At 41.2% G+C, this 288358-nt stretch overlaps 12 protein-coding genes and 1 long non-coding RNA gene across 19 annotated transcripts in view; 6 read left to right on the top strand and 7 right to left on the bottom strand.

The window, feature by feature from the left end:
- apcdd1l (adenomatosis polyposis coli down-regulated 1-like) overlaps positions 1 to 6364 on the top strand; it is an 11539-nt gene extending 5175 nt beyond the window's left edge. Inside the window, exons 2-4 of the mRNA XM_068712469.1 lie at positions 2732 to 2912; positions 3707 to 4226; positions 4813 to 6364. Of these exons, the coding sequence (XP_068568570.1) occupies positions 2732 to 2912; positions 3707 to 4226; positions 4813 to 5577 (1466 nt within the window). The 3' untranslated portion in view covers positions 5578 to 6364. The remainder of the gene's footprint in view (positions 1 to 2731; positions 2913 to 3706; positions 4227 to 4812) is intronic.
- Positions 6365 to 15886: 9522 nt separating this feature from the next.
- Positions 15887 to 35450, bottom strand: vapb (VAMP (vesicle-associated membrane protein)-associated protein B and C). The gene is made up of 6 exons (XM_068712468.1): positions 35202 to 35450; positions 26952 to 27104; positions 22243 to 22346; positions 20941 to 21021; positions 19875 to 20054; positions 15887 to 18469 (listed from the first exon to the last, which is right to left on the bottom strand). The coding sequence occupies exons 1-6, from the start codon at positions 35257 to 35259 to the stop codon at positions 18314 to 18316; spliced, it is 732 nt and encodes a 243-aa protein (XP_068568569.1). The 5' UTR covers positions 35260 to 35450; the 3' UTR covers positions 15887 to 18313.
- Positions 35451 to 37848: 2398 nt separating this feature from the next.
- rab22a (RAB22A, member RAS oncogene family) lies at positions 37849 to 50066 on the bottom strand. The gene is made up of 7 exons (XM_068712467.1): positions 49614 to 50066; positions 48265 to 48344; positions 47111 to 47192; positions 43531 to 43602; positions 42725 to 42831; positions 42125 to 42234; positions 37849 to 41216 (listed from the first exon to the last, which is right to left on the bottom strand). The coding sequence occupies exons 1-7, from the start codon at positions 49647 to 49649 to the stop codon at positions 41119 to 41121; spliced, it is 585 nt and encodes a 194-aa protein (XP_068568568.1). The 5' UTR covers positions 49650 to 50066; the 3' UTR covers positions 37849 to 41118.
- Positions 50067 to 50095: 29 nt separating this feature from the next.
- On the top strand, positions 50096 to 67755 carry ppp4r1l (protein phosphatase 4, regulatory subunit 1-like). 3 transcript variants are annotated; one of them, XM_068712465.1, is made up of 20 exons: positions 50096 to 50194; positions 52059 to 52103; positions 52634 to 52763; positions 54237 to 54343; positions 54535 to 54677; positions 54863 to 55009; positions 55630 to 55737; positions 56690 to 56755; positions 56919 to 57077; positions 57785 to 57909; positions 58431 to 58939; positions 59034 to 59497; positions 59931 to 60029; positions 60155 to 60367; positions 62826 to 62987; positions 63254 to 63354; positions 63748 to 63868; positions 64444 to 64578; positions 65016 to 65157; positions 65629 to 67755. In XM_068712465.1, exons 1-20 carry the CDS (start codon positions 50188 to 50190, stop codon positions 65772 to 65774), a joined length of 3129 nt encoding a protein of 1042 aa, XP_068568566.1. In that variant the 5' UTR covers positions 50096 to 50187; the 3' UTR covers positions 65775 to 67755. The 3 variants fall into 3 exon arrangements, with proteins under 3 accessions (XP_068568566.1, XP_068568565.1, XP_068568564.1); XM_068712464.1 differs by lacking the exon at positions 50096 to 50194 and having other exon boundaries at positions 52013 to 52103; positions 60182 to 60367; XM_068712463.1 differs by lacking the exon at positions 50096 to 50194 and having other exon boundaries at positions 52013 to 52103.
- Positions 67756 to 67993: 238 nt separating this feature from the next.
- bcdin3d (BCDIN3 domain containing) lies at positions 67994 to 70182 on the bottom strand. Its single transcript, XM_068712466.1, has 2 exons — positions 69972 to 70182; positions 67994 to 69190 (listed from the first exon to the last, which is right to left on the bottom strand). Exons 1-2 carry the CDS (start codon positions 70173 to 70175, stop codon positions 68639 to 68641), a joined length of 756 nt encoding a protein of 251 aa, XP_068568567.1. The 5' UTR covers positions 70176 to 70182; the 3' UTR covers positions 67994 to 68638.
- Positions 70183 to 72585: 2403 nt separating this feature from the next.
- cox14 (cytochrome c oxidase assembly factor COX14) lies at positions 72586 to 73661 on the top strand. The gene is made up of 2 exons (XM_068712462.1): positions 72586 to 72707; positions 73180 to 73661. The coding sequence occupies exon 2, from the start codon at positions 73190 to 73192 to the stop codon at positions 73364 to 73366; it is 177 nt and encodes a 58-aa protein (XP_068568563.1). The 5' UTR covers positions 72586 to 72707; positions 73180 to 73189; the 3' UTR covers positions 73367 to 73661.
- A 40-nt stretch (positions 73662 to 73701) lies between these two features.
- cers5 (ceramide synthase 5) lies at positions 73702 to 93539 on the bottom strand. 2 transcript variants are annotated; one of them, XM_068712461.1, is made up of 11 exons: positions 93248 to 93539; positions 84223 to 84328; positions 82580 to 82710; positions 82171 to 82228; positions 81951 to 82001; positions 80812 to 80904; positions 78870 to 78998; positions 78201 to 78307; positions 76703 to 76859; positions 75802 to 75931; positions 74612 to 74715 (listed from the first exon to the last, which is right to left on the bottom strand). In XM_068712461.1, the coding sequence occupies exons 1-11, from the start codon at positions 93418 to 93420 to the stop codon at positions 74693 to 74695; spliced, it is 1158 nt and encodes a 385-aa protein (XP_068568562.1). In that variant the 5' UTR covers positions 93421 to 93539; the 3' UTR covers positions 74612 to 74692. The 2 variants fall into 2 exon arrangements, with proteins under 2 accessions (XP_068568561.1, XP_068568562.1); XM_068712460.1 differs by lacking the exon at positions 75802 to 75931 and having other exon boundaries at positions 73702 to 74715.
- Positions 93540 to 95382: 1843 nt separating this feature from the next.
- LOC137873941 (glycerol-3-phosphate dehydrogenase [NAD(+)], cytoplasmic-like) lies at positions 95383 to 100239 on the bottom strand. The gene is made up of 8 exons (XM_068712459.1): positions 100132 to 100239; positions 98479 to 98656; positions 98246 to 98386; positions 97985 to 98123; positions 97484 to 97596; positions 96369 to 96605; positions 96148 to 96254; positions 95383 to 95931 (listed from the first exon to the last, which is right to left on the bottom strand). Exons 1-8 carry the CDS (start codon positions 100173 to 100175, stop codon positions 95835 to 95837), a joined length of 1056 nt encoding a protein of 351 aa, XP_068568560.1. The 5' UTR covers positions 100176 to 100239; the 3' UTR covers positions 95383 to 95834.
- Positions 100240 to 101695: 1456 nt separating this feature from the next.
- Positions 101696 to 115303, bottom strand: smarcd1 (SWI/SNF related, matrix associated, actin dependent regulator of chromatin, subfamily d, member 1). Its single transcript, XM_068712457.1, has 13 exons — positions 115106 to 115303; positions 111772 to 111947; positions 110532 to 110574; positions 110135 to 110257; positions 109482 to 109604; positions 109169 to 109285; positions 108675 to 108776; positions 108390 to 108551; positions 106946 to 107043; positions 106685 to 106820; positions 105711 to 105833; positions 104299 to 104400; positions 101696 to 103157 (listed from the first exon to the last, which is right to left on the bottom strand). Exons 1-13 carry the CDS (start codon positions 115289 to 115291, stop codon positions 103104 to 103106), a joined length of 1545 nt encoding a protein of 514 aa, XP_068568558.1. The 5' UTR covers positions 115292 to 115303; the 3' UTR covers positions 101696 to 103103.
- Positions 115304 to 119952: 4649 nt separating this feature from the next.
- asic1b (acid-sensing (proton-gated) ion channel 1b) lies at positions 119953 to 264631 on the bottom strand. Of its 3 annotated transcripts, XM_068712456.1 has the most exons (11): positions 263138 to 264631; positions 255422 to 255617; positions 142745 to 142895; positions 135842 to 135969; positions 130043 to 130193; positions 129061 to 129117; positions 128373 to 128526; positions 122681 to 122772; positions 122255 to 122334; positions 121592 to 121693; positions 119953 to 120826 (listed from the first exon to the last, which is right to left on the bottom strand). In XM_068712456.1, exons 1-11 carry the CDS (start codon positions 263497 to 263499, stop codon positions 120731 to 120733), a joined length of 1569 nt encoding a protein of 522 aa, XP_068568557.1. In that variant the 5' UTR covers positions 263500 to 264631; the 3' UTR covers positions 119953 to 120730. The 3 variants fall into 3 exon arrangements, with proteins under 3 accessions (XP_068568557.1, XP_068568555.1, XP_068568556.1); XM_068712454.1 differs by lacking the exons at positions 255422 to 255617; positions 263138 to 264631 and adding an exon at positions 167070 to 167735; XM_068712455.1 differs by lacking the exons at positions 255422 to 255617; positions 263138 to 264631 and adding an exon at positions 149212 to 149981.
- Positions 263999 to 271747, top strand: LOC137873939 (uncharacterized). The gene is made up of 3 exons (XR_011103260.1): positions 263999 to 264086; positions 268628 to 268761; positions 270943 to 271747. It is a non-coding gene; the product is annotated as an uncharacterized lncRNA (long non-coding RNA).
- Positions 271748 to 274701: 2954 nt separating this feature from the next.
- Positions 274702 to 277831, top strand: LOC137873936 (elastase-1-like). The gene is made up of 8 exons (XM_068712453.1): positions 274702 to 274809; positions 275112 to 275209; positions 275367 to 275467; positions 275906 to 276031; positions 276776 to 276912; positions 277007 to 277149; positions 277400 to 277549; positions 277688 to 277831. Exons 1-8 carry the CDS (start codon positions 274770 to 274772, stop codon positions 277697 to 277699), a joined length of 807 nt encoding a protein of 268 aa, XP_068568554.1. The 5' UTR covers positions 274702 to 274769; the 3' UTR covers positions 277700 to 277831.
- A 4096-nt stretch (positions 277832 to 281927) lies between these two features.
- On the top strand, positions 281928 to 286271 carry LOC137873935 (elastase-1-like). 2 transcript variants are annotated; one of them, XM_068712452.1, is made up of 8 exons: positions 281928 to 282036; positions 282121 to 282224; positions 282797 to 282897; positions 283090 to 283215; positions 284019 to 284155; positions 284300 to 284442; positions 285754 to 285903; positions 286166 to 286271. In XM_068712452.1, exons 1-8 carry the CDS (start codon positions 281997 to 281999, stop codon positions 286175 to 286177), a joined length of 813 nt encoding a protein of 270 aa, XP_068568553.1. In that variant the 5' UTR covers positions 281928 to 281996; the 3' UTR covers positions 286178 to 286271. The 2 variants fall into 2 exon arrangements, with proteins under 2 accessions (XP_068568553.1, XP_068568552.1); XM_068712451.1 differs by lacking the exon at positions 286166 to 286271 and having other exon boundaries at positions 285754 to 285936.
- Positions 286272 to 288358: the final 2087 nt, after the last annotated feature.

The raw sequence follows: 288358 nt of genomic DNA, 5'->3' as shown, positions 1-288358 counted from the left end.
GTCTCTGAAAGATGCACTATATTGTGACAGGGTGGTGCAGACTGCATCAATAGGAAGGTTTTTGGGCCCTTGTGAACAATAAATCAGTGGGAGCCATTCACAGGAAAAACTAACAATATCCGACTGCCCATGTAGGAAGTGAATCAACTAAAACAGTCCCCCATCTCCTCCAAAATGAGTTGGGGGTTGGATATTATCATATGTATTACAACATCGCCTCACTTGTGGTTGGAATAGGCTCTTTTGTAGAGGAATACTTAAAAACCCACGATGAGCAATTTTGTTTTATTAAGCTCTGCTTTTATGAGTCCTCTTTTAGTAAATGCAACCATATGTACAACTGGAATAAGATCCAAGAGAGGGAAAGGGGCTGAATGACAAGTGACCTCAAGAAACACTATAGAAATGTTTTGGCCAAAATCACATACTGCTCTTGCCTCTCTGTCCATTCATTGCCCTGTATGTGAGCAACCACTTTGGCGACATGTTGCATGCAGCTACAAAGAGTGGATAACACGAAACAGACCGATTGGATGACTTGCAAGGAGCAGTGGAAATTAATTAATCCTGATGAGTATTTCTGCTCCGAGCTCTCCCGTGGGAGCGCAGCTGGGTCTGACTGACCGGGTTTCCTCGCCAGCTGCAGTGACATGGAGCATAAACAAACACATCAGTGCATGGGGAAAATTGCAAACATGTTTCAGTGCCTGTGACAGGAATAAGAAGTATTAATCATATCAGCAAATTTGACAGGCAGCATGAAGGAGGAGAAATGTGCCTTGAGCTTAAATCTGGTTTTGTGGTCTGTGACTTTATAGTTCTATCCAAATTCTACATATGAGTGTGTGTCGGTGTCCATGTGTGTGTGTCCGTGTGTGTGTTTGTGTGTGTGTGTCAGGTGGAAGGCAAGGAAATGGCTGTGCTGCACACATGTCTGTGGTTGTGGTCAGCATATGGGAAGCATTCCAGGAGTGAGGGGAACAAAAAAATATCCTCCCTCTGACACTAACAAGGTTTATAGACGCTGATCAGTCCGTCACCATCTTGGAGCCTTTTACAGAAACAAAAATATAAAAACGTCTGACACTTTCCATTCAAATTCCCCATTTTCCTTCATCCGCTCAGTTATAAAAGAACAAACTGATCCGTGGCTCAAAATCTAACTCCCAGCTCAACTGGAGGCTCGACAGGTGATGTTCTCCCCAAGTGCATCTAAAGTCAAACGCGAGAGAAGTAGAGTGAGATTACACCCATAAAGCTGTCTGCCACAGATGATCTTGAGGAAAGTTGAGAAAGTGAGAGTAAGAATGCCAGAGCTATGAGGATAATGGGGAGCAAGAGTGAACAAGAGAGAAGAAAAATGGGAAATAGAGGAAAAAGCAAGCTGGATATGCTGACTTTCACAAATACTCTTATGGCAAAGAGTTAGATGAGAAGATTGATACCACTCTCATATTTGTCTGTTAAATATAAGGCTGTAGTCAGCAGCTTGTTAGCTTATCTAAGCATAAAGAATGGAAACAGAGGGAGAAAGTTTGCCTGGGTCTGTCCAAAGGTAACAAATCCGCCTAGCAGCACCTCTAAAGCTCACTATTTAACTGTTATACGTACTTTGTTTAAACTGTACAAAAAGTGCACATGTAAAATCAAGAAATCACCCTTAACAATAAGAGTGGAGGAGTGTGAGGAAAAAACAAGAGGTCAGACAGAAAACAGGAGATGGCAGCGTCTGCGAGAACTCATCCCCCTTTGCTTTTTGACATTTGTTTTGGGAGGATGAAACCGAAGCCATAATTTCACACACATTGCACAGACCAACCCCAGTGGGTTTCCTCGTGTTGCAGCCATGAGGGTGCAATCAGAAAATACTCTTTGTCTCAACTGAAACCAGATCGCAGCCTTGCTGCGTCGACATCACACACATCTCTGTGCAACAACAAAAGCCGAGAGTGCAGTTATGATGACCAACGACAGGCAGACTGAATGCAGATGTGCTCGTGTCAGATCAATAAATGTTATAGAGTGAATAATGCTTTCATTTGGATTAACTTAACTGTCAGTGTATGGGAATACTAAAGCAAGGACATTCATCATAATAAGTGTTTTTTTATTCATATTATCAACAGATGTGTTTGGCTCAGCCGGCCTGCTGCTGTCAGAGACCCACCGTTTGGTTTATCTCGATGATAGAAATGCACAAATACAAAGAGCATACACTCCTGCACACTCACACACACACACACACACACACACACACACACACACACACACACACACACACACACACACCTTCTGCCTCCAAGCAAACCCCCAAAAACAAGGCCTGTGTGTTGCAGCTGCAGGCTGATTGGAGTGACAAGCCTAAACTGTCTGCACCGTGGCCAACGTCCAGATTCACAACTATGTATGGTTTCTATAGCACCCCCTCACCCCTCATTACATGGAAAATTTACCAAAATTACAGCCCTGGAACAGCTTGCAGTCAACCAGAAGTGTGTTTAGATGTAACAGGGAGAAGATGTGGATATTCCCTCATGGCTATTATCTGTTTCCTTCATTTTCTGATTAAGGTGGCTGTTAATAATCTTTGAACTGATTCATTCTGGTGTTCCCATTTCCTACATCCACCCTAAATCAGCCTGGAAATCTAAATGAAGTGTAATGGCGCCTCTGTGTTTATCTGATGGGATACTGTTTACTCACTGTTTTCTGACTTCCCTGTCCTCTGTAGCTGTGTTTGTGGCTGGGACAGGGAGTAAACTATGGGAGGTGCCCACAGCCTCCTTCACTTCCTCCTCCAACCTCAGTGACAGCCTGTGGGAGCAGGACTGTCAGTACCACCACCTACAGGACCGAGTGAGAATCACAGCAGACATCCCCCCAAGACTGGACGGCACATGGGTGTCAACAAGGTGAGTTGTTGTAGCCATGAAGCAAGGGTTAACAGAGATTTGTAAATTAATGGTATCTGAATTTAAAAAAACAAGTCGTTGTCTTCCAGAATTTGATTTGAAACAGATATCACCAGATTTGTAGACCTGAGATGTGGCCTTCAGTCAGATTTGAATCACAGAATTGCAGACGTGAGACTGGTTTTCAGTACCTGGTTAAATGCCGGAAGCACAATTAAAAGAAACATACACATTGTGAATATTTAAAACAGCTATAATAACAAACTTCTATCAATAGCGGATCACATGCCTGCTTGTGTCTGAAAAGAGTCACTCGTAGTGACAAACCCAGAATCACCTCTGTGAAGCTGAGCTATGAGTTTTACTGGTCCACAACTTTACTTTTTTGGTTCACTCTCACAGCTTTTTTCAGCGTTCTTTCCCATCAGCAGGGAACAGTTTTAGGCTCTAAAAACCTGCTGTACACCATCAGCTCAGCTGATTAGATTAACAGCTCTAAAAGTAAAATGTAAATCTGTGTATGTGCTCACGCCCGCCTTCACCCAATGTTCACTGGGATCAGCTCCAGCTCCCCCGCGATACTGAATAGGATAAGCGGTTATGGATAATGTATGGACGGATGGATGGATTTCTGCTTACAAAGACTTGTAACTTGACTTGAGACTCTACTGATCTGTTCCCAAAAGACTTAAAGAAAGCTCTGGATCATGTGGTAGGAAACTAATCTCTGCTCACTTTTGTCTGAAATCTATTCATGACAAAAAACCTTTTTTTCATTCATTTATTGTGTTCAGGTGTGAAGTTCGACCCGGCCCAGAGTTCCTCACCCGCTCCTACACCTTCCACCCCAGCCGTCACTTTCAGGCCCTGCAGCACTACTACAGAGACAGTGGCTGCGAGGACCCGGCCTACTCTCTGATGATCAGGGGCAAGCTTCGTCTGCGCCAGGCCTCTTGGATCACCCGCGGGGCCATCGAAGCTGAACACCACCTCAGCAAGGTGGCCATCGTGGTCCACAGCCTGGCAGCCAAGCAAAGACTGGCCTCCATGCTTCCTCCGACCTGCGTGGGTCTGACCCTGGGGCGAGTGTTGCAGGGGAAGCCATATGAGCTGTACAACACCCGGGCAGGGAGGGGATGTCTGGAAGCGCTGGGCTTCTCCATGATGGAGATGGGACTGATACGGGTGGAGACGCAGCACCACAGCCATGGGGGGAAGGTCCAGGAGCTGCTCTTGGGGGACATTCACACTGACTGGACACAGAGGAGTCAGTACAGACCTACAGGGTACCAACAGCCACTACAGAACGCCATGGTGAGACATGACTGTGTAAATAAATAGTTACTGGTTCCAGCACCTAAAACGTGAAGATTAGCTGCGTTTTCTGTCTTTGTTTATTATTTAGGTCAGCAACTAACACTTAATTCTTTTTATAATTAATGTCACAATTCTTCTCTTGTTTAATTGGTTAGTCTTTATTTATAAGAATGTGAGAACAAAGTGAAAAATGTCTCAGAGCCCAAGGTGATATTTTGTTTTGACTGCCAAACAGTTCAAATTCCAAAAACATTCAGTTTATTGAATCATGAAGGCAAATAAAAGCAGCAACCCCTCATATAGAAAAGCTGGTGATTTTGCTCAAAACTAACATTACAATGAATTGATTATCAAAATTGTTGCTGACACATTTTCTACAGGTTAATTGATTTATTGACCAATTGTATCTGCTTCAAATAAAAACATTTTGGGGTTTTAGACTTTTTCCTGAGCAAACAAACATTTTCTTGTCTTTTACATTTCAGATTTATTTTGATCACAATTTTCTGTCATTTTAAAAGTGACTGATTGACTAGAAGCAGCTCTAAATAAATTGGTCTCGCCTCTGCTTGTCTCTCTGCAGCATCACATACACCCTTGCCCTGTGTGCGCCCTGGTGTACCGCTCCTCAGAGCAGCGCCCCCCGGTGTTGCCCCGCAGCCTGGCAGCTCCTTTGTCTCTGACCAGCCGCTGGGTCAGCCACCGTTGCGAAACCCGTCCCAACATCCTCTTCCTCACCCGAGACTTCACCTTCGATCATGACCAACACGCATGGCAAGGTGTCTACCGGCACTACTCGGACTCTGCCTGCTCTCAGCCCACCTTCACCCTGAGAGCCTCGGGCCACTACGCTCAGGGAAACCCCTCCGCCAAGGTCTCAGGAGCCACTGAGTTCGTCTTCAAGATCACCCAGGTGAGAGTCACAGCTCTAGAGGAGCCCACAGCAAAGTTACTGAATGGTACGAGGCCCGGAAAGTGTGGTCGGGCAGGAGGTTGGGAGGTCGGTGTGGAGCAAGACTTGACCCCCACAGATGGGTGCACCCTGCTGGGCATCAAGCTGCCACATAAGGAGTACGAGCTCTTCAAGATGGAGCTGGATCACAGAAAACACCCGCTGCTGTTCATCGGAGAGAGGCCGACTGACGGGTCCAGTCCAGACCGACCTCAGAGGAGGCCCACTTCCTTTCAGGCTCCCATGGGGCTTTGCAGTGGAGGGGACACACAGCCTTCACATCGCTATTTTAACAGCAAGCAAGTGCAGTTAGCAGCGAGTGGGACAGAGAGACTGGCACAGCTGGTGTTACTGGTGCTGGGATCTGTGCTGTGCAGCTGGATCTGTGTTTATTAGGGACACTGTTCACGAATCAAGTTTGTTTCACAGCTGAAGTCACTGATGGACAATGTTTTCTGGCAGATTTTTTTCACTCTTGCTCCATATGATGATGACCAACATGTGTGATGGTCAAAAAAGATCATGAGACACTCAGGAGAGCTGAATAATTTTTGATGTCTGGCTTTCAGATGCTAAAATGCTGCCTGTAGGTTCACTTTAATGACTCTAAACTACAGCTGCATTTCTACCTAAAACTAATCTGTATATAAACCACCAATATATACAAATGTCATAATGTCAGTATGTAAAGATATATTCTTTTACACATCTTCTTTTTGTATGATGAACAGATTCATTTCTTGTCACACGATTACTTCAAAACAAGATCACAGTGTTGAAATGTTGATCGGTTATTTCCACACCAAACTGAAAGCCATAAACTTTCCAGCAGACTTCACACCAGAGCTCATTTTCATCCCAGATGCAGTATAACTAATGCACTTTGTACAGAACATTGTTTTCTCAACATGCTGGAGAGAAAAGCTGGGAAGTGGAAACTGTGTAATCAGCACTCTAATAGCTGCCATCCTCATTGGTCCAATGCCTGTGTGAATTGTTGCTTTATCTCTATCCTCTGTAACAGCTTGTGTATTTGTCTGCTTTTCTATCAGCAGTTGATCTAAACAGTCAAATTTATATTTATTTTAACCATTTATACTGTACTTTTTTTGATAAGAGAAAGATTTTGGTCCAATATTTTAGTTAGTTTTGCCATTTAAGAAGTGATTATTTTCTATGTGTATTAAAATGGCTTTTCATAATGTCTTGTGTTCAATTAGTCTTAAAAACAAGAGTCCACAGTCATGCTAACGGTTATCTAAGGATGTCGCTAACATCAGCATGCTAACATGCTCATAATGACAATGTTAACAAGCTGACGGTCAGCAAGTGTAATACTTAGCATGCTCATCCATTTAGTTTTGAGTGTCAGCATGCTAACATTTGCTAATGAGCAAACACAAAGCATGGTTAAACTGACTTTTGCAGATATTTAGTCAGAAACCAAAGATGTAAAAAAATTACGATGGGCCTGGATGAAATGTTAAGGAATGACCAAAGTTGTTATAATTCATCCTGAGAGGGATATGAAAGTCTGAACCAAATTTTATGGAAATCCATTAAATAGCACTTGAGATATGTCAGTCAAAACCACAAACAGTCAACTTCATCGTGGTGGTAATGAAAGTCAGGGGATCACCAGTAGAATTCATCCTCTGGGAACCATGAATATCTGCACAAAATTTCATGGATTTTCATGGATCCATCCAATAGCTGCTGAGATATTTCAGCCTGGACCAAAGTGCTGAACCGACCAACCTGCACAAGTAAAAGTGAAAGTTCCATGTGTCACAAAGCTGCTGTTTTATTTCAGCAACTAAACAGAACATTGGGACTGTAGCACTAGCTGTGGTCTGATTCAAAGCCCAGATAGTGTGTGTGTGTGTGTGTGTGTGTGTGTGTGTGTGTGTGTGTGTGTGTGTGTGTGTGTGTGTGTGTGTGTGTGTGTGTACTGCCATTTGATAAATAACTCATATGGTTCACACATTACACAAGGCATTCCAGTGCAGGTCCAACTGTTGAAAACACACAGACGGATATCAGATTGGATACTCTGTGTTTCACGAGAATGAACAGCCCTCAGCCAACAAAATAAAATTCGAGAAAACAGGAATATAGTTCCAGATTTCCAGTGTTATGACTGAAGCAAGTGAAGCGACGTGCTCCGCGGAGAGAGATATCCTCCATTTGTAAAATATGGTGGACAACGGCTTTTTTTTGTATTATTACTGCAGTCAGTTCAACTCAATTTAGACAAAATCAGCTGGGTATATTCAAATATTTTGAATTTGCATGCAAATAATCTGTAGATTTGAACCAGTAAGAAATATAAACGAATCCTCACAGTGTTTCTCCTATTTTTCCATACAAAAGATATTGGAACAAAATGTTTTAAAGGCCCTGAAGAATCTCAATCAGTTTCTTCCAGTGATCATAAGGATCATACATGAAAACGCAATTATCTATCAAAGAGTTTAGGTTATTGGCATGATTGATTTCTGTATTACATTTTTTCTCCTCTGATTTGATGTCGGTGTGAAGACAGCTCAAAATCTGATGGGTTATTTGGTAACTTTCAATTCAATCTTATCCAACCGCACTCTCACAGTACTGATTATTAGCAAACAGCTGCTTATTAACACATCCAGCAGACACAGATAAATATTATTATTCTTTTGGAGTTGTGTTTCTAGCTCAAGTCCAATAGTCATTTAACTTTTAGCTCAGTTTTTGGTCTCCACCTACTCCTGTGGGAAATATTTGGCTCTTTAGCTGCTAAATGCTCCACAGTGTTCATAAGCTAGTTGCTAACTTTGATAATATGCACAGACTATATTTAAGAAGACGTATTCATCATGACATCACCATTGGTTTGTGGACTGCGGTTTTGAAGCCTTGAGTTCCTCAATTTGGCCATCGCCATCTTGGATTTTGGCTTTCGCAATCTTGATTTTATGCAACCAGGGAAAGGAAGTGATCACATTTAGACTATGGAGGAGCAACGCCATAGTAGAGATGTCATATACTGTTCTGGTAGCAACCCAAGGTAGCCATGCTACCTGATGAATGCAAGGCACTTCCGCATTGCCATCACTTTTCAGAACCCGAGGTTGCCGCCTGTCTATATGCCATTTGGTGCTGGGCAAGCATCGTACAGTCGTTTTTTTATAGCTTTTGTGCTAAAAACAGCGCTATGAGAGCTGTGAGACTGAAAGAAAACTAATAATTCTCCGTGTGTTATACATATATAAATATTGATCATAGTTGATGAAAGATTTTAAACCATCTTTTCAGGGCCTGCAAGTAAAATTGCAGAATTGAGCAGTGAAGGCATGTGCTATAGCTTTAAAATGAGTAAATAACTAAAATACACAAAGGAATAATGAAGGCTAAATTATGATAGTTGGTTCTCTAACATTCAAATAGTGAGGACAGAAAGAGAAAGAAAGGGGGGGGGGGAAGTAGTCCTTTCCAGAGGCTACATACTGTTCCTATTAACTCCTGTGAGAATGGTGATAGCAGCTGGCAGCCCCATGAGGTCATTCTTCAGGCTTGGATGGAGAATATAGATCTGTAACCTCCTCAAGCCAACACAAAATGAACACAGGCTGAGACAAAGAATAACTGAGTGTGGAAGAGTGGCATTTATCTGTACAATGTTGTGCAGAATCTGACATTAAATGGAGAACCAGTGAATCCAGCAGCAACCGCACGGATCCACCGAGGTTGTTGTGTGCTGGGTGGCGATGAGGACTAAAGAGGAGGGCCACGGACTGCACAGTTTTTCAGAGTCTGTTTGTGGTTTCTGTAGCGCGCCAGAAGTAGAGAGACTGTCAAGGCAGAGAGAAGTGCAGGGCCAACCTGTTAGCAATCAGGCCTGGTGGCTTGTAGAATGCATCCATTGAACAAAAAATAGACATATGTTGAAAACTACATTTTGCTCATTTATAAAAATTGTAAAGTAAAAAGTAAGCATGCTTGACTTCTGGATGGGTTTGTTTGTGTTTACATCAGGTTAACAGTCACTACCTAAAATATAGATCTCTGAACAAGCTACAGTGAAATAGTAGAATAGCAACAAAATAGTGAAATTTTGGGAATACGCTCATACTAAACAAAGCTAAGCATCTCCTAGCTGTTGCTACGTATTTAATACCATATTAAAAGTCCAGCTTGAATTAGCTTCAAACTTTAGCTGGTCTTTACCAGGTGGGCCAGCTCGGTTGCGATGGTTTCATCAGTTATTTGCATGGTTTCTGATGTGTCATGCCAATAAAGATAAATTGAATTTGTATTAGTATTAGCCAATCGCAGCACAGCAGGGTGAGACTGGGAGGAACACTCATGGAAAAAATGAAGAACTGGTTTTGCTCAAATGCTTAGCAATGGGAAAACAGTTGATTTAAGACGTGGCAGAGAATTAATATGTCCATGATTTTGTTTAACAAGCACAAAGACCACCTGGTTGAGGACTTAATGTAAACTGCAGAAGGTAAATAGGTTTGTGTTTATTATTAATAAATAAATAAAGTAACCATTCAATGTAGTTTGTATAGTTGTGATGCTAGGGATATTAGCATAGCACTCAGTGTGGTAGCAGTCCATATTACTATGTATTGGTAAGTTAGTGTGTTTGGTTTAATTAGCTAAAACCTAAAGCTAAAACTACATTTATCAGACATGTGAACTGTTGTTTGATTAAAGGGACTTAGACATTTGTACTCATTAGACAGAGAGGACCATGAAACTACTTGGACCCTGAGAGGAGGAGATGTCGCCTTCTACAAATTCGTTCTGAACTGTTGCCACCAGCCAGACCACCTGTTGGTAAAGTGGAGCCTCCAGCCTAAAATCTACTTGCATTTCTTGCATAAAATCGACTCTGATACTGAAACTTGAGCAATATCTGGTCTAGAAATAATGCCCAAAGTTATGTTGGTCGAATTTAATGAGGAAACTATTTTATGTAGCCTTCTCTTAACTAGGACCATAAAAGACTCAACTCTTCATATGACTCTAGGAAGAATGTTCCTATACAGTAAAAAAAAAAAAAAAGGAAAACAAAACAAGCCCTAAGGAGTTTCCTTTCAGCTAAACCAAGTTTCCAAACCACAAACAATTTGGTGGTTTAGTCTGACAAATGTTCTGGTAAAAGAAAGACACAGTGCTGCGTTTGGTTAGAAAATACAGCAGAGGTCCCATCTCCTGCCTTCCCATAAACATCTTGCATACGTAGTTAATGCACACACACACATCATTGAGATGACTTCACTGCAGTAGTACGGGGTGACTTCCAACCTCTCTCACTCATTCAAATTTCAGGCTCTGTTAAGAAAATCCCATTATTATGAGCTGCAGCTGCCTCATAAAAGATAACATCAGACTTAAGTTGCTCAGTTGAAACAAATGAGTTTCTATTGAAAACTGTGTCCTCTTGGCTCTGAGACAAATGAACGAAGCGCTGTTCTTTGCCCACAGAACGACTGCACTTTCCTGCTTGATCTCACGCCAAACAAAAAATGGGCTCCTTTCTGTCATGACCTCATGCTCATATACTTATACACCAACTACTGAACAGATTCCGCCCGTCCAATAGCCCGTAATTTTTAAAAAGTAATTGTTTTGTAGAAAAATGGCCCGTAACTGATATATTATGATTTTTATAAGGATGATGATGATGATTATTATTATAACAGCCAATGACATCATTTCCACTGTTATCCTCCACTTCTTAAAACCCTTTATTGAATGAATAACGTTTTAACCTTTAATTAATTTAACCTTATTTAGCTGATAGGCCATGATTGGTGACAGTTTCCTCGCTCAGTCCTGCTTATAAAGGAGCTAACAGCTAACGTTAACAGAGGCCTTCAAACACTATTCAGTGAAAATGACTTTTGGGAGAAGATGCATTATAGCGCTACAAAACATGTGTTCAAATGTAATCTTGTTTTCACAGCAATGTAAAATAGATATTAGAGGGAATTATGACCTGTTTAACTTCCAAACACTTTTAACAGCTTATAATACGGCATTAAATGCCAAGATTTATTTTCAAACAAAGCAAGTAATTAAAAAAAAATACAATAATTTATTTCCTAATCATTTAAATTGTGTGAATTATCTGAATTGTTCACTAAATGTCCTCTCTTTCACATTTGGGCTGCTGATAAACAGTTTTGAATTTGATCTCACCCCAATGATAAACAAATTAATTTTACAAATACAGCAATCTTCTCAATATTGACCGACCTCGTAGGTTAGTTCTGTTTTGTTTTTTTAACTTTCTTTTTTAAATTTCTTCTACTCTTAAAACAACGGTACAAAGTATGTTGTCATGGCAACACCTCACCTGTCGACTTTAAATAATGTGATATTCAGGCGTTTTTAGTGATTGGTTAATAAAAAATAGTGGAAAATATATATATGTACTGCATATATACTGTATTTATATATATACAGTATATATATATATATATTATTTTTACTCAAGTTAAGTACAAGTACCTCACATTTGTTTTATTTATTTATAGTTATTTATTGCTCGATAGTTGAATACAGTGGTTGCCAACCTAGGGGTCGGGCCTCTTCTGAATAGGGCGAGGAGATAATTCAATATGTTAATTTCAATGAAATTGTATCATGATGACATCATGTATTGAAATAAGTTGATAATAAAAAGTGCATGCTTACTCAAATTAACAGAAAATCTGATCAAACTCAATTAAATCAAACTATTGACTTAATCTCATTTCTCTGTATTTGTGTGCATGCATGTAAACATAGTCAGTGACTAGTTAGAAATATATTTTCTTTTTTCTCTTCAATTTCACTAGAAACTGTTGTGTTCATTTTGCACTAAAGTTCTTAATTAAATTAGGAAGTATATAGTATTTAATTCACACAGGAGTTAAGAAAATAAGCTTGATCATGTGGTTAATTCATATATACTATATTGTGATATATATACTGTATATATATATCATTATTGATAATGATTGATGATGAGTATTGATTGACATTACCTTTATAAAATATCAAATAATCGTTCATTTTGGCCATATTACCCAGCACTACTTTTAAAGAGTCAAAAGATAAATCTGAGAAGTCATGAGATGATTATTGAGAGAGGGAAATGAAACAAAATGTGTATTCATTCTTTTGACTTTTCTCTAATATTTGTTTTTTGTTGTTGTTGCAAAATATTGGATAATTTGCCTATTTGGGCCTCAAACATTAATTTGTGGACCTGTTAATAACCCATAAACAAAAGGGCCCCAAATTGTAATTTTTTAACAATATGCATCTTGTCCTGTGCTTTTTTTCTTTTCTTATTAACGTAAACTCTTATTCTGAAAAGTAACTTGTTATTATAGCTGTCAAAATAAATGTAGTGGAGTAAAAAGTACAATATTTAAAAAGTATGAAGTTCCATATAAACAAATACATAAGTAAAAATACTTGTGTAATATACTTAGTTTTCCACAGTTGTAGCCGGACACAACAGAACCCAGAAGAAATGTCTTTTGCCACACATAAAAACATAACAGATGAACAGGAGCTTCCATCATCCAATATGAGACAACCTCTTTAACATATTTGTTGCCTTTTGGACTAATTTGGATAGAAGCATTCCCCTAAGAGCTATCTGTCAGATCTGGTGGCTAGTAAAACCAGGTCATGTTTCTGTTTTAAGGTTACGATCACACAAATGATTGAAAAGTTTTTTACAGGAGAGATCTACCACAGGCCTGAGTCTTCCAGACTGCACCCCTCGGCTGCCAGTTGTCCAACCTCCAACCTTTCTGGCAAGCTGCAAGTCCTTTTCAAACAGTTATGGCCCAAAAACCCGTACAGGGACCTCTTGTATGTAGAAAATTTGCATGAAATTTGACTTATTGGTGTGCCAAACAGCTATGCCAGAGTGCAGAGTATTTTATTTCATTGGAAAATAAATTAGGGGTATATATAAACGTGCCAAATATTTAAAGCCTGTTGATGAAGCAGGAGATGGATTCGTTTCTCAGTGTACTTTAACTACAGTGTAAAACAATACTCATCGAGTTGCCAAAAGTAATCATTGCACACAGTAAACACCAAGAAAAAGGAGAGTGTCAAGTTGATGCATAATTAAATCTTTTATATGTTTTCCAGCGTTGAAGCGCAGCCAGACATCAGGTTTATTGTACGACCTCATTGAAGACCAGATTCACTGAAACAGGGCGGGAGTGAAGCCGAGTGGTTAAAGATCAGTCAAAGTATCTGGATAGAAACAATCTGTGGCCTATAAAAGACATCCAGCACAAGGGTCAGGGATCAATGACTGATGTGGTTTCCTTGTGCTAGATATGAATAAGAACCACCTGTTCAGTTTAAAGTCAAGAAAAGGTCAATTAGGACATCAATACCTTGTATCGCTGGGATTATGAACTTGTCGGGTCTCGTCTAAACAGCTTTAGCTTTGATCGTTGCATTGTCTTTGCTATGGATTGATAAGATGTAAAATGTGCATGTTTTGATGTGGGACTACACCTAAAAACTTTTCTTTTTTTACAGCCCATTAGATTAGCTAAAAAAATACATTAAAACATTTTCTTTTGAAAATTGCTAAAAACCTTGGATTTGAACTGATGAAAGTTTTTGAAGTCTGTTACAAAGAATGAAAAGAATTTCCGTTTAGAGTCTCAGTTGTAAAGCATGGCTAAAAACTATATATTTGTATCTATATTATTATTATTATTATGAGTATTATCTAATTTTGTATTCAGTTTAGTGTTGTAGTAGTTGGGAGATCTAAAAGCGAGGTAGACCCCTTTTGAGGTCTAATTTACCCCAAATGTTTCTTATTCGTGAACACTTTTTTGTCAAAATGTGTTCATGCATCTCTGACATTTCAAACCTATACATTTTTGATGTAATAATAACGCTTTATGGTCATTTGAGTGTCAGTTCACTTTCATTAATTGTGACAAAGGCAGAGGTAATCACTTCATTACTTTTCTACATGAGTTTTAATAAGGTCAGAAGAAAAGCAAAATTATACTACATTATCAAATGTAACAAAATCTGTCAACCAGAATCTCTTAAACTCATTAATAAACACGTTATATTTTTGATTGTTTAAGGTGTACAAAAAGAGAAATGTTAAAACAAGTTGTGGTTTTATGGGGAAGATTTGTGCCGGACTATTTCTTGGCCAGGAGCAGTGACCTCCTGCTGGTTGCCCGGCAAAAGACAAAGAAACGTAGTGTCCGCCTGGCTGACCTGTTCTTCAGGTGAACAGCAAACCTCAGGACCTCTTCTAATTTTCATCTTTACAGTATTTTGAAACATTCCTCCATGATTTAACTTGGACATGGATTATTTCCCAACAGATTGTAGAAAAGTAAATTAATATTGGTTAGTTTCCACCATTAAGTTCGCAGCTGTGTTTTGCGTCGGCCAAGCCAAACAGCTGAGGAGCTACCGGGCCCAGGTGCACACCGGGGGGTTTCCTGACACAAACTCCACTCTGCTCCATCCAGCCACGAGGTGCAGACAGAAACACTGTCTGGTTGTTACCGATACAATAACACCCGATGAATCACCAGGACCTTATTTTACTTGTTGACATTACAGGCTGCAGCAGTAGAAAGCCAAAGGGTAATGAATTTCCTTGCAGCTATACATTTGAACATACTATTGCCAAATCAAGCAAGGTGGTAACAACTAACAAGCCAGATGGTTGGAAGAATCTTTGATGATTCTGGAAATAAGTGTTGTTAGAAGACCTTATTGATTTTTCGGACATTGCGTCATATTCTGTTAAAGAAACGGATGCTTACCTCTGTGACTTGAATGTAACACTAATACATGTGAGGCACAAGTGTGGCTTAGTTGGATAGGGCTATAACAGGTTGTTTAACACGCGTTTGTATGCTTGGGTGGCTCAGATCCTGACAGCTCCCACTGCCAAGATGTGATCCAGCCTTTAGCTGCACGCACCAAAACCTCACTCAATAAATCACTTTTTCATCTCACTGACGAGTGCTAAAGTGTCAAAAGGTTGCTTAAGTTTATATAACCTTTTTCGCTGAGTACTACTTCATATGTGATGGAGTTCTAAATCCAGAGCGAGCTGCGTGAAGTCTGGGTTAAGTAATGTCATTCGAGGCAGTGTCAGTTGGGACTGTAGACGTTGAAGTTTGAAAATGAAGAATAATTGATTGTGCGCAGTTGGAAAGAAGTGAGCTAATCAAACCTCTGTAACGTCTGCTTGAGGTTAGCGGCTCCAGGCTGTTCGTACTGGGAAGTTAATAATAAATAATGTACAAGTTACAGACTTTCCCAATATAAGTTCATGGGGAAAAGATATTTTTGGTCCTCATGGCATCCTGTGACAGACCTGGAAATTGTAATTCCATAATTTGGCCACTATGGTTACTATAAAATTAGTAACACACCTCCAGATCACACAGTCATAGACCTAACTACACATTCACCACACATTTAAGTGCATAAATCAACCTGAACTATAACCAGGGCAGCACAATTATTATCAATATGAGGGTTTCTTTTTTTTTTTCACTCAGAATTGAGATCTTGTTTTTCTCCCACAATTCTTAGGGTCACCTCTTTTTTTGTCAAATAAAAACATTTTGTGATGTATACAGTGTATATTTGTAAATGTGCCTGTGTAAAATGACTTCACACGGTTTGGTAGGGGCTTTATTCATTTAATTTATTAAGATGCTACATAGTCCAACCAGGTTGGGTTGTTTTTATACACCAGAGAGACTACTTGAACTAGGAATATTAATCTTCTTCTCAGATAGACGTATTTATTTATTTATATACATACAAAACAGTTTGCTGACTGCTTACATCGATCACGGTGATAGTCAGTGTAGTGTGTTTTACAACCGGGCCTGGATCAATTAGTATTCCAATGTAATTGTTATTGTTCGTTTAATCCTGGTTGGAGTACCACATTAGGACTGTGGTAAAATTAATGATCAGTATATTCTGATACTTTGGAATATTTTTTCAGGTAAAAATGCTCTGATACTCCAACCAGGATTCATTGAACAAGAACAATTTTCTGCAAGCACTAAATGGCCCAGGTCTGATAACCCAAGATGGGACTGTAGCTCAGGTCTGCTCTGCCCTCCCTCTAAGCAGCAAGTCATCCTCAACCCAACAACTTTACAGAGATACAGTAGAAACACAAGCTCATGTATATTTTAAGCTCTCACCCGCCAGTCATATCCATCATCCTCCCCTCCACTGAACATGAAATAATGGTGGAATTTAACTTTTCTTTCAGTTTAACAATGGATAACGCACTCCTGCATCCTATGTGGATATAGTGGGATAAAAACATGAACTACTCTCTTTTTTTTTTACCTTAAAATATGGCAAAGCAGAATGATGCTCTCCACTGCTATTTTACCCCTCATGCAAATTTGGAGATGAAACAATTTGAGATTATGTTTTTGTTTATTTTCGACCAAAAAAAAATAACCATTGGCTCTGGAACAGTACAATGTCATCATGTGGTCCCCTCAAGGATATAAACTAGTCTGTATGCTTCCCCCCCTCCCCCTCTTGCTTGAGAAAAAAAAAAAGTATGCTGCAGAAAGATCAAAGGAGTGACACGCTTAATCTTGGTGCATTAAAAATGAACACGACTTCAAATGCAGTGAGGATGTAACATTAATAAGCAACAGATAAATGCTGAACAAACACCAAAAACTGAACACGGGCCTGCAGTAGAGTGAACAAAAACCAAGCATGAGCAGTCAGCTTGAAACACTCAGTTGATCTCAGACATACATTTGCCTCAAACAAAACAGAACGTCAACAAATGTATGGCTCAGTAGGAAAATAAGAGAAAACAAAAAGAGCTGGAAAAGACCAAGGTCCCTTTGTGAGGACACTGTAACAGGACTTTAGTGTTGCTGTTAATGTTGTGAGGGAAACATAACAGATCGCCTCTACATTTAATTTTCTCAATACATGTATGCATGCATGCTTGTGTGTGTGTGTGTGTGTGTGTGTGTGTGTGTGTGTGTACGTTCATTTATTTTTATATTTATATATATATATATATATATATATATATATATATACACACACACACATCTCCATCTTGGCCTGAGAATAACTTGCCCAAATAGTTCACAAGGCAAGCCTTTCATCTGGATAACATTTACAGAAATGAGCTAATCCTACAAATCTGGAGCTCATTTCTTGTATTCTTAAATGCTTCAACCCTAGCACAGAAAAAAATTACTTAAAAATCATAAAAATTTAACAAAAGAGAAAGAAAACTGAAAATGTAGTTGTGCAAACCTACAGCCAAATGACATTATTACCATTTATAAAAGCAATTAAATTAGATTCAAACAATCTGTGTGTGAACGCATGCAATCAAACATTCCCCTCTGACAAGAGGGGATGCGGTGAGCACTGAGTGACAGGTGACGGGAATAAGGTAGAGTGAAAATAAAAACGAAAGGAAAATAGCTATGGTGTAGTGTTTCATACACTGATCAAGGTTGTTCTACAATCAAAGACAATCCGGATTTACAAAGCCTCTGATTGCAGGAGTCAGTTTGGTAGCCCTGTGTGTGTGTAACCCCGACTGTGTGGATCATCACTCTGGTAAATTCCTTCCTTAAAGGGGGTTTAGCTGGAAGGAACACCTGATTATACTGTACAGTGGGGGAGGTGGAAGAAACAACAATACACTAAAATTACATTCACACAACTGCAAACTGACTCAGTCGCACCAACACTACCTCGCCGGTGTTACAAAATAGGTCTGGATCACTAGTTTTAAATTGTGTTTTCGTTACCACCACCCATCCCCCCAAACCAGTAATTTGTGTACATGAAACTTTGGGAAAGAGGGCCAGAATGATTATGTGATGATTACATAGAGGCAAGACCTGTAATGATGAATCGGTTTTTCTTCTGTATTTTCTCAAACATTACCTTTGAAATATTTTACATAAATGAGACTGAATCAAAACTAGTACCACCCCCCCCCACCCAGCGGATATGGCATTTCCGATCCAAAATCCCAGATCCCGCACTTGTTTTCCTCCCCCTGAAAGCATGCTGCGGCTCCACCGAACTGCGCTGCCATCTACAAGACCAACTTGCCCACGATGACGCCCACCACAAAGAAGAGCACGATGAGGGCCATCGTGCGGACGCTCAACCCCTCTTCTTTCTTCATGCCAATTGAGGTGTGTTGAGATGACATCACGTTACTCTTCCTCATCCGCAGACCATCGTCCTCCTGAAATGGGGGAGAAAGAAGAAAGAGGTGTTAGAAAAGTGGGGTAAAAGAAATAATTGACAAATGATGAATGAAAGAAAGCGTTTGGGAAGAAAAAGAAGGGCGGTAGGTGAGTGAAATAAAGAAAGGGAATGAAGAAGAGAAAAAGAAGACATGAAGAAGAGACGATCAGCTTGTCAATCAGTCAATGAGATGAGACTATTTATTTACAAGCTCAAAGAAATAGGATCTGCTTAAATCTTCATCTGACCCAATCCTCAGAGGAGCACAGAAGGCGCCAGGCTTTTAACACACTTCATTTCCCAGCAGCGGGTGGGGGGGGGGCTCTCTGTTAGTTTAATCTCAGCCGCAGGAGCAGCCAACAGTCGTTCTGCCTCTGGCAAGAACCTAAAGTGGAGGAGGTGGTGTTTGACTTTCTCCAAGCAGTTTGTGGTGTGTGTGCCTGGGACTCCTTTCCAACCTAACCTTAACAAAATCCAATTTAACCTCACTTCACTGATCGTTGTGATTGATGGCGAACTCATTGATTTGCTAAATTGCATTACGAGCAATGAACGCTGAGGTCTGCCACTGATTATAGATCCGAGCACTTGCACTTAATGCAAACCTCAATCTTGGATTGCTGTCTCTGTTCAGAAGAATACAGCAAAGCGTGGAGGGACACCGCAATGTCATTTGGAACCAGCACTTTGTGTGAATCAAATTTCCACTTAATTGTCTTATCTTGATTGTGAACATCAATCAGTACAGAAAAAATAACCAAATGTGACTCTGCATGTTCAGTGATGTATGCTGCTAATTTTGGGTGATTGCTCATTCAGCTCTCTGCATTTAACTTAAGCCTGAAGATAGATTGGTTGAAAGAATTACTCCTTGTGTAACAAGACTGAACGTACAGATTCATTCGAGGTGAAACGACTAGTCAATTGATTAGTTTAGACAGGAAATTAATCAGCTACAATCTTGATAATTAACTAAAAATTAACTGGTTTTAACCTCTGAAGTGTGAATATTTTGAGGTTGTCTTGGATTAAATATCTTCGGTTTTTGGACATTTGGTCAAACAAAACAACATTTAAATGTCAACTTCTTTGCAACAAGCAGTAAGTCATTTTGACGGAATGATAATGAAGATAATTGTTAGTAGCAGTTCTTGTACATACTGAGTGGCTCACAGTTTGATATGTTGATTCACTACCTTAAAGTAAATGTATACAGAAACATCTGAAGGCACACCCAGGGCTAAAAATAAAGAGATGATGATTTTGTGAAGTATAATATTACGCTTATTACACTTTAGGGAAACAAGCAGTGTTTTACTACCTGTAACCATGTAGCCGTGAGGATGAGACTACAGTGATAGCTGTGTCTTCACTGCCATTGGTCCTCACGTCATCTCACTCACCCGGATCTGTTTGTTTTCTTCCCGTAGCCTCTGAGCCTCCATCTGCAGCCTCTTACACTCCTCCATGATCTTCTTCACCTCTCCGTCATCCAGGGTGGAGCTCATTGACTTCAGAGGCAGCGAGGAGGAGTCTGACTTCAGCAAGCTGGACGACATCATCTTGTTGGACTCCATGTCATGCTGTAAGTAGGTTAACAGGGCGACAAGTTATTACACAATAAGATGTGTGTTTGCTGCTACAGTGTTTCCATGGAGATTGTGACCGATGACTTGGCTGACACACGGCACACGCAGCAATGCGTACGTTTATAACTTCTAGACTTCATATATATGAACAAAGCCTCCTCTCAAGCTGCCTATCTCCATGTTTGTGGGAGAGTTCACCCAGGGGTGCCTTTCATAAGTGGATCAAGCTGGTTCCTATCAGCATTATCTCCGTCTAACGGACTCTGTGGTGCTGACTGGGAGCCATGACTATCTATCGCACAGCTGAAAATTAAGTGTGTGTGTGTGTGTGTGTGTGTGTGTGTGTGTGTGTGTGTGTGTGTGTGTGTGGGGGGGGGGGGGGTATGATGCTGGTATGATGCTGGGGTATGATGCTGGTATGATGTCAATATACTGTCAAAAGACAATAAAGTCTATTTTTGCTGTGAACCGCACACAACACAAGGAAAGAAATAGGCCCACAGTCTGTGTGGCTGCTCAAACATGGGTGCCAAAATAAAAAGCAACTGTTTACGCAACGCACACACTCTGCTCGCAGAGTCAGTGTGTGGCCTGGTAAGAGTAAAAACAAATGAGGAGAGATGAAGACTGAGATAGGATAGTGATAGAGAAGGGCAATACAGCAGAGAAGTCGGGAGCTGGAAAATGACGATGAACATCATCACTACATAAATAATGCAGACCTTCTTTGGGACAAAAATTACAGCATGATACATTATTACTGATTATTACCAATAATCAAAAATACCATGTGAAACCATGTGACGCATAATTTCACGTAGTGTCTTTGATATCCGATCTGCAGTAACGAGGAGAAAGTGTAGTAACCGCATGTGCTTACCGTTTTCTCGTTCTCCACTGGCATGTCAAAAACACACCTTAGCTTGGAGTCCATCAGCTCGTCTGGCTTAGCCTCCTTCCACTGGAATAGTGGACCAAAAATAAAGAACAAAAACATCAACAAATGATTTCTTTATTATTTATCATGGCAAAATGGAACATTTGCAACATGCTGCTGATAATGACTCTTCACAGGAGGACAGAAAGCTCAGACAGCCCTTCAGCTGTCTGCTTTATTCAGTTTTGGCGTGTAAAGGCCGACATAGTAAACATATTCCAACATAATGTCTGGACTTAGGAATCAGCATTGAGTTAGGAATTTATGTAACATGTTTCTTTGAAGTCTGGCTCCAGTAAATACAATAAAATAACATGCCTTTTTCTCTCTATGAGATGAATTCATTCCTAACTGACCTCCTCATGTCCACCATTTCTTTTCATAATTTCAGAACATTCATTTATATTCTGGACTCAAGAGTATTGTAAATTGAGTTTGACAAACACTTTTCAAATGTGATGTTTAGAAAGTCAATAGACTGAACTAGAATCATCGCTTCATCTCTCCATCTCTGTATAGTTTAGTTTATTTACTTTTGCACAATTCAAACAATAAAATTAAAATAAACAAACATAACAGAGATAAATTATATCACAGTAAAGGAAGAGGCAAAAAGCCAACTGGGCTTATTTGAAGCCTCCACCTATATAATATAACATGTTTACAATATTACAGAGAACATAAAATGAATATGCATAAGATATGACTACGCAAAATATTATATGTTTAATTATACTTGTTATCAATATATCATCAAAAGTGGGTGAAGCATTTACAGTACATGGTTTGACTCTTTCAGAATATGTTGAATGGCGCTGATATAAGATGGTTCATTAGGTGTCAGCAGACCTTATGAGGTTTACAGTGCCAAGGGTTGGCATCCACGAAAAAATACAGTTTTGTCAGGTATTCTTAAAACACTTACTGGCATATAAATATTTACTGTACTTGTTGGCCAGTGTTCGCTGAGATGACTTTGAGACTACACACACACAGAGACAGTTACGATTAAACGGTGTTCATAGTGTTTCCTATCGCTGTGTGTCAGCACTGAGCCACAACCTCTCATCCAGGCTGGGATGTGCACATCGAATGCCTCTTTTTTCTTTCGATCAGTGTTTGCTGTATGAGTGACCATGTTACATCTGTGTGTAAAGCATGTTTGTTTTAAAGCACTGGCAAACACTGCTGCGGCTAAAACATATTGATGGAGAAAACAGATTTTTAGGAAGATGAGACACTCACCACTCCCTCCATGTCGGTCATGTCAGGAGGTGCTAGCACAGACTGGACCATGAACTTGTGTTTGCTCTTCTCATTGGGGTCGTAGTCAAAAGGCTGCAACATAACTGAAATACAAAATGACGATCGAGGTCACGTGTGGTACTGCTATTATAGAGTCACGACTGATTTCAACAAACTTTACAGAGCAACATGTTTTCAGATTATTTCTTTCCCTTCAGCTAACAAATGATAATTAAGATAAACAGGAAACAGAGAGAACTGGGGCTGATAAGTAGCAGCAGTTGCAGTGTGACAGTGTGTACAGGAAGTCCCCACATGATCATTACAGTCCCCCAGTTTTACTTCTGATTCCTCACTTCCCATCCTCAGGAGAACGTGTCAAACAAAGTGTCTTGTTAGTATTATTCAAACTGTGGCAGACAGGCAGGAAAATAATATGATTTGTGGGTAAAATCTGCTGCCCTAAAAACAGACACACTCCAGCAATTAAGCTGTTCCATCTCTCTCCCTTCCTCAACTCTGTGTCCACTCCTCGGATTAAAGAGGAATTAGGAGTGAGTATCACAAACCATGTGTTTGTCAAATAGTAAACTAGATCTTCACAGCTCTGGGCTTTGTTGGAGATTATTTATTTCTAAGTTTGTGTTACCATGACGGCAAAACACTGACAGATCTACAAATGCCCCATGGGGGTAATTTTTCTAACAGCTTCCAACCCTGTCTTTTTCTTTCTTAACATTACATATCGCTCTAACACAAAGCAGGTGTTGGAGTACGACTTTAACCCGTCACCACATCAGTCCTCCCAGTCAGTGCTGTACTATTTGATGTCATTCCAATGACTGAGAAGGTATTTTAAAGCTGTAATGGTGATTTACAATGATCACTTTCTTATGTCCGTATTCAAGTTAAGGGTGGAAGTGCAGAGGGGGAAAAAAGGGCTATTGATGGGATTTACTCCTTTCACCTTTTAAATGAGGGTGTAATTGAAAGACATATTTTGACATCAGTACCAACTGTGTCTACAATGCCTGCGTGATTCTTCGGCTCGCACTGGCCAAATGACCTCCTAATTTCAAAGCGGGTGTAGCTATCAGGATGGTTTTCATATATGGCACATGCCAATTCTCCCAAGAGTGGGAGACCTCAGAGATGCAGTGCACCATTACAGCAATCAGGGCAGTTCAATATCGCAAACCAGAAACAGACGGCATGAACAGATTGAGAACGTCCTGTTTTAGTCAGACCCAATTTGCAGGCCCATCTACCTCGAGTCCAAGGGGACAATACTAGAGAATGGAGGCAGGAAGGCATGTAAGTTCTTTGAGCAACAGCGAAAAACATGAAAAGGGTCCCGAGCCAAAAAGCCTGAGATGGAAAAAGCACAGCCACAGGAAAGGAGAAAGTTATTTAAATCATCTTTGATCGACAGACTGTGAACACACCTTTACAAAATGCTACTTCTGCTAATGGCATGATTTATATAAAACATTTCATACAATCTTACAAAACGAAAAATTAAACTCCCCAGCTGTCTGCTTGCTTAGTAGTAAGTAATAATTAATACAAAAGATAAAAGTGTAAGTTTAATGACCAAAACAATGAACTCATCAAAACTAGATACAAGCTCACGTTACGACACAGTGTGACTCAAAACGAGATACGACATCTATAACAGGAACCTTTCCACACCTTCTCAGACAAGCCTTACCGGTAAAAAAAGAAAGAAAAGGGAGCTCCCTTCGATATTACTCAACACCAAAAACCTGGTCAAAGATCAGCAAACCCACCAAGACAACATAGCGTGGGAATGAGGAAGAGAGAGAAGTCAACTGTTCCCTGGGTGGGAAATAACTCAGGAGTCAATAGCATTCCATCCACGGCTCTTCTGCAGAAATTGGCGACCACTTTGAGGTTAAGTTATAGAAATCAAGTTGCGGGTTAAAATAGAAAATAGCCAATAACAAATATTGGAACAGACCTTGTCTGTAGCGTATTAGCAGAAATGCTTTATGAATATGGATGTCAATGAAAAGAGGAGAATGGTTTTTTTTGCCCTGTCATAACAAAAAAGACACTAGAAAAGAGCGCAAGGGCATTCAAAAGAAGCTAATTCAGACAACTGGAAAAAAATGAATTATTTTTTATTGCGGTGTGTTATTTTTTTTCTACCTCACTTGAAATGATAATAAGTTTGAGCATGTCAGACAAACTTCTGACATATTCCCAGAAGAAGCTTAATATTTGTGGACACAAGGATTTTTGAAACATTCACGCCACATATTTTTCCACTGGATGCTGCTACATAACACCGATCAACCTCAGCAACATTCCTGTGGTCATGGCTACGTTGAACATATACAGTTACAGCTGGGTTGAGCTTCAAAAGCCCTGTGTGTATCCTCAGCTGAGCCAGCGAATGACACATCTCAGGGTTTGTAGGTATCCTGTGGCAGACTGTTCCCTTTCGCCTCGATGCAAGTCAACTGGAATGTAGCTTTAATTAAATATTATAGGCCAGAAAGTTACACATCCAAAACAATCTTCTTAGATGTAAAAAAAAATTAAATATGACAATATTTGAATGCATTTCCTTCTGCATAACACAGTTGCATAGTCAAATAGGACTGCACTCCATTTAAATAGAATATTGGCACCACACAAGGTGGCAGGTATGACATCAAATCTCTAAATCTTGATTTGCATCTTTTGGCCGCTTTTAAGTGCTTTTAGACAGAATAGTATCTTTACTTAGGCTGGACCCAATGCCTTTTTTTTTTTTTTTACATTCAAAGCTTCTATTGAGGTTTTCTAATAAAGCTTTGAATGGCTGTCGTCATATTTTATGACGTCATCACCCTACAAATGGAAAAACTTGATTGTTTTGTTACAAAATCTTTTGACTTTTGGACTACACAACACTCTAGAGTTATCAAATATGTTTGGATCACATGAGTCGGAAATAATCCTATGCAGACACCACTGGTATCTAATGCTACAAATAGTATAATATTAATACATTTAATGTAGCCTAATCTGTATCTACTACTGTGTAGAAATACTGGGTTTAAACAAAATAAACAGAAATGCAAAAAAAATAGCTGCGCAGCATTCAAATATTTATTTAGAATTAGAATGTTATGAATGAAGCTTTGAACCCTTCTGTGTAGCCCGATCTTTACTATTTTGATTCTGCCACAAAAGGCTTTATGTAATATGTGTTTCTGGTTAACATTTTTTAAGATGATGTTGGTACACGTGGTATTTTATTTACAGAGCTCTCCATTCTAGATGGCATAAGCAGCCTGTGCCGTTTTGCATGTTGAATTGAAATGTAATGGAAACCGTTTTGTTTTCATCTTCTTTCACCCTTATAAGGTGCAACAAAGCTTACAGCAGAGAAAGGGTTGCAGGGTTTTTTAATAAACCTGGGTTTTACATCACAGTAACTTAATGTGTGTTCAATGTAAAAGCAAACACTATGTCTGCAACTCTCGTTATCTTGTTAAGTACGCCACCTTTTGAGTTTCCCCTGAAGACAGACTGAACAGAAAGAGGGTACAGACTGAGCGTTTAGTGACTACATTCTCAGAAAAGCAATCTCCTTTTGGGACTCAAACCTCTGACCTTTTTCAACCTAAAATGGGTGAAAAATGAAGACAACTAACGGAGAGGCTTGTGCTGATTTGTCGCCGGCTTCTGACTGTAGGCCCCGGTAACATAGTTTGCAGTTGTTGACACCAGATAGGGCAAGTTGTAAAATGAGTCGGTGGCTGTAAATGGCAGAGATGGCAGTGTGGAAACACAAGCCTGTACCTGTCTCCCTCAGAGTGCACGACAAGGAATGAGGCCTACCAGGCGGGGCTTGGGCAAGAGGACGGGGGAATACTGAGTAACAAGAGAGGAGTGGTGTTATGTAAAAAGAGCAAAGCCAATCAGGATACGAGAGAGTTAATAGATTAGCTTACTTCTCGCAGATGCCTGGTTTTTAAGTCACGATACAAATAGAAACATAGTTTGTGATATTTAGATGGTCTTACATATGATGGCTGTAGCAACTACTTACTTTGGAGCTCGCCTAATCCTGCATGGACTATGTCGCACTTATACATGGACTCATATATTCATTCATTCATATTCGGATATGTACATTTATATCTATTCGTAGACAGAGATTGATAGAATGCACATATTTTTTATTTATTAACAGACTGTACATATGTTAAGAATCAAGGGACAGCTGCTCAGTGTTTTACTTTATCTTTATTTGAATTTATATTTTCATTCTTATTATCTTGGTTTGTTTCCGAACTCTTACTCTTACCTCTACTGGGGTTGATTCTCATTGATGTTGCTGCAATGACACCTGAAGTTCCCTCCGGGATAAATAAAGGTTTATTTATTTTATCTATAAAATCTCAACACATTCCTTACCAGAAACACTACATTCAAGTTGTTTACTTTAACTAACCAAGAGACAAAAATACAATGTCTATACAGAAAAAACAGCACAATCCTCATATTTGAGAAGGTGAAACCAGCAAATGTTTAGTATTCAACTTGACAAGACTTTAAAGATTAAGGATCAAAACTATTAAATAATTTTTCTTGTGATTAACTAATCGTTTCAGCCACAGTAGCAGCTACATGTTAAAGTAGCCTGTAAGTTAATAATAATAACTTTAATGGCTCACTGTCTCAATCAATACCTGAGACGTTGATCGAGGTTCCTGCATCGATGATTCCACTGTTGGGCCGCACGCAGTACCGGCGCGGCGCCGTCGTCTTCACCTTGAAACACACATTCCTGTCTGTTGGGTTGGAGAGCTTGAGATTTGTGGTGATCACGTCTGAGAATGGACCTGTGAAGAGGGAAGATATGGTAAACACTAAAAAAAAACTCTGTTTTTGGGTTGTTCAGGAAAACATCTTTGAGTTCTCTTAGTTAAAATTATACAATCTCCTCCAGAGACTGAAATCTTAAATTATCTAAATTTTAACTTTAAAAAGAATCATCAAAGGCTGTTGACTTGACGTCACTTAAATTGTTTGAATACCAAATGGTTGGAGAAAATGACGAATGCAAAGAATAAAACTGCCACTGACATACAAACTCAAACAAGCAAATGTGTGTAAGCTGTCTCGTAGTCAACTGACCAAAATACATGAAAATACAAATCTATAATCCATTGCTGCAGGAAAAGCACCAGTTTGAATAAAAAAAAAAAAAATGTAAAAACGGACAAATAAACAACCAAGCGTGGGCAGACAGACAGATACAGTTGTGGTCAAAAGTTTACATACACTTGTAAAGAACATAATGTCATGGCTCTCTTGAGTTTCCCCGTTATTTCTACAACTCTGATTTTTCTCTGATAGAGTGATTGGAACAGATACTTCTTTGTCACAAAAAACATTCATGAAGTTTGGTTCTTTCATGACTTTATTATGGGTTAACAGAAAAAGTGATCAAATCTGCTGGGTCAAAAATATACATACAGCAGTGCTAATATTTGGTTACATGTCCCTTGGCCATTTTCACTTCAATTAGGCGCTTTTGGTAGCCATCCACAAGCTTCTGGCAAGCTTCTCGTTGAATCTTTGACCACTCCTCTTGACAGAATTGGTGCAGTTCAGTTAAATTTGATGGCTTTCTGACATGGACTTGTTTCTTCAGCATTGTCCACATGTTCTCAATGGGATTTAAGTCAGGACTTTGGGAAGGCCATTCTAAAACCCTAATTCTAGCCTGATTTAGCCATTCCATTACCACTTTTGATGTGTGTTTGGGGTCATTGTCCTGTTGGAACACCCAACTGCGCCCAAGACCCAACCTTCGGGCTGATGATTTTAGGTTATCCTGAAGAATTTGAAGGTAATCCTCCTTCTTCATTATCCCATTTACTCTCTGTAAAGCACCAGTTCCATTGGCAGCAAAACAGCCCCACAGCATAATACTACCACCACCGTGCTTGACGGTAGGCATGGTGTTCTTGGGGTTAAAGGCCTCACCTTTTCTCCTCCAAACATATTGCTGGGCATTGTGGCCAAACAGCTCGATTTTTGTTTCGTCTGACCACAGAACTTTCCTCCAGAAGGTCTTATCTTTGTCCATGTGATCAGCAGCAAACTTCAGTCGAGCCTTAAGGTGCCGCTTTTGGAGCAAGGGCTTCCTTCTTGCACGGCAGCCTCTCAGTCCATGGAGATGCAAAACACGCTTGACTGTGGACACTGACACCTGTGTTCCAGCAGCTTCTAATTCTTGGCAGATCTGCTTTTTGGTGGTTCTCGGTTGACTCTTCACCCTCCTGACCAATTTTCTCTCAGCAGCAGGTGATAGCGTGCGTTTTCTTCCTGATCGTGGCAGTGACAAAACAGTACCATGCACTTTATACTTACAAACAATTGTTTGCACTGTTGCTCTTGGGACCTGCAGCTGCTTTGAAATGGCTCCAAGTGACTTTCCTGACTTGTTCAAGTCAATGATTCGCTTTTTCAGATCCATGCTGAGCTCCTTTGACTTTCCCATTGTAGCGTTTGTATCCAATGAGCCCTATTTAAATGGCCTCAGAGAAGTCACCAGTTGTAGTCACTCATAATCACTCACAAGAAGTTAAGAGGCCATGCTATGAAGCTCATTTCTTTGACACAACTTTCTAAGTCACCAAAATTGCTAATTCATGTTGCTGTATGTATATTTTTGACCCAGCAGATTTTGTCACTTTTTCTGTTAACCCATAATAAAGTCATGAAAGAACCAAACTTCATGAATGTTTTTTGTGACAAAGAAGTATCTGTTCCAATCACTCTATCAGAGAAAAATCAGAGTTGTAGAAATAACTGGAAACTCAAGAGAGCCATGAGATTATGTTCTTTACAAGTGTATGTAAACTTTTGACCACAACTGTATATATAAAAAGATATATATAAATATCTATATATAGCAATATATATATATTATATATACACACACATTTATTTATATATAAAAACATTTTACATATTATTTCTTTACGCCGCTGACAATTCAAAGAAGAAAGTAGAGTTGATTCAGAAAAGGTGTGGAAATTGTTATTATTATGTTGTAATATATTATGTTGTACAATTACTATTGAAGACCCTTGTCACAACAGAGAACCAAATTTCAGAAAAGTCTGCCAAATATTAACCACAAACTTTATTAAAAGAGCACTTCTACACAGCAGAAACAGACTGATCTAAGCTTCATCAAAATAAAATAGTCCTTAAGATAAATTATTCCAGTCTGTTTCTCACATTAAAACCCAAAACATTGCATCTCAGTAACACAACCTGGTGTGAACTGGATCATTGTAAATATGTCAAGCCATCTGCTTTTTCTTTTTCGTTTCACATTGCACTGTAGACTGATGTTGACTACATGTCTACTCTGTCCTGATTAGCAAAAAACAGTCCTAGTATCAATTTACCAAAATCTTTAAAGAGTAAAGTGTGCATACAAATCTATAAATCACAGGCCTCTGCCCCTGCACTAGCACTACCATGATCAGAATAGCTGATGCAGTTTGGCTTCAACTAATTACAGCTATCATTGTCGATGCAGGCCACATATCTCCGAGGCTCTCACAAGGCCGGATGCATTAAGCTGCACAGATTTGTCAATAATGCAGAAAACCCTCACAACAAAAGACACAGCAAAATGCAAATGTGCGCCAAATCTAAAAGGTGAGCGAAGGTTAAGTGAGTTTACCTCCAGACTGCAGCACTACAATGTCAGTGTTTTTTGGATGGGGCACTAATCGTTTTATATTCATTCCAAAAAGATCATTACAATACATTGTTTCTGTTCTTCCTTTGACATTTTTCCAACTACTTTTATCTGAACTATTAAGTAAATTAGATAATTTCATTTTGTTAAAATCTTTCCCAAACATGGTATTGTCTATGTTTGACACATTTTCCTGTGGTCTTAACCTCTTTAAAACCCCTCAGTGAAGGCAGCCATGTCCAGTTAGTGTCTAATAATTTCAATGGGTTATGAAATGATATGGTGGTCAAGGTGGAAAGGGGTGAATGCTAAACCTTGAGTTATGTCTGAGGTTGAAGGAATGGAAATAAATTAGGACATGAAGGAGAGGAAAGGTAGAGGAGGCATGGGAATAACCAGCAGGTTCACAAAACTCTGTGAAAAACCCCTATTTAGCCCTGATGTTCATAACTATAATACATATAAACATGTAAACTAGGACAACGTATGACGAGGACAATTAGGAACCACATACTTGTTTTCTGAGTTACTGTCAGTTCCATAATGTTTGTAATTGGTGCTAATTTTCAAAACAGGTGGATTCAAATTAAACTAATAATCATTCAGTCTGGAATTGTGTTAATGTGCCTTTTTCATGTTTGGGAGTAATTGTTATTTTGCTCAAAATAATCAGCAGTTTTGGGGCATTTTTTTTCCTTTCTCTGTTGTTGGCACAGAAAGATAGTGTCCCCATTCTTAATTAAAGACCTGATTGGTTCAGCTGTTTAAACAGATATAAATGAGCACAACACCAGATCTATTTGAACTGTTGTATACAATGAATATAGATGTATAAAATGAGGGCAGAGGTTCAGAGGTATAGTTATTGCACTCACTCAATACCCGCCACAAGAGCAAGCGATCTCCACTGTGGTGTGAGGTTTTCTTTTCACTTTAGTGGCAACGACATTAACAGAAAAGTCAAATCTGTTGGATATCATTTTTACAACGTTAAAAAAAGAAGAAGTACTAAAACCTAATCTGGCTAACCCTGGAGAAAGCCAAGAAACTAACGAGTCTTCTTTGATATTATCAGCACATATTGGAGGGCGTGTAGATTCCAAAAAAACTCATTCTATGTATTACCCAAGTGCTCCCTCACAAAACCACAGTGTTACATGTCCTTAATTTATTTCTGTTATTTCTGGCAAAAGTTTCATTATTGACAGGTCACTCCAGAAACTGCACAGTGAAACGTATCCAGATAGCTAACCGGCAGCCGTTAGTCACTCCTGTGTTTTTCCAGTATACCTCTAGTGAGAGCAAAGCTAATTCATAGTCAAGTGAAGGGCCATGACAAATAAATGTACGACTTCCCAAACTTAGCGGATACAGAGCCAAATACCACACAGGTTACATCAGACGGACTTACGGAAACTAAGTTTTCATTTTGGAACTCAACAGTATCTTGAAAAAGCATATAAAACAAATATTTTTCATGAATTATTTTATGTCTATGAAAGAGGACCATTTTTTCTGTGGCCAATGTTTTTTGTCACTTTGCTTCTGCATATATAAAAAATCTGTTCATATAGTACATATAATGAGTTAGTGAGGCTATATGGGCTATGAGTACATCAGTAGAAATCTACCATGTTGGTTGATTTGGGTTTTGAGACATTGCTGGTGATTTGTTTGTGAAAACAACTCATGACTTCTTATTAGTGTTGATAGAGAATTTATTTGTTTACCAACTTCCGGTTATCCAAAGAACATTTGGATCTCTAGTCCTTTTATGCTGCTATTCCTATCAACTCCAAAACTCAACCAGGTCCGGTTTTCTCATCAAGTATAGTTTTCTAACATAATAAGAAATCAGGCCACTACAGTAGCTATTATTGTGAGCAAAACCTTTTGCGGTTGAGAGAGGCACACTAACTGTGCCTGAAAACATGGAGCTATTACAGAATTAGCACATACACCAGATTCAAGATAAAGTTTCAGCTCAGCAAACATCCAGAGCAACCGACACTTCCCTTCCCCTTTGAGTCAAGACAGAGAGGAAACTCAGACCCTCACAAGCTTGGCTTGACTTCTAAAGGCTTTTAATGAAAGGGACTCACGCCACTGACTACTGTACACCTGATATACTACTTCCTGAAAGTTTCTCAGGATAGCGTCCAACTGACAAAAAAACCACAAACGGCAGTTAAAAACTACTATGAAGAGCTAATATGTGAAGCCATCGTCTTTCAAGGTTAGATTTTATGAACAGCAGATAAAAAATGAGGAGCAGGGAGTTTTTTTGTTGAGATTTGTTAATAGTACCCCTGACAAAAATAAAATTTAATAGAAATGAAAAAGTCCAGTCCCAAGTAACACTTAAGTAGTATTTGGCCCACAAATGGTCTGAGCCTAAGCCTAAGAAACTGCTACCAACAGACCTCTCTTTTTCACAATGCCTCCCTACTTATAACTTGGGGTCTAAGTATTGACATGTGATTTGTGCTATTGTCTATTATACTGAGAAGGCACATAGTTCCTTCTGTCTGGTTAACACTAGTGCATCAACAAGTTTGAATGGACACTTGATATATATTTGTGTGTGTGTGTGTGTGTGTGTGTGTGTGTGTGTGTGTGTGTGTGTGTGTGTGTGTGTGTGTGTGTGTGTGTGTGTGTGTGTGTGTGTTGCTCATTTCTGATTGGCTGGTATGTCTCCACTTAAATCATATGATGGAAAACCTCAAACATACTTACAATCAATCGTTTCACCATAGTTATAAATCAGTGTGTAAAGTATATTACATTAAACTATAGAAACAGTGTTTCTGCTTCATGTTAAGTTACCAGTTAAAAGGATAAAAGCGTTGATATTCTGTTTTTTCTTCAACAAATCCAATGAAAAGACTAAAACCAAAAACAAATTGATCCTATCAACAAGTATTGCCTGTGCCTAATATAGCCTAATCCCCCCAAAACTATTTAAAATATATAAATTAGTCTTACAGTACTTGGCATGTTCCTTTATTACAATGAATTTGAGTATTTTGAGGCAATCCCATATTGTCCTGGTGCTGTAAATATACTCACAAGCACACCGAATGCATGTTAATCTGCAGTTGAAAATGTAATCCGTATTTTTTTTAAAGATTCACGTCTTCATTGTGATATAATGTATTTGGGGCGGTGAGCCACAGACAGGGCAGGGAGGTTGAAAAAGTATTGAGAGACGGATTAACACGTTCCTTTTGGGTCCTTTCATGGCATTTGTAGACAATAACAAAAATGTAGAATAACAGTGTTTGTTATTCCTAAATTCTCACTAATTAAACAGATTTATTTAAATTATTTGTTTTACTACAAACAAGCTTTAAGATGTATAACTATTTGAACACAGCTTTTCTTATTATTGCCTTTCGTACATTAGACTTTGAGGTGTCTTACAGTGGTTGAAGAGAAGAGAAAATAACAAACTTGGTGGAGGAAACTATATACTGGCATTACTCGCCTCTGTTTTGTCCATTATTTCATGTATCAGGGCACCTCGTTGTATATTATTGCTAATGCAATTTACAGGCTCGCTGTGAGCCTAATACAACTCAGACACTTCATTACTGTATATAGTATAAGGTGTTAAATACATCTATAATGTGCCATTACGCTGTAATCAAAGTAAAAAACACAAGTTAGTTCCACCTTAGCTGCACATTTGGACATCAGCATTATGCTACAGTTCACATTAAAAACACAGTAAAACCAACTAGTCATCTTTGCCATAGTATGATCGACCAAATTAGTTTTGATGTGAGTTACTGAAGTTCATCACTACACACTTGAACTCAGTAGATTTTGGGGCAAACAGTATATTCTTTTTGGTGCTGCTGGTTCTTTTAAGTGTAATCTTCGGGGTGCTTATAACAAACACCACTGGCCACATTGTATTTGGGAGACCAACAGCTGATATCTTCGAACATCACTATACTAATAATAACAGAATAAACTTTATTTATAAAGCACTTATCAAAAAAATAAGAAGTCCTTTACGGAGAGCACAATTAAATAAAATACCAAAATGAATGATACAATACAGCAATTTAAAAATAATTAACAAGAAATTAAAAAACAATAATATAAACATGGAGCTCAGATACAATTCTGATATGTTTTACAATAAAATGTTTTTAGAAGATGCACAAAACAGAGCACTGAGCACTTAAACCACGTAAAGGTTCATAAGAGATTAAAAGGTCAAAATATAATCTGGAGCCAAGTCATGAAGAGCCTTAAGGGTAATCAGTAAGATGCTAAAATCAACCCTAAAATAAACAGAGAGCCAATGTTAAGAGGCTAAAACAGGTGCGATGTGATTGTATCTCTTGGATCTGGTTAAAATCCTAGCAGCTTACTTCTGTACGATTTGTACTCGTTTTAAAGTTGTTTTGATTAAGACAACACTATAATAATAGAGGAAAAGTTTGACAGTGCTAACTGTCATTTGAACTATAAAAACGGTACAGTATGTAATATTTAAAACTGACATAATATATGTTGTTGCAAAACAGATACAGTAGTACAAAGTATGTGTTTATGTAACATTATTTGGGCCTAAAGCAACGTGACATATTGCAGCCAAATGCCGAGCTTCACTTAAATGTCTATTAGCGACTGTAAAGCCCAAACGATGAGAATGGTGGGCATGTTGATGACCCGTAGTTAACACGTATCAAGTAGCAAAGGTTGTCCTGTGAGCTGTCAGGTTATTAAATGACAGCTGGCTGGCCAACAGAGCGAGACAGCCAATCAGAGAGCGAGCGAACCTTAGCTAGCTACACCTGCTAAGGATGTTGTAGCTTGTGGGCAATGAAAGGTTATACATTTAGCAGGCAAATTATGTTGTCACATATTTGTTATGATTGTTACGTCTCAGTGGACATATGGTTTGTGTGTTGCACTTGTAAACCGCGTTAATGGCAGTTGCTGCAGCAGAAATGTGTGACAGGGCCTGGCTAGCCTGGTTAGCCGTCGGAAGCTAATCCAGCTAGCTAACAAGCTAACTAGCTGTCAGTTGACCTGCCGTCCTTTCATTCTTACTCCTTTCATATGAGGGTAATATTATCAAAATGTGACGGATAGATTCCCCCGGGTTTGTCACCGTAACACTGCCCCCCCTCCATAGCCCCCAGCCCCAGAGGCAGCTCCCCCCTCCCGTCCCAGCCGGGCCCTCCCCTCTTACCTCTGAATTTCAGTTCGTGCTGAGGCTCCAAGAGCAGAACCTGTTCCGGCCTGGCCATGTCCCAACAGCTGGAGCGGGGTTATCGCACTGCAACCAGTTCCTGTCCGTTACCCCCGTGTTAGGATGTTGTTGAGTGCTGCAACGTCAACAGGGTGGTTTTATCAATGAATTGGCTGTGGATATCCTGCCCCCCAGTCACCAGTACTACTCGAGCTACTAACGGCTGTTGTGATGCAGCAGGAAGGGAGCGCGAGACAGCCCGGTGACGTCACTGCCTCTGCATAGCCACCCAGCGGGGAGGGTGACAGGAGGGTGATGATGGGTGATGCCAGGGTGCACCCGGGGATGGTGGGGCCACCACTTCAACCAGTGTGCAAGGAGTCTAAGGACATGGATAAACATTTATTTTTTTATTTCAGCCCACAAAATCCAGCATCTAAATTTAGGTTAAAGAGAGTGAATTATAATTCCAATTCACATCAGACAACAACACTTTGATCGTTCAGTAACCAATTAAAACAATGGATGATTGATACATACATATGTCAGCTCTAAATTATTATTTTGTTGCTGCTAGCTATATGTCCTGTGTGTGTGTGTGTGTGTGTGTGTGTGTGTGTGTGTGTGTGTGTGTGTGTGTGTATATATGTATATATATATATATATATATATATATATATATATATATATATATATATATATATATATATTAGTCACAACTGCTAACAACTGTGTCATGTTAAACTGCAGGGACTATACTACAGATGAAAAATAGCCTTTTGCCTTATTGTGTCATTTTTGTAACTTTTTGTAACATTTTTGCAGATGTGTTTTCATTGATTTGCCCTGTCCCTTCTCTCAATCAAACTAAACTTAACTAATTACCACCCTCTGCCTGATTATGAAATAACCAGGAAGGGTGTAAACTGGCACACTTTTGACTCTCCAAAGTAATATCTTTCTGGTGGATCACTTGTTTAAGAAGGATTGCACTTTACAGTGGTGAGCAGGGATACCACAGTGTCAACCTATTATATATTACAAGTAAAAGTCCTACATTAAGAATCTTGATTAAGTAAAAGTACAAACATTTTGGCATCCCAATAAAGTTAAAGGTGGGGATAATGTCATACTACGGCTAGCTTAATCCATAATATCACATAGTAAACTAATTTATTAGTTGATATATATATATATATATATATATATATATATATATATATATATATATATAACGTACAATATTGGCTCCTAAAATGTAGAAGTATAAAGTAGCAGAAATACTGAAATAAAATGCAAGTACCTAAAAATTGTAAGTAAATACAGTACTTGAGTAAATGTACTTAATTACACTCCATCATTGGCACTACTACTTAAAATATAACATCCCCGTAACACCTGGGGATTATGCAGAAGCTTTTGGTGCAATCCCTTCCGCTATTTAGGCAGAACATCTTGAGCTAACTCACTAGTTGTTCCCTCTCTGCACACTTTAGTCTTCATCTTTCCATTGTAACAATAAACCCATAACAAGTCTTTTTAAACTAGATGTTATGACAATACCGCATGTAATCTCATAATTGAATCACTTCTATAACTTGGCATGGAGAAAGACTTGGCTTTTAGCTAATCGTTATTTGATGACTAACATAATTAAGTTTCTATTAAACTTATTATATTTAACCAGCTTGAAATATAAAAAAAAGTAGATGCCATATTGATTCATATTTTAGATTAATTTGGAGAAAAAAAAATAATTTTGGCACCCACAAAGCCAAAATAAATTTAAACATATTCTAAATATTTTAATGTTATTCAATTTAAATTCACATTCACAATAAAAAGCATAGCTTCTTGGTTTATAAATCCTCTCACTATGAAGATTTTTGGAAATCTTGCAGCAGAAATAAAATATAGGTGTAAGTAATAACATTAATGATAGCTCCATTCCAATTAAGTGGATCAATGAACCAGTATGCACAATGCAAGGGCCTTTGCAGACCTGAGCATCGAACTGCTTATGCAGCCATTATTAATGTTATTATTAATGTTAATATTGTTACACCTGTGTATTAAAGCAGCATAAAGTTAGACCTTGTGAAACACTCATTTTCCCTGATGAAAAGCAGCTTGATGGCAAAATCATGTTATTGGAACTATACCAGTGTGTACCTTTAATTCATTTCATACATCAATTTGTTTTTCACCTGTCAAGCTATCATAGTTTCTTTAGCTCTCATGTTATTCTCACACTGCCATGTAATAATTAATTATAATATTTACACCTGATGAGCCCTTTATTATTACAGGTTTAATCATTTACAGCCATGTTTTTAAACATGCTTTATAAAGAAAGTGGGGTCTAGTGGGGGATTAGGAGGTTGTCAAATGAGCGTTCTGCCCTCGCAGCACTATTCAAAGTGCAGTGAAAAGCCCCCTGCCAGTCAAACGTGCATCTCAAGTGTCATATTTATATATATATAGCCAGGCGGCTGTCTGCCAACTGAAAAACATAACCAATCACTAACAACATTGTCACTGTATCCCCAAGGAACAAGTTTATCGCTGACATCTCTCTTGGGCTTAACATAAGGAAGCAAGACACTTGTAGGACCGACTTTCTCACACAAAACAGGAGGGGAAAAAATATTTTTGTCAATCTTTTATTAGTAAACAAATTGACAGTTCCCTTTTTACACATTTGTGAATACACGGCGAACAAGTTTTTTCAGGCATTTTGTTACAATCAATATGAAACATAGTAAAAAGCTATATATGGTAACTACAATGCTGATGGAATTACTTCAAACTGTGCAAGTCTATTGTGGTCACATAACTGGCTAAGAGTAGAATATAGTCATTGATTTATGTGCAATTCGATGGTATATATCTACACTGAAAAATATACATAATATAGATTAATCACATTCCCAGGGCCAGCCCAAGACTATTGATATTTTTCAATGCAAAACTGGCACACAATTTCTATCCATGCCTCCTGTTTCATAATAAGGGGAAAACATTAGTCATTATCAAACTTCAAATCACTTTAAGCATTATTCTGTTAAGCACTTTAAATCATTATATTACATTGACAAATAAAGGAAAAAAAGGTTAATTATGTGTGGTGTAGTAAAATGGCATTGACAATATTTGGCACCATTTCTTTGTAGCAATAAGAACTGAGCAAACAGTCAAAACCCCCAAAAACATCGAGGAGCGTTAAGAAGTCGGCCATCGTTACAAGAATCTTTCATCAAGTGATTTCACGCAGATAATACGAGAAAACCAATTACAAACAGTAAGTCAAAGTGCAGTTTTCAAAGTACCAGAGTGATTCCCTTTTAGTTTCAGTTTTGACCTAGAATGCCACTCTGGTTTCTCAGGGATTTGGTCGGCCCCATCACACTGCTCATTTGATCAACTATGTCTGAGCAAAACTGTCATCAAATCAGCATGAAATGAGGTAAATATAGTTATTATTATTATTATCTGTTTGAGACTGCTGGAATGAGATCACATTTTTGCACGAGTGTGTGCTCTCCTGTGTGAACATTATCCCGCTGTAACTGTTTTCTTGGTTTAGGTCACATTTCTACCTTTGTCATAATAACAACTATTGCACTCCATAAGAAAATCCTGAAGATATAGGCAGCACTGCTTCACACACAATTCATCAATAACAGCTACGTTTAAGATGCTTAAAGGCAAATTAAGTGTCTTTCGCTGACAGAAGAGCACACAATCCAAATTTATAAACCTGGAAATGCAGTCTAATTAAGCCCACATCTCTATTTTTGGCAACTGAAAAGAGCTTTTGGGGTTAAAAGGGCTCAAGAAAAACAGACAAGCATGGAATTACACAGAATTAATAAGTCTGAGGCTCATGAGTCAACTGAAGCTCAATTAGGACAATATGGGAGGTAAATTAAACTAGTGTAACATAGCACTAAGGATCACAGAGTAGTAATGAATGAAAGAGAGGATGACAGAGCTATGGGAAAGCAGTTGTATAGTGACCCACATTTGTTTGAAACAATATGAAGGCTGGATCCACAGTAAGTGCCTGTAATTTAGAGGAATGAGGCAAAAGAAGTTGGGAGAAAGGAAAATCAGAAGGCAGACCTTGGAACAAAGCACATACAGTAATTCAGAGCAGAGTGGAGACTACGGTTCATTAAGGGGTCAGCATGTCGACACAGAGCCACATCTGATTCTGCACCTATAACCTCCAAGTTTCCTCTGAACGAGGTCTAGTTTCCAGATCTCACTGTTTTCATCTCTGGCCAGGTAGTAAAACAACATTGCATGCGCAAGTCGCTGCTGATTATGTGCAAAAAAAAGGAAAGATGAAAAATGTTTATGGGACAATTACAGAAATTGGCAAGAGCTCACAAAAATCTGTAAAACTGTGAAGGAACAACGAGGATTGAGGACAGCAGGCTCGCCGGTGAAAGTAAGATTAGAGAAAAACAGAGCTAAAGTGATATTGTGAAAGAACTACACTGTGTGTAGTACAGTAAAATGTCTTAGGCTTCAGTTAATACCTTTTCAGTAATTACAAGTGGGAGTGTGGAGCACAGGTGGGCAGAACTGTTATTTTATAAGAATACATTTATGGTGCTTTAATCTCTCTTAATTAAAGAGATTAAAGCACCATCATTGGGAGTTGTGGAATGCAGAATTGTTCCCATCACAAAGATGAGATTTTACAACAATCTGTTCAAATTCTCAATGGCGTGATTCACAATTAAAGGAATAATTTGTTTTAGGGAATACACCAATTAGAGTCAGAAGATACCAATCTCATATCTGTCTATTAAATATATATGGCAACAGCTAGCAGCTGGTTAGCTTAGCATACATTCTGGAAACAGGGGATATAATATGTTAATTAGTGAGCTTTAGGCAGATTTTGTTACCTTTGCCAGAGCCCTGTGTTTTCAGTCTTTATGCTAAGCTAAGCTAACTGGCTGCTGGCTACAGCTTCATATTTACCGTACAGACACGAGATTAGTGTTGATATTCTCATCTCAACCCAGGCAAACTATTCCTTTAATGTAAAGGAAGTAGACTCCCACACACCTTTCATTTCTGCATTTTTTTTAAAGCGGGATTGCAATTTACTTCAAAGCACCTACTTGGCATTTTGCCTTGAAATGCATCGTGATGAAAACATCAATCACACAATAAAACTGATATATAGCATGCATGATTCCTCTTCCTTGACTGAATCACAAACATCTCTCCAAATATTGTTCCAAAAAGCCAAAATTGAGATTTGTGATTGGTACAAACACTGATGAATAACATAACCTTTTTCATCAATGATAAATTAGTGATGACACACGTTAACTGTATAGATAGATCCTTCACAAAATTGTTTGGGGAGAGATCTCCCATGAAGCAAAAGATGATAACTTCAGTGCTATCAAAATAATTTGGTGAAATGTAACCGTTTTCAGCTCATGTCTTGGTTGAAAGATCGTAGATTTTTACAAATGTACAAGTACAAATGATTTCTGAATTCATAAATCTGTAGCTGTTAAGTTCCTCTCATAAACCTGGAGCTAGAATACACCAAACAGAGGTTGAAGTCCATAATAGAAGCCAGTAGAATTATAGATATGTGGGTATCTTCACTTACACGTCATCAATGTTTAAATGCAGGCAATGCTAAGAAAACGTGAAGTTTTTCTCCAGCCAGCAATTTGCCAACGACATAGGACGATTTTTTTGTTGTTGACTGCCGCTAAAATGCATTTGCTCTTGTCATCAGAGTCTCACTTCTGAATCCCAGGATCAGTGTCGGCAGGGTATTGAGGACGTGTGGTGGCTGAAAGCTGAAGCAGGCTGGGAACATAGAGGGTAAGCAAAGGCCAGGTCACAGGTCATGTGGAGGCAGTCGCTGGGATCATCAGCAGCACGTTCTGCGAGACTCTGAGGCCTGACGTCCCAGTTTGAAAGCTTTTCCTGAAGTTCCTCCTGCTGCATCGACAATAGGGATGCGCTTACCTTTGAGGACACACACACACACACACACACACACACACACACACACACACACACACACACACACACACACACTTGTGTAAAACTGATTTTTCATATATATTTCAAATATACGCCGTTTTCCTATTACATGTCAATTAACGGAAAGCAATACTGTAGCTGTGCTTCAGTTTCCTACAGCTCCCTGATTCTGAGCAAATTTTCAGTTATGCCGTCTTCGAACTAAACCCTCATTTTAATCTAAACTACACACCTGTAAAGTTTTGTGACTGCATCTTGCACGGTTGCGACGCTATCACTGTGACAAAATCTGTCCACAGACAGAAACATAAACACTTAGCAAACTACTCAAAACCGCTTCTGTGACAGTTCCCGATACAGTCGGTGTCTCCAGGATCACATCTGACTCATATATGTGAAAACTATACATCATGAATTTCTCTACTTTTCCTGCATTACACTGCACTACATTCTCAAAACCAACCTAGAATTAATATGTTGTATGGAATCCGGGCACAACTAGTGAGTAAGTCTCTTTTGTGATTATCAGTTGCTTCTCAGAACTGAATCAACTGCTCCCACAAACCCTCGTCTCTGCAAACGTGTGTTTCAAAGTTAAATGTCAAGATGTCGACATGATTAAGTGGATTGGCTTTCTGCTTTGGCATTATCTGTGGCTTATTCCAAACTAGCTTATCGCTGTCAGAAGTCACAGAAAAGAATGATTACACTTGAAATATTTTGAAACTAAACCTCTAATTGGTAATTCTGTTTCAAATATAGTCTACCTGCTTTGAAACACAAAGGGAGACAAGATAATAATCTTAATGCTGTACAATGCTTAATTTGTCACAGCTCAATAATAACCAGGGGGTGTACAATGGCACCAGGTGCTCAAAAAACACACTCACTTATCTCTATAAACACCTCGTTGATGTTAATGGCATTCTTGGCACTGGTTTCTACAAAGATGGCATGGATGGAGTCAGCGTAGTCCTTGGCATCCTTCTCTGGCACTTCCCTGTAAATACAAGAGGCATTTACAAAATTATTATGTTGCAATACGCAAACAGATTCTCCAATTTCATGCATTACTTGATAACCATCAAAATGTAAGTCCACAGCTATTATGTGGAAGATTTCCCAATTTCATGGATGACATTATCAAAAGCATATGTGTCCGAGTCAGGGAGATTTTGTAGAAGACACAGAAGAACAACAATAATATCTTCAAATACTTCAGTACGAGAGCCGATATTCCCCCTTGCAGAGCAGAATCCACTTCAGCTCCAGACACGGTGAATTCCAACGATATTTCAAAGCCAAACATCAGATGTTATTCCGACACTAAAACACGTCATAACATTTCCTTACAAGAATTTTTTCCTTCTGCGCCAGTAACCTGAAATCCCATCATCACTCTCAAGCTGTAAATGAGGAGGCATCGTCATACTGCACACTAGCATTAACAGTTCATGACACATACAGTATTATCTCTAATTCAGCTTCACCTGGCGTCTGACAGGTCACATTTGTTGCCAGCGATGGCGACCACTATATTAGGAGGGCCGTGCTGACGCAGCTCCTTCACCCAGTTCTTTAGTGTTTGGAAGGATTCCTGATGATAAAAAAAAAAAAACCATGTTAAACTGAACAGATCAAGACAAGCACATAGTGCCTCCCAGGAAGGTTTAAAGTATTAGTTTGACATTTTGGTGAATATGATTATTTGCTTTTGTTAGATTAAATGACAGATAGCACTCTTGTCTTCATGCCAAGCTGGAGCCAGCGGCCGGTTAGCTTTGTTTAGCATAAAGACTGGAAGCTCTGACCAAAGGTAACACAATCCTTTACACGTCGAAAGCTCACAAATTAATATAACTTTGTTGTTTAAAAATGTAAATTTTCCATTTCACAGGGGTCTTCAGAGACTTCCTGTAGTCTCTGCTGGTTCCCTGCCAGCTGCTCCCAACATATTTGGGTGAATTGTTGTTTTTACAAGTGTTTTTTTTATACAGATCAAACAAACAAGATATAAGGTGTTAATAAGTGAGCTTTACAGTTGCAGTTAAGCAAATTTCATTACTTTTAGACAGAGCCAGGCTAGCTGTTTCCCCCTGTTTCAAGTCATTATGCTAAGCTAAGCTAAGGGCAAGCTGTGGCTTCATATTAACTGAACAGAAATGAGAGTGGTATCAATGTTGTCAACTAACACTTGGCAAGACACAAATAAGTATATATGACATGGAACAAAACAATGACACTCTACAGTACCTACTCTGTGAATAAGTGGTTGAGGAGGAAATGTAAATAATACCTCTTTGGTGATGTCATAAACAATGATGGCTGCCGCTGACCCTCTGTAGTACATTGGTGCAAGAGCCCGAAACTATGAGAAGACAGAGAAAGCAAGCAATGATGAGTGTTGTTGGACAGGGAGGAAGCTGGTGTGTCTAAAGCCTCTAAATTACCTTCATCTCTGCCAAAACTACATCGTATAATACTCATATAGCTTTGAAACCATGTGAAACGGAACATGATGATCAGAGTACAGACCAAGAATAAAAAAGGCTAATCTTTGAAGACTGTTTACCTTGATTTTCTTCCATTTTCATTATCGTATATGAAAAGGGCAATAAAATTATCATTGCAGTATAACACAATTATATATTTTTACACCACGTAGATCAAGGAACAGCGCCTTGGCTTTTTATAGACTATGGATAATCCGTTACATAGGCACTGACTGTGACAAACTCAAAACAGAGTATACAAATACACACAAAAAAGACTCCAGAGTACCATTTTACTAAACCAGAGGCCAAGTGTTCTGAGCCTATAAGCCAAGTGGCTTTACTTAAAATGGAAGTATGGCAAGTCTTTCCACCCAGACCTCACACATGTGGCAGCCATCAACAGAAAGATGGGCAGAATGTGTCAAGAGCTGTTAGCTGTTTGATATTTATGGAAAACTATACATTTGATCCTAATAAGTCACAAAGCCCTGCATAACCAAAACAACATGCGCATTTTTTTAATCCATAGCTGCCTGAGAGGCTGGGGGGTTCTTTTTTTTGCCAGATTTTGGTATTTTTCTGGTAAAATACTTTCCAATGCTTATTGAAACCTGGATTCAACAATTAGCCTGCTGTCATAAAACCCGTCATTTCTAACAGCATGTCAGTCTGTCAGTCGGCCCACCACTTGGGTCCAGACTGACATATCTCAACAACTACTGGATGGACGGCCAAGAAATGTGGGAGAAATATTCATTGTGCCTCCTGGTTTTGATGATCCCCCGACTTTCCGCTACCTTCACCATGAAGTCCAGATTTAGCTTTTGAGTGAAGTATCTCAAAAACTATCGGTGTCATATTGATTGTCATGAAACTTGTTTTAGACATTCATGTTCCCTTCATGTTGACCTTTCATCTAGCCATCAAGAAAATTTTAAATTGTTTTCAATACGTTGGCTTATGACCAAATATCTGCAAAGGATTCCCGTCAGCCTTAGCTGTACATTTTGTTGAGTGCTAATTTGCTAATGTTATCATTAGTACAGCCTCACAAAGCCACTGGCATGGCCATCTTTTTTTGGGGTCCATTTTTCAATTCAGGCAGTGGTCTTTTCCGCCTTTTTCCAAAAACTACCAATAATCAGATAACCATCAACTTTATAAAAATCATAGAAGCAAGTAGAAAACAGCAGCTGTGTTGCGCACTGTAGCTGCTCATGTCTGAAGGCATTGTAACACAAAAGTGGAGTATGAATCCATTCATTCACTGTTTAAATGATTCTGATGTAACCTATTAGCGCTTTCTCTCAATTATGTTCATTGCCTCTACATGATTTTGAAGTTGTAACAGTTTCAAAAGCTTTTGTTAGCAAAGCAAACTTACAGTATATTCCAACAGATGAACGTTTAAAAAAACCTCACCAACTCTTAACTTTTTTTTTTTATGCCTTCTTGCAATATACTCTGCTGGACTGGGGGCTTTCAACAGACTAATAAAACCATGTGTCATGTATTAACTAAGGATATTTATTTTCAAAGACCAACCCATGTCTGAAAGCGACCTTCACTTGGAATGACCCTGCCTTCCCGCCAATTTCATTTTCCTTTACAATACGATGGAATAAACTATCCATCTTAGAGTGACACTGTTACCTCAGGAAAGCACACATTCCACATAATTATAGTTGTTACTGGCCCCAAGTCCACCAACGGGAATCCAACTTGGGATATTTGGCAGAGGCACTGAAAAGAGTGCTGTCTGTTTCATCGGCTAGTGTTGGGCTGCACCACCACCACCAGTTCTGTGTGGTCTAGCTCAGCCTAAACCCAAAAAGCAATCACAGCGAGGCCAAACGTCTGGCCACACAGCAGCCCAGTAAACAGCCCCAGTGATGCCTTGCGAGTGCTGATTAATTTCTAGAACCACGAGTTTGATAAATAATGAAAGAAACCTTCCTATACTAGTAGGATGCAAGATTCCTTTCATCAGAGGGGGAGGACTTGATGAGCTGTTGACAGCTGGGCTCATCTGGTCTTGAGATATGGATTGTTGGATGGATTGGAAATCACAGAGCTTTCTTTTTTGCTTTGGTCTCTCCTTCCATGTGCATTGGCTGGCGTTGTGTTCCCCTCCTCAAATCAACAGCTTTTGATAGGCCAAAGCTCCACAAAAGTTAGAAAACAAGCCACGAAAGGCTTCAAAATGCCACAGCAGCTTTGTATGAAAACACACACACACACACACACACACAAAACCTACTAAAGGAATGTTGCTACTCTTTCACACACGGATGTGAACCAGTTGGGAAGCCGAGAGGCCACATGGGAGTGAAAAAGCAGATTTGTTGGAATGAAAAAAGTGGAGAAAATGGAAGAGAACACAAAAGAATCACAGAAATAAATAGATTGTTGCCAAGAAAAGAAATGAAAAGAAACATTTCATAAGAGACAACACAAAGGGGGAAAAGGAGGACCCTCGGATGTAGAGTTGGAGTGACTCTCAGATAAGACACGGTGGCAGCACAAGGCAGTGGGCTCATAGAGCTTGGGTTTCATCCACCCATCTTATCTTAAATGAGGCTGCATTGATGTCCCCTCAAGGCCACAAAGAAGCTGAGGCCCCCAGGGGAAAAGGAGGATAAAAGACAAACGGCATCTTATCTCACTTCTCTGGAGAGGACAGCAGCAGGGATAAGACATTACAACAACAGAGGATTGCGCATGAGGAAAAAGAGAAGGGCATGTACAAAAAAAGGGGAAGTGATGAGGAGAGCTAAAGCAGAGAAATGTGGGATGCAGGGTGCGAGTCAGAAGAGAAAGTAGTTCCTCACGCTATAACTGTCTGGGGCTTGGTGATGTTTAGACATGCTTGAATGCTAAAATTGTACTCAAACCCCAAGATAGATGAGAGGCAGGATTAAAAGGTGACAGAAATGACAAATCATGTTCCTAATAATCCAAACATATGCCACTCACTGATCTAAACAATACTAATGCAATACATCGCGAGTGTCATTTAAAAGAGTGGTCATAAACCAAGAGCAGTAAAAGAAGTAGGTTTTTGGTTAGCAAGCAGGACTCTACCTATAGGAAGGTAAATGTTGCCCCCTATCTGAAGTAATGAAGAACTGCACTTTCTCCCAGTTAAGGGAGTGGTACATTCACACATGTAGGTAGCTTTCTCACTTCCTTTAAACACCACGAGGGAGCAATAAGTAGATTTTTGAATACGCCAAGACAAACTGATCGATTACAAAATCAAATCTGTTGTGGTTTGGCTGTGCAAAGCTTCAACACATGTGAATCTTGCTCTTGGTTTACTCTCCACTACTCCTTTTTTAAAAGAATGTTGAGGCCAAAACCGCAGTAGATATTACTGACCCGCTCCTGTCCTGCCGTGTCCCAGATCAGGAACTTGTGCAGCTCGTTTTGGTATTGCACTGTCTTGGTCATGAAGGACGCCCTGGTGAAAAGAAATTGCTTCATGATTGATGTGCTATGTCACATTACAAAAACACTAATTCAATTTCACGATCATAAAAATTATAGACAAATAATAGAACTGCAACTAAAGCATTTTCAAGAGTCTGAGATAATGAAAAAAACACATCTTCATTTAGATCATCAGTTGGTTTAAATTATCTTAAATTATCTGCAGGCTTTAGTGAACGATAACATTGAATAGGACTTACATTATTTCAATTAGAGTCCGACTGATACTGTAATTTTGAGGCCAATAACAATATCAGCATTTGGTATTGATTGTTTGTAATCTGCGTCAAACATATCTGGCTGCAATTTCTGGTGATTTATCGGCTGACAAATGCTGGCACAAGTATATCTGGGACAAGCTAAAAATGTTTAATTATATTGGCAATGACTATATGTATTGGTCGGGCTCTGGTACTGACTGATCATATTGTCTACAAAATGTTTAAAGAGTGTCACAAAGCAATGTCTAAAAATGTGTCACTTGACTTGACCCACAGCAAAACAAACAAACAAAGTATTTCATTTATAGAGAAAAAGCTAAAAACTTTTTACATTTGTGAAATTGAAACCAGCAAATGTTGTGTATATTTTTTTGCTAAACAAATAAAATGGATAATTATTGGATTTGGAATCAGGGCTGCAACAAACTATTGGGTTTTTTTTGCAGAGTAATCTGCCAATTATTTTCCTAATTAATCAATTCATTGTTTGATTCATAGACTTTGAGAAAATAGTAAATAAATACATGAATAAATATGTGCCCACCACAGTTCCCCAAAGCCCAACATGGCATGGCGTACATTCAAATTACTTGTTACCCAAAAACTCCCCACGTGTAAAAACCTTTGGCATTTTGCAAGTGATTTAAAATATCACTTTGTTGTTGCTGATTCATTTTCCATTCCTTTTAGCTCTTATTGGAATTGCTTAATCCATGAATAGACAGAAATGAACTGATTACATGATTATGTTCTGCAACAACCCGACACACAAACCAATGAAACACAGAATAACTTCTTATGTGGGAGACAGCAGGAACTTACCCAATCGTTGGGTTGATGTTTGGGTCAAAGCTGTCCTCCACAAATCTCCAAACAATACTCGACTTTCCAACGCCAGTGTCCTGCAGAGACAAAATAAAGACGATGCTTACTAAACATGGTCGGAAACAATTACTAGAAGTATAATCACAACTACAAAAACACATTCTCTGGCAACATGCCCAGACATTATTGCTCTTTCGTGGCATCTTCTTCCTTCCTGTTCCCCTCGTAGGCCTGAACTTTGTGATTAAACAGGACAGACGTAGTTAAGCTTATGTTGTTGTTTTTTAATCTTATTTGTTGAGGAAACAGAGGAGATGTGAAAATGTTACTTATACTGTTGTTATATGCAGTATAGACATGGATGAATGTTGTTCCTGTGAATGATTTGTAATTATTTTATGCAGCAAAAAACAGTAATGTAATTTAGAAAATTATGTCCTAATGATTATTTCGATCACCCATTACTCTCATTATCATTCTTAGGAAAAACAAGGAATAATTTAGTCAAAAAGAAATAAAATAATTGTGATAAAATAGCCAGCAAAAGACAAAGAGTCTAAAGCCAAAAATAAACTTAATTTACAGGGATGTAAAAACACAGAAAAGAAGCATATCAAATCATTACATTGGAAAAGGTGGAACCACAGAAACATTTGACTTTTTTACTAAACAATAAATGGACTAATTGTTTCAGCTTTATTTAAATCTTATGAGCAGGTGATGGAGAGATGTGAGGACAGATGTGACTTCAGTATCGTATCAATGGTATAATGGTAAAGTAAATGAGGCCTGCTGTTGTCTGTACTTCCATAAATATTGTTCCCGTGACTTATTTTGAAATAGCAGAAACCAGTAATGATAATTAAGGAAGCTATGTAAGGATGAGGTCTGAAACCTAAGGTTATAAAATGTCAATAATAGTGGCCACTGGTGACACCTTCAAATGACTTGTTTTGTCTGACAAACAGTGCAAATTATATATATCAACAAGTGCTTGAACTATTGTTGCTGATTAATATCCTACTGATCGACTAAACAACTGTATTAACTATATTTTAAGCTTATTAGTAGATCGTGAGGGGGAGATGTGATGTCATTTCAGGGAAGGTTTGATGGGATGCTGGTAGCAAAACATATGGGTCCATGCTGTTTTATACAGTTCAGACATGCATACATGTTGTTCGAGAGACTGATTAAACACATTTAACTCTTTTAAACACACCTGTCTATTGGTATGTAGAGCCTGGGGGATGAACAGTGTGGGTCATTTGATGCCACAGGTACAGTTAGATGTACAGTCACGGCTACAGACATACGTGTTCAGATATAAATCGCTGCTGACTTACCCCCAGGAGACAAACTTTTAACTCTCTCAGCGCCATATCGATCTCCTCTCTCACTCAAAATGAGTTGGTGATGATGACCATTGGCGGTTTTCTGCTCTGGTTACCTTTAAATCTTAAATATTCCTCTCGTGTTGTATGTTTACAAACAACTTCACTTCATCTCGAAAAAATGCGCATCTCAGGTTAAGTTTTACCTCTCGCTATTCGCGTTAAAACGTCCAGTAGTCCGTCGTATTAGCCATATTGTGATAATTGTAAACTAGCTAACAGTGGAGCCACCAGATCGCTGTCTCCATCTTGAACTACGGACTGCGGTCACGTGACTGCATCGGCTCTTTTTTGTTTGGAGAAACACACAAAGCCCACAGGATTTTATTTCCGCTCAGTTATGTCGAGTTTGTGCCTGAGCTGAGAAACGGTTATACGTTTGGGTTGTTAAAAATATAATCTACCGGTGATTCCCAGCATCAGGAAGTGCCTTCAGGAAGTAGTTTCTACCGTGTTTGAGTGACAGCTGAGCGGCGGTGACAGCCCACACGGGACGGCAGCCCGCAGAGCCGAGCCGAGACTCAAGATGGCAGGTAAGGGCACTTTTCAAATAGTGTTTTCTCTAATACTTTGACGCTGTGTATGAAGTTATAAAGCTGCATTGTAGTCTTTATAGTATCGATATTTGAAACAACGGCTCCTATTTCACCGCATTCATGGTATTCCCCGGCAAAGTGCTAGCAAAGACGAGCCAAGTCAAGCGAAAGCGCTGGACAAGCCTTGTTAGCAAATTTAGCACTGCTAGCCAGCTAGCTAACGAAAGCTATTCATGGGTATCGAAATGTGTGACTTTGAGGCTTCACTTAAATATATAACTACTCAGTAGAGGCAGGTTATTTTGTAGTTGCCCCTCTCTTCTGTAGTTGGACAGCACCTCGTGCTTTAAACCGTGTTTTATTATCGAACTGTTGTCATAGCAAAGGCTAGCGAGCTGACCTAGCTTACGTTAGCTGAGTTGCTAAAGTCATTTTCAGCCATAAGCTGATCAAATCCTCCTTTATACCATAACAAAGGGGAGATGTAGCTCTTTGTCAAAATGTTTTGCGGGGTGTTGGTAAACCAGTCGTAACGTGATTTACTTCACACTTAACACAGCACGTTTAATGTGTCTTATCGAGATGGGAGTTGTTTTTATATTTGGAGCACATTCCCCTGCATGCCCAGCTGTAAACACTGGCATTAGCCGTCCCAGCACATGCTTCTCCTTCTGGGACTTCTCTCTGAGCTCTTCTTTTGACTTCACTACTCTGAGTTCTTGTGCCCTATATCAATGGATGGGTGGTGTTGAAAACAGACCAGGACAGAAAGTCTTCTTGTAGTAATCGGCCTGTTACGTTATCACACAAACATGTTAATACATTGAAAATAAGGTTTTTTCATGAGTAGTGGTCATCAATTTGGACTGCGTGTTAAAGGGAAGTACCTGCTTTGTAGTTTTGTGCAGTTTTTTCAAAGAATAAATAGATCACACCACAGGATACATGTAATTTGTCACTAATATAGGCAATGCAGTGTCCACGTGATCCATAGCTCAAGATCAACTTAATGGATCTTATACAGGGAAATTAAAATGTCACAGCAGCAGAAATGCAAGGACAGATGCATAGTATAGATGAGCAAATATACTATGAAAAACAAAACATGTACATTATGAACAACTGTTATACTAAAAATAAAGCATGATGGAATATAAAGGTACTCTACTATATACATCAAACATGTAAAGGGTATTGAAACAAGAAATGGGCGAGGAGACAAGAAAATTGGTATAAAAATGAAATTCATCAGTTGCACCTGAGGCAATGTATTCCTGTGGTGGGTTGAGTGTCTCGTGTTTGCAGAAAGAATAGAGACGATGCATAAAGATACAATAGAAAAGTACCTCTGAAATCATAGGTTCCTTAAGTTTCTATTGGCAACGTTTTGACCCAACATGTCTTCGTCAGGCGAATATCCACATGAAGGAAATGAAAGCTGTAAACACTGAAATGACCAGTGACACCATATTCATTTTGTGCACATGAAACGTTTAGATAATTTCTGATTTATTAATTAGAGGAACCACACGTGTTTAAAAGAAAATCAACTAAGACAATAGTTTGCGGCCCAGGAAAAACACAACGTTTACATTTACTGACTTGTTTTCTTCCTCTTCCACGTCACTACACCCACAATGTCACAGTTTCAGTTTTGCAAAGTGATTTATCAGCAAGACCACTTCAAGTTACTGTCAATCTTATTGAAGGAGACTTTGTCCTTTCTTCGTAAATGTCAGCCTGTAAACCTGCCGACCCAGAGCACCTTTCATTTTGTAGGAGGAGTGGTGTATAAAGTCATGGTATGTTGATGACATGTTTGCCATCGTGGACTCCCCCTCTAATTGCCTTATCCTTGCAGGTCTATCTTTATACTTTGAAGATGGCCATGATGATCTGGATGATTGTGAGTACTTTGGTTATTTTAATTTGTTAACACATTAAGTAGTACCTGGATTCATTTCTTGTATATGTGTGGAATTTTGTTTCCCCTCCTTCAGTAGGGAGGTATAGCAAGTGTCATCTTTCTGGGAAACCCCATTCACCCATGTGAAATATCAAGCTGTCAATAATATTTCAAGGTTTTACGCCTTGCTATTATTAGCCGTCATACAGGCCAACAGCCTCCGTTGTCTGCATTAGGGAGGGCGATAAAACAGTGTCTGGATCCAACTGCAAAGCCAGTGTGTATTTATGGTTGGACCATTAAATGGAATAATTATTAAGACCTCAGGCTTTCTACTTTAGTCACAGATTGAAGGATCTTCATTCCTGACATTTAGCCTGACTCAGTTTTTTTCTACATGGCACTGTGATTACTGTGGAGCATCTGTCAGCCCTCGTTTAAATGTTTGTCTCTTGTTGGCATCAGCTCTGTGCTTCAGAGACGGTTTCACTTTGTGTGACCATAAAATAATATTTATTTCTATTTCACAGTTGGATTTGATGACTATGGTTCAGAGTGCGACGGCATCCGCATCACAGCCTTCCTTGATGCAGGACAAGACAACTTAACTCCTCTTGGGAGGCTAGAAAAGTATGCCTTCAGTGAGAATGTCTTCAACAGGTAAGTGGAACCCTGTGGTCTGGCTGTTAACACAAAGAATGCTTAACATCAGACAGGCAATCGGATGTTCTGGTTTTGGGGTTATGAAGATGCATTGTTAACCCTTTATAGTACGATGTTAGCCCAGTTTAGACTAAATATTACACCAGTTCTTTCAGAGGTAACGCGATTAAAAAAAAAGTTACGGTTGCTGCAACTGAGGTTGAAAGTAAAAAAAAAAAATAATAATCTACAAAGCTTGTAGATTCCCTCATGTCCACACTCATATCAATACATTTTAAATGCATCCTTTTTGCTCACTTTATTTTGCAGTGATTGCTCATGTATATTTTTCTTTGAAGATAAAACATTTTTTGTGTGTTCATTTATAAATATATATATATATATATATATATATATATATATATATATATATATATAAACACACATGGAAAATTGACAAATCTGCAGTTGTGTAGACACGTTCTTATGTTTAGGATTTCTTTTGAGCATTACCCCCGGTGAGTCTTAGCAACACGGAAACATCTGCAACCTAGTGGGACTTGGTATCAAGGAAACATCTGGCCAATGTAATTTCTTGTAGAAAAAGTAATGAGAAGTTGTGGCCAGATATTCAAAAGAACTTTTTTATCAGATTTTCTAAACTCTTACCAGGAAACTGTTCAGCAATAACTTTTGCACCTATTTGTTGTGTCTGTTTTTATATTTTATGCATTGCATAAACAAGAAATTGGCTTATTTGCACTGTTAAAGTTTTTAAATCATTACTGAAAGGTTTTTTGGCTCAAATAAGTAATGGGATAATGTTGCACATGTTGTCATTTTCTTCATCTTTATTGTATGAATTGTACTGAATAATGGCTAAATTGTATCATAAACCTCACATCGGAAATTTTGAATATGAGATCAACACATCCGATCGCAAGTGATCTCCAGACATGTATTTTCATAGTCATCTGAACCACTGTGTGCATTCCTATGTATTTACTATTCACATACCTGCTTTAACTCTGCAGTGCAGGAATGTGAAAGACTCCAAGTTGATCTATGGTCGGATGGTGTCTCTGAAATCTGGCAATATGTTGACAATAGTAGCCGCAGTTTGTTGTAGGTCATTTGTAATTTGTAATGACAAATTTATATTTTATGTATATTTGTATATTTTGTAAATGTTTATTTTAATGTGGTACTTTCAGCACGGTAAAGACCTGCCAAGAGGCCTCAGTGTATTTACAATCGTCTGCAAACATTTAACAGTTCTCTTAACCCCACACAAACATGGTTAACTGTCTTCATGCTTTTCATGCTCGGCTTTGCAGGGTTCACGCCCTCCTGTCGATTCCAAATACGTGTGTGTGTTTGTGTGTAATGCACTTGACAGCTCTGTCAGAGCCGTGTGTCACGCTGTGTGCAGTCAGCACTTGTAGGTATTGGCAGGCAGTCTACTAACTTGACGCTCCTGTTGCTTTCTAGGCAGATCGTGGCTCGCGGCCTGCTTGATGTGCTTCGAGAGTTCAGTGACAATGAAAATGACTTTATCAGTGTCATGGAGACAGTTGCCAGAATGTCAGAAGATGGAGGTAGATGAGTTTTCCCTTTCATCAATTTAGTTGTCATGTCTCTGTATTAATCTACGTTTTTTGACCAGGATGTCGTCTTTTTTTTCTTTTTCTTTAATCTTCACATGGTTGCAAGCTTATAACACTTGTTGTACTTAATGCACACCTGTTCTGTTTGCACGTAAATCTCATATTTCAATGTGTGTACTCAGAGCCCACAGTGCGAGCCGAACTGATGGAGCAGGTCCCCAACATTGCCATGTTCTTGCACGAGAGTCGGCCCAACTTCCCAGCAGCTTTCTCAAGATACTTGGTCCCCATTGTAGTTCGATATCTCACTGATCCAAATAACCAGGTGGGTTTCAAATCTACCACTTTTCTAGCTCATTTCTTACAATTGAAACGGCAATCACTTCTCGTCTTTAAGATCTTTTTGTTCAGCTTTTAGGAAATACGAAACGTAGAAAGAAATATGTTCACTGGTCAAATTCATTCACATTAGGAGATTTATAGATTTTAACTTCGTGCCATCTTTTCCAGGTGCGGAAGACCAGCCAGGCAGCGCTGCTTGTTCTGTTGGAGCAGGGCCTGATCTCTAAAGCTGATATGGAGACCAAAGTTTGTCCAGTTCTACTGGACCTCACAGAACCCAGCAGTGATGATGACTACAAAATTGAGGCAGTCTCTGTAAGAAACCTCATATTTTTTACGCAAGAGACTAAAAAAGGTCTGATTTATCATTAGGGAAATGGACTTGAATGAACTTTAGCTGAAAACCACATGGCAGTAGACAAACTGCTGAGAGGCACAGCAGATTTATTTTAACGCCTGACTGTGATCGGTCAACGCCTTTATCTGATTACCAGTCTAAAAATAAAAAAAATACTTCTATTTTGATGGCACATGATGGATGCCAGCAGAGAGATGAGATTAACTGTAATGTGTTATTGAACTGTCAAAGTTTACAAAAGTTAAACATGTTGAATTAATTATTTGAAAAATGAAATTTACAGTGCCTGATTTTAAATTTATTGCAAAGGCTCAAAGTTGAATGTGACTTTTTATTTTCTATTGTATTTATATTCTACTTACAAATTAGTTTTTACCCAATTCAAACACACACAGCCTTTCCCTCTACTCTTAACACCCTGATTGTTTCCCTCAGTGGACTATTTCTTAGCTTTCTGAAAAGCTTTCAGTTAAAATCTGCAGCTTGTTTTTGTTCATCAGAGCAAAATAGTTCTGTAATTTAAGCACAATGAAGAGTGTGATGACACTAATTGCTCTCCATACGTCTCCTCTTATAGATGATGTGTAAAGTTGTCACCATGTTGAGCAAAGACACAGTGGAGCATCTACTGCTGCCACGCTTCTGTGACCTGTGCAGTGACGCCAGACTCTTTCAAGTCCGCAAGGTAACAACCTCTGAATCATTGTCATCACCTCCTCATAGGTCAACATACGTTTTAACAGTCTGTATTTGCTTAAAATGATTATGAACCAATAAGACACAACTAAGAAAACAGTTTTTTTTTTTTTTTTTAAATGAGTTTAATTGTGTCAGAATAAATCCGATAAAGCTGTGAATCAGCCTTAATTCTGTTTAGCGCATCACCGCCTACACTGCGCTGTTGTTTTCTGTGAGGAATGTTTTCTGGCATAACTGGTGCCAGTTGAATGCTTAAATTGAATGTTATGTTAGAATTTAAGTAAGTAATAATATATATGAGCTAAAGGAAATGTGACCTAGTAATGTTATCCCCAAAATTGCCATTTAAATTTCCATTTTATGTAAACCTTGAAAAACAAAGTTAATTGTTTAAAATCACGACAGTTTATTGTAGCTTTTTTTATTAAACTTAAGCTGCCAGGGTGTCAGGAACATATTTATGTGGAAATTAAACTCACTGAGTCATGTAAATACTGAATGGGGAAGAAAAAAATGCTGACTCTGAAGACATCTCACTAAAACATTGCACATGGCTCATGTTGCTAGGTGACCTTAGCATACGGCATTGAAGATAATGTAAAAATCCTACAGAAAATACTTAATGAAAGCGTTTACATTGACATGAGTATCCCAGTTAGGATGTTTATCCCGGTTATTGAGCATATGAGGACACTACGTACTGAGCTATTCCTGAAAGCAGAACAGTTACACCCCTTTTATAACAGTCCTCCACACCGGTGTCAGCTTGTCACTACCACTACGTAGGACAGGGGACAAGAAGTTCGACCGAGGGGATATTTGGTAACCTGAGCGGTCAATGTAATAATAATGTTATTAGAATTCTTACTATTCATAATAGTGTTCTTGGAATTGCCCTTCTTTTGAGTTCGTTTGAATGTTTGTATTGTGTTTTACAGGTCTGTGCTGCAAATTTCGGAGAGTTTTGTTCTATTGTTGGTCAGGAGGCCACAGAAAAACTACTGGTGAGAAGCACTGAGACTTTTCTTTTTTACTTGCTAGAAAACTCTGAAACCACAACTCTCATTTAAATCTTCATTATGTAACATGGAAGTTTAACATTGCTGTTTCTTTCAGAATATCAGTAGTTTCACTGTTTCAGGTTTAACTGACTTGTTTTGTTTTTAGATGCCCAAGTTCTTCGATCTGTGCTCAGACAGTCTGTGGGGCATCAGGAAAGCCTGTGCAGAGTGCTTCATGATGGTCTCCAATTCTACCTCTCCAGAGGTGCGACGTGCAAAATTGTCCCCCCTGTTCATCAGCCTCATCAGTGACCAGTCCCGCTGGGTAAGACACACACACACACACACACACGCACAGGAGAAATTCTATTGCATAAAATTACAAGCACATTTGTGTGCAACTTCCTCTGTAATATGATGAAAAGAGTCGTTTTCCTCACCACTGTGTGCATCTTCTTCCTGATTTTGTTCAGTAAAATAACAATCTGTCTTTCTGAAATCTAAAAAGGTCATACAGAGAGAAAACAAATCTTATATTGTGCGAAACAAGTGGTCTGCAATTGTTAAGAAATGGAGAAACAGAGCTACTTTTGCAATTTGGTGTACTTTAAAATTGGGTGCAAAAATGATAATCATGGGTCTTGAAGCCCTGCCATTGTTTTGGTCACAGACTTGAGCTCAGTCTGAACTTGTCTACATGACATTGAAAATGACACATGTACATTTTGGCATCTACGCATGTTTATGAGGGTCCACGTGGAGCCCATTTACGACCACACGGGTAGTTTGCACAGATGGACGTGTGTGATCTTGTCTGTGTATGCAGACGCTCGGTGTACTATAAACAGAACTGCATGCTGCTCCACTGTCCCTGTCTATTTAATATTCTGGACTATATCCAACCCCTAAAATGGTGCCCCACGCTAACAATCCTGTTCGTGAATGAGTTAAGATGGTAACTGATCGGCTTCTGAGTTATGTAAAATCTCTGTCATGCTGACACTGACAGATTCCCCTCTGCTCCATTTGTAGGTGCGACAGGCTGCTTTTCAGTCTCTGGGGCGTTTCATCTCCACCTTCGCCAATCCCTCCAGCACAGGCCTTCACTTCAGAGAGGATGGCGCCCTGCTAGAGCTCCCCAGGTGTACATTGGACAGGTAAGACCACCGGACTTCAGGCAGTACTAAAACAATATGCGTTGATGCAACATGAATCAGAGTTTGTTGTGCACAGACACAGTTAATGTGTTTCATCATTGGTCCTATGACTCATAGTTAACTGGGTGTGATCAGGTCAGACCAGTTTTTTATCTCTGAAAAGGTGTATTTGCAGAAACGGGAATAAAAGAAATTTAAGTTGACGCAGACAAATCTTTCTTTTATACCATTTGTACTTTTATAGAGTTTGAAATTTCCTCATAAATGCTTTCATTTACACTTTGAGTATGTTTGACCAACTTTAAACCAGAGTTTAAGGTTTCTTCCTGTTCAAAACTCAACAATGATGAGCTCAGATGCAGTTGGAAAAATTTAACTATAGGCTTTGGATTGTGAAGCTATTTCTTAACATTTACAGAGAGGCTAATGACAATATATAGGATATCCTCTTTCCTTTTATTCTGTTTTAGATATAAGGATTTACCTGATTATTCTTATACATTTTGTTCCACTAATTTCAGCGACTGCTCCCTAAACTCTCTGAACTGCTCCGCGATCAGCGTCTGCCACGCAGGAAGAACCATCGCTCACACCCCCCCCAACCAGGACGGCCGCGCTACACCGTCCCCAGAGCATGTGTCGACAGCTGACGGCGAGGAAATGCACAGCTTTGAAGACAACTACACTTCAGTTCCCAGAGAGATGCGCGGCGGCTTCACCCGCACGTTCTCCAACAGCAACGCCAGCCCTACGACTACAAACAATGCTAAGAACACAAAAGACACGGAGCAGGCGGACGAGAACTTTAATTCCTTCAACTATTGGAGATCTCCTTTACCAGACATAAGCGGGGAATTAGAGATGCTAAATAATGATAAATCAGAGGAGGAGATGGAGCAGGAGGAAAAGAAAGAGGAGGAGGAACCAGATTATCCTGATTCCAAGTCCAGCCCAGGCAAAGCTACCAGTGACCAGATCCAGAAGGTGTTGGACTGTTTGCAACCGCACATTGATGACCCTGATGTACAAGGTGGGTATACAGAGCCAGAATAAGTAAGATTAGCTGTAAAGTTTGTCAATAAATTGGCTTGTAGACTGAGTTGTGCATGTGAATTTATCTTCAGCCCAAGTCCAGGTGTTGTCAGCGGCTCTGAAGGCAGCCCAGCTCGACAGCCCAGGAGACGACGGCCCCATAGAAGACGACCCCACAGACGACGGCCTGACTGAACCCGAGCCAGAAGAGCAGCCCGAGGACGACATCGAGGGCCCGTCTGTGGAGAGCCCGTCTGGGGAGAGCCCGTCTGTGGAGCGCCCGTCTGTGGAGCGCCCGTCTGTGGAGCGCCCGTCTGTGGAGCGCCCGTCTGTGGAGCGCCCGTCTGTGGAGAGCCAGTCTGTGGAGAGCCAGTCTGTGGAGAGCCAGTCTGTGGAGGTTCAGGCTGAGAGTGAAGAGAGTCCCACAGAAGAGGAGCAAACAATGGAGTCTCCTCCAGCCTCAGAGTCCAGCCCTGTTCAGGAGCAAGGAGACGAGGAGACGCAGACAGAGCCCCTGGAGGACCAGGAGGAATCTCCTCCTGACTCGCCTATTCTAGTACGAGACTATACACATCTTTGCAGCATGTTAAGTTACCTGTTGTATGTTGTATACTGGACTTAAACTGTATTTACTTGATGCAAAGGGTTTACGAGATTTCTGCAAACCTGCATGTGTAGGTTTTGATTTATAGCTCTGCTTGAGACCACCTCAACACTACACAAATGTATTGTATGTGATCGGGCCCTGTGGGCCCTAAAACTTAGTTTAAAATCTTAATTATTTCTATATATTAATGACTCAATCAACAATGAAAGTTAAAGTTTGAAAAAGATGCATTGACAGAGATTATTTAATGTAAAAACTCAGCTTATCTGGTTTATCAGGACTGTGCGAGTGAGTTTTTTGGAAAGTAATGACAAAAATATAGCATCTTCAATGTGCGATGCGCTTACTTTTTCGCTAATGTATGTGTTTGTATTTGCCTCAGGAGTCTGAACTGATTGAGAGTGTGGAGGAGGAAGAGGAGGAGGAGGGAAAGGAAGACTCTGCTCACAGCCCTATGTATGAGGAGAAGCCCAAGATCCAGGTCAGTCAGCACTTCTGTCATACTGTACATCCTGTAAATATTAATCAGAACCTCGTAGTTGAGAGGGAACAGACTTTATTAAATAACTTCTCCCTGTGCATCCCATGTCCTCTTTGATCATCAAGCTCTTCAATCTCTCGCCCCGTCTTCAGAATGTCATCCCCCAGCAGCTCTTGGATCAGTACCTCTCTATGACGGACCCGGCCCGGGCTCAGACGGTGGATACAGAAATAGCCAAACACTGTGCCTTCAGCCTGCCGGGGGTAGCGCTCACTCTGGGCCGACAGAACTGGCACTGCCTCAAGGACACGTATGAAACCCTCGCTACTGATGTGCAGGTAGGCAGAGAAACAAGGAGATGGTGTGGGGTTCAATTTGCGGATTGATTCTAAAATGAGTGATTAACCACATTAGCACATATAAGCACTCTTAAAGAAAAGGAATTCGAATTTTTCGAAGTGGTGTTGTAGGAGGTATCATCCATAATTGGTGTATTATCTAGAAATCGGTCGGCACGCCCTTAATTTTGGGACGTGAAGTATTCAGTTTCTACTCAATACTAACAACTACTAATATTTTTAACATCTCAATTCATATTAATCTGGAAAACAAACCGTTTTTGTGGTACATATTTCAGTTTACAATGATTAAGACATGTCCTTTGAATGTAAATAATGTGCGAGAGTGCATTATAGAGCTTTAGAACTTGTTAATTGTGAATTTTTCCAAGCTTTGTGTGGGGGGAAATCTACTGAATTACTCTAAATTCAAATGAGCTTTATTGGCTTGAATGTTGTGGTTACATGGTTACCAAAGCTAAATGACATTTTATTGAATAATTACATTTTACACAAGAAAACAAAATGGATAATCACAAGATAACACTTTTTAAACAGTACAATGATTGTACTGTTAAATTGATACAGATGATTGGACAAAGTAGATTTAGTGATGGCTAAGTGAGCTATTTTGTACTCAATAACTTTTTCCTGATTGGTGTGTTTCTGGACGTATGATGCTGGCTTTGTGAAGAAATCAATCTCCTTTTTGGGAATACTGTGTACATATAGTGAGGAAGTGAAGCTCTGCCTCATCGGCTTGTACATCACAGTGAGAACGGCAAAGTTTCCTCTGCGTCTGCTTGTTTCGATATCCAGTCTGTGGTCACTGAGTCAATGCTTCGTTATATCAACTATAGTGCTGACATATACAGGGAGAGTGTATAGCTGCGTTTTAGGGATTTTTAAAGGTAATGAAGTGAGTGAGGGTCATTTGTTTTTAAAGTGCTTACTATAGACAACATTAAGTCATTCAAAGCCTTCATTTAGAGGCAACTAAAAAAAAATAGCTTACACTTGATTGTATCAGTTGGCTATTAGCCGAACTAGCACGCTGTGCTTGTTTACAACAGCAGCGGTTGATGAGAGACTGCATACAGAGCAAACTAAATATTGCTCTCGCTTTTCTACATTTTAACATCACGTTTAGGCCTAAGCCCCTGACCAAGAGGACATCCTAACCCCAACCGTCCAGACCATCCATCCATTATTAACCTTAAACATTTGTGTGAAATTCTCATAATTAGTATATGAATAACTTGAGTTATGGTCAAAAACACGGTATTGCGTCCAAGTAGATATTTGTGCCATAATTCCATCCAGGCGTTCCTGAGAATGGGACGTACGTGAGAATGGGACGTACGTGAGAATGGGACGTACGTGATATGACGGATGGACAACGCGAGACATAGCGCTTCCTGCCACTGCTTTCACCAGTGTGGAGGCATACAAACATGCATGTTTTTATGAATGGGTTTCTTACATGGCTGAGAGAAATTCTTGCAGCAGTGTTCAAGTGTATGTGTCTGGGGATTTTATTGGGAAGGGTGGAACGGAAACAGTGAAGCAGTGATGTGTTGTTGTTGACGACAAGGCTGGAGTCATAAAGTTGGTGCAGACTGCGGATCATCTGTTGATTTATTACCTTCATAAAGTATAGGAGCAAAGTAACCCCTCAGTTACACCAGCTAAAACAAAATCTGTCTGCATGTGGTCGTAACTGTTTGCCTGAAGCACGTCCTCCCTCTACCAGCAGCAGGAGGACAGAGGACAGGAGGAATGACTGATACTCAAACTGCATTCAGTAGTTTGATGTCAAGAAAATAATTTATTTTAATGACATTTTAGATTTGTTTCCAGTGAGATACCAATGAGCTTTTATTGTGTTCATCTCTATAAACAACATGTAGCCTAGTTATTTTTCAAATATTAAATTCTCATCCAGTTCTGAATTTAAAGACAACCAGGCTGACATAACGGATTACGCAGATCCCAGATTCTCCTCATGCCATGCAGGCCTAGTTCGGTGATGTGCTTAGCTTGACTTGAGGAACAAAGCACTTGTTGTATGAATGCACTGGTCGATGACGCATGAAAGAAAGTACGAGGGAAACCTTGCTTCACTTCACGGCAGCAGAGACGGCGAGACAGACACTCAGTCACACTGTTGCTCATTACTCCATCACAGCACTGAGGGTCACGGCTGGCATGACAGCATTGCACTGTACAATGGACTCAGACCAATCACAGGAGGAGTTCAGATAGTTCCTCAGTAACTTTTTTTTTTTTTGTTTAAAATGTTCCTGCATTATTAGTATATAAAAATAAACCCATAAGTGGTTGTTTTCCTTTTTAAAAAGCAACCTTCTTTTTTTTTCACCAAGACACTTGCTTGTTCATGGCTTGTGTTTTATAATCTTTGTGTGTTTTTCTTTTCCCTCTACTTCCTAATCCCCAGTGGAAGGTGCGGCGGACGCTAGCTTTCTCCATCCACGAGCTGGCGGTTATCCTGGGAGACCAGCTGACTGCAGCTGATCTGGTGCCCATCTTCAACGGCTTCCTCAAAGACCTGGACGAGGTCCGCATTGGCGTGCTCAAACACCTCTATGACTTCCTCAAGGTGAGATTATAGATTTTGATATAATGCTGATTATGCGATTAACATTACAGCCCAGGAGGCTTGTAAGTTTGAGTTTGGGACATTACATTTCAGCAAATATATTCATGTACGAGATGACAAAAAGGACTCTGAATTCACAGCACTGTTTAGATTTGAGTGTACTGTTTCTCCACAGTTTTGGTTTACAGTTGAAGAAGTAAACCACAGTTTGCTTTACGTTTAGTACCAGATAACTGAGCTGCTTCATGTGCGTCTTCTTGTTGCAGCTGCTGCACGCAGACAAGAGGAGAGAGTATCTCTACCAGCTGCAGGAGTTCATGGTGACGGACAACAGTCGCAACTGGAGATTCAGATATGAGCTGGCAGAGTACGTCTCCCTTTTCCTCTTCCAAGCGGGACATAATTACATTTAGATTTTAACGGACTGACTTCCAATCAGGGTCTTGCTCATAGACAGTATGACGAGGCCAAGGTCTGCTCTCATAACACTGTACACGGGTTAGATTTCATTCTACAGCAAATTTACTGTCAGTATCGCCCTACCAGTTAGTTTCCTCATTTTTATCTGTGACGTGATCTTCAAAATTGCAGTTAAATTAATTTTGGTCATTTATTATATTGCACTTCTATTTCCAGGAGAGTGTACATGTTCTCTGACTGAAGTGCTCTCTCTCTCTCTCTCTCTCTCTCTCTCTCTCTTTCTCTCTCTCTCTCTCTCTCTCTGTCTCTGTCTCTGTCTTCCCCCCCCCCCCCCATCCAGGCAGTTGATCTTGATCATAGAGTTGTACAGCCACTATGACGTGTATGACTACCTCAGACAGATAGCACTCACCCTCTGCTCTGACAAAGTCTCAGAGGTCAGGTGGATCTCATACAAACTGGTAAGTGGACAATGTTGATGTGTTTTTTGCTAATAGAAGGAATATCCAGTGAGAGGAAATATGTTAGAAACTTGAATGGGAAAAGGGGAAATGAGTCGCACTGATGCAGGATGTTCAGTAGGTGTTGTGGGTAAATGTGAGAAAGTAATGATGAGACTCAAGGACTCAAAAAACTTTAGAGTGGGATTTTGTTACCTTTTGGACGAAGTCAGGCTAGCTGTTTCCCGTTTCCAGACTTTTTGCTAAGCTAAGCTAACTGGCTTCATATTGAACGAAGCAGTATCGATCTTCTCATTTGACTCTGAGCAAAAAAGCAAATAAGTGTATTTCTCAAAATGTTATTAACTTTTCATTAATATGCAAATAGAAGTGTGATATTTTCAATCATTACAGCTACTGTAGACAGCATCACATCTTTTCATCTCATATTTTTTCTAATATTCTTTTATTGGTCCAATGTCTGCCTCTGAACTTTATTCTTAACCACCTTAAACACAATTTAGCATTTTGTTGCAGATTAACTGCAGTTTTAAATCCCTATTTTTAAGTGTGTCATCACCTCTTTGTGTTCTCAGGTTGTGGAGATCCTCCAGAAGCTGTATGCATGTGGAGCCGATGACCTGGGCCTGAACTTCATCAACGAGCTCACGGTCAGGTTCTGCCACTGTCCCAAGTGGGTGGGGCGGCAGGCCTTCGCCTTCATCTGTCAGGTCTGTAACGCTTGTCTCACGTTACGTAGCACAGATGATGGATCAGTGTCTCCCGCGTTGTCTCTATAGCTGTTTTTCAACTCCATAGACAGCTGTGTAGCTGTCTGATGGTTGTCTGAGCTACAGAAATTACATTTTAATCACATTTATTCTTCTTGTCACAAGTAAAGGGAAAAATATGTAGGTTTTTTTCATCACATTCTTATCTGTCATCAGGCTGTCAAACTCCAGCTATGTATAGAACTACAATAGAAAACTATGTGATCATGAGCCTGTCTGACAACGTCTCCCTCTGATTAGATTCTTCCGTCTGTCGGTTGTTGTGACAGAGGTTCATCCTCACAGAAGGCCTCAGGACTCTTTTTTTTCTGTGTTCGACCCTGTTTAACACCGGCCTATCTGAGTGACTTTGTGTTTATTCTTCGTGTTGTCTGTAGGCGATAGTAGAGGAGGACTGCATGCCCATGGAGCAGTTTGGCCAGCACCTTTTACCCAGCCTGCTCAGCCTCTCCTCAGACCCGGTGGCCAATGTCCGCGTACTGGTGGCCAAGGCTCTAAGACAGAGTGTCATGGAGAAAGGTAAAATGAATGGTTAATGTTGTCTTTTTAAGGATAAGGCTGATGGTGCTCTGTATTTTTGTTAGTATCAATAAATCTAAATGTGTTGGCATGTCTTAATACTTTTCCAACTTTGCCTCAATTATTAGTCATTGAAGACATAAAATACTTCACAAATATATAGTTTAATTTTTCCTCTTTTTTTTGCAAATGTTACTTAAACATGATGAAACTGCATTTGTTGGCTATTATCGAGTAAATTGCCCATGATCATGTAAAATGTAGGAAAATGTCCTCCAGTGTCTGATGAAGGGGAAGAACAGAGGACTACATTATATCAGGCTATATCTGCACAGTCTGCTGTGTTTTTTTGTCTTTTTATTTGATTTAAGATAGAGAATATTGCCTCGAACACATGCTCTGCCTCTGCACATCCCATAGCTCTCTGCTGGTGGGTCTTTCCCTGAACTAACTGTTGTGTTTTGTGTCCAGCTTACTTCAAGGAGCCCGGCTGTGCCTACTCTGACGAGCTGGAGGAGACGGTGATGGCCCTGCAGTCCGACAAGGACCGGGACGTCCGCTTCTTTGCCAGCCTGGACCCCAACAAAGGCCTGATGGACACGGCTCCCTTGATTTAGCCTCAGCTCCTGAGTCCCATTACGGCCCCACCTGCCTGTCTACCTACCTGTCTGTTTGACTGACGCACAGTCAGCGTAACATGCAACACCAGCACCTGACCAGATCCCCAACCACTCGCCTGCTGGGCAGACCTGCTCCAACTACCACTTGGGAATCATGTCAGATGATCAGATTACAATATGAAAGTATGAGCATGTTAAAAAACAAACAAAAAAAACACACACAACCCAGACTGTGGTTGGGCACTACATAGCGCACATCGCATTCACAACACAAGATGCATACTTCTCAGAGTTTTCAGAAAATGAGCAGGACTCAAGAGGTTTGCTGCACCACTTTGTGGGAGCCGCCGTATTCATGCCTGAACTTGCCCCTGCCCTCTTCCACACTAACATCGACTCAGTCCTTCCCCAATCACAGACTTGTAGAACTACGACGGGCTCTCCTTCTCCAAAGCTAATTGTAAGCTTGATATAAAATTGCTGAATTGATTTTTTTATTTTTTTTTCTTAATGCTTCTTTTTGTGGATTTCTTAACGAACAAGCGGGCGAGGCCTGCCTGAATGACGTGTGCACTAACTCAGGGGGACTCATCTGAACCTAAACAGCATTATTACCTTACACGATAAGCAGCAGCTCCTGGATTCCTGGTGGAAAAAAACAAACTCCAGCTGTCCGAGCAACAAAACCAGCCAAACCAAGTAGCTCTGCTGGTGTCTCTCGCCTCCTTTCCTCTAAAATGCCTCTGTTGTCTCAGACCTCCTTTGTCTTATGAGATGTCCTCTGGGTTATCGTCCGTTTCCCTTCTACCTTCTTCCCTCTCTCTGCATCTCTCCATCCGGTCTTCATGGGCCACTGAAACCACTACTACTGCACAGAAGGAATAGTGATTCTGACACTCAGCGTAACTCTTGATTAAAATCATATCTCAACGTTTTTGAAAAAACACCTTAATAAACTGTTGATTTCTCCCCTTCCCCTCCCCTTGTGTCTGTTTACCAAAAATGTGACACAACACGTCTCCCAAACGGCAGGAGACAAATGAAATACCTCTGTTTGGACACGACTGGCCAGTGTGGCGTTCTCGTAGAGGGACATCCGCGGTCCAAACAGGCTCTGAATGTCCTCGATGGTCGGCTAAAACATCTTAATAAGGGCTCGTGATGAAGCAACACAGGGCAGCATAAAAAGAAGAGGAAGAAAGCAAGCACACTGTTGGATTATGCATGTGTACCCCCCCCCCCCCCCCCCCCCCCCCCCCCCCTTGTGTATAGTCTGTTCCGATTCCTTAAGGTTGACCTCCTGATATTGAATTATGTGACCATGGTAGCTTTCAGTGGATCTGACTGACCAGTTGTACAGTAGGATATAGGAATGGCTGTGTGACGAGACTGAGAGACAGCTGATCATTACTTCCCTGTCTTGGTGGAATGAATTTAAGTGTGAGGTCTCTCTTTTGTACAGCTTAAACCTGTGGAAAACGGTTTGTGTGTTATGGAACCAAGGCCAGTTTTAGTCGGGTTTTTACCCATCGAGATGTGTGTGAATATTGGGAGCAGTCACCAAGTCACTTTTTGTAGTCTCTCGAGCTCGTTTGTTCTCTCCTGTTGTAAATGGTAACCCATTTTTTTTTTTTTTTTTTGAACATAGACATAACTTGAGAACTTAAGCTGATTGTGGTGTGTGCTGTGCATCTCAAGTCTTTCTTCCTTCGAAAGGAGAGCTCACTGCGGTAATGGCGGTGTCTACTCATCTCGTCTGTCTGCGATTTGTGTCCATCTCATTTTTTATGTAGTAGAACAGTTAATATATACATTTTATGAAAATTATTTTTCTTTTCAATTATGCACCACTGTTCAAAGATTTTATATCCTAACTTTACAAAATTTACAACCTTTGTAATATTCAATGGTTTCTTTTAAAAAGACATTTTATGTAATGTTATTTTTAGTATTCTGTAATTAAAATGATGAAAATTAATGAATTGTGCTTAAGTTTTGATTTTTAGTTCTGTGTTATTGAACACTGTGGTTGCTCTGATATAGAAGGAAGCAGCCGCTTGATAAAGAAAAACGCTGTTTTATCATTTGATCTGCACGTTTATGATTGTAAACAAAGTAAATGTTTGTATTGCTGGGTTGTGTTTTTAAACATTTGAATTACACACATCAGATTATTTAGAGAAATGATTGGCAAAAAACAACGATGTATTTCAAGGTTTAAGTCACATTTATGTTTAATGTTCAGTTGTCCTTTAGAACTGCAACAACTAGCGAAACTAGTAATACATTTTGATAATCAAGTACATGTGTGAGGGTTTGCTGCTTTTCTGTTTTGTATCATTTAGTTTAGAAATGATTTGTAAACTGAATATTTGGGGATTTTTTTTGTCTGTTGGTTTGACAGAACAAGATGTTTGAAAGCTCAAGCTCTGGAAACTGATAAACATTATTCACATAGGGAAAAAACTAATCTGCAGATTAATCAATAATGCAAATAATTGAAAATTGTTGCCCTAATTGTCGTCGTGGATTAATCTGTGTACAAAGTGTCAGGAAATATATAAAACATGTAGATCAGCAGGTGCCAGAGCTCAAAGTGACATCTGTAATTTGTTTGTTTTGTCCGACCAAGAAAACAAAACCCAGAGATCCATTTGTAAAAGTGGAACCAGCTCATGTTTGCCATTTTGCTTGAAACGTGACTTTTACAATACACTGTCATAATCATTGCAAATTAATGTCGATCATCTAAACAATTCAACTTTTCAAATGTTCTCCCCTTCCCCATGTTGCTTTCTTTGCTCTTCCTGGTCATGGTCCTGCAGCAGCAGATGGAAACTCTTGACGTCTCTCCCTCAGTCTCATCTCCTCTTGAAAAGAAGCAGTTTTCGGTCCCACGTAGTGCTGCCGAAGCTCCGGATGAGCTCCATGCCACAGTGTCCCTCCAGGTGCTCCCTGGCCTGCTCTGCTACGTCCCCCCGGATCTTCAGGGTCTTAAAGTGGTCAAAGTCTGAGCGGCCCAGCTTCCTCAGCCGCCGGGCTGCAGAGCGGTAGCACTTCCAGGGCTGAGCCTCCAGCAGGAGGTGCTGGCTGACGGAGGCCAGGCGAGAGAGCAGCTGCAGCAGGCCGGCGTCTCCGTGGTTCAGGTGGACCCACATGGTGACCGCGAGGCACAGACACAGGTGGAAGTGGGAGCAGCCGTGCTGGTCGAGGTAATGCTGTAGCTGGTTGGTGTCTTTAGTGACATCCAGGGGGATGAAGGAGATGTTGCCGGGCAGAGGGTTGTTCTGCTGAGCCCTCTGAATGAGGATCTCGTCCAGGTCAAAGCCCAGGAGATGAACCTTCCTCTTATCTGACTCCTCTTGGCACACGGGCTCCTGGACCAGATGCTTGTAAAAGGCTACACTCAGTTCCTGCCATTCACAGGGAGAAAGAAAAGCAAGGACAGCTTTCACAACAGAAATATATATATATATTTGTTATATTGACAGATTATTAACTTTAATTCAAATCTATTCAAAATTCTAAGACGTGTCTCGAAGATGTCATGTCACGCTTGACCACCATATGTATCACAGGCAAATGTGTACAGTACTCGAATCTTGCACTAAAAACTAGCACTTCCACAGTGTAAAAATACTGTTAAAGTACAAGTAAAAGCTCTGCATTCAAATTCTTACTTAAGTAAAAATACATGAGTTTTAGCATCAAAATATAAACAAAGTACCAAAAGTAAAATTATGCGGAATGGCCCATTTCAGAATAATATATCACTGGATTATAATTGGCGATGTGTAAAATGTGTCTAATGTTGCACACACTCTCAGGTATCTTAATCCATATTGATACATCCTCAGTTATTTGTTGATTATATTTTGCATTAATCTAAAGTAACGTTAACTAATGCTGTCAAACAAATGTAGTGGATTCAGGTACCTTTCCCTCTGAAATGTTACGTTAGTGGAGTAGAAGTACCTCAAAATTGGTACACTGCTTGAGTAAATGTAGTTATATTGTAGTTATATTTCGTTATTTAACCGCTGAATGTGTATGTAAGAGACATTCGAGTTTTAATAATGAAAACTGAGTTAATCACTATATGTAATATTGTTGAAACCTGAGTAATTCATATCGAGACTGCTCCAGACCAAACAGTTAAAAACGCATCTTTAGCAGTAGTTAGCAGTCACTTACCCCTGAATTACACCCAACGTCCAGGATCAGGGTGGCTTGGTGGCCGTCGCTGTGACCTAAATCCTGGAGTAATGTGGAGGGAATCAGGCTCAGACGGTTTTCCGGAGGATTGAAGGAGTAATAGTTTATAAAGTTGCCATAAGGAGCGGCTCCTGGGTCATTTATTTCATCATCGGCTACGCTACTTATCGAACATGTTGCCATTGTAACGTGTGCGCCACCAAAATACATCCGGGTGGAAAACATGGGCTGCAGTTGAAGAGGGACTATAGTGTTCCTGGTTAGTTTGTGGCGATCTCACCAAACTGCCTGTGTGGCTACATTTGAATAAAAGAGAGCGACAGTAGAGTGTTTGAATATCTCCATTAACTTGTGGCCGACGTCGAAAACCGTTAACCGATTTGTGCTTTTACATGTAGTAACCGCGAAATAACCGCCACATAATGTTGCTAAAGTTCAACGGTTAGTTAGAGGATTAGCCGTTAGTTTTTCCAGAGACAGTTCATATGTTTCAAATATTGTATAAGACTTATTTAGATTGGTTTCAGAAACGTACTTGTGTCTGACACATTGTCAATGTCAAATCAACTGTTATGTAAGTGTAAACAAATTAACAACTGTAGATTATTCTTGATACATTGATATGGAAGACGTGTTTTAACGTTATAGCTGGTGGCGAAGCTATACTATGACATCTTTATATAATGTTATGACACACTTTACTGTGACTGTTTTATTTTGATGACATATGACAACTATGACATCTTTATTAACAAATGTATGACAACGTATGACAAATGTATGACATTACTATTACTTTTATGACAATTTTACTATTTGACATTTTTAATACATTTTCCTGACATACTACAGATTACATTTTTATAGTCATAGAAAAGTGAAAGTATAGTATGTCATTAAAAGTATTAGACTATACCATACAAATGTCGTAAAACATGACAAAGTATGGTAGGTCATTAACAGATACACCCGAGGGTCCCCCATTTGGACGCAGAGTACATCAAAACTTAGAGAGTTTTGTGTTAAAAGTAACTGGCAGAGAACCCACGAAGAACGAATATAGTGATGTTATAGTTCTGCAGAAACCTCAGCGTCCTGGGAACAACATGAACTAGGTCACTTCTACATGAGACAAACACATCTCCCATCAGCCAAGCAAACAAATAACAAAATATCATAAATCATACTCGATATGACTGGGACAGACCGGAGAAAAAGGCTGCTACACTCCGTTAGCAACGTGCTACCTACGAACATGCAGCATGAAAAAGCACGAGCGCCTGACGGAGATTACGGACATAGTTTCCATTTCTCTCCCCGGTAAACCATCGCAGAGATATTCAGCTTCGAACACAAAAAGTCACACAGCTTTCATCGAATATTGTACTTACTTTTGGTCGAATCTCAGCGAAAAAATGGAATATCTCCGTACTTCCAACGCATGTTTGTCCAGCTGCTGGTGCTCCGTGTGAATCCGTTCGATTCGTGTCTCTCCGACACTCCTCGGATTCTTGGGAGGGTTGGAAGCTCAGCAAATCAGATTTCAGAGCTGGACCTTTTTGAGCTTTATTGGCTAATAGTGCTGTCAATCATCTAGCTTTCAATTCCAGGCAATTCTATTGGCTCCTACGGTTCGAAGGATGTCTCAATGGTGAAAATCGGAGAAGGGGGGGCTGAGATACAGCCCTGAACAGAGAGTCGAAGCAGGATTTGACCTTAAACTAAATAACTAAAAAGGGCATAGAAAGAGCTTAAAACACTCAAAAAAGGTCCAATCTTCGGTCTATTGATTCAATGAACATCATGAGTGATACATAGAAGTGATATAGAGTGTTTTTGAATTTTAAAAATACTTTTTTATTCAAATATTGGAGTATTTGATCAGTTTTCTAATTTGAAATGCTCTATATTTCATAAATGTTTCACTGTATCTATGTATAGCTGTGTATATAGAGCCTATATCAGTTGTTCTAAGAGCCCAGCATATTAAAAGTCTTGGATACCCATACTTTCCAAAAAACAATACCCTAAAAGTGCTGTTTTTCAAGATCGAGCTTTTGAGTTTTCCAAGTTCTGCTGTGTTCCATCCTTATCTTATGTGAACCAGTAACATGTATTCTGATAGTTCCATGATTTTTCTCATCTCAAAAATATATAAAAAAAGTTTTTTTTTTTTTTTTTTTTTTTTTATACAATTAATTAGGTATTTCTTATCTTTATTCGAGCTGAGGCCTGCAAATAGGCCTCGTTTTTAAAAGGTTAAACAAGTTTTAAAACATTATTTAATAAAATTATAAAGAAGTCATAGTATGGTATGTCATAGAAAGCCACAGCATAGTATGTAGAAAATAACATTTCGTAAATAGTGTAGTTAGTCATAAAAAATGTAATCACAGTAAAACAAATAATACACAGATACAATCAAAAACATAAGATATAAATAAGATTATTAATTCAAATAATTACAACAAATACTATGAATACAATCCAGGTTAGAAAAGCCTTAAAATAAAAGATATACTGAAGTACTCCTGGTCAGTAGGTGTCACTCTGCAACTTTGCTCGCAGTTTTGTCAGAAGAAGAGAAAAGTCCCCTCTGTGTTTCCGTACCTTACGAAAGGTTAGCTATCTTACGTTTTAACTTCACGAGTCGGCGTGCTGACATTGAGGACAGCTACAACAACCTGAGCTTGGTATCGCTTCTTAAAATAAAAGGTAAGACCAGATTTAAGTATTTGCTTCAAGAGGAGACGTGACTTTTTTTCGAAGTGGACACAATAGTGTGCTAACCTGTGTACAGCTGACCGACTGCTAGCTCGCTTGTAGTGACAACAGAGTACCTAACTTTGTATGGACACCATCGTTAAGTCAGACTGTTGAATAGAGACTGAGAGACATTAGTGTGTTAATGAGCAGTGAACGACCTGCGACTGTGAATAACATCAGACTTGCTGACGATACAGTTACATTAAATGTAAAATGTTGCAACTGAACTTTTTGGTTAGGCTAATTCTAGAAATGAACGACAATTAAAGAGCTTATGAATCAAAGCACCCCCATCTCAAAATCAAATGTAACTATAAAACCACCTTGCACAGTGATCTGCAGCACACCACTGTGGCAAAATCCCAAATTGTGCTGTTTTGCTGCTGAACCTGCTCAAACGTTCTGTTGCTGGTCCCTGTAGGATCCTCACCATGGTGTCCGGAAAGCGCCTGGCTGACTTCGGCTATCGGACGTTTTCCGCCTCGATGATGCTGCTGACGGCCTACGGAGGCTACCTGTGTGCGATGCGAGGATACCGCTTCATGCAGAAGCAGAAGCAGCTGAAGCTGGCAGCAGAAAACCAGGACTCTGAAGTCATCAAAGACTGACGGGGGGAGGAAGGACTATTCGAGTTTTTGCACAGATGTGGACATTTCCCATTCCTCCATTGTTTATGTCCGTCGCTAAACACTGAAGATGTTAATTCTTCTCAGGACATTTAAGTAAATTCTTTGTAAGGGTTTGCCCACACAAGAAAGATGTTTATTAAAACTCCACCAGGCAAACGAACAAATAACATATTGTTTGCGTCAGTGGCCTGGGTAAAATCCATGTTGTGAGAGTCTCAGGAGTGAAGATGGCTGTAATTGTTTGTATTATATTAAATGCCTTTAACCACACAAAGCAATGTGTCGTTTATAAACAGGACTGCAACAAAAACGGCCTCTTTCATCAACAGAATATATTTGGAAATATATTTTTACAAGGCACTCAAGTGAGTATAGTCCTCATACCTGGATTCCTGTGTAGGCAGTGATTAACAATTTCATAAGCATTTGGTCTTGGAAGAAGTAGTAAAAAAAAAACTAAAAAACTGAAATAAACATTAAGTCAAAGTTGCCAAACAACGTTGTTAAAAGGACAAATCCACAATAAATCGCAGAAGGCAGAAACTGCTGCTGTTCAAATTTCAAGTGTGTACTTGTGGTCACACACAGCAGGTGCCCTTTAAGAGCTGATAAAACCACCACTATAACAGTTATTTAAACATTATTTATACATTATTTATATAATGCAGGTGATGTTTACCTGCTGTAACATCAAGGGATTGGAAATGCAACAAGCTTCCAGAGAGTAGTGTTTTCTGCCCTTTGTGATCCAGTGTGAAGTAACACAAAAATTAATCCAAGTTCATCTGACCAATAAAACTGGGAGAGAACATTGAAACCAATCAACAACTGCCGCCAAGCTCAGCACAAAATAACATCCCATCATTTAAGAAATAAGACTCCGCAAATCATTTGCCTCGTACAAGTCAGTACAGGGCTCTTCAAAGCGGATGTCAGTGATCATCATCAGTTCGTGAGTCTGTGCACTCACCGTCAGTGTATTGTGTGATAGCAGACTGTGTGTGTGTGTGTGTGTGTGTGTGTGTGTGTGTGTGTGTGTGTGTGTGTGTGTGTGTGTGTGTGCATGCATGTGTGTGTGCGCCTTGGACGTCAAGGGAATGTCAAAAGACAAAGCTGTTGGAGACGTTGTGAGGGACCAACTGCAGGGGGCTCCCAGCTTCCTGTCACCAGCTATTGTGGTTCTGCACTCCGTCTTTGGCAGCGACACAGTGGCCCCTAGTGCCGTTTTCTGCCTTGGGAGAATGAGAAAAGGCCCTCGGGTCTTCTGTGGGCGTGTCGGGCTCTTCCTCTGAGCTGCTCTCAATGTCACTGCGTACATCGTTGCACACCTTGAAGGCAGATGGCAGAGGAAACGGGATATTATTGTTTTAACAGAAATAAGCACGACAGAGGTTTGACTAAATAATGCACAGACTGAATGAAAAGTAACGTAATCATCATTACAAACACTGCTATAAATTAAAAATTTGTGAAGCTCATCTTTTTGTCATATGACGTGTTGTGACTATTTTTTTTACAGATACAACATGAGACTCTAGGGTTTTATAGGAGTTGAGTGAAGGGTGTATTGATAAATAAACCAAAAAATATACATCTGTAGATAAGAAAAATAATTAACCAAGAGCAAATGACAAATTCAAATGAGTATTAAGATAATTTACTAGAGTAAACGTAGAAATACCACAAACTAAACAAATAATACTTTTACAGGTAAAACTCAAAACATTAAAAATCTTACTTAAGGGAAAGTATCATCCAGAAAAACTCACTATGATGCCAAAATTACATAATTATCATAATTATTAGTATTAATATACAGTAACATAAGATGCATTTTGATATTGTAGCTGGATGCTGTAGAGCTAATTTTACAATTTTATTATATTGTTGCAGTGGTTTCATTTACTGAATAACGATGGATTGCATTATATTTTTGCAGGCTTTTAAAATCTTTATATGTAAAGTAACTACAGTTACATACAAATGTAGTAGAATTAAAAAGTACAATATTTGCCTCTGACATGTGAAGTATAAAGTAGCATAAAACTAACTCAGTAACTCAGAACGGTATGTTTGGGAACCAGTGGTTTAGTCTCATGACAGGTGTATTTCAGCTTCAAGCCCCACAAACTTCTTATTCATGCAAATCATTGGTGTTCATCATAACCACACAGTGGTGGTGCCGGACAATTTCATCACCCTCCTGCCTAATGAGGAACAGTTGGACATACCTGACATTCATGAAGCTATCACTACATTACTTTTAGTCTTTGTAAGTGCAGTAAAATCTAAGTGTTGGTCTACTGTAACAGCTGTTTAATTTAAACCCACTGCAGCTAAACTGAAACCGACAGGACAGATGAAATTAAGATGTGTGAAAGGAATCACAGGAATCACAGCGGACAGAAACTTACAGCCAGAAACAGAGAAGGTAAAGGTCTCAAGTGGACAAAGCAAACGGAGAAGAAGCGAGAGAGTAGCGGAGACAGACAGAAAGACGGCGTCTCCCTCTCTCTTTCCAGAGGGAGAGGAAGCAAACGGCGTCTGCAGAGAGAATGAAACGAGTCAGGGACAGCTGGGGGAATAATGTAGCAGATTCATCAACACAAATAGCTAGTTATGTTTAAATTTCAGTAAACATTCTTGTAATAGACAAATATATTTATTTGGTGTTTTTTATAGCCCTTCCAAGTCGATGTTGGAATTTTTTGTTAATCTTTTCTGACACAAAAACATTGAAGAAGAGTTCTGAATCACGTGAAATGTTTTTAAAACATTTTTTATCTAGGCCACTTTGGATAGAGTTTGAGCTGCATTGTACTTTATGAAATGACATCACACTGAAGAGAAATTAAAATAAATTCTCACCAGAAAACAGAACCTGAGTATTTGCAGGTTCTAGTAGCTGAAAAACAAACAATTGCTCTGCTGCAGAGATAGCTGGCATGTGTAGGATGTCAAATCCCTCAGCAGCTCATTACAGTAAGGCTGCATCTAATGAGGATTTTCATTATTAACTGATCTGCCGCTAAAGGAAATAATCATGTGGTCAACAAAATGTCAGCAAATATTGGACCCACTACTGTTTTTGAGAGACCTAGGGATCATTAAATGTCGTGTTATGTAGCCTAAAATCCAAATATATCTAATTTATTTTATTTTATTTTAGATAACAGAAAGGAGCACATCTTCACATTTCAGTGGCTGGAACAATTGTCAAAACAGTAAGGAATTTTCTGTGGATCTACTGATCGATAACTTGTCTCAGCTCTACGTTACAGTACTTCTCCGTAATGTGTCTGTGCTGTGACCCACCTTGCCCCGCAGCATAGCTTTCACAGCTATACGGGCTATGAGGTAGAACCAGATGATATGCAGCACTTGGAGGACCAGCAGCAAGAAGTTGAAGAGCCACCAGGACGGGTACGGCCCGACTATGGCCCAGCTCTCAAACATAGTGGAGTTCAGGACCCTGGAAAACCACAAGACCAGTAGATGTGAAGGTAGTCGAGCTGTACTTTAAACATATTATAAACCAGCACTCTTCTAAAAGAGGCCCATTATGAAGGTACACAATATAACTCCCAATTAGGTGCCAATGGCAACCAATCAGGCGGGTAACATAGCTCGACTGTAATGTTAGGTGAGTGGTTGGTGAGGTCACGTCTTCCTTTAAATCCAGGTGAGTGACAGAAGGTTATCAACAGGCCCACCTCCCCCAGCAGAGGGATGGATTTCAGTCCAGTAGCTGTAGCGGCAACACTAGCTTTATCACTCATCCACACTAAGACACTGAATATAGCTGCTCGGGTTACTTTCGTCAATGATAGGTTCCCTATTGTTTGTCTCTCTGGAGGTTGGGCTCGCTTGGACATACAGGTCTCTGTCGAGGAACGGTTGCTATCCAAACCCACTTAGCACACACCTCTGCATGCTCTGGTTAAAATGATGAAGCTGTTAGGTGTCCTGGAAATCGCCTCATTTGATTAACCAACTGCTGATAGTTGCATCACTTTATTTAATGTTAATTCTAAACAGCAGAGCTTGGTGGCTTTCTCCATGTTTGCAAAGTACAGGTTGACCAATGTTACTAATTGCAACTTCAGGATATGTACTGAAATCCATCACCCTGCAGACTTACAGTTCTCCACGTACGCATGCACTAGTTTCACCGCAACAGATGAAAATAAACTGTGTAAAATAATAAGTGAAAAATGATCAAAACTGCGTTATTTTGAGATGAAGCGCTCATTGTTACTATGTGTTGGTGACGTTATACCGAACGAGCCATCAGCTGATTTAAGTTTTAATAAACGTATTTAGTGGTCAACTTAATGTTATAAACTAACATTAGCTAGCTACCTACAATGAATAATGTCAGCCTGTCCTTTGACAACGATTGTACGTTTTGCTTTACATGTGTGCAGTATCTTTGGCCTAAATTCAGTTAATTAATACATGTTAATACTGTATGGATTGAAGAATCCTTAATTGAATACAATATGTTGATTAAAGACTTGAACATTTGGACTATTATTTTAGTAACCCTTCAGCCTTGACAGAGTTCAGCAATCTCTATCTAAAACAGATTATGTAGGATTACATGGTTGTCTGTGCGAGCTTGTTCTTACAAAGCTCAAAGACAGTGTTATGCACACATTTGCACAACCTTAGCTCAGCCACCTTCAGAGCTAAAGCCAGATGATTTCTTTAAAAAAATACAGATGAGCTCTTGTGCATTAATACATTCACAAATGTTATGGCAGAGTAGTTATAATATTCACTCTGAAGTGGAGAGTAACTGAGAACTCACCATACAGGATATATAACTAGTCGTGTGATGAAGAATGCCACACTAAACACAATGAAGAGGAAATCACACAAGCGCTGGAACTTGGCATAGTTGGCCAGCTTACCCGCCTGTTGGAAAACAAAATAACAGTTCATTAGAAGTTTAATGTAGAGCGTCTTTTTTGTATTATTTTAATTCCTGTGTTGATACCGACAGTCTATTTGGATCTCAGCCACGAGGAAGTGACTGGAAACACTAGACAGTAATCACAATTGAACAATATCCAAAGAGGAAACTACTGTTGTAACTGTAAAAGCTGAGGCTACATAATAACTGTGTCAACAGCAGTCACATGTTCCTATATCTTCCTTGTCTTTAGTATTAATGTATCAGCATATTAGCAATAACTTCTGTCCAATAATGTGCTGTAAAAACGGCAAAACCCTGTTCTGATTTGAGATCACGTTATACACTAATAGTAGATAGTTCATTAGATAAACCTTCCCCTTTTACTCTGAGAGAATACATGTGAATAAAGTAATAAGTATGAGGACCAGCTGGAAAGGATCAGTCTGTAACCGTAAAATGTCCAGAAGTAAAGTGAAGTACAGTACATTTGATTTGTAGTTAGTTGCTTTAAACATTGTACGGTCTGGTTATTTCAATACTACCCATCACTGTCTGACTGACCTCCAGCAGGAAGTCTGAGGCATCGTGTACACACATCACGAGGCTCCCTACTCGCGTCATGTTGTTGATGTAAGAGAAGCTGATCAGGCTAACTGTCGCCAGGTGATGGATGAACATTATCAGGAAGTCCTGAAATTAGAAAAGAAAAGAAAAGAAAAGAAAAAAAAAAAAAGAGAGAGAGAGAGAGAGAGAGAGAGAGAGAGAGAGAGAGAGAGAGAGTTACCATACATGTACACTGATTGTTTACTTGTAAACTTGTCTTGAGTGTATTTTAACACAATTCACACTTCTCTGTTTTGCCGTTGAGGGCATTAACTGTTGTGTTACAAAAGAAATGCTAGTGAGAATTAAAAGTGGACTAGTAGGTGGGGGTGGGGGGTGGGGGGTGGGGGTGGGGGGGGGCATCCTGGTGAACTAGCAGTTAAGACACACACATGTAACCCCAGTTTGATTCCGGCTGAAGACTCTTGTTGTGTGTCGCACCTTTTTCTCTGCCTCATGTTTCCCTCTGCACTGTCACTATCAATAAAGACAAAATGCCAAAAAAAAGAAAAAGAAAATCTTCTAAAACATTGTCACAAAGCATTTAGCACTGCTCAATGTAAAAATAATCATGATAACCCACAGCCCTTGTACAACAAACTATATATATATATATATATATATATATATATATATATATATATATATATATATACATAACACAATAACAACATAAGCTGTCATCAACTACACAGAATGAATGGCTGTAGCTACAACGATAAGGAAGACAGACAATGCAACTAGATAGAGATCGAAGGCGGCAGCTTTGTTGGTGATGCAAATGTATGGAAACATTTTTTAAATTAAGTGGAAATGCAAAAGAAGTCCCGGAGGAAGCAAGGTGATTTCTCTGTGGTGGGAGCCATCACAACAAACACACAATCACTCTTAACCAAGGACCTGAGGTGTGTGTGTGTGTGGGGGGGGGGAGGTCTGATTGCTCCATATTTCCAACCAACTCTCTATATATATACAGTCTTAATTTTTCTCTTGTTTCATGTCACCATTCCTATTTGTACTTCTATTGTTATTTTAGTTTCACACCTCTTATTATTTACTCTTTACATTTTCTATCTGATCTCGTTTCTGTACTGAATTTACCCTCTAGGGATCAACAACAGTGTATCTATCTTATCTTATCTCTTAATTCAACATACATCCAGCCGTTTTATTGGCCTGCTGGTCTCTACAACAGCACAGACGCTGAAGTGCATTGTTACACTTTTGCTTAAGACATTTTAACACTTTTGCCACAGTTCAGGCTGACTTCTCTCGACTGTGGGGGATTAGATAAACACTCAAGATCCAACTAGAAAGACTTTGAGAGTTTGTAAATCCAGTGACGTGCAACGTCCATGTTCATAAAAGCTTGATGTACACAAATCTAGTGAAGCAATCTGCTGAGCAGGAACTCCATTTGCCTCCTCTGAACATCACATCATGTAGATTCTATATATTGCACCGAATGTGGAATCAGGCAAGCTGCCTCGACTCTTAATTAAAACAATTGTCACTGGCCTACTTTTCCTGCTTCCCATTCCAGATATTTGCTGTATGAGACATCTAAAACATTAAAGGCAAGTGTCTGTCACTAACAGGCTGGCATTGAGAGGAATTTCTGTAATTCTAATAGAGTTAGGCCTGCTCCGCCCTGCAGTCACATGACGATGGGTGCCCTCGTGCTGAAAATACAAAGCATTCACAGAAGGAGCAGTGCCAGCTGAGTCCCGCCCCCCTTCCCAAAAAACAAAAACATGTGACCTTCCATAACTAGATCTTGATGCAGTTATGCGCATACATTTGACAAACTTTGCGTCACACGTACAATAGACAGGGAGAGGTTTCACTGTGGCGTATCCACTGCGATCTAATCAAACAAAGACAGCATTGTTGCGCTCACCTTCCTCTTTATGTCGGTGAATTGGGAGAACATGAGTGACCAGTAGAAGGCCAGCTCTATCACATAGTAGCGGTAAAGACCCGGAGTCATGACCTGAAGAGACAGACAGGTGAGACAAGTTCAAATAAGAATTTGTATTCATTTTAAAAAGGTGCTAAATTTGAAATTCAAAGCATTTATATAGCAGCAAACAAATATTTGCGATATAAAGATATAGTGGAGTAACATCTACCTCTTTGTGTTTTAATCTGAGTTAAACCGGCCTTGTATGTTAGTGCGTTTTTGTTTTGAATTTTGAATAAACCACCTTTAAAAACATTTTCCAACACAAACTGTACTGGACATCACGCAGTATTAAGAGTGAAAGAATGACGTGTGACCACCACTGTGCTCATCACACCTTCTGACCCAGTGAACCATGATGTCCAAAGTCACTTCATCAACAAAGCTAGAGAAGTCCTGCTGGCCAGTGAATTGTGTTGTGTCTTAAACTGGGTTCAGTCTATATATATATATATATATATATATATATATATATATATATATATATATATATATATATATACATTCCCTCATTTCATAATAAAAGGCAGGTAAGGATGGACAGTCTGCTGTTTGTAGTGTGTGAGGGTTTAAATCTCTGCCCTCCTGAACCAGCCTCAGACCAACAGAAGGCTTTAACTGTATGCAGCTGTAATCTGAACAAATATGAATGTGAACATGAGCTTGAGTTGGTGGAAATGTTAACAGTGGGCCTGTCTGTGACTGAAATCTGCAAAAGACATTTAGCCAGCATTATACACTCACACCAGTATATCTGCAACAAGACCATTGCATGATTAAACTTGTCAGACTGCTTTTTATGACATCATTTATAACAGGAAGAAGGCAGCGAAGAGAATATGACAATGGTTCTTCTGTCATGGTCGGTATCACTTTACTCAAGTGTAAAGTGATACAGAACGGCTTTTCATGGATAACTGTGCACCAGTTTATTAGGCACAAAGTCACGCAGTCCAATACAATAGCCCTGCAATAAAAGCTTTGTTGGTTATATTTAGAGGGATTTTCTGAGGCTGTAGTTGTTGTGTTTGCTTGCATTATAGATTATATAGACAAGGATTAGAACTGTATCATACCTGATAAGGATAACCATACCAGCAGAGTTTTGTATCCCACATCCAAGGACACTAAAACAAAAAATACAGATTAGTCCAGCAAACAATCTGTGAGGCTTTTATGTTTGGAATATACCCAGCCAATCAAAAAATATTATCAATGAAAGAACAAACAATGCAAAAAGCCCCAATCCCCCCTGTTTATGCTTCCAATCCAAGCTTGATCTGATTATGTGCTCACCTGCCACAGAAACCGGAACCCATAGGTAAATATGCACAAATAAAATGTAAACCTCCACCTACAAGTAAACAAGAAGGAATTATGGTCCAGAAAATAGGGCTGGTTTAAGAGAGAGTCAGCACATATTAAATAAAATATACGGTTTGCATCTACTTGCCCCTACCTGCCACAATCCTGATTCTAACACAACTGGATTCTTGAATCTTATTTGAAATCTAACCAAGTCCTAACAATAAACAGCCTTCAAAAAATAAAGAACTAAATGTCCGCATTCCACCTTCAATAGAAATTCAGAAACATACATACACATCCACAGACAACACCACACCACGCCTGCACAGAAAACACAACCGCTGTGTGCTCAAGCCTGCAGAGAGGTCAAAGGTGAACACAAAAGGGATTAACCTACATGCTCTCGCAGAACTTAGTGTGCGTGCTGGGTTTATCTTGGTTCCTGCGCTGTCTGAACCAACGCTGGACCTTTCGCACCTCCCAGTCCAGCTGCTTGGAGAGTCCGTCCAGATGGCGAGAGTCTGGATTCTGTGCAGAGAAAAGTAAAGAGCAAGCCACTCATCTTTGATTTTCTACTTTAATCTCTGAGACTCTCAGGATCACACTCTCAGTGGGAGCATGTGAGGTCAACAAACACAAGAATCATCAGGGATCTGTGCTGTAAAAGTTTCATTTGCCCTTGCACAATAGTTTCCTCATACGTGTCTGTACTCAAGTTTAGTTCCTTCAGTGGAATGCAGTCAAAACTAAATCCGTCATCTTGTTCATAATTGAATTATTAACGAACACTTAATAAATGTTTCATTCTCTGGATTTAGCCTGCACTTAATCACACAACCTTTTACATTACATTACATTACATTACAGTCATTTAGCAGACGCTTTTATCCAAAGCGACTTACAATAAGTGCATCAACATTGGTAATCAAAAGAACTACTAGTCACCAGAAGTCATAAGTACATTTCCTTTTCCAAACAAGCATCTAAGAGCATGAAGCAGAGCATAACTCAGAGCCAAAGTACAGCGCAGAAACAAGAAAAACAGTTAGTGCAATAAGTAATATGAATACAATAAGTGCAACAAGCTAGTATGAAAACAATAGGTGCTAAGTGGAAGGCTCAGGGTAGCACTTCCTGAAGAGGTGGGTTTTCCACTTAGCAGGGTTTAGTTTAGTTCCACTGAACTCTAGCATCTGATGTCATGACAGACAGGTTATGGTCTTGTAGAGTGTACATTGTAGTCTTGGGTAGAATTTGATGTTATGTTATGATATGATGTCTGCGACATGTTATTTGTTTCAAAGGTAGACTATTTCAAATCAAACTGATTTACAGAGGAAAACAGTAAAATAAGAAAGTGGAAGCCCAATGTACAGTGCGACTGGAGACAGGACTGCTCTAATACTGTTTTAATGACGCTGATACAAATCTCTTTTTTTTCTCCCCCACTGTGGTTGATATCAATATTGTCTAACAGCAATATGCATTCTTGTAAATCTTGCAGGCACAAAACATGAAGCTTTTGAGACACGCTTTGTTTTAGCTAGTTAAGAGTTTTTTTGTCAGGACCATGTTACGTTTTAGTAGTAGAGAGTGGACAGAGTGGAAATGGAAGAGAGAGAGATGTATACAATGTGCAACAAGGCTCCCACAGCTAGAATCAAACTGGGAACAGTTATATGGCAGGTATTTAAACATGAGGCCCTCTGTAGACCATGTTACTTTCATTATGTTGTTTATTGAACCGTTGTTTAAGTAGAGCTTTCATACTTTTTCTGACTTATAGTGTTCAAGTCAACATCCAAACTCTGACTTGGCGTTCAAATAACGCAGAGGAGCCTTAAAACCAAGCAAAAAGTGATGCCTCACATCAGCCTAAACATCTATCGTTCCATGTAACTAAACCCAAATGTAATGGAGTACAGTGCTATGTTGTGGAGGCAGCCTATGTTTAACACTTATGATTAACTCTGTAATCATAGATTAGTCTTTGAGTATCTTTGACACAAATGCTTCTTTAAAGGGAGGAGGAAGACAAACCTTGGTGATGGATGTAAACACCTTCTCCAGCACAGCATTGGGCTGAGCTCTCCGTCCAAAACCTGGTTGGATGTGGAGAGTCCGGGCACATGGACTGGCAATAAACCTGTGGCAGAGGTGAAAATGGGAGTGATGAATGGTCACACGATGCTGTTAAAACATGTCAACTAACTCTCTGACAGGAAAACTTAAGGATCTGTTTGGCCCGAGTTTAAAATAGCATTCAATCCGTGATCAGACGGATAACCACGGTTCCTTCATGCATATAAAAAAAAAAGAATCCTACTGAAAAATTGTCTTTGCAAATGTTTTGTGAAGAAGGAAATCGTGAGACCTCGAGGATACATTGCTTTACGGTGACAAAAACACTGAATGTAAACTGAACTCGTTTGTTTCCAAGAAAACGCCACAGGGCACCTTGAAGTATTGTGACGCACAACAACGCAACCGCCAGCGCTACTGCCACGACTACATCAGCTGTTTGACTCTTCCAGCTCAGGTCAGGTTTGGTTACTTTCAAATGTTATTTACAAACTCTCTCTCTCTCTCTCATCTCTGTCTCTCTCTGACTGTGTCACGTGTTTCCAGCAGGAAAACATAGACAGAGAGTGTAGGTAATGTGTTGCATAAGCCTGGCGGGCTGACATCTAATAAAGGATAATATAAAAGCATAAACCTGCTGAGTGGGAGCTTCTTAAAATCCCCCAGGCCGATGCCTCCTTCATGATGAGAACATTATGACCGTGCAAGACCCCTGCTTGTAGTTCTGTTCTGCATTATGACTGAATTAGCCATTACAGGCATTTATACTACGTAGGCTTAAGGCCATACATATTCGTTTGTGAGAAGGCCTTCTTTCATGTCCATAGAAGCCATAGATCCTTCATTTTGAGGAAGGCGTAGCTCAAATATAGCAAACACAGAATACAGGTTAAAATGAAGCAGCTTCTTGTGAGTCGGGTTCAGTATTATGGGCTGGATTTTGGTCTCCGAGTGATACATGAGCAGGTCGCTCGGCTGCAACAACAGGTCTCTGTGCTTAGTAATACAATGACCTCCGAAATCATAGCTTTGAGTTATCAAGAGGCAGAACAGGAGCTTCAAGTAGCTTTTGGTGTTGTATAGTGTAGTGTAAGAATGTTGTGTTGTGGCTTGAGATGACTCTGTTTTATCACAACTACCAGCATAGCCATATAAGTATGAATTAATATTACTACTTAAAACACTGAAATAAAGTTTTATGATCAAGGAGAATCAAAAGAGGCTCAATCAATCATTTACACGTTTATCACTGTGGGTGCTGCAAAAATATACACAGAAACTCTTAAAGGAAACATTCCTGTGGTCTGTGGAATCTGTGAACATGAACATGTCTCTCTAACATGAAGAAAAGGGTCTTCTGCTCCACTGACACAGACTTCACCGCACAGATACAACGGTAGAGTCATAAAGCACCACAGCTTCATCTGCTTCAGTCTAGAGGAAGCTACAAAAAATAATGCTATTTTGGACAAAAGTAGCTCAGTGTCTACAAGGTCAATCTCAAATTTGTTTAACATGTGTACTTGGGCTTATTTTATTTTTATTTACATCAACAAATGGGGATGATTAAACTTGATGCAGCAGTGCCTACCGACATGCTCTAAAGCTCTGGATGTCTTCTTGGTTTTCCTTTCATATTCACCAACTTCCACAAACACATAACGGTTTCCTCAATGGGTTTTCCTTCACTTAAGAAATCCGTAGTCACATCGTAGTCACATCGTAGTCACAGGAAGTCACATAGTCACATGGTCACATGGTCACAGGAAGTCACATAGTCACATGGTCACTTGGTCACAGAAAGTCACATAGTCACAAGGATTCATAAACTAATTATTTAAATGAAAAATGTTTCAAATTGTGTCTGCAGTCGCTCTGCAGAAGAATGCAGAAAGAGATGAATTTCCCATTAACAAATTAACAAAACACCATTGTGCAACAATGATGGGACTGGCTGGAGGCTCCAAATAGCAGCAATAGGGCAACATGACAACTTCAACACCCAGAAATAATGTGCACCCATGTTTGCAGTGTCCAGTGTCATATTCTTTTGTACCCTGTTTTTAAAAGGGTATATTTTAAGGTTACTTTTATTTTTTTTGTCATTGTTTTTCCAACATTTTTGCAACTATTTGATTTTTGACAGTCTTGAGCCTCTTCTTGTAAGTGTTTATCTACATCTTCATCAGTCGATCATCACGTCAACAAGATGTAATCAGTTCCGTGAGAAGTATTTCTTAAAAAAATACTGAGCCAGTTTTGAACTGTAGAGGAATCCTTGAAATGATGAAGCCTCCATTGTCTAAGTGCTGTTTAAGGAGATGGTTGCTGGTGAGGAATCTGACGCTCACCATAAAATAGCCTGTTCCATTATGACAAGGAAAAAGAAAAACAATGCGTTGAGTCTGACATTAAGCTGCTCACACTTCTTGCCCTCCCTGTTGTATTATCGTCTCCCTGCAATAAGCAGCTTCATGGTTTCATGTGGCATATTGTTGTTAAAAATTACACAGGGCAATCTACAGTGCAATCTACATTTCACTGTTAACACTTAATGACACACAGGAGCTTAAGGGCGGCACAGGTATGAATGTGATGCAGCTTCTTGGTCTGGTTCACCCTGAGTTTACTCAGTGGTTGGGCTTCAAGTAGCTGCATTAGCTACCGAACAATCTCTCTACGAAACTGTAAGGTAAACCATCAGCTGATGTGGCAACAGTCTAGGTTCTCTTGTAAGCACAGGCCATTCAATTCATTCACGATCGACAGATATAACCTCCTGCCAGCCTGAGCCATCAGTGCTCATCGGTGTGGCTGCTGTCCACCGAAAGGTGCAAAAGATGCAAGATAATCTATTTATGTCCAACATCAAAAGCATGCTACCAAGCGGCTCAGAATGGTTTGTGTAACGCGGATGCAAGGAGGATGTTTGATGCATCACATCAACATTTTTGTTGAGTGTCTACCCTCACTTCCTTTTGACAGAGAGAATACTTGGCTCTTACTTCATGGGAAAACAGTCAAAAACGGGCAACAACAGATTACATGGCAAACCACTCATAATCTCATGCACGTCCCAATTTGTAGTCTTAACACCGTTCAACCCATGACACGGCTTAGAAGGTCCAAGACTTGCACCCACACAAAAACAACAGCCTGACTGCCCCCATCTACAAAGTCACTGCCAAGAGCAAAGAGATGATCGTAATCAAACAAGAACAAACTGGTGTAGAAGAGGAGGAGCCTGCTCGGGCTGCTGAGGAAAGCCGTTGCATTAATCAGGTAGAAGAGGAATCCTGCGGTTCATAACTATGTGCGAGAACGCAGCCTTTCAAGAACAAAAACAAATATGTCTGAAGACAGAGGCTGGAGAAGTGTAAATGACTTTGATTTAGCAACATTTAGGGAGAAGATATCTGATACTCTCAGGTTGTCCACCAGAGGTGTAACTATTCTTCCTGACTGACAATGTCATCTTTAGGGCATCATGACAGACTGCAGTTGTCAAAGATAACGCTGTAAGACAAAGATTAAGTTAGATATACAAGCAGGTTCTGTGGCTTCTGAGACAGCATGACTACAACTAGAAAAGCAGTTTAACTGCAAGTGCTGAAAGAAGTTTAAGTTTCACTTTAATGTTTGTTGTATTTCAAGCGTAAGCACTGAAAGCAGCTGTGGTAAAAGGTGTATGAACAGTGGAAGATGTTGGAGAAGGTCTTTTAAAGAGGGGTTGTTGTTCAAAGACAAAGACCAGAGACCTGATAGGGTTGGAAGTAAGGCTGCGACTACATACAGTTTCATTAACAATTAATAAATGAATCGTTTGTTCAAGAAAATATCCGAAAATAGGGAAATCTGTGTGTTTTAATTTCTCACCTCCTGAGGCTCCAAGGCAAGCTTGTTTAATTTGACCGAAAAGATATTTGGTTTCCTACATGACAAAAAGCATCACATTCTCACACTGGAGGAGCTGGAACCAGGGAAGTTGTTTGGCATTTTAGCTGAAAAAAATGACTGATCGATTGTCAAAATATTTGCCGGTTAGTGTCCTGTAGACTGACCAATCATTGCAGTTGAAAGTGTCAAAGTACAAGCATTGACAGGGGGGAAAGTCAGTTGAAGATGCTGAAATTAATATAGTTAAAATCAAATTTGACTTAAGAAATGAAAGCATTTGAAAAAAAAGGAGAGCATAACTAGAGTAGAGCTAGAACACCCCCATCAAATCTCTAACTCGTCAGTGTGTGACTGTGTGAATGCCTGTGTGAGCACAGAGTGTGTGTGTGTGTGTGTGTGTGTGTGTGTGTGTGAGAGAGAGAGAGAGAGAGAGAGAGATGGAGCAAGACCTGCAGCATCATAATTAAGTGTGTTGTCTGTTTGAGTATATAGAGGAAGATTATAGAGGAAGACAAACCTTTTATTAATACAATATATTTTCTGTAACTAAGCAACCAATCTACATCCTGTTAACACCGGTAACCGCATGCCCAGCATACGTGGATAATCATGTGATAGTCATTTTCAGGCATGTTAGTCTGGACAAAAATCATTCCAAAAACAGTGCTGGAATGCCGTGTGGACGGAGACCGTTTCTGTTCTAAAACCCCGGTTTAGTGTGGATGTAGCCGAAGTTAACGTCCTATCATAGGCCACGTTGGGCTTCACACAGTTCCCCTTTTTGTGATTCTATTTTGCAGGTTTTTTAGTCTGGAGAAGTCATGTGACCAAGTGTCATGTGATCACCATTTGGAACATCACAGTCATTGACATTCTATAGTCTTCGATGATGACATTGCAGTTTTTTTAGTCCCCACTTCTAACCTATCCCCACTTCTAACCACCACACACACACACACACACACACACACACACACACACACACACACACACACACACACACACACACACATACACACACACACAAATTTGTGTGGGAAATATTTTTCTCCTCCGCGAATCGCCACCTTAACGTGTTGGAGGAGTTTGAGTGGCTCAGTGATCCTGGGAGCCATGTTGTCTGGGGCAGTTGCCCCTGGTAGGGGCTCCCAAGGCAAACAGGTCTCAGGGGAGAGCCCAGACTAAGAGCGGTTTACAAATGATGAATAAATGATGAATAGCAGCCCACAGCCGATCGCCAGCAGCATAGACTAGCTCTTTGCTGCATTTGCTAGCATTTGACTGAAATCTTGAGTCAAGATAGCCCGTGTTAATCAATGTTAACTTTGAATCCATGATTGAATGTTGAAACACTATTTCACTGAATAAACTCAACGGCACAGCTTTATCACAGCTGTGAAATGCTCTTCTCATTTTAACAGTAGTTGAAACATTTATAAGTGAATTCAATGAATTTTGATTTTTATCAACATTCACTGAAACAGCCCCTACATCACCTGTCTCTAAGAGCTAAAGGTGGGGTGTTGCATTGGGGATCAATTTAAATTCCAAACCATCATATTCAGTATGAAATTAAACAATACAAATGATATCCCTTTTATCTGGAGCATGTTGCCCTTAGTGGACATTTTACATTTAAACCAATATTTAACCTTAAATATCAAACTGAAGTGACATTGAGACAGTTTAGTAATGTGTTAATAATGTTACTTAAGCTGCTACCAACTCTTCTCCAACCAATCTTGTGTAAGTTAGGAATGTCGGTTAACTGGCATTACCAACATGCAAATAAATCTAACCTGAGCACAAACACTTTAAACCAGGGGTGTGCAAACGTTTTTCAAAGAGGGCCAGATTTGAGAATGTGAAAATGCCCAAGGGCCAACAGTCCCTGCTGACATTATTTTAAACAATAAAAGTTTATAAATACACTGTTATTTAATAATTGTATTTTCAATGACACATGCTGTCTGGTGGAAAACCCATGGCATGACTTGGTTCAAGTATCAATCTATTAAACAGTGTTTAACTATTACACTTATTCACATCATCCCATTGTGATCCAGCCAGCAAACTGGAGAAAATCATATGTTCTCTATCAGAACTGAAGCATATGAAGCATTCAGTTTGTCTCAAGAGCTGACATAGTAAATATTGAAGTGTGTATACACCAGTGGTGGGCCGTCAGGGCCAGCAAGGCCTTCTCCTAGACACTGACAGAATCCCAAAGTTATAGCTATTTTATCATTTTTTTCATAAATACACTACATGTATTCTAAATATTTTTCTCATTAGCATATTATCTCATTGCATACTGTCTTCCTCAGTTGCGCTGCTTCCAGCACAGCATGTTTTAAGTAGAGCTTTTATCCAATCAGATTTCACCCCTATGCTGTCTCTAGGTAAAAAAAATCAAGACTTACAAGTGAATCCCTTTGCAGTTTAAGTTAAATGGGGACAATATTGTTGATTGTGAGAGTCTTCAACCAATCAGATTTTTAGTTTGACATGTTGGCCGTATTCTTTGACGTGTCAGAGCCTTCTAGCTGTCCTACAAGTACGTCAGCATTAACGTGTGGCTTGATTGGTCAGTGAGTCTGACTGTTGTGAAACTAGCCAGCCGCAGTTTTGCTGGAATGTGCAGAGGCCTGTTGAGTCGTGTTATTTGGGTTTTATGTTATTCTACCTGCTTTGTTGTCATATAAATATGTGTGACTGGTGAGTTCGTTCTTGTCATTGTGTTAATTACATTGATTTTGACTATATGCATTGTCCGCTAATGACGAAGCATCCCGTCATGCTGGCGTCACAATGAGGTTATTAGGAGGTGGTTCAACTGTAGTAGGACAGCACTGAAGGCCCAGGTATGAAATACATGCCCACCACTGGTGTACACTAGTATACACTAGGTGTGTTAGTGTGTGTGTGTGTGTGTGTGTGTGTGTGTGTGTTATATCAAGTGCACTGTGTGACAAAGCCTGTGTTTATCTTCTGCAGAAAGTAGGAACTCAAGCTATGGTGCGATGTTTTTATCTGCTGAATAAATGAATGAGCGGGTCGGCGTCACACAGTGAGAGAGTTCCCGCTCTCTGATAAAACCGCCGTGGCGTTAGAGAGAGACAGGCAGCCGAGCTTTGACACCTGACACAGGCGAGCATCTCACCGGACACTTCAGCGACTCTTCTCCGACACCTCCGACATCTGACTGCTCCTCATTAACAGCCACTTGACCGTGTCTAAATGAAACAGAGAAAGCCGGACGATGTGTTTGAAGCTATGGGGGCCAACTCTAGAAAACATACCTGAGTGACAACACGTCATCTCCTGCAACCTACTCAATTCAGATTTACAGGAAGAGTTCATAGAATGACTCAGGTAAACATGGTTGCCTGTGTTCCTATATATTATTGTGTGTTACAGTGGAGGCGTAGTCCTTGTACTTTTCTCTTTGTTGACAGACAACCATAGAATTTACACAATGATAACTGGCTAATGATGAACCCTGAGCTCGTTATAATTCTGTGAACCGAGATCAAATCATTTTTATAGCCATGCAGTTGTCTTAAAACAGAAACCTTGGTAATGAGCAGTTGGGAAAGCAGGGCTTCACCTTGCCAAGAGGAAATGGAAGTGTACCGTCTATCCATTCAAAGAAACTCTACTTGAAGCTTGTCCAACCACAGACACAGTGACATTAGGGGAGAGGGATATGGAACAAATGCTCTCTCAGTATTGAGTATCTTTCTGACCTTGGAATGGCTTCAACACTGAGCAAACTAAATAAGATAGCAATTGCTTACTTAAACAGTGACAGAATGAAAAGCATTAAGTGACACATCCAGTAAAACTCTATAATCAGTAAGTCTATAATCAGAAACAATATTCTAAAGGGTCCTCTCTGACATTTGAGTTTAGGGACATGAATATAGTCTGCCATAATGTCAATGTTATTGGATTCAATGCAACACTCCTCTAATACTTTAATCGTGAAACTGCACAAAACAGGCTCAACCTCCCTCAACGCATGTGGGTAAATAAATAATAAAAACCACTGTCAAGCCACCCAGTCAAAGTCTCAGTCAACAAATGAGGGGATGTGGTTTTGCTTTTGCCACTGTCAGTGTCGGCACACAAGAAAGAATAAGAATAACTTTATTGGTCACATTAAGGTTCATACTGGAGTGATACTTTCTGCAAATCAAACGAGAAAATAGTCTAGACTAAACAAGACACCAAAACTTCTGTTTTGAGGGAGGAATTGTGAGGTCTCTGAGGAATCCGGCAAATACATCTGCCCTGTTTGTGACACCAGACCGACACCGCCATCAATTGCTTTCAACACCCTAAAAGTTCTATTATCTGAGTATGAGAGAGAGGCTCAGGCAACAACGGGCAAAACTAATGACATAAATCCACCTCTTTTCTTTGCCAAAGAATAAAGCCTTAAGGCTTGGTTGTGTAACAAGACATATGCAGGGTGCTGCTATCAAGTGTGTACTAACACAAGGTGTGTGTGTGTGTGTGTGTGTGTGTGTGTGTAAAAAGACATGACACTGTTGCATTCTGGATGGATACATGGACCTTATATGTGATAAGTAGCTGAGGAAGTATAGAAGCAGCAGAACTTCCTACAACGCGTGCATGCATGAGTTAAGGGCAGCTAAAGACATAAACAGAGTGGATAACGGTCAATGACTGTTGAACTAGTCTGGTGTTAGCTACCAAAACATCAAAGACGAGAGTCTTGAGAAGGCCGGACCGGCACAATGAATACAGCTTTAGTTGTAACGGTGTTACATACACGTGATGCTAGCCTTGAGAGACGACGTTTAAAGGGAATTTCTAACACACATTTGTCTTTAAAAGTAGTTGAGAGAACAATATTATTATATTTTTAACAGTATTAGGTGGGCAGAACTATAACAGAAATGAGGAGAAGGTGTAGTTTGATAAAATAAATCCCCGAGTTAACACACGTTTAAAGATGTTGGGTTTACCGACGCTAGCAGACCCATCACTCCGTTGTTGTGAGGAAATTTCTCCCTCACTTTCAAATAAAACGCCGACATAAGCAGCGAGTACGAACCTTTCGAAAAGTATCCTGAAGGCAAAAATCCCCAAAGCCAGCGGGAAGGCAGTAAACAAGTGTCCGGCTTTGGGGTACTCCACCCCGGGAGCTGGGTCTGCCAGATCCGCCCAGGTAACGTTGTGTGGGAGCCAGAACCTCTCGTTCCAGAACCAGGCTGAAAAGGCAGCCATGTTTCACGGTGTCCCGGTCCACGGACGGGTAAATTAGATTAGTTTATTATCTGGGGAAAAAAAAGGATGAGTGAAACTTGATGGAAGCTTCTCCAGCTCCTGGGTCACTTGCGCTATAACTCTCCTCACTCCAATTTCACCGCACTAGCGTGAAGACGACCAGAGTTTTCCGCTTCACATTTTCAAAATAAGATTCCCAGCAATCAAATATTATGATTGGGTTCAACACATACCCACTGGTTTGTTGAATTAGCGGTTTTACAATATTGTTTTGTGATTTATTCTCGCAACTGAAGAATTAAATTGTGTCGGTCTGTGGTTGGGGCTGCTGAGACGTGAAGGCAAGATGCGCAAAGACTTGACCTTAATCAAAATAAATAAATAAATTAGGCAAATTGCCATGCTGCAACATCCAGCTGAAAATTCAACAAACTGTTTCCATAAAGAAAATACACATCTGATGCCTGTTTGGGCCGAAAAGACCTGCGAGTTTTGACCTATGGTTTTGACATGCAAGTCAAGAATCAAAGACTTGAGACTCAACTTTGGACTTGTTTGTGCCAAAACCGGCTTTTCCTTTTATTGTCGCACACGTTTTACTTTTTAATTTTGACGGCAAAACAGCCCAGCTTCCTGTATTTGATGACTGTCACCGGCTAGCTTGACAAACCTTGGCTGCCGCCCTAAGATGTGGACTGGAATTGAGGAAGTAAGGCGAGTCTCTCCTCCCTCACTGGGAGGGATGGGTGCCATGTATGTATGGCATCCATCCCTGCTGGTTTCCTATTAAAGCCACACTGGCGTCAGATACGTTCATAGTTAAGTTATGAAACGTATTATACCTTAGGAGATTTTACAGCTTCCTACTCAGTAATCCGTTTGACGGGTTATCTGTAAAGGTGCCGAATCAAAGGTAGTTAAAACTGACGGGAGTGCCGGGCTTGCGATTGATATGATAGTGCACCCAAGTGGCACGTGGGTGCACTACAACTACAAATTGTTCAGGAATATCATGCAACATCTTGACCTATACAAGTATATGGTGTTTTATTTCTGTAAGAGCTCAGACATATATTTGCACCCCACTGAAAGGCATTATAGATGTTTATAGTTGTTCATTTAAAATACAAAAACTTTCAAATGGGGCTAAAAGTGACTGAAAAAAATGACAGTCACATTATGATTTTTGATGGCACCACAATGGTGTAGTATTTCAAAAAAGGTGGCATCCCTCCATTTGTGTTGTTAAGCAGGGATGAGGCAGCTGCAGTGCTTCCCACTGTGTCTAATTATAGATGGACATTTCCCCCTTTAGAGCGCGTTATTATTAGAAATCTCACAGGCCAGTTGACTCAAAAACTATGCATGGGGTTTCAGCAAGGGAATCCAATTCTATGCAAGCGGCAAATGAGGTAACTTTATGGTCTATAACTAAACAACAGAGCTGGTGATAAATGAAATAAATGAACACATGTGTGGTATCAAAGAGCAGACATGGGGAGGACTTTTGCTCAAGCGTTTTAACAATTAGAATACTGGCAAAGCACCACCCGCTGCCCGCTGTCTTTAATGCTGCCTTTAGCTGAAACTCTTATCCAGAGGGACCTACAGGCACTGAGCATCGATGAGATGTGCTGACACATGGTAACGGACAGATGGCCGTTAATGAACACACATTGTTTTCTTGCATTTTAACAGAATTTAGAAAGAGACTGCAGCTTCAGAGACGTTTCTGAACAACACAAGCCATCACTTATGAGGACCGAGACAGGGCGTGATCTTAAACAGAAAGGTTGAAATAGACGCTCTAGAAAATGGTAAAGGTGAAGAGTTTAGAGTGGCAGCCTGGCTGAGCTCAGGTCAGGTTACAGCGAGGCTGCAGCAGAGTGTGCTTGAGTGTATCCTGCAGGAAGATGCCAGCGAGTTAAACAGAAAACATTAAGCATGAGCACAGGCACAAAGTCAACGAGCTCAATAGTTTATTCCAAAATGAATCATCATAAGTCCAGAAGACAAGAAACAACACAGTGGCAGTTGGAACTGTGTTCAGTGCTTTGTTAAACATGGGAAAACAAACACGTCCGTGAAAAAGGCACGTTAACTTAAGGCTTTTAACCAGACAACATTCAGGTCAGGGTTTGAGCATTGTGTAAATTGTGTAAATTTGTAAAACTTTTAAGACTAGATTTAATGCAACAATTTGGGACATGTATGTTTCTAATAAGTCTAAACAGAAGTCAGTGCTTCTGTCAGTGTTGTAATGGAAGGTAAGAAAGTAGGAGTGGAGAAGGCAACTCTGTTTTTTGTTGTTGTTGTCTTTGTTGTTTGAGATTCAAACATGAAGGTAGTCCGGATTAGGCACAGTCTTCACCTAACCTTCCTCCCTACAATCACCGTCGTCAGTCTCTAACCCTTCACATGTGCTCTGGGTGGTCCTGCAAACACTTGATGAAATCTGTGACTGAGTGGCCGTTGAAGCAGATCTGGTGAACAGCGGTGAAAAGAGGAAACCTAGAGACGAGAAACAACGATGGAAATGATCAAAGAAGTAGTTCAACATTTCGTGAAATGGGCTCCAACGTCTGTCTTTGAATGTTTAACGGTGTTTTTGCATACATTCAAATTGTACTATCTAAAGATACCAAAGTGAAATGAACCCAGTAAAAAGAAAAAAACATTATCAGTAATAAATTAAGATCCTCTTAATGAAATAGAAGACACACTTACTTTTCCACCATGTTTTTATGTTTCAAGATTTGATGGACCTCGAATGCAGTCGCTGGACCTTGAAGCTTCTGACCGTTGAGCAGCTCGTTTTCTAACTGCTCAATGGTCTAAAACAAAGAGATGTCCGGGGGTCGTTTTAGTGTGTGATGTTACATTGTCATGGCGTTCATAAGATGTGACAGAGAGAAACACAGAGGGGGACAAAATCGGTTTCTTCATACTTTGCCTGTTTTGGCGAAGGCCTCCCCGATCTTGCGGTTGCGTCCGCCATAGCAGGTCGTGATGAGGTCAGCGATGCCGCAGCTCTCCAGGAAGGTGGCAGGGGAGACCTGGCAGTTTGTGCAGAAGACCCTGGCGAAGGCGATCATCTCCATCAGGCCGAGACGGATCACGGCTGCCTTGGTGTTGTCGCCGAATCCCAGGCCATCACAGAAACCTGCTCCCACTGCTACAATGTTCTGCAGCACACAGGGAGAGGAGACACTGCTATTATTGTGTTGAACGTTTCACATGTTGGCTGTTGGTACTGATGCTTTGAGGAATGTCACTGTTGTGACGAGAAAGTAGTGCCTCCACATAGATCATTTTCATATATGTTTTGACAACTGGCCAGCAAATTCTATTAGATGTGTCTCTTTTCTGCTTTTGATGTGGTAAATGGACTTGTTCTTGTACAGCACTCTTCTAGCATTCCGACCACTCAAAGCTTTAACACTATGCGTCATCATTCACCCATTCACACCCATTCATATACTAATGGCAGGGGCTACCATGCAAGGCACAGCCTATGGGAAAAAAAGTGGGGTTAAGTGTGAAGGACACATCGACATGGACTAGTGAAGCTGGGGATCGAAACGCCGATCCTTTGATTGCTGACCCTGCTCAACCACAGAGCCACAGAAGCCCCACAAAAATCATATCCATGTCCATCGACTTCAAAAAACAACGAGAGTATTAGTGATTGGCTTGTAATATGTACAATTCAAGCTTTTTGGAACAATACTGCATCTACAAGACGAGCAGATGTATCACTTTAAGATGGTATTTTAATGTTTTCCCTAAAAAGGTTTTAAATGCAGCAGTTGAAAAGATGTCCGAATGATTGCAGATCTCTCAGGAAATGGTGAATTTGAAGAGAAATATCAGCAGATGTGGAAGCCACAAAAACACTGTAGCAACTGGAATTCTTTTGACCGCGCCGTATTTCTCACCCATTACATCTTCGTATGTATTCTGAAGAGCTTAAGCACAAATATGACATTGAAAGTTTTGCTGGCGCTCAGATGGCGAAGAAAATAAAGGAGTACATTTGTTTGAAAGGAGGAGAAAAGCAGACCTTGAGCGCCCCGCAGATCTCCACGACGTCAGACTCCTCCACCACAGCCACACGGAAGTTGGTGGTCTGCATCAGCTCCTTCAGCATGGGCCCGAAAGCCTTGTCTTTGCACCCTGTGTCCAAAAAACATCACGTGATCACGTTATCTTTACATCATAGCGTGTTTTAAACAGAGGACCACAGTAGGATACCCTACAATCTTTCACTTTAAATAATTGAGTGGAAAAGAACAATATAAGATACAAGATTTTAATCATTTTGACCAATCATACTGTAAGTTATTGATGTATCAAAAGTCATCCAGTCATGTCCTCCTTACTACAGTTGGAGCCACACTCAAAATAGCCGTATACATCTAGAATAGTAAAAATATATTATGTTTGTATCCTGTAAGCATTGCATTCAGATCGTAAGCAGTACTGTGCTTTACTTTCATAGCAAGTCATTTCTAGTAGACAAATGTCCCCTTAGTTAGAGGCATCAAATGTTTATCGTCCGTACCGATTGTTGTTTCACAAAACTTCTCCTCAGCGACCTCGTTGGCAATGTTTGCTCCCATGAGGACGGTCACAGTGATGCCCAGCTTCCCTCGGATGACCTCAGAGATCAGCTTCAGGCCCTCTGGACTCGCATCCACGCCCTGGAGCAGACCGCAAAATACGCACACAAAAAATCCCCGTGCATCATTACTTCTTTAGTGCACTGTGAAATTCCTGTGCCGCTATGGTACTATACAAATTAAAAATATAAGAAAAATGTTACCTTGATGAGAGACATTCCTACAGCATCCTTCTTGATGTGGTCTTTAATGGTGTCACACACTCTCACAATGAACTGGTGAGGCACCACGAAGATCAGGATGTCGGCTCCTTTCACAGACTCAGCCAAGTCTGGAACGGCCAACTGACGAGGAGAGAGGAAACGAGGAGGAAAGTTCAGTCATGTGACAACACCAGACAGTCACTGAAGCCACCAAAGAGTGTTTTCATGCTCACCACGTTGGGGGGCAGCTTGTGGCCGGGCAGATATTTCACATTTTCATGGTCCGTGTTGATTATCTCTGTGAGTTTACGGCCGTCCACCGTCTCTTCAAACACCCACATGTTCACTGTGGTGTCAAACTTGTCATACTTGGCTGCGTTGGCGCCGACAATCTTGGCAATGGCAGAACCCCTGTGGACATGGAGACACACAATGATCATACTAGTTCTGAGACAGCAGCAGGTTGAACTTATTGTTACCTAAAACTTTCTGTGAAATGTAAATTAAACATGGAATTGAATGGATTTCATACTCTGGCCTGGTGCTGCAGAGATACTAGATCAATAAATGATGAAACAGCTGTCATATATCCAGTCTTGAGTTTGACCGGTTATAATGTTTCTCTAATATTGCTGGCGGGTGCAGACTTTTTATTTATTTGAGTATTTTTACATAAGAAAATGTTCTTTGTCTCAACTATTGCTGGTATTAAGGAGGTCATACACTGACCACTGTGTGTAAGAAACACAACTTTTAAACATATGAAAATTGATTTAGATGTCTCATGACTAATAATAAATACAGTAGTGAATCTCCTAATAGTGAGCAGGTGTCAAAATGACTTGTGACACAGGACCATTGTAATTAAGATATTTAGTGTCACATGACTTGAATTGTTTTTCAGATGCCTTTCCAGACAAGAATAACACTTCAGGTAAAAAAAGAGAATACCAGAGGACCATTATTTTAGCTTGAGCAGTGTCTATTTCATAACAGGCTATTGAATGTCTTCATAACATGGGCTAAGAGCTCTTTGTAAGATTACATATCAACACTATTACTATTGACCTTTCACAACTGATCTCAGTCAAGTACTTCACAGTTTAAGGTACTTGTACTTTACTATTTCCATTGTATGCTACTTTATAACTTCATAACACATGATGAATTGTTACAGATTAAACTTCCCATATGCATACAACTCAGTTTTAATTATCTCTCTCTCAACCTGCTACAGCATTGAAATACTTCTTACATATTAATGCATCAATGATAATGATGATAATAATGTACATCTAAGAGCCACTACACTACATATTTTTTAATAGTATTCTAATACTTTGGTTACATGCTGCTGATAATAATACATACATTGTGGTATTGCTACTTTAAGTAACTTTAGTATTTTAGCATCTGAATACTCCCTCCTCCACAGACTGGACTAAATGTCATGCAGGCCGAGGGATGTCAACAACACATGAAGGCCGATTCAGCACAAATACTGCTGAATAATGAAAGAGCTGCTTCTTTAATAAAGACTTTGGGGGTGTTGAAGGGTCAAAGGTCATGAGACAGTCAGTGTCAGTAGACCTCCACTCTGCAGTTTATGAACTTTATTAATTATTTATCTGCTGTTAACAGATTAGGTTAAAGTTGCCTTTCTTTCTTCCCAAGTTTGCCAACTTTAAGACAGCAGCACTCTCTCTCACACACACACACACACACACACACACACACACACACACACACAGCCTTCCACCGAGTGTGAAATCTAATCCAGAGAACAAAAATACCTTTATGAGTATGAACTTAAAATAGCGCGCAACTGACAGGCTGCTCTATTCAAAACACTCAACAATTCAGACATCTCCAAAGCCTTCACTCACCAGTTACCAGAGCCGATCACACAGACCTTCTTCGGCGCTGCCATTATGTGCTTGACCTTCCAGACGGAGCTGCTGCCGGTGCTCAGACACACTGCAGCGGGACAAAGTGTATTTATGTGGGACACGCTGAGGCTCAGACACACCCCTCCCGCCAATTGGTCTGCTCTGTGGGACAAACTCTCTCTCTTTTACTCTCACGCAGAAGCAACAGGAGAGTTCACGACTCTGTTGTGCTTCTGTCTGTTTAATTAAGCCCACAGACCTCACAGTGATGTACTCAATACATCTTTGTCTCATTTTACTAACATAAGAGCTAATATTGCTAGCTATAACTTTACTATCGAAACAAAGTTGTCTAACTTTAATTAGATAAAAAATAGTCTTACCGTTGGTTAGCCATTATGTCAATGTGCTTCTTGAAGAAAAAAAATACTCTCATATATTCCAAAAAAACATTTTTATTTTTTTGTTCAAACTTATGGCTCACCCTCCATATTATTGTGATGGTAACAGTAAAAAAAGTTTGTAACGCTATATGTATATCATAATAATAATAAAAAACCCATCAAATCCCTTCAAAACCACTCCTTTTGATTTCCTCCCGCCAGTAAAATGATTTATGTGCAATTAAAAGATTAGCAGGGCTGATTAAATTAAGTTATGTTTATGTGGTTACCACCTCCTAGTAGTATAATTATGAAGGTCAAGCATTCTTATCATAGAGAATAAGTGTAAATGGTCCCTCAAATAAACTTTAGCTCAAACAATAACGTTAATTAATCGATCCACAGAAAATGATAAACAATTAAGATGTTTTTTCAAACACAAATACCAAACATTTTCCAGGTACAAGTGTAAAATTCAGTGGCAAAAAGGAACTATTTAAGTACTGTACTTTAGTTCAATTTTGAATTTTGAGAATTTTGAGAGTCTAATTTGGGTGTTTGCTTTGGATGAGCTGTTAGCAGTTACACCTAAAGGGATTTCCTCTCTGAAAGTCTCAGATGGTGTCATTTATATTAGTTTTCAACATCACTGAAAAGTAGAATTTTATGAACCAATACTTTTAGGATAAGGATGTTTATTGTCATTATAAAAAGATGCAACAAAATTGAGTTGGTGACTCAGTCAGTACAGCAGCAACAAGGTAGAAAAAAATGTATAAAAACATTAACACAAGACATTTCTGATGTAAAACAAGACATTAAATCCTTTTACGGGAGGAGGATTTGTAATTAAGTACTTTAACATTGTACTGGTAAAGAATCAGAGTACTTCCTCTACCACAGATTGCTGGCTTTCTTTGTCTCATGTGAGAGGTAACAATGAGTTCATTGGGACTGTTAGAACCAAGCAGCACATCTAAAGCATTTTGTGGACATCTTTAACTCTTACTGACATTTAAAAATGAAAGAAAGCTTAATTTATAGACTGTCAGAAACATAAATGATAAAAAATAGCATTTGCAGTCCAATTGTAATCCATACAGGAATATTAAAGCAGTGTTCATTAGAGGTAAAAAAATAATAATAATAAAAAAAAAAAAATCAGTGTCAGACACATGTACATTTTACATATCCTTTATTATAACATAAGAACATACAGAAAAATAGGTTTGGTCCATGAAAAAGTCTGCAGATTCAAATACTACTACAGCCCCCCCCCCCCCCTCCCCCAGAGGTTCCCACCACTTGTTTCAAATCATGTACCTGCCCAAACCCACATTAGTGTATTCTTGGAGTTCATTCATGAACTCTAAAGTTTCAGCCAGGACACTCATCTTTATCTTCAACGGGGAAACAACCATTAAACTCAACAAGGTGTGAAGTCTTCAGCCAGCGTACAAAGAAGCTACAACTCCTAAAATCTTGTTCCACTGTGTATGGCTTCTCTGCACATAATCAAAAATACACAAAACTATAAGCAGAATATTTTACTTTTCCCAGCTCGCAGGCGACGTGAATGTGGTGTACATTTTGTCCTGCAGAGCAGCAACTCGTCAAATGTGACATCTTTACGTTGAGAGCTGAATCACTGTGCTGTGACAGCGAGGGCTGATTAATAATATAAATACTGCTTCAACTATCTGAGCGTTGACAAAAAAAAGTTAAGAAAAACATCTGCCAGGATAAGATACAGTTTTACTTCACATCCATCTTCAGTTTTTTTTCTGCTCAGTATTTACAAAACTATAGACTAGAGGTACTCATACTAGCTACTTCCTTGATAATCTGTACTAGCTAACAAGACAAGTACTGATATAATACATACTTTTAAAACAAGAATCATTGATAACAAAAAAGAAAAAAAGGAAAACTTCATACTAAATGGCACTCTCAACAAAAGATGTACAGTATATCTTGCCATGATTGAGCTTTCTCTCTCGTACACCAGACTGTGGCACAAACTGTCAAAACTAACCAACGAGAGCTTAAGACAAAGTGACACATGAACAGCCAACAAAGTGGCCATTGATTACAAACACAATCAATAACTAACTGAATGAGCAAGCATCCAGGGGGCCGAGTTGGGAGAGTAAAATGTAAATTCACTTTCCAAAAAGAGGGGAACAAAGAGTCAAGGCAGAATCAACACATTCCGGCTGATTGAAGATATTTTTAGATTGAGGGACAGAACACATTAAAAGTTGCCCTCTGCTTTTCATTTGGGTACAATCTGTACTTTTGTGTGGGCACAATGTATCAAAATGAGAGGAATGCTTCCAGGTAAGGCTTAGACATGCAAGCGAAAATACATTGCAGCTCTGGTGTGGAAAAGTGGAAGTAGCAATCAAACTGCAAGAGTAGTCGAGCTGCAGGGTGAATTTAAACAAAAAAAAAGGACATCCTATATAACGGTAAACCCATCTAGTATCTATGTCTCTCCAAGCCGGTTAGAAAACTCTTGGAGGAATTAATTGTGAACAATCCCGCACGCGCTCACACGTTGGTCATCTCTGTGGATAAATCTCTTTAGGTGTTCCTGATGCCGAGCGCCGTCTCCAGCTCCTGTCGCCTCTGCTGGACCTGAAGCACAAAGAAAAGATTCTATCAGCAGAAGACAATAAGAAGACCACGACAACAGGTCCACAATGGCCGTGAGTGTTTGTCCATGCCAACATGCTGATGATAAGAAGATATGTTTATCCTTTTCACCATCTTAGTTCAGTGTTAGCATGCAAACATTTGCTGATTAGCACTTAAGATGAAGTTGATTAACAGAAAAAGAATCGATTTTGATGAGTGATTTATTGTTTTAGTAATTAGAAATGACAAACATTCTCTGCCTTCAGCTTGTCAAAGGTGAGGACTTGCTGCTTTCTTTGTGGTATACGTTACAAAATGTAATGTGTTTGGGTTTTGGATTGTTGGTTGGAAACAATAAGCAGTTACTTCTGTCACCTTGGCTCTGGAAATAATGGGAACGTATCACTATTATCTAGTATTTTATAAGAAAACTAAAAAAGCTGAAACGAGAAATGAATCAGCAGATGAAGCGATTATAAATATAAAGAAGTGACTGACATGAAAACATCTGCAGCTGATGCTATCTTGTTTTACTTTTACAGCGGAGGATGTCATGGACAAGGATTTCTTTCAGATGCCATGTTTCAGTGTTTTGGCTGACATGGACATTCAGCTGAAGAGAGGCCGCTCAAGGCTACAGCGTGGAGGATTGTGCCTGTGGGGACGCTGCAGAAACTGAGCAAACCTGCTGCTCGCATGCAATGCATTCTGGTTAACGGCTCCGCAGCAGGAGACATCTGCTTTCTCGGTCACACACTTAGCACACTTATTTTTTTCAGTGGACTACATTTACCATCAGCACTTATTGTGCATTCATATAAAAAGGTGGTGAATTTTTTCTTCAAGTCCAACCAGTTTTATTTTTTTGGGTGATTTCTTTTTAGGCAAAACAATTGCACCAAAATCATTACAATTCGTCCTTCATGGCAACCTATCCAATAGTGTCACAAAACCTAAATGTCAACCTCACAGTGGCGCTAGAGGAAAATCAAGGGTTTACTGAAGTTGTGATTCAGCCTCTGGGGAACATGAATGTCATCGACATGTCATGCCAATTCATAAAACAGTTGTTGAGATAATTCAGTTAGGACCAAAGAAGAAGAAAAAGAATACAAAATATAGGAGGAACTAAGTGGATTACCTTGGAGTAGAAGTAGCGACAGACCGCCTCCTGAGCCCACGGCTGGTAGTAAAACTCTGCTCTCCGCTCTTCTTCTGGGTTTCCTACCACATCAGTCATGGTCTGTAAATAGAGAAAAGACACATTTACACATCTATCAAACGCTGACCGCAGCTAAGACAAACACATCGTCACAAGAGCACAAGGTTGACTGTTGAGCTTTGAAATGAATTTGTTTCATTTCACAGAGATTCGACTGAACAAACACTGCAGGTGGTTGACAGCTGGTCAGCAGTTAATCGGCTCACTCAGCGGACATGTTATTAAATGTTTCATGCTCTTATTTTGACTTTGCGATCCTGTGTTACAGCTGAGTGAGCAGCATGAGAGAGAGCACAACATCCATGTACTTGCATGTAATAAAGTCCTCTCTTCCCACAGTAAACCTCCATAAGACCAAATATTATGAACCTCAGACATTACTCAAGGAATTCACAGAACCGTAAATTAACCAAGCTTAAATATACCAGAGGGTATGTTTAGAATTGTTGTTTTGATGTTCCTTTTTTTAAGAATATTTTACATTTGATATCAGACATGAATGTCAAGTGTGTCTGTAGTTTTAGTGTTTCCCTCTGAGATACTCTGAGCAGTAATCATGCATCTGTGACTTTGAGCACTGCAGAAGTTTAGTTTTCTTTTATCCACTTTCTTATTCTGCTTTTCTACATTTCTGAATGTTTGGTTAAAACGCCTCCACAATGTGCTGTGTTAGAAATGGGTTTTTACAGATTGTCAAGTCAATTTAAATAACCCAAATCACAAAGTTGCCTCAATGGGCTTCACAGCTCCATACAGCATGACTTCTTCCATCCTAAAACCTTTAAATAAAAAAAGGAATACGTCTCCAGGATGCGATAAATAATCATGACATTATGCCGTGTGTACAGATAACAGTGACAGTGAAATTGCACTATGGAGACACTGAATGATATTAGGAAGTAGACGGAGCAATAACAGTAGCGGTAGTAACGGCAAAAGAAGAAGAAGACGTTCTAGTTTAAAACGATAAATCACATTGTTTACTCAAAACATTTAAAGTCTTTTGGCTGAGATCTATTGACGCTAATGTCGGTGGACACACTGATATTGTCTCTTCGTCTTATCAATGATGGATTTCTCTCTGAACATTGATGCAAAATGGCAGCATGCTTACGAGCCTGAATGACAACCCCCCATCTATCCACACTCTCTCTTATTTAGAGGCACACAAAACAAAACCTTTAGGGTGCACAGTGCATGCCAAACCGTGATATAGTGCATATGGTGGATGTGTTTGTTTTCATGCAGAAGCAACATGGTATCTACTGAGATATGAGACCACAGGTGAGTTTGAAGTGCCTCGAGGACTCAGTTGTGACGGACGGACTCACCTTGAGGTCTCTGCACTGCGACTGCAGCCAGTCGTTGATAAAGCCCTGAGGATCTCTGGCAAAATTCAACATGAACTCTCTCTGGGTCTTCAGCTGGTTAATGGTCTCAATGGTTTCATGGATCTGAGAAAAAATAAAGAGACGAGTCATCAATTTAAAGTAATTAATACGGTTTTAATTGAATGGAACATCGCTGACACAGAGAAAAAAGGGGGGGACAGGAGTTTCTTTAATAACCATTTTACAGCTAGTATTCCTCAGATCAGCAGTTTTAAAATGGTTTTAAACCAGAGCACCAGATTCATTTTATTAGAAGACAATATATATATATATATATATATATAGAGAGACAGCTAAGACGCTACGGTTCTGATATGAGGCCGGCAGGACCCAGGTGTGTATCAGCAATAGTCACCAAACCCAAAATAAAGTCACAATATGAATGGCGCCGATTAACCATAAACAAGCTCTCTGTAGTTACAATGTTGACTCCGAACAAAAGACGACACAGGAGGACGTCTTTCAGTGGAACGGCTCCGCGCCTTATCAATGTGATTACAGCCATCAAAGGTAACGGCTGCTAGCAGGAGGTCAAAGAGACCGGACCGACCTCAAAACGGGCTGGAGAGAAGCCGGCAATTCACAGGCAACAATTTGAGTGGCTACGTGTGAAATTCCCCTCAGGAGGCTCACAAAATGGGAGGAAATAAACTACACTGCGACTCAATGGAACAGGGGTCCAATAAAAAACTGCGGCTATTCACATTGCATTTAAAGTGAGCACGATTAAAACGGCCTTTGCAGAGCTGCGTCAGAAAAAAAACCTTCCTCTCTTTGTGAGACATTTGTTTGATTTTCAGTTGGTCTCCAGTCAGCAGGGATTTAGTAATTTAATAGATTAAAACCCCACAAAAAAGGCAGAGAACTAGAGCAGGAAACAAAACACAGGGAGGGGATGTGTCTCTCTGTTGTACCTTGTTGTCCAGTCCTGCTATTTCCTGCTGACTGGCTGTGGAGAGCAGGAAGGAGTTCATCTGGGTCTTCAGCGTGTCGTCCACCTCCACGTCAATGTCGTAGCAAGCGGTCTTCTTTTGGTCATTAGGGTCAACACTACAACAGGATACAGCACATTTAGTTCTCGTTGTATGTGGAGATTAGCCAGCAGGAGATCAGGAGAACACAACTTTAACATTTTGTCACATAGGAGACCTCATTCATCACTGTAATGAAGTTACCTGATCACATGGTTGATGATGATGGGCTCTGGGGGCATCAGGAGGGCATGTAAGCGCTGCGGGATCTCAGAGAACTTCATTCGCTGAGTCTCAAAAATCTGTAAAAATGAAACACAGCCAGTGTTTGTCAGAGCCTACGACTAGAAAATGAACAAAACTAGACATATTTAGTGGCATTATTCAAACCAAAAAAACAGAAATACATTCAAAGAAATCATTCCCAATGTTGCACAAACACAGTCCACAGACACGACCAAACAACCACTAAGCTTCATGCAAATATATTCACATTGAAGCAATCAATAAGAAAATCAGCATATGACATCATTGATGACTTTTGGAGCTAGCAACTTTCATTGGAAATAAATTTGGCAACACACTGCATTTTGTTTTCCAGTTACTTTGGTTGTTTTTGCCGCCCGCCATTTCAGATACTGGGAATAGTAACTGCAAAGAACTTACATCGATACTCTTTGGTAACTGGAGATAGCTCCCAAAAGCTACCGGGGAGAACAAAAGCACTATGCTCCTTCTGTTTAGGTTATTCCAGTGGTGGACACACCTCCTCTGCTCTGGATTGAGCCTTCATTTCCCCAGAGGTCGTACCCGGTGGCAGACAGAATGGCTGAGTGAAAGCGAGGCTTAAAGGGAACCAATCTAAATGCAGATGGTTTCATTGTTCTATAGCCCTTACATTTAAATAGTGCTTCATAATGACAAGTTAAAGCAAAAATGTGCCTATTTCCACTCCAATGACATCAGGAGACTGAATACAATTAAAGAATTGCCTTTAAGTCTTTTTTAGAAAACCCTACAAAGAAGTATTCTAAATGAATGTCTTTATTAATCACTCACATATTAACTATCTATGCCTCTAAAGTTATTTTATCTATTTAATGTTTATTTTCACAGTAACAGGTATGTAGCTTGAACCAATCCCACCTCTGCAATAATCCACTTTGTCCGTTTCTGTTTTTTTGGCCTCTGCTATTAAGACTTGTGATATTTTTTACTGATAGTGTAGAAACAAGAGTAAAAAAGCAAAACTGAGCTTTTAAATTCATGGCTCTATTACATCTTTACTACATCACAAATCACTGTTGTAATTAAAAGAAACTTTAAGCTAACCAGCTAATTCATTTCATATGTTCACTTTGTAGGAATTCACTGTTAGCTTTCCACAATCCTCTGTTTATCTTGGCACAGCAGAAAGAAAAGCAGTGGGCCAGAGAGAAGAGAGTCCATACAAGGACAGAGGGACGGGTAGAGAGACGGACTGCACAACATCAAGAGCACCGATAAACCGAGAACTATAAGACTGTCGCTCATTCCAGCTTCATACAACGGCCACAGTTTGTATTCATCAGGTTTGAAGAACAGAGAGGCCTCTTTTGGTGTATTTGTCTCTTAAGATGCGGTATGTTACTAAAAGGACTCGACTCACCTGCTGCAGGTATTTGTCACAGTTGATGAACTCGCGCTCATGAGGGTCTTGGAGCTTGTGGGTCTTGACGTACTGCCACAGAGCCTGAATGATGACCGGTCTGGTCTGGGTGTGGATACCCAGCATACGAGCCAGCCGGGGGTCCAGCTTGAACTGAGGGGGCTGTTTGGTACACAAGAAAGATTGGTTTGATGTGAAGCCAACAACAAAAGGTTTACTTGAAGGCAACGCTATTAAATCACAGGGCCTTCTGAGAGGTCAAGTAAACCCCGAGCAGGTATTTACCTGGTAGTCGAGCATGAGCAGGACGGTGCAGCGAACACCCACATCACCGGGCCTCTTCACCTGGAAACCATCCGTCTCCTGGGTGGTGGCAGTCCTGTGCCACTAAAATAACATTTTAAACATTTTTGTATCGTATTTACACGCACACACACACACACACACACACACACACACACACACACACACACACACACACACACACACACACACACACACACACACACACACACAGGGTTTGACTAGAGCTGAAATGATTAGTTGGAAACTATTTCGATAATTGATTTATCCACATTTTAGATGTTTCAGGGTCTAAAACGTGAGATTTCTCTCTGTCTTTTCTGTTTTAAATGATCGTTAACAGAATATCTTTGGGTTTTGGATTGTTGGTCTGATTAAAAAGGCTTTTTATGATGTCATCTAGAGCTAACTGAATTTAATGATGCAATTTTAAAAGCAGAAAAGGGACTGAATAAACATAATTAAAAAAGTCTTACTTCCACAAGGTGATTGTCTGGACCATACAAGTCCTTGTCCAACTCGATCACCAGGGACTTGAAGAAAGAGGAGAACTTCCGCTTCTGTTTGGTGGCTTCATACTTGGACACAGCCGTCTGCAAAGCAAATGTTACAGTAAGTGGAAATATAAATGAAATCATAATCTCTGTAAAACATGAGAACTTTAAGTATAAAGACTTTGTTTCATAGTTTTGGCTCAATGTAGCCCAACAAAATGTCTTCTGTGTACAAAAGACTGTACACAGAAGACATTCATATAAACCAATATGTTTCAATGATTACAATGCTTACATCTTCCAGCAGACGCCCCTCAACACGTAGCTCCCATGATGCCACTGTGCCCTCTCCGTCCTCAGCGTCTGGCTTTGCAGGGTTAAAGGTGTTCGATATGAAGATCCGAAGCTTTCTCTTTTGCTGGAAAACAATCAATCAAAACAAACTTTAAATTGAGGGGCTATCATTCACTCAATGCTAACTTGTTATCTGCACAGATAATCGGCACGTGCACCAACAGGGGAAAGATAAGACAGTGTGCAGCTTAATTTAAGATTAAATCAATGTATTGGTCTGCTGAAGGCGGACACCGAGAGGTCATTCGACTTATATAGAATTACCTGCATGTTGTCCACCTAACAATGTGCTCATCTCCTGATACACTGCCACATAAAAACTGAGTGTCAAACCAAAAATCTTTAACTTCAAACATCCATATGAATTAAAGCCTGGTTCAAAAGCAATAAACAAATCCACCGTCACATGGATACGTCTGAACTCATAGTGCTGTTGACATTTTTACACGCCTTCACTGAATTACATTAATTCTAAATGTGCAGTTATGGGGATGGATGGAGGCCCCTGGGGTCTGAATGGCTTTGTTATTAATTTCAGGTCTGAAGCGGAGTGATTGAGGGATTCCAGCAGTGCAGACGTTATTTGATCCGTACCTTAATGGGCCTCTTGAGGGCCTCCTGAATGTCCAGCCTCTTGCGCATGATGGTCTGATCCAGCTTCCTCTCAAAAGCCAGCAGATCCATGTAAGCCTGAGACTCTGGGACCAGTTCCCTGATCTAGGACATAACGAAATACACTGGTGACCAGCTGTTTACACAAGCGTCATTAAAACAAAATTTTTTTTTAACCAATAGAAATGCAATCTTTTATTTCAAAATCATTTAAATAGAGTGAACCGTGAGTTTTATGATACTACTACAAATAAGTCATCTTAATTGCTTACAGCAGTCGCAATTCTAGTACTTTAAACAGAGCCACCTCAATTAAAATATAAATGGACAAAAGTAATCTCTCCAAGGATCAATGCACTGCTGTTTGAATAACACTCACCCTCTGAGGTAGAATTTTATCAGCCATCTTCTTCTTCTTTGTGCTGTAAAAAGAAATGATTCAAACAAGATAAGTTTGAATGTGAGTCAAAGAGTAGTGCTGAATTCAAATCAGAATGATTCAGCCCCTGATCTAAAAGGCAAATGTGATCACTCAGGTTCAAAACTAAATGTAGAATACATCTACCTTAATGCGGGCAGTTAGTATCATCAATCAAGCAATTATGACATATGACAGAGTACATTCAGCAACATCGGAAAAGGAAATGTGGGCATCAATGATGCTTGAAGCTCAAACAAAGAACAACAGGGAGCAGTGTTTTCCTGATGTTTAAGTTTTTATGTTAAGATGTAATATGTTACATATTATCTGCCCAGAGACTTGTTTTTGTTGCTGCTGTTTACATTCCTCCTGATGCAAATTCAAAACATACACTATGGGACACTCGACTGTTTTGGTTTTGTTTGTTGTGTTTTTCTTGTGTAACAGATGTGCTACAACTGCATTTTGCTGTGCATCCCTTTGTTGCATAATGACAAAAATGAACTTTGAATCTATTAAATACATTTTCTTTAAATGTCAATAGGCTATCGATTCATCTGTTGATTATTTTCTCAATGAATCCAATATTTGTTTCCATAAAATATCAGAAATAGGGAAATTATGATATTCCTTTGCACTAAAACCACGATAATGTATTTAAACAGCTGATTTTGACAAACCAACGTGCCAAGACCCAAATATATTCAATGTGCAATTATATTAAACGAAGACGAGCAGCAAACCCTCATATTTGAGGACCTGAAGCCACCGGATGTTTGTCATTTTGCTCAAGAAGAGATTGAAATGAGATCGAAATAGTTGCCAACTAAATTTCAGTCTTTTCAATGAATCCTTTCATCTCAACAACGATGAATCTTTTTTTAAGTTTAAAGACATTTAATGAGGCCAGATCACTCCCAGCATTTCTTTAAAAAAACTTTTTCCATTAAGAAAAGTCCCTTTTTTTCAATCTGTGACAGTAAAGAGAGATTTTAATAGGAAACGTGGTTTTGGGTGACAGTGACGAAGTAGTGGACGAGTGCAGGAGGCGTGTCTGAGGGAGTGGGCTGCAGAGCTTACAGACTCTTATTCACAACCAAAACACAATTACATTTTTACGCTGTTTAATACAAAAGAAAGCCCATAATAAAAGTAAAGCTGTAAATATTGATCTTCTGTATGGGTCGGGATGACTTACTGCTGGTTGCGGTTCTGCTGCTGAACCTGCTGGATCTGTTGGGGGGCGGGCCTCTTGCGAGACGGGTCCATTACGCCGGGCATCACAGGACGAGACACGGGGCTGTTGCCGTACCCTGGGGGGCCCATGGCTGGTCCTTGTGGGGTCATGCGGCTGGATGGAGGCATGCCTGGTCTCTGCACAGAAAATATATAGGGAAAATTATTTTTCTTAATTGGGTTAGGATTTTATATAGATTTTAGCTTCTCAAATGTGCTTTTCCTTGCCTTACATTGTAATACTATTAATAGAATATATTCTGGCTTCAAACTTAAGCACATTGCAAATTACGACAGCCGTTTTTCACTGTTACCTAATGCAACATTTTTTCCTCCCATAATCAAAGACATTGTAATGAGAGCTCTATATAAGGCTGCCATACTTATGCAAATCCACATCAGAGAAATCATCAATCCTACAAATCTTCCACCAATCTTGCTCATCAGCAATAATGTAACACATTCTGCTACGCCCTGATGTTAATCTATTCATATTCATTCAAGACTAAGCCAAACTCATTTTGCACAACACATTTTAAAGTACAAGAAAACAAATAGCAGCTCTGTACTGTTTGCAGAAAAAACAAACCCTGCTTTTTAAAATCATCACATCCGCATACGTTCCTCCTACAACAAGAGATGGGAACAATGTGCATGCCGGCTCCTTCAAACAAGTTAATACAGAACAAATCCCAACTCACCAAGCCAAGCACTAAGAACTCAAACAGGCGACTTTGTGTATTTGACTGCATGAGTGCAGGTGAGAAACGCAGATAAATGACAAATCACTGACTGCAGCTTTCTCTCCAGCAGTCGGCTCAACAAATGAGCGAGATGAAGGCGAAACACACCCTCTCTCTCCAGCGTGTGGTGGAGGAATGGAAGAGTGACGGACATGTCATGTCAATACAAGCTAGATGAATTGACTCTGCCTTTTCTACACAGCGCAGTGTGGGCAGAGGAGCTGCAATTCCGATCATTTAGTGCTCTTTATAATATGAATCGGTGCAACCTTGGTTTACTGGAGAACAACTGGATTTCTGCAGTGTTCAGAATATGAAGCCGCCTCGACTGTGCAGAGAAAGGGCTGCTTGTGTGAGTGAAAGCAGTCAAGGACGCCGGAGGAAAAAAAGATGTAACATCCTTTCACTAAACTATGTTTCAGGTTGCCAGTAGCTAGGCAGCACACTTTTCAACTACTGTGGATATACTCTAAATGTCTCTTAAGACTACATCTACACTGTCAAGATCAGATACAATTAGTACTGAACTGTTAAAAAATACCACAAAAACTTAATATCTGTCAGGGTCTATTTATAAATCTATAAAAATCACTTGGTAGCAGCACGCATGCAGGAAAACAACTCTGGCTGTACCAGATCTCTCTTTTTAACATTTGAAGCTTCTACTGGGGTTTTTGAATGGTGATTTTCTGCCATCAGAGTTTTCTCTATTGTGGTTATGTAAATGTAATTTATGGTGCCGTTAGATTGCTGCAAGAGCGCTCTGTTAATGCAGGTGCTTGCCTCTTTGTGAGAGAGAAATGTTTTTGACTGCAGTGAAAATATTTTTGAAAGGCTAAACACCAACAAATGTGGACTGAAGGAGAATAGTTTGTTCAATAATAACATGTTGTGGATTTTGGAAATGATTGGATCAAGTAGGAAACAATCAGACGGAGCCTCCATAATTCTACATACTGTATAATACTTTTACGATAACAACAACAATCACTCAGGTCTATATAATCATGCTGAAGGCATTCAACAATGAATGAAGCGCATAGAGAGATTACATATATTTTAGGATTGCCCCACAATGTGACATCTAGTTTTGTATGAATATTCTATGACTTGTTTTCCAGTGCATAAACAAACTATCCTTCCTCAAAGGGACTTGATTATTTACAGATGCTCAGGGGACACTCCTAAGCCTTCACTCTCACTTATTCACAATCAGCTTTGATGATGGGAACGCTGCCAGACACACTGAGCGTCAGAGACTGGAAGACAACAATTCCACCTCGTGGATCTCTCATACATTTTGAGAAATTCTAACGACTTGAAAATGTCTTTCCATATGGGAGAAAGTTTGGTGCCTGCCGAAAGCAAAGTAGAGATGACCTGATTCTGGTATCAAATTTGTTGTTTCCCCATTCCCCTGTTCCTTATTAGAAAATATTGACTAATGCTCATCTCTCCACCCTAAATTGATGTCAGCAGAAGCTGAAATACAAGGACACATCCCCTACAAAAACAAACATCAAAGCGACAAAATACCCTTACCAGAAATAAGTATAAATTAGCATTTTACAGGCCAAACACTTCATTGATAAAACAATCAGCAGATTACTTGTTAATTAAATCATTGTTGGATGCAGCCCTAGTTTGATCACTAAATATAAGATATCAGTAACATGGCAAACCAGTTTAAACCAGTGGCTCACATAGTTTAAACATTGTGCTTGTTTGGCTACAGCCTAAATATAATTGTATATGAGCTCAAATTCAGACTTATATCATCCCCAATGTACCACACTACTTTAAAATAAAGTTTACAAGTTTTTAGAAACCACCTGGATCCACTTATTCTGTTGTGTAACACCTTTACAAGCCAGGTGACACGAAGTTTTCCAAAGGCAGGCGCTGACGTTGCAGTGCCTGCAGGGTGGCACACAACAAACTAATGTTAATTATTATTATGAATTAATGTTAAGCACACAGGGACAGGGAGCAGGCTGGTCCTGGTTCGAGCCTCCTCAGAACACACGACTGAATCAGCACTGATACAAACTGAGGCTTCGTGCAGCCGATTCATTCAAAAGTGGACCAGACACAGTAACTATAAAGCCAACTTTTGAACTCAAGCAAAGCACGAACTTTCTCAAGTTCGACGTTCATCACTAAAGGCGTTCTTCACCGCACTGTTTAGAAACCACTCGAAGCTATTTTAATCATGTTTTAGCAAGTAAACTGAGCGAAACACAGTTACCAGCTAATGCTAGCGACGTTAGCCGGCTAAGCTAATTGGCTACCGTGACTAACTAGCTCAGAATAATGTTAGCGGGCGGGAGGGTTAGCACATTCAAACAACAAACAGACTCTAATAAGAGTTGGTCGCTCAAAGCGGACTCTTTAAACGTGTCTGATGGGTGTGAACTTCTCCAGCTCCAGTGAGCTGTGGCCCGTGTCGGTGTCGGTGGTTAACGTTAGCCGCTAGTGACAAAGCAGCGGTAAGAGGCTTTGTTCTAGCGGACTGGCTAGCGCGTCAGCAGCAAAGATGGAGTGATATCTCACCGGGTACCCAGGCCCGGGCATTGGGGAGCGGTACATGTGGTTCTGCGCGGCCGACGACGGTACCATCCTTCCAGAAGGAGTCCCGGGTCCCATGCCTGGTCCTGCGCCCGGTACCGGTGGTCCGGGTCCCATAACTCCACCGCCACCAACAGTCGGTGCTGACTGAAACCCCCCTCTGGCCGCCATCTCCTCTCTGAATGTCGCCGCCGGTAGAGGCACGGAGCTATCGCGAGAACGAGAACAGAGTTTTGGTAGTGGTGACGATCCCCCAGCGTCCCCTGCTGGATGTATACGGTACTACAGTACTATAGTCGTAAAAACGGTGTCAAATACCCAAAAGTAACATGATCCTGAAATATAGTAAGATACTGAATACAAACCACAGCACATAAGTAACAAATTACATAATCAACTAGTTCACATTCGAACATAGTCAACTTACATTATTTGTATTGCAATACTATCACTATGTATGACTATTTATATACTGTGAAGAATATTGTTCTTTTTACTCTACTATATATGCACTTTTTCTGAACATACTCAAGTCTTTAATCACTTTTTGGATTATATGGATTATATATGTGGAAAATATGGACAGTTCACTGCCTGCAAGAAAACTTGATTTCTTGATTTCACGAAACAGCATCTTGAGTTCCTACAGAAAAGTGTATAATAGATGTGTATATGTGGGATGTAATGTGTAATGTGTATCAGATGTGGAAGATACTAAACAAACACACAACCAAAATGCTTGATAATAGAAACACTATTCTTTGAACATTTGGAGCATTTATTTAATTAATTGATCAGCTTAGATAGTCATATCATATGTGCTGAATATCAACTCTCGGTCTGAGTTATCACAAAAATCACAGACATTATATTTTCTTTCAACCCAGCAGGGGTTCATGAATAAGTAAATCAGCTCCCTTCTTGATTATGATGTGATCCAAATCACAACCGCAGCACCTCCAAACTGGATGGTTGTTGAACTGAAACAGTATTAGTTGACCTCCTCCGAGTGCATATAATCATTATAACGTTTCATCTGAAGAAAGGATGTTGAACCTCTGGCTTCTAAATTAACAAAGATAACAAGTTAAGCGGCTGACGTGCTGTAAGTCAGCCACAGGCTCAAACACTTTCTTGTTTCCAAACTTTAATGTCATTACACTTCCCTCCAATTAGCATTAAGTTATAACAGCACAAGTCATTCCATCTGTTTGCACAGCATGCTTGCGTTTGATCAGAACGTACTTGTGAGGGTACATACAAGGGAGGAGGGGGGATACATTATGGGTTTTTTGTACATTGGAGCAAGATGATGTAAAATCTTCATTCATGGGACAAAAAAGTATCAGATTTGCTCCATTGTGATTCAAATCTCCAGAGAGGTGTTTAAGCCCTTGCGTGTGTGAGAGAGATGGCAGGTGATAATGTGTATCCTCAACAAGCCTATACTGACAGCCTGGATATTACATTATAAGGGTTCATACTTCAAACAAGTGAAAGGACAAATCAGGCAGACTCAAGTCTGAATACAGCATTTCTCGGTGCTGAGAACGTTGCGTTCTATTTATCAATCCTTTTAATGAGCAGAATGTAAAGTGAAGCCCAGAGGAGCGGAGCTGCAGCCTTATCTATGACAAACGGCTGAGCATCCTAATTGCACTGAGAGATCTGACAGGATAAATTTATACCAGAAACGTGACTCATCTGACATGCTGGGAGGAGTGAGAGCACGGAGACAAGCTGGAGCTTCAATTCATCTCTGTACAGTAACGATTCAGTAACACAAAACAGTCTAACAGCCGCTACACATCACATATTCTGGGTCAGTATATGGGTTAACTTTACCCAGAACCTCTAGAAAATCAAGACAATGAAGTGTTTTTTTCAAACGTTGGGCATGGGTGCAAGAACTATTTAGACATTTTACTTCAACAAAAGTAGAAATACCACAGTGTGCAAGTACTTTACATACTATAAAAAAAGAAAGAAAAAACACCACTTAAATATTGCAGTTGGTAAAGGTGCTAATTTTAACTACTTTATATGCTGCATGGTAGTTTAATCTGCACGGTAATACCTCATAAAGTATATGTTGATTATATTTATATTTGTTCTTAAGTACAGTGAATACATGTACCACTGATGTTACCCAGTTGCAAACATTTTTAAGTCAAACCTTGAATTTGATTTATCTAATACTGGATCAACAGGTAATACAGGTAAGTAACATATATATGAGTCATATAAAAAATAGCACTGGGTCAAAACAACCCTTAAAGTTAGTAAAGTTAACCTATTATGCTGCTTCAGTGAATTGACACAAAACGGAACAGATTTTGGCCAACTGATTTTAATTGTGTGCGTTAATAGTTATTGGAAATGGCAGCACACTGTGCGCCACATTAAGAAACTGTTAAAGAAGAGCGTAATCTCCTTGTTGCTGCAGATAATGAGATGTGATAAAAGGATTAGGAGGACATTAACTCTGATACACAGAGATCTAGTGCGAGTGCATGTTCAGTGACAGCAGAAGGCGCGATTAAAAGTGGCAGATGTGGGCGAAAACATGCACATGCACGAGCCTCATTAAAATATAACAACAAACATTAGAGGTTGCCTGCATTCCTTTCCATCACATCCTGCTGCCCGGGAGTGATTAGCTGAGGGTGTTACGGCCATTTAAGAAGGGCAGGCGGTTTGGGATGGATTCCAGTACAGATTCATCTTTCCGTTTACCGTCTGCAGATTGGCTGCGTGTCAGCTAACAAGGTGAAAGCAAAGAGGGAGCAGTCCTCTCTGATCTTCGTATATTGGGGTGCTAAATGAGGGCACATAGTGATTTAACCTCATTTAGAGAGGTGAGACGCAGTTGCCAAGAATTCTGGATCTGCTAACATCACGTGCATCTGAAATAAGACCGCAAAACTGCAGGAAATCTTTCCTAATCCATCATTTTTGGAGAGATTTCTCAGTTCGTCTGAAGTCCCGCTGGTAAACCCCACATACACCTGCTTTACCCCGGTGCCTGATCAGGAAAGCAGCAAGCATCTCCCGCAGGATTTATCTCCCGTATTGTGACCCTCCCCCCCTGAGGAACTTGTGAGTCCACGACCGTCGCCCCGACAAACACACAAATGCCAGCAGGAAATGAACAGCATAATTTTTTATTTTCTTGATTAATTCGTCTTCTTGGCAGGTACAACAGAACATAATAAAACCATCAGGGGGGCACCATCATGTTTCAGACTTCTAAAACAAGAAGCATCTTCATCAGATGTCGGAGCTGGTTCCCGGGAGCTTTAACACCTTGTATATTACTCCTCTGAATGATAAAAAACGAATGCACGCTCGCATTTGCTGAACTAAGTTGAAGTTTGGTTTCACCACTAAAAGAAGTCATGAAAAAATCATTGGAAAAAAAGTAAACTTCTGTCCTCGAATAACCCTCAGTGTCTGGTAGCAGTGGGCTGATGTGCAGCCGGCTGAGCAACAAACATGATTTCAAGGCTAGACCATGTTTGAGGGTGCATAACTGGGTTCTAATATTCACCGTCATGCATCACCAAGCTGCTTTACTAACACAAGTGTGGCAGCCGGCAGCACCAGATGTACAGTAGAATACGAGAGCAGCCAGAATGTGCGGCTGCTGGCTGATTGACAGTCTTGATAAAACTTGTATTGGCTGTGCAGGATATTTCTCATCCATCCTTTTGTCATACTGCCGCGAAAAATTGTAATTACATCTCAAGAGCGTGGAGCTCAAAATGACCAATGTTGTGGCTTGCAGCTGCTTAACTGTAGCCCAAATGAATGGTTGAAGCAGATAAGTAATATCTATTTTAATACCAGACTCCTGCCCCCAAAACCCTCAATGCTGATTTCATTCCAAGAAAATGTTGTGTGAATCAAAACACAAGATAAAATGTTGATTAGAAAAAAATGGAGATAGCAAAATGCCTAATCAGATTTTCTAAGAGCTACTTGTGATTAAAAATGAACATTTGCAGTACGTGGAGTTGAAAAATGCTTTCCCTGTGTACCTCTTTGACCAAACGGCAAATAAAGGTTTTTAGAGAGGCAAATAACTCAGCAGAAGAACAATTTCCAAAATGATATTTAGATTTTATTTATGCTTTGATAACTAAATAGACCAGCCTATTACCTGGAAGATGGAGACAGGATTATCAGGCGATATCGAGTATGTTTTATATGAAAGAAAGAAAAACAACCGAAAAACAGTCCGATCAACACGATATTAATAATATGACAATATATCAAGAAGAATAGTACGTTGTCTTTTACATCACCTCTACATACTGGCGGTATTGTGCTTTGATAAGACTTTTGCAACTAGAACACAGATACAGAAATTCTTTTTTTTAACAGCCCCACAAAACTCAAAACGATTTGAGCGATCAACAGAAATCCACCTCACCGTTTTATCCTGCAGTCGAGAGAAGAGTTTAAAGAGGCTGAATGAAAACTCCTCGGCTCGTCGGGCACACGTGAAAATAGAAAAACGAACGGATGAGACAATGAAATTAGGTGCAGCTCATTCATTCATTGCACAGTGATGCTGGCATGTGAGCACAGAGACACACACACACACACACACACACACACACACACACACACACACACACTCCAAGCTACACACATACGCAGAAATATATTGGATGTATGATCTTCCTTTTTATGTATATCATCGAGGCAAACTTGGTAATATATATATGTATGTATATACATATATATATATATATATATATATATATATATATATATATATATATATATATATATATATATATATATATATATATATATAACAAAAATCTAAATCAGAGATGGAATGAAAATCATGCACTGGACAAATACAAGCATGCATTTACATAATGAGACCTGAAATCTTCTCCAGTACATTTTTAAATGGTAGATGATGCACCTCTACCACTACCACTAGCGCCAAAAAGCCCCTCGAAAACTTCCCTGCACACCCGACTACACTCATCTCTAACACAGATACATTCTCGTACGAACGACACAGAGTCCAGCTGTTGTTTTATGGAGCGCTGCAACAGTTACATATGTTGCTACATGTACAGTGGAGTAAGCGGTATGAACATTTGTCCCACTAGCAGGCCGGTGTTGTGTGAAACCATCGTGTGTTGCTGTGTTATATAAAGGCATGGGGGCTCTTTTTATGATCTGCTGTCTATGGTGAGATAGCTGTACATGTTCCCTTGTTTGTTTTTACATTTTTGTTTTTTTCGTCTTTTGAAAGAGAGTTCCGTGTTGGCAAGGTTCCTCCAATGAGCATCCTTTTGCGGCAGTATTCCAGAGAAAAACACAGAGATAGAAGAGTTTAGAGTGCTGCGTGAAATGCTCTCCGGAAAATTAACAGATATTTTTATATTTGGGATATCCTCTCCACTTGGCCTCGGGTGACAGTTCTTTGTCATATCTGATTTGTCCACTTTACTCCCTTTCCATGTAAAAAGTGCCTCTGTTAGACGTTGTATCAGTTCCTCACACTCCCCGTGCTGGATAGTTCTTGTTGTATGGTTGGCTTTGGTTGCATAACACGCACTTTGATGCTTCACCCGGGTCTGCTCAGCAAGTGAAGTCTTCAAAGTTGGCCTGGCCCGGGTGATGAGGTAGCATGTTGCCAGGATACGTTGATGGTGTACGCAGGTTCTCGCAAGGAGCCTGAGGGAGAAATGAGGAGAGAGAGAAAGCGAGAGAAAAAAAAGGCAAGTAAGGAAAAGCAGAGGGGAGAGAAATGATCATCAGGAGAGGAAGTATTGAGATAGAGGGGAGGAAAACAAGCAGAGGGGGAGTCATCACACTGAGAGTAAAACAAAATATAATGCATTTGACAAAAACTTAAAGTCATAAACTCAAAGATAAACATGACATGAGCAACAAGCTGGGCCGGAGAGAATATAGCTCTATAAGAAATACTCTGGAGTAAAAAAAAGAAGATGAAAACACTGAAGATGGATGGAAAGACTACCACGTAAAGCACGAGAGCAGTGTAGAGGAGGAGCACAACTCTGCCTTTTCTTTCTCGGGGCTCAGACTTACAATTGAAGCGAACTGGCTTCATTTACACTTGGAAATAAGTGAGCTGTCACACCTTTCAAAGTTCTAATTCCAGCCTGTCCCTGCTGGTCCCGTCCACCAGCTTTGATTTAATTCAAGCCACTTTCCGCTCTCCTATCTCTCTCTCTCTCTCTCTCTCTCTCGATTTCTTCTCCCTCTCTACCCAATCACCTTTTTACTCCCTTTCCTGTCTCTCAAGTCCTTCCCTCCCCAGCTTCCTCCATCTCTATCTCTTCACTAACCCTTCCTCACCACCACCACTGCCTCCGTTTCTCCCTCCTTCACTCGACTGCACTTGAGACCAGAGAAGAAAAAGAGCAAATAAATGCAGTGTGACACAGCGAAAGTGTTTAGCAGCAGCCCACTGACATGGCGTTTCACATCATCCAGGCTCAGCACAGCTCCCCGGTCATTGTTGTTGCGGCCTTTGTGTTTCTTCTTCACGCATCGGCACAGCTTGTACTTGATCACCTGCAAATAGACGAGGACAGCCATTACTGACCTTTTGGGATCAAAACACAATATTCAGAAACGTGCTTTGTTCTTTTTTTTTGGTCTTTTCATTGTTCAAGCCCACACGCTTTGGATCTTTAAGGATCAGGCAAAGTCAAATTCAAGAGAGATTAATTTTATGCATCTAAAAATAAGTTTCCTCCTGGAAGCTGCACACGAGCAGGTGAAACAAACAGACGCACAAAAAATATTTCTGCATGGAAGTAGCAACATAGAATTACTCTAATGAGACATCCTGACTAATCTGAAATATAATACATCCAAAATGTCCACGTATTCAGAGTCTCTGCTGCTGAGATGTGTGTGTGTGTGTGTGTGTCGCACAGAGACGGACTGTAAGGTTGTGAGGGACACGCCGTTTGCCACTCTCGCTAAAACATGTCCTTGTGCAGATTGAAAAACTCCCTTTTGTGAGCAAGTAATCACAATAACACTGGAGCAGTACACATTTCCATACACGATACATCAAACCAGATGTGAGTGAGAGGCTCCCGATGATGATGATGGGAGATATTTTACCTCATATAGATAGTCAAAGAGTTCAAGGATAGTGAGGATGCTGGCTCCGATGAAGAGACCCATCTGACCTCCAATATCACCTGGAAAGACGAATACGAGAACACAACATGTACCTTAACACAAAACAGACAGGAAAGTCTTTTTCTGAGCATTCACATTAAACAGCTTTGAAATGTACTTTTCATCTTTCTTTTTTTAAGGTCTGAAAGATGACAAATGTGATGGAAAACGTAGATGTTTGTGGAAAAAGTAGTTGAAAAGCCGTGATAGATTAAAGAAACAGTTCTGTGTGTCTTCTGGGACCTGAACAAGTATAATGAAAATGCAAGCGCTTGCATTACTGTCACTTTGGATAAAGGGCATCTGTCATGTTGCATACTGCATATTATCTATTCCCATGAAAACACTTGACAGCTATTTCCTTACCCAGAAGGCCTGCCAATTCGTAGGCTTTCTTTTGTTCAATGGTTTCGTAGTTCAGTGCTTCAAAGAAGATATCCAGAACCAGAATGTTATCACTGTAAACAGAGAGACAAGCACACAGTCTGGAGTCACATATTCAGATGTCTCCGTTTATATTCTCGACACTTGTTTATCAGAGTCCTCAGGCAGAGAAGATGACAACTGAGTCTGTCACTTCCTGCAGGTAGCAGAACAGATGCATCCAGGTAAAGCAAATAATCTGCCGCTACAGCTTATTTCTCCAAGGTGGGTGTAATGACTTTTGATGTCCTTTAATTAAACATTTCACTTACAAACCACCAGTACAAGAAAACCCAGGAAGAAAAATAACATGAACAAAAGCAAATCTTTTCTAATGTCATTTTTTTCAGTTGTTATTTGCGGTTTAGTTTGTGGTTTATTGAGGTAGTTGTACAAAGAGATGAACGTAACAGGGTTTTCCAATTCTGCAAGTTGTAGCATTTTGCTCTGTTCCTGTTTTGCACATTTTTTTAAAAAACAGGAATGCACTATGTGTTGGTAATTAATATTATTTCCTTCTTTTATTATTTTTTAGAACCACCAGTCCTTGCTGTTCTTAGGTCTCAGCTTCTTGGAGCAGACAGATGCTTGTTATCGGTCTTTCCAAGATGAAGTCGAATTGTGCGTACAAGATAGTGCATCAGGTTTGATCTCCATTACTCATGCCCATTAAGGAGCCTCGTGGTGCAGTGGAATCAGCCACTAGAACAATGTCACCTGGCTGGAGCGAAGCTTCTTTTTACCTTTAACCACCGTTGTTGTTCTTGGATTAGAGGCCAAGTATTCCTGTGTCCACCGCATCCAATAGAAATCCTCCATGTATTGTCTCCATCTATATTTGATGTACTTTTTTGCTAAGAGTGCTGAGTAAGACGGACCTAAGTTTGCAATATTTAATTGTCCCGAACATGTTGTTTAAAGGTGCTCAATAGCAATTTCCTATTGCCTCCACACAGCTTTCAACGGGGCGTTTAAGTACCACTTCATCCATCGCTGAAGCAACCCATTGAGTGCTTCTCTGAATTCTCTTCATGCTCCAGTACAATTTGTGGCATTGTCTGATCTGAAAGAGGAAACTTAACTTTGACAGATACATCGTCGTAATGTATTGACAAAGGGGTCTGGGTCAAGTGTATTTGCAACTTAAAAGACGTACTGACCTGCCTGCCATGCAGCATACCTTTTAACGAGACTTCGTCCTCTCTTGATCTCTATAGGACCGAAGTGGTCTACTCCTGCATTTGTAAATGGAGCCTTGTCTGGTTGAACCCTCTCCAGGCGCAAGTCTGCCATTTTTGATTCTCAAATTCTTCCATGCTGTTGTTACACTCAACACAGTCTTATTATGATCTGTCTTGCAGCGGAGTATGCTTCGATAATCCGGTATTTTTTTACGAAGGCGAGACAGGATATGATTTCTTGCTCCGTGTCTGAGTTGTTCATGGATGCGTCGTAACAATAGCGTGGATATGTGAAGGTCCCTCTGAGAGAATAATCGGATGTTTGGGCTGTTCAGGCAGCGCTAGTCTATTCAGGCGACCACTTACTCTCAGAAGTCCATCATCCAGCAGCAGATCCAGTTTGCACAAATGACTGCTTCTTTTGACAACCTCTTTGTAGCAGCTTCTAGCGCTGATATTTCATATTTGAGTCTTTGTCTTTAATCGACAGAAACGGCTGCTCTTTCTGCTTGGATGAGATCCTCAGGACATAAACACTGTTCGCGGAGGCTTGCATCTCTTTTTCAACCTTTAGTTTGCCAGGATCCTTTTTCAAAGCTACTCATAGTACTCTGAATCTCCTTTGTCCTTCATATCCGCTGCAAGAATGTTGTCTTTACTTTAAGATGCTAAACTTCAGCAGTCTTCAGATTCCTCCATGACAAAACAATAGTTGACAAGAGACCTTGTATGTTTCAGTGGATTTTTGACATTGACGTTCATTGTGATGTCTTGTTTGATTTCTGGATCATTAGCAAAGATTCCAAGGGAGGTTTTGGCCATTCTCTGTCTGGTTTAGAGAGAAACTCTGGTCCCTTGATCCATCTCTGGCAGCTTAAGAAGCGGCCTGCTGTTAGATCTCTAGAGGCTTCATCTGCATAATTTTCCTTTGAGCTAACACATCTCCATTGTGATACATCAGAAGCATCAATTACAAAAAAGATCCTGTTTGCCACAAATATTTTGAATCGTTTGGTTTCGTCGTTGTACTTAAGCACTGTCATGTTATCGGTCTGAGGAGGGATTTGTCCAGTTAATGCTTTTTTTCCACAGCATTTTGTCAACACTTGACAGCTGAGACTTCAGCCGTGAGCTCCATTCTGTGACTTGTTTTAATGGTGCCGCTTTAAAACAAATGACATTTTAATGGTTTCCTCTTATGAATTCGACATGCACTTCTTTGTTGTTGTTTTCCAGTCTTACATATGAAACAGCACCGTAGCCAGTTGGCGTCCTGCGTCCGAAAAAGCGGTGCAGCTGTGCATCGTATTTGACCAAAGCTTGTAGGCTTTATGCACCGATAATTGTGGAGAACAAGGGAGATTATGACAGCTATTTCATTTCATGCTGTGTTAATGTCTAAAACTCAGGAATTCAGTGAAAAAGAATGGGGATTAATTTAAAGGCCCAGGGCAAAGACTATTATTTTGATTCCTGAATATCCTCTCTGTGGGCCAAATCAGACTTCACACCCCACTGGAGTTGAGATCAAAACCGTAACTCCACTTTGTAGTTTCTCTTTTCATTCTTGGTGCACTGCTTTATTACTTAAATTTAAGACAAGACAAGTGATGATCTGTTTTAAAGGGAGCTCTGGTAAACCCTCGGGGGGTAAGTTGAAATGCAAATTACAGCTGATAATGTAGAGATGGAGGTACCAATAAGAAATGAGCACACATCTGCTCTTTTCATGCTAAGTGGGAAATGTACTTTGTGCAGTCAAACTGCAGGGGCAGCCCTAAAGTTTGACTGCACAGACTATATTAAAAGCACATGAAACATCCTTAGCAGTAACACCATGAAACACAATCATCATACACTTTATTCCTCGCCCGGTGAGGTAATCTTTTTTGACATACACCCACAGGCTCATACAAGTGAGTACAGCACCAGGACCCTGGACCTGGCTCACCTCAAAGGAATGCAGCCTTTATTAATGCTAATTACATCTGTGAATTTCCAGCATTGACAAGACAAAGCACAAATGTTACAAATGTGTTTTTTGTTATTGTTTAAAACTGATGAATGAACAGTTGAAATAGTTAGCTAACAACTGTTTATCCATTAATGTTAACAATTTCTTGTAAATGCTCCCCTCATTTGGAAAAGTGTTCAAAAAGACTTGAAACTCTTGAGTGTCTCTGCCTGATATCAAAGTTCTTATTGTACAAAGGTGAATGAACCGCTGATCTCAATGGGTTTTACCAAGTTAAATATAGGTTTAACAAAACTGTCTTTGCATTACTTTAAACACTAACTACATTTTTGAACTGTTTATCAATTACTTTCAGCCATTTCAACTGGTTATTCATTACAGTAGGATTTAGGGAGATTTATTGGCAGACGTGGAATACAATACTGCGTACTCATCAAATGTAGCTATTCATTTCAATGCAACTGTACTTAGTTGAGCTTCTCTACAATCCTTCCATGTAATCCCTGGCAGTTGCAGAAGTAGTTGCCCCCTGAGGTTCATAGCGCCCCTGCTTGGAAATCACCGATGTAGGCGTTTTTTTTATTTATTATTATTTTGTTATTGCTGACATTCCCGGGTGTTTTCTCCTGATTTGTAGGTCCACTTGTTTGAGGTGTCAGCCTGCAGCTTGAATGATGCTTCCTCGCTGCCAGGTGTTCTCATTGCTCAGTGAGTAACCTTCAATGCGTCAGATCAGAGCTGTGGTCAACAGCCCATGAAGCTGTCTGTGTGTGTCTATGTCTCTCTCTCTCTCTCTCGCTGCGTTAGTGGTTCCCAGTAGAAGGACAGTCCACTGTCACAGACTTCAGTCACACACCACTAAACACTGTGCAGCCCAGATACCAGAACACTCCCAGCTAATGCTCATCTGACTGGCATAGCTTGGAAATATGGCCACTCAAAAAACGAGTTGGATGGACTCACATCTATCCACAGGGAATTAAATAAAACTTTCAGCAGCGAGAAGAGAAGAGTTTTTGCAGCACTCTGACTACATATGGTGTAATTATCTCGTCCTCAGTAGCTCCGCCGGGAATGATAGATAAAAGATTCAACTATTATTGCACCCACTCCTCATTTACTTGAAACTACCGTTGATCTGTTCATTAGATTTGGTAAGAAACAGTACATTCTTGGCTGATTAATCACATCAATCTCCGGCTGGAAGCTTCTAAAAAAAAAAATCTCAGTTTGAGAAGGTAAAGTAGCAGCCGTTAAGCGAGCTGCTTTAAGGGGAATCAACTTCAAAACACTTACATTTTGTTATATAGATCACTGACACATGAAGCGACCTGGTTTTAAGAGATTTACAGTGCAGCTTTAATCGGGTTTATTTACTGTCACGGTTTGAGCCACTTTGAAACACATCAGGTAAACATCAGGTTTCACTCCAAGTTCCTCACAATCAAGACCAAAAGCTATGTTTGAGACTCATCAGCACTGAATGGCAGCAACATTCTCCTATAATATGATGGAGCCACAACATGGTACCTTTTGGCTCGCTTTTGCTAATTATTTCTCTAATTTAAACAAAATAACCAAAAGCTGGGAAAAACAAATTATTCCTTTTCTCCAGGAGTCGTTGAATCATGTCTGGAAATCATAAACAAAAGCAAAAGACAACTTAAAGTACGCCATACTGTAGCTGAAATCTAGATCACAAAGGTAATTAATCAACCAAATTGATTTCTATGAATCTTAATATGAATGCATGCATTTCATCTAATAAAGCTCACTGTAAACCTAAAACTTAAGTAACAAAGTTTTCAATTACAATTAGTTTGGAATCATCAATTTTGTTGACAGATTTTTGTAAAACCAAAACACGATAGCTATATAACTCAATATGATTCTACAGAAAGTTGATGAACAATGGAATTCCTGAAATGTCCCCCAGCACTAGAAAAGGTAGTAACACCTAAAGTCTCCCTCCAATCGAGTGTTTAACACTAAAAGAAGTTTATCTGTGCTCAGCTGTAATCTGAGTTTACACATATGAACGAACCTGATTTTGTAGCATCATAACTAGATTGTCTTAGTCGTACATGTAATGATGTGAAAACCTGAAACATCCAACACACACATACCCTGAGAATACCCTGTCATCTTGTGTCCGGCAGTAAAACTTTTGAAACAAATCATATTTGATTATTTATAGATTCTGTTTTTGTCTTTTTTTCAATGAGGGAAAAGGAGTGGCGATGTTTTTTTAACAAGATAATTGAATACCTTTCATCAGACACAAACTATTAATCAAAGAAGAATGTCTTTACATGTCTTAAAATATAAGCAGTTCTTTAATCACAACTATTGAAATGCGCAAAAGACACTGACAAGTGTAATTGTCACCTGCTTTATGTGTAGCAGCTTAGCAGCCGGCAGTAAGAGACGGCACCAAGGTGATGTTTGTAAAACTGGATAAAAGAAGACCTGGACTCACGCTATGTACTGCTCTGTCTTGTTGAATTTCTTTGCGAGGTACTTGGCCGATGCTTTGCTGGGTATCTTGACAAAGGACATCTCTTTACCGTAGCGCGTCATGTTGCACGGCGTCTCGCACACACAGTAGTCATTGTCTCTCTCGACAAGGAAGTCTGAAAAATAAATCAGGCAGAAAGAGAGGACGAGAGAGGCGGGGAGATGGAAAGAAGAGGAGACACAGATAGATTTAACGTCACCCCAGGATGACAAACACAGCGCCAGCAGAGTGAAAGGTGTCAGAGAAAACTTGTGAAAAGACGCCACAAGGAGACACCCCCCCGAGACCCTTATAAGAAATATGAAAGATATAACATCCACGGCGACGGAGTCGGAGAGACAGCGGCAGCCAAAGGCCAACGCGTGCATCTGTGTCATGAGAGAGCGAGACATCGCGAGTCAATAAGAAAACAAGTAACAGACATGAACAATCTGAAAGGTATCAGGTGATGGAGAGACAGGGGAGTGTGAAAAGGAGAGCCTCAGCGCCAGGCCTGAGGTTTATCATTTGAGAATGGCTCCTATCAGGCTGAAGGAACACTATTATCTGTTATCAGCATGGATCAGGGGCTCTGAACAGTGGGACACACACACACACACACACACACACACACACACACACACACACACACACACACACACACACTTACCCAAGGCAGGATCTGCACACTCCTTGTACTGCTCCGGGGTGCAGTATGGAGCATCTCCTAAGGACAGGCAGGGGAAACACAATGTTCTCAATGTGAACAAATAGAGGGAGAAAGGGAAGAAGAGGGTTTTTCGAAGATGCGAAAAAGGATGACGAGATCTGGGCACATAATTAATTTAGTCTCAGACTGTCATTACCGTCCTTATTAGGACTGAATATTCGTCACAAATGTGATCTCATCTCGTAATTGATTTCATGAACTTTTGTACTTTCGCCGCCTCTCGTCAGCACTTTCGGTCTGTGTCACCCTCTCCATCGTTCTCTCCAGTGGAAGTTAAACCATTCTCTCCCCCAACACAGGATAAAGGCATGTCCTAGATGTCGAGGGAATTATTTCCCAATTATTCACTGCATTTCGCTTCGTGCTCTTTGAAAATCACTCTAACGACAGGGATATAGCAGAGATGAATAGGGGCATAGGAGTATTTTAGCAGGGGAGTTCTCCATAGACTCACATTAATCAGGTGCACAATCACTGGAAAATAGCAGCTAATCCTGATTATTACACAGACAGATTGTCTGGCTCTGGATGTGCAAACACAGAGGTGGAAGTGACCCTGATTGAAGAGAGAGACATTAACAATCGTTTTCAAATTCAAGTGTGTGTGTTTCCTCCGTGCCCAAATCCTTTTCATTTGCCATGTGAGATGCCACACGGTGATGAAATGTAGGAGGTAGACAGCAAATGCCAGCTGTAATCACTGCACAAACACAAAGTGAAAATAGTGGAGTTTTCCGATTCACTGGAGTGTGAAAGTAGCTGATGCATCTGCAATCGCCGTTTGTTCCGTAAAAAATTGTCTTTGTCACGACTTCAAACGAAAGCCCCTTCAACAACAACTCCACCCACTGTAACATCTTTATGAATAAATGTCGATACACAGTGTTCGTATCCAGCAATGAGATGCCCGTCTGGTTCCTACCAGGCATGTGGACCATCCTGCAGTTGCAGTTCTCCACCAGGTATCGCGTCTCACAGTCGATACGGCAGGCCGTGATGCTGTAAGTGCTGAAGAAGTCCGAGTCCATCGCCGTGGCCTTGCAGTCCCCCCACGGTGGAGGCAGGTACGTCAGCTGAGAGACACAGAAGCAGCAGTGCAGAAACCAATTCAGTTATAGAGCACATTTTCATTTCCTTTGCACTGTTAATGCGGTTGTTTGACCTTGTACTTTCTGTTAATAGATTAGAAGCCATTACACGTTTATTGTATTTGGCACAGAATATTAAGCTCATTCTTTTTCCGTGGTGAATGCATGTGTATAGTGGTGCTTATTGTGGGAGCTTTTCTCCTACGCCTCTGCTATTTCCAGTCTCCCTCGGTGCTTTCATTGTACTGCCCACTCTCCATGCAGGAACTGAATAGTATCAGCTGTGTGGTGGAGCTGCGATGTTGAAGTTTACACCCCGAACAGCTTCGCTGCAGGACGTGTGGTGCCATGTTCCTTCTGTTTTGATCCACAAATGTACATTTTCTGTCACGCAAGCTGTAGTAAAATATCGACTTTATGTGGATACATGGACATCTCCGTCTCAGTCAAAAACAGAGAGGAGGAAGATGGTGGGCTCTGTTCTCTGATCTCTGTATATCCTCGACTTTGTTTGACACATTGGGCCTCATGTAAGAAGCTCCTACGAACAGATTCCTTCATAAGTGGCATGTAGGAGTGATTTAGGAGAACTAGCCGCATTCACACATTTTCTCTTAGGTACGAACACCATTTGTGTTGGGTGGTCAAGACTTGCAATTAGTCTGCTGTTATATAATCAGTATTTTTCCTTAATTTGAAGAAATGTGGAGTTTGAAAACCCTTTAAAAATTACATTTCATAATTGTGTTGACATTATCTCGTTTGACTCTGCAATTCAAGTTATAGGCTAATATAATTCTAAATGTCTTCATATGTCATCATCGTTAACTTAAAGGTGCAATATATGGGATTCAGAGCATAAATGTAGCAGCACACAAATATTTGCTATAGATATAGAGGAGTAATAGCTGCCCGAACAGAGAATGAAGTCGCTCTCCCTCTGTGTCTGCTGTTATCCAAGCTTTTCCGTGCTTTGATGTGTGCTTTTAGTGCATGTGAGCGTGCCCTGCTGGTTAGCTCACGGCCCCCACACTGCACTGCCCTCCTACGGTGGTTACAGCTGATAACGCCGTCCCGACCGATGGCGTCGTCGCCAAAGCGTAGCGCCCATCCTCCGGTTCCCCCTCAGGTAAACACTGTTCATTCTGTCAGCACTTCACTGTAGTTTGCACTGTAAGCGCCGTTAGCATTGTTAGCTGGGAGACCCTGGCTAAGCTGTCGCCATGTTGAGAGCTGCAGAGAGGCAATCAAAACGCTCCCAAAATAATATATGGCCATGTGACCAGGCCTGCATTTGATAATGGATTAACCTGCAGGTTATTTTTCTCTATTAATTGCATATCAAATTCAATACAATACAATTTCCTTAGGCCCAAGTTGACATATTCAGATTGCTTGTTTTGTTAAACTAACCGTCCAAACCCGGGAGGTATCGCTTAACTGCAAAAGAAGATTAAGAAAATATTCACACTTGAGAAGCTGATACCATGTTTTTGGCGTTCATGCTTAAAGAATTACTTGAAACGATGAATATCAAATTCATAACACGTTTGAATATTATGCATCCTTTTTTTTGGTCCAGTTTTCAACAAAATTGAGCATAACACATGGTAACACGAAGTAAAGCATAGTGGCCCATTTAGGCAGCATTTAAACAAGACCATGGAACCAATGAAAAAAGAAGTGTAGGTCAGAAAAACCAGCACATTCCCAACACTTAAAAAGAAAACTAAATAAAACTGAATTAAGATGAGATAATGATATGCATGTTACTTGACTACTAGAGTGATCACAACCAGGACATCAGGGCATCTCAGCATTTTAGAATCAAAATGAGAGAAAGCAACAGACAGAAAGTACTGAGCAAAGAATGAATAAAGAAATGAAAATATATAAAGTAGGACAAATCCACTCCCAATGAGTCTTGTTTACATTTGAGGTTGCACTGTACTATTCATGTAGAAGAAGTAAACTGAAATCATTCTAACAGAGCACTTTTTGAAATGTACATACCTTTAAAAAAAAAAGACAAACTGTGATGCATTAAATGCTATAAAACAGCCCCTGTGTGTTTCCATCTCATCGGCTCACCACTGGGTGCTCACACAGCAATAAATTAAAGGCCACTGTTATGATTTAGGGTTCAGCTTTTTACAATTTGTCCTGGAGTGCAAGAGGCAGCCACGGGTGTCGCGCAAAGGATTCGGTTACTAATAACCCAAGGCGCTGTTCAACATGCTCATACAGGGTTCACACACATTACCACACTGTACAGCACACTCAAGTAAGCCAGATAGCTCTGTATGAAATCTAATCAGGAGATTAGAACGGTTTCACAAAGTCAAACAGAACATAAAACCCCTCAGAGCTGGGTAAGATGTTGCAATCAATAGTAGGTGCTTGTGTATTTATTCACTTCATCCCGTGGACTAGACGATGCGACTGGGTAATGGCTCTCTTATGCTCAGAGTTCTGCTTTATTTCTCCGCATTTTCAAAAGCTCTACTCAGCCATCCTAAAACCACCTTGTGGCATCATTACTTCCCGTTGGTTAACCTCCTGCAAAAGCTTAATTCTGCAAGTGTGGACAAAAAGTGAGCCTGGTGTGCGAGATTTTAGGACATGTCAGCGTGCTGTTTAACAACCATAAGGAAGAAAGCGAATCATGTTCGAGACCGTGACCTCGATCCACTCTTCTTTAACGGTGCAAACGAAAGGATGAGAGGTAGACGCGAGAGGAAAGGCAAGAGTCTCCGCGGACAGCAAAAATGGAGAAGAAACATTATGTTCTTTTTGCTTTTTATGTTAAGTAGGGAAAAATTGCAGATTTTTCTTTTGCGGGATCATGGTGAGTGACAGTTTGGCAGACTGAAAAAATCCCGACAGTTTTACACTACAGGACTGCTGAAGAAGGCAGTTGAATAAATGTGAGCAAACTGCATTAGATTAATGAAGAGAGAGCCTGCCAGCCGATGAAATAAATAGAGAGAGAGAGAGGTTGAGAGACAGAAAGAGGGGGAATCATATTAAAGAGAGAGGAATTGTATTAGAGAAAATTGTAGTGAGTGTTAGAGAGTAAAAAAGTAAGGGAGCTTGTGAGAAATACAGGAAAACAAAGAGGGACAGTTTCCTGCAGACGCGACATTGGCAGCATGCAAAATCCTGCCGCAGCCCGGCGACACTGGAACACACTCACTGGTAGTGTGGACGTGGAAGGACTGAGATCACTCCCAAATCCATCCCTTTCTGTCCTCCATTCATTATGCATGGTTCTGTAGCATATTAGGGGGCCAGAGTATATGATTTGTATGGCTGTATGCTTTCAGAATTATTCACAGCTCAGAGGAATAACCGACTTACACTTCGCTTAAGTGAGCAAAACAGACTTCCAAAAGCTGACTGGAGAAAGTTTGAGTTTCTATAATAACGTTATGGCCTCAAGTTTGTAACTATCAGAACTACACACAAGTTCTCCAAGGACCCACAGACATGAACAGAGCTTTCACTGTGGGATTGGTAAATATGTGGTTAATGTCTGAAGGATCAGCATTTAATTTCCAGCATTTGTCTTTCAAAACACATAATAGCACTGAGATCTGCACTGCTCTCATACAGTGGTTACATTTATTTTCATTATTGGAATTTTCTGTGAACGTTGCTTTTTTTGGTGAGATATTAGATATTTTACCTTGTAAGGGGTCACAACGCGAAAAGGTTGAGAGCTACAGGTTTAATCTTTAACAGTGCATTGTGTTTTATAGCTTATCATGTGTTTTTATGTAAAGTCTTATTCTGGAAAGTAAATAGTAACTACAGCAGACAAACTGAAGTAAAAAGTACAATGTTTGCCTCTGAAATGTCATGAAGTGTTCGAGGAAATACTCAAGTAAAGTACTGGTACAATTCTGTAACCTTCCTTTATATGATCAGTTTGATTATCAGGTTAATGTTTGGAAACGTTTGTAATGGAGGAAGAAAGAATGAACCATGCAGTCTGTGTTTGGACCAGCAGGTTAAAATCTTTGTAGAGTAGAGAGATGGGTTCTAAATCTCATTGGTTTCAGCACGAGCCACCTTTTCAGATTACAGAGTCATTTGATTCAAAATCTGTGTAAAAATATCCCTAAGCGGAGCTTTAGATACATTCAGAATGTGTCCCATTTGCCTCGACACTGTTAAACCCACAGAGAGGGCTTCTGATAAGCTCGCTAACTGGAGAGCTTGTGCTCACTGTTTAATTTGAAATGATTGAGATACTGACTGTGAGTGTTCACTAAAGCTCTTAGTCTGCTGGGAACGACGAGGGCAGACAAGGGCAGAGCCATCAGGGGTGCCTCAGAGGCAGCAGATCCTCCAGATGGTTGAGGATCAAGGGGAGTGAGCAGGAGAGTGTGAGTGGTTATGGGACCAGGTCCAGGGCTTGATCAACCCTGGCAGGGTCACCTGGGCTATGCAGGATGTCTGAAGTTGAAAGTTCCAAAACACCCACAATGATCCAAAGATACATCACTGATTGTAGCCACTTTATGAGTTGATGTATGTTCACACTAGACAAGGTGTTTGCATGACAATCTTCCAGTCAAATTCTATTTGTGACATCCCAGATATCTGGGATAGGAAAGCTATCAGATTTGTTTTGCCTATTGAAAAACTGACAGCATTGTCAGATGGTAATTGTTAGGTGGTGTACAGTGTGACAAGGTGAGTTTTTTTCTAAACCACTAGCACAGCTAGGCAGGCTAAAGCAGGGAATATTCAGGTGGCAACTTCTGGTTCTGGGAACTGTGACTTAAACTTGCATTCTTTCTAATGGTCATCAGGGGGCGACTCCTCTGGTTGCAATGGAAATCCGATTGTATAGAAGTCTATGAGAAAATTACCCCACTTGATTCATTACATCAGTAAACATTGTGAAGATGAGTTTCGGCTACAGTTTAGCCTTCTGCTAACCGTGGCTGTCACAGCAGCGCCGCAGCGGTGAGCTTACGTGGAAGGCTAAACTATTGGAGATGGAGAGAAAATGATGCATGCCACGAGTTACTGCCCTAGCTACCATAGCCATGAAGCTAGATCACGGCGCTAGCTCACGGTGCTAGCTCACGGTGCTAGCTCACGGTGCTAGCTCACGGTACTAGCCAAGGCTAAACTATTTGCAACATTTTCTCTCAATCTCTGAAACGCTTCACCGATACTGTCAGATTCTCTTTTTCATAAGTCTGTCTTCTTTATTAGAGTTATTTTGCAGTGTAGGCAATTTTTGCCAATGCTGGAATATATACTTTTCCTGCAGGATATCCCGCTGTCAAAGGGATGTGCACACAAATCTTTATAAGTGGGGCAGCCAATAGGAACGCCCTCTCTCTGAAATGAACTGTGAATGACCAAAGTCTCCCGTTACGGTTTAGATTTTCTAAAGCCTAAAAACAGAGTTAAGAAGAGTTGCAAGAGTCTAGTTTTCTCTCAGACTGTGAATTAAAGTATGCTGAAAGGTTATTATGACTTTTTTGTCCAAAAAAAATACTGCCTCCCCCAACTTTAAAAGGCCAATACTGACATACATGTTTCTCCCTGACAAAATAGATATATTCTTTCCCTTTCTATATTTCATGCCTGTCATCTTTCTCGAGACATACCCGTTGTTCCTGACAGGAGACAAAGGTCTGGAACCCCGGCGCCACTCCAAAGCCCAGCTGGTCTATGAACGGCGGCTCCTCCTGGGTGTGGATCTGAACCTTGATCCCTGCTTCAAACGATGTCTCGTCTGTTGACAAGAAGAGGTTAGGACATTTACAACAGGGATGATGATTTGCATGCACACGTTGGCCTACATGATCTACCCAGCAGCAGTTGTTATTAATCAAAGGAAGACGTAGCTTTGTAGCGGTGGAATATGTTTCATATGTAGGTGGAAGTTACAGGGATGACAATCACATTGTGGTCATTCAGGAATTAAAACTTGCTGGAATATAGAGTGAAAGGATAAAGAAGGACTTCCAAGAGTGGTTGATGACAATACATGCCACACAAGAATCTTATTTACTGCAGGGACAAGCATGAAAGTGAATGGATAAATTAATAAATAAATGATGATGAGGTTAAAAGGAAAATCAATACAAGTGACAGCTTCCTTTGCTACAGCACTCTGCTGTATGGATTTTAAATGAAGCAGATGGGCCTCTTTGATACTGAGATCGGGGGAACATCACAATGACATCCTGACTCAAGCCTCTACTTGTGCAAACATATTTCCATCACATTTGCTGAGGCCTGGATCTGTGTATCGTGGCAGGCTGGATTCAAGAGATTTAGTTCCTGTGTTGAGTGTTGGCTCGGGGATGAAGTGGGATGTCTGTTTCCTGCCGTCTTTCCTCCCTGCTTGTCACACGGCATCGTCCTCTTAAGTGCCAGGCTTTCTCACGATTTTCAATTAAAGAGCTCAGGGATGCGACTGAAATTCAGCGCGAGAGCTGCGACAAAGAGCGACAGACTTTGACTGTTACACATTGCTCTTCTGAGACTCGATACAAAGCTGATACCAAGACTAATGCTTGAGGCTTGGAGCACCAACACATACGCGAGCAGTGTGTAAGCTCAAGCTTGCAAAAGCGCATGTCATCTTTAAGTCATGGCCATCTGTCATCTTTATACAATTGTAATAATGACATTCAGGCTGAACCTTGGAACTAAATAGAAATCATACTTGACGCTGCGCAAACATGTCACGCTGCCTCAAAGATATTACACTGTCGGTGCTTTGTTGTGAAATAATTTCAGGTATGCAACAATTACACATAATTAATTACACATTAAGTCTTAAAAAAAAGAGTCAATATAGCCTGGAGACATACCGCTATGGTTTTAACAAAGGAATCATAAGCTTGTACAGTGAAAGACTGCAGGGAGTCTCATTTTTATCAAATTACATCATCACATCTGCCCACTTACATTTTCTTGTCTCTTTTTAATCCTCATGCTGAGGTCTCTTGGTACTATTGAATCAGGACAGGGTCTCAGTGGTTGCCGCCGTCGCCTCACAACATGAAGGGTTTGAAACGGAAGCTCCCAGCAGTGTTGTTTCTGTGATGAGTTTGCATGTTTGTCCCGTGTCTGCCTGGGTTTCCTCTGATTGCTCCCGTTTCCTCCCACAGTACATGTGAAGTAAAAGTCCTACATTGCCTGTATGTGTCAAAGTTAGTGTTTACATGTGTTAGGAACTCTCATAAACTCCTGGGAGTAGCCTGCCTCTCACATAAAGCATGCTGGAATATGCTGCAGGCCCATGCCACCCTGAAGGAGATAAGTGGGTATAAAAAATGGATGGATGGAATCACTCACAGTTTTGCGATTCAACCATGCGTGCACTGACTTCTACGCACAGAATCTGATTTATTCATTTTTTTTCTTGTGCTCTTGAATATGCGTATATTTAGAACCACTTCTGACCAGGAGAACCAACAAACCCTTAGTGGTACACAAATTAAAGTAAAATTAAATAATGGATAGGTTGTAAACTTCCTCAAGATATTTCTATTCTTATTTATAAACCATAGTAATGACTTCTACCAAGAGTGAAATTATGCTTTTTCATGGCGCTATTTCCACTGGTTTCTCTTGGCCTGCATCACTTAGCAACTGTGGAGCCTAGGATCACAGGACTTAATGACTACAGGCCCATCGCCCTGACCTCTGTGGTCATGACGTCTTTTGAACGCCTGGTCCTGTCCCACCTCAAAACCCTCACCGACCCTCTCCTGGACCCCCTGCAGTTCACCTACGGAGCCAACAGGTCTGTAGACGACGCAGTCAACATGGCCCTTCATTTCATCCTCCAGCATCTGGACTCCCCAGGAACCTACGCAAGGATCCTGTTTGTGGACTTCAGCTCTGCCTTTCAACACCATCATCCCGTCTCTGCTGCATGACAAGCTCTCTCAGCTGCACGTGTCCGACTCCACCTGCAAGTGAATCACAGACTTCCTGTCTGACAGGAAGCAGCACGTGAAGCTGGGAAAGCATGTCTCAGCCTCCCGGACCATCAGCACCGGTTCCCCCAAGGCTGCGTTCTTTCCCCTCTGCTCTTCTCCCTGTACACCAACAGCTGCACCTCCAGTCACCAGTCCGTCAAGCTCCTGAAGTTTGCGGATGACACCACCCTCATTGGACTCATCTCTGGTGGGGATGAGTCCGCCTACAGGTGGGAGACTGACCATCTGGTGACCTGGTGCGGTCTGAGCAACTTAGAGCTCAACGCTCTAAAGACAGTGGAGATGGTTGTGGATTTCAGGAAGAAGGTAGCCCCACCTGCCCCTATCACCCTGTGCGACTCCCCCGTTGATGCTGTGGAGTCCTTCCGCTTCCTGGGCTCCACCATAACCCAGGACCTCAAGTGGGAGCTGAACATCAGCTCCATCACCAAGAAGGCTCAGCAGAGGCAGCTGAAGAAATTCAACCTGCCAAAGTCAATGATGGTGCACTTCTATACAGCCATCATTGAGTCCATCCTCTGCTCCTCCATCACAGTCTGGTACACTGCAGCCACTGTCAAGGACAAGGGGACAAGGGCAGACTGCAGCGCATCATTCACTCTGCTGAGAGGGTGATTGGCTGCAATCTGCCACCCCTCCAAGACTTGTTCGCTTCAAGGACCCTGAAGCGGGCAAGAAGGATTGTATCCGACCCCTCTCACCCTGGACCTTCCATCTGGCAGGAGGCTGCGGTCCATCAGGACCAAGACCTCACGTGACATGAACAGTTTCTTCCCGTCGTCAGTCGGGCTCATTAGCAGAGCCTGGGACACCCACTGACTCTGTCATCCCCCGGACAATTTCCTACCGGTCACTCCCCTGCACATCCCTATGTTTCTTTATTAAACACACTCGACACTTTTAACATTTCACTTTCATTTCACTTGTTTACAGTCCTGTTATCTGTTTGTTGTGCCCTTTATTTTATATTCTATTGTAAATTCGAATATGTTTCTATTTCTTGCACTGTGTTGATTGTTTAATGTTATTGTTTAATGTTATGCACCTCCCGCCATGACAAATCCCTTGTAGGTGCAAACTTCCTTGGCAATAAACGGTTTTGATTCTGATTCTGATTCTTGTAGGAGATCCAGAGGATCTGGTAATGATATTCAATTTAGACTTTATAAAGGACACGACTCATGGGGGTTAAAAGTTCATCTTTAACTTAGTGTATTTAGTGTAGGCAGGTAGAAAGTCTGTAACCATAACTGTACAAAAGTGTGATTTAAGTGGCGCTAGGTTATTTACATGATATCATTGTCTAATATTAACATGGTATCAATATTTCATCTTTTAAATATCACGATTATCGTCAATACCGGTATATTGAGGCAGATTTGCATTTTTTCGGTCACACAGGATTCTTCTGTGAAGAGAACACTCAAGTCGTCAAAATGTCTAACATCTTTAGCATCAAGCAGCACATTTTAGTGTGGATGACCCCAATGTACACATGTGCAATAATCATGCTGTTTAATCAGCATCTTGATATGCCTCACCTGTCAGGGAGATGGAATATCTTGACAAGGAGGAAGGGCTGAGAGGCTGAAATAATACTGTTTACAGAAACCTTGTGTATATATATATATATACAAGATTTCATATTACAGCAGGTGCAAACATTCGGCTTGTGCTGCAGCTTCTTGGAGCTTTAAAGGGTAATTCAGACCTGAGCCCTATTTTCCCATGTTTTTTGTGTCAAACTGATTAATAGGGACAACAATTTCTGAAATGAGTCCAGTACTGAGTGAGAGAGCTGCAGCTCAGGGACTGTAATGTAATCATATCGGGGCAATTTGGCACCGCAAATTTGCATCCACTAAAAGTACTTGTTTTTGCCACTGACAGACTTTTTCCACTCTGATTGTTATTCTAAGCGCAACTATGTAAGTATCATAAGTATATTATACGCGTCTGACAACATTATGGAAAAAGTCTTGCTCAAGGAGAAGTCTTGTTCTGAAATAGCAATGAGTTTTGTGTTGGAGTAAAGACAGCTTAGTGACAGCTTATCGATGTCATGGCTGATTGTTTAAATGATTTGAAAAATGTAAATGAGGTCTTTGAATTCAATGGCTGCCTGTATATTTGAGCCAGAGCATACGGATGAAGAGCTCCTACAAACTGATGGATGAGAGAGAGAGAGAGAGAGTGGGGCAACAGGCCAAGGAGGGTGAACCAGCTTCTGCAAGGCCACAAAGCTCAGGAGACTGGTGGTGTTCCTGTGGGTGTTGTGACCCCATGAGGCCCAGAGAGGAGGAACGCTGTGAAGACTCGGACCTGATGCTGCCTGGTGTTCACATTTCAGAACAAGACCTCTCCTTGAGCGGGACTTGGACACAGGAACAAAGCCAACCGATCAAGTGTTCGGTAAAGAAGAACATTGTATTTCTCTGTAGGGTCATTTTCAGAATGTTGTAAGACACTTATAAGAATAATCTGAGCCTGTCAGTGGCCCAAAAAAATAACTTTTAGTGAATGCAATGTTATATCGACGCTGCTCAGTTGTCCTTGCCGGTAACAGCACCCTCGCTCAATACTTAACGGATTTCAACATGGGAGAATAGGGTCGAGGTTGAAAAATACTGAGGTTACCTATTAAGCAGTAGCCTCATCCTGTCATTATAAACCATTGTGAGTATCCGCATGCTGCTCTTTTGTTGTGGCAACGCCACAGGTGGGCAGTACATAGCGGGGTAGTGGGGTACAAAAAGAGAGGTCTTCACAGCCACTAAACACATACTGAGTTTACGAGCCAACATGTTTGCTTGTGCTGCTTTCGACACCGTCTGTAAATGTCCTTATCTTCTGATAGATCATTGATCCTCCGTTCCATCCATCCATTGTTTTAACATGAACAGGCATATTGTCTGATATGCTGAAACTGAAGCAAATTAAGAGTAAGTTTGTAATCTACGTATTAAATTGAAGCGGAATTGTATCCAATGTCTAAAGTTAATCATCTGTTTATTCATTTATCACAAATCCTTTGCTCTTTCTTGTTTGTTCCTTTTGTCCACAACAAGTAACTCTAACTATATTAAGGCTACAAGGACTTTCAGAAGGAAGTGTTGACCATATTTGGCATTCTGGAGGTGTTTCTGTATGTAAATGAGCCTCAGCAGGAACGAGGCCCATGGTTGAATAGGTTAGATTCATCATTGTTCATTGTGTGAAGTTGTGCGTGTGCATATTTGATAAATACGGACAGCTCTTACACACACATTCAGAACTTGCAGAAAAGAGGCCCCAGGTGTTTGAACTAGCACATTATGCATTGCCCAGCTTCCAGCCAGATTAAACAAACAGGTACTAAATGCTGTTATAATAGGACTAATCAATGGCCAATCTGGATCATTTTGGCATAATGACAAAACCTGCAAACCAATCCCCTTGAAAAAAAACCCTCTGCCAACAACATAAACAATCATGAAATAATATTAAAATAAATTGATTAATGGAAAAGGAGTGAAGTAAATGACTTTGTGTGTATTGCAGTCACTGCATCCTTAGATTTCCATCGCACCCTCTCTTGTAAAAGACTTTAATCATTAAATAACCTTACATAAAGGGCATTAAATATTAACATCTTTAAATCATTTAGGCTTGGAGTGGATGCAGCTTTATATTCATATATTACAGGCACAGCTTTCTGCCTCATGTTTTATGATGATCATGTGCAGTGTGTTTCTGTGACCATAATGAACTGTCTCTTTTCATTCATTGCCTAGAGTATATCAAATATTGATACAAACACACAGGCACATATGCAGCTGCATTAAAATCAAAGTTTCAGGGTGTCCTGTAGCGGCACCGAGGAGACTCAACTGTGTAGATGAGGGCTCGACTCTGAATGGAAGAGCCTGTAGCCTCTATTGATTTTATATCTGGCAAAGTGTTCTGCTCTTGTTTGATTCATGTGGACTTGAAGCCTAACTGACAAGTGATACAATTATACTACAATGCCTTAAAATTTTCCTGATCAATATCCATCTGTCTTTATACAGATTGGTCGATAACAATCCCGTGGACACAGTGTGTTTCAAATGATCAGAGCGTGTGAATTTCAGGATCATCACTCATAGTTAATGAAAGTGTGGAGAACATTTCAGAGAATATTTCATATTTCAGGTGCATATCTTACCATAAATCTGCTACAGATAAAGCGTATCTTTAACCTGTTTGGTCTCATGTATGCATGTTCACCACACTAAATGGATTCAGGGTTTCACAGTTACATCAATAGTGCAATACAACAGCCTAGTCTGGCCTCCAGCTCAGGGATTAGAGAGGAATCCCTGTGATAGTTTCTTTCCCCTGAGATTTGTTAGAGCACCAACACTGAAAATAACCGGTTACTTTGGTCTTTAATTGGTCAAAAAATGATCTCCTTTGAACTCAGAGTCCTCACTTAAGGGCAAACACAAACAGCAATCGCGTGGTTTTAGCTGAGGTCTTCAGAACTGGGAGCGGGATGTTTCGTGTGATGCATCCTTGAGGTAAGCTTACCAGTCTCTCCCCATACAGGCAAGTATTCATCCTGCTGGATATCCAACATCAGTTCCAGGCCGTTGCCCATCCCACCCTTCATCGTCACCATGAGGGGTCGTCCATCTTGGCCTGAATTAAAGGTGTAGCACTTCCCATAGCGCGTGAATATCTGAAACAAAGAAACAGGGGTTTTAGTGACACCTGGTCACAAGACGACAGACAACGATTGAGGCTGCACCTCAGTTCTGACCAAGAAGTAAAAATCTCAGTGTGCAGCTGTGAGCGTTAAACCCTTAAAAAAAAGTGGAGCTGGAAGGTTGTGCACAGCAGGGGATTGTTTCAGAAGCCGATGAGAAGCACCGTGACAGTTACCGGTTCTCGTTACGCTGTCAACCGCAGACCTCAGAGGCCTCGGTGTGGAGATGCTGTTGACAAACGGAGCCTTCACCCCTCTCAGTGCTGCATGATACACTGTGTGCTTGAGTGGATATGACATGACTTTTATTTCAGAGTGGGATATCCTCACACAACAACAACAATGACTTCTGGCATCAAAGTAGATCTTGCAAAAAGAGATAGACTCCAGCTACAGACTGTTCACATTAAAGAGATGGTAATGATTTCTGTTTTTAAGTATGGAGCGATGATTATCATTAGAGCTGAAGCGATTAGTCAGTTAATTAATTAGTCAGTTGACAGAAAAACTATTACAAAATCATTACAAGTCATTTTTTAAAGCAAAAGTGCCAAACATTTACTGGATGCAGCTTAGTGATTGTGAGGAGTTCCTGCATTTCTTTGTCATATAGTAAACTAGATAGTAAACTGATTATTTTGAGGTTTTGGACTGTTGGGCACTGGGATATTAAAATGGGAATTGGTTTACTAATTTGTGACAGATTGATTATGAAAAGAAAGTTATATTGCAGCCCTAATAATTAACCAGATATTGGGCTGCAACTAACAGTTATTTACATTATTGATCAATCTGGTGATTATTTTCAAAAATGAATTGAGTGGTTCGTAAAAAACGTCAGACTTGCTTAACAAATATCCAAGTTGATGTAAATAAATCTCTTGCTTTGTACACCTAACAGATGCAAATCATAAAATATTCAGTTATTTATAATAGAAAACTAACAAAACCCAGTTTTGGGCATTTCTGCCGAAAGACGACTAATTGTTTCAGCTCTAAACACATGATCACAGTCTACTCTTTTCCTCTCCCAACTGCATTCAAAGCATCTTGAAAAAAGAAGGAGGCCAGATCAAGCGAGCAAACCATGCTCCACTGCCACTTTTAATTTCCACAGTATGACACAAATCTGCAGATGCAACTTGGAGTTCAATGAGCATGGTGCAGCCTCGTCAAATCCTAACTATACCTGCCTTCAGATTACATGCCTGGAGAGTTTCCTGTCTTATTAGTGGTGGATCAGGAACACACTGAACGGTACAGTACTGGAGAGCTACTACAGAGCGCAGCAGAGAAAAACTGATCTATTGGCAAAGACATGATTGCCAGCGATCTAATGGATGCATAATCAAATCATAGACATTAGGAATTGAAAAAAGCCATGGCCTGGATCCAAGATAAAAACCTTCCTCTACTTTGTTGTCAAGCCACATGATTGTGAGCCCCGTATCAAAGCTTCCTCGCTCACAATTAACTTATAATTAACCTTCAACATTTTGACATTCATATGAGGAAATGGTAAAAGGAAGTGGAGGAGGGGCTCGAAGAGAAGAAATGACAACGGGGAGCGGAAAAGTAATAACTGAAATAAGTCTCCTTCTTTTTGTCCTCTACTCTTTTTGTCTACTAGAGATACAACAGATGCAATAGAGATTTGGCTTCATCGCGAGATAGCGGTACAAATAACTTCATCACAACACAGATACATGTTTTTTTCTTGTTTGCTGAGACTGCCTAAAATAGTTGTTTTATTCCTTGTGAGCGCATTGCGTGGGCCTCGGAAACACATAACGAGGCGTTCATTACACATGAGTCAGACATTAGCACTTCATGACAAATTATTCAAATGTCATGAACACCAGATGCACGGAGCAGAAAAAAATGTGCGTTTATGTCTCACAAAGGAAAAAGTTTGTATTATGCGAATCCTGTTCAGTGAAGTGAGCGGGGAAAGAACAGAGAAGGAAATCACGATGGATTGCCTCCCAGCGTGCGGTTCTATGGGAGCTTTTAACACACAAAGTGGTGAAATGTAATAAAAAGCCTTCTGATATTTGGTCACAATATGAGATGTGACCTTTCAAGCGCGAAAGTGGCAAAACTGCGTCCAAAACAGTGTCTGCAACACCCACCTATGTGCAGCGACTCCAGAACAGGATACAGACATCAATAAAAATGCCCCCGAAATCCATCTCGGCCCCGGAGTCGCCTCTCGTCGTAATTAGATCACCGTTTATCATTACTCTTTGAAATAAAAAGGCAGGGAAATGTTACAATATCAAGGCACCACCTGCACAAGATATCTGACGATGAGGACGGGCAAGACAACGAAAAGGTCTCTGAGACTTTTATGTGCACAGATTTCCCCTCACGAGACCCTGAAACTGCCAACTTTACTTAAACAAAAATCTAAAACCAACCAATTCTTAAGCCAATTTCTTACTTTTACAGCTTACAATCACTGATTGTTCAGGAGACAATTGTGAACATTCAGTGAAAGAGGATATGCTGCTCACACTGACAACAGAAGGAAGCATTTGGCAAATTTGCATAAAAAGAACAGTGTTGGTGATTGTGCGAACGCGTTACACATTCGTACAAGAATATGAATGAGCGAGCTCACACGGGGAGCGTGTGTACAGTATTTGCGTGCCCCTTGTTGACAACGTGTTGATTGACTGGAGGAGGCCTGTCGTCAGAGTTGCCGTGGTAACCAGGAGATGGTGCCGGCTGCATTGAGTGAAGAGCAGCAGTAGCATGTGACCTTGGGGAGTCAGGTTCTTCATTGTGTTCTGCAGGCTTTGAGGTTTGCGCTCAGACTCAACATGCTTCTTGGTGTGTGTGTGTGTGTGTGTGTGTGTGTGTGTGTGTGTGTGTGTGTGTCGACTGAACAGCCTGCCTGTCTCATTCCATGTTGTTGGGAGTGTTCGTGCAGCAATAATATTCCCACCAACACATTTTCACAATTTCAGCCGGAGCTCTTTAGAAAAAAAAATCGACCTTTATTAACTCGAGGCAGAAGCCCCGTCATCGCAAAAACAAAGGAAAAACTAATTAATTCAAAAGTGGAGCAATCGGAGCAGTATTGAATGGCTCTGCACAGCGACGGTAAACACTTAAAACTTGTTAGCATTAACCTTGTTGCTCAAATACACTGAGCAAACATATGTGATGGCTCAGCAGCTTTTCTGAGGAGATAAATCTGGTGTTGCATTTGGTTCTCGCACAGCTCCACGCTGAGCCCCGTATACATTGCATTTAAAGTGGGAACCACGGTATCTTCTGAACTTGTAAACGCAGAAATTAAATATTTAAACCGACCCCACCAAGGAGGAAAAAACACTGAGAGAGACATCACCCTCTCTCGTTCTCGCAGGGTGTAGAAATGTCACCGTGTCTCTCTTCGATGAATAATTCAGACACAAAACCCCAGACTGTAGAGATGGCCCTCGGCTATCCCTCACATGACAATATGACAAGGATGCACAAGCTGTTCCCTAAAGTTGCCAGGGAACCACTTTCCCTCCTATCCATTGATTTTAAAATCAGCGCTGAGCAACGACGGTGCAATGTGTCATGACAGCTACAAAAACAGAGACATAAGAAAGATCGTCTGGGTCGTACCTGGCACTGAATCAACTCAAGTAACAACAGGGTTTGGTGGTGCTAAATATACGTTATATACAATTAACAAATACAACAATTAATGACAGGATAATGAAGTGTGGCAATTTACTGTTCTGGTGTATCCTCTTTCAGTCATTGTACTTCAGCTGCATGTGGAGGGAGCATCACATCTTACGCTGTAATACAATCCGATACAAATACAATAATATAGCACAGATTAGAACTTCTAAAACAGCCTCAACAAATACTAGTGCAAGCTTCTCAAACCTCTCAAAAACAATCTCACCTCAAGTTCCGTTCAGTTCTTTGTGGATTTTTTTATTTTTTTTTAGCCAATTTCCTTTTTTCAACTCAAGATTGAACTTTGAACCTCAACTTTTTTTTAAGGCAATATGGATGACAAGTCCCAGAGGTGATAAGAATCATGGGAGGTTTGATGGCGACTGAACAAACTCAGTTTGCCGTTGAAATAAAATGTGTATGGTCGTACTGCTTTATGGAGGTACGGCGGATTTTAATGCGCAGCACCAAACAATACACTGACAAAGTTAGTGACGAGTGACTGGTGAACATGGTGGAGCAATGAGCAGCTTAAGTGCCGGATATTTACCTCAAGAGGTGGTGGAGAGCAAAACTGGGCAAATTATTGGACTCCCATTTGTCAGGTAGCCCGATTTCAATGTTGTTCTGTGTCTGCTGGATGTGCAAAAATGTCAATGTTGTGTTTACTTGTAGTGCTGCCACCAAGTGGCCAAAACATCAACTGATGCAGGTTGAGACAGTTTTGCAAATTCACAAGTCTAGAGGAAGCTGCCAATACGTCAAGTTCATCAAGTTCTTACTGTTTTAGACAGTGTACACTTCATCTCTGATTACACATTATCGTAGCCATTCTGTGAACATATACTGCAGCTGTATCAATGTCTGCTCAGTTACTTATATCAAACAAAGAACAAAAATACTACTGTTGCTTGTAGCTGTAGCATTTATGATGTCTTAGGGTGGAGTTTTCTCTTAACATTTTAACCGCAAATCGACAAAAAATCCACCTTCAGTTAGAAATCCTCGAAATATTTAAAGGGGAAAGCTGTCAATCAATAGGCTGCAGGGGGACTAAGGCTGACTGCATGTTCTCGAATGGATTTTTGTAGTGAGGAGAGGCCTGCATGATGCTAAATAAGCATGTGTGTTGTTAAACCAGCTATACAGGAGGATGGAAGCAGCTGCATGCAGCGAGGGATGGAGAGATGAGGCCAGTGGACCAAATTTATAGAGAGCAACTCGGCAACATGGAGGGGGGTTCCTGCACAATAAGTCAATACATCCTGAGACCTATTGTATGCAGACGGGCTCGCCTTCCTCCTCCACACCTCACTTCTCCAGTGTGACCAACTCTATTGGTCTGACTCGTGGCGACGGCTCCTGTTGCCCTGCCCGAGGCCAAGCAGGGCATCATCGATTATCGATGCACAAGCACATATCCCCAAAACTCAGACCTCGGCATTATGTTCATCTCTGAAATAGGTTGCTGTGGCTTGTTCACCCTTTAAAATATACTCTGCACAACATAAAGCGTTCCTAAAGATGGCGGTAGGAAGACATGTGTTTGACTGTGATAACTTGTTTTGAGGTTCCAGATGAGTTGCATATTTGTGAAGAAGAAGGGAGAAAAAAAAAGCATCCGTTTGATGCATTCTTTTGGGGATGTGGTTTTATGACTGAGGGGCTGCAACAGAGGCAAGCTAATTATACAATTCCCTTCAAAACATGAAATAACCATGTATGCTGCAAACGGCTTTCCCAACATCAAACTGTGTTTCAAACACCAGAAGAAAATCTACTTAGCTGAAAACAAATTTGGGTAATGAGGTGGGAGAGAGAGAGGACCACGATGATGGAGTGCAATCAATGGGGCTGCAGTTTACCAAAGGGGCCGGCGTTAACTGTTGTCGAGAAGCCTTGCTAAATGAATCAAAAGTCTTCATCAGGGGGCAGATTGGTCTCTTGGGAGCATGGGCTTGTAAACACATTGATCCAGCGGCCACGGACGAGAGGAGAGGGACCCGTTCAGACCATCTGGTGGCCGCAGAAGACTGCAGTCATCTCAGGTGAAATGACTCGACTTTTGATCATGTTTGGTGTCTCATAACTTTCTATATGGGCGAGTGAAAACTAAAAGAAGAGGGGGGGGGGGGGGGGGGGGGGGGGGGGGCTAAATGAGTGATACAGAGAGAATAACAAAGAACTGATGTATGAAAATCCAATAATCTTTTTAAAATGCAAATATCACATCAACACTTCCATTCTCGTCTCGTGGGAGCTGAAATCCAATTATGTAAAATAAATCTAGAGACTCAATATAGAGTGGAACACAGGCCAAGTCCATTTAAAAACAAGCTTATATGAGGTGCTTCGCATTAACGGTGCAGAGCAATGCGCATTGTGTACAGCCTGCTGACTGCATGTGTTCAAAGAACATTAATCACTTCGCGAGTCCATATCCGTCCGCGCAACACATGCAAGATACAGAGACACGTAATAACTGACGGCACACCTCCTGACTCAGCACAGTAATTGAAAACGCTGCATCAACCTGTTGGGTGGGGGTGGCGGTGGTGGGGTGGAGTTAAAACAAAGAACTGAACTTTGGCGACACACTCACGGTGCTGAAATTACGCGGCCCGCAGAGCTCTCCCTGGTACCGGCAGTACAGCAGCATCTCCTCCAGCTGGTGTCCCAGCCGGTCCAGCAGCTGCCTCATGGACGGCTGGGACTCCGCGGGAGGGGGCAGAAAGTGGTTGAAGTCCAGAATCCGGGACAGTGGGGACCAGGGCGGCTCGCCGCTCGCGCTCCCTCCTCCGTCCCCGAGAGGCGTGAGCGCCTCTCGCGCGGCGGGGGAGACCTGCCAGTTCCTCCCGAACAGCCCCAGCCACCTCCCCGCGCTGAATATGTCCGTCTTCTTCATGCGCCGCGGCAGCAGCAGGTTCTGGTTGCAGATGGTGACGGCGGGGAAGACGAGCCGCTTGGCGTACACCATGTGCGCCTTGCTGTACACGGGAGAGGAGAGCAGGTACCGCACTCGGTTCGAGGACCAGGTGAAGAGCAGAGCCAGGGCGGCCACGACAGCCAGGAGCCACGCGACCCTCCGCGGGTAGGAGCCGCTGAGGAAGATGTGCCTCAAGCCGTGCAGGGTGGTGTGCTTCAGGAAGAGCTTGCCGGCTTCGGCGAGGGAGCCCGGTCTCGGTTTCGATCCCGTTGAGTCGCACTGGCACATTTTGGAGAGGGGCTCTCGCGCGCGCTTTCCAACATCGGTGCCGCTGTGGTCAGAGTGAATGAGCCCAAACGCGCCTCTGCGCTCGCAGATGGCTGCTGTTTCTCAGAGACTTTGGGGAGAGAGGGAGAGAGGGAGAGAGAGAGAGGATGATAGAGAGAGAGGATGATAGAGAGAGGGAGAGAGAGAGAGAGGATGATAGAGAGAGAGAGGGAGAGAGAGGATGATAGAGATAGAGCGAGAGTGAGCTGCACTGAGCAGCAGCTTGTGGTGATGGGGGGGGGGGGGGGTATTTTGCTAGTCTCACGAGCTTCCTGGGTTTGATCGGGGAGGGGGTCTCCAGAATGATTTAGTGCCCGACTGTGCAGCAACAGGAGTCAAACGGATTATTTCATCAAGAATTACAAGCAGTTAGTCCCTGGAAATCGAAAGAAATGCTCCAGAGGGAATGGATTTAGTCAAAATCACACAGCCATACTGCGATTACACATCCTTTGTGTCTTCTGCCTCCCAATCTAGATCTTCACTTACCCCACCTCCAACAACACACACACACACACACACACACACACACACACACACACACACACACACACACACACTCTCTCTCTCTCTTTCCTCAGTGCTTGCTGAATGAAGTCATTGGCCTCAGTAGAACATTTGTCTTCCTTTTCAAGCCCGTCACACACACACACACACACACACACACACACACACACACACACACACACACACACAATGATAATCCCTCCTGGCTCACAATTTGTATTCTTCCTCAAAACTGAGCGCTGCATCATAGAGGACAACGCTGTGGAGACTGTAGTCTATTTCATTACTGTTCCACTAGTTGAATCTTAATTATTGCGGTTCAGAAAAAAACAAACCTTCACTGGGCGTTTTTGCATTTTGGCAACACTCCGGTTTTGGCAAACCGGTGGACAGTCCTCTCTGGCGTGTTTCGGGGAAAGATGTGAAATGTTCGGGGGGAAAAACAAAAGGTCAAGATGTTTCTGGTAAAATGCAAATCCTGTTGCACATCTCCCAAAGAGTCTAACTTAGATTTAATGGGTTTTATTTGACCCTGCGGTGCCACAGTTTGGCTGGGATGAGGGAAACCTGTTTCAACACACACTCCAACGTCATTATTGACTTCTCTCTCTCTCTCTCTCTCTCTGGTTAAGTGGTGGTTCATGCTTGGTTGGTCATCATCACACAGTGTTCCATTCCAGAGTAAAAGCTGGACAACATGCAGGCCTGATTCTCTCGGTCTGCTCCTACTTTTGAGCACGTACGTGTGTGTGTGTGTGTGTGTGTGTGTGTGTAGTTAACTGCGTAAATGGGGGAAAGAGGTGAGAAGAAAATGGTGTAAGTGAGTGAGAGGAGAAAGAGAGCACGAATGAGGAGAAATCTAATTTCTTGCAACATAGGTAATTGCTAAGATCTGGGAACATGGTGACATGTGACAAAAAAGAAGTCCTTCCAGCGGTCAGACCATCAGGCAGGTTTCTAAAAAAGCCAACTGTTGAGCCAGATTATCTGTATTTGAGGGTAACACTGACCATAACCAAAATGTAATAATCCCTCATTACACACTGAAAACTGTGCATGCATAACTACTAATATGGTAAATTAAATGTCAAAGGAGGTCTGAAAATGTTCGATGTCAAACCGTGACGGATGTTTAGAATCGGCAGCCTTTCACGATCGTCTTCTCTTTCTGAGAAGTTCGGCTGACGTGGGTTTATAACCAACCAGACAAAGAGGGCAACTGTTCCCGGCTTAAGACTCGGTCACACCAGCATTTAAAACGGCAACATTTCAATTAAATTCACTGTAATAGAATCACAGTGTTAAGTGGATTCAAATTCCCAGAATATCCACCACAAAGCACAATAATTAGGGCCTTAAGGTGGGTCCTGCTGTAGCACCAGATCATGAGGTCTTGAAGGGGGTCCCAGTGTTTTTGTGGTAATCAAATTACCACACAGCGCACCGGGGGGATCAGGTAGTCCTTCAGCATAGAGCCGAACACGTTACACAGAGAGAGAAGTCATCAGCTCAACTTTGCCCTGGGCTCCACTGGCAGGTTAATACAGCTGTGCCTGGTGGTCTGAACGCCTGGCCGCTGCTGTTTCTTGTTCCGAAAGGCTTCTTTTTTAGCAATGTTGCGAATTTGTAATGAAGTTATACTTTAATAGCTGTGTATATGTTTGTGTGTGGCAACTAAGGAATGTTTTAAGCCAAATTTATTCAGTGTACAAGTCCTTTTGGGAGTGTAACCAAGGCTAGGTTAAGAGAAGATCGTGGCTGTTATTATGTTTAAGTTAGGGGAAGATTGTGGTAAGGCAAACTATAATTGCAGGACTGCGAGCACTTCCTACTTTGGTGTAAGTCGTAGGGAAAGTGGACTTACCTCATCCACCCACAGACTACATGCTAGTGCACATAGAGTGTACATGACAGCAGAGTCAAGCACTGTTAACAGATGAGATCCTCTGCAGTTTAGTGTTTAATCTCGCCCCATGTTTCTGGATATAGCCTTCTTACTCATACTTTTCTCTCATGCCGGCGTTATACTGTAACACGCGTCATAACGTCCCCCTCCCCCGAGGACAATCAAGTCTTCTATTTGGGCGATTACTCATGTTCTAAACGGGCAAAGGCGTCACAGAGAACGGTTACTCAACTGTGGGCCCACGATGGCTTCACAGTGGGATACCAAAATTACATATTCAAGAGTTGTACCATGGAAATCAATATGTGCTGGATTGACTTGCAGCTGTGTGTCGCTGTGTGCCTGAGAACAGGAGTGTAAGAAAGTGAGTTTAAACATTTGGGACGTACAGTGATGATTTCAAACTTCCTGTTTCTTGGTGTGTCCGAATACACCAGAAATGGATCCTGCCGCTTTTGGCATTTAACGGCATTTGTTCAGCCCTGTTTCCCCCCTTAGCCAGCTCATCAACAGAGAGACATTTCGGAGGAGAGGCTCAGAGCAACAAGCTAATCCGTCAGGGTGAAGGGATAATGATGTACTGACTTGAGAAACACAATCCAACAGCAAGTGCAACAACAACAGAATAACAAATGCACGTTGCTATGAAACTGCGGTCGAAGAGTTTCACTAATGAACCCATTATGAAAGTAAACCAGGACATTTGTTAGGGGACCTCGGGGACGTATCTTAAGCCTTGTAATACCTACGCATCTGAAATGTGAATAAATATCCTGTTTGATTGACTGCTCCTTCAAAATAAACCATCACTAAAACAAATGGATATAAGGGGAGACACTGTTTCAAACTCATATTTCACAGATTCAATCAAGAGTAAATAGAAATAATAAAGAAATCCCATTAAAAAGAGCTGGTTCCTTGACCAGTGCTGGGAAGAAAAATGCAGACTTTGGCTAAAAGACTATTGATTTTTCAGTGCTGTGTATGCCTCCATAGCAGAGTCTTTAAAACGCCTGTTTACTTATTTCTTCAAAGAATAAAGATTTCAGGCATCAGAAAGCCGTTGCCTTGAAGGGAAATACACATATGGCAATACTATGATGATAGCCACCCCCAACCTCATTTCAGTGCGAATCCGTCTCTAGCAGAGTCATTTGAAAGACGTTATTGAGACGAATCCTTGAGTTGATAAACATAAAGCTGATGGGGACTTTCATTAACACACAGAGAGTGCTGGGTGAATTTATGGACACATTTCAAAAGTCCAGACTTGTCAGCATCGCCACAGTGAAACAAAAAAGGGATGTAATTACGAAAACATTCTCGGTCCACAAACGTCAGTATCCATTGCGTACTGAAGTCGTGAATTTCCATCACAGGCCATTAAACACCACAGGGAATTAGTTGCTTGATCGCTAGGAGCTAATGTGAATAAGAGTAATCAGTTGATGGCTATATTTTTTTTTCGGAGCGGATTTTTGCTTTGACAGTTCCTCTAAATGAGAAACAGACTTCAATTTCAATCAGTGAAGCAAGTGAAGCGGCGAATGCTTAAAAGCCAACTGAAGATGAATGTCACCGACGAGCACAGAAATGTAAAAGCTGCCACTTGACGTCACTTCCTATCAGTGACTTTAGCCTGCCAGCCAGGATTACACCTTTTTGCCACGCAGTGTGTGCCGTGCACAGGGCAACATGTCGTGCTGTATTTCTTTTCTTTTTTTTTCAGTATTTAAACTTGTGCTGCAAATTAAAGTTGAGAAATCATCACAGAGCTACCTGGTTCTGACCCTTACTGTATTTATGGATAAACACATGGGCTTTGTCTACATTTGTATGTATGTATTTAATTTTCTTTCTCTTTTCACTAGCCTCTCCTTTCTCTTTTTCCAAGGTCTCCAGCTTTACATTCACATGCTTGTGGTGTTTTCACGTTACGTGCCTGCGGATATGCTCATGGAAAGATATAATAGTTAAAGAAATAAACAGAGTCTGTGGATTGAAATTACAGCCTCCGAGATCACAAATCAACGAAAATGTGCATTTTTTACATTACTTCTTTATCTGAAAAAGGAAACATCGCGAAAACCCTCTCTGGTGTGCGAGGGCGCTGAGGGGTAAACAAACCTTGGGTCCACATCGCTCTGTGCATCTGACTGTGTGCACTGATGGCAGAGGGTTTGTTTGCGAGAGCTCTGGGTTGTTGAAGCACTCTGCAGTTAATCAAACTGTCATTCTGGGGTCGGGATATAGGGCGAGGACATGTGTAGAGTCAAACTACACGACACAAGGTGAGCAACAAGCTCTCCTCCCCGACCTCTCTCCTTCCCTGCTATCTGTTAAGTCTAGTTTCTGCCCCCGTCATTACCTCCCTTCTCTCTGTTTACCCTCTACGTTTACAGTACAAAGCCCTCCTGCCTGTTTTGCTAGGACAAAAACACATCACACTCCCCCTCCTTCTGCCAGTTCTCCGTTGTGTGTCTTAACATTTTATAAGCAGGACACCTTTGTTCACCACGCTGCCTCCCGCTTTCTTCCCCTCTCGTCTGTGATCTCTCGTATTCTCTCAGCGTCTCTCGGCTGATGTCGCCTCTTCGCCGTCTCCCGCTGGGAATGTTTGGCGCCAAAAGCATCCACAAGGGAGCAGGCACAGAGAGAGGGAGGGAGGGAGGGAGGTGGTGAGAGGACAGAGCAAAGGAAGAGAAGCGGGGCAGAGGCATGGGGAGCAGCAGCAGCAGTAGCAGCAGCAGCAGCGGTGAGGGTGTTGTTGCTGCGGGGGCTGACGGAGGAGCAGGTGGTGATTTACAGAAACAATGGAGGATGATTGTGTACATGATCTGCTGTAAGGGACAAGTGTCACAGAGGCCACTTTTCTGACAGCCCTGCAATCTGTTGGGCTATAAGGTTGAATTAAACACTGCAAGATGTACGAGATGAGACTCAGTGGAAGTATAGCTCAGGAGCTCACTGCAACAGTTTGAACACAGAGAGCTTCAGGCAGTGACACTGAGACAAAGCTGAATATTGTGTGACGGCACTCTCAGCATAAAAAGTATTAACAGACACATAGTGTCAGTGCTGTTAATATAAGTCCCCGGTTTTCAATTTGACTGCTCTGAACACGACATAGGCGAAGTGTGTGAATACGTAGAACATGCTTAACATTCTTCTATTGGCAAATACATGTCTCTGTTTCAGGTTCAACAAAACCTGTGAAGCTGTAAAGGGACACTCTTTACTCGTCACAAGGAGTACTGCGCAGCCTTGTTGCAATATGGGAAATGCAGTAACCAGCGTTTTTGAAGTTTGACCCATAATACGGATTAAAAGTCAGAATGTCTCAGCTGCTACTTCCTCGATTTTGACGGTTTTTGTTTGTAATTTGTCTAATGTGGGTCTCTCAACTTTATGGAAGTGCAACATTTTGGCTACAAAATTAACCAGAAATCAACACTTTTCCGTTTGTTGCTATGATTGCTATGGTTATTATTATATTTTAATTGACTTAAGACTTTAGTTTTTATCAGTCTAATTGTGATTTTTTTGTTTTTTGTCACTAATGTGTGATGTAAAACTACCTGTTCTCACTCCCAACGTGTAAAGCTTGGCCTGTTGCACTTGGCGTCTGATACCGATACGTAGAACATCAGCCTGAACGTATAAGACGTGGGTGAGCTTAGTCTAAAAAATACTGAAATTAGTGTTTTTAAAAGAGCCTTTAAAAGGCCATGCTGACCCATTTTACAGCGATTGTACATTAGAGAAGCTATAGTGAGCTGTAGGCACAGTGTGAAGCCTTTGAGCTGTTTTAAAACTAGCCTGTAAAGCACTGCCTTGGGAAACATATTGCTGCATTGAAACCCCTTAAAAAATAAACTACAGTCATATTACTGTAAATGAGCGCAAACCAGCTTCAGATCAGATGCTTAAACACCGTGAGTAGCTGGCATGTGGTAACAATCCATCGGACGCCAAGCTCTGTGAACTAAACATCACGGCGCTCTGGACAGGGAGGTCCCAAAAGCCTCCTTCCTTTTTTAATGCGGTGAAGTGGCAGCACCACCGCGTATGACGCATCAACGCATTCATCTGAAAATAGCTTCAGGTGCCTTACTGTATAAGTGTTGTGACTGAACGGCGCAGATTTATACTTGCAGCCCAAGGGCCAGTGCGAGTATCCCTGCCTGCACAAGGTGACGCAGCTAATTCATCCTGGCAGCATCATGACAGCTGGGCTGAGGAGAGTTTGGGAAAGGGGAAACGGTTCTGATGAATGACTTTCAGAGTACGCCCGCCAGCTATAGCAAACAGTCTCCCAGTACCCCACAGGCCTGATGCCTCCCATTTGCCGCTCAGGGAGAGATGAATGAATGGCCCTTTGTGAAATAAATGGTCCCTTTCTGCCTGACATTTACAAATGAATCCTTCTTGTAAAAAGTAAATCCATCCATTTGTTATATTAGTTGTGGAGGTGAGCTTGCTGTGCTGGCGCTCGAGATTGTGCGGTTGCCATATGAACACACAGCAGTGGTGATTTAAGAAATGTAGAAACGTGGCAGCGGCCAAGGCTATTTAGGAGGGGTCCAATTAAGCTTTATCACTCAAATAAACAGAAAAATAAAAAGCTATCAAGAGAACATTTATTGGTAAATATGATTAGCGAGATGAGTAGATTGATATCAATATCATATGTGAGTTAAAGACATACATACCGAGAAGACTAGGCCTGTCTGTTCTGTATGGTGGAGAAACAATGAGACTGTGACACTGTTCTTAAATGACCTCGCTCACATCTTTGGCGTTCCTCTGTCCTCCTTTCTTATTATCCAACAGCCGACATCTACCAATTTATCTGCCATATTCTAAGACAAGCTGATATATCAGACCGACGGATTATCAGCCGGGCTCTAATTCATAATTATCTTCTCATCTCACTTATGACAAACAAGCAAATTGATATAATTCCAAAAATGTTAAATTATCCTATTAATAACTTTAAATCAAGGACAGTAATGAGATCAAGTGGAAATCCACAGCCGACTGAAAGTTCATATCATTTATATCTGCTCTTCAAATCCAAAAGAGTGAAGAACTCTGGGAGCGGCTTTTCAAATATCAGGGGTAACGGCTTTGCCATTTACACATTCATGTGAGCCATGAGTAAAGACGGACAAACATACACAAACACCCCTGAAACAAAGTATGCATGCTTTCAAACCAAAAACCCAAAGAGCGACATCATGAACAAAGTTTCCCCCCTCTCTTTCTGCAGATATATATATATATATATATATATATATATATATATATACAATATATACAGTATATACTGTATCCTTTCAGTCCGGTTTATTTTAAATAAACGCCTCCACTCCCGGGGAGACAAGTTGTACCATAAAAGTCTTACCCTTTCAAAATACCATATTGAGTTTGCTTTAGATTTTTAATTCAACATAAGTCATTTCAAGAACTTCCTATTAATCCTATTAAGAACAGCCTACGATCACAGGCCTATCAGCTGCTGTTAACCAAAATAAAAAACACTGAAACAAAATACTTTGATTTCTTGCCTGCTATTTACGTATTTCCAAATTCAGTTCGTCCAGATTTTTTGTTTTGTTTTGCGCCAAATACGCGGGCAGCTTGTTAAACTACTGGCAAGAGGTGAGTGTGTGCAAGTGCGTATTGTGTGTTGCTCCTCATGTCAAGGGGATGTCAGAGATGCTGTGAAAGCGGGACTAACGAAGGCGGTCGATGGTAGTTCGACTGGCTGACCACTGACATGCACGCAGACACTGGTGTCCGCACACAGACAGACACACAGGAGAGTCAGGCCGCCATAAAGGATGAAACAGACAGTCCGAAGCCAACCGCACGGTGGGTTGCACGCAAATGGATCTTTCATTTCGGCGCGCAGCATAATGGGCCCTCTGGAGATGCATTCACTGAAAGCAGTATGATGGCGTCCATTTTTTATGTATATGTTGTGTACGCGTGTGCTTTGCACTTTGGGTGTGTAAGGTGCGCGTAGCCGAAACAGTCGCTAATTGCCGCCATGATTTATGTGCTTTTTGTCTCCCTAATAACTCCCAGTTGTTAGCTGCCTGAACACGGTTGTCCTGATATAAACCTGTGAGCAGAGAGGCGGGGGTCTGAATGGAGAGAGCACATCTCCCCGGTGATGTCTGTAAATCTTCCAGCGTATGCTACTTAGGCAAACGTTATTGGTGTTAAGATTTGCATCAGCTCTGCTTATTAGGTTGTGGCGCTTCAATAATATAATCAGCCCCTCCTGTAGTGTTGCCTAAAGGCACCAGCGCTGGACCCGTTGAGATTGACTCTGAGATGAAACAACAGCCACTCAATCAATAGACCTTCCACTAACATTAGCACAGGGCAGGTTTGTTTGAGGAGACCATTTATATCTAAGGCAGTTTGACACCGCTCTTACCACGAGCATCTCAACGTGACAGAGCAGATATGTGTTCAGAGTCTTAAAGAACTTAATGCTTTGAAGACGACAGTGTTTGCACCGCTGGTTAAAGTGATGAAACCTGTGATGTTATAGGGAGCCGCCCACTCTTCAACCGCAATTTTGAAACTGCATTTAAAGCATATATAGGTTCAGATTTGTATTGATCTATTTTGATAGAATACTTACATGATGTCCATACATTGAAAGAGTTACTGTAATCATTCCTCCTGTCCACACCAGGTGACCAGTTCTGAAAAGTGAAGCCAAATGCTGAAGAGAACTTGAACTTGCATTTTCTCTCCTGGCCATCAGCAGGGCCAGACTCCGGTCGCAAAAAGAAGTTTGATTGTATGGAAGTCGATGAGAAAATAACCCTGCTTCTCGCTTGAAGTTGTTAGCAAATTATGATCCCATTTAGGGTAAGATAGACAATAAGGCAGCGTTTGCTTTAGGGCGGTGCTACCTTGTGATTGACAGGTTGCTACCAGAGCTGTATATCTACATCCAGTCCAAATATGGTCAATTTCGATCACTGATGGCAACGAAAAAAATCAAGAAGGCAACGGCCAAAATGCCGAACTCGAGGCTTAAAAAACAACAGTTCACAAACCAGAGGGTGAACTAGGTCCACTTGTTATATTTTATGGTCCAAACTGGCTGTGAGAGAGATCTGTTTCTACTGAGACTACACTGTAAAAGACGGGGGACAAATTCAAGTCTTCTGACTCGGACTGTGTATTTTGTCCCCCATTTCTTACAGGAGATCTGAAAACGTGGAATTAAGAAAGAAAATCTGAATCGTATAATGAACTATATCATCATAAAAATCAAATGACTACATGTAATATGAAAGATGTTGCTCATAGTGCTGAACCCAAAGCAAATTATTATCCAACTATGCAGCTTCACGTACATCATTGTTTTGATTTACTGATATGACCCCACTAGGGTTGAAATGTTATCACTCATTTTCAAGGTGAAACTAAGTCGCCGTTGTTTGTCTGTAAGTGTGTTTTGGAGTTCTTCTCTAAAGAACTGGTGGCTTAGAAATCGATTTGTGCAGCTTTAACTTTGGCATGGATCCACGTAATCACTCAACAAATTTCCATTAAAGGGATGTTGCACCGTTACCGAGCAAGAGTCAACTACTGAAAGGCGTGTAATAAGAATTCATGGAGATGTTAACGCACACTCTATTAGAAAAAATGACTGATACTCTATCTTCTTGGGTCTCATTCTCTTGCAAACACACATATAAAGACACACACACACACACACAAACCCAAACGCACACATATCTAGGGAGAGGTAAGCGTCCTGCAGAGTGCACACTCGCTTGCCAAGGGAGTCCTGCTGACCAGGACGGATGCAGTCATCTGTGAAACTGCGGAGAGGAGAGGCAGCGAACACAAGTTCAGCCGCAAACACGTACCAGCCTTTAGCCAGCCTCCGGTACCCCCAGAGGCTGGCTAAAAAAATGGCCGTTTGCACATTCGTGCCTGCAAGAGCGCACTAAGCCAGAGTCCCTGTGCTCCTAAACTGGACAACATCTTCCTACTCACAGCTCCTTCTGAAAATCCATTCTGTCGTTTGGAGCCAAACGTTTCATTTCAGCTCTGATATTAAGTAGAGGGGAAGCATCCTGTAGGAAGCCATTAGGATCATCTCATCAGCCTAATTAGCTGCTAGTAAGTGGCCATTGGCCCCGTATAGGACACTCGCCATATGTCTTATTCATACGTAATTACTCCAACAAGACCGCAGTATCCCTCATTTTCACATCATTAGGGGTCATTTATCTTCGTCGCAGAGTAAAGTGAAAGTTTCATCCTTTAATTTATGCCACTTTAATAATTGATTACCGTTTGTGTTGTGAAGGGTTGGCCGATATTGAGGAGAGGTAAGGGTGTATCCGTATGATGCAAATGACCCTGGCTTTATATCGGATTGGGCTCATCTTAACAGGGAGTGAGTGCTGCCGCACCTCTTGTCACCAACCTCCACACAAGATTGATGAGAGATTTAATTAAAATGGCTGCATTTGAAAACACTGGTCCATCACTTGGATGGAGAGAGACAGAGCGAGCTGACAGAGTATCTCTGTGTCTCTCCTCCCGGACTGAAGTCGTCCGTGTACAGAAGAGGTGGAGGGAGGGAGCGAGAGATGGAGCGAGAGAGAGAGAAAGAGAGAGAGAGAGAGAGAGAGAGAGAGAGAGAGAATGAGCGAGGGATGCGTTGCTGCCAAGGCCGTCCACAGTGAACAAAGCTCAGCTTCGTGTTTGATTAGTTATATTCTTTTTTTTTTTGTAATCCCCACAACACACAAATAGAGTTTAATCCCCCAGGAAAACAGTTCTTTCAACAAAAATGAAATAAATATGCGACCACTGGCAGCAGCAGCTCTGCTTCTCCGTGAAGCTTTGACTGAGGAGGGGCCATCAGAGGGTCTGATGTTGTACTGTAGTGGGAATCAAAGGGTTTCCTTTAGAGGTGGGATTAACTATATTTCTGAGCGATTTTTTTTGTAAACAGAAAGAAAAAGAATAACAGCATGCAGCATCTCTGCGCCAAGAACTACATGAAAGCCGCTTTCGGTCTTTAAATAATTGTAAAACACTGCCCCCTTGTGATCACTGTTTGATATGAGTTCATGCCAGCAAAAAGTGGAATTACACATTCTGGCAAGCAAAATGAATCGCTGGAAAGCCTTGAAAACAAAGCAGAAAGAAGATGAGTATCAGGGGTACCAATTTCACTAATTAGATCATCGGGTGGTTTTAAATGGAGATTAAGAGAGAGAAGCATTTCTCTTATGATTAGATATAATGGTATGTAATTTAAGAGAACGCAATATATATATATATATATATATATATATATATATATATATATATATTTAAGCTCTGCGCTTATGATGTTATGATGAACTGTAACTGTGATGGAATAGCTATATGAAAGAGAGCACCTCTGAACTTCTGATATGAATAAAATCTGAATAATGGGCAAAGAAGATGAGAGAAAGTCACAGACAGGTATCTGAATTTCCGTGTTAAATATTTAATGGCCCTGTGCAGTCACCACTCAAGAGCCCGTCATGACCACCTAACAACCGAGGTGGTCATGACGGGCTCACTCAAACTCGTTGGGTTCGCTCACACCGGGTCAGGATGCATCCGTGTTGTTGTGCTAGCGTCGCCTGATGGATCCGAACCTCCAACCAGCTAATGGAACGGCACAAATCAAACACAGATCAAGGAAAATAACATAAATCACAAAATGACTACGTATTACAAACGAAGGCACAAAAATCAATTTCAATTTAAAGGAGTGACAGTTTAATTAGGCTAATTGCACAAGGTGCAGAGTAACTGTTGCGTTGCTTCACACACTCAGACACCGGCGGTGCCACATCCAGTCAGTCTTTGCTCTTTGTTGGTGGAACACACATTATGATCTTTTCTTTTTTTCCCGAGGGATAATTTATATAATAATTTACTAACATCTAATTCATCACGGCATATGCTCGAAGATAATTACATTACACTCTCCCTGATACAATCTCTTCCCAATGGCTGCTTAAAAGAAGTGCTGAACCAGAACGAGGATTTACAGCTCGGAGCCAGATGGCGAGGCCAGCGCTGGCATTTGATTTTCTTTTTTCTCTGAAAATATTCCCCTCGCAGGCTGGTCTTGCCTATCTGTCTTTCTGTTAGAGCCCGAGCCCACATAGACTGATGCTCTTGAGGAGAAAGGAGAAGGGCGTAACCGGAGCCACTGGCTGATACTGTTGACAATGCTGAGGTTAGCGGAAAGGCAAGCTGTAGCCAACGGGGCTGTCTGTGGAGCAGGAAGCCGGGATTTGGATCACTGCTCCGAGTGGGGGGCTCAGATTCTGCTCTGGGACAGAATTCTCTGCAACATGAACCGTCGGTCTGCAGGGCCTTCACTTCACTATTGACCCCGGCCCGGAGCCAGAGCTCATCGCAGTGTGCGAGCAAACACACACACAGACAGACAGACTTTCTCATGACCAAACAGCAGGCAGACAGAGACGATCGAGACAGAGAGAGATGGAATGGACAGAAAGCCCCAGAGACTGAGAGAGACAGAAAGCAATCAATCAGCTCACTTCCCTCTCACTGCCCCTCCTCAATACTCCATCAATGGAGTCCGAGGGGCCTTTAGTGGCTCTTTAGCAGATATAATAAGGCACTAGCAGGAGTCCAGTGTTGACCGCTTTGGGACCAGTGCTGCTGCCAATTGCCACATTACGAGAAATAAATACACTTTATTGATTTGCTGTTCAGAAGAAAAGTATGACAGAAATAAATAATGCATGCTGTTAAGTGAGTCTGTCTGCTCTGTGGAATAGAAGTCCCTTCAACTTGTGTTCTCTCTAACAGCCATCAGGGGGCGACTCCTCTGGTTGCAAAAAGAAGTCTAATTGTAAAGAAGTTTCTTAGAAAATGACCCGATTTCTCTCTTGATTTATTACCTCAGTAAACATTGTAAACATGAGTTTATGGTCTCAAGTCGTCTTCAGTACAGCATGATGTTCATTTAGTAAATGATGGTCCATTTAAAGTCAAATAGACCATAAAGCAGGGTGTGCTTTAGGGCGGGGCTACCTTGTGATTGACTCACTACCACTACTACCGTTGTCCGGTCTGGAAGTTGTCTTTCACAGTGTTAATTGTAACATTTTAGTCGCATAGAAAAATGTCTTATTCAGTGTTTGGTTGTACTTAGGTCAACTCTATCGTCATTTCTGGTTCCAAAAAAACAAGATTGGCGAACTCGAGGCTTCACAACTGTAGTGCATGAACCAATGTTACGGTGACTACGTCCATCTCTTATACACTGTCTATGATGTAAGACTGTCCTACATGCCAGAAGCACATCTAACTTGTTAGTGATTGTGCTACTCCCTCTTTTTGCCTAATCTTGCCTCATTTGTTTTCTCTTTAACTGTCAACTGCTTTTTTTTTTGCTGTACAGTTTTCCTCCAGCTTACCTTATGCGTCTACTTCAGTTTGTGACTTCCCAGAATGCCCTTTGACAACTCCCAGGAAATGCGCTGACTCGTATTGCTTTTAATCAAAAAGGGGCTTAGCTAATATGCTAAGCTGGTTAACACTCTCCTGAACACTGAGATGTATCGACAACTACAAAATAAAACATACTGTGTGGTTGCATTACATCAGCCTACTGCAGCCTTCAAAGAGTCCCGTCATCTTTGATTCTGAAATGTAACACCACACATGATATACACCACGTTAACGTCGCTGAAAAATATCCCAGCAGATTATTGCATTATCAAAATAAATCTTGTTATCTGCAAAGATAAAACAAAAAATACTCTTCATATCACCAAACAACACAATGCGCGCAGAAAGACGTCACAAATAGCTGTTTCTAAGCAGCGGGGAATTGCCTCAAAGGGGACGTTTTCCTTAAATGACTCGTTATAAAATCTGTTCTTGAACAGAACAACACAGAACACATTTCAAATTTGCTCTGAAGCTGGGCAACAAAACAGTGAGAAAGCATAATTTTTATATTCCCTGCATGGGCGTGCATGAGCTGGAGGAAAAATCAATGATTATATTAGTGGGAGGCTGCAATGCAGGAAGGTTCAACTTCAAGTTAGACAAGTTCTTTAATTAGTCCCATTAGACCTGACAAAGAAATAATTACTTGTCACTCGTGTTGGTCAGGTCTTTAACCTTAATGCAATAACAGCGACACCTAAACCAGCAGGCACGCACACACCATTTCAGCAATGATATACAAAGACTCCCATGGCACCAGCCATGTATGAATGACACGTAAGAAACGGGGAACAACAATGTTGCACAACACATTCCATCAACACTCTCCTGTTGTATTTATTCACGACGGACTGCTTGAAGATAATCGGGTTTAAAAGGACACCGTTATGCAAGAATCTGCCTCGGCTTCCTTAAGGTGTGCAAAAATAATAATGTGATCTAAAGAGCACTCCATCTCCATCTGATTCAAAGTAAGATGTAATGACAGCAGGAAGGAGCTTTTGAGCAGCACCATGGCAGTCACGTCTGTCATTGAATAAAGCCTGGTCACTGACTCCCTCTCATGGTAATAAAACGGCAGACTGCACTGCAGTCACAGCGCCTTGTCTTTTAACAATCATATCAACAGAGGATGACGGCTGGCCCTATTTCACCTCAAGGACATTGGCCATACACCCCATTTCATTTCCATCTGTGATACTGATTGCCCGACCAGGACATTTTTCAATTTTTGCTTGGGTAAGATCAGAATAAAAATATGTAGAGTAAGAGCTCTAGTCTGCTGTCAAAGCAACATTTTGCTCTCTTTTAGGAATGCAATGAAATCCTGATGCCTTTTTGTACCAAGTGCCAACATATACAGTGCATGGCCTCACAGTGACGGTAAACTGTCAGAGATTGTGTTCAATTTCTTTGAAGCCAAAAATACCAGTGCTACTACTATTATGGAGACTCTATTTTCAATCTTCATATTCTTCACTGCAGCAATGAGTCTATTTCACTGCAGGATCATTAATTTCATCCTGCTTGCACACACTGAACTGAGATAAAAAAAAATACTCATTTTAATTATTTTCCCTTGCACTTGAAGAGTTCACACCTCCATATATTCCAAATTCATGACTTTCATTTCACTTTCCCCAAACTCACAGTCCTGCGTTTTGGTTGACGGGATGCAGCCATGTACAGCTTTCTACTTCAGAAGCTCCCAGCCCCAAAATGTCAGCGCTGCTTTCTGTGTTGACACTGTCAAGTTTTGAATAAAAGAAATTAAAAGAATCCCCTGTTGAGACAGACCTTTTTGTTTAATGCCTTGTCACTCTGCTTTGCTCTGCCTTCCTCGTGACAGATGTTAGACTGTAAATGAGTTCATGACAACATCTTAGAGTAAGTACATGTATAGTTTTGTGTTTCATAACACTTATTTTAACTCATAAAACATGTCTCTTAAAAAAATTGCTTTGGCTGAAAGTACTTATTATTTTCATCAAGATTAATCGATTAATCATATATTTTATAAACTCAGAAAACAGTGAAAAATTCGCATCACAATTTCTTAGAGCCCAAGTTAGATATTCAAATTCCTTTCTTTGTCCTACCAAAAATAAAAAAAATATTAGATTTACTATCAATTTAGACAAAAAAACCCCCAAGAAATAATGACATTTAACCCACAACGAGTGATTTTTTTGGCATTTTGGTATAAATATCACAAAAATGATTGACAATTATCAAAAACGTTGAGATTTACTTGCTCTGTCAATCAACTAATCAATATGCGACTTCTCCTTTAGGTGCTAGAATCACTTGTAACTACAACTTTCACTAATGCTATAACAATTTTACAACAACTAAAACAGCATGATAGAAATAATTGAAGTGTAGCTCAACAAAGGCATCTTGTCATCTAGTTAGTCTAAATGGGAATAGCGTGTCATGTACAGGCTTTTACACACTGATGTAATTGCAGCTCATGTAACTTTAATGGATCCATTAGCAGTCGGTGCATACCTGTGCAAAGGTCAAGGGAAATCAATAGACCAATAACTGGATCTGGTCAACACTTCTTGGTAATTCAGTGTAATTCAGTATTCCGCTTGTGTGCTGACCGATATGCACACTCAAGGGAACACAGGGCAGCCGCTACAAAACCAAATACACCCCAAAAAATCAGGGAAAGTGTGTCCAACGAGAGGCTGTCCTGAAGTTTCTTAAATTGAGTTAAAGCAGTTTAACTCAATAGCAGCTGTATACCAAGTTTGCCACTTTAAGTAATGGGACCTGCTTTTATTATGTCTGCTCTTTTATTTATTTACAATAGAGTTTCATTGAAGCAGACACGCTGACTTACAAAAACATTGATATTTACAGCAGAGACTTGGGATTGTGAGTCACTGAATTACCGCACAGCTGTAAATAAACAGTTTCTCCTATATCAGGGATTAAGTCAGTGAGGACGACTATCCTTGCATTACAGTTTAGTTTTTAGTATTGGATTTTATTGGACGTCCTTATTTAACCCCAATCAACCCAAAAAGAAGATTCTTCTTGATCCAGCAGCCTCAGCTATATATTCCTTGAGGCGACGTTCCAATTTTGGATCCCCATATGGAATATCACCAATCAATCAAAACCATCAAGTCTACGAGACGCATGTAAAAGACCTCCAGCTCAACTCGCACTGATGATTTCCAATTTATAGTCTGCTGGTTCCCAGACGGATCAAACATTTGAAAGTATTTTGCAGCGGGGTCCCGGTGTGACCTACCTCTCTGAAGTTCTCGGGGCCACAGTCTATGCCTCTGAAGTTACACTCCAGCAGCATGTCCTCCATGCGGTGTCGGGTGCGGTTGTAGAACTCGTCCAGGCTGAAGCGAGAGCCCGGCTGGCGGTCCGGCTCCGGGGCGAGCGGGAACCCCGGTGCCATGCCTTCCTCGAAGCCCAGCAGAGGGCCCATGAAAATCAGGTCGCTGTAGCTCATCTGAGACTTCCGAACATAGTTGTAGTTACACATGGTGACAGCCGGAAAGGTCATGTTGTTGGCCACATTTTCGTCCAGCATGGTGATGTAATCATATTGGTAGTAGTATATGATCCTGTCGACCACCTGGAGCAAGAAAGCGGACAGGGCCAAGGTGAAGACCACCGCCCACAAACCCTGGCGGATGCCGAACTTCTTGCCCTCCACAAACACGTGGTTGGCGCCGTGGAGCGAGCAACCGTCGAAGAAAGCGGCGAGGTTGTCCACCTCCTCGAGGCTGTCCTCCTCGTCATTGTAATCGTCCACCTGGCCGTCCAGGTAGTCCTGCGAGTCCCCATCACCGTAACTCTTCTTCACCCGCTTGTAGTGGTCGTCGAAACCGTCGTGGCCGTACCCTCTGCCGGGCTCGTCGTCGGCAGAGAAGGAGATGGTGCACATGATCCGGACCGGCATGGTGGCAGGATCAATAAGGTATTAACGCCTTAGGAATAAGATAATCAGTCCAAGATCCGCGAAGCAGTGAAATCTGGCAAATCTGTCTACTGACACAAAACCATCAGGTGAAATAACCCTGGCATCAAGCAATTAGACAACAACAAACGCCTACAGAGTGTTACTTCTGTCACAAACTTGGTCGGTCCTTTAAAGTCAAGGTCAAAATACTGACTCAATCAACCACACACTGCACCAAAAGTCAAAACATCATCTGAAGCACAAGCTGAAAAGAGCCAGACAACTCCAGTCGCTGCCATTCACGTCTACTTTGAGTTCAACTGAGATGCCTTGTCTGGGTTTGTCCTTGTGTCCCGGTGCAGATCCATCCCGTAGAGCAGTTTTGAAAGGGAGAAGAAGAAGAAGTAGAAGAAGAAGAAAAGGAGGAGGAGGAGAAGGAGGAGGAGGGGAAAGAAGGTGAGGCCGTGAGGAGTATAGGACACAGAATACTCCCACAGGGCCCAGCCACAGGTCACCGTGCCGGGGCAGAGTTTCACCATTTACAGGAAAAAGAAAAAAGAAAAGAAAAGGAGGCTTGATGCAGTGGGAGAGAGAACGTGTAAGAGACTATGTACGGTAGCGAAAGCACAAAATGGGCTGTTATTTCTGCTGATTTTATTGTTCCTGTGCCTGACCCCCCCCACCCCCCCACAAAAAATGATCTCAGCACAGTTGTGTAATCAAATGCAAATAATACTTAGGTGTTATTGAAATGACTACAGATGAGCAATTGGAGAAGAGTCACACACTGGAAATGTACAACACAACCGCGCATGCAATGGTTTCATTGGAAGATGTGCTCTGACGATGGATGTTAAAGCATAGCAACAAATAAGAGGTGTTGTTTTAGAAGATTCAGGGAGAGGAAGCAATAAGTTCATGTGCGATGCCTAATCAAAAAAAAAGAAGCTATTACAGAGCAACCGCCAAGGAGAGAAGTCAAGGAATTTAATTAAGACTTCCATTTGCTCATTGTTATTTTCAATCTATCGGTTCATTTTACCGACAGATATCCACATGGCTGCGAGCAGGTCTGTGGAAAGCAGATTAAATTCAAGCAAATATGTACAAGTAGTGTGGGGGGGGGGGGCATCTGAACTGGATCCTTTCATTATTGAATATGGAGTTAAATGCAGATTCCCAGAGGTGGTGTTGGTTGTTATATGAAAAGGAAATGTAAGAGACCGATCCCTCTGTATCGATCCACCTCCATTAGACTGAGATCATTTTCAGAAACATGATGGTGGTCGAAGATGAAACATTAGACGCGTTTAGGGAGATGACGGCACTCTTTACAATAAAAAAAACACACAACAGCTAATGATACCACGGGACACCTCTGAGGAGCAGCTACATTAAACCTGTAAAACACATTACCCAAACCGATCCGTTGGGTTGAGCTTTTAAACCACAACGACCCGTCGGCGTGTTTTCATCGTGGGCGGGGAGGGGGGGCTCTAATATCAAGTGAGAGGGTGAGAAAGGTAGCAGACTTGGTCAATATGTACTTAACTGCAGCTGTGAAGATTGTCCATCGAAGGAGAAAAATGCTGACGATAAGAGAGCAAAAAAAGACTTGTGGCTTGGCCTTGATCCGGGATGTTTGAGTCTGCGCCTGATAGCCTCTGCTTCTTGAATATGTATTAGTGATCAGTAGATAGCCTCCGACATCGAGCCTGAACTAACAAGAAGGGTCACAGAGCTCCCTCAGCTGCAGTCCCTTAGCCTTCTGATGGCTACTACTGAATATTCACATGCGCTAACAACTTGCATTTGGCACAAGGTGGCAAGTTGTGAAACTGCTGTGGAGGAAATCGCAGTAGAACAGTGCAGTGACCCTCGGAACAAAGTCAGATGATTAGGTTCATGCACTTGGTGCCAAAATATCTTAATTACGTTGTCATTGTAGATTTATCGACGCTCACAGGGTTGCAATAAATCCGTGTTTGTTTTGGCAACTGTGTTCGTCTCCAGAGAGATAAATCCAAACGCAAACACGACTGTCTTGCTCCATTCTTTCCCCATTTATCTTTTCTTTTGCGTCTTTTCATCCTTCCCTTGTCATTACTCAATGCTTTGAAAGCCATGTTCACTGCGCCTCATTATGCACACTGGTGTCCCCACTAGGGGGCAGCAGCAACACATCTAATCCTGCAGTCTTTCCTCAGGGCTGAAACTGCCATGACGAAGCATTAGAGGACTTTAAAGGCAACCCATCAAGAGTGAAGATGCCAACTGTAATACAAAAGTGCTTTCTCTCTGTCTTATGTATGTTACACTAGCTATTATTATATAAATGTGTCAAGCGCATTCAAATCGTTTCTTTCGTAACAAGAGGTTTGGATCTTAACGAAGGACTTGCCACCAGAATTACACTTAATAAACTGTAGAAAAAGGGGGAGAAATTACAGACAATGACACAGTTGTTGATTTTGTAGACCCACACATGTTAGCTTTGCAAACTGTTGTGAAAACCCATTTCATCGTAACACATTTTAGAACCAGAAATGTGACTTCACTCCCTTAAAATTTGCCTGACTGAATTAAACAGCACTTAAAGTACATTAAATCATCCTAAAAGGCAGCGGCCTGTAGAGACTTAAGTATCTGACCATTAACTACTCCCACAGTCAAATCCAGCTGGGAGCCTTTGTTGTGTGTTGTTCCCATCTCTGCCCCCCCCCCCCGCCACAGGAAAAACATCATCCTGAGAAAAATCTTGTTTCTCTCCACGGACGAACCCTGACCTCACAGTGAAAACAGGAACTAATAAAACAATATGGCAATGTTTCGAGCGTACATTTTCAAATCAGGTCAAAAGGTGGCAGTGTTGTGACGCGAGCGTCCGAGGTCACGGCTGCAGCACACACACACACACACACACATACACACACACACACACACACACACACACACACACACACACACACACACACCTCGGGCTGGGATTTCAACAAGGCCACGCATTTCGCCATGGTCAGAGTGAGAGGAGCGCAGGGCAGATGAGAGGAGAGGTTTAACGCTCCCTTTCAAGTCTCTCTTTCCAGCTCCGCTTACAGCTAGGATCGACCTGGCGTTGCCATGGATACATCCTGGCCGTCAGCGAGAGAGGATGCACAAAGCCCATTACTCAGAACACGCATATAGTCCACACACACACACAAACACACACGGACACAAACACACACATTTAGGTACACACACACAGACAAACAGACACACTCAAAAAGAAAAAACAAACATGGACACATGACAGTCTGTGTAGCTTTCACACACACACACACACACACACACACACACACACACACACACACACACACACACACACACAATGAACGGACGCTGACTTGCTTTCACATGATATATGCGTGCCTCATAAACCTGATTTGACTCAGGATTTGAAGTGAGAGCGGAGAGAGTCACGATGACAACATGAAGATATCACAAGGAAGAGCCGGGACACTGAGGGGATGATATTACTTTCTTAGAGGCATGGTTCAATCAATAGTCTAGCATTCGTATTCTTCGGTTATTGTGGTATTCAGTGGATTTCGGCCTGCGCATGAAAAACAAAGAGCAAGAAAACAAGCGCCGAGCTCGGCCCATTCCCAAAAGATGCTGTGGTAGAATGAGGCAGAGGCCAAAGGCAACGATGCTGTTCTCCAAAACACAATATTGTGTCCACACCTTTCAACAGGGGCCACTGTTATCTGATACACACAGTGTTGTGCGCAGAAGCTTCCCTGCTGGGAGAAAATAATACGGAGAGAACAATGACCTATTTTTTTTAAGTGAGTTGTTGTTGCCAAACAACACATTTCTCATTTAAAGGAGTGCGGAGGTGATGCACAACTTCATGACTTGTCCTACAATACATGTGATAAGAACACCAGTTTTGTGATGACACACAGAGCAGAGACGGGGAACCTCCGGTTATGAATGTGAAGCCAATGCGGAAGTATCTTAAACGTGCATTATCTCTACTGGCCAGCAAGGGGTGACTCCTCTGGTCGCTAAAAGAAGTCAGATTGTATAGAAGCCAGACCAGCTCCTTTAAACGCGACCTTGTCTTTTAGCTATGATGAAATGAAAGATTTAAACTGGCCGATTAAGTTGGGCTCACAGTTATGTGTGTCGGCTAGTAAGCTTTCGTCAGAGGTATAATGGTCAGGTGCTGCTTTTCAGTGCTGTGTGAATTGGTTATGCATTCAGAATGACGGCTTCTATGGATGAAGACCAGCCTCGGCCTCACATAACATCAAGTGTTTGAAAGGAGGTTGAGCATCAGTAAATGATGACTTGCCTGTCAAAACATTTTTGAAAAAGTTTTCCTCGAGCCCAAGGTTAAAGTCCTGGTTTTGTTCAAACAACTTACCATCATGAAAGACAAAGAAAAGTGGAAAACCATCACATTTGAGAGGCTGGAACCAGTGATGTTTTTGTAATTTGACATGACAAAATTACTTGACGGGTTATTTGATTGGTTGGCGATTCATTTTCAGTCAAAATTGCAGCTTTAGACAAATGTTTTTTTGTCACTTGACTAAGACGAGAACTAATGCCTCATTGCATTGCATGGCTGACCTTGACTCCCTTTTGGTACCAGGTCCTTTCCTCAATTTCGTTCTCTACTGCCGAAACTGCCGTGACATCATCTTCAGCGCGACACTCTAGCAACCAAACAGAGGAACATCTGCACGTAGTGAATTGCATGCCGTAGTTTTGAAAAAATTGCTGGTTTGTGTAGGACCTCAACAATTATCTCTGACCAATCAGTGGTTTGCAGTGTTTTGAACTCCACCTTTTATTATCGTCTCAGCTCACATAGAACCGAGGTGGTACCAAAAAAAGTACCAGGTACCATCCACAACCAAGAAAGAGCGAGTCGAGTTGAGTATAGCTGTGCTGTGCCATGCGGTGGACATGGGATACACAATTTGCTCACTACTTGTGGCGTTCTATTGGCCCAGCTGACTAAGCACATCATAAAACTACAACGTCAAAAGTTTAAACCCAGCCCAGAACTGCCTGTTTAACTCCCATTATCTACCAATTTGTTCAGTTTTTCTCATCTTTAAGCAATTATCTAAACTAGAATTAAAGTTTTCCATGGTCATCACTGCCTGTTTAACACTGCAGAGCAGATCTTGCTTTCGACACACTGACGTTGCCGAGCAAAGCCTTCCCTTCCACACTTCTTTCCCCACGTTTCTGCCCACCTTCACCCACTGCAGGGCCCGGGCTCAGACAATGCAGCAACGGGGCCATCAGCGGGCGCTGCTCAGTGGGCAGTGGAGTCGGGTCTTGAGAGGGATTTTCATTGTGATGCAGGCTGAAGTCAAAGACAAATATTCATACGAGGGCGAGCTACAGGCAGAGCACGAGAGCGCTGCATCTCAAACTGCGCCGATATTTATGACATGCCTTGAAATCCACACTACGTAGCGATGGGAATCTAATGGCCTCAAGTGCTTTTAGTGCAAATAAAATAAAATAAACAAGACTAACGTGAAACAGAGACAGAGCGATGGTGTTAAGGCTAGTACAATTTGACACGGCATTGAAGCTGGAGACAGATGCCAGATTGGGATTCATAGCAGAGGACGACAGATGAAATCAATGGAGATGTCGTGTCTCCTTTTTTGAAATCATTGCAATCCATTGAAATGCCAGCCTGTTCGGATCAGTCAGGACCTTCAGAGCCTCCTCCTCTCAAAGGGGCTCTGATTGACATGTCAAACGTGAACAGAGCTGAGGTCAGAGGGCCACGATAGCCGCTCTTTGATTGGCTCCACATCCTGCAGCATTACACAGCGGCGCCGGCTCCCCCTCCGAGCGTGATCATCACTCGGTGCAACCCATTACCTCCACGGTGAGGTCTCCACTGTCTCCATCTCACCTATTTGAAATCAGCCTGTGCCCGTTCCGTCTCTGTTTGATTCACTCCGACTTTATCTCTCTCAATTTCTCCCCGCTCTCTGCCTTTCGCTTCCCCTCCCTCTCTATCTCTATTACCAAGATGAGCACCGGTGGGGGCAGCAGGCTGCCTTTTAACACAAGAGCCGAGAGGGACACAGTTATCAAGCTGAATGGTTTAAATATGTCACACGGTGGCATTTTCATAAAGCCAATTCATAAGGGCAGGCCCGGAGTCACACAGCTCGGGGATCTCAACACTAATATCAGCGAATGCTACGTCTGTATTCAGCACCTCCATCTGCATCGCTTCATACATACCAATAAACGCTAGGCGAGCTCCCTCGATACGCACGCAGTCACTAAACTCTTTAAATAGACAATGAGGCTTGTTTTTTTTTGCAGGTTTTAACAGTCATCTGGCGTACCTATTATAATACATGGACATGCTGAGGCTGTGTTTTGAAACGTCCAGAGTCTTTACTGGGGCTCAGACATAATGTGTTTTTGTCTGTGTCTTGTCATTATTTCTGTCTGAAACCCATGCAAATAACAAACAGGAATTACGTGAGAATCACCACATTCGCTGTATTGCACCCTTTTCCCAGGTGTATTTTCTTCTATTTTTTTGTTTTTCAAAGTCTGTCAAAAATGATGTTATATGTTCAGCAAGAAATTCTGATCTCAGTGAATCATTTCACTCGCTTCGAGTGTTGAATGTTATCAGCATTATTAGCCTCACAGATTCGGGTTGGAAGAGGATTTTGTGCAATCAAATAGTAAAAATGTACTTATTTTACCTTTTTGTTACATAACTTAAATACTTATACTTACTTTAACTCAAACCACAATCTCTTCCTAAACCTTGCTATGTAGTTTTGTTGCCTAAAAATAAAGTTGTTAACGTTACGTTTCACTGAAACAGCGTGGTGGGTGCAGATTGTCCTGTCTGAAGCATTAGTGTGGTAGTTAGAACCACTGATGATGCCCATTAAATTGGCTGATAACATTCACAATGGAGGATCTTTTTCACTGTGGTTGCAGAACAAATACCATTCATTTTGCACTGTTCTAAAATAAGTTGCTCAAAACTCAGCGTGGATTGTGACTCAACTTCCTCTCTAGTCGCACAGCAGGAGCACTCTGGTTTTCTTAAGATTCAAAGGATGTGGAACTGACTGAAGCTCTCAAAAAGTAGCAGGGAGTTAGCAGGCAGGACACGTTTTTTTCTCTCAAATTTAAATTCTGCAAAGCTTCACACAAAGAATGTTTTACTAATGAATTAGTAAGGGAAATTAACTTTGTAACAGATAAATCAAATTGATTACATACATTTCAATGTTTTAAGTCATGACAGTCGTGTAAAGAGTAACATTGTATAAGCATCTGCCACAGTTTACGGGTCGGTGATGACATCATGGGGCTTCCTAACTCCAGCTGGATACCTTGATCTCATGATTTCATAGTGAAACTGAATGTCTGGGCTCTAATTAGTTGAAGCATCGAGTGGTGACAGTCCATAGTTGAGTAGATCTCCTGTTTTCTTTGGAATCTGCACAATGATGACAGCCCTGCAGGTGGTGCAGGACTTTTATGAATCTTGCTGAAATGTTGCACATGAAGTCCCGAAAATATGAAGTTTTAGTCATAAAAAAAAAATTCAAGAGTAATGGCACGCCTAAATGTGATGTTAAGCTATAAACTAAATAATATGTGCTGTGATGAAACACATCAATGCTGCTGTTAAAATTGACACTCACTAAATTCACACTCATGGTTAAAAATGGCTACTGTTTTGAATTAGTCCAAATATTGCAAGGCCAATTATGAGACTATAATCACAGCACAGCACAAGCTGTTCTCTTCTATCTGTGTACTGGAAAATGAATGTGCTAAAAAGCTAAACTTTATTTTCAAAGCACATTTCATTCCAGGTGGAGGCACAATTTGCTGCACAACGCGTGAGCTATACCATTGACATTGCAGCCACAAACACTGTGTGGATAGTGTAAATTTTAAAACCTTAGACATAAGTTATATAATATATGTCAGTGAAGACCATTAAGATGGAGGAATATAAATTAAAATAATAAAGATCAGCAACTCATTAGTAAGAATTAACAAGACATGTGAATTAAAACCAGTTAGAATAAAATTAAATCAAATAATAACTAAGTTGACTGATAAAAAACAAAAACATTTGTAAAAACCAATAAATGAAGTATGAATTCAATAAAACTAAATAAAGATTAAGACTGGCAAACCAGACAGTTGAAGGCGCAGCTGCAAAGGAATGTTTTCAGACTCATTTTAAAGGACGACAGTGTTGGAGCCCTTAACATGATTGGGTATGCTGCTCTAGCGGCTTGGAGCATAAAAGCTACCAGTTTCACCAATTCTTGCCCATTATGTGTATTTTATTCTGTCCTACAGTCACTCACACAGATGCTCAAACACACACGGCCATGTTGACAACGACTCCATCACTGCCACGAAATGTACGGGACGCTTTCAGGTGGCAAACAAACCTTTGTGTCCCACCACCACTCCTCGACAGGTGACGGACAGTCAGCCGAGGCCAGATTCATCACAGACAAACACACATGAAGGTCTGAGCGACAGCACCCGGTGCATCTCGGCTTCGCCATTCAGCGGCGCTACCTCCAACGACCCCTCAGGGGAGAAGGGGGAAGGGAGGGCGGTAGAGGTAGAGAGAGAGGGTGGAAGAGGGAGTGAAGAAGGTGTGGTATAAAAAAGACTAGAGGGAACAAAAAGAGGAGGGGGGGGCCAGATGCTCGCGCTCAGATCTATTTGTCATGTCAGATAATATGACAAGCGCTTCAAGGGGGAGTTTATAACGAGATTATTGAGAGTACCTCGATTTATTTGCAGGACTAAGAGAGCCAAGACTCACAGGGGGGGCCTGACGTGCTCATCACTTTTTAAAACCAGATTAGATTTTGTTCATTTGCTTATGGGATTATCTTGTATCTTCGAGTAAAACTCAAAATTTGTCAGGGACGTGGATAGTTTAGATAATTGGGGAAGCGTCAGCCTCGGCTGTTGATCTTGCCAATTTTACTGAGAAGACTGCTTTAACAACCTCCGTCATGACGGATTGCATAATGCAATAATGCATGCTCTCAGTCCTCTTGCTCAGTGTTTCCCAAAGTTTTTTATTTTTTTCTGGAGACTCACTTTGTGACAAAAGACAAACTATCGTGGCCCAATTTTTTAAAAAAGGGCCTAATCGACTGTACATATCGTGAGAAGAGCAGATTTGTGCGTAAATGAACGCTCTGACAATTTCTCCTGACATTTCTTTATCACCTTAAATTATCTTCAATAGGTAAATGAAAGAGACATACCTTTGATAAATGTGTTATTAAGAACATATGCACATTAAATATTCAATAAATGAGACAGAATAAATGCATTTAGGCGGAGTAAACAGGCTGTTGTTTTTTCCTCTCAGAAGTAAAACAAACAGCATGTACACTAGCCTTTCATATCAGAGTGGAGGTTATAAGTGGGCTAGAATAACCAGAACGAAACGAACATTCAGGCTCTCTCGTGTGGCTCAAAGGTGTACTGCAGATAGAAATGGTAAATAAACGACTATGGAAGAAATTCCTCTAATTTATTTGGCGACCCAAATAAGAATTCATGGACCCGCCTGTCGGTCCCGGCCCAGTCTCTGGGAGTGACTGCTCTAGCTATCCATCCATCTATTCGCGTCATCACTTCTCCGCCTGCTTCATTTTACACACTTGCATTACAGCATTTCCTCTGATTAAAACGTGCTGCCAGGTGCAAAGTTCCCACCAAAAGGCAAGGCATCAATTTCCATCCCTCAGTGGAGCAGGTGGGCGGAAGGTTTAAGTCACACTTCAGTCAGCAGAACCGCTGTGTCCAAAAGGTTCATAATGAGTCCGTCCCCATGTGACCGTTTGTTCCCTTTAAATGCAACAAAGGGACCAAGCTCGGACACCGAACAACGTCGTAAAAAAAAAACAACTGTGGTTGCTAAAACACAGCAGAGGGATTTCTCTTCATTCAAAGTCTGACGTGTGAAAAACCAAAATGATGAACAAAAGAAAAAAAGAGAACAGGAAAGAGTGCTGCTTTGTCTTCTATATCATAATGAAAAGAGAAATTGGAGTGGTCTGTTGGTGGGCTCACCTCTCGTCGTTGGGTGCACCTGTTGTCACTCTACAAAATTAAAATGAAGCCAAAATCACAAACTTGTTTTTTGCTGCCGTGTCACATCCAAACTGTGATTAAATCCTTTTATGAAGTTCTGAGAGAATGTCCTGAGAATTAATGCGATGTTTAACACTTCACATTTACCTCCTTGGCCTCTAATGAGTTGTAGATGGTAAAAAAGATTAGAGAGCCATCAACTAGCAAAGATTAGGATGTGGACAGGCCTCGACAGGGGCTCACTATATGAGATTTACCATTTCCCCATCCCAAATAAGGGCCTCGCTGCTGATGAGAAGGGGGCAAAATCAATACGCCCGCCTCGTTCCCATGCTCGGCAGGAGCACGAGGCACTAAAAGAGGGTCAATGATTTAGCGCATCCCTCGCTGAAGGAAATTAATAAACATGAGGGTGCGGGTTTGTGCCGTGGCATGTACGGCGTTCACATCAGAGAGGTGAGAATGATGGGAAAGTTAATTCCGCCTGCTAAGATAGCTGGCACCGGGAGATGGGAGGTCACTTCTATTTCGTTTCGGCAGAGAACACAGTTCTGCCTCTCTCCTCCTCGAGTTTTGTTCTATCACCACATCACTCTTTCCTGGGAGAGAAAAGTTATCAGTATTAATTTGGATGAAGATATTTATTTTTCAGTCTGCATTCTCTTCACCAAGTATGTGGCTATAATTCAAATCCAAACATTCAACTTTCCACTTCACATTTGTAGATTCGCTAACTTGCAGCCACTTGAGGCAGAAACACAGATGAAAAAAAACCCCAACATAACGATATGTAGGGATTTACATGGGAGGGAGTAAACCCACATGGCGCCGGCATCAACAAGAGGCAGTCATTAAACTGTGTCCTGAGGAGGTGCAGTGACAGCTTCAAGTAGTTTGGTATTACACCGCCATGCCCAATTTACAAGCCAGATGATATTTGCATCAGAGGCAGAGAAATTCCTCAGTGAAAACACAGCTTAGGGAAGAAAAGCATCTTCTGTTATCAGACTGATAAGGACAGCGCTGCTCGCATCGTCGTTATTTTTCTTGCTAGTTTTTCCTCCTCTTCTAGAGTAAGCCTCTTATACAGTATGTTCCCCCCCCCCCCACCCAGCTGAATAATGTATCTGAGAACCGAAAATGTGGCCGTATGCCTACACTTTATTTCACTGATTCCACTGATACAGGGCTTACGTATGATTTGTATTTACCCTTCCAAAGTCTGCATTAACAAAACTATTGTTTAGCATTTTCAAACAGCAGGTTTCTTAAGTCATGAAATGAACCAATTGCCCTCTTCCTTTTTGTCCAAGTTACCTTTAGACACTTTGCTTAAGGGGGTGAAATCCTGCCTTTAAGGGATAGTGCCTCAGTCCTCTTTGATGAGTGCTGCAGGCAGCTACCTGGCTCGATGATTTCAATTCAAAGAGAGAAAAAAGAAGCCTCGGTTCATTAGGGCAGGAGAAAGTCGGATATTATAGAGAGAAGCTGCTGGCTGAAATAGAAAGTCGCCCAAATGAGAACCCAAGCATGTTTTCCATCAGGCGGCGTAAAACTGGTGATAACCACGAACTTTCAAGTGAACGACTCTGGGAAGCTGCTTTGATGTTAGTTGACAAGGAGCCAGTAATGAGGAGGTTGACTTTGCTCTCACTGGAACCCCCCCCCCCCCCCCCCCCCCCTTACCCAAACCTCTTCTCTTTGAATCAAATGATTGCATGTTAGTATGCTGAAACTGCGCGTCTGTCCATTTGTTGATACTGCTCGTCTCCCCCGCCGAACACCAACTGCCACTGTTTGAACTGGGGGGTCGGTCACATTAGCCTCCTGCTCATGACTGAATCCCTTCACCAGCTGGGAGAGTCTGTGCAGCGAAACTAAATAAGACGTCATGGAAGCTAAGGCATAAAATCCAACCAAAGTACTGTACTTGACCCAGCTCTTGAGCCAGGCACTTAACCTCGCGCCGCTCCACCTGAAGACGGACGGACTGCATTCCTTTTCGTTCTTTCTTTCTTTATCCGGGTGGCATGACGGTACGTAACTCCTGCATCTTTCACCAGTTTGGCAGCTGGGCTGAGTCAGCTTTAGCAGCGAAAACAACAAGACGCAGAAATGTGGAAAGAGCCGGAAGAACAGCACACTTGACTTTAGTGGAGACGCCTCAAATCAAAACTAGAGTGGACATGCACTGTAACTGAAATGTGTTTGAAGCAAGTGGAAGAAGCACAAAGTGGAAGAAAACAGACTGAGATGTTTTTCTTGTTACAGTTGCTCTCTGCTTTTTGCCTTTCTTTTTTTTTTACTTCGCTGTCAGTTTATATGGTATCAGATATGGGTCACATCCTGAAATAGATACAACCCGTCACCCCCCCCCCCCAAAAAAAAGATGCAAACATAAGCAGCAACTCAGAATTAAGCATGAAAGACTAGAGCCTTGGTTATGAAGACAACATTGTGCCGTTAGCTTGCACTGCGATCGTGTCAGTAAATATTGGAAGCCATGTTCTACAACAGCCAGTTACAAATACTTAACAGCTGTAAAAGGCAATTCATCGCTAATGAGAGCAAATCGCACCACTATTCTTAGATGAAAAGGTGTACCAGAGATTTGGTGTTTGCTTGTTAATAGCGATTTTGACAGGGATGAAACAAAACAACAGACAACCCAAAAGCAAAAACTTCCTTCTGCCTGCGTGCGTGAGAGGAAGTGAGAGACTGTGATTAAACAGGGACTAAGTAATTGATATTCCTCGCAGGCCTCCGGGGCTCTGCCAAAAGAGGGATGGGGGAAGACGGAGAAGAGGGAGGGGGGAAAACGGAAATGTATTACTCGACGTCAGTAATGACCATAAACATATAAATCACGGGGAACTGAGGCTGGTGCTGGGAAAATGAATCGGGCACCGCTATGAGGGGGGAGGTTGAAGGGAGCACATGAGGGATGAAGGAAGGGATGGAGGAGCAGAAGAAGTGAGGAAATGAGGGGGAAAGCCGCAGGCTCAAACAACACTGCACTGCAGGGCGTCTACTGGCGTTATATCACCACTCACTTACAATTACTGACACGTCTCAGCAGAGGACTTCTTTTGATAACCCGTGCTTGATGCATGGGATATCAAAGGCTGGCTTTTTTTCCTTAGACAGCCCTATGCTCATCTTTTTAACGGCCTAATAATAGTGTCCCTGCAGGACGCGCCCATGCAGATTCAACAGTAGTTAAAGGGTCCCGCGACTAACCTTGAATGTCATCATCAAATAAAGAGGCAGCTGGACAGTTCACCCCCCCCACAGAGGACAATGGAGCCAATCAGCTGACCAGCAGCAAATCAATCATGATTACCTGGCTTTTCAAAAAAAAAAAAAGATCGATGGAGTTAATGACCAGTATGACTTTGTCTTGATCCACATGAGAAAACAAGGACCCGAGGATACATGCGGGACACTGCTCTTACAAAGCACAGCAATGTCTCTGGTGTCCTGTCAGTGTTCGTGTCTACCACATAGCTGAAAATAGAAATGCAAAAACAAATGAGGGTTTTAATTATAGAGTTATCTTGGTTTACTTGATTCATTAATTCATTTTGTATTGAATATATCAGGTAATGCTGAGATAAAAAAAAAAAGATTGAGAAAGGACAATAGCTGATAATGTGTTGTTTTTAATGTGTGGCTGTGCTTTTCATTTGATGGTGGCATTAAAAGTTAAGCAGGCAACTTCATGATTGAAGATTTCTTTCATGAAGAACTTGGTTGGTTTAGTCGGCCATATTTACTGTGTTTTGTAGTTTCAGTGGTTTATTTCGTCTATAAGATATGTGCAATCTATCTGACATGCGTCTAATCAATTTGAAGTCCTCAGGAGGGGCAGGAACAGCTGCTGAGATAATCTGCAGATACCATGCATAGGCACAGAACAAAAGAGAAATTAAAAACCAGCAGCAACCGAGACATGAACCACAAGCAGATCTGTGGGAGAGAAATGAAACAGGCAGCCTCACACTGACGCCGCGAGGCCTCCAACACCGACTGAACAGAGACACCAACTCATGATATCTATGTTACTGCGAGCGGCAAATACGTAGCTTAGTGAAGTGACACAGTGATCTCTGGTATCTGAGTGGAGGTTAAACCCTCAGGGAAGAGATGCCACGGTCCAAAACTGTCTGCAGGGAGACAGGAACAGTCTGCTTACGGCTCGAAGGAGTCGTCTGAGGCAGGCAGCCTAGGTGACAAGTGGCTGACAAACATATTTGGGGATGCAGCAGGGTTTTCCAGCAGCGTTACAAGCAGACGGCAACCTCCGGTTCTGAAAAATTAAGCTAATGTGGAAGTGTCTTAAAATTGCATTCTCTCTACCGGCCATCAGGGGGTGACTCCTCTGGTCGCTAAAAGAAGTCTGGTTGCATAGAAGTCTATGAGAAAATGACTCTACTTATCACTTGAGTTATTACCTCAGTAAATATTGTAAACATGAGTTTATGGTCTCAATCTCTAGTTTCAAGTCGTCTTCAATACAGCATGATGTTCATTTAGTAAATGATGGTCCATTTAGAATCAAATAGACCATAAAGCAGGGTATGATTTAGGGCGGGGCTACCTTGTGATTGACAGGTTGCTACCGCTACAAGAGCCGTTTACGCCGTCTCTACGTAACTCGCTTCCAGTCCTAATATGGTCACTGCCGTTCACTGGTTGCAAAAAGCCAAGATGGTGACGGCCAAAATCCAAAGAGGGCATTTTAATAGACTGCTAAACAGACATCCTTTCATTCATCTAAAGCCATCTAAAGGCATTTGAAGGCAAGGTTGAAGTGTAGCAATGCTACATGTAGCGACACCACTAGTTTACCTTTAAAGGCAATAGTAGCAGTCAGGTAGCGTAACTTTTTCCATCATCATATCATCCAATATAATCACTTAATAAAGGTTTCTTGATGCAAAGCAATCTTCAGTGTGTTAGGTTACTTTCTTTGAGTAGAGTAGCTTGTAGCATAGCTTGCTAACAGTACTTCCAATAACGTACTGGTGCTGTAGCTAAACTATGTTTAATGAGGAGTATTTCAAAGTAGCTTACTCAACAGTTTGTAGGATCTTTTTCTGTTAAACAGAGCTGATGTTTGCTCATCTGGGTCGTGTTTTAAGATAAATAAGAAACTACTGTAACTTTGTTCAACATGGTAACGGAATCACATAATATCTTACTTGCATCTTTGGATTAACCGTCAACTCTCGCCTCAAATTAAATGTGTGAGGGAGCGGTCAAGAGAGAGGAGCGGTGAGGTGCAGAGAAAGAATACTGTGAAAGTTTTTACTTAACAATGAGGACAATGAAGTCTTAATGATAAACATCTTCTACAACACATACACAGAAACCAATTTGGAGCGACTGTGTACATTCTCGACCTTGATTTTAATCTTGAGGCAAAATTTAAAGACTTGTTTTTGTCCCAGACACTCACCTCATTCGATTTTGCCCTGGCTTTATCTAACACACGTTTCCTGTTGAAGTCTCATTCCTCTGCCAGAGGCCAGAGTTACTAATGCAACACCAAAATATCAGATATTAGACAGACCGACTCCATTTGTTCTTTGTTTTCTTTTCACTTGCGCGTGTGCCAGATTCTAGTATCACTGGAACATTTTCCAAAAATTAGCCCACTGCTTTAGTTTTGGTCTCAAAGGAGACGAGTCGACCGATTCCGCTTTTATAAATAAAACTTGTTTCCTTGCCACTGGGTAGAGGGCGAGATGAAGCGAAACACTTCAGACACGATAGTAAAACACATGACCGTTTCTCACAACACTGACACCATAATTTTATGAGGCCTTGATGTATTGGACTTGACAGCAAATCAGGAGTGAGCTGGAAGTATATTTTTCCACCAAGCCGTCAACAATCACAGAGTGCAGCTCTTCCTTGAAGACGTCTTTTGAAGACATTTTCCTGAGGAAAATCCCTTATTTCATTTTGGCTCTTTTCATTCATCATGCTTCGTTTGTTCCTCTCATTAAAACATTTGCTCATTTGTCGTTTTTCTCTCCTTCTTCCACCTCATCCGTCTCCTCACCACCATACCTTTACCATCAGCCTTCACAGCCGTTCCTCACTCTTTCATTTGCCTCTTTTCCCTCCACCGACCCTTTCCGCTGTCTTCTCTTACACTCCCGCCAACTTTTCTTGAACCACGCCCCAGGGACGCTGCTGTCCAATCTGATTGAGAACTGGCCATTCACGGCTGCTTTTTCTTGCAGAGATTGTGATTAGATCCCGTTTTTTTTCGTTCTTTTTCTTCTTCTTCCATCTCTTGCAGTCGTTGTTTTTTAACAGAAACACCCCTGTGGCTAAACCTCCTCATTAGCTGTCCTGCGGAGTAGCGCAGTAGAACTATACCTGCACCAATATGTCTCCATTTAGCCCTCTCCCTGCCTGCAAGCCATACAGCTAACCCATTGATCAGTCTCACTTCGCTAACCACAGGTGCAGATATACATTTTTATTTTGTGCGCTTCCGCTAGCTTGCTAATTTCAACACAAACGCAGACAGTACATACATAAAATCAACCTCCAAAACTTGACATTCTGAGCGGGATTGAACTTTCCGGTGAGCCACATCCCAACAAATCCAGACATCTGTGCAGCGCCGTTGCTAGATAGTGAGCAGGGTAGAAATCAGAATGTGTACTTTTAAAAATACCTCGTGGTTCACCTCAGAACAAGATCCACTTAATCCACGTTCACACTGCCAGCAACGTGATAGTCAAGTGAAAAAGAAAAGTCCTTGTGTTCCCATTGTAGCGGCGTGACCAGAGAAGCCGAGTGAATGGTTAACAAGCTTGTTACCTGAGACACATCCACCATTGGTGAACTATTCACAGTGCGCTTCATCCTTGATGCAATTATATTCAAACAATGGAAGGTACAAAATGGAGATGAAGTTCATGGTCTAAAAGTATCTGCACAGAACAGTTCAGGGCACCAATAAGGTAAATAGAATCTCTGAAATCAAGCCACAAAGGTTTTTTTTGTTATTTAGAGGAAGCTCTGTGTTGATTTGATTTATCTGAGTAACTTCACCTCGTTTTCCTTGGTATGCAGTGAAAATCTCATGGTCTAAAACATTATAACAAAAATAATGGAATCCACAAAGACTTGACAAACCATACATATGCTGACTCCAATTAACATACAAATTGGTTTTGGCTCAAACTGAAACATTTGAATTGATTGGAGGGAAAACTGATTAATCACTCAGCTCCACCAAACATTCTACAGATCCAGTTTGTCCAATGAGAGGACACTGATGTGCTGCTCTTCTCTGTCTATACCATTACAAATGTAATGTTTGTTTTTTTTGACTATTCAAGACATTATCTTGGACTTTTGTGATGAACATTCTAGATTTGCATTGACAGTCAAAACATGTCCTATTCTATAAATAATTTTTTCGCCCAGTAGTTTCTGTCATGGCCAGGCGGTGCCTCCTGTTTTCCCCCTGTGTTTCCTTCTACCCTGACTGTCTCTGTGTGGGTGTGGCTGCTCCTGGTCCTCCCCCCCCCCGGCTCCCTCCTGATTACGGCCCATTCACTTCACCTATTCAGTCTGCTCAGCTGCCTTCCATCTTCTCATCAACTCAGCACTATATCTACCCCGGCTTTCCATCCACTCGTGGCCAGACCGTTGTTGCAACCTCAGTGGGAGTTACTCGTGCTTGGCCGCTCAGTAATTGTGAATTCTGAGTTTATTCCTCGTGTGATTGCTTGCCTGAACTTACCCTGTGTCTCTGTGCCTCCAGGATCATCCTCTCCGGTTCCCTAGCCTGCCCTGCCTTGCTCGGCTCAGTCATCCACCATCGCCCTCTCACCCTCCGTCTCCGCCGCTCCATCTCAACCTCTTGCCATTCTCACCACCCATTATCCCCGAAATAAAACTTTTCACTTATTTTACTTCCCTTGTCGGTGTCTGCATTTGGGTCCAAACCTACAGTCAGTCACATCTGCTGATTTTTTAATGTACAAAAAAACAAAGGAAGATGCATTATTAGATCTCTAACAGGAGATACCTCCAGCCTCCTGTGGTCATTAACTCGCTGATTTCATACAGTCATCCATGACAAAGGCATGTGATTCATCCTGTCATCATTTTGTAAGATGAAATTCGATGTGTTGCTTTGAGTCATGCTTGATTGTGACTCATTTAGTTTGCTGGTTCAACAATGAGCAGTCCCTCACTATCTTCAAACTGTAATATATTTCAGTTATTAATTTCTGGGATTTCCCAGTTGAGTTTCTACTCTTTCGTGCATGAACCTTATTATGAAGCCAACGAGAAAAAAAAAAATTAAAAAAAATTGCCTTCTGAACAAACCTGGCCACGCTAGATTGAAACACGGCCCCGTTCCCACCTTTGCGTTGCTGTGATGATGGCGGTTACATTAGCTGGAGACAAATTCTACAGATTGCTTTAGAAAGGTATGGAAATGAGCCTCTGTGCTGCTTTACTTCACTCTGTCTTTGATGTGCGATATCACAAACAGGTCTGCTTGCGTTTTATTACAGCTGGCACACAGAAGTTGAGCAGAGGGGAGGGGGGGGGCGATGGAGGAACATCTTTCATGAAGTCTTTCCTGGTTTGCTGAGCACAGTGTAACCTATCTGATGAGCGGTACGCATTTATGCGTTCTTTTATGGCTTCCCGGGAGGGACACGCAAAACATAATTCATCATGCATGCATTATGGCGGGGCGGCCTGTGGGGGCACACGCCCGCCTTTTTATAAGTGACATTCAACTATGTAGAAAACTAATTGGGCTGAACCACTTTCTACAAACCAGAATACATTAGAAGTGGTGGACCGGGCATCTCGTGAACAAAAGGCTTCCAGTTGGATAGAAGCTTATTCAGGCCTCCCGCTGCATCAGTGACAGGTGTCTGTCGAAGCGCGGTGTGATTTTTGAAAAGACAGATTTACTGATCAGTGACGGCCAATTAAAGAGTAAAAAATGTGCTGGCCCGTGTACCACACCATTAGTCCTGGAGAGCTTCACGTTGCATGTCCTTATCGAGTTAATGCTGAGAGACACCACTGACTGCCTCAGCATGCCAGAGAGTCGGCTATTTCATATTTTGAAAAAATAAGAAAGTAAATGCTGATCCAGCATATGCCCTTGGTAACAAAACCTCCTGGGGCGATAGCATCGGAGTGAAAGGGGGAGGAGGAGGAGAGAGGGAAGAGGAAGGAGGTCACAGAGAAATACAAATAAATGTTTCAAAAAGAAAAGAAATCCCCCATAAATGTATGTTAAGTATCAACAGCTTTGCTTCCTGACATTAACAGAAAATGCTTGTAATTTCTATTCTTTTTTTTTTTAAACAATATTGACTGGGGAACTCATTTATTTTGTGTATGTCTATCTACAGACAAATATACAACCTCAGGAGTTTTCCTGTGAGCCGGAGGAAGGCTCAATCCCTTTTTGCTCGTATAAGCTCCTCTAAAGCCCCAAACCTCCTATTTGGGCAGCTGCATTCTATGCGTAAAAATGGCTTAGAGCCCTGTCAGGCTTGTAGGTTATGCAAACCACAGCACAGAATTATCTCTCTAAACACGGTGAGTGGAAATCCACTACCTTGACGGCGACTTCACAACTCAATTTGAGAATACAATGGTGAGAAACTAGGGTGGTTTAAATGAGAAACCTCGCATGGGAGCAGGGGCGGGAAAGAGGAAATGTCTTGGTTGCCGGCTTCACATAGAAGATTTTAAGTAATGTTTTGTGTCATAACAGAAAAAAAGAATAGCAGAGGCCCATTGGGTATAATCTCTGAAGACCACGGTCAAATCATAGTTTTCTCTCAGTTATGGCTCAGTGGCACACAGTACTTTTACTTAAGCATTGATCAGTGTTCATTACTGTCATTTTAATACGTATTTATACATGCATTTGTCTAAAAACAGAAAGGACTGCCAGAGACAACACGTGTGTGTGTGTGTGTGTGTGTGTGTGTGTGTGTGTGTGTGTGTGTGTGTGCATATGGAAACAAGAACTCTACATTTTCAGGTTTATTCTAACTGATGCTGATTGTGGCTGTGTAATAAGGCAAGATAACAATCTCAATAACTTGAACCAGAGTAATGTTATTTAATAACTATGACATTATTTAATTATTATTCAACTGTATTATTATAAATTATATAACTATCAATGGCCTTGTGAGAATGGACCCCAAGGACGACAGCATCAATTGTTTCAGGCAGTGCCCAAAAAAATTGCGTTTTTGTTTCCATAAACGTGACAAAGCCCCATGTGTTCATAGTTAGAATAAGATGGGATAAGGAGGAAGTCAGGTGACGTTATTATAGAGCGCCAAAGTCCACATATAGAGGAGGTGAGGACGGATCAACAGAACAGTTACAAAATAGCTTTTGGTATCGTGTTTCCAACAGACAGTCAACGTTGTGACGGTCCCCTACCTTGGTTACTTGTTTGTGGGTGTTCCTTTAAATCAGCAGGTACCCGGAGGTGGTGATCGCGTCTAACTGGAGACACCTGGGCCCGGTGTCTCCAGCTATAAAGCTCCGCCTTCTTGGTAACATGGGCGTCTCTCCCTTTTCACCCCGGGGAAGCATCGGGGGACACGCTCTTCGCCACAGTGCCGAGGTCGCTGTTTATTTGTTACTTTGTGTGGTAAACGGCCGACTGCGTCTCTCTATCTAGTGTCACGGCTTCAGAGCCAGGTCGTGACATCTAATATGTGCTAATTTGCATACATTTCCAGAACAGACATCTGAACATTGAATAAAGCAAGTTCAAAACTCTTGTTCCATTTTGTTGTCGTATTAGAGTCAAAGGTTTTTATAGAGGGGATTTATGATATCTCTTTTTATCACTTCATAAATTGGAAAACACTTTCAACAGCCATAAAAAAACTAAATGTGAAAAAAAACCGTCAACAAAAACCTTCAGAATATTGATAGGAATTAAACTGGAAAGTTAAGTGTATGTAAGTGCTACTGAAGTGGAGATGTCTGGCTCTAAGAGGGAAAACTCATTTTGAGAAAAATGACAACTTCTATAGATTTAGCAAGCCGTGAATAGGTCTCCTCAGAGGTTTGAGTATCTACCTAGCTGAACACAGGAACCATCAATTACTTATATAATAACATGACAATAATAACACTTCAATCTAAAATGTTAAGATGAAGCATTTTGTGCGTGTGATGAGAAAAAATTTACACCCATTTGATGTAATCAGCCTCTTAAGCTTGATTAAACAGGTCCAAAGAGGTGCTTGATTCCTCTCTCAGGAGATTCAAGGATGCAGCTATTTCTGTGAGCTTCAGCTAAAAACACATCACCATGAAACTTCCCCAGTTGATTACTTACATTAGCACAATCATTTTTTTGTATTATACGTTTTCTGAAATTCTATGTTGAAATATGTCAATGAGGAATTATCTAACTTATGTTGAATTTTCGAGAAATGTAAAGGTGCAAATATTCAAAAGTGTAGTAGAATAAACACATAAATGTGTATTTTGGATGTTTTCTTTCCCCTCGTCTGAAAGAAGATATGTAATGGAAGCAAAATAACCCAAAATCTTAAATTGACCTTAGCTTTGTCACACCACCATCAACAGTGGTTTGTAACAACGTTGTCCTGCTGATATGGAGTCAGATCAGAAAACACTATTCTGTCGTTTCGTTTGGAGGACTTCTCCCGTCTTGCTTTACATGCACACGAAGAACATCAACATCAGTATATTTGATAAATCCCCAACAACGTAACCTTGATTTGACGGTTGTAACACATGACACCGCCAACTCCCTGTTACATGTGCACACAATCTCACCATGGCATGCCTCTGTGTATCTGTGCACAAATCAGGGTGTGCATGAGTGCACTAAGCATGTGTGTGTGTGTGTGTGTGTGTGTGTGTGTTTGTCTGTGTGCGTTGCTCCTTTCAAAGCACGTGAAGCAGCCGGGGAGTGGGATAAAAGAGAGCCGGCATATGAAAGGAGGAGGAGCAGAGATGGTGGCTGATTCTGTGGGCGGCTTGTGTTGCAGAGATACAGAGGGAGCGACAAACAGGCTCAGACGGAGGCTGACACCGGCTCCAGCATATGGTGCTGTCGCTCTGTCAAAATGCGACGCCAATGAAAACACATAGGTTTAACACTACACGCTGCTGTGACTTTTCCCTCTTTGTAGCTTATCAAAGAGCTGCCACATGCGTCAACTTCCACAGGGAAACAAAAGATGGGGGTTATCGTAAATTAATGACATCCGCGGTGCCGTGGCGCATAACCTGTATATTCATCAAGGTTCACTCAGCACACTAGTGTATCTCATGTAAAACACAAGATGAGAAGCTTCTGCGTTTTTGTCAGATTTCACAGCTCTTTCATATGTTCTTGGCACAACAATGAGCAGAAACAATAAACTTCTTCCTCTTTAACGCCTCGCGGGCACAAACGTTGGAAGCTAAAAGGGGGCTAAGCAGAATGGAAAGGTCAGACTTTCTAGAGCAATTAAAGGGGAGCAGCGTGTGTTTGTGCGATGGGAAGAAAACAGGCAAAGAAACAGTTTGATTCGCACACATAACTGTGCGGCTTGCGAAGGTGTGTGTGTGTGTGTGTGTGTGTGTGTGTGTGTGTGTGGATACAAAAATCCAGTGTCTCTGTAATTTGTAGAGCGCTGCAGAGAAATGAGCAGTTGTAGCTTCCAGTCATGCAGCGGTTCCCCACCTCCAGTCTGGCTGTTGACTGAGGCCCCGTCTCCCAGTCAGCCGGGATGGAAGGCCGCTGTAGCAGATATGCCGCTAAAGGTCATTGTACTCATCAACTGCCCACTGCCTCCCAGTTTGATGGAGTGCAGTCTAAAGATCAAATGTCTGGCTGTTAGGCCAGCTGTTCCACCCGCCACATCCTCATCGCGGATCTCATTGTGCTGGAGAAAAGGCTACGGTTGGTTTGAGTTGTTATCCAGACTTTGAGGCAATGAAAGTGTTGATGTTTCATTAGAAAGATTGTAGTTGTCTCTAAAAAAGCAACAACATCAGTTCAGCTGAGGAGAAATGCGCTGACGTGTCTGAGGCAAAAGGTTTTGTCTGTGGGTAGAACAGGTGCCGTTTGTGAGACTGTGCTAGCCGTAGCTACTTCCAGTTAAACTTGTGTCGAGCAGGAGACGCTTCGGCGGACTCAACACCAAAGTATTTTTAATCTAAGAGACTAAAGAGCTTTACGGGCAGAGAGAAAAAATGGAGCGCAGAGGAGGAGGAGGAGGAGGAGGAGGAGCGACAGGAGAAGGCAGAGAGAAGTAAATGCCAACAGGTCAGTAGTGGACAGCCTCAGGCTGAGAGCCACAGACGCAGAGCTCATTAAAAACAGACCACTGACTTCTCTGAGCAGGAGGACAATATGGAGCCAGAGAAACCCAATTGCACTCGTCTTTTCTGCGAAGAAGAGGGGGTAGTAAGGGAAACAGACAAAACAACAACAACAACAGAGAAAGACAAATTGAGAATGGTGAGCGGCAGTGACACAAAGGCAGAAGGAAACACAGTAGGAGAAATGCAATTTCCTTCCTCTCAAGAGGAGAGGAAGGAGAAGAGGAAGCAGGGAAAATCCTTAAGAGAAACTTTGTCACCGCCAAAGATATGAATCAGTGTGACCACAAGTGTGGATGAGTGAGTTTCTCTGTCCAGATTTGGTCTCAACAGTCAACTACACCGGAAAACTATGGGGATGTGCGCTGATAGATTTTGCCTCTCGTACGGCAGCGAGGCAGCAACATCTGCAGCTGCTCCTTTCTCTCCAGGTCTTTTTATAGGGTGAAAGGAAAAAAAAGCATTTATACAATGTGAACCAAAGATAAACGTGAATACTTCTCTACATGACATATTATAGGGCTACAAACACAAACCTAAAAGGACAAAAATAATCCCGCCTCAACAGTCATGAGTCAGTACAAATGATGCAAATATCTACGTATAACTTCCCACTCTGGCAAACAGATTTTTCTGTTTCCGCTATACATTATATTTTCTTTGTCCCTGTACAATGCTGTACAGCCTCTTGAATCATTTCCAACATCTCTACAGGTGTATGTGTGTGTGTGTGTGTGTGTGTGTGTGTGTGGATGCCCTCAAAGCACCAAGAGAAGCATACAAGATGGAGTTAGCGGCCTGTCAGGCATCCAGGTGAGCCTGTCAGGCCTGCGGACATGCTGAAGGTTAAGACTGAGATTAGAGTCGGAAGATGACTCCTTGCCCTTTGGTCCTCTGCCCTTCTATTGATCGCAACACCCTTTGAGTCACAATTGTTTAAATGAGCTTCCTTTGCTCCGCCACACATGGGGAAGGTGTCTGAAGACAACACACACACACACACACACACACACACACACACACACACACACACACACACCATGTGCATATCAGAAATCACAAAAGGTTTAATGCCAAGTACGTTACACATACAAGGAATTTGGCTTGGCAATTGGCGCTTGACAATGAACATAGTGCAATAGTAAAAGGCATCATTTGAAAATAGAAAAGGTACAATAAAATATCCCAAAGGTCTCCTACGGTTTCATTTTGATGAACTAACTGAATGTCATGACTTACCGGCAGACCGTCAACTCTAATCGTGTGTTTGCTCTTCTGTCATTCATTATTGTGTGATGGAGCAGCTGCTCCTGATGACAGTTGGGACAAATATTGCTTTTATTTCACACCAGGCAAAGTGAGAAAATTTCACAATAATGACAACTTCTTTGAAAATGAGGTAAGCACGAGAGACATAATTACTTTGGAGGACGGGACCGAGTTGTACTGTACTGTAATGAAATACACTTAAACATGTACCCAGCAAACAAAGGACCAAAAAAGACCAGAGGAGAAAGTGAAAATGCCAGATAAAGAAAAGACAGAGCGAGACGGGGCTATTCTTTACTCTTTATGTAGATCTTCTATAATAACAACAATGTTAATGTTGGTTCGAGGATAATGATTCTCGAAGTGACACGTCAGTGGAGCGTAAGCGCTGTGGAAGCATCCATCTGTCCAATCCACACCGACGTCGGACTTTGTTACAGCTGTCAGAACCAGCTGTCCTGAGATTCAGCTAGCAAAACTATCTTCATCCCACAATATTGTAAAATAAGTTATTCTGTGGTTTCCTTCTTCTCTTAAAAGTTAATTATATACATAGGTATACTGATTCCAGTTTATGTATAGAAATGAAATGATACGTACTGGAACCTGAGAGAAAGTCACACTTAAAAATGATAATCTGGACTCATTTTGGTATTAAAAATAGTGAGTTAAACCACACCAAAACCTTAACAATAACCAAAATAATTTTGCATGAAACAAGCAAGAATTACCTCATGGTTGTATGCCTCAGTCATAGCAGTTTACATCCATGTCTGTCCAAAACGTTATCACCTCATCATCTTATTCTAATATACATTTGAGTGAAATTCATTCATAATTATACTATGAATTCTTAAATTATGGTTCAAAACATGTGGTGCCTAACTTAACATTATCTTTATTATTTCCCTAAAAATAGAAATGAAATGTATTCTCTGTGTCGGATTAAAATATTTTGTTGGAAATGTAACTGGAGTCAACAGTCTCAACGATGTGAATGATCAAAACAGCAGGAGGCAATTAAAAAAAAGAAATATATATATATATATATATATATATATATATATATATATATATATATATATATATATATATATATATACATAAATAAAATAAGTGTAATTTAACAGTTTGTGTTGCATTAGTATTTGGCAAGCAAGGCCAGAGAAAGTGTCATAACACACGAGTCCATGTACAGATTTGGCTATGCTCATTAATTCATCATCATTAATGAAGCTAAAAAGAAACTGTACAAAGTTCTTGACAATTAATTACAAACCCACAAAAACAAGGAAATAAAATGAAGCCTCCATTGTAAATTTAAAGACTATATGAGGGACAAAGCATGGCTATATATTTGCATATAGGGACGTTTATTTTAACAGTGCAGGCAGTGCAGCCCAGCGAGCAGTCTTACCTTTCAAACATAATAGCAGCAGTTAGACAAAACGGTAGCTAAACTCCCTGAATTAGATTCCTTTGGCTTTTTATAGACAGCCACTAGTAACTAGCCTGAGCTGTGGCCCTTTGTAACTGTACGTCTTCATAAATCAAGACTTACTTCGTCAGCAGAAGATTTGTTTGGTTTCTACACGCTCATATGCGGCCGGCGCATAAACATCTATAACATCCACACATTCATTAGGAAACCTAAAAGCTACCAGCAGGTGACACCAATGGAGGTTAAGTGGTCCATTTTATTGCAGCAAACAAGTTTTCTTGAACACCACTTCACACACACACACACACACACACACACACACACACACACACACACACACACATAACTATCAAAACGACCCCCCTTACAGATATAAGACATACCTAAAACATGTTATTTTGAAATTGAGAAGATATTTGACGAGAGATATGTAGCAGCAGGCTACTGTATTAAACAGGGCGCCTATCATGGCATCTATTTATAATATGGAGCATGTACAGTACTTCACAACACTGAAGACAAGCGTTCAGAGGGAAAGAGATGTGAAATGAAATACATTTGAGAGAGGTTGTCAGGCTGAAAGACGATACTAATTGGACATTTTCCACAGACCACCACTGAGGCGACATGTCCATGTAATCTCATGAAGTCATAAAGGTCCCTCAAATATCCGCGCAATTGCCCACCAAGAGGCTCAGTAATACACAGCAATGATGCAACGTTAGCACATCGTTGAGGGTAATTGTAATTCAGTGCAGTAAATTAGCTACAGTGAGACACCCTCCCAATCAGGGAAATATTAGTTCACTTCATGTCAGATGAAAGGGATTTAATGGTGTAGCGGTGCCATCGCATGAATTGACGTACACGAAGAGTTCATTAGAGAAGAAATCCGATCCCCGAATTTAACTGTTGAACAGTTTACAGCTTGTGTGCTGCATCTATCAGTTGCACATTAGCCCCATTATCACATTAGCTATATCATCAGCTTAAATTTGGACGACCGTACATCTTCTTCATCCGTATGTTGCTTCATCGCAGCGGGTCAGTGTGACGCCAGCTGTCTGAGTATTTGGCAATTTCGCCATTTGAGTTTATTTCAAGAAAAAATCCTGAACATTTGATTTGTTTTGATTGGTCCGCCAATTGAAATATGCTTGCTGATATGTTTCCTGAATGAAATTTGGGAGTTTATCAACGAAACTAGTTGATTGGATGTGACTGTACTGTTTAACGCTTAGAAGCTAAACAATGTGTGAAACCTGTGAAGTTCTAGTAACGTGACAAAACTGTTCAGCTGATACTAAGACTTAGCACTCACAGTTGTTACCGTTAGCAGTAACAAAAGTGTTACCAGTACATTCAGACTGTCTAGACAGCCCATTAGGGTAATGTTTCACTGGAATCACAATATACAGTATGTGTCTCATCCACTTCCCACACTCGCTATGGAAATATAAGCTGATGGGTGGCGGGAAGAGGTCAGTGGGGATGTAACCACCATTAATGACGTACAGTACATTGGCACCACTGAAAGTGAAGCTGGCTAAAACTAAAGTAACTACTAAAGTATAGCGACTCGATATCATGCTTTAGGCTAGCTTGACCGCATGTTGCCGCAATACGATAACGTCACCTAGTTTCTACGCAGCTTTAGTGAAGTGTTTCCATAATGTACAGTGTGTGTAGTGTGTACTTTATTTTGGATGTTACATGTGAGGTTTTTTTCACTTGAAATGGAAATGACATCACGTTACTCAGGCAACAACAATAAAAGGTAACTTTCCTATACCTCCCTATTGACCCAAACAAAGCAATTTTAAATTTGTAAAGTGTACTCTGCTCTTAAAACAGGGCACGAAGCACCTTTAGGTTGGTGTCATTGGCGTGTCATCAACGCTTTAGCGTACAATTTCATTCCTTTCTCCCTTTCACCTTGAGTATTATCATTAGATCTATGATGTTAATCTAAACAGCAAACCTCAAACCACACAAAGTGCTTGCTTTTCAATAAATTCCCAAACCATTAAGCAAAATTAATGCAGTCCTTGGGAGCCAACAGCACTTAACATTTCCATAATGGTGCAAAAATAACTTGTGAATTGAGGCAAAACCGAAAACCTTTGCAATGACAGGCCTTTCTCAAGTCAAGTAGGTAAATGTTTCTTAAGATGAGCTGGAGCAACAAATCCAACAGCATTGCTCCCTGGCTATTAAACTTAGATTAAGTATTGCTTTAAATCTTATTCGTGCATGGTATCAACACCTGTGTATGTATTCAATTTTCAATTCTCTTAAAAAAACAGTGTCTAATTCATCAGCAGAGGTGACAGTTAATCTTACCCCAGCTCTGAGAGGAATGACAAAATGCTTTTCCATCGAGCAGTGGGGAGGCTTTAACTGACGAATTAAGACGCATCTAATCAGTTCAGTTCATTGCTTGAACTGTAAATCATTGCACTGATCCAACAGTGACCTTTCCAATGTAAAGACAAATCACACTGGCATGTTGACGTATGGATAACCTATAATGCAAACCTATGTCGGGGGAGCGAGTGATTTGTATGCAATCTGTTAAAGACGACGGAAGCTAACAAGAGACAGAAGAAGAGTGTTGAGATCATAAAAGTGTTTATCCTCTAGAAAACATGAATTACTGTAAAAAATATGTGTCGATCGATCCATCCATAGGGGTAGAGATATTTCATTGGATAAGTGGAAACTGTTGGGGGGCGATAGATGAAGAGTCAGGGGGATCACCAAAAAAAATGGGGGTTTATCCATTAGGGACCATGAATGTCCTAATGGCAATCCATAGTTGTTGAGATATTTCAGTCTGGACCAAATTGGGGACTGAACAACGGACATTGCAGTCACACAAATATCATCATTGATATCAAATCCAAACATTCCTTTTTACTCAGTAGTAGTAGTAAATGATTCGATGATGAGATATTATGTAAAACATTCAGTTCCCTGACCTGCTCTGCTGACACATTGCAGTACATCTGTGTACGCACTCTGGCCCTGTGAAATAGCCATAACCTCAGAGTTTGTGGTGTGAAATAAGAAACTTCAATAATGCTGCATACGAACTAAGAACAAAGGCTCTTGTCTCCCGTCATCATCAATAGCAGAGCCAGTGGGGAACAGACCTCCAGCTGAGATATTTTTCTTCTCCTTTAAAGTGAACGGAGCTAACCGACTGTGAGTGCGAGTGTGATAAGTCATCCGGTGTCTGTCTCACCGCTGCAACTCCAAGGTGTGTGTGTGACAGATGTTGTTTTAGTTCAAAGAATGCGATGTGCTACATTGTCAATCATACACTGGTACCTGCAGTACACTCTTCACTGAAGTCAGTTATTGTTGAGGACAATTTCTAAAAGGGAAAGTGGGCAGCCGGCAGCTGTCTGGATCTACAGCACATGAAGAACAGAGGGAGAGCGATACAGAAAGAGGCATTACACAGCTTTAAGTATATTAATACAATTTTCTTCGGACTTGTATAACGAAAGACGCAGCGTCCTACCGTTTGAGAGTGGGAGTTCTAGGCATCTTTCCAGAGACTCCTGTTATGTGTGTGAGGGTTACTTTCATAGCAGAGAGGGAGTTTTACTACTACAGCATGCTCCTGCATATATCATGCAAGAAGAGAGAGTCTTATCATTGCTGTAAGGCTATAAAGAACAAAAAACTCTGCTCGTTCTTACAGCTTACTATCAGGGCAGTTTGAATGTGCTCATATCACGGCACAAAGGTCAAGACTACCATATAACATCCACCTATGTATTTATTTATGTAATTAAAACTGAGCTGGCTAACATGGCCCAATGCGTGTTTGTTCGTTATCTCATAAATAATTCAATGATCAATTGCGAATTGCTTCTGTTGTACACTGATGTTTTTAATGAGATGAGGATGTCACACATAGAGTCAGGTATTGTCAAGATCTAATTGATACCGGAAGTGCTTATTGGCATAGACACTAAAGGCCTTCTCACAGCCGGGGGCGATTCATTTGCATGTCAATTTTTCCAACGGTTGTTTTTGTCATGAGTCCTTTCACACAGAACCAAAACGAAAAAGCAATGTAATCTATTCCAGAAAGACTTTAATGATCCTGAGCGTTCACATTGTGCAGAATGGACATATTCAAAACGTACAATATGATGTCCAATAAAGCAGAGACGGGACTTATAACTCCTTTCAACCTTGACGAAGGCAGCGGATAGCAGATACACTCCTTCTAGACCATGATGTAGTCTCACGACACCACAGCCGTGTTCACACTACCAGCGTCAAAAGCAACAAAACGGACAACCGTGGCGTCACTGGTGTTTTTATGTCGAAAAATACCACTGGGAACTAGGCAACAGCATTTTCTTTTTGTTGGAACGGAGTGAAACAATCACATCTGAATGGCTGACACTTAGCTGGGTAATTTGAGCGCTGAAAATAAATAAAATAAAAAAAGCTCACCTTTAATTTGCAGCAGGTCACGGCTGTCATGCAGCGACGACAAGTGTTGGCCGTCAGTTTGTAGCTTCATGTCACCGGCTTCCTTTGAAAACAACTCGCGGCCTGTTGCTTTGTCGCTCATGGTGCGAACACGGCATGAGGAACACACTATCAACAGTGTCATTGCTTGGCGACTACAAGTGAGAAAAAATGCTACTGTAGCAGCAGGCGAGCTAAAAATACCAAACGTAAAACTGATTAATGAATAAATGATGTTCAAACACAGATAGCAGGACAGCATGTTGAAGGCCCTTATCGGTGTTACAGTTCTGACCAATCAGGAATCAGAAAAAGACATAAGACTAGTCCTCACACATAAACATGGTAATGAATAATAAAAACATCAACCTAAAAAAAAAACTCAACACCTCAATGCAGCATAAAGTCACACAATAAAGTGTCAGTGTCACCGTGAATGTAAAAAGATGTCGTCTGTTGAAAGCAGTGCGTGAATATTGAAGAAAAAGTGAACCTGCCCGCTGGATCACCTTGTGTGCTGCAACCAGCGGACTTTTAGCCACGGTGCAGCATGTATAGATGGAGACAGGTCATCCCTTTAAGCCATCCACTCAGCCCCTGTCAGTGCAGAGTCTAAACCCAGCGTGATCTACTGCAGACTCTCCGTATCCAGCAGTATTAGTGCAGTATCAGTGATATATGAGGGCTAAGCTGAGCAGCCAGAGTGGAGGGGTCAGAGAACAACATGTCAGAACACGGCCATAACAGCAGGGCTCTCTGACTGATTGGCTGGCTGACAGCGCCTGCTGCACTAAGTAGGCGCTGGTATAAAAAAATCATACTGACAGAGTGTAAATCATAATGTAAAGGCGAGAGGACGGACAGCATCCATACCAATGGTAAATGGACACATGCCCATCATCCAATGACAGCACCTCTTATCTCTTCATTCGTCTTTACAAAGCACGCATTCCTTCTATTCTCTGGTTTGACTCTTCAGGCACCCACCTTCATTGCTTCAAAGTGTTGTCGACAAGTCATAGTCCATTATGTGTTGTTTGATGCCAAATATCATCATGCCTGGCATGAGGACAGAATGCAAGAGCATGAATGTATTATCTCAGAGAGGAGCCTCATTTAGCCTCCAACAGCATAGTTAATGGTGTTATTTCTCAAATGTAGGTTGCATATTGTAGATTTTAAAAAGGGTGAAAGAAGCACAACTGTGTCTTCTACTAATTACTTTTTGGCAAAATGCCCAAATCCACACGATGAATAACTTGTGAATGCACAGGGCTTGTTGGTATAATGAGTACAGCGACTACGGACAGAACTCTGGATATATATATATATATATATCTACACCTTAATTAATGAGAGTGGTGACAGGATAACAGATCTGTACAGTGCATTGCATGGATGTTAGAAGTAGAACTATTGATGAACTTTTGCCTGCTTTTTGTCGTTGACTTTGGAATGGCTGCCAGACACTTATCAAAGAAGACAAATCAGTGCATATTTTTAGAGAGTACAATTAAAGCCAATCTAAATGATTTCATACATTTCTATTCAGAGGTTTGTACTTTACACTTTATGTGCATGTTTTTATACATTCTCTTGCAATTAACAACTACTATTATGAAAAGTGAAGATATGAGAAACGTTAACCTGCTTACTTACTTCACAGTACTTCCTTCACATACGCCAAGTTCCACTATATACATCTACTGTATGGCTATGAACTACAATCTTCTGTTGTTGGCTCGTAAATATCTCCACTGAGGACATTTAGAGCTAATTGCCTTGCTCAAGGGCAACTATGCAGTAATTGCTTTGGGAGGAGAGAGCATTAAGGTGGCGCGGTGGTGCAGTGGTTAGCACTGTCGCCTCGCAGCAAAAGCTTTCTGGGTTCATACCTGCTAGCTATTTTTCTATGCACCCAAAAATAGTTAACTAAATTAATTTATATATAATAATAATAATAATATATATTTTAGATATTTTTGTGTGCACTGAAATCTATTTTTCGTGAGGTCATTTGTATAGAAATCCCAAAATCCCCCCCCCCCCCCCCCCCCCTTCAACCCTGAATATCCTGTTCTAAATTCTTCAATATCTTAAACTGACAGAATGTGATGAAGATTTATCCAACTACAAAGTAAGGAATCTCCGTCTGTCTTTGGGTGTGTCCTTCGGTTATCTCGTGAAGCGTTTATCTGATCTCCTTCACACAAGTACAATACTAATAAACACACTCCGAATGGGTACGCCCCCCGGCGACAACGCAGCAAATAGCGTTATCGGGGGCCAAGCAATATGCTTGTTCTGATTGGCCGCTCCGAACTGTGGCACGCTCGGAGAGGCCACACCTGAACGGGCGCTGCACTAGCTGCTATTAAATACAAAAGTAAATACAATGCATCCCTGTGTGCCATCATATGAAAACAGCATGTTGGATGTGGTTCATGAGGTGGGCAACTCTTCACCCACAAGAAGCTGGGGAAGAACACAGCAGCCTGTCTTTTACAGGGCTGTTGATATATCCTTATTGAATATACAGAAGAGCTATTATCGCTGCTCTCTAGGTGGCCTTTTCACAAACAAATAAAGATCATCTGTCCCCATCAACAACTCCATTTCATAAGGTCAACCTTGGATTGGCTTTGAAATGTGCGCCACTTCATATTACTGCACTCTAAATTCAAATGTGAGTATATAATATCGTTTACCATATCTGAACATCACAGAGACTAAGGCTATAGAAATAGTCCATCAAAAGGTTTTGATGAAAGACATTAAACCTGAGGACCAAAGGTTAGTCAAAACATGTCTCTGCTCCATTTCTAAAATTGTAAAAACATTTCTCAGATTTTACTTGTTTGGGTTCTTATGCTTAACGAATGCACACAAAATAGTCATTACACATCAACATGGACAATGTTGCCACAAACACAGCCACATGTGACACATAAATGCAAAAAATTCCAATTTGTGTGCAAATTTTGCAAAATGTGTCAACCTAATAAATGCACAGACTCTGACAGTCACTACAAGTACACTTATGTCCCTTTGAGAGAGACATTGTGTGGGTAGCTAAGCTGTAGGCTAGCAGCTCTGCTACGAGAAGCTCTCAAGTGTGTGTGTGTGTGTGTGTGTGTGTGTGTGTGTGTGTGTGTTGGAGGAATATTGTACGACATTGTTTTTACGCCAGCGCCTGTGAGAGCGTGCTAATGCTAGCACAGCAGCTATGTGGGAGAGGCACTAAACTGGGGCTATTATACAGTCATACTCAATGGTGGACAATTCAATGTTCTTTTTCTGCCGACACTTTGTTTCATTGAGTGTGCTGCTGGATATGACAGGAAGGGTGTTGGGAGGATGGGTGAGCAATGGCATACTGGAGGGAAGTTTCATTTTCAACTACTGTAGCCTATGTAGCAACATGCTGTTTACTTGTTTTTTTAATTAGGGGACTTCCATATCATATCAAAAACAGAAAACAAATAGAAGTTATTTTGTTTCATCGTTAACATTTCGTTACCACATTCTTTTTTTTTTTTACCACTTTCTTCCAACTGTCAGGCTTCTGTTGTGTGGGCAGCTATTTACATTCCATCTTGTATTTAAACTAGTTCTTTTGTCCACACAGGTTCACCTGTTCATTTATCTGTTTCTTTCCTCCCAGCTAGATCAGAGCGGCGCCAGAAGCTGTGGGTCCGCCGCCATCTGTCACAGACAGGCTGGAAGGACTAAGGGCATTTTGCTTGAGTGTATATGTGTGTGTGTGTGTGTGTGTGTGTGTGTGTGTGTGCCAGTGTGCAAGGCCACCTCTGCTGTGAGTAATGAAACGGATGCAAAGTGTTGCTTCACTCACTTGTTTGTATTTATGTGCTGTATGCGCTTTCCAGCTGGTATGAGATGGAGTTCGGGACACACAGAGACACAGTGTTTCTTAGAGTTTGTTACTGTGTGTGTGTGTGTGTGTGTGTGTGTGTGTGTGTGAAAGGGGAGGGAGTAGGAGAAGAGGCAGGGAGTGTGATGCTACTGCTGTGACAGATTGATGTGAAAAGCAGTAGAGCATCCCAGCCTCTGCACAGGGTAAACAATGAGAGAACAGCTAATGAACGCTTGTGTGTGGATGTGTGGATGTGTGTGTGTGTGTGTGTGTGTATGTGTGTGTGTGTGTGTGTGTGTGTGTGTGTGTGTGTGTGTGTCTAACAGCGGTGTCTAATGCATCGCAGACATAAATGTCCATGCATGACCACATGTGTGAGTGTGTGAGAATCTGCACGAGTGTGAGGGGGGATGGTAGATCCAGAAGAACCACAGGAATCATATTTCTTTACCATCTGTACCTCCGTATTTATTTCCCTCCCTTCTCCCATTCACCCCACTTTTATTCAACCTAACTACGTGAACTGAGAGTGGGATGTGGAGGAAAAAAAACCAATCCTCTATTACAGTGCGTAATCATTTCAGAAATTGAAGTGACAATCCCGAAGATGTCTGTCCTCGTTGATTTAGAATCTCTATTCAAGTGAAAACAATGGAATTGTGCTTAGAGTTTAGCCATCTGGAGCCTGTTGGTTGATACATTTGCTTCCAGTTTTCATAATTGTCTGTGTGCTTCCATTTGTCTTGTGGGTCTACAATAGAGAAAAACTGTAATACAGCATTTTTCCCCCCCGAGAATGTTCACAGAAACCCAATATGTTATACCGCAAATACATAAATATTGCAATACTTTCATCGGCGCGCCGTGGGATCAATCACCATTGTGTTACCTCCTCCAGCGATAGATAGTGACTCAACATTTATTTCAATGAAAGTCTTCATGCCACTTTAACTTGCCAGATGGGAATACCTACATTATGAATTGAATACCTGACTGATTCATGCACATGTGCTTCAATTACTTTATGCAGAATTCATGTAAAAATCCAATATTGTACAACCTAATTCAAGCATCTTTAAAGCATAGCTATTTGCTGTAAACATAGAGAAATGTATATTGCCACAGTGTATGTCGTCATATGGTGAATCCCTGATCTTAGTATAACCTCTAGGGTAGTCACCTATTATTCACAATTCAAACTATTATTATAATAACTATTATTATTATACTGCTATGAAAAAAAAAAATCAACCTGTAATAATGTCACTAATTTATAAATTCACAGCAAGTAAGTACAACAGGTAAAGCTCCAGCTTGGCAGATTGTAAAACAAACTGACTTTAATTATTAGTGCGCCTTGTTGCCCTATCAGTTAGGCAACAACAATTACTGTTATCTGTGCTAATGCAAAATGGAGGCTTCGCCGTGCTATATAGACAATCATGACATATGAGAAGTAGCACATGGAATCATTTGGGATTCGACAGATGGAGAAAACTTTGCAGCTGAGTCACCGTGAATGAATGGAACGACAACAATTCTACAATTATTCTGGCTTGAGAAGTTGAATTGAATTAAACAAAGTACTTTTTAGTTGTCAAAACTGATTCTTTGAAAAAGTGCCAGCCATAATATCACATTGTACAACTTCTCATCTCAGTAAATCCGCTATATTCGACCATTTCTCAGTAGGCTTGTATGGCTGGTTGATTGTCTGTGAGTAACCTGATATATTTAAAGTCCTGGTGAAATGAAACATACACTTTCCCACTTTTAATCCTGTAACACGGAGTTCATTTACTCTTTTATCTCTTGTTATAGGCCAAATATATGTTCAGAAATCTACATTCAAATAATCATCCTGCACTCATGGGTGTTTTCAAAAAAATCATCCAATCAAAAGAGACATTGATTTATATGACAGCTAACCACACCTGTTATATAAACCTGCACTTCTAGGTTTGTGGATCGTAGATCGATATTGACCAAAATGAAGAGATGTGTGTTTGAAGAGGGCAAAAACATTTTCATTTCCAAAACAATATGTCTGAGGTCAAACTCATTCAAGGGAACCTTTGTCGATTTTTTAAGCGGCTCTGTGTCGCTGCCGCGTGGGCAGTGACCCGCTTTAGAGAGGGCAAATCAAATGCAAAGATGGGATTCAAATCCCTCTTGTAACTGTACACCACTCAAATATTCCATTTCACAGGGGGAAATATCACACTAAAGTAGCTAAAGATGCTCTAATTTCAGTTTTACTGGCACTTTATTGGCAATATGGCCTTTTTGCAACTGGCTTGCCAAAATGGCCCTCTCTGATGGCTGGCCGTAGTCCCTGGCTGCATTGCTTTACAGATGAAATCAGACTAATAGAAATGCCCTGCTAAGCTGGGCTGATATGTGACCTGTGCCAAAATGTGATACTCTGTGATAACAGTCTGCACGCATCTGTGTTTGCAAGATAAATCTGTGCATGATTTTACCTAATTTCCTGACATGGGAAAAAGTCTGTGGCAATACTATTTTCCACCCAGGAAAGAAGGCAGAATGTGTTGTTTACAAGTGGTCGAGAAACCGACAAATACATTGAAGAGAAATCTAGATTAATGGGCAGACTGAAGGCTGAGGGGATGTGTATTGGGCTCAATGGCCTTCCTGCATCTCGCTAGACTGAATCAAACTTAGAAATAAATTGTGTGAGGAGGCAGTCTAAAGTGGGAGCTGTCCAGCAGCACCATCCTCTCCTTCCTTATCACTCAGACAGTCATTGCTGCTCCCAGCATGCATCAGCCCCTTCTTCCAGAGCCGTTACCAGCACTGCCTTTTTCATGGCAAAAACCATTTTGAAGACACTTGCCAATGTCCTCAATAATTAAGTAGCCACCTGATCCACACAGCTGCCATTCATCTGAGTACATTCATACGTGAGGTGAGCCAAATGTCCCTCCGCCACAGCCATTTGTCATTATTCATGATGGCATTTCAATTAGAATAAGTGCAATGAGTGAAGGTGGATGAGGGAATGAGTGGTATAACATGAATGGAGAGACTACTAAATACAGTCATAAATACATCTCAATGGCTTTAAGTGATGTTCTGCCTTACTGACTGGGAGTCAGAGATTTGAAAGTGTTTTCAGGTGAATCACAAAATAAATAGGAGCACCACTTCCGCAATGTATCTTTGTACATACGTGCACACTCAATGTAATACGTGCCTGAAGATGATACCTTCACTTTTGGGCCTTTTTACATTCAACAGAAGCTCCAGGAACAAGTAGGGCAATCAGCCCATGTGAAAGCGTCTGACAGCTTTGCTGAGTCCAGACTTTTGCCAACATGAGCTTTCAAAGAGCTTGTTACAGTAAAGAGAGTGTTTCTTCTCTTTGATGAAAAGACTCCGCTGTGGGAAACTGCTTGTTTGCTTTAAATGCGACGTTATCTTTTATGCACATCCTGAATGTTTTAAAAAGATTTGGCGAGAAATAGACACACATCACTGACTGTAAATGTGAACATAAAAGATCAAGATCATAAAAACAAAAAATGTCAACCTTGTTGGGGGCTAGAAGTCAAGCCAAGGGATCACCAAAACCATTGTAGTACATCCACACAGACTGCATGAAATATGGACGTAGTCTCCGTGTTGTCACCCAAAGGTTTCTGTAGGGCCGTTGTGAAGCTCAAAGTGGGCGGCTCCGGCTGTCGGCCACTCCCAGCTAATCCAAAAATGAGCAAAAAGGTGGATCTTTGGTGGAGCTGATGTGTGCCCTGGTGTAGCATCAGAGCAGACAGCTGGCAGCAAGAAACCTGATACGGCAGCCACCTGTCAATCAAAGCGGCCACGCCCTTAATTAAGCCTTGATACAATTAAAACGGTGAGTTGTATAAAAATCTAGCCCCATACAGTTGTTATTGACGGAGGAATTAGCTGTAGAGACTTGTTCATCCACCATGAACGACTGTACAAAGTTGGTGCCAATCCATCTTGTTGTTGAAATATTCTACTGAATGTGAATATGTTGTCGCTGGAGGAAAAGTCAGGGGATCGCCGACATTATTAAAATCTATCCTTGAAGGGGCCTTGAATATCTGTAGCAAATTTCACAGCAATCCATCAAATAGTTGAGATATTTTACTTTACATCACAAATGTCAAACTCATGGTGGCGTTCGTCTTCTGGGGACCATGAATGTCTGCACAAAATGTCACGGCAATCCATCTATTAGTTGATTTAGTCTGGACCAAAGTGGTGGACACACCAAACCAACACTGCCATCCCTAGAGCGCAGCTAAAGAAATCCAAATCACCAAATACAGTATTACCTACACTTCAGGCATCCTCTTCATTTATACTTTAAACATGTTGAGCATTCAGTCAGTTGTTTCTCCACATTCTGTTATTTGGCACACCAGCCTCCTGATCTCTGTAGCACTGTTTCCAGAGCACCACTGCTACAGGTTACGGGTAGCTAAACGCAGATGAGATGAGCGTCCATGTGCACAACGGAGCTCAATACGGTTGTTCCTTCTCGTGGGAGAACTGAAAAAAAAAACCCAGAGCTAATTAGACCTTTGAAAGTGTGAATAAGGATGGGGACAACATCACCCTGTGCCAGAGTGAGATTTCCTTCCAAATATAAATGACGTGGAGGGTGGATGAGATTATCACAGTGACACAGGTTGTTGTAAATGGAAAGGTAAGTGGACTTGCATTTACAAAGCACATTTCTCGTCTTCAGGCCACTGGCAGCGCATTACACTATATGGCAACATCTTCCCAGTCACACAAGCACACTCATAAACCGACGGGAGAGGCTGCCATGCAAGGTGCCATCTGCTCATCACGTTCTAGTCGAACCATTCACACTCACACTCACTCGCCGATGGCGCAGCCCAAGGACACTTTGACGAGTGGAGGACCGGCTCTACCACCTGAGCCACAGCCACCTATTCATATACTGTATGTTTGATTGATGAGACAAACATTCAGTGAACAGCTCCTTGTAATTGCTTTTGCTGACTAGTGTGACATCAACAGAATGCCATTTTCTATACCTATATCCGACCTAAAAGACCAACATGAATGAATCATGTCAGATTGAATGAACCCAGTGGAAATTCGGTTGAACTATCAGGCAAATCCCGAGTCACTGTCACTGTTCTGGTCCGCTGGGCTAACCAGTTGGTGTCAGTTTAAAATGTTCAAAATGGCTGTTCTAAAGCTGATCACGCCAAAATGTTTAGTTTGTACTGAACGATACAATATTTAAGTATTATGTTACGTTATTAGGTCATTTAACCTGGTAACACAGTGCTCATTACACTCTAGTCCACTAGAATATCTACAACACAAAAAGACATCTTTACACCAGATGTTTTGAGTGTCAACTCAAAGCTGAGGAAATACAGAGAACCCTCGGCTACCCCGTTCTCGACCTCAATAAATGCAGTCAATGGCCTGAAACAACCTTTGTGTACAAGCACATGAGTAATTGCCGACTTTGTTGTTGGAGACATTTACACAAGCAGTATCAGCTCCTGTTTACCCAGAAGCCCCCCACAGCTCAGTGTGTGTGCTGATAGGTCCATCAGGTTCTTGAGGTCATGACAGACTGCTGGAAGGATCTTCGTAAGTTTAAAAAGGTCACAAACTCAGCCATGCAGAATAAGAGTAGTATGTTTGTAACAGCAGCACATTGCCAAGCTCAATAGGGTGTGCAACTACACTCACACATACACAATTTATAGCACACACACTGTATATATCCAGGGATTTTCCTGGCTCAGACGGGACTTTATGGACGGTAAGCCTGATCGGTCTGCGTACAATAAAGGCAATGAGTCTGTGCTAGATCCTTTGACAGACATCTTTACATTCTCCTGTTATTTCTGACCATTCAGTGAAACTAAAATGTCTATAAAGCTTGAGTAAGTGAAACCCCAATTAACAAAAAAAAAAGAATTCAATCAAAACAATGAAGCTTAGCCGGCTGAATGTAGCGGCTGTGGATGAGACGGAGAGACGACTGCTGGAAGTCGAAGACGTTGTATTGAAGTTCATGTTCTGCTTCTTTAGCAGTTGTTTGATAAATTGTTATTCAACACATTTGGGCAGGATTTGAATTGCAATTGTTATTCTCAATTCTTATCATTTCAGTGCTGGGGATTTTCCTTTGGTGCTGGCGTAAACCTCTTCGGGGGCGCCTACAATTGCACTATGCTGGAAAAATCTCAAGTATCTGTAATTATAGTTGCCAGTAATCGCAGGTTTGCTTCTGTTTGGGTAACTTCTACCAAATTTAAATTTAAGTTACGCTGCAATGAAGCCAAAACTAAACTCTCTTTAGGGAAAATAGAAATGTTTTACACACAACCACATGGTCTAGACTGGAGAAAAAGAAATGGGTGCCTGGATATATTGCATATTGCATGTTGTCTATTTTGTATTAATTTATCATGATGTCTTATATCTTTGGTTTGCCTCTCTTGCTCAATAGCAGACGGGATTGTCTGTAAAGGTTGTGATGAATCATAGTCTCAGCAGGATGGGCCTCCCTGGCCTCTGTCACCGCTCATCACACATGGCCAACAGCAACGACGGTGTGACGAAACCAGGAACCATGCATCCCTATGGACCGACCGCGCTATCTGTTCCTTGGTTATTATACAGCATCTTACCAGCTTATGTTTTTGTATCTCCAAGGCACATTTCATTTGATGCCGTGTCCCGTCTTCAGATTATTTAGATGTAACCTTATCTCTCGCAGAAAAAAAACCCCAGATAGCTTTGACTGCCTCTGAGATAACATCCCAAGAGCGTGGAAAAAAAAAAATGTGCGAGGAAAACAGATTGATCTTATTTCACCAGTAATTCATAGCAAAAGAGGAGCCACAGAGAAAACAGGTGGCAAATAGGAAGGCAAAAGACTGGCATCAGGTAACCTGCATGCAGAGTACCTCACAGCTTTTTGTAATTTTGTCTGTGATTTGTTTTTTAATTATTGGAAGAGGACTAGATGTATGACGAATAAGACCTCAAGAGTCGTCCAACTCTCTCTCTGTAGAACTCATAAACAGTGTCCATTTGGAGGAGCTGAACAGATTGAACTGGCTTACTCAAATTAAGCAGCACACTGCAGTTACTGGGAAGTGTCTTTTGCAGCCAGAAAACCCTCGTATTGTCTGCTAGTATGTGGTCTCTGCAGTATTCAACAAGTCTTATCACAAACTCATCGGAAGAGAGGAATTGTTGGGAATTGTGTGTTTTTATGGGGGGAATAAAACACTACAAGTAAAGTAAAAGGATAACATTTAGAATTTTTGATGGTTTACAGACTTCAGAGTGGTTGAAAGGATTTTAATAATAATAAAAAAAATAATAGTCTGGAGTCTTGCAGACCAGCTGCTATATTCAAACAACAAGAAGGGTCATCAATGATCGGCAATTAGTGTCAGCGGCAAAAAATACGTGATAAGGGATCTCAAAAAGTTATATTTGCTCCATTGTTTTTCGGTTGTGCTGATCCGATCTTTGATCCAATCCGTGACTCTGACCCGTGATACGATCCGAACCGTGAGTGTTGTGGCAAAAGCATCACCATTATGTTGTGGCTGAAATGAAGAGAAGAAACGTAGTTCTTGGAGTAGCAACCAGCGGGAAAATGTCTTTATTGCACACAAGTTCAAAGTATTCTCTCCACGAGACGGTCAACTTCTTACAAGCCATGTCCTTTCCTTGCCCTCTTAACATGCAACACAATGACTTGTATGTACTTAATTGTTTGTTGAACTTCCGATAGTCAACACTGAGCACAGACCTCAGGGTTTGTCCTACAAACTGGTTCAAATCGGGTGAATCCCTTTGAGGCACGAACCTCGTCATTAAACGCCACATCCGTATTCAGCACAATGGTTTCATTCATTGTAATGCAATCGAGAGTGAGAGGAGAGGAAAAACAAACACCAAGAAAAAAATCTGCAAATTTATCTGCCAAGAAAATTCTATGAAGCATAGCCAGAAGGGATGTTGCTCCCAAAAACCTGTCTTCCTCCCTTGAGTCCCCTCTTCCAACATAATGAGGCGCCCAGTGAACGCCGATTCCAGAACCCTAGCATTCTGGGAAATACGCCCACACAGAGGGGGCTCATAGGTCAATTCACTTAAAGAGCTGCACCACCCTGAGCGGATCCAGCAGAGGTGAGCCAGAGACACATGGATGCATGTCTTTAAATGACTGCCTGCGGGGGGACATGAAACCAAAAACAAGCCAAGCTGAGATGCAAGTGGAACACTCCGAGAACAGATGGGCAGGGGGAACTCGGGGCTGCATAATATATCAAGTGTGCGTCTATACACACACACCAATACATACAGCGCCGCAGAGCTTTGAACACAACTTCTATTCCTCCAAATTTAAATGTTGCGGATCTCTCCCAGCACCTGAGAACAAAAGGCCGCCGATGGTAACAAGTGAGGGAGCGAAATTGGTCAATCAAAGCGCTCTCTGGCCAAGATCCTCATTTAGTTCGCCCCCGAGTATCTTCCCTGGTATCCTCTCTAAACCGTTTCCCAGCCTCTCTTGAGTTTAAATCAACACCTCACTTCTTTACTCCTCTATTCCCGAACTTGCCTTTGTGCTACCTGATCCTTCTCAGCCTCCTCTCCTCTCACAGAGAACAGATCATTCATTACTTTGGCAGGAAACAATCAACTCAGTTCAGTTGTTTATTCCACTAAAAACATGAGACCATTTCACTTTTACGAAGGCAGATAGTGAACATAGCTGATGTGGGGCTCATGGAGTCTGTCATAAAACTTGAGAAAAAACTAACTGCCACCTTGTCTCTCCCCTCTCTTTCTAGATTTACAACATCAATGAATGACAGCACTTTTTCCCCCCTGAAATGTCAGTTTGTGCTTGGTTGATACAGAGTTTTATGGTATTCAAAATGGCACAAGACGTAGTGGGTCCTTAATCAAATGTTACAGAAAAGCAATTCTCCCCAAGGTGACCCACGTTGCTTTGCACCTAGTCACAGTAATGAGCATTTTAAAGCCAAAGCAGAGACAGGTAACCTTCTCCTCAGCTCCGTATCCATCACAAACACAACCTTCATCTCACAAACAAGCAAACAAACAAACCAATCTTTGTAAATTAAGTTCCACAAACTCCTAATCAAAGGGCTCACGCTGACGTGTAGCGGTGTAAAATAAACGCATCTAATCTCAAATAACATTTTGCAATTTTCCCGCCCGTAAGCGGTTGACAGGAAAAGCAGCGAAACTCTCATATTGAAACGAGCCCGAGGTTGTTTACCAAGCAAACACAGACACACAGTGCATCTCTTGTCATGAAGAATAATAGTCATTAGTTAGCCAAGAAATAACCTAATCACACTGAGCTGCCTTCAAGCCTGTTTTGATGAATACAACGCCGATGCTAAACCGCCGCGGCGACGCCAATGCAATAATCATCGGGGGAGCTCTTTCCCAGAGAGCAGACGAACATGACCTGGAATCTTCGGGATCCATTTGTCTTCCCTCCGTCTCCCTTGCTCACTGCTGAATCCTTATTGAATAAATGTTAAGGCGACCTGGGCACAGATGACACATTGCAGTCTACAAAGCAGGGCCTTAATTGAAGCCTATTTGTCACTAAGGATAGCTGTGGTGCTGGAGGGAAGTAAAACCACCAAAACGGAGGCAAAAGCAACACTGAATAAAACAGGAGGGGGGCTGCTATGAAAAGCGCTTTTTACTGCTGTGATTACAAGCATGAGGTTTCACAATTCAATTGTTTTCATTAATAAAGATAAATGGTACTATGTGTTGCATATTTGTTTGGTATGTGTGCATTTGGTTGTGCATTGAAACATTAAAACTGTGAGGAAGTGGACGGACTGCACACCTATTTCTTTTCCTTTTTGATTTCAATTTCTCAGACGTCACAGATTACATTTTGAAAGATGCGCCTCAGCACTAAAAGGCACTATAGATATAGTCATATCTGAGGATCAAAACACTGCAGCATATTTGTTTTTATACTGGCCCAAAGAGGACTGAATCATACATGGGTGGTATGTTAATTTTTGTTTGTACTGCGCGGGTTTGCAGTTGCAGAGTTCTACATCATGTGTGTGTGTATGTGTGTGTGTGTGTGTGTGTGTGTGTGTGTGTGCGGGCCTGTGGGTATGCTGTCATGTGTCTGTTTGTGTGCATAATACGTATTCTGCCAGAGTGTGTCCCATGACATCGACCCTGGAGTGTAATTAATCAGGCCAGTCAGGTAGCGCATCAATCACCGCACTGTGACATGGTCATACGGAGAAACACAGCCTACACACACACACACACACACACACGCACACACACACACACACACACACACACACACACTAAGAGACACAGAGAGAGGCTGTGGCACATTCGCCAACACACCTCCTAGTAGGTTTCTAAGAACAGAACAGAACAGCAGGCAGACAGACAGCAAGCCCAGGCGGTGAGTGACGGCCTGTCCAACAGTCATCTGTAGTACACATGGGGATTGCAGGACTCGCAGAGCACAGGGAAAGATGGAAACTTAGTGTGCAGGGATTGTTTACAGCCCATGACACATAGGAATAGGATATATTAGGCTTTAGGCTACACACAAATTACGTGTTAGTAGGATAAATTCATCGTTGGTTTTGATCTTTTTATGGGGTTTGTTGGGGAGGTCGACTGGAAAAGTTATCTCTTGAATATATAACGCAACGTGATCAGCTCTTGATCGATGTCGGCCGATTAATCAGCTTTTTCCTGCTCCAATGGGAGAAGGCAGGGAGACAGATAACTGAGAGTGTGATTGTCACCAGGCTTCGTCTGTATGTATGAGTGCGTGTGATAGAAGGAGAGAGTGTGAAGAAGACAAAGAGGGAGGGGGGGGGGGGGGGGGGGGGATACACGTAGAGGGAAATCAGGGAGCCGACAAACAGCCCAGAGACGGTCCAGCACCGAGGCATATGGCAGCGACGGAGATAATACCCAGCAGCGGGCCAGTATGCTGTGGCTGGAGGCCTACGGGCCAGCCAGCTCCCGGCTGCCAGTGAAACCAGCCATTGGACTCCATGTGTTGTTTGTGTGGATGTTTCCCAGTGTTAGGTGGCGAGGCAAAACAGTGGGACTAGAGCAAATCCCTGGCAAAGCAGACATGGATACAGCGACCAAATGGTGATGGGGCTTAATGTTTGGTCTCAGATCAGAAGCAATAAACACATTAGTGACACAAGCTTTTTAATAGAAGGCTTCTCATGCAAACTACAAAATAGAAATTATAAAGCCATAATCTAGAGTCACTTTTTAGTGGAGTCTTTTTTTGTTGAGTATTCCAAGCAGCATCTTGTTTTGTATTATGCATTGTGCTTTTTTTTTTTTTTTTGGATTGACAGGGAAAACCCTCCCCTCGAGAGGAAGCAGTTATTATGCATAGCAACTGCGCGTGCACCGGGGAGATCCAACATGGGGCTGTAGCTAACTACATGAATGTCTAACAAGGCACCGCTGATGGATAACCTGCCTGCTCGGTTAATTCAGGGTTTTTTGTTCTACGCAGCCCTCGTTCAGCTACAATCTAGCAGCTTCATAAATAACAGCTTGAGACAATTAATTAAATCTACCCGATTTGACCCAAGAAAATAGTGTTGGACAAAGACAATTCATCATGAACTGTCCATCCTGGTAGTGGATCTATCAACGTAAATGCTGTCATGGACTCGGGCTGTAAACATGAATTTAAATCCACCTGAATGTTTTACACAAATGTGAAGATTGTCTTGACGGCTAGTGTACACAACGTACAGCCTCTGCCCCGTCTATCAACAGCAGTTGTGTTTCCAAGTAACCTCTAACATTAGAGCTGAGCCAACACATCAAAGCCAATAATATGAACGAAAAGACTTGTCGGGAAGCTTGTTGTGTTCAAATCAAGTCAAAGATATCATCAGTGATTGGATGATGGTACCGTAATACTGTAATGTGAGGATCACTGTACAAACAGGAAAATCTACCCGTGAAGAGGAGGTAATAAATAAATACTCCTCCTGCAGTCACTCGCACACACACACGTGTGTTTTCACTTATCGACTACAAATTTCAGTAAGAACATTCTGCCCCTGTCAGGGCAAAGCAACTTTTACCTTCATCATTCCTTGTATTTCATGGATTTTTTCAGGGCTTTAGGTAATTTCCAGTACAAATCCACACAACCCAAGGTCTAATCAGCCAGAATAACGTGTGTGGGCGTGAAAGGGTAAAGTCCACATGTGCTGGTCTTCCTGTTGAGTCAATAAAGACCCTCCTCGGAGGTTTGCCTAGGCAAAGCCACTGGCATCCTGACATATTGCTCCACAGCTAACAGAGTCTGGGGAGGAGATTGGTGTTTCACAATAACCCAGCAGTGGATTACTGATAGACGTACTGCAGGGTTACAGGGAGCTGGTTTTATATTCCAGAAGTGCAGCTTCTCGTAGGGGGTTTTCCGTCTTCCAACTCGATGAACTACGGATATCTCACAGCAAGTGGTTAATCAGTGGTGGAAAAACAGTGGGAGCTTCTGGACACCGGTTACACACTGTCGCAATGCAAATGATGCACTAAAACTGTGACGACTCGTATGGACTCCAACCTGTTCATTTCACTTCCTGTTGTATTTTGTATTCACTTGCCCATGCTTCCTACGTTGCTTTACTTCCTGCCATTGTTTAGTTTCCCGCCAGTTTTGTCATCTGTGTTCCATTATCTCATCAGATCTCTCAGTACTTACACCCCTAGCTTTTCACTACATATTTGCCAGACTGTCTCAGTTATTTGCACAACTCTCTCGCAAGTGTTTGTAGCCTGCTTCTTTGTTTTTCCTTATTCTTTAGTTTTTTTTTTGTCAATGCCTTTCTGTATGCAGCGTTGACTGTCTGTTTTGTCTTTTGTGACACAAAGCTCTGAGTAAACCTTTGGATTTTTGTACTTCACTTTATTCTCGTGTGATCCTTGCAAGTCTTTTGTCTGATCATCACAAATACAAACGTTGGATCGCTGGATCTGCCATTGCTCATCATTTTGAACAGATTCTGCATTCATATGTGGAATCTGTGGGCAATTTTGCTTCAGGCATCGGGGACTTTCTGGTTTCCGTGTGTGTATTGACCAATCAAGTTGGAGCTGGCTTTGGTTAAATGCAAGTAAACAATCCATGTGGAGAGCAAAAGAGATGCAAAGCATTGGCTGAAATACGATCTCGGAAGCCACCGGGATCGCGACGCAATCCGGTCAAGTTTTGGGATCAATATCAGACAGAGAGAGGGATTGGTGGATTCAAAATGCAAATCAGTGGAAGACGGGTTAATGGAGCAATATGGATATAAAAAACTAACGTTGATCTACATACAACAATGAGATTTGCTCAGACGGCAACCTCCTGTTCTGTAAATAAAAGCCAATGCGGAAGTGTTTAAAATTTTAATTCTCACTACTGGCCAGCAGGGGGTGACTCCTGGTTGCAGGAGTCAGTTGTATAGAAGTCTATGAGAAAATTACTCTACTTCTCACTTGATTTATTACCTCAGTTAACATCGTAAACATGGGTTTATGGTCTCAATCTCTAGTCCCAAATTTTCTTCAATGCAGCATGGTGTTCATTTAGTAAATGATGGTCCCATTTAGAGTCAAATGGACCGTAAAGCAGGGCGTGCTTTAGGGTGGGGCTACCTTGCGATTGACAGGTCGCTAACACTACCAGAGCCGTATACGGCTTCTCTACATCAAATCATATAAATTGGGACTTTATCAATGCTTTCCACTGTCTCATATTATGGCATGACAAATGCTTGCATGTTATCATGACTGAATTTTTGTTAAAATTACACAAGTATACCTTGAAAAACAAAAGGAATGCAAATATCAAATAACAAAAATGAAAGCAAATCAACATTGGCATATCATGTTTGGCATCTGGTGTACACCTCAGTTCGTGGGGGGACTCAGTACTCAGTTCACGCAGCACAGATGAGCAGGTATACACACACACACATACACACACACACACACACACACACACACACACACACACACACACACACACACACAACTCAGACAGACATTGTGCGGCGCCCGCAAGCACAGATAAACAAACATCAGAACACAAACACAACGGGAGGGCACATCCAAACAAGATACAGTACATCGATACTAACACACACACACACACACACACACACACACACACACACACGCAGAGGAGATGTCCTTCACGTAGGACCTCAGCAGGTGGAACGCCCCCCCACCCCCACGCCTTCCAAACCGTCCCTCTGCAGTATCCTGTCTGGTCCCAGTCCATCTGATTTCCTCCGTCTGTCTTCCTTCTTTCTTGTCTGATTTCTTTCAAACTCTCCGTATCTTTCCTTCTCATCTCCCTCTCCTTCTTCGCCATCTTTGTCTAAATCTGTCTTTGCGCCTGTCTCCTTGCTTTCCTCCAGGCCGTCTGCACACAAGTCAATGTTTGGGGAAAAAAAAGGGCCCCCCGCGCCTCACTGTGTATGACAGCTGACATGATCCCATCCCTCTTGAAACCAGGCTGGAATAATTAAACTACACGGAAAGGAATACATAGATATAACTTGGATGTTTAACCAATTGTTGGAAAAATTAATTAGGATCCATGACAAACGATTTCACGGGACAACAGATTGACTGTGTGTTTCCTTGCACTCCATCTGACGGTGTATCAAATCAAACTCTTCCCTCACTGCCTGCCTCTCATTCAGTCGTTCGTTGTTTCTTTCCCGGCCTCCCTCCTTTACTTTCTTATCTCTCTATCCGTCTATCCTCTCGGCTAAATAACTGTCATCTCTATAGCGGCCTGCTTCGCTCACACGCTGGCCCCAGCTGTTCATAAGGCCATTAGTACTCCAACATGTTCCCTTGTTTACAAGTCATGTGTCTCATCATCAGACTTGAAAGCTCTTGTATTACAGAGAGAGAGAGACAGAAGGATGCACACACAAACACAGTCTGGGAGAGGGGTGATATTTCTGTCTCTCCTACACACACACACACACACACACACACACACACACACACACACACACACACACACACACACACACACACACACACACACACACACACACCGTCACATCAAAGGCACTGCAGCCACTGTCAAACAAGTTTGCTGGCTTGATTGGTGCCTGTAAACTTGTATACACTGCCAAAGTCGTATTCCGTTGCTATTGTTATCAAACCCGGACTGTCCCTGCCCGACTGGTGGCTGGGTTGATAAACGGCCTGCGATCCTTTATTTTTGAAACAGCAGAGCAAGAAAATGTCCCTCGCCTCAGAGACACAAACTGATAACAAAGACAGAGTCTCCGTGGACGTTCACAGAGGAGCCAAAAACAACAGCATTTTGACAACGATAACACGGGTTACAGTTTTTGAGGGAGATTATCCACGGATCGAAAAGGATAAATGCAGCGCTGCTTCTGAAATCGTCCAGTGATCGATATCATTCATAAATATGTGGTTGCTGTAGACAGTTGGAATGCATTGGCAAAATAAAAAAATTCTGTTTTGAGCTGGAAATGAGTCCGTCTTAAACATGAACATGTGCTCAGCGGGCCCGCGGAGAGAAACGTTTCATCTAGAAAGCAGCTAATCAGAGGTTTTATGTCTCTATGTATTACTTTAATATTTGTGATTGCTTTCACAGCAGACGAGACACCCTCAGAGCACAGAAAACATCATTCTCAAAGCCCAAAATCCTTCCTAATAATTTATCTCGAGTAGATTCTAACCTGAAGGTGATCGCTGAAGTTAGACTAAAATGAAATTGGTGTCGTCTAAAACTTATTTAGCCCCTGAAGGGTCACATGGGAATTTGTTTTCTGAACAACTCTGCATTCCCCCTGCTCCATAGTTGCGTTGTACCCGTCCAGTCATGGAAAATGCTCTGCAGATACCACAGAAAAGAGAGATGATGTGCAGCTTTACATTATGCACCTTTCAAAAGCTTGAGTGAGCACGTCTGCAGCCGCTGTGCCTGGCTGTGGTGGTTCGACGACTGCATTTGTGGTTACACTGACAGTGTCACGCTTCTATCAGATACGACTGATGTGTTACCAGAACACCACAGCGGTTCAGGACTGCAGTGGCCTCAACAACAAAGAGTGTTACACCCGTAATTGACAAAGTGTTACATAGCCATAACCATAACAACCAAAGCCATGGCAACAGCCCCAATCACAGCGACGGCAGCGGCCCCGAAGCGATGTCATCCGATTGTAATGATCACAGCCTGTCGCAGTCAGCCTCGGCAGTAAGTCACATCACTCTGTAGAGAGCTATAGCTACGCTAGCTAGCTCCACCGGCTATCTGACTGGCCTGAACCCACAACTGAGTGTGAAACCCACTCGCACTGTGGTCGCACCCAGTGGCGGTGTATTACATAACGCACAATACCATATCATAACACAGCTCGGCTCTGCTCTATGGATCAGAGGGAATCAGATCATACTGCCAGGTAATGCTCGTCTTAATGCTGGGGAATTTATGTGAGGCAACACAAAAGTGGAACAGAAATCAAAGTTCCACCATAACCCGTCTGCATAACAGCGAGAGAAGGTTTTTGTCTCTTTGTTTATTGAAGATTGAAATAAGACTATAAAACTAAATGAATGTCTACAGATCTGGTACATTAAAATAAGACAGAAGAGACTGAAGATGAAGTTCATTAAATCTGACTAAAATCTCATAAGCCTTTTTTTTCCCAACTCAAGAATTTGTGAGAATAAATTTCACAGAATGGGGAAATTACTTTTCCCTAACTTTCAATTTTTACCACAGATTTCTGTCATCAACGCTGGAGATACACGCATGAACCTGTGGCTCCTTGGGTGTAGCTTTAGGCCACATTGCCCAACACTGCCCAGCAGCCCACTGCTCCTAAAATATGCTTAGGATGGGTAAAATGCAGATGTCAAATTTCATGTCTGTACTCTAAATGACGATTGTAATAAAGTTTATAAGTTCATAAGATAAGCAGGTCAGGTTTTCAGCCGGCAATGGCAAGCAACATTTGAAGAAGAACTGTGAAACGAAAACTTTACAAGAAACCTCACAGCTCTCTCTTCTTCACCTTGATGCTGTCTTTCCCTTGTTTGTCGACTCCCCCCGTCTTGCAGTGCTGTGTCACTGTCCTCATTTTGTTTTTTTTATCCTCCATCCTTCCCTTGTCATTTCATTCCATCACCGCCCTGTCCATCTCGTCTCATCTTCTTTCTTCTCCTTTCCATCCATCTCTCTCTCTCTTGCCGTCTTTCACCTCAGTTTTTCTGTGGCGGTGAATGAGAGATGGGGGTCAGCTTGTTTGATGCTGGTGTAAGTAAAAATCTTATCGGCTCACCGCAGCTTTGGAATCAGAAGTTGCTGCAGAACACCTGTAATATTTGCTCTCCACCGCTCTCAAGGCTACATTTGGCAACCGTACGTAGAGTATGAGATGCTGAAAGATAACCTTCGATTCGGGATCAATCTACCAATCCTCCTAGATGTTTCTGTATGCCAGGCTTCACCGGCCCATCCTGGTACACAACACCTGCAATATCGCTGAATGACACCAGAAAAGAGGAGCGAGGCTTTAGCTCTCCCAGCATATATGGAGATGAAGCTTTCACTGTGGATCAAAGCACAGCAAAGGCCTAATGGGAAATCACTCAAGATCTGCGACTAAAGAACCAAAGACTTTCTTTGCAAGAGGAAACAACAGTGCTGCTACTTTTCAGAAATACTGTAACAACTGATGATTACCTATAATGCCAGAAGAGCCTTCGCGAACCGTATGGCCCTGTTGTGCGTAGGAGTGTGCATCATGTGACGCATTTGAAGACTGCAATTACTGCATGTTGTGATAGTGTTCCACCATGCATTTTTTTTTCAGCTTTTACTGCAATTTGTATACATTTGAGTCTAGGACCCCATTAAAACCCCGTAAAAGCCTGAGATGTTTGTAGCGTGGCCTCAACAAGCTGCTGGAAACGTTGCTCAGAGATTCGGGTCCATGCTGACGTGATAGCTTCATGCAGTTGCTGCAGATCTGTCAGCTGCGCATCCATGCAACAACAATATTCAAGTAGCCTAGTTGTATTGCGTGCCAAGGGAATATTCCCCACCTCTGCACACTACTGTAGTAACGCATGCTTTTCTTTAAGTAGCTGTAAACCAATAACCCCTGGACAAGCACACGCCCATGCTTACTCTCACTCGCACACACTCACACAATTACATTTTCTTTTGTCGTTTGTAATGTATTGATATTGTTGTTGTATTTCATATGTTGTAAAAACATCTTGTCAATAATAGTTTACGTAGTCATATCTTATGCCTGTTAATGTTATGTTCTCTGTAATATTGTGACATTTTAATATTATATAGGTGGAGGCTTCAAATAAGCCCAGTTGGCTTTTTGCCTCGTCCTGCACTGTGATATCATTTATTATTTTATTGTTTAAATTGTGCAAAATAAATAAAATAAAAACAAAACCTAAATTTTTTTTTTTTTTTTTGGTTTTGCTGGAGCTGTTGCCCCCGCGACCCGATCTCGGATAAGCGGGTGAAGATGAGAGATGAGAGTCAAAAACCTAAAGTGTATTGATCCGGACAGATATGTGAACCAAAAGGACCAGAAGGATACGTTGCTGCCTTCACGCTTTGGTCCGTTTGGTGTTCACAGTAGCAGTAGTAGAGTTGTACGTCATGCGGACTGACAGGTAACAAATTCAGAGAGAAGCGTTGGTGATTGTCATCCTGCATCATCTCAGCTACATGGAGGTCAGGCAGCACTTAACTGAACCGGAGGTGTTTATCTTCTTTGATAACCTCCTGCAGAAAATTATGACAGACTGCAACTGGATCTCATATATTATAAATAGTGATGGACGGGTAGAAACGTGCAGCATCCCATAGTGTTGTATTAAAGGGGGTGAAGTTACTGTGTAACCGCCACGTTTTACTCTTTTTAATGAGGAACTGCTAAGCTACACGAAGTAGCGCACAAACACGGCTGAGAGCTGCTATTAAATGCTTTTTGTCTCTCAAATGGAACAGCAAAGGTGTCACCATGGATACCGGACCACATCGCAGGAACTAAGAGGTCGCTTTCTTGTCAAATGGCCAAAAGCAGATGCATTTAGTAGTTTATCTCTATTTATAAATCCAATATCTGCCATCACAAAATCCTGTGTTTTGTCCATTTTATTTTCACGCCACAATCGAACTGCAGCAGAGTTGACAGTTTTCACACCAGTCTAAACTCACCAAACAAAAGTGTGAACTGCACCAAACAAGGATGTGAAAGAAAACACTCCATTGTGATGTTTGGTCTGAACAACAGCTGGACGTGGTGACCGTGTCTGTGTGCAACAAGCTGCCACATGATTAGCTGATGTTTTATGAAGGAGCAGGTGTAACGGGGGGCCTCATAAAGTGACCACCGAGTGTAAATAGTTGATTTTCAAAAGCGGATATTCTATTTATTCTTTTCTTGTCCACCTCTTCGGGGGGGTCAAAGGTCACGATAACATCCCCGGAGCTTTAAAGGACTCTGCGTTCCGCAAAGGACGCCATCAGAACGGACGCCATCGAAGGTTGAGCTCAAAGTTACGTAACGCTGTTGTTTACTTTTTATTTCTATGAAATATGGATAAAGTCTATCTGTAGATGTGGCTGACAGTCCCAGCGTCACGGCTCCTTGGGGAGCGGAGCTGAACAGGTTCAAATGGTCCCGCTGCTGCTCGGGTCCCACTGTTATGACAGTGATACATTGTAATGGTGATACTTTCTAGTCATTGCCCTTTTATGCTGTCTGTCCCCCAGCTGAACATTCTTTATCAAAATACTCCCTTGTTCTCCATCTCTCTTTAAACATTCCCACCATCTCTCTTTTCCTTTCCAGCTTCTCTCTCTCTCTCTCTCTCTCTCTCTCTCTCTCTCTCTCTCTCTCTCTCTCTCTCTCTCTCTCTCTCTCTCTCCCCGCTCGTTTGGACATTTCTCTGGAGACATGCGACAGACTGTAATGGAATTTTTCTATCATCAATCTACAGAGGGTGTGATGCATGGCTCCAATTTCCCCAGCTGGAGCCACCTGAGCGGCTGAATCACTGTTGGGTCCGGCAATGGTGCAGGATGGCCTTGAGAACCGTGAGAGAGAGAGAGAGAGAGAGAGAGAGACCATGACAGGGAGAAGAAGAAGAAGAAGAGGAGAGGAAGAGCATTTCAAAAGGAGTAAGGAGGAAAGATAAGAAGGGAAGAAAGGGAATAAAAGGAAGACAGTTAGAGGGAAACAGAAAGAGAAAGACTAGGTTTTTAGCAGGGTCTTACGTTCACTAGCTCGCATGAACATAAAGGCCGACACACACACTGGAGCGCATGGAGACCATTTCTTCTCATTTAAGTGTGACCGAGACATGTCCCCTATAACCATCCCTGCTGAGCCTGATGGCACGGTGACTTTTTACCGCTCGCTGTTCCTCGCACTTTGTTTTGCTTCGGCATCAACCTCTCTCTCTCTCTCTCTCCCCCAAAAAACGTGTGTGTTCTCTGCGCCGGGCGTGTAACAAGGCCTAAATTTAATGGACCGGTGGCAGGTGAGCCAAGATTAAATTGGACACAGAACCTAACAATAATAAGACAACTGTTTAAAGAGTGAGGGGAGCTAGTGAGGAGCGAGAAGATGGAGCCACCTGTAGGTCACTATTCCCTCTTTACCAACAGAGAGACGCTTTATTAGCCTGTCAGTGTGACGGATTGACCAGCACATACCCCTCTGTCCTGAGAACAACAGTTAACGCTGCACGGGGCGCTGAAAAGTCGAGGTGGCGCTCGCCAGGAACGGTCGTAAAAAAAAAAAAGCAAGTCACTTCTGAAGGGCATACTGTGACAGAGGCAATGTATCCAGATTGTTTATCTCTTTATTTGCTCCCCCTCTTTTTCTCTGGGACATATCGGGTGGAGTTGGCTTGGCTGTTGGGTCAAAGCAACAGGCTTCAGAAGAGCAAGTCTTTCACAGGAAAGAGAAAAAACAACAACTCGCGCAAGACAACATCTGGAAGCTATTGATGACACAAAGAAGGATTCAGGTTCAGAGGAAAGCTAAACAAGAGGATTTAGTTTGCACTGGAGAAAGAAGAAAGAGAGAGAAAGAGGAAGAAGGTGTAGTTTTTCCATGAACAGAAAGTGCCTGAGGAGGAGAGACACACACACACACACACACACACACACACACACAGACAGATGGGGGGGGGGAGAGAGGATCTGTAAGGGTAAAAAGCACAAGGAAAACAAGGCGGAAATTATTCATGAATTAAACTGACACAAACTTAACTGGGACATACAGGATTTCAAATAACCAATCCATTATGTAGAGGGTTGCTGGAAAGACACCTCCCACGATGGCGCAGGCGGCTCCACACACAGAGCGCAAATTGAAATTAAACTCCCTACAGTAAAACATAGTGGACCACTGTTTCCTCATTGTGATGCATCTGTCACACCAGAAGCCAAATCCTCTGTTCTCTGTCGAAAAAAAAAACGGTTGACAGTCGCATTTGGAGGGATGACGTCCTTCTTCATTTTCCTAGCATCAATTTATTATACCCGAGGTTAAGCAAGGTAGCCTGTCTGCTTATTGTGAGGCGTTCAAGGGGAAAGTAAAATAGACACGTTATACTGATAACTTTGTCTGAGTGACTCGGCTCGTCCGTCAAAGGAAACCAAAGCAGGCCGCGTTTCATCTAAAACCATTTCTTCAAATATTATTAGGTTTTACTTGATTTCACTCTCCTCTGATGTCTCTTGTCCCGGTTAACATTTCTCTCCAGGCCAGAGAGCACTTTGCATGTCTTATGCGTGCTGACAAGAGCGACGGGGACGATTATAAAAAAAGAGTGTATCGCTGTCATCAATGCCTCCACTTCTCTCTGTTACTCATGGTCTCACAGATCGAGAACAATGACAATATCTGGAGTCTTCTCTGACCTATATGGCAAAATATGACATGAAAAACACTTGGTTAATGTAAGAGACAGATCACAGTTTTAAGAAACCAACATCCAGACATGGATGTGAATAGCTATCTGATCTTAATATCTCACTGGAGACAAAATGTCAATAGAATAAATAATTTCTGAGTGAAGTTTATGAAGAATGAAGAACACAGACATCCGTCATTCCTCCTGTCGTTGTCCTCCTGGCTGCTGTGTTTCAGTAAACATAGCGGTGGTGGCCAGCTGAATTAGGTTTCACTTTCGTTTACATGTCCACAGATGTATTGAGTATTGGCTTTTTTACTCGCAAATATTTTATTGCACGTACAATAACAAACGTAGAGTTGCCGTCAACTCGAGTATCCTTCATTTCACCTGGTTCACTTCACCACAGCGGCATATCTGCTCACGCTTCGTGCATATGTGTCCATGTGTGTGTAGTTGGAGGAGCTTTGGGTTTTGGGTGATTATCCACCGATTAAAAGTTATGAAAATATTATATTCAATGTCTGCCAATAAACCCCACTAAATGTTACACACTGTCTCTTTAAGAGAGGACTATAAAAAGAAGATACTTTATTCAGTCCGCATCAACCCTCCAAGTCGTACTCCAATCTAAAGTCGGGGATGATTTCTGTTTAATTCTAGTTTCTGTTGAGTCTCTTCTCGAGTTTAATGTAGAAATATAATTATCAAAAGGTGCTAGGGACATTTCTGTATGGATGACCCTGTATTTGACTTGTAATTATTCCCTAGATTGCTATCCAGGGGATCATGGCCAGAGTTCATTCGTTGACGTGGCAAAATGGCAAAATATATTCATTCCTTTTCAGCCATTTGGTCTCTAGTTATTCCAATTTAACACCCACACACACATCTGTTTCCTGTCTCGTCCACGGCTCACTTTGACGCCGACTTGACACACAAGATAAAGCAGAGGCGGAAAGCAAAACAGATATTGAAATTTAGTCTGTTCCTTCCATCTTTCCTATCTTCTGTTTTCTAAAGTCTGTCCACATCTCAACCTGTTGGAAAACAGCCAGCTCTTATACTATATCCCTCAAAAATGTATCTACAAAGTCAATGGTTGCTCGTTCACGCACTCTCACCCTTTCACATTTTGGTTTTCTGGATGCCGATTCCCACCATAGATCCGTTGGCCCTTCAGCATTAGAGTCTTGGATTGCGGTTCCCTCAAGTGACACCAACATCATGTTGTCCATCATCTCTACGTTCAGAAAGGACCTCCAATCGGCCTTCACATACAGGCGAAGACGCTGGGGTGTATCTTTTGCTGTTAGCTGTCTCTATTTTTTAGCGGTTAAAAAGTGCCAAAGGTGATCAAATGCTGACATGCATTTACACACATACACACACACACACACACACACACACACACACATACTCACGCAAAAACAGCTGGAGTCTGAAAACCCTCAATTTCATAAAATGAGAAACAATCATAAATAAATAAATTGAGAAGAAAAAAGACAAAAGTTATTCTAAAATGGGAACTTCAAATTAGAGCAATGAGATAGTTATTGCTTTTCCTCCTCCTCTAGTCTCCACAGTCCTAAATGTGACATTACTACACACTAATTATAACTAACTAACTAACTTTTCTCCCTCACAACTTTTCTATATGGAGCGATTTGGACACGTGAAACGTTCAATATCAATACACTTTCAATAAACATGTAAACGGCGCTATACATCTATATCTATATATATATAGATATATAGTGTTAATGTCCTGTTAATAAAAAAGCTGCAAAAAATTGACACACAGCGTAAATCCTGCAACATCACAACTTTAAAAATGAAATTGGTGCCATAATGTCGATGATTTTGGGTGTTCACGTTCCGTCTCTAATCCTTGTTTTTCACTAACTTCACGCTAACTTAAATCCCTCCCTATTAGAAGCCCCACCCCAAAGAAAATGTGTGAAATGTCAGTACTGGAGAACAACTTGCAGGTCACTATAACTGAAGTTTGGGCATCGGTACAGTAAGCTTTCATAAGTCAGCTTGCAGGAAGATTGGACACAAGCACACATAACCCCGGGCTTATGATGACCAGCACGAGATACACACACACGCACACGCACGCACGCACGCACGCACGCACGCACGCACGCACACACACACACACACACACACACACACACACACACACACTTAGAGTGGCCATCTGGCCAACTGGTAGTTCTGCTGAATACATTCCCCATCTCCAGTGTTCAGCACCTCCTCCTCTTTTGCATGACTCTTTCAAGTTTTAATAAGATAACTTTCACCATTTTCCCCGCTACCCTTATTTATTTATTTTTTTGGTATTCTTTTATATTTAATCTCCGCCGTCGGGACACTGGTTCAGTCTGTCAAGTGAGACAGACTGAAGGAGAGAGAAAAAGGGAGAAGGAGACAGCGAGAGGGGGCTCGGTGATCCCCGTCCGGTGCAATCTTCTTCTTTAATGAAGTCCAATCTGTGAACACACTGTGGTCGCGTACCCCAAGGCGATCATCGCCTGTCTGTGACGCAGAGGAACACATAATAAGCGAATAGCTCCACTGGTGGATGGGTAGAGAGAGTCTGACGCCTTTGAAACATTTCCAACAGCACAGACATGAAAGAGAGTCCACTTGTTTCATATTCTTTTGTGTGATCAAACACAGCACGTCTTTTAAGGTGGGAACGCAAAACGAAGATGAGAAGTTGATCACAGTCTTGAGGTTCGCCCTCTCGAGCTGACTGACTTCATGTCTACCACGGTGTTTTCTGTAAAGACAAAAAAAAACATAACATCTACTCTACTCACAAAACACCCGGTGCATCGCAACGCAGTGAACCCCGGCACTCCAGCAGCTGCTGCTGAGCCTGTCACACAAAAAACGAGTTGCTCTCAGGCTTCCGTACCTTTGAGAGACCTGTACGGGTCGTTATGATTCATTTGTTTGTACATCGAGAACAAATTACGCTGATTTGACTGCACTGAAAATGGATTGCATCACTCACCTGCATCCGGAAATACTCAAGCCTTTCATCATCATAATCAGTCTTCCAAATACTGAAGCCAACTGTTTCAGACGGGTATCACTTCAATATTGTAGCTTATTCTCTGTTTTGAAGAAACATCCCCCTCACTGACAACACGGATCCTCAAATATCTCCACGTCACCTTAATAATATTAGGTTATTATAACCGGCTACATTCCTTACATTTTCTTGTATTCCTTACAAAGCAGGCCTCATTCACGTTAATGTACTACTCTCTGTTGAATATCTGATTGGACTTTGTCTTCACCTTTAGCATTGATATAAAAAAAGGAGGGGGAATGTGTGTTTTTAAATACTACACTGATTAATGCATTTGATGTGCAAGATGTGCAATCTTCAGTTACTGAAATTCAACTGCTGACCTATGGCTGTAAATACATGGAGCAATGATTGAGCTCAAGTTGCAAGAGGTTTGTTGAATATATGAGCACATTTTCAACATGAGTGTGCAAAGAAAAAAAAAGCGATATGGGGTAATTACCGTGATCCTTTAAACCTTGAGAGACTAATTGGTGCTCAGCTCTTGTCAAACCCTTCAGTACTTAATCAAAAGATACCAATGTACCACTCGTGTCAAATACATAAAAAGGTCCTGTAGGCTATGGCGTTTCAATATGTGAAGACACCTGAAGGCTTCTACTGTTTTGATCTGATTGTTTGTCAGTCTGTGAACGCAAACTTGTGTCAGATTCTCAATGTTAAGAACGGAGGAAGAGTAAAAAGGTTAATGTGTCTGTTTAAAAAACCAAACAACATTCTCTCTTTCCCCAATTAAAGCAAGATCAATGCACTATGAGACTTGTGTGACGAGGTCATGCACTCGACATTTCTTGTTGTGCATTCCCAAAAAACAATTCTACTCCAGTGACTGATTTCCTACATTTCCCACAATGCCTTTGAACACTCTCCAGAGGACTGAGAAAGGTCCCTCTGCAAAGACCCTGTGCAAAAAAAAAAAAGGCTGGTAAACAAGCAGGCAATTTGAAGTCACGTTGCAACCTTTTGATTAAAAGATGCGGCTGCATTATGGTGAAAGGTCTGCAAACAAAAGCCTGACATGTGCCTGCGGCATTTCTAGGAGTTTATAAAGTATTAAAAGTGTTGCATCCTCCATCCCCATTATTAGTTGACTGGTCTAAACTCATTAGGTTGTGTGACTGTTCTTTGGGACTGGTATCACAGCGGAAGACTTCCAGAAGGTAGGGGTTCGGTCAAGTGACAGCTTTGCTCCGATCACAACATACCATGCATTATGAATGAGTTATGATCTACTGGGACTTCAGTCAGCGGATGCATAGCCGATACAAGGGCCCTAGGGAAAGGAGATCAAGCAGATTTAAGGATTCTCTTCTCCCAAACTTTTGTCAGACCCTCACACAGAGAGGCTGTAGAAGTTGAGCGTTCTGATTTCACCGTAGAATAAGTCGCTTCTTGGGGATAACAATGTTACCTGTTGCTATGATCACAAATATATTATATATATAACTAGGGCTGGGCAAGTTAACAAATTATTATCGCGTAAATGCAATACACACTGTTGATGCCAGCAAATCACCCAAACAAACGGTGGAGGGAGGCTTCGGCAGACTACATTGGATGCAGCGTGTGGGAAAAGTATAGATAAACAAAAGCAAGACAAGCTAACAAATGCCACAGCGAAGTGGATAGATACAAACTGCAGGCCGATTAGTATTGTGGAAGATGTTGGTCTGAGGAACGTTCTTAGGATCTCAACGAATGACGAAACGTATGAGCCTCCCTCAAGACGCACCATCACAAGAAGAGTAAGGAGAGGACTACAAAAGTGATGGCGTTACAACGTGCACCAGCTGTTGCTCTCACTGGAGACTACTGGACATCGCTGGGCAAACATAATCACCTCGGAGTTACAGTGCATTATATTGATGAACAGTGGGAGCTGCATTCACATGCTCTGACTGTCATGAAAACAGAAGACAGACATTTTTCTGAAACGTGTGAGGAAAATTTGACTCATGTTGCACAGCAGTGGAACGTTTCAAATAAAATCAGCACACTTAGCACAGGTAGTGCAAGAAATATGACTGCTACTGTGTAAAGGGAATACTGCTGTTAAAAAGCACCTTATTTGTTTAAAGTGTTTGCAAACCAAATGTTATTGCATTTTTGTTCATATAGCAGTACTTTTAAAATAAAAGTGCTTTTGAATTCATTATTGAACTTTGCGCATAACAATGCGATTAATCACGATTAAAAATTGTAATCGTTGCCCAGCACAAATTTAAACTCTTTTATCGTGAGTTTGGCTCTTTGGAAGGTGATGCCAGTCGGTCCACTCGTTCTGATCCAGACTAGCTCTACAACTATTGGATGGATGAAAAACGGTGATCTTAGTGCAACCTCACAGAGCAGCTTGCATGGCTCTATACTCCACAAAGAGGCTTCTGAATGAGTGTGTGAAGGTGATCCTGTTAAATTATATAATAGAATAAATAAATACTAAAGACACAGTCCAAAAACCTTACCAAGCAAAAAAAACAACAATGATACCATGTCTTCAATACAACTCAAGACAAAAACAGGTGACAGCTGAGCTTACACAGATCCTCCATTACAAACACAATACACAAAGGCACCAGAATATCTGCTATCAATATTTGCCATCTGTTGAAAGAGAGTGGTCAATATTTGCTGAGCATTGACATATTTTAAATTAAGAATACATAAGCATGAGTATACACACAGGCATGTCTGCACGGAAGCTGCAATGTCTGTGTGTGCACAAGATGATCAGTACTTGTCAAGGTGAAAAGCCCTCACCAGTACAGTTGGAGAAATGTGTACAGGTAAGAACAGTGTGTGTGTGTGTGTGTGTGTGTGTGTGTGTGGGTGGACATTAGCTGAAGGTCTGAGTGAATTTTAAAAAAAGAAGCATATTCAGAGTTAGTACGGTAGGAATCAACTGTGTGATCTCACCATCGTTTTCCAGAGGGAGACACACACACACACACACACACACACAGACACACACACACACCATCTGGAGATATGCCTACAAGCATCCATTCATGCAGCTACAGTGTCATGCATGGAATATTTTCCAAAGAATATTTAGAGCTATTATAGTTAGATGTAATCCTGTTATCTTTCTTTATGAATCTTTACCGTCTTGATGGACTGAAATCTTCACATCTATAACCATTTGTTCTTTTTTTGGGGGACATTTTCTGCTTAATTTGCCAGAGGACAGAGTAGAAATGGGGAAGAGAAAGAGGGAAATGACATGCAACAAAGGTCCCGAGGCCGGAATCGAACCAGAGATGTGCCGTTATACGGCATGCGCTACAACCGTTCGGCTCACAAGGCGCTCCTCGGTGTCTCTTTTGTTCAACAAATACCTCTCTTCTCACTCGGCAGACAGGTTCTACTTGGAAAGATGGACAAATCAAAAACCTTGCTTTTTTTCATTATGTCTTGTCTTTGGCACTTCTCCACATTCACTTTCCCCCGTACCCACTTCTTCCCACTCTCTCCTATTTTTGCTTTCGCCCCCAAACTCTCATTGCACCAGCAATGCATGAAATAAAAAAGATGTGAAAGCATGTGAGATTAGATGTAATGCCCTTCTGCAGTGAAAGATAAAAGGAAATGAGAGAACAAAAGACAAGAGGTCACGTCAAGTAGGAATGGTGACAAATGTGGGAGAGCAGCAAAGTGGAGAAGAGGAGTTGAGAGACGGAGCACAGCAGCTCCGTGGCATTTCTGTAGTCTCCTCTCTGCTGCCGAGAGGTCTTCAAAGCATGGAGAGGTCTGTCTCTTGCACTCAACTACAGGAAGCAGTCTGCCTTCAAAAAGCCAGCTGTGTTTGTACAAAATTGCGTGCCATAATGAACTGTAAGAATATTGAAATTGCTTTTTAAGCAAGTGGGAATTTCCAAAAGGCTGTTGGGGTCAGAGGTCACCTTTGTATAATGGATAACTGATTACACTGCAGGCGGACATGTTGCAAGATTATTCGTTAAACAAAATAATGGTGGGGAGAAAAAAAAAAGCTATGGTGATTAGTTGCATTCAAATTCATATCAAAAATATAATACTACCAAAACCACGCCATATCGATTCTTGACAATATAATTATACTTTGAAGACAAAAACAGTGTCCATAGTTACAGATGTCTTCTCCTCCAATCAGATGCAGCTATTATCACAGGAGTCTTTCCCACAATCAGTCTCTGTATCAGACGACACGGTCTCCAATGCCACCTAAGCATCCAGCAGATAAAGGACAGCAATCAGCTCTCTTTAGAGGTTGAGAGAGGATTCTGACACTTCTCATAATAAGCTGCAAAAGACGGACTGACACATGTTGTGTGTGTGAAACAGTCATTTAAGGGAACAAGGACTCTCATCACACCTTCCCTGGCAGAAGACGGAAGGCGGGCGATGAAATGTGAATTTTCTTCTTGCCGCTTGTGTTTCCGATGACAAGATGTTCCTTTTTTCTTTGAGAGGCAAAACTCTTTAGAAGTCAGGAACCAAAAAATCGGTAAATTATAATATTTCTTTTTCATATTTCCAGATTTAATGACAGCAAAGCTTTAGCAACACAGTGCTCGGCTCTTTGTAAGTGCCAAGACGTGTTCCAGATCAGTGGGAACAATCGGAGCTTTGGGTTACACTTTCCCTTGATGCCAGATGCCTCGTTTCAAACACGTCGGCCTCGTGACAGATGAAACAAATGATTACTCTTAAATACGCCGTAACCGAGTAGTATAATCACTCGTCGCTGTTTATGTACAGCCATAAGTATTTATGTGTAAAGATAAACTCTGATCTAACTCGTGTTCTCTATTTATCGCACTTGTGTCTTGCTCGCCATGCAATACATAAATGTAATGGCGGAGCACTTTCGCAGCACAGAAGCAGTAATCGCCCTACCATGTCGCTTTATTGGGCGACAACTTTTTTGCTTCTAAATACATGCACTTGCGAAATGTCAACAGCAATCATGATTGTGGGTTATAGCTAAAAGTTAAAGGCAAAAGAGGACAGAAAATCCCCATTATCCAAAGTTATTGGTGTTTTTTTTCTTCCATCAAAAGCTTGAAATTTATGCTGATACAAACACGCATGAAGCCTCAATAAATCTGAAGACTGGCGGATGACATTTACCATGCTTTATACGAGACGACGCTCCGAAGTCCTCTCTCTTTGAAGAACTTTGTGGTATTTATCCAACTTCAGAGAGTGGGAGTGTGTGTGGGAGGGATGCATTTTCTCATGCTGACCTCTGAGACTTTGCTGACACAACCCTCGGAGGGTGAATACCAAATGCTCTTGCTGCAGGCGGAGCTCTGTAGGACCATGTCCTCTGAAGCCCATTCCCAGCCTCCTCTACCCCCTGCCACTCCTGTTCACTGTAACACTAACACAGAGGGTTCTTTTTTTTAGCCTCCAAGATAAAGCCTGGTTGTCAAACAGGCAACCTACTGACCGCAGCGCTGCTTTTCTTAATGCCCGCTTTAGCACATTAAGTGGCTCAGTCGTCGCGTCTGGCCGAGCTCCGGAACGCCAAACGTGAAGCGTAGACGCGGGGCGCGAGCCACATGTAACCTCTTAAAGCTGATCCCTGTCCTGTGTTGTTTCTCTGTGTGTAGGGAGAGGTGGCGGTGGCTGAAAGCTAATGAGGGGGGACATCCACTGCATCCCCCCCCCCCCAACCCAGGGCTCGGGGGCTGCAGCATCATCTTTGCCTGAGGCGGAGCGGTCCAGCCGAGAGGATGTACTCGAGCGGCCAAATAAAATAAATCACTGGGTATTGGCTTTGGCTTTACGGACGTGGCCGGGGCTGAGCACAAGCGCGTCTGTCCAAAAAAGGTCAGTGGTGCAAATGCTGTGGCGGTGGGGAGGGGGGCTAACACATTTCAGAGGTCTGCACAACTTGTCCTCCTACAGCTCTGACGGCCGAGGCATCAAAAGGCCAATGGTTGAATCACAGTTTACTAGCACCGCATGGTGTGTGTCTCTGTTTGTGTGTGTGTGTGTGTGTGTGTGTGTGTGTGTGTGTGTGTGTGTGTGTGTGTGAATAGATGAATGGGCATGCGTGTGTGTGTCTCAGCTGTAGGTGTAAACTAACAGTTCGAGACAGGAATTAAAAAAGATTTCTTTCAGAAACGCGAGACAGAACATGACAATGCAGAGGTGCAGAAAGATATGTGACAGACTGAACAAAAGGTGTATTAAGGAGCCTCCTGAGAGGCAAAACTGAGGTAACAGGTTCAGTTTAGTTCAGTCTACAGGAAGAATTCACAAATCCTCAGTAAATCCGGATCAAGTGGATTTGCCCGAATTCTTTCTCAAATGTGTTCTTTTCTTAGAGAGGTCAAAACTTTCTCCCAGTCACACACGAGTTAAAGAATTAGAAGCGAGTTTAACTCATCCTGCGGGGAAAATTACAAACTCTTTACACCAGAATAGTGGCGGCCGCAGGCTAAATGGCGCAACACTTTTGTAACCTGACAAGGATGTGTCTGAATGCAGAATGTAGGCCTGACATTTCAGAGTATAAAAAGTGAGTAGGAGCAAAAAGAAAAAAGATGGTCTTTACTTCCTTCCTTCCTTCCTTCCTGCCTTCCTTCCTTCCTTCCTTCCTTCCTTCCTTCACCGACCTCAAGCAGACCTGAAAGCATGTCATGGTGTGTTCTGCGTTTGAAACTGTTGATTATTATGTCAATCACATAAAACAGGGTTTTTTTGCAATGCAGGCACAAATTCAGTTATACAACCTCAAAGGAGCAGCAGAGAGGATGAACCGGTGCTGGAGAGGAGAGGAGATAAGGATGAAAAAGGTGCAAGAGGTGAAAAGGAAACATAGAAGGAGGAGAAGATGACCTAGGACCTCGCAACTATCTCCTCTGCATCTCAATCATGCAACCGCATGAATATCAAAGCGAAGCTCTTGATGGACAACCGAGACGAAACCAGAGGGAGATAGAGGGAGGTCTTTGAGATAATTATGAGGCTGAAGAGAAGCAAAATAATTGCAGATGCATCTTTTTTTTTTCAAAGGGAGAAGGGAGATGAGCTCCTGACTGCTTCACCACATCCATGTAAATGTGACTGATGCAGCTGAGCGCTCCTTTGAGCTGCCTGAGAACAGGCACATATACACTTTTGATCTTTTTTCTTTATTATGTAAAACAGAGGTAGTGACATACAATCCAACTATAAAGCCAGGTGTGTATGTGCATGTGTCCTTCGAGTATCTTGAGAACCGTCCATCGGATCTACTCCAAACTTGGCATGTGTGTTGCCGGGGACGCGAGGCAGCGCATTGTCCAGTTTGCTGCAATTTTGGACACACGACACATTCTATATTAATAAAGTTTTAATAGGCAAGCAGCAGCGGGGGCGGGGCGCATGTCGTCTGCAGACCAGACCGTGGCGCGTTGACTGCAGTCCACTTGGATGCTGGATAAACTAACCTTAGCCAAATTATTTTTCACTTCCCTGGAGTCAATGAGGGATCAGCGACAATGCTGCAAGCAGCATTTGGGGCCAAGAAATCGACCACGCGCTCCGAACAGGCAGTATTTACCAGTATTAACAGATTAACAAGATCCAATCACGATGGATCTAAACATGTCTCGACAACTACATGTTTCTACGATTCCCTCGTTTTTCCAGCAGAAACGGACTGAGCACGCTTCCTTGCGTTTCCTTGTGCACAGCCACACTTCGGAGCTTTCCAGTACAACGGCAGCCTTCAGCTGGCGGGCAGCGACGCTGGATTCATTAAAATGAGCGTCTTGCTCTGAGGCGTCTCCGTAGTAGTTGATCAGTTGATGGAGCATGTTGTCTTACCTCTGCAGCCATGAGTTTTCTCAGCCAGACTAAAGATCTCACCACAAGCTTATTAGCCTCACCTCTTGGCTGCCACCGTCTCATTATTTTTATTAGAGAATAAAATTTGCCTATTGAAACCAACAGACTTCTCCTTGGGGAGCCATTTTAGAAGCTCATTTAAAGTAAATATCAATGACTGAATGTTGGATTGCAAATAGAGAGATGAAAAATCCACTTACACCAGTAATAACAGCATTAAATTAAAGCAGGTATGGGAGAGATGTCATTTCGGTTCACCTTTCTCACCCGTCCTTGCGCGACCCATCATCTCTTTAATAGTAAAACCAGCCTCATTATTCTCTCTTCTTTTTTTTTTTTTTAAAGAAAAGGATGAATTAAAATGAGAGCAGAGGACCAGTAAATATTCTCATAAATGAGATTTGATTTTGCTCTCCCCTCCTTCATTCTTCTCTGTTAATTAACATGAACTCCTTCTCCCCTTTCTTCCTCTTCCTATCTCTCCGTCTCCGTCTGGCCCGTGTGACACAAAAGGACACCATAAAAAGTCCAGAGTGTTCGCACCAGTGCGCCCAAAGATCATATCGGGCCGCGCCATAAAGAAAAGCACCAGCACCCGGCTGTCGCTCTCGTAGCACCACAGCCCGATGCAATTATTAGTCAGCGGTGATAATAGAACTCATAGGGAGGTGTAATGGCTTTTAGATTTGCACCCCATCATCATCATCATCATCATCCCCAGCCATGGCTTCGGGCGAGCCAACTATTACCATAAACCACAGTATGTATATATATACAGTATACGCCCTGCTGTGAGAATATTGTTTTTTCTATTCTTTGGCCTTTTCGATATAATCTTAGATTGCTTTTTTTTACACACAGTTGCATTGCCATACATATAGAATGGTTGCAGCTCACTGTTTCACACACACACACACACACACACACACACACACACACACACACACACATGCACACACAGGAACAAATTACAAGTCTCCTGCTCTCTAATCCATACTCAGAAGATATAGTGATATAATCACACAGTTTGAATGCATAGGCTTCAGTGCGGTCGGCTGATAAATGCTGAAAACATGGGAGAATAAATTGCACTGTATACGCGAGGTGCTGTGGCTCACAAATCTGACCTCGGAGCAGTGTACGGAATTAACATAGTCTCACAATGGGCTTATTGTTTGGCCTGTGTTCATTATTTGTTCATTTCCAACACAGTGTATTAACTGGAATACAGTGAAGAAAACAGGAGGAAAGCTATTTGTCCAAATGAGAATCATAATCCCTTCTTTCTTTGGAGGGATTGTGATTTATGTCCGTCCTGTCTTTCCTTTCGGTGTGATGGAAACTAGGACGCTTTCATGCTCCCCCGCAAAATAATCAAAGCAAACATGTGTTTATGGTGACTTTATATAACTGACACAAAACTTCACTAATATCACTGTAAATGAATAAATCAATATTTCCTCTCATTTTGTTTTGGTACACTAGTTGTGCTGAAATGTTTGGGACAGCCATTAAAAACCCTGTAAATGTAACACCAGCACAACACAAACTATGAATCCACTGGGAGTAAGCCACTGTGGGTTTGCAGCAAGAGCAAAGAAGAACGAGAGAGAAAATAAAAGGAGAAAGAAATATCAGAAATAATGTGACAAACTAGAAAGTGCCATTTTCTGGAGGAATGCAGCATGATTGCTGAGAGTGACTGCTTGAGCTGCTGTATAGGAAGAATCAGCTGAAGGAGAGTGAACCACAGGAAGAGTGGGAGTGTTACAAGTATGTAAGAATTACAAGACGAGTGGGAGAGGGACAGGAAAAAGAAAACAGCAATGAAACAGGATGTTGAGAGGGAGGAATAGTGGGAACGGTGAAGGGAAGGAAGAAAGGAGAGATGGAAGGAAGTAAAGAGAGGGAGTAGAAAGAGGGGGAGAATAGATTAAAGAAGTGATGCTTCATTCCTGGTGGTGCAGGAACGAAAGGTTAAAAACAATGGAAGGTAATAAAAAAAAAGGGCAGAGAGAAAAGAATTGAGGCATAAAAGAAAGGAATGAATGAGGCAGGAAGGAGATGTAGAGGAGTTGTACATTGCTAATTAGGAACATTCAAAGGCATATAAAAGAGCGGTGTAGAAGCTCGGAGTTGTTAGTAGTTATAAACCTTTTTCATGCTGGTATTAAAGTAAGATTTGTCGCTGCTAAAATGCAGCATTATGTCGCCTTTTAGAAGTCTTGAAAACACAAACGGGTTTTTCTCAAATAACCTATGTTTTCAAAAAAGCTTAACCAAAGAGTGGAGGCATGTAAGTTTGCAGTAGAATTTATGAGTTTGAACATTCCTCTCACGGTCTTTATTACCCGGGGAATTGCAAGTGATCGTGGCCGACATTACTGTCGTTTACAGGCTGCAGCAGGCTCAGTCTTGAAGCTGGAGTGAAGGCATCGCATCAAACTAGACGCCATCATGAATCCATTGGTACCGGCTGTCATGCTAGCTTTTTTTATCAGCATTGGGGCTCAATAACGCTCAGAAGTTGGACAAAATTTTGGCGAGGCAAAACGGGATATTTGAAAGGGGTCCCTTGACCTCTCACCTCAAGATATACAAATGCAAATGAAAATTTTGTATGGGAAACCCACGGGTCTCCCCTTAACAGACATGCCCACTTCATGGTAATCCCATGCAGTGTGGGGCCATACTTGCATGCAGTATAAATGTGTTATTTCTGCCTATTCTGAAAGTGGTGTGTTTGTTACTTCTGCGCACGGGGGTCCCTAAGCAGTCTTGGAGTTGCATAAATCAGGACTAACTAGAGACCTAGAGCATCCAGAGGATGTATGGCTATACTAGGTATGTGGACGATAAGGGGGTTTGCGAGCAACAATCCTACAGTTTCGCAATTTATCCTAATGGATGAATGAATGATTTTTTTTGTGATTTCTGACACACTGCTGAGCTGCATCTCAAATTAATCTCCAGGTTCCCAGCTTTCAGTTTGACTCTGCAGCATATCAGTAGTCCTCAGGACCAAATTACACTGGCTTCAAGAGAGTGAGATTTTCATTTTTCTTTAAGTGTGACCGAACATTTTCCATCACGCTGCGAAACATTAGGAGTCCCACACGCCCAGAACACAACCGGCAACAAATGAGTTTTTTTGTTATATTTGATGTGAACTGACCCCGGAGTGGCCTGGCTTTATATACAGCCATAAAGGAAGGGGGTGTGCTTCCAATACGGGTTTGTGAATCAACCTGTTCTTTGTCCAAAAATACAATTCAACATATTGCTGGTTCATGTAAGGACTTGTTGAATCACGTCACAGAGTGTGAGCGTGTGTACAGTTGCAGCTGCATGGTTAATAAATATCCAAATAGAGTAAGCCCCGGGTCATATCTCAGTTGGAGAGGCCGCATTCTAATTACAGGGACTTGAGGTAAATCTGGTCCCGGGTGGCTAATGATGCATGCCTTGAGGAGCAACCGAAGGAGCAGGCAACCCTGGAGGGAAGTCGGATGTTTTATTCCGTGCGCAACTTTTTGTGGATATGAACGCTGTGGGATTACGTTACAGGCTTCACTGCCTTGCTTAGGCAGTAAATTAATAGATACGTTTTGTGCAAGTTGTGGGTTAAACCAAGTTTCACGATCATATTTGCGAAGTTGTACGAACTGTTTTAGGAGCTCAGTTCAATAATCATGTACTTGTTCGGGAAACACATATGGGTTAGGTCTTATTATTTCCAATATTATTAAATATATATCACATTGATCATACTGTCACATCCCCCACACCCTTTCTAAATAAACACACACACACACACACAAACACTGTAATGTGTTTGGCCGACAGCGTCTTCGCACTGACCTATTGGGAAACCTGTTTCCCTCAGCGAAGTGAGAGACAATAACATGCGGAGCACACCAAGAACACTATTATTAGGATGGATGACTGCACTCTCCCGCCCCAGAAACTTCATTACCTGCTCAAACACAACACGATTAACAACAATGGTGGGAGAGGTTTCAATGAAATGCAATACAAGACACTTATTTCAAAAGCTGCAATTTGTCATCCACATATATATATATATATATATATATATATATATATATATATATATACCCACTGCTCAGCTGCCAGAGTTCAACGCGGGAAACAGAAACACGTTGCGCGCTCCATTCCGGATAGTGTCAATTAGTCTCCTTCTAAATGCTCCGTTCCTTCACATCAGCCCTGTACGCGTCGACCAGATGAGCCGTTTAATCGCCCATTATAGTGTGTCTTTGCAGAGAAAGAGGGACTCATATTTACCCCCGAGTGTATTGGGTGAAGAGCTATTGACGTGGGCGTTCGGGTGCGAGAGTGCTGGATCGCGCTTTCAACTACCTGGCGCTCGATAGTTCCAGCAGACACTGGGATATTAATGACATCCATGCGTGCCGTGCCGTCTGACACATGCTCTGAAGTGTGGGAAGAAGGTGTGTTACAGGTGTAAGACAATTCCACCACTCAGAGCTGGTGTTTTAAAGGCTCGGCTGGTCAGCCAAAATCTTAATACGGAAAGACTGTCTACTTCTAATTAAGTGTTAGAGCACAAATAAGAAAACACAATTCAATAAAGTCTGCATATCAGCAGCGGCCAAGGAGAGAAATTCAATCACATTTCCCTCTACTGTCTGACAGATCCATTCATTTCACCAACTTACTCTACAGTGTCCCACCAACACTGCTCACAAAGCATTACTCATTTCAGGAGGAGCAATATACCAGAAATCTTCTTCCCCTCAGAACAACAATATAAAGCTATTTATTTAGTTAAGGTAAATCAATTTAGTTAAAATGAAATGTTTCATATGTTTTCACTTGTTTTTCCTACAATATCTGTTGCTGAAAACTAAGGCAGGTTTAATATTTTTTATGCTAATATTTAGGCAACTCAAAGCACTTCTAGACAGAAACGGACAAAGTGTCCCATCACCTTTTAACGATCGTACTGGAACGAAAATGAGCTTCTGATGCGACAATTGCTCATTTCCTCCCATGCAGATTGTCACAGTGGGACAATCAGTGCAGCGTCTGGCACACAGTGACCAAACACAAAGACAAGCAGGTTTGAATGATTTTGAAAACGTCCCTTTTCTTGACACTGACCAAAAGGAGCACAGAGGGGTTTAAAGTACCTTAATTGTCTCCATGAGCCGAGTGTCACATCCACTGCTGCACCTCCAGCTGCTGACAGCGATGCAGAGAGAGCCCAATCAATGGGAGAACTACAAAACTACAACTTCCTGCTGCTTTCAGAACACCTGACTCTTTCACTCCACCTCACGTCTCTCTGCCTGCGGCTTGCCCTCACAATTTGAGTACCTCTGATGAATCCGACGCACATCTTAAAAGACAAAAACATTGTGTAGTTTGATCATATTGACTTTTACAATACCTTCCTCTTATCCTTATCAAGTAGCCCTAATCATACATGGGACGCACACTCCAAGTTTTAGGATGGCAAAGTAATTTGCCTCATCAACCCAGACCATTCTTCACTGGGTGAAACACATCCTGAAGTGAAACAAAACTACGCTAGTGAGCGTAATCTGGACTGGGACAACATCTCTAAAACATATATTTCCACTATAAATCTGTATGTTTCTGGATTTCTGGTCACTTTTGACAGCACAACTACCTCTCTATTCACACATCTTCCTCTTTCATTTCACTAGAGCGTCTCAGCAGCTTTGAATGTATTTCTTATTCTTTGTTTCCCTCCCTTGTCAGATTCTGTGTCATCTCTTCAGAGGAGAAGCATCTCTGCCATTGTTTAGCGCTCTTCATCATGCTCTCTCTTCAAAGTCAGATCAAAGATGACCTGATGAACACAGACGTTGTTGTTGAACAGTGCTACAGACGTAAACTTGCTTTGCCATGTGTAGAGACTTTAGGAAGACTTTTTAGCAGATGTAAAGTCAATGGAATTCAATTGTTGAGACAAATCTTTCATGAACACAGAAGCCCAAGCAAGGTTAAATTGAGATTTGACTCCCACGCATGTCTTATGCTGAACTATTCCACAGAGGAATGTGTGTGAATCGCTCTCTGATTGTTAATACTTGTCAGCTATTACACATTCATAATTAGGAGTTGATTGCTAATGATGTGCAGGATAACAGCTAGATTAAGACTTGAGATGTCTAGTATACTGACTGCTGAATAAGGCGCTCGGAGCTTTCTGGTAACGCTGAACACCAAGGACAAGACATTGATTTCGGCAACACTTGAATTTTCTTTACTACATTGCTCAGAGGCACAGAGGTGATTATATACTGACAGAATTCTCCCTGTGTGAAGTGCCACAAGTGTATTTATTTTACAAATGCATTACCACAAGCCTATAACCAAATGTTGACAATAATTCTGGTTGTGTCTATTCCGACAATACTGCATTTATCAAGCCTGATAGCGTGCTGGTAGCATTGTAAAACGGGCTCGATCGTTCTCAGTGTCTCCGTCATGTGGACCAGAAAACAACCGTTGCCTTGAACATAACAGTGTCCTGTGTGCAGGTCATGTAGATCTCCTTAACGACAAATGAATCTACAAAAATAATAATTACATTTCCATTAGAACTCTTCCTCGAGGCAAATATAAGCGCTTTAAGATGGCCTGAGGGTGATGACACGCTGTCATCACTGATGATAAAAACTTTTCATCATCTTCTATCCATCAACCTGTCTCTTCCTCTCGTTTACCCTCTTTGTACTCTGTACTTGCAAACTTCCCAGTATTTTACTGTCGGCCACCGCACGAGCATGTTTTGGATTCACTGTCTTGCTCAAGGGCACTTTAATGATAGATGTAAAAGGCAGCAGTGCTCGTCTCTCTCTCTCTCTCTCTCTCTCTCTCTCTCTAACCTTCAATCCACCACATCCCCTTAATAATGCCTTCCAAAAAGCGTGGTGTACAGTGTATAAACCACAGCAGTGCTAGTGGGATGACAAAGCTTCTCTTTCCTTCTGCTAATTAGGGCTAGTGAGATAATGACTAATAGAGCCTGAAGCTGATGGGTGCCCATAAATGATACATGCATCCAACAAATGTCACCATGGATTGTATTACGGTTGATGATGAGTCAGTTTAGTTCCACTGGTTTCCTAATGGCTTTAACCACTATACCGCCACAAGCACGCCAATGTAGGTACAGTAATGCATTTGAACATTAATGTACTGGGAGCTCCTTCATACTGGAATATGTGGTTCTTTACTTTTAGCAAGAGAAACGGAATATGCACATATCCTGCTCGTGGTCACCCTATGCAATATTGATGTGAGAGAACAGCGGGAGGTCATAATATCAGGTATAATAGTAGGAAATGGAGCCTATTCCTAGTGACAGGAAAGGGCAGGTTTGATGACGAAGTGGACTCACCCGGCGCTGCCGGTTGCCATGTTTGGACCTCCTCATTACCCAAACGGTTCATTAAGACCTGTTTGACTGCAACAAATGATGCCTTCTTTTTTGGGATCTCACATTTTTGAAGATATGGCACTAATTGGCAAGTAGATCCACTTGGACCAGAAGACATGCAGTAATTGCAATGCGGGTCCAGACTGTGAGGCTGCATAGTAATAGCTGTTTACTGCCGCTATCCTCGCTCCTGCTAAATGTGTGAGGTCTCGTCTCTTCTTGAAAATCGGAAGCGTACTTCAGGTTAGAGTGTACTGACCTGTAGCACTTCTTCTGAAAGCTTCAGGGATATGCATACGTGTAATCATGCGCACATATTGCACGTTCACCCTCTCACACTAAGATCAAGCATGCACACTCGGGGTGGGGGGGGCAATACGGCATGAATCCATGTCTTACATCCATGTCTTCCAAGCAGGAGGACAATCCCTGACATGGGCCACAACTTGTAATGCTATTCGTTTGCTGTTTGTAGGATTTATGTGCATGTTATTAAACAGAAGAACTAAAGCTGTGTTTCTATGGCACTCAGTTTGCACTATTCAGAATCAATCAGAGCCCCACAGTTCAAGATCAATAAGCATAATGCAAGTTGAAAAGAGAACAGAGACCAAAAAAGGCCAAACTACTTTGTGAAACAGAATTTCATATCACAAACAGTAGTTTCACATGGTTATTACATGAGTGCAACTTTTCAATCTACTCGTTAAAGACAGAGATGGATTATGTTTGAATAGTTGTTGATGCCAGCGTCATTTTGATAGCGGAGTTTCACTACAGCTATACATTTGTTGATACATTAATCAGCCAAATAAACACATTTCTGGACATTTTCACGAGTGCACACACCCTCCCTCTCGCTCTCAGGAGCTTTTTAAATCAAAGTCAAATGTCGTATGCCTTTGTACATCACGTCAGATTCATTATGATTTAAAGCCTGTACGTAAGATTTGAAAACAATCAACTTGGGTTGCATCCATCATGAGGGTAATGCCAGTAGCACAACTATCAGTGCGAGTGCAGCAGAGCGCTGCTGTGTCAGACTCAGAAAATCCATATCACTGTATTACTTGCGTTTAATACGTTTTAGGGACCAACGCGTGACTGCCCTGCTAATGTTGTCAGGGGTTAGGAAAAGAACACCGAAGACATCAGTGAGCTCCAACCAAAACGGCCTGTCGTCTCTTCATTTCTGTAACTTTTCTCTAATTGACAATCTGACATTCAGGCCCACTTTAAGCAGCAATCGGCCAAGCGTGTCGAGGTCAGTGAGATTTGAACTAAAGTTCCTCATTCTTTACGCAACTATTTCGCTCATTTTTGAGTGTACAAATGAATACAAGACCAGGTATGCCTTCCAGGAAAGTCTGCCTGTTATCTCCACATTTAAACAATTACTGCATCTCGCCCAGCTTTTTTTCCCCCGCCTTCGAAACTCCATATACAGTAAATACAGTGAGAAAACAACCAGAAGCATGGTGTGCATTGTCGGGGTGATGGTACACTGACAGAATGTGCACAAGAAGAATGGAGAGAAGAAGAAACACACACACACACACACACACACACTCCCATGCTCACATGCAGGTGGGAAGACCAGCACCCGTTCTTCCCTTCGACACACCAACCCTCACAGTCGGTTGAGCATAATTTGCAGGATGAAGTGATGCACGGCAGCGTTAAGTGGAAGCTTTTTATTTCTTTGACACATGAAGCGAAGCTCTGCTCCCTGACTAAACTGGGCTTTGAACCAGAATACTCAGGCCGTCTACAGTTTTATGTCTACAGGAAAAGACACCGCGACACCCAGACATGATAACAAGGAGGAATATCAAAACATAAATAAAAAGTAGGTCCTCGCTCTATCAGCAGCAGCCATCCACTTCTTATATAGCCTGCTGGACAAAGTGATGATTATAGCTCTAACTCGCAGTGCCTTGAAGTAGAAGATGGAGGCGTTTGTGTCAGCGTAGTAAAGGCTAAGTGTTGAGACTGATGTCAATAGACAGGCTGGGTTTGAGAACTTCAGGCTGACAACCATCTCGTGAAATGTTGCATGAACAAAATGACCAGTGAATTGAAATGTTTTTTACACCACTTATGCTGATCTGGTAGAAATGTTTATTGTTGTACCAAAAAAGCTTATTCTCTTACAACAAGCATTTTTTTTAAATTTTCTTTCTACTATTTTCTAACTGACACACGCAGACAAGTTGAATCATAATCCTACGCAACCAGCAGCTCTTTAGTTGTTTGTGTCACTCAAGGGGTTAATAAGCACCCAGGGGTGCACAGTAGGTTAACAGGGTCAAACATGAATCAAGTAAAGTGCATTGATTAGCCATGACACATAGTGCTAAACTACTATCTCTGTGTATCTATTTGGGACATGATTATGAATATTATTCTGATTTCTTTTTACATAAAATCCTACTCCATTCTTCCATTATTGAAAGGAAAGGTATTTTACATTAAAATCACTGCAGTGTGAAACTTAAAAGTGGAGTAATCGAGCCAATATCTCACGTTTGCAGTTTTGCTGAAACCAAACTGAGCTCAGGGTGTATCAGGAAATCCATTATAATTCATAATCCTAAATTTGAAAACATGATTTGGGTTATCTAAGCAGCACTCCATTTCGATTGTTGATTTTTAAATGTCAACACAAATGCAGGGGAATTTATGTGTCGAATGATTACGATTAGCAATAATATTGTATTTTACGAGAGCCGCTTTGGCACTCAGCAGTGCGCTGTCTAAAAGAAGAGTTTTCAGTTACATCCAAACTGTCATAAGTTCAGTTCATGATGTCACTACTCTGAGAGGCCTCCACACACCACTGGCTGCATGTGTAACAACGTGCAGCATCTGTCTTCTACCTGTATCAACATCACAATGCAGAGAAGCACTGTGGCCTTTCCTGATTGGAGGTTTTGACCTTTTTCTTATTGTGGCATTATCTGGCCATCCCGTAAACTACTTCAATTTAAATCTAAATAGCAAACACCGGATTAAAGTACTTTTTCAGGACACAGTCAGTGGGTCTTGTTGGACTTTTATTTGTCAAGGGAACAAATTAGTGTCTTATTGCTCTTTCAACGACTCGCACGGTGAAATGAGATGTTCCTGGGAAAATGCTGTAAATGCTAAAAATGACCGAGAATGGCCGGTTGATGTGATCCAGGTATTTGAAATTAAGCAATCGGACAAATATTTATGAGGTTAAGATGACAGAAAAGACTGCACTAGTGAATGAGGCCATCACAGCTGGATATTCTGCTGTTTACGGACACGGGGTCAGATAAACTGGCATCAGCCTCTCTAAGAGAAACAGACTCCCAGGTTGCGTGAGTGGATTGAGACACTCGTCTCTGCTGTTTAGGTAATGTATGAGGCGCCTGCGCTTCAACCTCCTCCTTTCACAAACAATAATCTCAGTACTTATCGGCCCAGCTGTTGGCTCCTCTGGTAAACAGGAGCATAAACTCGGTGACAGAATAAGGGTGTGGCGGCTGTGTTTTTGCTGGGTCCACTCTGCTGCCACCTCCCATCTACTGATTTGTAACCACAGCCTGGCACATCCGTTGGAACTGTCAGTCTGGCATTAGGACAAAATTACTTTCCCATATTAAAAGTGAAATGCTGCAGTGGCCAACAGTTGCAGCATTACATAAAACGCCCTTTCTTTGCCTGTATGACAAATGCAAACTCAAGAGTATTAGTGTATTAGGACGTAACGTGTACGGATATATAGTTCTAGATATCAAACACAAATTCAAAAACACAGATGATGCATGCTATACACAAACACCATCACTAGGGACACAGCAGGAGTTCCAGTTGAGTTAAGCTAAAAAACTGGAAACTTTTTCGATGTGCAGGCTAAAGAGATAGAAAATGGAGGCCATGAACTTTGCTTTTGGGAGGTTTAACCAACAGAGTTGCAGGTCAGCATGTTACTGAATAGCAGAAGCTCTTGAATCTGGATATTTAATTTGGAGCTTTCACTGAGTGTGCCCTGTTCGCACACACACACACACACACACACACACGCCCACGTAACCACATATTTGATACTGAATAGAGCCATAAATTAGATGGACTGCGTGAATATGCTGCCTGCGCCGTTCTGAGGTCTGCGCACAGTGAACTGGGCTGGCGTGAACTGTACACTCAGCCATCTGTAGATGATTTCTGATGCTTTTAAAAATCCCTTCACCAACCGCCCACCGCTGGCGTGATAAAGGTGAGGAGGGTTAGGAAAGGAAAATGTAGCACCAGTGGTGTTAAAGAGGCTAGAATTTTGGTATCAATATGTCCCCAATTACACTATATTGTTAATCAAACATTCAAAAGTGACACTCAGAGATCGCACGGTTGAGGATGAGAAAAAGAGCGCCGCTTGAGACCCTGCAGGCAGAGGCTGAATGGAAACAGCGCTGGAAGGCATGTAGCTTTTAAACTGGCTGATCTCTGACCTGTCAGCTGCTCACCACTACTGCTACCGCTCACTGAAGCACTGAGCCAGTGTCTTCACCCGGGACACCCTGGACTTGAAAAAAACTGTTCCAATCATGAAAGTCTTCTTTTGCTATTTGAACACCGGGCCCTGCAGCCACCTTCTGGTCCTAAACACACTGAGTGTTGGGAGGTCCGCTCTGTGCCCAAGGATTTTTAGCGAGGACACATACAAATAGTCTCAAAGATCGTTCTTTACAAGCAAAAATGTTTTTAACGGATTGCTTTGGAAATTTCAAACCACTTTTGTCCTATTGCTAGAAAATTTCTGAATCCCGTCCATGCTCCATTTTCACAAGGTTGCAACTCTGAAACTTTCGATCAAAACAGCTGAAAACAAACGCAATGAACAATGGCTGAGCTGTTGCCTTCAGGCCACGCTGGGTGAACAGATGATAACAAGGACACACAGAGGGTGTTTGAGTCTCTACAGTATTCTCATCAGGAAGGAATCCAAAGCTTTGTTCATTTCAAACCGTTGACTGACACGTGATGATCTTGACAAACAAGATCCTCGTATCACATCACGATGCAAGATATGGACTCTCACTTTTTCAATGTCAGTTGCTTGTTGATTGATTTTTTTCCGCACCAACTTAAGATATCTTGACCCAAGACACTTCCACATTCCGTGAGTTAAAGAGACAATCAGTGGATTAGCCCACCTCCTGTTCCTCACCTGTAAGAGTCAAGAGGGTGACAAAAGTTAATTAAGTTAATAAAAAAGCACCATAGCAGTTCAGGTGCTATGGGAACCACTTTTAGGAGTAATTCCAAGATTATCTCAACGTCAATAAAAGCACAAGAATTAAGGAGGTGCAGCATCGCCCCGGGCTACATGTAAGAACCTCCCTACATGCTCAGACACATCAGTGTGTTCGGCATACAAATCAGGTTTTAAAAATGAAATAAATCATTTGTTTTTCTAATCGGCAACAAGAATACAACAAACTGTTCATTTCTTACTTTGAAGCCCCATTGAATTGAAAAAAAAAAAAAAAAAAGTCAAAAGGAAGTTAGTGGATGTACCCGAGAGACAAAGGAAAAAACAATCAAGACAATGGCTGCTGAGGAGAAAACACACCGTCCCATGGGGACCTCGTGGTGTTTCAACTGCTCTTTTCTCTCCGTCTACAACCAGCCGCTGGAGCACCAGATGACAGCGTCGGTACTCTGTCGCTCACCTTCCCATGTGTCATATTTAATAATACAGAAACAGCACATACTCTTACTCCCGTTCATCAATCAGCTGCTGCTATTATTATCAGAATCAACTTTAAATGCCAAAACCATTCATCACATTTCCCAGTAGTTTATCTTTTATGAATTCAAAGGTGTTAATGAACTAGAGGGAAGAATGCAATTTAGCAAATGTAATGTACCAAGGCAAATGTACCAGGTTTGCTATAAAATTACTACATTACAAAAATGATGGAAAGGGGAATAAGAAATAAAAAAAAAGTCAGCTCAGCTAATGTGACTCTGGACGGTAATTAGCTGACTAATGCAGCAGTGTGCCTCCTGCCAGAGCCGTGTGAATAATCACAAAGAGCGTCTGCAGAATGTGAACCATACATCCGTTGTCTGTGCAGTGGAGCGAGCTGAGGGCTTTACACACTGTGTGCATGCGGGGAGGACCGTCGCACAGAGACCTCAGAGCCTGCTTTTCATTCAGATCAGCGCCGCTGGTCTCCCTCGGCGGCTATCAATCCCCACTTCTTTCCTCCTTCCTCCCGTTCCCACTGGCTGCCTGGCACCAGCAGCAGCCCAGAGAACAAACAGAGACCCCCCTGCTGGCACACACCGGCATCCTTATTTCAGCACAGTTTCCTGCCCCCCTCCACTTTCTCCTGCTCGCTCATGTTGCCTCTGATCTCTGCCAACGTGTTTATAATTGATTATTTAAGGGATAGGTTCTCTCCCTCTCTTTATTTCTCTCATCCCACCGCCATTTCGTTTCTTCCCCATCCAATTCATTGTTAAAAATATGTTTTGTGTATAGGAGCAGTGACAGTCTCCCAAGCAATAAATGGATTCTCAGATCTAAATTTGCCTTCATCTGCGTTTCCTCTCCTCTTTCCTTCACCTTTCTCCCCCGACACACACATCACATATCAGGAAACTATCTCTGTCAAATCATTGTGCAATTAAAAATTCAACTAAGAGGTCAGGTAGAAGGGGCCCTTTTGTGTCTGTGTGTAGGGGGGGAAGAGGACATGTCAGGTCTAAGCCTGATATCATTCCCCCTTCCCTGGTAAAAAAACTCAACATGAACTATAGGCAATGAGCGGCAGAGTGCTGGACAATAGTTACTGACTTCGTAGTTCCAACACATGCCAATATATAACGTTTATCATTGCCAGAATCATCACAATAACCAGCTCAAAAAATAGTCTATCCTATATAGTGGAAACAAAAAAAAAAACATATGCTGTTTCTGTGTGTTTTGTATGTTTTTATCATTAAAAAAAATGATTTCATTAAATAAAATAAGCTCTATTTGACCAATTTTATAAATACACAGACGCAAAACCACACACACACTAACACACACTCACACACATGCATATGTGACAAACAGAAGTACAAACTGGTGTGAGGCTGAACTTGAGCGCCTCTTTTACAATAACCAATAAACTACCAGTAACAATAGACTGATTCCACCAACCTGAGTCACATTAACATCATGCTTTGCGATTGAGAGTGTGTGAAAATGAGTTAGCAAGCAGGAAAAGAAGTTTTCAAGCTTAAAGTACAGAACGATTAGTTGAAACATCCAAGTGCTACTAGCAAGAATGGAAGCTAAACGAAACCTACTGGAAAAGAAACACTTTGCCTTGACACAATATCTATTTTCAGACATGCAACAGCGTTATATTTAAAAAAAAGACATTCAAAAGAAGACATGAAGAACGTGGTGACGATGACACGGTTCTTGAGGTCGTCTGACAGAGGACAGAGCATTACGCCATATATGTGTGTTCAGTGGAAAAATGTCCTTTGATTCAGGATCTTAGCTGGTTGAAAATATATTTCATCAACAAATTACCTCACAGTTGAATATACAATGTGACAAATGAGAGTTAAAGACAGGACTGTGTCAGGGTGAGCCACTGGCTTCGTTGCACTCAAAGAGAAGGCGCTTTTTTTTCATTAGGGATGCATCCATTACTCAGCAACAACCTAATTGATCCACGTCTTTGAGTTCTACAGTAATAGCAAATTGATTGATTTATCCTCCAGAGGGGAAGTGGTGGGAATTGTTCAGCCAAAAAGAACGGCAGAAAAAAACATCGGCTTGGAGCCGACAACGGAGCGGAATAGCAATGAACAATAAAAGGGTGGAACAAAGGTGAGCGGTGTCAAAAAATAGTTGATGAGGAAACGGATTTAATGGCTAATATAATTAAATTAGATTACATCAGGAATTAAGATGAGATATAGCATGCCTCAAGCTGGCCTCAGCGCAGAGCCTACACTTGACTACCAGTATCCTTCCGCCACGGCTCAGCAGTGAAATACAGTCCCTGCAAACATGAAGGAGACAGTTTCAGACTCAAAAGAAAGAAATCATACAGTACATGTCTACAGGCAATATTAATATTAACTAACAAAAGAGAGAATCATCAGACTGAATCAGACTCCATGAGTGATCCATGGGCAGGTCTCTCACAAAGGATTTCTCTATTGATCTCATCTCATTAGCGACAATCCTCCGTACAACCAAGGGTGTACTCTAAGGGTCAATGCGCTGCTGAAATAGAGCCAATAGCTCAATACAACGATCATGGTAATTACATAAGAGTCTAGGTCACACAAAGGTGCGGGGGGGGGGGGTTGTTGTCACAGACCCGACAGGGAGACTAACTAAAAGGGCTAAATGGGAACTATGAAATGAATACAAATTTTGTCTAATATGGCAATAATTTAAACTTAAACTAATATTACAAATATTTTTCGACCAAGCTCTTTGCTACACTTTATTGAAGCTAACAACACTGTTGAAGTTTTGCAATAATTGTACTATGTGTTCAAAGTCAGTTGTATCAATTTATGCTTTCTCAATTTAATGAAGTTTAAAAGATATTAAAATGTCAACTTAAATTTAATTTCTGAAATTGCACTCTGACTCATAGGGAATTTATCACCAGAGGATGTCCGCAAAATTCCCCAAGGTTGCTACTTTCCTCAAACGGCTGGCAACTCATCATCCTTGTGAGTACAGGAGGACACATCATGCTGTTAACAAAGAAAGCAGAATATGGAAGTGACTATTGGAGTAGTGTTGGAGTGCACGGCCTTCACGAGGACACAGACAAACAAGTGAACTAACCATCAGCGGGGACGTGAATAAAACTGAAACTGTAATGATCCTCCAAAGACAGGCGGAGATATTGTCTAAATACCACTATGACCTATAATATTATTATTTCCTTCTAAACATTTGCATAGAAGCTGCCATTTTATTTTTCAACAAAAAAAATATAAGAGCGAAAGGGAGAAACCTGTTGAGCTCCCATACTTCATTGTGTTCAGGCAAACAATTGGGCAGCTGGAGAAGGGAGATAGAGTCCCGCTCTGCATTCTCTGAGAGGTTAAATGAGAACAAACATGTGTGTCCACTGATAGTGCTGCTGCTGCTGCTGCTGCCGCTGCTGCTGCCGCTGCCGCTGTGACGGCTGCTGCTGGTATGCGTCTTTGTGCCTCTCTGCAGCACTCGACCATTATGTTAGGTTTCTTAGCGAGGAGTTTGTTGTTACCTGGACCTCTTCTCATTTTCTCCTTCATGTGCGATCTCTCTCTCTCTCTTTGTCAGCTAACACCTTTAGCTTCATTTTTGTGAAATTATCAGTCCGTCAGAGGTTTCCCTGGTGACTGAAGTCAGACGTGGGTGTCTTGAAGCTTTCAAAATGAAATAACTTTAACCTATTGTCTGCGGGGGGTTTTCTTACTGTTTCTGTGATTTCTTCATGTGTTGACGCATGTGTTGCTTTAATAAAAAAAAAAAAATGTTTTTAAATGATCCGCCTCATATTTCACTCACTTTTTTTGTGTGTTTTCTTATTATCTCCTCGAGCTACAGGTTTAGAAGCTGTAGGTCGCCTATTAATATTAATTGAGGGTAATGTTTCTTTCCCGCTGTTCTTTAGTATCAGCTGAGCTACAAAGACACAAGTCAAACCTTCTGCATTCCTAATTAGCAAAAGTCTTTCACAAGGAGAAAGAGGAGGCAGGGACACAATGAGTGGAACAGAGGAGGGTCAGAGATAGACGAGTTACTAATCTGTAACACTTCCAGCAGTAATGACTGAAGATTGGTTATATGACACTGTGTCCCACTGAGTATTAGGGCAGTGACCGTTAATTGATAATAACATTGGCCTCTGACAAGGACTGCGCCTCTGATCGGATAATGGTGGACCCAACACCTGAACGTGAATCTGGACACAATGTGAAATCAATTCTATCCAACCGCCTCCATTCATCCATCAGAACAGTAGACTGTGTTACATTGCGGATTGTCACCGTCTCATCTGAGGCTTTCTGCATTGGGCGTTACCATCGCTGCAGTCTGACGGTTATATTCCATGTTTATCAGAACACTGATGTAACGATGCGATGCAACAGGACTCCCTGACGCCATGTGCAACGGAGACATTTGTTTCTGGCCGTCCTCCACAGGCACGCTGCGGATGCTGGAGAGGTAAACAAGCAGAAGCTATAGCGACGGCGTTAATTGCAGTTTTACTGTTTCCATGCTCTGGGGTTGAGACTGGTGGGAGCATTCATCGTATACAATTTTTTTTCTCTATCTATCGCACTGATGATTCTTTCCGCACCATTAGTGTGTGCTGAGCTGTTCAATCCAGGTCCACTACTGTACTAATACAGTAAACCCTGCAAAGCACCATCTGCCATGAGTACAACTAACTACAAAAAAATGTAGTCACATCAGCACATTAGAGGAGCCACAGCATGTGGGCAGGGCTGCAGACCACTGCTGTACTACATGGGGTGATCAGAGCATGACATATTCTACCCAAAAGGACCACTAAAGGTCACAGGGTGTAAGAATGGGACAGACTATTCTTGCCTTCTTTCAGATGCACTCTGCCTGCCTGCTTGTTGTTCATCAAACTGGTGCGCTGGTCTGAAGGAGCAGTTTGCTTGTGATGTTGCTCTCTTTCTTTACGTGCATTTACTATTGTTATATTTGCGTGTAAACGTCTCAGCGTCTAAAGACCCGATCCAGTCCCTGATATGGAAGTCTGTGTGGTGGGTAGGCCTGGGGGATAATTTAATACGATAGTAATACATTTGTCAAGTAATTAGTTCACACAAGAGTATACAAATCATGTGGTTATTTCATAAAGACGATGTTATAACGTGATATATATTGTTATCAAGATATATAATGACCTGTATTCAGATTGCGCTGCCCTAGTGGTGTGCATACCCTTCTTTATAACAGACAGGGAATACAGGGAGAACGTCACTAAATGGTGTGCAGAGGCAAAAAGTATCATTTTCCTGGGAAACAAGCGGGGTGTATCTACTAGTAAATGCAAAGAGAAGATATTCAGTGATCTATGGGACTTTTTATGAGACATTTACAAATGTGTATGAGGTCGCAATTACCACAGGATTCTCAGGAGACATCAACCTTATCAATACAGTGGCATCATCACTCGCCACCTGTTCTGGCGTGAGCATCTGCTGGATAGCTGCTCCGTCTGGATCAGCTCCCTCTCCCACAGCAGGCTGCCACTGGTTGCAATGTGTGACATTTTATTGTGAGGCTCTTTTTTTCCTTTGAACCTTGTTATGTAGAAAAGAAAAAAGGGGCTCACTCTATATTTTGGAGTCGCCCTCTGTCCATCTCAATGTTTTGGTGTTATTTTGCTGTATTTAGCGATAATTGCCTTTTCAGCATGGATGAATTCAGCATTTTAATTGTTAAACTGGTTAAGAGCTTTACATTGCAGAAATGTCACTGCCACAACAAGGTCTCTCCCTTTCATTACAGTAACTTCTGCCTTACTTACTCATATAAAACAGCAAGAACCATTAGGGAAATGGAAAATGAGGAACCAAAAAATGATTCCTCTCAAGAAATGTCAGCCAACTCTGCAGCATTACATTGCATTGTATCATATTACGGCCCAAACATTTATTATGGGCGAGAGTCACCGCACTGTTCTCAGCAAACAAGCTCCGATAAACAAACTGCGTGCTATTCCCAGAACCAACTCACAGACAAACACATTTAGATGTTGAGGAAATGAAGAAAGCCAAAGATCCAGCAAATTAACAAGGAAGGATTGCTAAGTTTCTCTTTTTTTTTCTGCAACATGTCAATGTTTGTAGTTTATCTAAAAAAAATACACATGAAATCACCAACCAAGTGTGTTACAAAATAAGTCAATAATGCAGTCAGTGTCTCGATAAATATAAACAGGCGCTGCTTTTCGGTGTTTTTCACTGCTGCTGTGTGTGATGAATCCATACACTGTACAAAAAGACTCAGAGGTCACACAGGTTCCAGGTAATAACTGGATGTCTGTACAATCCGATAGATGAGAAAAACAAACACTCCCAGAAAATCTCCCAAAGCGACACATTTTTTTAGCTTCTTACTCGTAAAGCAAGTGTTGTGGCACTGACCCGGGGTTCAGCAGAGGACCGTGGTTCAACCTTTTATGAGAGCATTGCTCAACCTTTCAGGGACTGTAGACCAGGAACAATAAGACCAGCCTGCGGGCCTTGCAGCCTTGCCGTGTGTGTCTAAGATGTGCACTCAGTGGCCCTTAGCCAGTGTATACAACAGCCCTCAGTCCCGTCCTCAGGGGGGGGGACAGGGATCTGGACTGATGAAGAACTGACAATTCACCACCTTATATATCCTGCCGTGTCATTTCCCAAAAGCAAAACTTCGGCGACGATTGCTCAATTGAGCTCATATTACACAGATGTTATAATAAACTTAAATCAACGCCGTAAACTTGTATTACAAACGTGCTCAGCTGACCCGTCGTCTTGGCGGGCCTCAGCTGGCCCTGCGGAGGACGTTTAACCATTGACGCGCCTGACTTACCACTTTAAAGTCTTCAGCGCTGCACTCCATGCCCCGGTAGTAGCAGGACAGCAGCATGTCCTTGATGTCGTGGCCCGTCCGGTCGTAGAATTCGCGCATGTTGAAGGGACGAGGCTTGTAGTTGACGAAGTCGGCCCTCTCCTTCAGGACCTGCATGACATTCTCCTCCACCATGTGTGGGTCCCGGATCTCATACCTGGACAAGACACGAGGAAGCAGATTCATGAATACACATAGATGCACCAATAAACCACCCCGTCTAATTTTTTTTAATTTTGGCATGAAACCAACATAACAGCACTGTAATGATATGATTACGCGACAGTGTTTTGTTCTACTTCATAACTTGCTGTAGGAATCATAAGGAAAAGGTGTTTTTGAAATGGGTTTGTTCAAAATGAATACTCAGATATAATCAGCAACCAAACAAACCACTGACATCAAAAAAAGTTAAATACATTTTTATGGACTGTAATTTTTCTTTTTTTTCTTTCAACACAAAACTTAACCTACTCATGAAAGTAAAAATCAGTCTAAAACTTGGACTTGAAGGAATTCCCATAAACTGTAGAGCAAGACACAACATACGCTAAAAGTGCAGTTTGGTAACGCAGTCAAGCATTTGTGGGATTAACATGAAAACAATTAATAGAGAGGCAGCAAAAAAAGAGCATAGTTGCCCTCTAACTAACATTATATAAAAGATGGGAGTATTTTCTTTAACACAATCATGATAATCATTCTGCCAAATAATTAGGATGAACTGTGGTGGCAGAGCCTTTTCACTGAGTTAGCATAACAGTGTTCACAGTGCTGCAATTCAGATCCTGCGCACTCTGGAAAACAGTACAGAGACTATTTAGCGTTTAGCAAAACACTTCACAAGGCATCTGCTGCATTTTAGTTTTTTCTGGCTCTCGGTTTGTTTCTCTTTCCTTCACACCGTAAAACACATGACAGAGTATGATTAATTTGCGTGCATCCACACACATCAAACTGAAACTCGTAGGCCTACTCAGAGACAGAAAAACACCAGGAGAGTAATTTATGACATGCCTCTGCCTGACAAGCACCATCAACCTCCAGCACCTGCTCACAGTCACTCCGAGATATAAATTAACCTCAATTAACTAGCGTGGCCCCGCTTGGAGAAAGGCGGCCCGTTGATGACCCCTGCTGTGCAAAGGGCCGTCGGTGGTACAAGCGTTCCAAATTATGAAATGCTCAGATTAAGAGCTACTGACAGACACTCATGAGAATAATTAGAAAAGACACACAGCCTATCAGAGTGAATGGATCTGTAAAAGACTGCGTGGTGGCTTTTCTTCTCTTAAATGAGCAACAAGATAGTCATTCCTTCCACCTCTTCCAAATTAAGAGTACTGCAAAGAAGTACGGAAAGGGGTTTTGATATAAATCCCTGTGTTTTTATGTAATATCAGAGCAGCAGCCATCTTATAATAGGGTTCACTTTGTGTTATTCCAATAATGTTGGACAACTCAATTAACATTTGCAACTATAAACCAGCCAAAGCTGAAGTAGGAAGCCATGAGAGACAGAGGGAGACAAAGGCGTACCCTTCTCTCCTGACAATAAATCTGTGGATGACTTTGTGGACGCTGACAGCGGAGTTATTTCTCATGGATATGGGCACTATTTCAAACTATAATTGGTGGTAAATCTTAATGGATTTTTTTTTAATTCCACAAGGTCAAGCTTTGTCGGGAGTAATGAACAAGATTGTGTCCCTTGATGATGGGAATAATTTAGGTTGATCCATGAATAAAAAATGAAATATAACATTCCTTCTGTTGTGAGCACTGCCGTAGCATTCAACTGACGATATATCTTCAACTTGTTTCCCAACCAAATGACTAGAAATGTAATATGTTCCACTGCAGCTACACTGTTGTTTACCCGCTGCAAACAGAAGGAAATAAAATATTCACCATAGCAGGCAGCATGTGCTGTGATATGAGAGAGACGGGGATCCGTCATGCTTCGTGTTGAATGGAGTTAACGCTTTTGTGATGGAGAAGATTGGCACTATTGTTCTGACAAAGAGTGGAATTTAATGTCACACAATGTTGTCATCAAACTCACCACTGCTACTTCAAAGATCAGGTGTAACATACAGTAGCACCTAAGACTACTGGAAATGACTACTTTGTAGAAAATGAGATATGTATCACCAGTTAATTACTATGATAATTCATCTAATAACTCCTCTAATAAAAATATTTAACAACAGTATAACTTTCACACCTGGTTAACAGTATCATCAGTGAGTGAAATATCAGTAGAAAGCCATGCAGTATTTAACATGTCTGCATTTAACTTTCTCGTATTTTACACTTCCATTAGAAGTTACAGACTCTTTTAATTTCTCCTATTAATAATATCAGAAGACTATTTAAAGACAAGGACGCTTTGAAAACTATATCACAGTAGCTGTAAATGTGTGATCTAGCTTGCTTTGGTGTTTTAATTAAATCGTTTTTAAAGAACTTCATTACCAACAGAGATGCAAAGGTTTTAGGTGGAGTGACAACAACTCTGAATAAAGCTCAACATGATCCTACATTAATACAAACAGACTCGACTTTATCACAAATTATTCATCTAAGGTGAAATGATTTTATGAATTAAAATTTCAAAGACTTAACTTGGTTTTTAGCTCGCATTATGGCTCCAATGGACTGAAAGTGGAAGCTAGTCACAAAATTCTTTAAAATGATGCATTTCCCCTCAAATAAAAATAAAACTTGTTTAAGAGAAATATGTTCATGTTGTTTAACCTTGTTATAATTTATGATTAAAATAACTCTACAGATTGGGATGTCTTCTGATTCTAGTTTCCACAATGTTATTATTTTTAAGTGAATGTTATATTCAGTGCACTAAACTTTGACCGACTTTTATTTGAATCAGCTAGATACATCAAAATATCCAACAGTAAATGCAGAATTTACCTTCGCTAAGCCCCGCCTCCCACTGCTACTTCGGCTGCTGTCAGAGCTACCATGGAGTCTACACTGTCGCAAACTGCACTACCTGCATTATATGATCTAATATTTGGAAAAAAGTGATTCCAGAGAGAAGCAGACTGAAGGACCTACAATATGTGTTTGAAGGATATATCCAGGATGTCAAACTGAGTCCGCAGTGAAAACAGGTTCAAAGATAAAAATAGAAGCTAAAGCTACAGATAAAGTGAACCGCCACGTCACCTGGCAAGCAAAAGCAGCATTTCATTTGTATATCTTCAGTAGCTAGCAAATGATGTGCTAAAGTACTCTGCTAAAGTTAGCTCCAAAGGTTATAACATAGAAACTCCTTCCAACTTCTTGGGCTAACATCACATGTGCCCCAATAACACTCATGACTAGCACGAAATCTACGAAAAACAGCCGAAAATGCAGGAAATCTGAAGCGGTTGCATGAGAGTCTATGGAGCAGAGCCGATGCTAGGCTATGATTGGCCAGTTTGCGTTCGAGGGGCAGGACTTGCAGAAATGAGAGCCAAAATGTTAGGAAACTGGCCCTGGAACATGTCAGGTCAAATCACAAAGGCCAGTTAATGACTGAAAAAGTTGTCTCTTTGATCAAAACAGCTAGTTCAATGCTCTGTTCCCATCGCAGACTAAATCCCTACATTGTCATGCTTTGTTCTAATAAGAAGATACAGCCTGTTGTGGTGTATTCTGAACTTAATTGAATTGTATCCTCAGACTCTGTCTTATAAGCAACACAAAGCTGCCAGGAGAGCACTTAAGACGCTGTGCTCAGATTCCCCGAGTCAGGAGGCTTTAGTCGAAGCGCATACAATCACAATAATATGGGTAGATTTTTTAATATTGCCCTGCCACTGCTCCCTGAAGCAATCACAGCAAACTCGCTACATAAGGGCGGGGATGACTCAATTGGATTATGGGCCACAAGCACTTTAATTTTCTTGCGGGGACTGAAACGAATGAAAGAGCATCTGCATCACTTTGCCACCTCACTCGGAGCACTGAGTGAATACTAGCAACCGGTGACTCTCAGAGGGAACTGTGACAGTGAGGCTGTGGTCACAGAAAGAACTCACTGAGGACTTCAAACACTCAGCTGGAAAAAAGAACAAAAATAAATTCTTCCCCAGTTCATTCTACCAGTGTTACGTATTCGTGACACAACAATGAACACATCTTGATATAATCTCAGGTAATTATCCAATTAGCGCTAATTGAACTCACACACTACAGAGGATCGGATTGTTTGTGCAGCGTCCTTGAAAATGAATAACTGCCACGATTCCTGCTAGCAGAAGTTTTGATAATCACATCTTAACAACGGTGCACCTGTGACACAGCTATTATGCCACTTTGGGCGAGATCATGAAAATGCAAACTAGGGCCACGGAGAGATGAAGTGAACCCAAACAAAGATCTTCTTTTTTTATTTATTTTTGATAAGCTAAATACAGCACGTGCAATTTGTATAACGACAGATCAAATGAGCGTTTGAAAACCTTGACATAACACTAAATCGCTTACTTATGTCTCCCAAATGATAATCTTCTCTCTGATAAACAATCACAATATAAATGCAAATTAAGCAACATTTGAATAATAAGCTTGGGAAGAAACTCTTCATATTTTCAGTATGATCTGGCCTCCCCATGTCCTTTCCCAAGCACTTTTCTTCCACCAGTAACATCCTGGTTAGGGCTTGTGATCTTGCTGAGACAAATAAAGTTATCGAGCGTTACATTTTGTGGCACCTTTCTCACCACTTAAGTGTATTTGGAGCATGTTTGCAAGCTCAGGAAACATGTGAAAGCTTGCCGAACTGTGTAAGCAAAAGACTCGCTTCTCTGACTTTCATGAGCTGATCCAACACTTTTAAGCAGCGTACGCCACATAAACACCACCTTTTCTCAAACGCCCTTTATTTGTGTTAATTATCATATAATTGCCCTTGCAACTTAATAAAAACAAAAAAATTAGCAATTTACTCGAAGTGTTCTGCACTGCCGAGTGTGACTTCAACCTGCACGAACACATTGAGAAAGCGATTTTATTTTTATTTTTTGCAGTACAGAACCTGCTGGAGTGGAGTAAGTTAACTTCATAGAAGCTCAGCTATAAACTTCAGCGTGTGGATATTGCCTGCTGCTTCCTCCTGAGACACAGATGGACACAGACTCACAGCAGAATGACACTTACTAAAATAAAACCTAATATCAAGAAGCTGAACACTGACATGTTTTCCACCCAATCAATGTTTAATTTAAGAGCAGTGTCTACAGGAAACCCTTTGTCAATAAAAAGTTCTTAGTTAGATTCCAGTTGTTCCCAATTCCTTTGTGTTTTTCCTCAAAGGCCTTTATCACCGAGTTCTTTTTCTATCTCTGTGGGGCTACCACAGGCACACCTGCAAACAAAGCTGGCATTATCATCAGTTAAGAAAACACCACATAAAGAAGCAATCTCTGAGTGGACAGAAAGTAAGGAGACGTCTCCCCCGGGGCCAAATGGACCAGTCGGGGCAAGAAGGAGTGAGAGAGATGCGAGGGCGTTAATCAGCGGGACAACTCTGTAGCTTAACAAACAGTACTAATTACACAAGGATAAAGACTTGTTCATCACATAGCTTACGAGACACAAGTTAATTGCCTCCCCCCCCCCCCCCCCGTCTAAAGTCATCTCGTTCCAAAGTCATTTGGAGCAAGTGCCACCGCTTTAATTTGTCTCGTTTCCTCTTTCTTGTTCATTTAGCGTTTTCCGCCCCTTATTTCTTCAAATGCTTCCCACCTCTCGCAGGAAATCTGGCTGAAATATCAACCATGCACTGATGGATAAAAGAGGATAAAAGAGGATAAAAAAGTGTAAGCTTGTGTTGATATTTCAATGGTTTGCCATTACAGCTGACAGCACAAACACGGGGAAAGAAATCCACGTATGGATGTAGGCACGCTGGTAGAAATCTACACCCTTCAAAGCACTAGAGCTGCAGCCCCTGAGCAATGGAATCTATTGCTTTTAACTTGTAATATGAAAGCATATATATAGAGGTTACAGAGGAACAATATTCAGTATGAAAACAGGGAATGGGATTTATGTCATTCTAGCATGTTCCACGGAGGTACTCTCCAACTGCGCCTGTGGCTGCGGAGCTGTGTGGCTCAATATGCTAAAAATACACTGACTAATGTTTTCAAGGCGGTATTTAGACATGCTTGTATGTAGTAGATCTTTCATTTTTGCAGCGGGCCCCGTATCCATGCTTTGTGTGAATTGAACTGCCACAGCTGTGAATACAGAGTCAAGGACGGTTATCCATACAGTGCTGGTAGACGTGAGCAGAATAAGCTGCGTGGCCCAGAAAAGAAAAAGTGAAGAAATCTGAAGGCAAAAGTTTCAACAGTCAACGGTGAGCTTGTCATGGCTGCCGAAAAAGACTAAATGATCAAAGCAGAGCAGAAAGCAACAAGTGTAAAAGGGAAGGGGAGGCAGCTGTGAATCACACACACACACACACACACACACACACACACACACACACGTCTCTCCACACTTTGTCAGCGAGGGATTTAGAAATCTACTTGTCTACTTATCCAATATTGAGATATTCCTATCGCATGCTCTGTAAAACGATGAGGCAAGGAATTACACCGGCGGCATTTTCTCATTCATCATTTTATATTAACCACTTAGAATTAGGAACAGCTCATCCATTATCCGTTACCTGGGGGAGTCACATGATATGTGATAAAAATGTGCTTTTTTTTATCAAATAGTGTATCAACATATCTCAACAGATTGATGTGAGGGGCATATTTCATGTTGTCGGGTACAGTTTCTAATACAACAGCTGATGTGCAGTGTGGATTTCAGCTGACATGATCTGTACGTCACTACATCATTAAATAATCAACCACAATGCTGAGCCTTTTTAGAGAAAAGAACCCTCATCGGTATCCTTTTTCTTCAGGCTGAGGTCAGTCCAAGTTCATATTCACTGAGAGCCTTAAAAGGTTTTGCATGCTTCGTCCATGTTGTTTGTACATCTCCTGGTGGCCTCACAGTGACGACCAGTGTGACAGCCAGGTGTTAAAACACTACTTTGCACTTACGTGTGACATGTAGGATTTCACCTGAGACGATTCAGACATCAAAGAAAGACTAAGGTCACATTTCCACGAGGCTGCCAAAAACCGAGATTAAAAGAAGTTTCTCTTGTACCTTTGTATATTAAACTGCTGGGCCTAACAAGTAAAGCATCAGCACTACAGTACTACTAAAGATGGAGTTATGCCGTATTTAGTCGGTGGGTTCAGGGGTTTTGTGATTTACTGGTTCTCATTTCATCTTGTTAGAATAAAGAACAGTTCACTTTCATAATAACTGCAGTAGAGTGTATCCAATTTTAAAAAATGTAGAGTTTCAGCAGAATGTTTCAATCTTGTGACTGTTGTCTGGTGTCGTGCAGCTGACACAATCGGATCCTGAGTCAAGAACTCCTAAATCCTCACAGGTTTACCCTGAGGTAAAACCAAATCATCAGAGCAGCCTGTCTGCTCGCCTCCAGCTCCTCTTTGACACCATGTATACCAACAGATAGAGCTACTGTGAGCTACAAGCAGCCCTTATCGCACAGGTAAAGCACACACACACACACGCACGCACACACGCACACACACACACACACACACACACACACACACACACCTGCTGTTGAGCAAGGCGAGAAGCTCCCCCGCGTGGTACAGGTCGTTGCGCGTCACCCGGCTGAAGCGGAAGGAGTTGAGGTTGCAGAAGGTGACGGAGGGGAACACCATCATCGGAGCCGCCACCTCGTCCAGCTTGGTGACGTGCGGGTACTGGAAGTAGAACTGCACGCGGTCCACGCACACCAGCACCAGCACGCTCATGGAGCTCAAGAAGAACAAAATCCACAGGCTGCGCTTTATACACATCCGCTCATAAGTGAACATGTGCGAGATGCCGTGCAGCGTGGACCTGCTGGCGAAAACTTCGATGGGAGCCGGCTGCTTGTAGTCCATGTCCTCCGTGTCCTCTTTGAGATCCATCGTGTCCCCGGGATGAGTTTAGACGAATGAAGGGTGTGTGTGTGTGTGTGTGTGTGTGTGTGTGTGTGTGTGTGTGTGTGTGTGTGTGTGTGTGTTCAGCGGTTGTAAAACGGAGGAAAGTGGCTGGTATAGATAAGCGAATGCTTTTATCGATGTGAAGGAGGATAGTGTCTGCAAGTTCACGCCCTTCTACGCATGTATCTCTCATGCAGTCTGTGGGATGTCGCGTCACTGACAAGCCGGCAAAAATACCCCCAATATATATCCTCAAAATACCCCGTCCTCACATGGAAACACTTGGAGAGAGTACAGATGAGAGAAAGCAGGTGTAGTAGCTCGGTTGGGGTCACAGCAGCGCGGTGTGGAGCGCGCGTGGAAGGATGCCAAACGCCGTCGTCTCCTCGCACACTTCTGTGATATTACCGAGTTGATATTTGGCTCCCACGAATCAAAACAAAAAAGCAAAAGCAACGGGCAGGTCTGAGAAAGAAGAAAAACACACAGATAACGGTTGAGGAGGAAGAAAACAAACGGACAAATCACCTCTGCGAGGCAAACAGGGGAAAGCTGAGAAAATCAAAGCGGCGGTAACGTTATATTCTCTCTCTCTCTCTGTGTGTGTGCGTGTGTGCGCGCGCGTGTGTGTGTGTGTGTGTGTGTGTGTGTGTGTGTGTGTGTGTGTGTGTGTGTGTGTGTGGCAGAGCTCGCTACATGCTTCCCCTGCTCTTCGTATGCGATCCCAACACGTGCAGATTAACAAATAGCTGCTGATTGCTCTCCCGATAGCGTTGTAAAGGCAGTCGTCGGGGTCTCCGGGGTTTTCTTCACAGCCAGCACAAACCGCTGCATCACAGAGGAGCGGGGTCCGTCGGAGAGCTGCCTCGGTGCGCCTCTGCTCGCTCGCTCGCATCCATCGCCTCCTTCCACAATAATGCAGGGATAATTACTCCGGTTTCGTTTGGATTCCCGCTGGTTTATCCGTGATCAAGAGTGTGCATACCTGGTCAATAACATAAAAACCGCCCGAAATGCTCCAGCGTTATGAATTCTGGAGAAAACCACCTCAGGGGTTGATCGCAGGATTGCCGGGATCAATTAAATTTGCCCCAAACAGGAGAGAGCACGGATAGGACGGCACCGGGTGACGGAGCCCGACGTCGGTGTCACTCGAGCAATGCGTGTGTTTAATGTAGACGAGAGGTAGTGTTCGTGTCCAGAGCCAATGACGATACAGTATGACTCTAAAATGACCAACGTTACCTTCACTGCCCTGTTCCCTCTCAACCACGCTCCTCTGGAAGTCCTCCGAGCTAACGTTAGCTTACTGACTACAAACTAGCTAGCATCAAGTTTTACTTTCGACAGCTGAAAGTTATTCTTTTCATTTTATAAAGCATAATTGTGACAACACATTAGCTTATCATTTATAGACATGTAAAGGGAATTATTTTACCTGTTTGTTTTTAAAGGTAAATTAGCTTAGCTATTCGCGTTAGCTAAATGATTGCCATCTAAATTCTGTCGAAACTGTTTGATGTCAGTGGCCTTGTAGCTAATGTATGGTGGCCTTTAATGGCAAAACAGTACAACATTTCAGAAGACAATTGAACAGAGAAAACACAACTTTTCTCTGAAATAGACTTGAGTTCAAAAAGTAGGTTTTGTATTATGAAGCAAGCTATTGTATTTAACCTACAATTATAGTTAGACCATATTGACTCTTAAAAATTCTTTGGTTACCTTTTTTAGTTGTCACCTCTGTCAATGTGCTCCTCTCGTGATTCCTTGAGCTAAAATATCATATGATAAAGCATGATCAAATATGTATGTATTAATTGTATTAATTAAAACAGCATTATTTACAGGAGACGTAAAGTGAGTCAGTTTATCTGATTTCTGAGGGTGAGTCAGCTTAGCTAGAGAAGTACTGACAAAGGCCAAGATGGAAAAGTAGCTTTACAAGGGTAAATAACAAATGTTTTGGCCCCTATGTGCAAAACACTAAAGAAAATGATTTACAAAACAGAAAACACAACATTTCACAAAACATACACGAGTAGGCTAAAATAAGATTCACAAAAATGTTTAACGTATTACTCAACATTGCAATAGCATTTGTCTGTATGACTTAAAATAAACATCCTTCAGTTAAAAGTGTGTTGTGTTTAGGGCTAATGGTTAGGACCAGGGTTCAAATTAGAATTACTTCTTTTTTGAGCATGTTCATGTGTCTTGGAGTGAATTAAAAAAAGTAAACATTGCATTCCGATTCTTAATGGGCAGGAATGAAATTGAAAAAGGTACAGCACACTGACGTACTGTAGTTCTTGAGTTGAACAGATAGGAGCACTTGGCCAGCTTGAAGCCTCCCATTAGGGCACAAACATATTCTAGTTTCATTAGGGTTCCAAAAAGGGGCACTTTAGCACTTACAGATCCTCTTCCTGGAAGAACATACTGCTCACAGAAAGTGTAACAAAAAGACAAAAAATAACCCATATAAAAAAGACTAGTAACGCATTAGATTTGCATTAGATATGTATCAGATTCATTATACATTTGTGAACAATTCAAAATATATTTGTGTAAAAGAAAACAAAGACAGTTTTTAAAAGTTCACAGATAACTAATGTTAAAGTTTAAAGAATGCTACTGACACACACATATACTGACACTCACATTCACTATTTATATACAAATGCACATATAGTACTGTACACAGAAACTCTGCACCACTGTATATTTCCTCAAGTACTTAAACACACATGCAATCTTAGCGTATACACACAGATTTTACATAGCGCACACACTCGTGCACACACCACACATTCATGCATGCTTGTACACGGTTGCACGCATAGACACAGTTGTACACAGGCTCACACAAATCCCTGAACAAATCTATTTTCTCTCCTGACCAATTCTCTGTAGTTGACTGAATGGAACATCCAAATACGTCAGAGCAAGTGAGTGAGCCAAACACAGGCAATAAGGCAGATGTGCCGCAAGACTGCCATTGCCAAATCTGTCATAGAAACCGTATTGCCAAGAGGCGAGGGGAGCTCACCCATGAAATTGTTCATAATGTGTCCATAATTGCCATTTGCCATAGTATTGACTGTGACAATGTGGCAGTCATCTATAAAGCCGGCATCTTGTATTGATCAGCGGTGCTGGGAAGATGAGCCATGCTCTGTTCCAGTGAGATGACGGGAATTCTGGGTAGACATTGTGTGGCACACATGGGTTTGAAACTACAGCAGATATTAAATTACTGATGTACATTTTGATATTAGGTGCTGGGATGTATGCTTACCCAAATCTAGCTTTAATCATGTTGTTCGCTAGTGCCACAATGATGCTGGCGTGACTCACTGAGAGGATGCGTATATCCATTTACATTATTCTTAAGAATATGATAGTGTGCTGCTCCTCAGAGATACCTGGATGAATAGGCCTCTCTGTCAAAGTCCTTTTTCAGCGCAGCTTGTGCCGCAGCTGGCTCTTTGGTTCAGCTTTGCCTAGACTTGCCTGCTGTCTAGGCCTGCTAATAAATATATTTTCACCCATTCGTAAAAGTGACGCTTTACTTTACAAAGGACATTTAAGAGATCTCAAAAGTTGCCAAAAGAAGTCAGATTTATTGGCAGCATGTCTGACTGTTCCCTGAATTAATAATTACTCAATTATACTTCATATAGCAGTTTTTTTGGTGCTTTAGTAAGTGTCTACAGTGCATATTTTATCAGTCATCGAGCATTTTATTTCTAAGGTGCATTATTTGCTTGTTTAAATGTGCGATGCATGATTGAAATGACAAGAGAGCCCTGAAAAAGATCATTTATATGCAGAATAGAACATGCCACTACCAAACTGATTACATGGCCTACATTTCAAATCATTACTTTCTTATCAGTAAATATTTGCTAAATGTTAAATAATGCAAACTGTTTCAACACGGATCAGTGTATTATGTACACACTGTACACACAGGAGAATAATAGCGCACATGTATGGACAATTGGTTCATGTTAGGGCAACAAGAGGTTCATCTCCTTAACACTTTGTGAGGTTGAGTCTCCTTTAATATTTCATTTGGATTACCCTAGTGGTGAGAGTAGGTTTACACACATGGGAAGATTATACAATCTCTCCTCTCTCTTGTGTCCTCCTTTCCTCTCAACTCACTCCATGTGGATTGGCTTTTACTTTGGCCAAGGCTACGTAGTGTGCCAACCAACTCAGTGGGAGCTGGCAGTGAATATGAATACACTCAGGGGTCCCATTGACAAGTTTCTTTAGCTATCATTGGGCAAGCAGGACACAGGGGAGCAAGAGGCTCTTGACCCTGATGATGTGAGTCCGTTTCCAGCCCACACCTAGAACCAGCTTCCAGGCAACTGTTGTCTTGGCGCCGCTCCAGGGGATGACATCATCAGGAGGTGACAGACAAGGTCTTCATGGACAGATGGTCATTAGATCTAATAATCACTATCTGCAGATTCCAAGCCAGACAAATGCATGCTACCCTAGTGGGCAATAATCGTTATCAGTCAAGGACGCCTTTATCGACATCAGTCAAATCTATCAGCAGAAAGCCTCAAATAAACCCCCAATTGCATCAATTGTGACACATCTCACCAGGATGCCTTGATGTTGTACAGCATGAGCAACTTTGGAAGGGCAATATTTCTTAACTTCCTGTAAACTGTTATTATGCTGCTGAGCGAATCCAAGAGCAAACAATACTAGGCTAATGCTCAGCAGGAAGTTCATGTTGACAATTGCCAAGTCAGGCTCTTGAATTTGAACTGCCTGTAGAAAATGTTAGAGCAATAATTACTTTGGTAAAAAAAGGCCATTCTTTCTTTGATTCTCAAGTTTGACAAGCCTCGGTTCGGTGACTAAATCTAAAGGGGGAATCTGGAGCTGTTGCTAAAAGGCTGAGCCATTATAGCTAAAGCCACTTTGATATCAGTGTCTAGCTGGCACAGATGAAGGATGTGGTGGAATGCAATTTGTGGGCGAGCAGGTAGTGGCATGTCACCCCTTGCTATTTGTACCCCTCTTAGAGTGGTTGATTGTGTCTGAACATGGGTTATTTATCTGTGTCTCCAATTCGATACAGCATCAGGTCTCTCCGCCGGGAAATCGATTCCCTGCCGCTGGAAGAAAAGTTAAAGAACCATCATCCAAAAACTTTGTGAACTAACAGCCTCGGGCTCGATCCATGATGAGCGCCATGAGATATTTGGAGAGCTGGTAATGCAAGACCTTTAAGCATATTTTTACACTTACTGTATTGACATTTTAACAAATCGAGGCACCAAGAAAAAAAACAGAAATGTTTCAGTTAATGCGTTGTTGCGAGTATTTTGGCTCTCAGGCTGGTCCTCTTTCACCACTGACGTCTGCCACAACACAGCTACTTTCACGTTTTAGATTTTTGAAGGTAAGCCAATGATGGCACCACTTCTTCATATTTTTCACAAGCAAAACATGCTGCTCAGAATCGCTGCTAATTGCGTATTTGGTGATGACTTGTGAGCTACACAGTTTTGAGTGATTAGCTATTGTCCACAGCTGAAGCCCCATTTTGGGACAGCATGGGAACTCCACCTCAGTCTCCTGCACACAGACTTCGACTCTCATGATGAGTGCAAAAGAACATTTAAATTAGCCTTGAGGAGGAATTAATCCTAATGACTTCTTTTCATTAACAACTAATTAAATATTCACATGCCCCCCCCCCCCCCCCCCCTTTCTTTGTCTCTGTCTCTTATTTCATTGGTGGTCTACTGCCCAGTACTTGAGAGGAAGGCAAATGTAAATTGTATTGTGCCACTGTATGTATGAGATATGGGTTTAGCAAAATGGGCACCTAGTCTATAATATGAAATGGAAGGAATTAGTTTTCATTGAAGAGATAATTGAAAATTAAATCACCAACAATTACATTTTATAGCTGACCACTAAGAGTGCTTATAGGGATACTTATTGTGAATCGTTATTGAAGCTGCACATGTGAAATGCCGAGGAACTTTTTTAATAAAATGAATGGGGAAGCCAAAGATAGAGACATAGGAAATATTCTTGATAAAGACATTTTGAGATTCCATTTTTATGATTTACCAGGCAGCTTGCTGGCCACATGGGGCCCAATCAATAGCTTTAACTCATATTGTTAGCTCTGTAGGACAGAATGAAATACAAAGGCAAGAGCTGAGTAAAGCCCTCCACTGCTCTTAAGAATGGAAGGCGGGAAATATCTGAGTGTGAGTGTGCCAGTTAAGGAGAGCAGGAGAAGAAAAACCTTTTGCAACAAAGGTTATGCACAGTTCATCAAAGGTCAGCTTTGCAGCAGTGACTTATACAATAAGTTTAACTCTGCCTCGCAGCAGCTGCTTTCATATCATAATACAAGTCTTTTAAATACAAAGATCTAAAAATGAAACACTTTTTCCATCATGAAGGTGGTGATCATGTCTTTTGAGTTTGTACATTATATACAGGAGAAGGAAAAACATTGTGGCCATCCATACACTCACCACTCTAACTTCCTCTCCTTTCACTATTCAAAGTTATTAGAGGTCCAAGTTAATTGTCTCCTCTCTAACTTCCGCTCATAGAGTAGACAGTAGTCATGCATGACAGTAATATTGCACAGACCAGTGAAGCAGTGAGACTGCACTCTCTTTCTCTCTGTGCTTCCAATTGGCAGTAGGAAAAAAGTGACTGACAGAATACACAATAGATTAAGAAATCACAAGTTTGTTTGATGTTAGAACTGCTGTTAAACTTCAGACATCAAATAGCTCAATTTTCGCCCCATTAATCCCTCACTCTGACATGCCTGACTCACATGGTACCTTATTATGTTGTGAAGAAAAACTCGTTAGTAGTAGCAAATAATTTCACAATTCATTAAGAGACACATTAGGCTTGAAATGAAAAAGTTTTCACAGCACACTCATTCAAACTGACTGACGCTCTCTCTGTAAACTGTGTTAATTGACACATAGTAATTTTATTTTCCTCGGGGAATAATTATGTTGACAGCCACCGACAGGTATAAATGTGCAGTGCAATAAAAACATGCTTTACAAAGCATTCATCACTGCTGTACTGTATGTGGTAGTTTTAATTAGTTTAACACTGATATCACCATAGATGCTGCTGTTTATCACTTTCTAAATATTTCACAAGCAGCTCATACTAAAGCTTATTTCATCTGTTTTGTTTCTTGTTAGATGGAGTGATTTATTCCTGTTTTTTTTAATTGGGAGTATTTAAGGATTTTCCAGTTGAAGTCTTATCTGATCCTGAAGGCCCCCCCCCACCCCCCACCCCCACCCCACCACCACACTCACACACAGTGTGGCAAGGATGAAGCAACATGGTATGTCAGTTTTTAATCACCTTCCTCTTCCCTCTATCACTCAGCGAGGGAAGCTCGGAGCAGCAGCCTCCTTTTCCACTCCAGTAGACCCCATCACTGCTGCAACCGAGGGCCAGGACCCAGCAGCACGGCAGCAGCTGAGACCGGGGCAGAGAGGGAACAGGCAAGCGGCTAGAGGTGAAAGCAAGCAACAGCAGCAGCCGCAGGAGGACGGAGATGGATGAACAGTACTCCACAGGATCAATCAGGCTCTCCTAGCCACAGCAGATAATCTAACGTGCTGCACCAACTCGCCCCCGCCCCCACCATAAACCACATCAGCCCACAGCCTAAATGGCACATTTTATTTACCAGGTGTATAGAGAGAAGCAGACTGAGAAACCCCCAAAAAATGAGCGACGTAGGAAACACAAGAGGGAAGCTGAGCTGGTGAGGAAGCAATTTAGAGAGAGAAAGGTTGGGGGGGGGGGGAATTGGAAGATTTATTGATTGTTTTCACTGGGGTATAATTGCAATTAAAGGTTGCAAACAGCCCAGTGGATCAGTTTCACTGCTGTCACCCAGCAGGACACATGCAGCCTCACACATTTCCTCGGACAGCAGCGAAAAGTGCTAATGCACTGTCTGTCCCTGTGGACTGAGTGTAGATTAGTGACATGGTGTGCAGTCATTTAGCGTTGAAACTTCTCACACACTGCATATACACAACATATTTTACTGACAAATAACACCGCTGACGGAGAGTACTTTTGGGATTTGAGATGAGATGCAGATTAAGAAAAGTGCTTTTCATGAGATTCTTGCCCTCATGTTAACCTCCAAATGTTGTGATTAAACCTTTGTTCTTGACATTTTTTCTCTAACGTTGAAATTGTTGAAGGTTGAATTACACAACCTTGCCTCATATGTATTGTCTGCAGACAGTCTGTCTCTGTGGGTTAATTTGGTGAACAGTTCAAATGTTCATCAAGTTCAAGAGAGCGCAGAGGACGAAATTCTTTCGTTTTAGAATTTGGGTTGTTTTCTTAGAAAATCTAGGACTCTTTGAAAGCAACCGAAATAGCAATGTAGAGGTCTTATTAGAAACTGCTGGCTTCATGAAAATGTCCACTTTGTTGAACCAAGGCCACTGTTTTAAAGCCTTTAGAATTATCACTCTACAAATCAAAAAACGTGTGTAGCTTACAGATATCTAATAAGTGGCCGGGCAGATGTGTTTACCTCTTGTTCTGCTGCCCCCAAATGGCCAAAAAAAGAAATAAATTAATACTGCTTTTAAGGTGCACTCACTTGCCTCACAGCATCACTTACAACAGAATAAATGACTTTACTAAAAGCAATGGTAGTTTTGAACCTAATGGGGTTTAAATCTTTTAGCTTCATGGCAGTTTGAGCTTTTCAAATAGCGTCACATTGGCATAATCAACAGTTACTCTCTGATAACCCTGCCTGACTTCCTATCACAGAACCAATCAGTGCATCCCATTAATTTTTTTTGGAACCTCAATTTCCTGCCTGTGTGCATGAGACATCTTTATGGGAACCAAATCGACTATTCATTAACGAGGGGAAGCTGTATCAAGAGCAAACATCTTTAATTAACACATCCCCAGCACTTCCTGTCTTTGATCTCCCCCCTATTTGATTCATGCCTCTGCAAGAGGAAGGTTGGCGTGGTGGAGGGGGTGCTCGAGGAGTTCGGAGAGGACGAAGACGCTCTATGAGAAAAAAAAAAGCTAAATTGTGGAGCCCCTGTTGATCAGGAAGTGTTGCTGCATTAGGACCTTTTCCCTGTGTGTCATGGGGCCAGCTCAATTACCAGTCAGCGTGGCTATCTCTTTAACAGCCTGATAAGGCAATAATCCAAAATCCATACAGTTTTAATGACTTTCTGTCTAATTAAGGATTGTTTTACAAAAGGCGGACACTTCAGAGGCCTTCTCATTGTCCAGAAACCTATTGTTGGAAATATCAGCATGACTAGTAAATGAGTTTTAAAAAGTATTAATATATATATTTTACCTAGCGACTTACTCTGCATAAATCATCAAGTAATCCATCTACGATACAACTGTTCAATGTCAAAGAGGTGAGAGCGAAGTAGAGGAGAGAAATCCTCTTCGACTCAGTTCTCACACTGGATTTACATGAGTCCTGTTGGGAATGTAGATTTTGGCTGTGTGTTCAAATGGATTTTTATCTCAGTTTAGTATTACACCAAAATCTGTATTTACAATGGAATATGAAGATTTGGGTGTTGAATCCCAGGACTGCGCGTTGACTGTCTGTCGGCTGTGAATTAGGGGAGATATGCATTTCTAATACGACAAAGTAGAGCTCCTTTGTGTTTGTTAGTCTTTAGCCCCATCTAGTGTTGGGCTGTGACACTTGTCAGACTCCTTATGTACAGTCAAAATTATCTAAGACACTGCTCTATATTTTAGAAATAAATGGAAAAGGACTGAAATCATCTCAAAGTTTCTACAGTTCTAGATCTTTTATATTTTTACATTTAGTAATAGGAAATCAGTGGCAGTTTTATAAGAAATGTTTTGTTATCTAAAATCCAAAATGTCCTGTAATTTCCCTTTGAACACTATTCGTGTTCATGGTTTGCCATCAGATGTACGTTTAACAACCAAAACTGTTATAAAGAGTTTATGAATACCTAATGGCAAACAACACCAGCCCCTCTCCAAATAGAACACATTTAGCTACATAATATTTGGACTATATGAATATTGATGAACTTTTTTGAACTACCTTGATAGTAACTATGGGTAAATCAGTCAATATGCAACTGAATAAAACCACAGCAAATGTCTTCCATAGACTGAAACTGAAACCCACCACTACCTCTTTTATACACACAGTACTTCAATCACTTTACATTTCTGACTCTAAAAAGTATTTGCTAAAACAAACATACAGAATAGCCTGTTTTAGAAATATTGTAGGATATAATCATGTTGTTGTTTCTATGACGTGGTCAGGCATCATGGTTAGATTTAGACATTATATTATTATTAGGACCTTGATAAACAGTAGACTAATAGACAAAAACATCTACATTATTCAGCTGAAGTCACTGAATGACCCCATTTTACATTTATTAAATACTATTACAAATTGCTTGTAATATAGAATTTACTATTTTTATTTATTCCCTCTCAGACAGCCACTTGGGACAGAAAGAAAAAGCCCAAAAACATGTTTCCCCATGCTCACTTCATAATTCATGCAGGTTCAAAAAGGGTATGTGATGTAAATATTCTCAAGAACTTGCACTCCATTACATCAGACAATTCATTTAACGTTTCATATTGGACATTGGCAAAAATTAACTTCTTCAATTTTGTGTATATCATTTGAAATCCATTGAAAGTCTACCTTTGTAACTTTGAGTGAGAATGAAAAGGTAACAATCAGTGATGTTTGCCTTTATATCAGACAGTTCATGCAACCATAAGGTCAGCCAGTCATCACTACACTTCTCCCCTTTAGGCTAAATTTCTGACAGAAAAATATATTTTCTTTCCCCATACAAAGTGTCAAAAGTAGATGTGGTGGATTTTATCAAACATGATGAATAGGGTACATAAATACCCTTCTAAGTCTTTGAATCACTCTGACTCATGTCATGCAGTGAGCCCATGTGTCACTCTGTTCTACTGGTCAAACCAGGAGGTGTGTGGTTACCAACTGTGATAACAGCACGTGAGACCGACCACAGCTGCATACCTGCTTTTTATCCAGAATTTGGTTGCCAAAACAACCACACTTTTCCAGACCAACTGAAGGTCGAGTCGGGTTATAAAACACACAAGAGGATCATTCGTTCCTTGAGAAAACGTTCTGACGCACTGCAGACATGCTTAGACTTCTGGTGTTGACAAGTCTCGCAGCCCTGGGTAAGAAAATGACAGCACACTGCACCGACTGCGCTGTACAGAAAGAGATCAATAATAAATGGTTTTTCATTATTGATCTCTTTCTGTCTCATTCACTCTCTTAATCTGTCAGTCAGTCACAGTCTCTGTCATTCATCCAGTCAGTCACTTTTCTTTTCTTTTTAGCTTAGCTACATCATTGCCCTCATTTCTCCTTTCCTCTTTCTTTATAGGTGGAAAGCAAACTGTATGATGAGGCTTCCAGGAAACCATGAATATTGTGTCGTATAAATCGTGCCCTCTGTTTTTATGTTTTTAACCAGTGCTGGCTGAGCTGGAGCCCCAGCCCAGGTATCTGGAGGACAGCTTTGAAAGAGTTGTGGGAGGTGAGGTGGCCAGACCCAACTCCTGGCCCTGGCAGGTGATATACTTCAACACAAAATGAAAAACTAAATATGTTAAATGAAATTATGTTTTGGGGACTTACCATTACACAGCCACCCTATCAGATTCACAAATTACAGGTATTAATTATTTTTCACACCTACATAACAGCGGTCTGGTTTCTCCCTCTTTAGATCTCTCTTCAGTACAAATCTGGCAGCAGGTACTACCACACATGCGGAGGAACCCTGATCGAGAGAGGCTGGGTTATGACCGCTGCTCATTGTGTGGATAGGTAACATAATGATTAACTCACGCATACACTTTGTATTCTTTGGCTGCATGAGTTTTAGTTGCATTTGTGCGCATTTTGTGATTACTTTGACTTGAATATCCACAGCCGACTCTTATCACAGTACCGGGGGTTGATTTATTTCAGTGTTTCTAAATGTCACCAGCATGAGGACATTTCTTACAGCCTCATTTATAACTGTCACATACCAACGTGATTTATTTATTTTATTAGAAAGAAAGAAAAGGAATCAAAAAATAAACAAAACCAGGAGTGATTAATTGGCATGTTGTGACCTTTACTTTTTACATCACTTTACTGTAATAAGAACTCATTAGGCTATGCTGACTTGCAATTAGTCATTTGAATCACTTCTATATCTAATAATTGAATTAATTAACAATATGTGTTTCTCTTTGTTTCCCTTTTTTTATATTGCAGCACTAGGACGTGGCGTGTCATTCTCGGTGAACATGACTTTAACAGCAACAACGGCAGAGAGCAGATCATAACTGTCAGCCAAGTTTACATCCACCCCGGATGGGACTCCGCCAGAGTGTCTGCTGGGTGAGGATTGTATTCTGGGATTACCAATTTGCACGTTTTTGTTGTTTTAATGTTATTTAAAAAAAATAAAAATTAAGTTTTGAAGGTAAACAAATATCTTTAGGCAAACTGAATGTTCTACGCTGGTATGTTCTAAGAATGTCACCTCAAGGAAGTGGTGGTCAAACAAAATATCCTCCTCAGAAATATATAACTAATTCTATATATAAAAATATACATATGTATATATATATATATATATATATATATTATATATATATACATATATACATATATATATATATATATATATATATATATATATATATATATATATATATATATATATATATATATATATATACATAACCTTTATTTAACTAGGAAGTCACATTGAGATTAAAACCTCTTTTACAGGTGAGACTTACCCAATACAGGGTCAAATAGTAACATCCAACACATGACAACATCAGATCACAGCAGCAGCAATAGATATCACAAAATACATTACATCATTAACAAGGCAGCTTTGTGGTCATGCATTTGTTAGTTAATTGAAGCAACTGCAGCTAGCAGGGACCTCTTTCATTATTCCAAGTTTAAAATCATTTAAAGAGATAAGGGTCTCAAGTTTAAGCTTGGCCTGCAGATCGTTCCAGGACCTTGGACTGTAGAGGAAAAAGCCTGAGATGATCATAAGGAGTGTAGTGTCTTCGCAAAAGTCTTTTTGGTTCTGGATGTTTGACCCATGGATCCCAACCTCAGGTTCGACATCGCCCTGCTGCGTTTGACTTCTACGGCCACCCTGAACTCCTACGTCCAGCTGGGCTCTCTGCCTCCCACGGGCCAGATTCTGCCCAACAACAACCTCTGTTACATCACCGGATGGGGTCGCACTTCCAGTGAGTTGATATTGATTGTTTACATAATCCCGTCAGTGTCAATGCTTTTTCTGTAAAGCTCTCTGTCTTACCTTTCCAATTTCACCTTGTTCAGCCGGCGGCAGCCTCCCCCCTCAGCTGAAGCAGGCCTACCTTCCTCTTGTTGACCACAAGACCTGCACCAGCTCTGGCTGGTGGGGCAGCACTGTCAAGACTACCATGGTGTGTGCTGGTGGTGGTGCCGAGTCTGGATGCAATGTAAGTCTCCTCCTGAGTGGACTAGAAATTAGGAAGAATTGTACACTCAGCAACTGGAAATATTACTGTAAAGTCTTAGTACTTTTTTTGACTCATGGAGTGATTTAATAATACAAAGAAGAGTAAGAAATTCTATACAATTTAAACCTCCAATGAAATAACGCTACTATATAATTTATATTTTATATCGACCACTGAATCATTATGCCCACAGGATTTAAGAAGCTCTGTTTGATCTTGTTCCTATCAGGGTGACTCTGGTGGCCCTCTGAACTGCCTTGTTAATGGAAAATACTACGTCCACGGTATTGCCAGCTTTGTGTCTGGTTTGGGATGCAACGCGCCCAAGAAGCCCACCGTCTTCACCCGTGTCTCCGCCTACATCGGCTGGATGGACTCCGTCAGTATTAGGGATATGAATATCTATCATATTTAATGGAATAAGCTATACAAATAACTCAGGAATGCTTGAATTCGTTTTACAGCATTTAAGTTGCATATGATGTGTGACCGTTATTTGCTTTTTTCTCTTTTCCAGATCATGAAGTAAACAGACGATGTGTACTGCTGTGCCTTTTGCAGCGCACAAAGACAGAGCATGCATTCGACCATGTTTTCATCTACTGTGCTTCCTCATTTATCTGCTCTCGTTCAACAAAAAATAAAGTTCATTAAACTTTGACTGATGACTCATTTCTCATCAGACAGTTTATGCAACCACAGTTATGTGTGTCATTGTGAAGGTTATTTTTTATGCTTTATGCATCAAACTATCCTCCTAGCCTGCATCAAAATGTATATAAAAACTATACAAATTCATGAATTAATTTTATGTTGCATACAAATTCTTAATTAAAGTGTGGCCACAGACTGAAAATAAATGTTCAGCGCTGGAGGTCCGTAGAAACACGTTTTATGTTTCAGTAAATCATGTGTGGTGCAACACGCTGTTAAACACTATCACTGACTGTGATAAAGTCTGAGACGGACCACAGGTGTGTTTCTGACCACTGCCAAGAAGAGCAGAGGGTGCACATCAACTGAAGGTCAGCTCAGGGTTTAAAAGAAAGTGGATTTATAAATGTGGAGACGCTGAAGACATGCTCCCATTGTTGTTCACAGTTCTCACAGCCACAGGTAAGGGATATCAAGGCTGTCCTGTAAATAATCTACTGATGGAAAATGCAATCATTCTCTCGTAGAAAACAGATAGAATTAAGGCAAAACAAACCATGTTTAAATGGTGTTTTGATACGCTTCCTGTGTGCCTCAGTGCTGGCTGAGTTGGAGCTTCAGTCCAACTACAAGGAGAGCAGCACTGCAGGAAGAGTTGTGGGAGATGAAGAGGTGCTTCATCACTCCTCATGGCCTTGGCAAGTCCAGTATCACATTGCAAGACAGGGCATGTTAAAACGAAAAAAAAAGATTGTGTATGTGCAAGATTCTGTCTTTGCCATACAGTACAAGATGAAGCCAAAAACACTAATTCCAACAACAACCTTTCCTCAATACCTCCAGATGAATAATTATTTACAAAATACACTTATTATATTTCTTGCAGAGAGTAAGAAGAGAAGATTGATTCCACCCTTTTTGTTCATTAAATATGAAACTGCAGCCAGCACCTGGTTATTTAATTTTTGCACAAAGACTAATAACAGCTTGAGGAGCTCTATCCGAAAGTCACAAAATCCACCATGTTAGCACTTCTATACTTTGCTTTTGGAAAAGAATAAACAAGGAGATCTATGTAATCAAATGTAACGTGTTAATACATGAGCTTCGAGTTTTTTAAGATTTTGTAGATGCTGGCAATGCTGGCTGTTTCACGCCTTTATGCTAAGCTAAGCCAACTGGCTGCTAACAGATAAGATATAATAACTAACTCTCGGCAAGAAAAGCATTTCCAAAAATGTCGAATTATTGCTAAAATATATAAAAAAAACTAAATTGAAAAGGTGATAAATTATTGCTAATATATTTCCTAACTACTATTTACCAAAAAAAGATTTTATGCATCTTAAAATGCATCAGTTACTAGGATGCAGCGTAAAGATAATGCAAGAACAGAACTGTTTTTAAGGTTGGAAGAATCTCGCTCCAGGTTTCTCTCCAGTACTGCTCTGATGGTTCCTATCATCATTTCTGTGGGGGAACACGATCAGGACAGAATGGGTCATACACTGTGTGTACAGGTAGCAGATAAATCTTCCATCATTCTTATCTTATATAAGTGTTATAAACTTAGACATACATCATTTTTTTGAGATTCTGGTTTTGTCTTGCTGCACACCACCTGCACAAATATGTATTTTATTGTTTCCCCCACTGTCTCTGTTTCTCACGTCTCTTATAGTGTTTGAACTGTGGGATCAAATAATCTAACTCAAGCTAAAACAGTTCCAGCTCTTTGCGTGTGGTCCTCAGTGATCTCGTCCTGCACTACAGCCATAACACAGAGCAATACAGGAGTATCATCAATGTTTATATTCATCCTGAATGGAACAACGACAGCATCTCCTCTGGGTTGTTTCACTCTACACACAGAAAAATAATGGTTCCTAACTAGTTATTTAAAAGGCTGTGTGGTTCCACAAACAACCATTACCTACTAAAGAACCATTTAATCTATTGGATGGTTCTACATGAGTTATTGGATGGTGGGGGATGGTATAAATTTGCAAAAAAATTAAAAATACCTTGCACACACACACACACACACACACACACACACACACACACACACACACACACACACACACACACACACACACACACACACACACACACACACACAAGCAAAGTTAGGACCCCTTGTTTGTTTCCGTGAGTTGAGACAAAGGAAGAAATCTTTTTTCATTCACAAAAATATTTTTAATTTGTCATACATTTTATTTACTTTACATCCTCACAAGTTAATTTTCAGTTAAGTTATGAGTTATTTTGAGGTCTTTGGTTAGATGAAAAGTATGCATTTTAGTCAGTATAGTAGAAAAATCAAGACTTGTTTACTCCTGTGTTTACTGCATTGATTTTCATTGGTTTTCAATGTAATCAGGTCGAGAGCGAAATTAAAGCAGATTTCAGTCCTGTGTTTAAAATTTTTGTTGTGCCTACCTTTTTTCACATTTGGACTACATACTCTGGATTTATAAGGATAATGTTCTCAAAAAAATAGTTTCAAAAGGCTGAGCCCTTTCCTCACACCTTTATCTCTTTATTAATGCTCTGAATATTGTAGATTACGCCTTTAACTATGTTTTACAGCTGGGGGCTCTAAAACCGCCAACAGCGGTACCATGAGTCACTTTCTGAAAATCATGTTTATAAAAAATTCTCAGAGAAAGGTCATAAAGTTTGAAGGTGTTAACATGTTTTTTGTTTTTGAACTGTTAAAGACGACCTCTGACAGAACATTATAAGGAGAGACATAACAAAATAAGTCAATATTTACAATCTTACACTTACAACAAGTTGTGCATGCTTTTAGTTCATGTTCATGGCTGCCGCTCTCCACTGCTTTCATAAGGCGGTAACAGCAGATAACGCCATCCCGACAGACAGCGTTGTTGCAGATGTGTGTAAGCACCCACTCTCTGGTTCCCCCTCAGTAATACACTGTTAGGTCTGTCAGCACTTCAAAGTAGTTTGAATTGTTTGCACTGTTAGCACCGTTAGCTATGAGCCTGCGGCTCGACGCCGACATGTTGAGAGCCGTTGAGAGGCAATCAAAAAGCTCTCAATCTTGGATCTTGAACCTTTGATTAAAGAGTCTATGTGCATTTGAACAAGTGCTTTAGGCAGTTGGCAGATTGAATGAATGTCTTGGCCGTGTGCATTGCCAAAAATAAATATATATATAATTATTTAAATTAATGCCCTGGAATTAATGAAAGTGTGGGAAGGATTTAATTAAACTGAGGCCACGAATAAACTTGTGCGCACAAATTTGTATCTTGTGTGCACAAATGAATCAAAATGCGAATTATTTTATTAAATTGATGTAACAAACTATATCTTGTGCGCACAAATTGATAAATCGTGGCTACAATATATATTTATTTTCTCTTTATGGCCATTCCTGGGCTCTGTTCTAACTACAGTTTCCAAATAAATAGCACAATCCTATAGTCTTACACTTTCTTACACTATTGTGTGAAAATGCACATTCTACTCAAACATGAAAAAACACACTTTCGAGCAATTAAAGTGGCCTTTGCAACTAAAATGCTTGATCACACTCAGAGACTGTGGGGGTGATCTATCTTGGAATACCAGAGCACTGCATCATTGTGTACAAAGATGTTTTTTTGCCAGGTGTCTTTCCAGACAACCAGATGGAGAGAGAGAGAGAGAGTCACAATGATTGTGTAAGATAAAATGCATCTAAAGTTTTAATTGCAGCGGTACTCTTGCAAAAAAATGTCTGAATGTGTGCTGTGCCAAGCCTCTCTCTACCTTGGGCGGGAGTTAAGTTGTCCTCAAAGCTGGTAGATGGCAGAAAATGACAAACACATTACGCTGGGCATCTACAGTCAACACTGGTTTTACTAGAACATAAAATATAACGCTTTAGTAGTGAAAAACTGAACTAATCATACAGAATGCAACACTTTCATACCTGACAGCTGTGGCCCATACAAGTGGAAACAAATTTATGCAGTCGCTGAGTCAGTGATTCCACTTGAATCCCACATCCCACTGTGATGATAAGTGTGAGACAGACACAGGTGGACATGTGTTCGTATGGAACACACACACATGCACTATCAGCAGACGGGGCCTGGGGGTATAAAACAGTGGTGGGCAGAAGTCTCTAGTGCAGAAAGTTTCAGGAGACTACAGACATGCTCAGGTTTCTTGTGTTTACCTCTCTCGCAGCCCTTGGTAAGATCCGTCTGATTCTTCTCTGACATTCTGCACACTCTTGAACACTTGATGTAATGCTTCCTTTGTTTGTGCTCGGCTTAGTGCTGGCTGAGCTGACTCCCCAGCCCAGGTACCTGGAGGATGACAGTGTCGAGGAGAGAGTTGTGGGAGGAGAGGTGGCCAGACCCAACTCCTGGCCCTGGCAGGTATCGGATGCTTTGTTTGACTCTACAAACAATGGTGGTTCAAAAGTGGTTCAAAAGTGCTTTGCTTATGCGAAGGGAGCAATAACACAATGTGAAAATACGCCTGTGTTGCATACAAGTGCTCATTATACTGAATGACCCATTTCAGGTCCTGAAAGAAGATATATATTTTGAATCTGATGCACACAAGTGTGTGCAACAAGTTAAAAGAAATAAATATAATTTGTTCCTGTTGGGTTTGGGGGAAAACCCATTCTTATAAACACATGATAGCTGTGCACAACTCCAACAGGAATTTGTCTCATCAGCCACATAACTGAAAACATCTGTTTAATACAAGGCCTTTGATCTCAAATAATGCTTCATATGTATTAAGTTTAAAGTGGTATAAATTGGAAATACTCAACTAAAGTACAAGTGGTTCATTATGTACATAAGTATAGACCTTGAGTAAATGTATTTAAGCATTTAAGCATTTTTCAGTGTCAGGAACGCTGCCAAGAAGCATTTTGCAATAATGTGAATGCATCAGCTTCTTGTAGTTGTAATGCTCTATGTTGTTGTTTTGTTAGATCTCTCTTCAGTTCAAATCTGGCAGCAGCTTCCACCACACTTGTGGAGGAACCCTGATCAGGAGAGGATGGGTCATGACCGCCGCTCACTGTGTGGACCGGTGAGAATTTCATGCATCATAGAGCAGATGCTGAGGCTAAAACTAATTATTGAAGTGTCAGAATATGTGTTCTGAACATTTATTTCATTTAATTTCCTTAAGTGCGTTGCCCAGACATTTAAGGTTGAAATTAGACTGGGAATGTTGTAACATTTCAGCCGTGAAAATACACTTTTTTTTGTACGTCCACAGTTCCAGGACTTGGCGTGTTGTTGTTGGAGATCACAACATCAACGCTAACGAGGGCAGAGAGCAGTACATGAGCGTGAGCCGCGTCTACGTCCACCCCAACTGGAACTCCAACAGCGTTGCTGGAGGGTTAGTGGCTACTGCTTGTTTTTGACCCACTTCTGCATACAAAAATAGCACATACTGATACATGTACATCACATATTATAGAAAACACATGAAAGCAACCAAAAATGTCAAATGGCTTTTTTGATTCAACATCTACATTATGTGGATATTACATAATTGTATTATAAATATTCATAAGATTAAAAATGTTTGACTTTGTTTTACAAGTTTTTACTACACTCATTTACTTTAGATTTCAAAAACATAACTGGAGCTGAGAGAGAAAATGTATCTGCTGCTCTTTTGATAATTCATCCATTTGATAACATTTGCGGCTTTTCTCTTTTTTAAAACATTGTGAATTGTATGTTTTGGGTTTTTTTTGTCAGAAGGTCAAAAAAAGTAAGTGAATCAAAGACATCACCTTGAGCTTTAGGAAACTGATTAACCAAGCAATCAATTAAAAAAATAACAAATTTCCCCCTGGGGATGAATAAAGTATCTATCTATCTATCTATCTATCTATCTATCTATCTATCTATCTATCTATCTATCTATCTATCTATCTATCTATCTATCTATCTATCTATCTAATAGAATAATAAAATAGAATAATCACTAGAATAATCTAGAGAATAATGAAGAGAATAATCTTCAGTTTAATTGATAAGGAATATAATTGTTAGTGGCAACCCTAAACATAAGAAACTCACACTTAAAGGCAAACAATAGCCTTCTCTTAAACAAAACCATTACATTGAGTCTTTATACAGGCAAAACGTTTATTTATCACTGACTTGAGGACATGTGGGTCTCATCCTCAGGTGGGACATCGCTCTGCTCCGTCTGTCCACTGATGTTTCTCTCAACAACTACGTCCAGCTCGCCGCTCTGCCCCCCACCGGTCAGGTCCTGCCCCACAACAACCCCTGCTACATCTCTGGCTGGGGTCGCACCCAGAGTGAGTCTGACATAATGATACGATTAGCATGTTCTGTTCAGGATCTACATACAGTGAGAAAGTAATCAGGAAGTAACATTACATTGCAGTCAATGATAAATGCTATTTTAGGCTTTTGTCACAGTTGTATGTGTTTCTCTTCAGCTGGAGGTCAGCTGTCTGCCCAGCTGAAGCAGGCCTACCTGCCCGTCGTTGACCACAAGACCTGCACCAGCTATGGATGGTGGGGCAGCACTGTGAAGAGCTCCATGGTCTGTGCTGGTGGTGGCAGGGACTCTGGTTGCCAGGTGAGCCTATGAGGTCTTAGACACGACTGTGTATATGCCCGCACATTTAGTATGTATTTTGTACACCACCGATTTAGCGTTGCACTCCTATAATATTGTAAAAAACATTTTTAAAAAGTCATTGTCTTTTTTTTCTACACATTTTTTTTCTCTACATTTTCTAACTTGCAGTCTTCCTTTCCAACCAACGTTGTTCAAGTAACATCACTTAAGGCCATTTATTAGTTTGCTCAGCTCCTTCTGGCAAACACAAAATGGCTTCATACTGCTTTTTTCATATATGCTTCCAAAGACCTGTAAACAGGCTTTGATGTGTAAAATTGGTAGTTCCCCTTTAAGTGAGGGAGAACATTTTGCCAGCATCCCTGGAGCTTGACAAGGATTTCAGGGTGCTGCTTTCTTTCTTTATATAGGGTTTATAAGTTGTTACTAATTGCTTTGTTAATATTAAATAAATGATTTACCAAAGCTTTATAAATCAGTTATAAGCCATTGATAAGAAATACTTTTGAGTTGCCCAGGTTGGCTGACTGGACTGTATGACCACATTGTGGTGGGAAAGAGCTGCAAAGGATCTGGACCAAGATCTATTTATTGACAACTTGCGTAATTTTCTTAAGGGCTAACTAATATTTTTAACAGCTTTATTACATAATGGAAAGGATAAACACTGAGCTAAGCAATTTGTCTCATCCTGACAACCCAAATCTTGTTACTGGCTTATAACAGATCTATAACACATTCGAAAGTGATTCATGAAACAATCATAAAGCCAAGAGTTACAACTTTATAAAAGGTGCCTATTTGTGGAGTGCAGATTCTTTCCAGCTCAGATTTTGAACCTGGTGTCTCCAGTTGTTTCCAAACCGCCTTGTCACTCTGTGATTAGGACAGCAGGAAAGATGTTTGGGTACAAGCAGACTGGGAGAAACACTGAGTCAGAATTCAGTCCCATTCCTTCATGACAAAGTGAAGCTCAACGTCCCCCACTGACCTGAGGCCTGAGCCCTTCCTGTCAAGGAAGATATTTTGGAGGACATGTGGGATTACTTGCTGCATCAGCAGGGGCATAAGTCAGTAACAGTGATCCAGGCTAGTGCTTAAGCTGCACAAAGTGTCAAACTATTGAAAGTTCATGTTCTGCACAAACTTGGCTTGAAGCTGTCTGAGATCAGAAGGGGATATGAGAAGCAAGCAGCAATGAGTTACTGTAAATGTATTTAAAAAAAGGGCATTTGCTCATAACTCTGCTAAAAGGCTGTACATTTTTGACTCCGAGGTTTGCCTGAGATGTGTTTTCTCTGAATCCAGGGTGACTCCGGTGGCCCCCTGAACTGCAGTGTCAACGGACAGTGGGTTGTCCACGGTGTGACCAGCTTTGTGTCTTCCTCTGGCTGCAACGCCAACCAGAAGCCCACCGTCTTCACCCGTGTCTCTGCCTACATCAGCTGGATGAACAGCGTCAGTATTACACACTAACATATAGGAATCAAAGAGCATTGAATGTTTAAAAACACACACGTAAAGCAGCACAATGAAGCATGATTCATGCCTGATTTCAGTCACAGTAGTGACTGTGCCACCGCATCACCGCATGCAGTAAATGGAGGTTTTTGTAATCTTTGTCATACGTTCATTCTTCCTTACAAATACATGCCTATTTGTGCATCATGTGATTATCAAGGATGATCACATAATGATTAATTTGTCCTTGCTTTGCCAGATCATGGGTTGAGAAGAAAAATGATCTCCATGGAGACGGGAGCTCACTCTGGATTCTTTTCAGTTTCTGCATTGACTCCATCCGAATAAAATGTCCCTGTGCATTATACTTGCTTCATTTCTGTGTGTTGTATTTTGTGTAGGGGGACAGTGAGTGGAGGCGAAGTGTAATTTAGGTGCAGTAGATCTGTTCAGACAGCAGTGCTGTAACGTGTGAGATGACCTTTGGATACAAAATTGATTTTAAAACTAAAACCGTAACTGTCACAAATGAAATCATTAAATACTGCTCTCATTGAAGAGGTGGATATTCTATGAAACCTTTTCATTGCAAAGGATAAAAAAAAGATATTATTTGCCAAATTCCCACTTTGAAATAAGCTGACTTCAAGTGATGAAAAATGGCTCTAAAACGGTTAAAAAGATTCACATTACACTGTTAACAATTAAGTACTTGTACAACATGAAAAAATCTTTAAAAAATAGCATTCACAGTCAAAATACAATCTAATTAAAAGCCAAAATATAACATGAATGTATGGAAGAAATCTTAGCAAACTCTATAATACGCTAGTATTACACTATGTCAGTGCATATACATAATTAATAATTGCACAAATATGTTTATTAATATAAGCTGAAAATTAACAATATCTGCATACCCAGGTGTTCCAAACAATATTCATGGTTAACTCAATTATGCTAGTGAATAAATTACTGAGAATCAGAAACAGTGTGCACGTTAAATGACATTAATATTTCAAACATGCTTAGTGCATGCAAATATACACAGAATTGTTCCCTCAGAGGGTCGTACAAACATTTACATTCACATGTTCAACCCTCATACAATAAAGCACATTCTTATGAATGTGCTTTATTGTTCATGTTCCTGTCAAGGATCATGGGGTGCTGGAGTCCATCCCTCTATAGAGTCCCTGCAGGAAACTCACAGAAAAACAAACGCAAATCCAGACTTTTAAGCGACCTCTCAGAATGATGCCTTATTCATAACAAAAAATATACTTTCAATGTATGAAAGTTTGTCAAATCATCTTCGGATCAAAAGCTATAAAAAACCCTTGGCTGCCTAAAAAAAAGATTTTAAGTCAATCTGAAGTTATGAAATATATCAAACTGCACCAGTCACAGAGGGGAGAAAATAGCTGTCAGAAAAGATGAGCTGGATATCAGATGAAAAACAAAGATCAAATGTGAAGAGAAGCTCAATATTTCTCAGGATAAAATTAAATATAATATACAGTGTATATTTATAACATTTTCCTTCAACTTATTAAACTATTTGCCCTTTCTGAGATTAACTGCCAAAACCTTACTTACCACAACACTATGTACCGGGTTTCCAATGATACTTTCATGACTTGAAATCAGTCACAAAACAACAACAGTTAGTCTACCGTCTCTGCTGCTATGACAAATAAACAACAAAGCTTTTGGGAAGGGTCACCCACAACCACGCATACATATGTGTATTTTTGTGTGATACATTTAAGACTCCTTGAGAGTCTTGACATATTCACAGAAGGCTGTACGAATGGAAGTCCCAACAGATCACTCTGCAGGTATATGAGTCAAGTCCATGCCGACTCTCTGGTCGGGTCGTACACACAGTGTCATATTGTCCGTGATAAAATGTTGTTGTGTCTCTGCAGCAGCGTGGCCATATGGTGGTGACGATGGCTTTACTTCCTGCAGCAAATGCCTGTCATACTGTCGGTCTGTCACTCAGACATCTGCTGGAAGCTTTTAGTGGAACACCAACTGCATGTCTAACGAGTGAGAGGAACACTCAAACCTGTTTTATGTTTGGAGGGAAACTCTCACTCACTGCCCAAGGGGGGAAAAAAGTGTATTTAAAGTTGATTATTATTATTATTATTGACATATTAACATGTAAGAAGCATTTTCATGTTTTAGCTGGTTTGGGTTGGAGGTATTTTTAAGTACATTTTAAAAGTTTGGTTCTGTAGTGGAGTTAAAGTAGCAGGAAATACTCAAATAAAGTCTTAGTATTGTATAACCACATGCTATATTTTGGATACAATATTTTCAAGGTTAATTGTTTCTTATGTGCTGAAAAGAAATTCATTTTGAAAGTATACTTTTGACGTATACTTTGAAAAGAAACTAACAAAACAATACGATGGCTCTTTAATGATTTAATAATCTCATC

Source organism: Cebidichthys violaceus, unplaced genomic scaffold (genome assembly GCF_023349555.1).
Source record: "Cebidichthys violaceus isolate CVI_PGR_0920_01 unplaced genomic scaffold, fCebVio1.0.p SCAF_17, whole genome shotgun sequence".
Lineage (NCBI taxonomy): Eukaryota > Metazoa > Chordata > Actinopteri > Perciformes > Stichaeidae > Cebidichthys > Cebidichthys violaceus.
Note: the sequence above shows the minus strand (reverse complement) of the source record. Positions and strands in the feature narration are given on the sequence as shown.

Bases quoted from the DNA above. Each gene is read 5' to 3' on its own strand.
- vapb (XM_068712468.1), bottom strand. From the start codon at position 35,259: ATGGCCAGGCCGGAACAGGTTCTGCTCTTGGAGCCTCAGCACGAACTG. The intron at 27,105-35,201 runs GTAAGAGGGGAG...CCCTCTTCACAG, and splicing joins GCACGAACTGAAATTCAGAG to GTCCATTCTCAGACGTGATC. The intron at 20,055-20,940 runs GTAAGCACATGC...ACCTACTTACAG, and splicing joins CAGTGGAGAACGAGAAAACG to CATGACATGGAGTCCAACAA.
- rab22a (XM_068712467.1), bottom strand. From the start codon at position 49,649: ATGGCGCTGAGAGAGTTAAAAGTTTGTCTCCTGGGG. The intron at 47,193-48,264 runs GTAAGTTCCTGC...TCTTTTCACCAG, and splicing joins AACATCAACCCAACGATTGG to GGCGTCCTTCATGACCAAGA. The intron at 42,235-42,724 runs GTGAAGCTGAAT...TTGTATTTACAG, and splicing joins TGTGACCTGTCAGACGCCAG to GGAAGTGCCAGAGAAGGATG.
- ppp4r1l (XM_068712463.1), top strand. From the start codon at position 52,013: ATGTTTGCCATCGTGGACTCCCCCTCTAATTGCCTTATCCTTGCAGGT. The intron at 52,104-52,633 runs GTGAGTACTTTG...TCTATTTCACAG, and splicing joins CCATGATGATCTGGATGATT to TTGGATTTGATGACTATGGT. The intron at 62,988-63,253 runs GTGAGATTATAG...TTCTTGTTGCAG, and splicing joins ACCTCTATGACTTCCTCAAG to CTGCTGCACGCAGACAAGAG.
- bcdin3d (XM_068712466.1), bottom strand. From the start codon at position 70,175: ATGGCAACATGTTCGATAAGTAGCGTAGCCGATGATGAAATAAATGAC. The intron at 69,191-69,971 runs GTAAGTGACTGC...TGTGAATGGCAG, and splicing joins ACGTTGGGTGTAATTCAGGG to GAACTGAGTGTAGCCTTTTA.
- cox14 (XM_068712462.1), top strand. From the start codon at position 73,190: ATGGTGTCCGGAAAGCGCCTGGCTGACTTCGGCTATCGGACGTTTTCC.
- cers5 (XM_068712460.1), bottom strand. From the start codon at position 93,420: ATGGCTGCCTTTTCAGCCTGGTTCTGGAACGAGAGGTTCTGGCTCCCA. The intron at 82,229-82,579 runs GTAGGTTAATCC...GTTTACTTGTAG, and splicing joins ACTAAGTTCTGCGAGAGCAT to GTGGAGGTTTACATTTTATT. The intron at 78,999-80,811 runs GTGAGCGCAACA...TTCTAATTTCAG, and splicing joins TCACCGACATAAAGAGGAAG to GACTTCCTGATAATGTTCAT.
- LOC137873941 (XM_068712459.1), bottom strand. From the start codon at position 100,175: ATGGCAGCGCCGAAGAAGGTCTGTGTGATCGGCTCTGGTAACTG. The intron at 98,124-98,245 runs GTAACATTTTTC...GGTCTGCTCCAG, and splicing joins TAGGAATGTCTCTCATCAAG to GGCGTGGATGCGAGTCCAGA. The intron at 97,597-97,984 runs GTACGGACGATA...TTTTGGACACAG, and splicing joins GTTTTGTGAAACAACAATCG to GGTGCAAAGACAAGGCTTTC.
- smarcd1 (XM_068712457.1), bottom strand. From the start codon at position 115,291: ATGGCGGCCAGAGGGGGGTTTCAGTCAGCACCGACTGTTGGTGGCGGT. The intron at 110,258-110,531 runs GTGAGTGTTATT...GTTATGTCCTAG, and splicing joins ATAAAATTCTACCTCAGAGG to ATCAGGGAACTGGTCCCAGA. The intron at 105,834-106,684 runs GTACAACAGAGA...ATTTTTTCTCAG, and splicing joins TAGCAGGACTGGACAACAAG to ATCCATGAAACCATTGAGAC.
- asic1b (XM_068712454.1), bottom strand. From the start codon at position 167,735: ATGCCGGTCCGGATCATGTGCACCATCTCCTTCTCTGCCGACGACGAG. The intron at 130,194-135,841 runs GTATGTCTCGAG...TGTGTCTCTCAG, and splicing joins TCTCCTGTCAGGAACAACGG to CTGACGTACCTGCCTCCACC. The intron at 122,773-128,372 runs GTGAGTCCAGGT...CTCTGTTTACAG, and splicing joins AAGACAGAGCAGTACATAGC to TGATAACATTCTGGTTCTGG.
- LOC137873936 (XM_068712453.1), top strand. From the start codon at position 274,770: ATGCTTAGACTTCTGGTGTTGACAAGTCTCGCAGCCCTGG. The intron at 275,468-275,905 runs GTAACATAATGA...TTTATATTGCAG, and splicing joins GCTGCTCATTGTGTGGATAG to CACTAGGACGTGGCGTGTCA. The intron at 276,913-277,006 runs GTGAGTTGATAT...CACCTTGTTCAG, and splicing joins CGGATGGGGTCGCACTTCCA to CCGGCGGCAGCCTCCCCCCT.
- LOC137873935 (XM_068712451.1), top strand. From the start codon at position 281,997: ATGCTCAGGTTTCTTGTGTTTACCTCTCTCGCAGCCCTTG. The intron at 282,037-282,120 runs GTAAGATCCGTC...TGCTCGGCTTAG, and splicing joins TACCTCTCTCGCAGCCCTTG to TGCTGGCTGAGCTGACTCCC. The intron at 282,898-283,089 runs GTGAGAATTTCA...GTACGTCCACAG, and splicing joins GCCGCTCACTGTGTGGACCG to TTCCAGGACTTGGCGTGTTG.